This window comes from Nematostella vectensis, chromosome 10 (genome assembly GCF_932526225.1).
Source record: "Nematostella vectensis chromosome 10, jaNemVect1.1, whole genome shotgun sequence".
Lineage (NCBI taxonomy): Eukaryota > Metazoa > Cnidaria > Anthozoa > Actiniaria > Edwardsiidae > Nematostella > Nematostella vectensis.
Genome location: NC_064043.1, coordinates 11,631,197 through 11,874,989, shown reverse-complemented (window position 1 = coordinate 11,874,989; position 243,793 = coordinate 11,631,197). Strand labels below are relative to the sequence as shown.

General features: G+C 40.7%; 23 protein-coding genes and 3 long non-coding RNA genes across 33 annotated transcripts in view; 9 read left to right on the top strand and 17 right to left on the bottom strand.

Moving 5' to 3' along the window:
* Positions 1-733: 733 nt before the first annotated feature.
* On the bottom strand, positions 734-3,074 carry LOC5510603 (chitin synthase regulator SKT5). The gene is made up of 3 exons (XM_032379798.2): positions 2,954-3,074; positions 2,493-2,803; positions 734-1,926 (listed from the first exon to the last, which is right to left on the bottom strand). Exons 1-3 carry the CDS (start codon positions 2,973-2,975, stop codon positions 835-837), a joined length of 1,425 nt encoding a protein of 474 aa, XP_032235689.2. The 5' UTR covers positions 2,976-3,074; the 3' UTR covers positions 734-834.
* Positions 3,075-5,447: 2,373 nt separating this feature from the next.
* Positions 5,448-8,578, bottom strand: LOC116617241. The gene is made up of 3 exons (XM_048733833.1): positions 8,248-8,578; positions 6,170-8,065; positions 5,448-6,098 (listed from the first exon to the last, which is right to left on the bottom strand). Exons 2-3 carry the CDS (start codon positions 6,485-6,487, stop codon positions 5,631-5,633), a joined length of 786 nt encoding a protein of 261 aa, XP_048589790.1. The 5' UTR covers positions 6,488-8,065; positions 8,248-8,578; the 3' UTR covers positions 5,448-5,630.
* Positions 8,579-10,039: 1,461 nt separating this feature from the next.
* On the bottom strand, positions 10,040-13,295 carry LOC5510602 (nudC domain-containing protein 2). Its single transcript, XM_001631001.3, has 4 exons — positions 13,075-13,295; positions 12,572-12,620; positions 12,040-12,191; positions 10,040-11,860 (listed from the first exon to the last, which is right to left on the bottom strand). The coding sequence occupies exons 1-4, from the start codon at positions 13,261-13,263 to the stop codon at positions 11,780-11,782; spliced, it is 471 nt and encodes a 156-aa protein (XP_001631051.2). The 5' UTR covers positions 13,264-13,295; the 3' UTR covers positions 10,040-11,779.
* A 420-nt stretch (positions 13,296-13,715) lies between these two features.
* On the bottom strand, positions 13,716-20,419 carry LOC5510619 (cholinesterase 1). The gene is made up of 7 exons (XM_001631000.3): positions 19,756-20,419; positions 18,612-18,791; positions 17,674-17,840; positions 17,422-17,520; positions 16,481-16,937; positions 14,204-14,415; positions 13,716-13,995 (listed from the first exon to the last, which is right to left on the bottom strand). Exons 1-7 carry the CDS (start codon positions 20,310-20,312, stop codon positions 13,931-13,933), a joined length of 1,737 nt encoding a protein of 578 aa, XP_001631050.2. The 5' UTR covers positions 20,313-20,419; the 3' UTR covers positions 13,716-13,930.
* A 475-nt stretch (positions 20,420-20,894) lies between these two features.
* On the bottom strand, positions 20,895-22,763 carry LOC116617243. The gene is made up of 2 exons (XR_004295681.2): positions 22,638-22,763; positions 20,895-21,345 (listed from the first exon to the last, which is right to left on the bottom strand). It is a non-coding gene; the product is annotated as an uncharacterized LOC116617243 (long non-coding RNA).
* Positions 22,329-30,516, top strand: LOC5510601 (acetylcholinesterase). The gene is made up of 7 exons (XM_032379762.2): positions 22,329-23,185; positions 24,727-24,906; positions 26,530-26,696; positions 27,168-27,269; positions 27,980-28,427; positions 28,703-28,938; positions 29,395-30,516. Exons 1-7 carry the CDS (start codon positions 22,629-22,631, stop codon positions 29,454-29,456), a joined length of 1,752 nt encoding a protein of 583 aa, XP_032235653.2. The 5' UTR covers positions 22,329-22,628; the 3' UTR covers positions 29,457-30,516.
* An 846-nt stretch (positions 30,517-31,362) lies between these two features.
* LOC5510600 lies at positions 31,363-35,933 on the bottom strand. The gene is made up of 7 exons (XM_001630999.3): positions 35,801-35,933; positions 35,451-35,606; positions 34,700-35,039; positions 33,956-34,028; positions 33,716-33,821; positions 33,591-33,635; positions 31,363-33,257 (listed from the first exon to the last, which is right to left on the bottom strand). Exons 1-7 carry the CDS (start codon positions 35,816-35,818, stop codon positions 32,040-32,042), a joined length of 1,956 nt encoding a protein of 651 aa, XP_001631049.2. The 5' UTR covers positions 35,819-35,933; the 3' UTR covers positions 31,363-32,039.
* Positions 35,934-35,971: 38 nt separating this feature from the next.
* Positions 35,972-61,685, top strand: LOC5510599 (plexin-A4). The gene is made up of 41 exons (XM_032379757.2): positions 35,972-36,256; positions 38,560-39,664; positions 40,008-40,187; positions 41,878-42,006; positions 42,488-42,588; positions 42,662-42,788; positions 43,398-43,557; positions 43,917-44,013; positions 44,410-44,521; positions 45,122-45,238; positions 45,425-45,526; positions 46,072-46,165; positions 46,817-46,992; positions 47,411-47,562; positions 48,416-48,518; positions 49,662-49,804; positions 50,076-50,264; positions 50,396-50,501; positions 50,634-50,861; positions 51,214-51,297; positions 51,472-51,543; positions 51,864-52,110; positions 52,361-52,503; positions 52,604-52,728; positions 53,051-53,110; positions 53,312-53,386; positions 53,539-53,605; positions 53,882-54,022; positions 54,361-54,471; positions 55,037-55,082; positions 55,635-55,738; positions 55,842-55,914; positions 56,186-56,298; positions 56,635-56,727; positions 57,568-57,728; positions 57,858-57,960; positions 58,764-58,808; positions 59,118-59,182; positions 59,251-59,326; positions 59,722-59,796; positions 60,354-61,685. Exons 2-41 carry the CDS (start codon positions 38,573-38,575, stop codon positions 60,435-60,437), a joined length of 5,571 nt encoding a protein of 1,856 aa, XP_032235648.2. The 5' UTR covers positions 35,972-36,256; positions 38,560-38,572; the 3' UTR covers positions 60,438-61,685.
* Positions 59,358-60,412, bottom strand: LOC125573298. The gene is made up of 2 exons (XR_007314058.1): positions 60,092-60,412; positions 59,358-59,978 (listed from the first exon to the last, which is right to left on the bottom strand). It is a non-coding gene; the product is annotated as an uncharacterized LOC125573298 (long non-coding RNA).
* Positions 61,686-61,825: 140 nt separating the features above from the next.
* LOC5510598 (WD repeat-containing protein on Y chromosome) lies at positions 61,826-99,561 on the bottom strand. The gene is made up of 26 exons (XM_032379758.2): positions 99,311-99,561; positions 99,030-99,113; positions 98,717-98,800; positions 98,557-98,625; positions 97,925-97,993; positions 97,175-97,209; positions 96,854-97,013; positions 96,042-96,150; positions 95,722-95,806; positions 94,618-94,748; positions 93,711-93,784; positions 86,244-86,362; positions 85,908-85,975; positions 85,634-85,698; positions 85,041-85,124; positions 84,335-84,472; positions 83,960-84,064; positions 77,703-77,927; positions 77,193-77,263; positions 76,234-76,484; positions 75,080-75,285; positions 73,835-74,047; positions 73,047-73,202; positions 63,867-64,017; positions 63,611-63,658; positions 61,826-62,778 (listed from the first exon to the last, which is right to left on the bottom strand). The coding sequence occupies exons 1-26, from the start codon at positions 99,428-99,430 to the stop codon at positions 62,249-62,251; spliced, it is 3,450 nt and encodes a 1,149-aa protein (XP_032235649.2). The 5' UTR covers positions 99,431-99,561; the 3' UTR covers positions 61,826-62,248.
* On the top strand, positions 86,520-88,373 carry LOC125573297. The gene is made up of 3 exons (XM_048733834.1): positions 86,520-87,103; positions 87,233-87,331; positions 87,799-88,373. Exons 1-3 carry the CDS (start codon positions 86,876-86,878, stop codon positions 87,961-87,963), a joined length of 492 nt encoding a protein of 163 aa, XP_048589791.1. The 5' UTR covers positions 86,520-86,875; the 3' UTR covers positions 87,964-88,373.
* A 56-nt stretch (positions 99,562-99,617) lies between the features above and the next one.
* Positions 99,618-110,300, top strand: LOC5510595 (cubilin). Its single transcript, XM_032379788.2, has 11 exons — positions 99,618-99,800; positions 100,351-100,386; positions 100,507-100,860; positions 101,314-101,703; positions 101,985-102,356; positions 102,805-103,188; positions 103,844-104,230; positions 105,017-105,406; positions 105,841-106,248; positions 106,523-106,570; positions 108,993-110,300. Exons 1-11 carry the CDS (start codon positions 99,770-99,772, stop codon positions 109,409-109,411), a joined length of 3,219 nt encoding a protein of 1,072 aa, XP_032235679.1. The 5' UTR covers positions 99,618-99,769; the 3' UTR covers positions 109,412-110,300.
* Positions 110,301-119,928: 9,628 nt separating this feature from the next.
* On the bottom strand, positions 119,929-124,456 carry LOC5510618 (60S ribosomal protein L21). Its single transcript, XM_001630995.3, has 7 exons — positions 124,358-124,456; positions 124,186-124,263; positions 123,999-124,060; positions 123,278-123,390; positions 122,817-122,894; positions 120,313-120,385; positions 119,929-120,044 (listed from the first exon to the last, which is right to left on the bottom strand). The coding sequence occupies exons 2-7, from the start codon at positions 124,250-124,252 to the stop codon at positions 119,955-119,957; spliced, it is 483 nt and encodes a 160-aa protein (XP_001631045.1). The 5' UTR covers positions 124,253-124,263; positions 124,358-124,456; the 3' UTR covers positions 119,929-119,954.
* Positions 124,457-125,484: 1,028 nt separating this feature from the next.
* On the bottom strand, positions 125,485-165,274 carry LOC5510617 (gamma-aminobutyric acid type B receptor subunit 2). 8 transcript variants are annotated; one of them, XM_048733202.1, is made up of 17 exons: positions 165,183-165,274; positions 149,019-149,396; positions 144,587-144,724; positions 143,197-143,364; positions 142,388-142,501; positions 141,552-141,617; positions 139,873-140,079; positions 136,421-136,657; positions 135,762-135,831; positions 134,906-134,986; positions 133,742-133,892; positions 132,738-132,867; positions 131,480-131,587; positions 129,462-129,590; positions 128,536-128,868; positions 127,833-128,003; positions 125,485-126,063 (listed from the first exon to the last, which is right to left on the bottom strand). In XM_048733202.1, the coding sequence occupies exons 2-17, from the start codon at positions 149,229-149,231 to the stop codon at positions 125,530-125,532; spliced, it is 2,850 nt and encodes a 949-aa protein (XP_048589159.1). In that variant the 5' UTR covers positions 149,232-149,396; positions 165,183-165,274; the 3' UTR covers positions 125,485-125,529. The 8 variants fall into 8 exon arrangements, with proteins under 8 accessions (XP_048589159.1, XP_048589163.1, XP_048589161.1 ...); XM_048733206.1 differs by lacking the exon at positions 165,183-165,274 and adding an exon at positions 163,195-163,678; XM_048733204.1 differs by lacking the exon at positions 165,183-165,274 and adding an exon at positions 162,172-162,550.
* On the top strand, positions 157,184-166,049 carry LOC116617260. Its single transcript, XR_004295692.2, has 2 exons — positions 157,184-157,306; positions 165,712-166,049. It is a non-coding gene; the product is annotated as an uncharacterized LOC116617260 (long non-coding RNA).
* Positions 166,050-166,278: 229 nt separating this feature from the next.
* On the bottom strand, positions 166,279-171,837 carry LOC5510616 (N-acetylglucosamine-6-phosphate deacetylase). Its single transcript, XM_001630993.3, has 10 exons — positions 171,695-171,837; positions 171,205-171,418; positions 170,756-170,895; positions 170,418-170,472; positions 170,137-170,349; positions 169,972-170,060; positions 169,211-169,349; positions 167,871-168,000; positions 166,906-166,952; positions 166,279-166,777 (listed from the first exon to the last, which is right to left on the bottom strand). Exons 2-10 carry the CDS (start codon positions 171,398-171,400, stop codon positions 166,533-166,535), a joined length of 1,254 nt encoding a protein of 417 aa, XP_001631043.2. The 5' UTR covers positions 171,401-171,418; positions 171,695-171,837; the 3' UTR covers positions 166,279-166,532.
* A 129-nt stretch (positions 171,838-171,966) lies between these two features.
* LOC5510615 (ATPase family protein 2 homolog) lies at positions 171,967-182,549 on the top strand. Its single transcript, XM_001631019.3, has 14 exons — positions 171,967-172,306; positions 172,411-172,529; positions 172,916-172,958; positions 173,033-173,070; positions 173,166-173,245; positions 173,321-173,379; positions 173,498-173,986; positions 174,871-175,000; positions 175,244-175,424; positions 176,304-176,497; positions 176,861-177,098; positions 177,338-177,421; positions 177,921-178,100; positions 178,939-182,549. The coding sequence occupies exons 1-14, from the start codon at positions 172,120-172,122 to the stop codon at positions 179,482-179,484; spliced, it is 2,568 nt and encodes an 855-aa protein (XP_001631069.2). The 5' UTR covers positions 171,967-172,119; the 3' UTR covers positions 179,485-182,549.
* Positions 182,450-185,482, top strand: LOC5510614 (inositol phosphorylceramide synthase). Its single transcript, XM_001631018.3, has 3 exons — positions 182,450-182,592; positions 182,752-182,823; positions 184,101-185,482. The coding sequence occupies exons 1-3, from the start codon at positions 182,533-182,535 to the stop codon at positions 184,938-184,940; spliced, it is 972 nt and encodes a 323-aa protein (XP_001631068.1). The 5' UTR covers positions 182,450-182,532; the 3' UTR covers positions 184,941-185,482.
* Positions 185,483-187,116: 1,634 nt separating this feature from the next.
* On the bottom strand, positions 187,117-190,897 carry LOC5510593. The gene is made up of 5 exons (XM_001630992.3): positions 190,520-190,897; positions 188,965-189,729; positions 187,897-188,089; positions 187,619-187,661; positions 187,117-187,407 (listed from the first exon to the last, which is right to left on the bottom strand). Exons 1-5 carry the CDS (start codon positions 190,730-190,732, stop codon positions 187,173-187,175), a joined length of 1,449 nt encoding a protein of 482 aa, XP_001631042.2. The 5' UTR covers positions 190,733-190,897; the 3' UTR covers positions 187,117-187,172.
* Positions 190,898-193,449: 2,552 nt separating this feature from the next.
* LOC5510613 (short transient receptor potential channel 4-associated protein) lies at positions 193,450-194,358 on the top strand. Its single transcript, XM_032379756.2, has 3 exons — positions 193,450-193,579; positions 193,792-193,931; positions 194,115-194,358. Exons 1-3 carry the CDS (start codon positions 193,526-193,528, stop codon positions 194,206-194,208), a joined length of 288 nt encoding a protein of 95 aa, XP_032235647.1. The 5' UTR covers positions 193,450-193,525; the 3' UTR covers positions 194,209-194,358.
* Positions 194,359-196,015: 1,657 nt separating this feature from the next.
* Positions 196,016-198,345, bottom strand: LOC116617238 (adrenocorticotropic hormone receptor-like). The gene has a single exon (XM_048733774.1). The coding sequence runs from the start codon at positions 198,089-198,091 to the stop codon at positions 197,141-197,143; it is 951 nt and encodes a 316-aa protein (XP_048589731.1). The 5' UTR covers positions 198,092-198,345; the 3' UTR covers positions 196,016-197,140.
* Positions 198,346-203,146: 4,801 nt separating this feature from the next.
* Positions 203,147-205,445, bottom strand: LOC5510592 (adrenocorticotropic hormone receptor). Its single transcript, XM_032379755.2, has one exon. The coding sequence runs from the start codon at positions 205,220-205,222 to the stop codon at positions 204,272-204,274; it is 951 nt and encodes a 316-aa protein (XP_032235646.1). The 5' UTR covers positions 205,223-205,445; the 3' UTR covers positions 203,147-204,271.
* Positions 205,446-205,523: 78 nt separating this feature from the next.
* Positions 205,524-207,882, bottom strand: LOC5510591 (adrenocorticotropic hormone receptor). Its single transcript, XM_048733775.1, has one exon. The coding sequence runs from the start codon at positions 207,597-207,599 to the stop codon at positions 206,649-206,651; it is 951 nt and encodes a 316-aa protein (XP_048589732.1). The 5' UTR covers positions 207,600-207,882; the 3' UTR covers positions 205,524-206,648.
* Positions 207,883-208,009: 127 nt separating this feature from the next.
* Positions 208,010-209,789, bottom strand: LOC5510590 (pyroglutamylated RF-amide peptide receptor). The gene has a single exon (XM_048733773.1). The coding sequence runs from the start codon at positions 209,579-209,581 to the stop codon at positions 208,559-208,561; it is 1,023 nt and encodes a 340-aa protein (XP_048589730.1). The 5' UTR covers positions 209,582-209,789; the 3' UTR covers positions 208,010-208,558.
* Positions 209,790-210,859: 1,070 nt separating this feature from the next.
* LOC5510589 (signal peptide, CUB and EGF-like domain-containing protein 2) lies at positions 210,860-227,209 on the bottom strand. The gene is made up of 24 exons (XM_032379776.2): positions 227,054-227,209; positions 226,192-226,267; positions 225,601-225,709; positions 224,669-224,815; positions 224,334-224,484; positions 223,315-223,368; positions 222,724-222,855; positions 222,337-222,459; positions 221,535-221,669; positions 220,986-221,129; positions 220,302-220,430; positions 219,873-219,995; positions 219,552-219,683; positions 218,316-218,513; positions 217,613-217,810; positions 217,176-217,418; positions 216,515-216,754; positions 215,687-215,866; positions 214,922-215,011; positions 214,471-214,623; positions 213,795-213,968; positions 213,191-213,319; positions 212,827-213,012; positions 210,860-211,001 (listed from the first exon to the last, which is right to left on the bottom strand). Exons 1-24 carry the CDS (start codon positions 227,112-227,114, stop codon positions 210,979-210,981), a joined length of 3,330 nt encoding a protein of 1,109 aa, XP_032235667.2. The 5' UTR covers positions 227,115-227,209; the 3' UTR covers positions 210,860-210,978.
* A 3,450-nt stretch (positions 227,210-230,659) lies between these two features.
* LOC5510588 (fibulin-2) overlaps positions 230,660-243,793 on the top strand; it is a 16,100-nt gene continuing 2,966 nt past the window's right edge. The window contains exons 1-16 of the mRNA XM_048733562.1: positions 230,660-230,882; positions 231,434-231,500; positions 232,537-232,688; positions 233,244-233,267; positions 233,737-233,941; positions 234,660-234,844; positions 235,293-235,449; positions 235,561-235,680; positions 236,067-236,189; positions 236,259-236,387; positions 236,492-236,614; positions 237,085-237,204; positions 238,108-238,230; positions 238,315-238,437; positions 238,528-238,650; positions 239,038-239,163. Coding sequence (XP_048589519.1) covers positions 231,440-231,500; positions 232,537-232,688; positions 233,244-233,267; positions 233,737-233,941; positions 234,660-234,844; positions 235,293-235,449; positions 235,561-235,680; positions 236,067-236,189; positions 236,259-236,387; positions 236,492-236,614; positions 237,085-237,204; positions 238,108-238,230; positions 238,315-238,437; positions 238,528-238,650; positions 239,038-239,163 — 1,894 coding nt within the window. The 5' untranslated portion in view covers positions 230,660-230,882; positions 231,434-231,439. The remainder of the gene's footprint in view (positions 230,883-231,433; positions 231,501-232,536; positions 232,689-233,243; positions 233,268-233,736; positions 233,942-234,659; positions 234,845-235,292; positions 235,450-235,560; positions 235,681-236,066; positions 236,190-236,258; positions 236,388-236,491; positions 236,615-237,084; positions 237,205-238,107; positions 238,231-238,314; positions 238,438-238,527; positions 238,651-239,037; positions 239,164-243,793) is intronic.

The following is a 243,793-nucleotide window of genomic DNA, read 5'->3' as shown; positions in this document are numbered from 1 at the left end:
TATGATAATTCTAGGCAGCATCTTTTCCTCATTCAAAGGATAGATGTATTTAAATGGATCAACAGTTAACCAGTTTCCATGGACGAATAGGGAATTCTACAAGTGAAGGAAGGGGGGGGGGGGGGGGGTACACTGGAAAGGCTATTGGTTGTGGTGGGGGGGGGGGGGGGGCTGCTTGCTTAGCTGAATAGTGTGTTACAGTCTTGCTAGGGTAGAGTGGGTTATGTTTGTTTTGTGGTGGGGGATTATGTGTGTGTCTGTGTGTAGATAAGTGAAGAGGGGGTGGTGGTAGTAGGTGCAGTGGGGCTTAGAATAATACGGATGAGTAGTGAGCTGGTGTGGTAGGGATAACATTTATATAGGGCTGTTTGTGGGGCTGTAGTGTGAAGGGTACTTCTTGTGGGGTAAGTGTCTGGTGTGGTTGTAGGTTAGTGCTTGGGCAGTTTGGTGGTAAAGATAAGGGGGTTTTGTGACTTGGGTAGGGGCTTGGTAAAGGGGGGGGGGGTGTCAGTATAGTGGATGGAAACTAAGTAAGGCAGACAGGGAATTCAAGCAGAGTAGTAGGGAATGTGGAGGATAAGTCAGGATAACTTAATGTGATACAGAACCTTTCCAGTATGGCTATCATAGTTTTGGTTTGCATCTTGCACCGAGGTGTCAAAGATAAAGAATTGTATTTTACATTATAGATAAGCTAGTACTTGTATTATAACTAAATAACACAAGACCAATGTGCTTTCAATAAAATGAATTAAGTTCTCACCAAAGATATCAAGATTGGATTGACAAAGCAAAGTTCCAAATTCTTAAAATTTATGTACAGTTTAAATGGATTCATAGCATTACATGTGTCTTTGGCAGTTCCTTATTCAGATCATTAAGATCTGGAGTTGAAGAGCAGCGACTCATCACACCCGAGCTCCCCCCCAAGTTAAGACCTTGAATAAGAGCCATTAGAATGCCCCCATGATTGTCAAGTTTTTGCCTTTTTGAAGCATGCAACATTTGCTGCGATAAGTGAATGAAGTTATGTCTGGCATCATCATCACCAGCCTCTGCTGCCATCCTGTAGTAACGCAAGGCCTCTTGCCTATCAACATCATAATCCCCCAAACCATGTTCATAGAACACACCCATGTTAAACTGTGCAGAAATATTTCCATTCTTGGCTGCAGATTTATACAAGTGTCCTGCTTTGTTGATGTTCCGTTCAACACCTAATCCACGCTCATAGCACACACCAAGATAATACTCTGCTGTTGGGTCACCCTTTGCCACAGCTTGGTCCAGATATGAGAATGCTTTGTCATAGTCTACATGATTTGAGGACTCATCAGCGTAGTAGATACCGAGATAACATTGCGCTTTCCATGTGCCAGACTGTGCAGCAAGTTCCAATAACTCCAAAGCTTTAGCCTCATCTTTAGCTAAGCCCCCAATGCCCTCCATGTGGTATAATGCAAGGTTGTACAAAGCACCACCGTGGCCAAGAGATGCAGCCAGCTTGTAGCACTCAGCTGCCGCATTCAGGTCCTTGTCAACCCCCTTGCCATGTTCAAAGCACAGGCCCAGATTAAATTGAGCAAGAGGGTGGCCATTATTGCTTGCTCGCTGGAACAGTGCAAATGCTTTGTGGTGTTCCCTAGCTGCAGCAAACTTCACACCCAGTTTATTTTGTGTTGCTGCATTGCACTCACTGAACTGAGACTCAAACGATGCAATAGCTTTGTTCAGAGAGTTCTCTTCCGAAGTCGAAGGCTCGCCACTTGGTACAACAGGCAAGATTGCAAGTGCTGTAGGAGCTTTGGGAAAGAGCAGACAATAGAGCACATGTGGAATCTTTGAGATGTCAAATCTGTTATTTTCATCTAGAACCAGGTTTTTGCAGCTGATGATGCTTGATAATGCAACAACTCCTGTGCACCACTGAAAGAACAAAATGCATGCATTTTAGCTACAATAATAACTGGATTTATCACTAGCTTTCAAATTATTGTATTCACACCCAGTGCTGACCATATATCAATCAATCATGTTTTGAAAACTGCCGCTTTTCTAGCTTGCTTGGTCAATTCCTTATCTGATCATTACATAACATATTTGGGAGTCTGCTTTAATAATATATTTGCATAAACCACCTTCCACATGTGAACTTATAGGAATTCGTGTGAAGTAGGATATTGTAGTCAGTCATTTTGAATAAAATGCCTCTCAAAGTAGACTTTACAGTCAGGCCCATTGCCAAGATTTGTAGTGTGTGTGAATGTGTTCGGGGGGGGGGGGGGGGGGTGGATTTGAGGAATGATACATGAGGAATGATGTACAATTAATTGTAGTTGATCTACTTGTTAAAATTTTCCTTCAAAATACGGCATTTTTTGAATGGTTTAAATAAACATCTTACTCTAGAGTAAGAGTACAGCCTTTTCGACTTACACCAAGGACAGCCGCAATAGAGACTCTTTCTTTCAAGGTTTGGTTGCAAAACTTACCAATCTCACTTCATCCATAAGTGTCCCACAGAAAAAGTTTCCATGTCGTTCGCCTCCTCCCACATATCCCTTGGCCTTCGCTAACTTGTGTCTTTCTTGATTGATTGCGTCGTGAAGCAGCGTACATATTAAGTTGTGACCCTCGTGAAAATGTGTTTCGGCTCCAGCCAAATCGTACGACCTGGCGAGAGTTTTGTCTTCGTAAGCAGCTTTAGAGCTGGCGAAAGGCTGCTTGCATTCTTCATTGTTCTCGGAAATCCCCCGTGCTTGCCCGAGACGAAAACTGCAGCCGCCTGAATGCTTGATATAAACTACAAACGGAATAGAATAAACTAGTCATTACTTGAATTGAGGTATTTTACGGGCGCCAATAAAGGGAGCTAGAAACAAAAATTACAAACAAAAGACACCAATATAAAGCTAAGAAAATGGGAAAAAACAAAGCCAGATTTGATACTCACTGTGTCTAAGGGATCGCCACATTTTGAAGCTTTTTTCGCATGACCTTCAAGCCGCCATGTTGGTTTATCTGTTGAGGCGTCCATGTGTGCTATAAATAGCACTTTACACGCTTGGCGGAAAAGATGATGTAACTCCGTTTTGATTGGTCGAAAAAACCGTTCACATTTCTCACATGTTTACGCGAGGTATCACGTGAGTAGTTCCACTCTTATCTCACCCCTGGCGTCCATGGCGTGTTTTGGGTGTCTACAAAACCATAGTCTCCTTAGCTTTTTTGCGTGACTACGACCTCGGGCGGCTGCAAAGGAGACTAACAAAACGAGGACCTAAAAAAAACCTGTGAGCCCAAAAGCTATAACCCCAAAAATATTGCAGTTATTATTTAGTCTACCTTAGTCACATATGGAATCAGTGATCCTAATGAGGTAATTCAGCGAATTTTGTTGTGCTTATCATGAAAGAAATATTCTCATTTTGCGCGCGCCAATGAACAAACCATTTTTAATCGTCGCTATTATATTAGTTATTTGTCCCATTGAAAATTGTAGTTGCACTCGTTTTTCAGACACGCTCCTTTGCCTGAAAATGAATTACCGGTAATTTAGAGAAACGTTTTCGGACTCCCTGGACAGGAAGAGCGTTTATCAAACCAAAGCAAAAATCTCGCTTCTGTTTTTGTCCTCATTTTATTAATTGCCAAACCAAAGCTATAGCGTAGCGTGCCGATACGGGTTCCCGACAAGCAAATTATACTTTCCAAAGTTTATGAAAAGATTGGCTAAATAGTTTTTGAAATCCTAGTTTTGTTGATGTCTGTAAACAACTGGCACCCCAAACATTGTTGTGGCATATGTATTTTTCACGCTTGTACACAAACGCCGCGCGATGCATGACGGTCAGGATGCGGTTTCGGGGTCGGAATTCGCTTGACGTCTGGCAGAACTCAGGAAATATCTTGCAAGTTTTTCAAGTATCTTGCAAGCAGCGTTTTTATGACCGTTTTTTTTTTTTACTTTTTTTGCGCACAAGTCCAAGGGCCTACCTACACACACTCGTTGTAAACCATTTAGTTTTATTTTCGGTGGTTCCCTGTTCAATTAGACGATATTTTCGTTTCGTAAAACCCAAGACGGCGGACGATACTGGTGAGCTCGATACATCATTTCATGAAATGAATTTGGATGGTCTGAGTGTTTTGGCACTCATTTGAACTCATACTGCTCTGGTTGGATTGTATTTATCACAAAAAAAACACTTTCAGATATATAATTAGCACATACTGTCTTTATGTTCCCTAGAAGAAGCTCAATAGCGAGGAAGTCACTATTCGCACATGACCTTACGCCGAATTCCAAACTCCAGGAAAGTATTTAGGCTATTTCTGCAGTTGTCATGTGCACACGGAATTTTACAGGCAAGAAATGCAGTATGGATAGGTCCTTCTTCGTCTGTGAAAATTCGTAACATTTTTGCTCGCCGATTTCGTCCGCCATCTTTGATCTGTGATCTGCCAGTCGTTTTTTTTTTTCCGTCCTCGCTTGAGGATTCCTGTGGATGTCCACGCAACAGCAGATGACGACTGGGTACGAGTCTGTGTATTTTTCAAAAGAAAGTCTCATTTTATAGCAAAACTTCTAATAATTTCGCAAAGCTGTTTACACCAGGGGGGGGGGGGGGGGGGGGGGGTTCTTCCCATGTCGACCTTGTAGGGATGCTCGTCGTATTTTTTAGGGGTCAAAATCGGGCCTCAGGTATTTTTAATGGGTATCCGCGACGGAGGTTTCAGGTATCCTGTGGCATATTTTCCTGCAGAATGCTCACCTACTACACTAGCTCTCATTTTCTGGGAGGGCGTTCTAAAAAATGAGACAGGAAGGCTTTATGTAAGTCTTATTTCTTTCATTTTTTCATTTTCAATCAAAAAGCTCTCATGTATTTTTTGTGCTGTCACTATGTTTTTCTTTTGTCTGTATAGGATATACTACTGTATTTGCGATGGGGGGGGGGGGGGGGGGGGAGGGGGAGGTGAATCGACAGTTCATAAAACTGCATTTCAATGGCAAGGACGCCGAGACAGAGAGATTCACGACCATTCCACTGCTGGAAGTATGATATTTGTGGTTGATCCGAAGGTGGGGCTTGTTCATTTAGACAGAGTAACAAATTTAAAACCCTTTTCCGGTCATTCTGTGGTTTGTAGCTGTCCAACATTATTTTTCACGGCTTCCCAATATATTTTTAAATTTCACTTTTAGCATACCGTCCATCCTAAATCCTAAAGACAAATTTGCGAGAATTACTTCTGCCAGGTTCGGGGCTTGAATGCTCAAAATGCGAATCCAAGCTATAGATTATACAAATCGTCACAGAACTCAATAATTCTTGGACATGTGGGATTATGTGGGATTAAAAAGAGATCCCCTGTACGCGAAATTATCCGAAGGTCACCCATTTAGTAAAAACAAGAAATCTAGGAAAAGTTGAACTATGTTAAACGGTTATGACTTGAATTTATTTTTCATATCATTTACACGTATTTACATTTCTACAACTTGGGTCATAAATATCATGTATAAATATCATAAATATCATGAATGCCTATCAGCTAGGGGAAAATAAAGTTTGATACAGTTGTCGGTTTCGTCTTATTTGTCAAATGCAAAACTCAGTCAGACTTTAAACTCTTCTAATAGTCAAATTTAGTCCTTCATTCGCGGTTTGAACTATGTAATTATTTAACAAAGAAGGCGATGGCATAGCCGATAAGGACGGAATTTTTTGTACCAAAGCTTCGGACATTTGCTTCTTGGTTGTCTTAGGCGTTGTAGGGATTTCGTATGCCTTACAGAGACGCGTTAGTTCTATTTTTAAATACACAGGGCAGAAAACCTCCAAATCCGTGCCATCACCTGCCAACACAACTAGACGCGCGTGGGATTTCCTCTTGTGTCCGCTATCTTTCTCCATTTCGGCCATGGGGACCTTCTTCTCCAGGCACTCCTTGCGCTTTTTTCTTTTCTTAATCTCCACCCTGTGTGCATTTGTCTTTGCAATTTTCATTGCCAGCCTATAATCTCTCAAAAACTGTCCTGCACCCATCTTTGCATATCTCGTGATGACATCGGTATAAAGCTCTCCCAATATCTGGAAAAAAAAAATGTGTCGCCGTATACCTCTACATAATGCGTTCCACAGGTTATTATGCTTATGTTTACCTTGTCATCTGATTGCAACGGAAATAGGCTGTACCATTTTCGTCTAAGATCAGTGTTACTAAGGAGTTCATCAATGCACTCTTTAACCAACCGCTCTCCTTTGTCGTGTAACTGTTTGATATTCAGAAGTTGAACTCTTTCTTGCTCTAGATCTAGAAAAAACAAGTATGTAGCATCTGAAATATGACTCAGCCCTCTATTCCTATATTGTCTGAATTCCGTAATTGTTAATGTCTCCGGATAGGCAGATTTCTCTTGAAGTTCATCAAACGAGGCGTGAGCGTAGTTTTCAAGGAGAGATTTTTTTCTTGTGGTCATTTTTAACAGTTTGCCGAACGTCTACATTTGTTGAGTTGAGGCCAGCTTGAACTTTCTGTACACATCTCTTTCTCGCGGCCTGCACAGCCCAGCCCCCGACGTACCGAACCTTTGCTCTCCCTTCTGCTGACATATTGGCGACGTCTATGCTAGGTTCACACACTTCGGCGACTCTAGCTTGGTGTGTTTTCTCTGCCATGTTTGAAACAAATGTTTGGAAAAGCGCAATAACTACCCTAGACCCCACACTCCGCTGTGCTTCCGTTAGCTCAACGATCACGCCACAGAGAGCTTTCAGGTGTGTTAAGAACTCAGGACTATTTATCAATGTCAATACTTGACCAAACATCAAGGTAAACTCTTTCTGGACGATTTTAACGTTGTTGTTATCATTACCCACTTTTTTTTTTCAAATATCGTAGCTGATCTGACTTTGTTAACCAAGACGTAATAACAGAGTTTGACTGTTGGACGAAATTTCGTCCCCTCTCTTCCTCTAAAAATTGTTGCATGAACAATTCTGTCTCAAATTCAGCTGGTCAATTAGGCAGCGCATTCTGCTTTTCTGGGAGAATGGCGTAAGCAATTTCCATGGAATCAAACTCGTCACCACTCGAAAAAGGACGCGGCAACTCGCATTAATTCATCGTTTGTCACTTCGTCGTCTCCAGGAACGGGAACTGGTGGACTTTTAATATTGCCATTGTCCTGTTCATTCGTCTGGGGCACTCTACAGCACTCAAACGAATCTTGGTATTCAGCGCATTCCATGCTAAGCTCCCTTAAATCCTTTGGTAAAGGGCTGAGAAAATTTAGATCAAAATTCCGCAATTCAACATCACAACTGCGCCTCACCTAAATTTGTGCAGCCTGCCTGGAAGTTGAGTTAATCTAAACAGACCAAAAGGCGATGGTTAAGACATGTATTATTTTTAATTTTCGAGGCCCACCTTTTAAATGCATTTACGAACAAATAGACACAAAAGTGACCACATTAGAATCGAAGTGAGCGTGTGACGCTATTTGATGGATACCGAAGCATAAACACCTCTCAAAGTTATGAAGCTCCACGGCGTCCTTCTTGAAATAGAGGTAGGTAGGCTCTGGTATAGTCCCTTCCAAAGACCGTAATAAGTTAGCTTTTATATAAGACCTGGACTCCTCGGAGCACACACCAAGCCTCAACTCATCTAGAAGCTTGATCAAACCTTTTAAGAATAATATTATAATTTGTATAATCCTTATACATCGCTATTCTAATATGATAACACAAAATCAATTGAACTTTGCTCTATACCATGCTCTCTATCAATACTTTGACGCATGTGAACATTCAGTCCGATGATATGTGGAAATGCAGATTTGTAAGTGGGACTATGAAACAACCATTGGGGTGACTCATCGAAACGGTTTTTTACAGGTGGGAGCTGACAGAAATCGCCCGCCAAAATTACTTGTTTTTCACCAAATGGCTTCGTCGATCCACACACTGTTCGCACTAGACGTTCCACTATCTCGAAAATTCGTTAACTTGTCATGGACATCTCGTCCCATATTAGACATTGGATATCTTTCACCCTACAGCAAAAGAAAAAATAAATAAACCTATCATTATTATTAGTTTTTATTTTACTCCTATCGCAATTTTGTTTTGATTTTTGCCCTCACCCTCCCTTCTTGCTACCGATCTCCCATCCCATAATACAAGCCACACCCTTATATTTTCAAAGAAGAGGAAGTAGACTGGCACACAATAATACCTTTGAACAACTTCTTCTTTTTTAAGTGAGCGTTCTATTAGGACGTCATCAGGAAGCTCAGCCGTCATCAGTCCAAAACAGGAATGTACAGTCATGGCCTTATAGGTAATAATGAAAACTTTGATATACACAATTCACAGTTACATAACAAGGAGCTGGTGCCCCTCTTATTATTAAAGCTGAGTTTGAGAGCTAAGTTACGATAAATCCAATCATATTTAACACATTGACCCCTGAACCGGCCTGTACCGGCTTTGGGAAGTACCCACAACCCAAAAAATTCATAAATTCAAAATAAACACAACAAGATGAAGATACTCAGGCATCAGTCTAAGGGATAAATGGTCTTGCAGATATGCATCCAACCAAGGTGTTGGCATCTACTCTTAAGCCAAATAATAGCACAGGTTCTTTGACAAATCTCAAATCGAACAAGGAGAGAAAAGCAGAATCACCCCTCTCAATAAAACGCTCAAAATACCACACAAGGGAGAGAGATCAGCAAACACAGCTCAAGACACAAATAGATACCTTTATTCTGATCCTCCAGGTACATTTCCTTGGCCTCAAAACACAATGCCCATTCCTTGAAGGATTATACAACCACGAAAATATGTTTACGTATTGCAAAGCATTCTGGGAGATCCAGGGGAAAATTCACGAGGGGAGGGCCAGTCAACACTCCTCTCCCCAAAGTCAGATGGTTTTTTATAAGTCTTTTCACCCCGAAGCCAAACGAATCAATTCCAGGTCATACAGACCCAGAATAGCAGTGTAAACAATTTTGCAATCAATTTGGTTTCAGAAAAGACACCATTTAGGAGAACTGTGGTGATTCATTAGAAAATTATTTTCTCATCCGGGCAAAGCCAAACAAGAAAAAATCATCATGAATCCACCTTTGCTTGCAAATATCCATAAGCAAGGCACTCAATTATGCCCCAAAAGACTTCATGATGTCCTGAGACACTCTCCTAATATGCTCATAGCTGTATTTTTGATGAAAAATACAAGCAACCATCAACTTGTGCTGGCTTCAGCACATCGACGAGGGATTAAAAGTGGGGACCGCAAAGCACTGTTGAAAAGCTTGGATACCGCTGACTAGGTGCAGCTGTGTTTGACTTTGACGGGCTGTATAAAACTCAGAATAGGGGGGGAGGTATCTGTTTTCAGTCTGTTTTTTGTAAATTCAGCTCCAAAAAAGCCAGGAGTCAATGGGTTAAAATGAAAAATTACAAGTAGATTTAAAATACGCACCTTTGCTCCTGGGTAGGCGGTGCGGGCAATCCCCGTGGACCCTACCACTTGACATGTTTTTTTCAGCTTTAGGGCGTCGTAGATTTAAATAACTGGAAAGGTTTTACCGGTTCCAGCTTTTCCAACAATGACGTTATGTCCCTGGCATGAAGCATTGAAGGCACTAGCTTGCTCTTTGCTCAGCCTGTGTCATACAAATACAGCCACATACGAATGCCTGGTAAGCTGGCATTTTCTTTAAATAAAACGTCAATGAAATGGAATATTAAAAGCTTACCATGTCCTTGTGCTCTCAAATTGGTGTCCACCATTTCGGATAAACCCGTAAACTACAGCTAGACTGCAAGTTCACTTTGTTAAACTTGAAAATGTCGGCTGTCTGTTCTGTATTTATAGCTAAAGTGAAAACCAATTAAAAAAGTGGCATATATAAACTAGCTTTATAAGGCGCGAAAATGGTCGCATTCGTCACGGGAGTATTTGGTGAAGTGTTGGCGTGCTTAACATTTTTGTATAAAGTTTAAGACATATGTATCTGGAAGGAGTTTTATTGAGAACTTCGTGACCTAATTGACATTCATAAACCAAGTTTAAAGCACATGCTAAATAAACAATGCACTGAGTTGAGTGGGCTCTCTGTGGGGAAACAAGGTAGGCTAAATAATAACGCCAATATTTTGGGGGTCGTAGCTTTTGGGGTCACAGGTTTTATTTCTTCGTTTTGTAGACACCTAGATTGTTTTGAGGTGTATGTTGACAAGAAATTGATTCACTAACCGAACATGATTTGTGCATGGAAAATATGAAATAGTTGTAACAAAAGTTGCAACAATATGAAATAGTACAACTGCGTTTAGAGGGCCCCAAAAATCTCCGGATGTAATTAAAGTGACTTATATTAGACTTTGGAAATTCCTGGATCAACCAATGTTCAATACTACTTTTAAAGTGGTTTGAAATCACACCACTATATTCCAAAGCTGTCAACTCTCCCGCACTAGGCGAGAGTCTCAAGAATTTTTTAAACTTTTCTCAAGCCTAATATTCTTGAAAATATCCAGATATTTACTGTATTCTCACGCATTAGCAGCTATCTTGGTACTTCTGATACATTTACTGTATTTTCTTAAGATTTTTCCCTAAAGCGAGGTTGACAGCTGACGTTCAATGATGAGCAATCAATCAGCATCCAAGACATAATTCATTTAAACAATTTTCAATGTTTCAGATGTAAAGGCTAGATATCCAGAGAAAAAATAATTTTATTCTCTCATAGAATTCCTAAAAACTGACAATAATTGTCAGTAACAGTAATTGCTAAAATAAGCATCAGTGCCCTTATTTTCATATATATATATTTTAAATTAAAAAACCGTTTCATTAAAGTCTATAAAGAGCAAAACATTAAGGTGCTTATTAGAGGAAGGCCCTTTTTCACGTTTTTCTTTATAGGGGGGGGGAATTATGCTAATCAATTTAAACCCATCATGCATGCACAGCCAGAAGTTGCCTTCGCTCTGTGGCAATCACTTTTTTACAATTTTATGAATCACAAAAGTTATTTTTTGAAATCTCACATTGGCCGTACTTAGTTTAGGGTTCAAATCTCCTATAAAATCACATTAGCTTGTAAGTATATAATAAAGGTTCAAATCTCCTATAGCATGGCATTAGCTGTTTGTACATAATTTAGGTTCAAATTTCCTGTAATGTGCATTAGCTGTTTACGAAATTTAGGCTTGTCCCTTTTGTAGCCAGGTGCCAGCTGAAGTTACCTAATTTAGGTTAAAATCTCTTGTGGCATTGAAAAGGCTATATGTACACAATTTAGGTTAACATCTCCTATAGCATTGTATTAGCTGTATGTAGGTAATTTAGGTTCAAGTATCCTGTAGCGTTGCATTAGATGTTTACGCAATTTAGGCTTGTCTCTTTTGTAGCCAGGTGCCAGCTGAAGTTACCTAATTTAGGTTGAAATCTCTTGTGGCATTGAATAAGCTATATGTACACAATTTAGGTTAACATCTCCTATAGCATTGCATTAGTTGTATGTACGTAATTTAGGTTCAAGTATCCTGTAGTGTTGCATTAGATGTTTACGCAATTTAGGCTTGTCTCTTTTGTAGTATAGTGTCAGTTTTAGGTACACAATTTAGACTCACACCTTCTGTATTTGGATCAGCTATTGGTACATAGTTTAGGTTCAAAATCTTTTGCTGTATTTGAATCAGCTGTTGGTAAATAGCAAAGATACTCCATGTGCAGCATTGTGTCAGCTGTATGATGGAAATTTAGGTCCTCCACCAGAGTAGTTACCAGTCACCTCAGCACCACTGAAGTCAAACCCAGGATTCTAAAAAAAAAAAAAACGATTAGAAAAAAGTTATTCATAGTTATAGTTATATATAAAGCAGTATATTTTATGTGGGAGCCATTCTTGGCAGACAACACAAACTCTGTAACACCACTTAGAACCATGGGTGGCTGCTTTTAAGCAGCAGGTTTCATAGTTTATGGTATTGTCATTATTACCTCTTTTTGAAATCTTTCAAGAGTGAGCTTTTTCTCCATTTCGTTGAATACCCAAGGGTCTGCCAAGTACTGGTCTGAAAGAAGCGACTTCCAACAGTTTGCAGCATCCCTTCCAGACTTGACAAGAACAATACGAAGAAGCTTCTTATCCTCTAAAGTATATTGTCAGAAAGAGATAGTCAGGATTTTTGTCAAAGCTTAAACAAAGTTTGGTGCATCTTGTAATAATAATATAATACATGAAAATATTACTTTGATGGTTTTGATTTCGCGTGCATAGCCCATTTGTGTTGGTTACTTCACATTCCACAGCATCACAGCTGAAAAGTTGTGCATGTATACTAGATAAGCACTGCCCTGATCACATTTTTTAATGCCCCCTCCCCCTCCCCCTTCACACACATACACCCATTCTTACAAAGGCTAGTAGAAAGTGGCTTTCTCATCTACCCAGTTGTAGAGCCCTGGGGATCCCGAGGATGACCTGTCCATGTGATATCGGAGTATCCCCCCGGGATATACACAAGCTTACCAATTGTCCATGTACTGTCATTGGGTAACACCTTTCCTCCCATCTCACCCTACAGTTTAGTAAGAAGGAGCAATGAGATATATTCCAGACAATTGTCATTCCAACAGCTTTTGAAAGCTTCAAACTTATTAACGGCAATGAAAGTTGAATTTAATGGTTCCCATCAGCATCCAATTAAGTTTATAACTAAATAAACCAGGGGCGAAGCCAGGGGGGTGGCCTAGGGGGCCCGGGCCCCCTCTTTCAGCAGCCAAAAATACAGTAAATGTATTTGACATTATCCAAGATACAGGAGAAAATGCCTTGAAAGTCCCTTTTGGGCCCCCTCCTGTTTAAAATCCTGGCTACGCCGCTGTAAACTTCAATCAGTTCTTAGATGGGTGGCTGTTTCGAGAGAATTATAGGGAAAAAATCATACCTCAAACAATTCTAGACACCAATCACTATAAGAGATTTTATCTCTGTCTTTGCATCGACCCATCTAAAAAGAAGGGGTAACAAACCTTGAAGACCTCGTTTCCTTTGACAACGCATGAGATATGAGTCGGTTTAATAACGCATTTGACATCCTTGCCTCGCGTTCCCTCAGGCAAGTCTACTTCAATGAAGATTTCGTCTATCGTCTGCGCCCATGAGCCCCAAGACGTCTTACACGGAACCACTCCACTACGCTCATCAAAATGGTCCGCCATCTTGATTTGTTAACACCGCACCGCAGGCTCAGCAACACAGGACTCCCAAACCTCGGCGCACGTGTTGAAAAGTCTCGGAAAAATTAAACCTCCTCAGTATGGTTACATCCTAGAATTTGTTTTCGTTTTTCGTTTTTTTTTCTTTGTGACGCTTACAATAGATACTTAATTTTTCGTTTACTATTGAAACAGGGAAGATAGAGTCAAGAACTAGTTTTGCGTTAGTAGGCTCCTGTCTTAAAATAATATATTGCATGCACTAAACTATGAGTCCCATTGCAAGTTGCAATCACCATGGATGAGTGGTGAATGGGAACATGTGGGCGGCTGACAAGGGGATGGGTAAGCGGAAAAGAGGGGCGACGGCTATGGGGGTGGCGTACAAGGGAGCGAAAGACAGGGGGCGGCGGCAGACAAGTATGTCAGAAAAGGCGAGGCAGCGGACGACTACATCAGTCTACATCTTTATTAGACAACTACATCAGTCTACATCTTTATTAGACGACTACATCAGTCTACATCTTTATTAGACGACTACATCAGTCTACATCTTTATAAGACGACTACATCAGTCTACATCTTTATTAGACGACTACATCAGTCTACATCTTTATTAGACGACTCCATCTTTTGCGAAATCTTTAAAGAACAAAAGAAAGAAGGCCAATCACTCCGCCATTTTAATGAAACAGATCCAAAGCAGCAGAAGCGGTAATCCAAGAACAAAGGAACCTGAAATATAGAAAATCACACCGTGACCGTGGGTGACTATGATGTGAATTAACGTTGATGGGGGGTGGGGGTAAGGGGGGCTACCAAATGAATTCTTGGAGGCTGTTTTCTACACTGAGGTGTCCTGAGTCAAAATCTCCCATCCCCCCCTCAAGGTATTTAATGAGAACAATCCCTAACTCTGTTAACACGGTATCACAAGACCAACCTGTCTGTTTGACACTCTCCTGCCCACACGTGCTCGGGGGTGCTGTGACGGGCGTGGCGTTAATAGCAGCAGGCAGGTAGTCATTCCAAAATGCCACGTGTTCAGCGCGTAGCTTGGACTCCACCGTGAAGTTTGGCTTGATTGACAGGTATTGCCTTGTGGCCGCGGTGTACTCGGGCCAAGTGACTTCGGCTAGTCCAGCGTCGGGTTTCCTGTGGAAAGGAGATAATGAGAATGGTCAGTTTGGGGGAAAAATCGCCGTTTTTTCCGTCAGTCTGACCCAGGGAGTATGATGTAAGAGAAAGAATCCCTCGTATGTCGACCTTGCAAGTTATTTTTAGAACAAGGAGCTATCTTTAGATACGCCTCTGATTCGCTAGCGCTCGTAGCAACACTAGTCTGGGCGATGTGAACCGGCAAAGGCTGTTATGGAAATCTTTTTGACCAAAAATACCTTTTTTACGAACGCTGTGAAAATAATTTTCCGTGGAGTATACATTAGATCCAATCAACCGTTTTTCGGACATGAAAGACATTGAAATGTATCATAGAGTGCGTGATTTTAGGCGCGGGGATCAACTTTCCCAAACATTTTCACAGCTAAGGGAAAGTTCATTTATTATCCCGAGAGGGGGAGCGTGAGGATACTGTGGGGGAGTCGAGAAATTGCCGAGGACTAAAGGGGGGCGTCGAGTGTTTGGATTTTAAAAGGGGGGGGGGGGGGTCACTGATTTCTTTGGCTGTTGTCTCTACTATATAATTTGACAAAGTGTTAAATCATACTTCTTGGTTTTTAAAGTTAAAACTTGTCTCGGTTTGGGGGCAGTTTTTTGGCATGCACAATCCAGGAGTCCAGAATCGTTTTATCTATGCAATGCAAACCTGGATACACCCTAAATACATCTTTTTATGCTTTCCGCTATATAATATTATAAAATGCTTATGTTCCATATCTAAAATATAAACAAAAACGTTTTAATGCTATAAGCGCTCATTCTGCGTCATCAAAATCCTCGCTCATATCTGATTCGCTGTCTTCCTCGCACTCTTTCTTTTCTTTTTTCTCGTGCTGCGCTTTTCTTGCAAGAAGAAGAAAGAAAAGCCTTTTTGCTTCTTTTACGTCATCTATAGCATCAACCATTATCAGGTGGAGCTAGTCGCATCTTATCAGCTAGTGTTAGTGGCATCTTAGAGAAATTGAGCGCCTTCACTTTCTCTGAATTAATGTTTTTTATTCCTTCCCCTCCGCTTTCTGCCCAGCCTACAGCTAATCTCTTGCTCGCGTTTTTGATATTGTCATTGCCGTTCCTTCCTTTGCTCCTTCTTTCGGCTTCGGTTTTCGGGAGGGGGGGGGGGGGGCACCAAAAATATGGAGGAAGCGTAAGGGGGGCCTGGAAAATTTTGTTCATCCTGAAGGGGGGTCAATTAATTTTATCCCTTACTTCCATCAAAATCCTCACTCACCCCCCCTCAGGATAATAAATGAACTTTCCCTAATTCACAAATTATACAACGAGTACCAAACCAAGCCCAGAAGTGCAATATGATTTCTTACTAGATTTGAGCCCTAGATTAACATTATCTCAATGAGAAAGAAATCCAGATTATGTGCAAATTACAAAACAACAATGAAACCTTAAAACTATTTATAACACTAATCTCTTCAAATTGCCTTTTAATGGAAAAAAGACACAACTTAATACCATTATATTCTCACAGATATTGTGGTTATTAAGACAGGTATTTTACAAATATAACCTTTCCAGACTTTAATGATGATGTAAATCTTATTTCAGTGACAAGGGTTTCTTGAATGATTTCTGACCATTTACGTGAAGAATTAAAGTTCGTTCTTTTAAAAACATCGTAAATCATAGAAAAAAAAATACTTTTTGTATCAAAATACAAAACATGACTCTGAAAATGCCTAGGTATTCCATCTCACCGGGATGCCGATAAAAGCTAAAAGGATAAAAAACTGACAGAGAACGAAGTAAAGAAGTGCAGTGCCAAGGGAAAAAAGTGTGTTGTAAAAATGGTTCTGGCTCCGAGAGGTGTCCATGACCAAACGTACCATGTATGGATGCTATGATTGACAAGCTCGCTCTTTCTAAAAATAGCTGTCTGTTCTTAAAATAACTTCCAGAGACGATATCATGGGCCATGGGGATTAGTTCTCTTACATCATACTCTCTTGTTCTGACTAAATGATCCAATAATTATTTAAAAAGTTTGGGATGAGAATTAACGGCTATGAACATTTTTTGTATTACTTACCCATGTGTGGCGAAGTTAGCCCATATTTTCAACGTGTTCAAAATAAATCCAGCTTCCGGTCCTTGAATCCCCTTCCGAATACCAATGTCAATCAAAAAGTGTAGGTCAGCTGAGTGGTATGCCTTAACCCATGCTGGCATTATCACATTGGTCCCCGGATAGTTGGGAAGCCTGTGTTCCCAACAATAGAAATACGTCTTCAAACCGTGTTTGATAAATGCATCCGCTGAGTGGACTGCAGGCGCAGTAAACATGGAGTCGCCAATCATATCGATGAACATACCACGATTGCTGATTGGGCTGTTCACATTCAGCCAATCAGTGTATCTGTACACCACGGATTCACGCAGAGTGGTTGTGAGACCACGAATGAGGGAGAGGCTTCGTGCTTCGGTCAGGAAGATGTCGCGTTGTACTCCAAATGTCACGTTGATGCCAAAAGACAGACGAGGTGGCACTGAGACAGTAAAACAAGCATAGCTGCATAGCAATGAATGTTATGAAACAGTTGATCTTCAACTTATATATATTTCCCATCCCATTGGAACGGGCGCGTGCTAAGGGGATGCGCGCGCAAACCCCTCTCTCTTGGCGGCCAGTACGTGGATCCATTTCTTATCAAGAAATCGTCAAATGCTTTCCTTTTTCCATATCTATGTTTGCACACGCACTCAGCCAATCCTGGTACGCACATGCTAAAACTTTCGGTGGATAATTTCTCTGCCTTTATAGTAAGGCATACAAATCTTATGTCCCGCATACGACGACACTGACGGTTTATAGATTGTATTTAGTAGGGGCGTTGTAAGGAGTGAGTGTCCCACACCCTTCGACCACCAAAATGCGGGCTTTTCTAATTGAAAAATCGCAAAATCCATTTTTGCGCACCCTCCTTGGCAAATCCTGGAAACGAACCTGAAAGGCTTGTGTGGGGTACTTACATGGCAAGACATTTGTCAGCAAACATTCGAAATTAGTGACACCAATCATAACGTTGATGTTTCTGAAGTCGCCTCGTTGTAGGAGAGACAATGGAGTATCTACAAAGAACATAAGTCAATCAGTTTGTTTTTGCAAGAAATACGAATACATTTTCTCGATCAGATACTATCAGTCAAGTCCTGCCTGCCTGCCTGTGTCTCTGTCTTGTGTAAAGTGCATAAGTTAATCTTCCCTTTTTCGATGTAACTTACCTGTAAGGAAGTATCCATCAACGACAGGAACTAGTCCTGGTTTACCGGTTCTGAGTCCGTACGAAACGCTCCTGACCCCTTCGTCCACAAGCTCATTTACGGGTTTAGTCTTCAGACAAACAAAGACGTCTTCTTCAGAAGAGCATTTCAGAGATTCTCCGACCAACCTTAGAAGTAATTAGAAGATTGCTTTACAGGCGCGTTCCAGGATTGGTCTGGGGGAGGGGTGCGCAGTCATAGGTATCATATGGAAAAGCTTAGTATTTGAAGATTCCTTAATAGAAATGACCCATTTTTTGCCGCCAAGGGGGGTGCGCGCGCACCCTGCGTACCCCATGTGTACGCGCCTACTTTAGGTCTTTTAATTTACGAAACATTTCAAAACTTCAAAACTTAGAGAATGTGAATCGACATACCACTATGCTAGGCATCTGCAAATAACAACGACAACAGACATCAACGCCATCAGGAACAGGCCCCTGGGGGAAGTGGTAGGGGAAGCGAAAATAAACCCTCCCCTACTTGTTGGTGGCAGTCATAAAAAAATGTGAAGTGCCATACAGTCGCAGAATTTTTGTTCTTTAACCCTCGTAAATTTAACAGTTTTTTTTTATAACTCTTGGAGAACAAAATGCGGAATTTTTCTCTTGGGGTACATGTCCCTTTCCTAAGGGGTAATGAATAAGGCTAGCTAGTAGAGAGGAAAAAGAATTCATGAGAGAACCCAATACAACATCCCTCCTAACTTCGAATTCCAGCTCATTTCTGTGAGCCCGCAATCCCGCAGCTCGGGCCGATGAGGCCTAACAACGGCTAAAAAAATTTTCTCCATAGGTTCCTCATTTAGCGAACCCTAACTTAGCTAAAAGTTGGACTATTTACACGACCGCACGCATCGTATCGAAACCATTTTTCTGCTTGTGAAGAACACTTGTTACCTTGAAACTTTCACTCCCTCATCCTTATACGCAGTTGCATAGTTTGCAACCGCTGAACCGCTCTGAATTATAACATTCTTGAACAAGCCAACGGTCAGCGGTGACAGCATTAGCAAGGCGACACTAGCGCCCCCCGCAGATTCTCCGTATATGGTCACTTGCTGCGGATTACCTCCAAAGCTGATGGGACAACAGACACAGATTACCATGGTAACAAAGGACGCGATAGTCGTGTCCAGGCTTCTGAAAATAGGCCGAGGATCCAACCTATCGCCATTCGTTTTCTGGCATTTCGCAAAGGACTCCTAACCCCCCCCCCCCCCCCCGTCATGCTAGGCGATTACCAGTGCTCAAGCGCCGCCTAGCGTGACGAGTCCACCTAGCGTGACGAGGGAGATTAGTTATACAAAAGCTTTTAATTTAAAATTGTTTGAAACATTGCAATGGTCTACGTCTCGATGAGATGCAACTTACACAAATCCTCTTCTGCTTGTTCCGCCCTTGCTATTACTCCCACAAACACCCTTGGGCTTAAAGCCGCATTATCACCAGAGAGTATATGCTCTCTTGATTCAAGTTCGAGTCGAATCGAGTCGTGTGTGGCGCTGTTTGGCGGCCTACGTTGCATTATACTTTAACCGAAAAGGATAAATATATTTTATGCAAATGGGAAATAATTTATTCAAATTCAAACCTTTGCACAAAATCTGTAAGCGCACCCACTTACTTACGAAATAATGTTCTATCTTTTTTAGATGTTTATATTGGTCTTTTGGTTTGGATACGAGCCCTTTACGGCACGAAGCAACGATAGGATTCTTGTTTGTTTGTGAAGAACACGGTAGCAGAATACCGCTGTTAAGGCGCCGAGTTTTGGCGGGTAATAACCCAAATAAACGCCTTGAAATATTATTTACGCTGAAAGAGAACTGAAAATGTGTTTTATCTTCATTTGGGGTTTCTGTCTATCCAGTGCCTAATGAGGGGTAGCCGCTTAAGGTCTTGCGTGAGCTAAATGAGCCGTAGTTTTTGATTATTTTTCTTAATAATGAGAGAAAATGCTACCTTGACGAACAAATGTCACGCAAAATAAGAAAGCTAGAATGACATTACAGAGGTCAAAGCCTCTTAAAGTGTCACTTACCTCTTAATATTCTTCTGTACCCACTTCAGTGCCATAATCTGATCGAGCATACCAAAATTTCCCTTCTTCCCATTATAAAGATACCCAAACACTCCCAGCCGGTACTGAATTACCACAACGATCACATTTCCTATGGTTGCTTGAAAACTGCCATCAAAAGATCGTGCGCCGCCTGCAAAAAATCCTCCTCCATGTATAAAGACCATGACTGGGAGAGAGGAGTTGGTTATGTTAGGCGCATAGACGTCTAGAATCAAACAGTCCTCGCTCATAATGGCCGTGGTTTGTCCAGCAATTGGAATCTCTACTTGCGGGCATATTTTCCCTGGAAGGATCGCTTGCTTGACCTCTTTCCATGGAGTAGGGGGTTGAGGGTTTTCAAATCGTTCTGCTTTGGCGAAAGGAACTCCTAAATATTTTCTAACCGTGTGGCCGGTAGATAGAGACACTATCTCCCCAATGATGGGCCCGCTTGTAGTGGTGACCACAGCGGTGAAGTTGTATGAGTGCGCGAGGGAAGCACCCAGGAGAAAAAGGAAGACGCGAAGGTAGCACATCTTTGATTTAATACCAATTTGAAACGGTCGAGGACTCTTAACGGCTTGATTTCTTGATTGTAAGAATAATAGAAGATAGTGTAAACACAATTGGATTTCGATTGGTGTTGCATAAAACGCGGATCCGGACGCGGACTGGCGGACTAGCTGAAGCGGACTGGCCTATTTTTTTAAAAAAAATACTATCCTTTTAAAATTCTTTTTTAAGATTTACAAGTTTATATATATTTTTTAAACATTAAAAAATATATATATCTCTTTTCCGTCAAACCAGAGGCCAATCGTGCATCCCTAGGGCCGATGATCGAGTTCATTATTTGAAATTTTATTTGATTATTTGCCGAGAAGTTTTCATTGTTGAGACGAGTTTGAGAATTTTTAGTAGACTTTGTCGTCGTTTTTGTGTAAATAAAGATATTTACCGCCATACCTCCCCACAAACCTTTTGTAATCTCTTGACTTGGATAAGAAACAGTGGTTCGAATTTTAGTCTATCTTAACAGTCCAAGTGCCGCCTTTACGCATTAGTATCTATCCCCCCAATTAATTAATACAATAACTAATAATAACTACAATAACCAATCACTTCACTTCACTTTAATAAATTGCGCAATATTATACAATATGTCAGTGCGCAGCGCAATACCGAGTCTAAAGCCCAGCGTGGAAGGCCTCTGGACAGCCTCTCATGTCAATAACAGACTGTGGAAGGTTGTTCCACAGTCTTAGTGCACGGGGCAAAAAACTATTTTTATATATGTCAGTTCTAGCGTTAGGAATAGTATAGAATTCAGAGTGTTGAGTGCGGGGCAAGGCGCGAGACGGTTTCCTCAGATCTTCGAGTGGCAGGATAGAGGCATTATTTAGGCCACTGTTTAGGAGCACCAATGATGAGGTGCGCCTGCGGTCTTCGACTGTTCGAGTGGCTGCCAACCCAGTTCGCAAAGGTGGCGCGTTATTGTGCCGGGTTCGAAGGAGTAGTAGTCTATGTTAATGATATCACACCTCTCTTGGCAGCCTTTCCTTTAGGCCCCTGCAAAAAAAAAATGAATAAATAAAAAGGGGATTTAAAATTGGATTGATTTGTTATTTATGTTTATGTATTATTTTTAAATAGCAATTATTTGTAAAAGATATTGGAGAAAATATTTTAACAATATTGTTCGCCAGTCCGCGTCCGTCAGTCCGGGTCCACCAGCCCGCGTCCGAATCCTCGTTTTATGCACACCTTATGGGGGTACATTGAATTCAAATTATTGTTTGCCAAATGAAATATCGAACAAACTGTTTTTAGGCGATTGATTTAATTACTTTCAAAAAAGAAAAGTATAAGCATTATAGAAGCTACCTTGTCAAATTATCGATAAAAGAATGCTTGTAATGTAATATTGTTTTCTCTTTTCAAATGCCCTTTTTGCCGTCACGAATCCGTCCATGATCAAAGTTATCAAGTATAATGATTAAAACTACAAAGTTAGTAGGACATATCAGTATTATGGTTGATGCTTGATTCCCTTCCACAGACGGTTTTCTAGGCGATTTACACTCTTTTTTTTTATAAGAACGTCCAGGCTGAGAGTTCATCAAATTTTAAGAACACGCTAAAAACATGCCGAAGCTGAGATAGCAGATTTTTTTTCTTTTTTAGTCCTGATTGCTGATGCGTTAAAATGTGTAGTTCCAGAAAATTCCCATACCCCCCCTATTAATGAGGGGATTGGAAATTCCGGGGGGGGGGGGGGGGGTTCAAGCGGCCAGCCTAATAAAAAAAGAGTGTATGTCCTATTCTTAAATAAGAAAAGTATAAGCATTGTAGGAGCTTTTTCGTCAAATTATTCATAAAAGAATGCTTATAATGTAATTGTTTTCTCTTTTCAAATGCCCTTTTTGATTGCCGTATGCCGTCACGAATCCGTGACGTCAATAATTGATGTGCTAGGATGAACACAACATAAAGTACATGATGAAAGCTCAAGTATAATGATTAAAACTACAAAGCTAGCAGGACATATCAGCGTTGTTGCTGATGCTTGTATTTGATTCCCTTCCAGTTGCTAAAGATGAGGTAGTGTTTCCACATCAAGGGCTTAACGTGATCTCATTTGACGTGACTCCAGTCCAAATTTAGTAATCTTTTGAATCTTGATCTCTTAGATCTCTAATTGTTCACGCTGCTCAAGCAGCAACTATTTCCTGCCTCGAGTATCTTTTGAGTAACAAGCCAAGCATGGAAATGGTATATAAACACAGCTATCCACTCGCCCATAGCTTACGAGAACATTAAATATCACATTTGATCTGAAACATCAGTCAAAGATGTGCTACCTTCGCGTCTTCCTTCTTCTTCTGTGTGCTGCTTTTACGCGCTCTATCAACCTCACCGCCGTGGTCAATACTACAAGCGGGCCAATCGTGGGAAAGATAGAACCTCTAGCCACCGGCCACACGGTCAAGAAATATCTAGGAATTCCATTTGCCAAGGCAGAGCGTTTTGAAAACCCTCAATTCCCTACGCCATGGGTAGAGATCAAAGAAATGGTTCAATCGGGAAAAATATGCCCACAAGTTGCGAACCCCATATTAGGGCTTACCACGGAGCTTATGAGCGAGGACTGTTTGGTTCTAGACATCTATGCGCCTAACATAACCAACTCATCTATTCCGGTCATGGTGTTTATTCATGGCGGCTCGTATTCCTTTGGCGGTAGTCGGTTCTATGATGGTAGCGCTCTGGCAAGCGTAGGAAATGTGATCGTGGTGATAGCTCAGTACCGGCTGGGAATGTTTGGTTATCTTTATAATGGGAACAAGGGTAATTTTGGGATGCTCGATCAGATAATGGCGTTAAAGTGGGTGCAGAACAATATTAAAAGGTACGTATTTTCATTTTTGTGAAAGTTTTTAAGAGTGACCGTCTCAGACCAAGAAATTTTTTGTTCAGAACAAAAATACCATCTTTTGCCAGGAGATAGCCCTTGATGACCTTAGTATTCTGTGAAAGTTTGAAACGAATCGGATAAATATTTTTGGCTATAGAGAGGAAAATGTATTTTTCGAATATGATTAGCGATTTTTCGGTATTTTTCGACTTGAACAGAAATTTCTAAAAAAAAAATTAAGCCGGGCGGCAAAAATCAAACTTGATTGATAGAAATCATATAATTGTAGATATTTGGATTAGGTCGTTGGTAGTTTTAGTATTTTTCTTAATTTTTAACAGATTATTTTCTGTTTTTCGTACTCCGTAAATAAGCCCGGAAAACGAGGCCCTATATCTCCCATGGGACGTTGAATTGCACAATTCTTTTCACTCTAGGTATACAGCACTTATTGTACTTCCAATATATCAAATAAAATTTTGAGGCAATTAAAAACAAGAGTTTTGATGAGGCGATAAACAGCCCCCAATGAGCGCTCATATTTCAACAATTGCAAGACACTGGCTGTCGTAAGAGCACATACCTTTGCATCGGGGCACCTTTTATCGCCAAAACAAATTCAAATAAATGCGAAACATGGTCCTGGTAGACTCTAAATAACATCTTACAAGACGTATCTAACCGTAGAAGTTCAAAAGAGCACTCGATAACGCTAAGTCAACCATTCGATCGACCTCGAATTATACGCTATCGTACGCCACGCTTCCCGTCGGATTTAGTCCTTCAATAGAAAGCTGTACTAGAAACATTACAGTTTCCCCGCGTAGGAACTAATTTTGGTTCTATTGTTTGTAGCTTGTAAGATATTTCTTGCCGCTTTTTTACGAATTTGAGGTCGTCTTTGTATCCGGATTTCGCAATGAATGCGTGACAATACCACAGGAAGCCCATGTAACACAGTTAGCTAAAAAACACGTTTTTGTCGAGCACATATAACGTTCATATTTCTTTTTCCAGTTCCATCGCTGATATAATAAACTATAAAATACAAAATATTCGTGTCAAGGTATCTATTTATTGTGAAACAGAGCCATAATAGAATGCTATGTTGATTCCGGCTGTACACTACTAGCTATTACTTGTGCTACCCACTAGAGCGCATAAAAGCTCGAACAGCCAATTTGAGACTGTTAAAAAATATCCACTACACTTTCATGGAATCTAGGGATAGAAGAGGGGGTTGTCATTGTTGCCTCTGGATACAAACATTGACAGGGTTGTCGTGCAAAAGATGAATTGGAATTATCAACAACAAACCGTAGATACCGTGGATATCAACATCGATACCGTATTTCAAGATAAACTCATACCCTATCTAACCCAGAAAGCTCGACAACCACAGCCTGCCCGACGGCGCATGCGCATACAGCATGGGGGTATAAGCCCCAGACACCCAACACACCATTTTTTAAAACCGACCGAGAGCGACCGCAATGTAAGAAACGTGTCAAACATATGATCTTCCTTTCTTCAAGCTTTGGCGGTAACCCTCAGCAAGTGACCATATTTGGACAGTCCGCAGGCGGAGGCTGCGTATCTCTACTAATGCTGTCACCGCTGACCAATGGCTTGTTCAAGAACGTCATCATCCAGAGCGGGTCAGCGGTTGCTCACTGGGCGGCCGCGTATAAAAAGGAGGGCGAGGAAATTGGGAGGTATGTTTAGTTGCTAGTCCAAAAGAGTCGGACAGAGCAAGAAACAGGTAATGCAAAACATACATCGATATGCATCTTTTGATCTGCTCGATTACCAATATGCCATCCTTGCACCCCCAGACAGAGCAAAAAAAAAAATGGCATGAAATTGTCCAATTCTTAATATATACTTAAGCTAAAGATTCCGCATACAAGAAGTTCCTCTGACCAAAAGCTTAATTCCAAATTTTAAAGAAATTTAGAAGATATGAAATTTAGATATTAGCGAGCAAAGTTGGCTTAATTTTCTGATCAGAGCCCGACTTCTCCCTAAAAACGAGGAGAATTCATACTTTAAACATTTGAAAATTGCACTTCAAGCCTCATATCTCGAAGACGATCCATTACAGAAAAACACTTTTTGATATGTTGGTTAACATAACATAAGGAACCTCTATGAAAAAATTCAAGCTTACCGAACTTAACCAGACCTTATTTTGGGACATTTTTTTTTTTTGCTCTGTCCGCACCCCCATGCTCTCAGGGGGTATGTGAGGAATGGGTCCTGGCTGCTTGTCTGTTCCTTAAATATGGTAATCAACAACACCAGCCCTCTGTGACAGCCCTTGCATGTTTATCAGATTACCATTTAATCACTCGGTTGGTTTTATACGAGCGTTTTCTGGAAGCCATCTTTTTCCCCCTGTAACCCAAACCCCGGAATATATTTTGTACAGAACTTTAAATGATTAAAAACTAGTCTCCTACGCTCAGTCGCTGTGATCTCTGTCTCGCCATGCGCTTGTTAAACTCAGAACGGCTTGATTGTTGAACTCAGAACGGCTTGATTGTTGAACTCAGAACGGCTTGATCGTTGAACTCAGAACGGCTTGATCGTTGAACTCAGAACGGCTTGATTGTTGAACTCAGAACGGCTTGATTGTTGAACTCAGAACGGCTTGATCGTTGAACTCAGAACGGCTTGATTGTTGAACTCAGAACGGCTTGATTGTTGAACTCAGAACGGCTTGATCGTTGAACTCAGAACGGCTTGATCGTTGAACTCAGAACGGCTTGATCGTTGAACTCAGAACGGCTTGATCGTTGAACTCAGAACGGCTTGATCGTTGAACTCAGAACGGCTTGATTGTTGAACTCAGAACGGCTTGATTGTTGAACTCAGAACGGCTTGATTGTTGAACTCAGAACGGCTTGATTGTTGAACTCAGAACGGCTTGATTGTTGAACTCAGAACTTCCAGGCCCATAGCCATGGGTCACATGGGGTTCTTGGGTTCGGAGCTCCTCGCTCAAAATCCTGGCTTCGGGCCTGACTACGCAGGATATTGATCAGGGGTGTGCCAGGAGAAAAACGGAGGGTAGGATTCGTCAGTAATTTACTGTCCTCATAACGATAAAGATGAAATAAATGACACAAATGTTCCGTGTTTAAAGCCATTCCCGAGCCCCAGATCACTAAACTCATTTTTTTATCGAGACACACCAAAACCCAACCATCTTCTAAACCACAGATAAAGGCGTGTACTGGAGTCGAATTAATCGATTTAACCAAGTCTAGGTAAATAGGGTGGGGTTTCGGCATGGACACGCGCCTTATAATACTATAAGCTTGTTACGCTTCCAGATCAATTGCACAATCAATGAGTTGCCCAGCTGGTGAAGATGTTATAAAGTGCCTCAAAACACGCCCTTCATCTGAATTGGTGGCCGAGAGCTTTAGAGTTATTGTTATCGGTATTAGCAGTGGTAAACCTGGACTGGTGCCTGTCGTGGATGGATACTTTCTCACTGGTGAGGCTCCTATTATCAATTGATGAGGCAGGTGTGGGGAAAGGTCTCAAAAGGGGTTTTGACTTTCGAGGGGTTTGGCAGAGTGGAGATAAAAATAATACAAACAGAAAATTGTATAATATCGTAATTTATCAAGCAATCGATATTTTACATCTAAAACTTGTAACACCACATACATGCAAAACCGCGTGTTTTTGTAAAAAACACACACACATCCACTTTTGAAAGTTGTGGCAAGCTCACACCCTCCCCCCCCCCCCCCCTTCACGCCCCTTCACCTGCCCCTCCGGCCGCCCTCAGCCCCTGTGACGTCAGCCACGTGAGCCAGAAATTGAAGGAAAGGAGAGCTTTGTAGGCATAGATATTTGATAGACCTTCAAATGTCTTTATATTGGTCTTTCTTTCGAGATTGAGTTATGAACTCTTAATTAATGGAGAAAATTGAACCTTAGAAGCTGGTTTCTTTTACAGATAAACCAGTGTCGGTACTGAAACAAGGCAACTTTACAAAGGTCAACGTCATGATAGGAGTCACCAACCAGGAAGGGGTCGTGCTATCTGATGCTGTACCAGGTGGGTAGTGCCTTTTGATTGTAATCTTGTCTGTTTGTGTGATGAAGTCGTTGCGATGTTAACAAGTAATAAAACTTCAAAGGCAAACATACACACATTGGCACCGTCGCAGCATTAGATCCCACATTGATCTAAACTGTGGTTCTTTCGAGTCGAAGTCGCTCTGCAGTTCATTGCCGATAAAGTTTGACTGAGGCAAACCGGCTATGCCATGCTGATGAGCCTGACAGGAGCAAAAAATGGCAAAGCTCAAATTGTAAGGTCGTGTTAGCTTATATTCGCTTGATTTTTTGCATAGATGTTCCTTGTGTAATATAAAACAAAATAAGTTTTAGTATTTTTTGGTAGATAATTCGTTCTTGAGATATCGCAAACTGTAAGGCTCTTGATTGGTCCGAATTTGGGCGAAATTGCTACTTCACGATTTATGGCAACTTTGCTCAATCATATCTGAAAAACGGATCATCTACCAAAAAATACTAAAACTTATTTTGTTTTATATTATGCAAGGAACCTCTTGACAAAATATCAACAAAATATAAGCTAACACAACCTTACAATTTTATTTTTGCCATTTTTTGCTCCTGTCGATGAGCCTAAAAAGGACGAAACAGCATCCCATACTGTGCTACCGTCCCGTCTTGGCTCAACTGTTGCAAATGTGTATATGTAAGTGATGTCAAATTACCAAATTATTTCATTATCTTCAGGGTTGACCGCAGGCCTCAGCGTGACATCTGGAGTACAACGTGACGCCTTCCTGGTCGAAGCACGAAGACTATCCCTCATACGTGACCTCACACCCGCTCTACAGGAATCAATATTGTACAGATACACTGATTGGCTGAATGTGAACAGTCCAGTCAGCAACCGTGATATGTACATCGATATGGTTGGCGACGCCATGTTTACTGCGCCTGCAGTCCACTCAGCGGATGCTTTTGTAAAGCAAGGGATGAAGACGTTTCTCTATTTTTGGGAACACAGGCTACCCAACTATCCGGGCAGCAACGTGACGATGCCTGACTGGCTCAAGGCGTATCACGGTGCAGATGCATTCATGATGTTAACGGCTGATGTCACGCAAAGCATCCTTGGGCCTGATGGCGGGTTAATGACGGATGTGATGAAGATGTGGACTGCCTTTGCACGGGATGGGTAAGTGACCTTGTACGCAGGTCTGTCCAGACTCGTACCCAGTCGTTATTTGCTGTTGCGGGGACATCCACAGGAACCCTGAAGCGGAGACGTCAAGCAAATTCCGACACCGAAACCGCATCCTGACCGTCTTGCACCGCACGCTTATATAACCTCCCCAAAATGCATCGCGCGGCGTCTGGATACGAGACTGAAATCTGTCTGTCCGTCTATTTGTCTGTCTCTCTGTTGATCCTCCGTTTCTAATAGTTATGATCTCTTTTGTCATCTTACAGAAAACCCGACGCAGGTCTAGCCAAAGTCACTTGGCCCGAGTATACCGCGGCCACAAGGCAATACCTGTCAATCAAGCCTAACTTCACGGTGAAGTCCAAGCTACGCGCTGAACACATGGCATTTTGGAATGACTATATGCCTGCCGCCATAAGTGTCACGCCCACCACAGCACCCCCAACGACGACACCGATGACGACACCGCACACGTCGGGTCAACACCCGGTTATACGAACAGGTAAGCCCTAGGTGAAGACTTTGAGGAGGTCACGTGTGCACAATACTCTTAGCTTAACACTAGCAAACTAGCATAACAATACAACGTGGATGCAGCGCTTTAGAACAGGGTTTATGTGCTGTAAGTTTTGATGGCGCATGTTTTTAACTTTGTATACGCCTCATCTGCGAAATATAGCATCGTGTACAAAATGTCTAAGATATTGTAATACTTCACAAAAGAAAGACTAGGTTTTATTGTCCAAGGAAGACACACGCACCCCAAGATAAGTGCCTGACAAACAAGTACGTGAAAGACCAGAGACACGACAAATTTCTGCATGCCAATACTTTCTGTATATTTTATATTTCAGATACACCCCCCCCTCCCTCCACCTCACATACCCACGAAGAGCACCTTCGCAGAATCTCATTATTTCTTTAGGAACTCCTTTTAAAAATTGTCTTTTTTTTTCAGGTTATCTGTTCGTTGGATTAGTGCTTTTTGCATCCATGATCTTTGTGATGGAGGACGTTTGATACATTCTCACTCTGCAAACTGCCGTACCAAATCAACTGCCGTACCAAATCAACTGCCGTACCAAATCAACTGCCGTACCATATCAACTGCCGTACCAAATCAACTGTATCGAGAAAGATGAAAAGAAAGAATGGCAGAAGATAGCTGCTAAGTTGACAAATTTGAGCGTAGCTGGTGTTGGGTTTAGAGAACCCATCAGCTCAACCCTTTTGGAAAACGCCGAGAGAGTCACCAAGAAAGCTTTCAAATAGATAATACAGCCTGGTAAAGGAGGGTTTTGTTATGATTATGTTAGATCGTAATTAAAGGAAGTAAGGAGATATACAAGTCAAGATAATTACTCTAAGGATAAATCAAGGTTAAAAGTATTCTTGAAGCATTATTAGCTTTTAGCATAGGAGGATGTTCGTTTAATTATAAGGATGAGTGAGATAATGACCTTTGTGGGATCGCACCATGTTTCGTAACTCATCTGTCTTCTACTTCCGTTGAATCAGTTAGTTAACGAGTCTTTTTTTGATACAGTTCCTTTTGATGTCGGACGTTGACTGTCGGTATCATTAACACAGCACATAGGACCACCCACACTCAAGTAGGAGGTGCTTAGCTCTACTGTTTTTGGTAATCTGATTACTTATGCTAATCCAAGTCACCCAACACCACACCTACGCTACTTGAGCGACCACTTCTTTTCCCCTTACGTTCGGTAACTTTCGATTACAAGTTAAATATTTGTTTCTCCAAATTTACCTCTTTACTTTCCCTACCGACTCCCTTAATTTCATGGCAAAGGACATTCGTTTTGTATCCTTAAATTCTTTTCAAAGCTTTCCTTTGTTATCGCTAATTTTGCCGACAGTTAATGATATCTGATGTAACTGTTTGCATTGTCAAGTACCGTCCAATCACTGCACTCCGCACACGTGGTCAGTGCTTGTCAATCAAACGTACTACTTGTTTTGCTACAAATAGGACCACATTGTAAATCCTCACCACTCCTCATCCTACTCTCAGTTTTACCACTGACTTATCAGAATAAAGGTACGATCCCAGTCAAAAGAAGTCCTCCCGTCTAATCATTACAGTTTGGATCACGTTTCACGGACCGGGCAAAATGACTTTTCACGTTTCACAGACCGAAAAATGGCCTTTTAAATAGTTAAATCACGTTTCACGATGGATGATTTCACGTTTCTCGTAGGGTGAAATATGGCCAAATCTCGTTTCACAAAAAAACCCTTTACCACCCTGACCAAATCCAAATGGTATCGTTCTGAAAAAGCCGGAGTAATGATAAATAAAATTTGTTAAAGGTTTGTTAACATTTCTTTAATTACATTTTCCGAATTGACAAGAGTGCTTGGGACTTGGGATCGAAAAAGAATGAGGCAGTATATGCAAGAAAATAACCTTCTTCGGTTTTATAGGGAGGGGCATGGTGTTACGGGCTTCCTGTGGTCAATAATGTGACCTCTGAAACCGTCCCCTTGAACACTGGGTGGTTTTCCCAGCTTTGCCCAAAAATTTACGCTACGCTCCTATACAACAACTTGTTCATGAGGTGACGTATATCGTGATGAATAAGAGTACATACCACGGAAAACTTTTATTTAACGAGCCTCCGAGTACAAGTGTGTTGGCCAAGTGTCGGTGTTGTCCATCAAGGCATAATGGAGTTAGTTTAAACACTTTCATAAAAATCGTACATTTTAATCGATTGAGTATCTAAAAAATTTTCCCTGATAGCAGAGGCCTCTTTTCTTTGTATTTCAACGCCAGCCCAGCGAAATACAAAGAAAAGAGGCCTCTGCTAGCAGTGAACTAAAGATTTTCCTTCTTCCCGTTAAAGATACCCAAATACTCCCAACCGGTACTGAGCCACAACCACGATTACATTCCAGAGAATTAGTTAAATATTCCTTTAATTCGTCTTCCTTATTTATAAAGGTGGGTAAAAGCGCTCGAATGCTCGGCCTGATAAATCGAACGTTCGGTAATAGAACTCAATTGTTTGGTCTGATAAACCCGGAACTTGGGACATAAGAAAGTATTGCGAGTACTGCTTATTAACTTGCATCGGACAAGTGAACCGGGATCGATTACCAAATGTCCGATTTTTTAAAAATTTTGCGAGTTCCATCTAAAAATCAATTACCCCACGTTGGATTGTTGGATTGACTCGTGCACGTTTCCGTGAGCCCGCAATACGTTTTCCCACGAGGACTAGCGACGACTGGGAATAGAGCATATCCTATTCCGATTAAGAAATATTTTGTGCGAGCCCGACTGTGTTCGATTCCCGAACGGTCGACTCATTACGCCGTGGATGGGGGGGGGGGGGGGGGGGGGGCTATCCCAGGTTGCACTGGCATCACAAAACACGGTAGTTGCTCTTTTGAATTTGGTGAAAAATATAAAACGCCATTTTGCAGAGAAGAGCCCAACAAACTGGCCGGATCTCTACGTTTTTACACTGGAAGTACTCAGGTCTTAATCTTCTAGGAGTGGCTAGGGACTTGCACTTTTGTCAGGAGCGTTGAGACTATAGACTATAAGTGTGGACATAGTTTGACTGTGCCCCATCAAAACCGCGCTCCGCGGTTCCGTGCTCGCTGGAGTGTCTTCGTCGCAAGATCCTTGCGCTTCTTCATTGCTTCAAACGACAGTGCATCACTAGACAAACTACTCGATAACTCGTCACCCGACGAGTACGACTCACTCTCGGTACTCGTCGCTCTACCGCCAGCCGGTCTGCCCATGTGAATGTGCTTGGTTCTACTGTCAACTCGGGGCGGTGGTAACGACGAGTGAGTCGTCGAGTTACTCGCTGAAGTGTCAACACTCAACCCAAGGTCGGTAGAGTCACTCGTTTCCAGGGGTCTTCCTGTGAACAGCTTCCTTGTCTTAGAGTCCACTTGTTGCTGCTCGGGTGGCTGTCGAGCTGGTGGCGAGTCGTTTCTCGGGCTTCTGTCATCGCTGGCAACGTGATGACGACCTGTGAAAAGCTTTCTGGTTCTGTCGTCTATCGGCTCATTTAACTCGTGCAGGGTTGGCAGCCGACGCAAATGAGTAACTCGCGCATCCTTCGCTTTACCTATACCCTTGCCACGCAAAGTTTGGTCTTCAACTCGCGAGCGCGAGTTTTCTTCTCGAGTTGATACTCGCGGCGGGTCGATCCCCACCTCACCCTCACCCTGAGCGTGCTGTATTGCCACATCTCGAAGACCCGTCGTGGGTTTCCTCATCTTATCGTCCGGAGTGGACCGCGGCCGCTCATTCATCAGGTCGTCAGTTAGCGTCACGTCGGACATCGAGTCCGACCCGATGGACGAGGCCGACCGACTCGTCGGCAAACTCTCGGATACGCCATACGGCGGGATGGCGGCACGAGGATAGATCGGTCCCGGTTCGGCCCATGCTTCACGCTTCCGATGACCGGATCCTTGGTCGATACTCGCGCGGTCATCGGTCGGAGCGAGGTGGATGCCATGTTCGTTATTATTATTTTTACTGCTAAACTCATTTCGCTTTTCCTGATTTCCAGTCTCTGCTTTTCGAATCATGTGATCTGACACCGGCTGAGCTTTCTCCTGTCGTTCCTCTAAACACTCTATGCGCATGTCCGGCACTCGGTTGGCTTCGTCATCTCTTAACCTATGTTGAGCAGATGGCGTTCTCTTATTGGCTTTTTCCAGGGTGATTGACTGCTGTTCCTCAAGAGACTTGAGGATGCCTAGGAATTGCGAGTCTCCCCGCGCGCGTGTTCTGTAGCTTTGCGCTTTGTTACGCAGCTCTGTCACCTGGAAGACAAGACGGATAGATAAATACCAGGAAACATAGGCGCATATAGCTAGGGTTGAAAAAAATATAAGAAAACAGTGTGTGTAGCTATTGGTGAATAAATACAGACCTAATCATTACTTATAAAGCTTAAGGATAGCCTTCATATGGCAAGGACACAAATGTTTTATAGCAGGGGGCAATACAACAAAGTGTGTGCGTTGTGAGGGGCTGGTTGAAGAAATGTTAAAATGAAACAATTAAAAAAGTGTCATGGCTTCTTAGAAGATGAAAATTTTAAGAATGAAGATTTGCTATGGTGTAAATGGTGGAATAATCCTGTTGTTACAAACCTGCTTGAACCACGAAAGAGTGACGGGATGAACATTATCAGAAGGCTGTGAAAATACATGAAGACAAGAGGTTAGCTACTATCTTTACAAGTAAATGGGTGTACAGTTTAGAAGATTTGACTTACTTTCTCCGGAGGGTACAAGTGGGGGGGATCTGCCCCCACCCATGCCCCATCAATATAATCAAACATCGACGGGGGCTGGAAATTGGTGTGGTATTCACTCTGGAATCTTTAGAAAAGAAAAACATCATTGGACAGTGTAACTACTGTAATAAAAGTAAGATTCTTTTCTTGGTTATCTATTATTATATTATAATTTAATCATATAGTACACCCTATTAACAGACTTTCTCAATGACTCACTTCATTGGCTTGTAAGGTACTTCTGGAGCCAATGGAAGGGGTGTTTGTTGTTTATCAGGGGAGCTAGCCACACCTGAATGGGAAGAGAACAATAATAATAATAATAAGAGTTTATCAGAATAATAAATTGAAATGATGATAAATTGAAATATTGCAAAGTATTAAAAAACAAACAAACATACACACTAATCAAAATATCTAGTTGTCATTAAAGCATTATTCCACAGCTTGTAGGAAAGAAGGAAAGGAATTTGGGCCGACTACATCTAGAAGTTCAGCCATAGGCTGAATTAATTTGGATTTACAATTTATACAGTCTTCTCTGGATTTCTATGCAAGCCACATTGTGTTGCCATGCAGTTAACACGAAGAGAGAATTTTATGATGGACTCTGCCTTCTACACAGTGCTTTTTCAATGACTATGATTACTGGCTGAGTAGCTATAGATAGTTTTCACAGCACGGGACTTTATTTAACCTTGTCATCAGTCGACAAATACACAGTCCCTAATACAGAGAGCCAAGTTTTACACCTCCATTTGGTTTGAAATTTGTATTTGTACCTTTTGCACCAAAACCTTAGAAAACCTACAAAGAAGACCTATGAATAGGCAATCTATAAATAAAGCTGAATCCTACTTCATTATTGGACCTTAATATAGAGTGACGAGCCTATGGGAAACCTGTACTAAGCTAGTGTGTCATGCTCTTAAAGTGAACCTGGACGGACTCCTGATTACTGACCTGCTGGTGGCTGGAGCTCGGCTTTCTTGTTGGCTCCAGCTTCTTTTTCCTTTCCTTGACTACCTGCACACTCATCATCCCGAAGGGTGGTAACTAATGGGTACTTCACAAACTGCAATTGGTACTCACTCTTGGTAGGCATGCTTATTTTCACAGGCTTTGCAGGAGGGAGGTTATCTTGTGAACTGAATACAACCTTTTCTGCAGACAGGATTGGGGCTTCTCTACCCACAGGCTTTTTCCAGTAAAACTGTTTTTGATACTCAGAGACATATCGTTGCTTTTTTGTGCGAGGCATTGCAGGAGCCAAACCTGCTTTGTACTCTAATGCTCTGTTCTCCTAAAAAAAAAAAACTTTTTTTCTTAGAAACTTCAAAAAGCATACTGTGAAGTACATATTAGTTGTGTATGAGTAGAATTAGACTATGTGTGGAAAGAATCATGCTGTTAAACAATGTGTGACTGTATACTTGGCTAAGCAGAGCACATAAAATCACCAATCAAGTATAGGTTTACTGTAGGTATACAGCCAGGAAGGTACCCATAGACTGATAATGCAAAATGCAACAAAAAAATTACAAAATGTAAGAGTGAAAACTTGAGCATTCTAGCAAAAGTACAAAGATTAAAAGCCCTTTTTAACACACAAGGAACTTATTCATCATAACACATTACTTTTAGATCTTTAACTGGTCTAAAGTGAGAATTTATAATTGGAAGTAAATAATAACAGGGAATTCCACTAGATAACCTTATCATCTTCGTGGTTATGCGTGTTGTGGCTAGATTTGTGGAGAGTTTCAGCTACTTTGGTTTCTTGCACTTTCGGCTTCGCAGGCGAAAACTTCGGCTCCTTATTAAGCTGGACCTCGAATGGCTTGAAATTCGCGTGATACTCACTTTCATACTAAATGAACAATAAAGCGGATACTAATAAGATAATTCTTGTCGAGTGAGTAAGTTACTATAAAACCGTAGTAAAAATTGTAAGTTTGAATCTCACATGTGACCAAAACAAAAGAATGTAAACATACATAGATATGACAATTCAGCAAGGTTATTTTGTCAAATACTGGGTTTTAAAGCTATTATGTTTCTTACCTGACACTTGCGAGGCATTTTTAAAAATCTTTCAAGAGAAATGCGTGGAAATATGAGAGAAAAGCGCTTAGGAACACATGATCAACGAACGAGTAGAAAATAACGATCCACGCGGTCGGGAGACTGGGCTCAGCGCGACCGGCAATGGATTGGGTATGACTCCAGTCAAACTCTTAGAGCGAAGAGCTGAGTTTGCGAAATATCCAGACAAATTAGGGTCTTGTGTGCCCAAATCACGATTACTGATCACATAAAGAGGCAAAGAAGTTACAAATAGACATATCAAAGGCTCGATTGCCTAGATTCCAGGGTCGGGGTTGGTGTGTATGGCCGCAGTAGACCGGCATGTGTGGCGGTTTCTCGAGCCTTTGGTAGAATGACAGTCAACTCAAGCGATCACGCCTAGGATTCTACATTTATACAGATATCTTTAGAAAAAAATAGGGATTTCGTAAGGTAGGTGACACTTTGTGTTTTCCATTGAGTCTATTTCATTCTCGATCAGTCAGTGCTATGATCGCTCTGACAGGCTTTTATTGGTATGAGCTTAAAACTTGACTTTATAGTGGCAACGATTCCACCACGATTTTAGGTTTCACTGGTGCTCTTATTTGATCACAACAGCCTTCAAGTTTGCCTTTTGTTCGAGTTGGAACCACAAATCTCCAATCTGTCGGGCTACAATTGTGTCGCATTGATTTTAAAAGCCTGTCGCTGAAACTCTCACGAAACCGCGAAACGATTCTCAACAACAGCTCAAAAGTGGGGGCCTTTTCGCGGTTTTCGCATGTAGTATCAGTGTTTAAATAAAAACCTAAGCTATAACCGTGCTCTTAAAGTTTGTAACAGTGATCCTCGTATAAAAGCCTTTTATTCAAGATGGAACCTTTTAGCGTAATAGTTCCGAGTGTATGGAGAAACGGAAAGAGTTGTAGATAATTACCATTGTTTCGAGGTTGACAAATGAGATGGATTTTCGAATGAATGTTCTAAAGCTAGTTGGCTCTTTATTTAACTAGCTTGTTTTAATACGGAAAGCAGCTTAATTTGTCATCGATGTAGAAAAATCGTTTGAATGTGTCGCATGGTAGTTAAGCAATCCAATGCTTATTTCTGTGATGAGGTGTTCTATAAGTGTGTACACACCTATGGTCCTAACGGAAGTAATATCTGGGTGGTTATGCCGACAGTGTTGTCTATTGGCTTTAGGCACGTGGGGTCTAAAGATGTTTATGAAACACTGTGAGCTTTCCAAGCAAAAACATAAAAATTGAATGCTGCAAGGCAGGGGATTAATTTTAACAATCCTGATCCAAAGCTCTGAACTATTGTTTTTACTGATTTGATCAAAGTGGTATGCTTGGTATCTTGAACTAAATTATGTTATACAATCTTACAAGATAAAGAGTAGGTGAAGTGCTAAAGTGCTGTAACTATGTTAGATAGATTGAGATAAACTTTAAAAGCCCTTAGTGAGTGATTCAGTGGCCTTTTAATATTCCTTTCCCTGACATCGCCGTTTATTGTCAAAAGTATCTTGTTAATTAATACTGGGACCTTTTTGAGGGGTGTTAATTCCTAAATATTCTAATATGTTACTGATATATTGCTGTATAGATCACTGAGCTGTAAGATTGAATTGACATTCATTGATTGATTGAATTGACATAGCAAATCATTTAAAGGTGTATTTATGTATGCTTCTTTGTAGTCATTGCTAGTTGATTACCATTAACGTTCTTTGACTTTACAATACATATGTATTTTACGTTTTCTTGTGTTATCATTTAAGATCAAACTGATATTGCATCTGTTCTATGGTTGGGAAGATTCTATTTGGTTATTTTATTTTTATTGCCCTGGAGTCATTTATAATCCTTGTGATAATTTATCTAATCACTCATATAAATCAATCAGCAGATATGTAGATTAAAAGCAGTGCAAACTGACACTGATAAATATTACTTGCAAGGGTTGCGCTACCTGTACATGTAGCACAGTTGAGGATAAACATAATTGAGTTATTAAAACTGTGGGATACTTATTAGATGATGATGGTAAGATGACAGCACCATATTTCAAGCTCAAGTTTAGAGAAACAGCTTGGTGTCATTATTCAGTTTTCAAAACATCCAGATTACCCATATTGAAGCACAATTCTATTTATGGACTTTTTTTAGAAAGAGGGAGGAGGGGGGTGGGGTAATTATATTTGACTGTTATTTAGCAAAACACTCAACATCTATTGTGAATAATTTTCTCGATCACAGAGTCCAGCTTTGTCCATAATTACAGGCTTATTTAAAAACTTCTAGCATAGCCAGCAGTCTGAAGGGTGATGTGCTCAGGCTTGGCATTTGGTCCCATCCTTTGAAGTGACTGCCACACCCTTTAATATGACCCTATTTCAAGCATCGGATGCCCGGATGTCCTTGTTTCACAGTGATGATATGTTGTTATGTTGAATGTTAGGGGCATTAATAGTGTTATCTTGGCTTGTGCTTTTGCATTCTTTTTGTATTTTTGTACAAGCTCAGTCCTACAAAATTTGGTGTGTTTCATGCTGAAGCTCAATTATATACAGCATAACAAGTAGGGTTTTGAAAATAAATGAGTGCTGCATTAGTTTTGTTCTATTCCTTTCCATATGTATGCACATACATCTTCTATCCCATCTTCTATCAAGTCACATTGTGTTTAGCAAAACCAACAATTTATGTAGCGTCTTGGACTAATGGATAATGTTTCTTTCCTTGCAGGTCTGCCATAAATATGTCATCTATCTTGTGGACTCTGCTCCTGCTTGTTTCCTTCATTTGCAATTCCTCATGTACTGCGATTTCAGAATTTGTATCTCACGACAAAATCACAAACATCGTTGTCGACAACAGCACAGGAAATGTATTTATTGGTGGTACAAACATTCTTGTGAAGACAGAAGCTGATCTTGAAGTCCTTGTCAACACAACCACTGGTCCAATTGATGACAATGAGAACTGCCTCCCAGCACCTAGTTATTGCGACCCAAGCAAGTACCCTCGGGTTCCTACAGACAACAGAAACAAATTGTTACTGATAGATTATTCTTCAACACAGCTTGTCACTTGTGGGAGTATTTACCATGGTGTGTGTCAGCTAAGAGACTTAAATACTTTGTCAGTGACAGAATTATCAAGTTCTATTACTGCCTCAAGCAATGTGAAGCCTGCTGTTGGATTTATTGCACCTGGAGGTCGTGATGAAGTGCTTTACTTTGCAACTTCATGGCGGAAAGCCTTTGGAGATCTTTATAGTACAGCATATTCTATTTCTAGTTTATCCTTAGACCCTGCAGACCCTTTTACCTTGACCAATCAACTTCAAGGTTCTTACCTCAAGTTTAAAGACTACACCTTTGATGTACGGTATATTTATGGCTTCTCCAGTGGAGATTTCAGTTATTTTCTCATGGTACAAGAAACCTTAGAGTCACACAAGAACAAAAAGGACTCTAACATATATGAAACAAAACTAGGGCATGTCTGTCATAGAGATAAATCCTTTTCTACTTATGTTGAGATTCCTTTGGTTTGCAAAGGGAGAACTGGGTCACATTATTCTGTTGCGACCTCAGCATTTGTTGCAAAACCTGGATTGAATTTGGCAAGGAGACTTGGTATTACTTCACAATCCGACGTCTTATTTGTGACTTTTACCAATAACACTGGCAGCTCTGTGGCTTCGGGTGAGCATTCTGCGCTGTGTTACTTTTCCCTTAAAGCAATCAACAAAGGCTTTGAGACAAACATTAAAAACTGCTCTGAAGGACAGATCCCTCTTGGAATGCCCTGGGCCAGAAATGGAGATGGGGCCTGCAAGAAAGAGGTTTGTTGTAGTTATCTTTCATTTCTTTGCCTTGCCATTTCACTTTTATTTTCACTTTTATTAAATGTAGAAGTGAATAAAATCGCCTTATACAGTGCTCGTGGAACATCTTTATTACAGATAGCATTGGGAGCTGAAAATGTGACCTTTTAATGGAGTTGGTTTTATTAAGTTTGACTGAAGAATTTAAATTTTTTAAAAGACAGGATATTAAGCTCTTAAGATATAAGATATTAACAGGTTTACCTGTTTACTTGAGCATTATGTCTTAGGTGTATTCCTATTCCTATTCCTAGCCTGTTTTCAAATGAGCACAAGATAATATACCTTCTTCAAATTATAGGAATATTTGTCGATGTGTAACATTGGAACCTCCAACTACCCTATCAGTGGAACAGGTGGTGTGGTAGCTTTGGCAGAGTTGGAATGGAACAGGAAGCCAGTGCTCACTTCAGTAACAGCAATGGTCCATGAAGCTCATACAGCGGTTGTACTTGGTACATATAATGGCCATTTGATCAAGGTATCTCAATACAAAACGATACAATAAACATGACCATAACAATTAAAACCATGAAAGTTAGCTAACATGCATTACCATTAGAATTTTGCCTCTTCCCTTATGCTTAACACGAGGTTCTGCTATAAAAGAGAAAGCTCCTCCCACCCCCGGGCTCAAGAACAATCAGTTATCAATCAGCTCTCAATGATTCAACATGTCAGGACAATTGCTGTGAGCGCTAAATTCAAATTTCATATTCTAAACCAAAATAAATATCATTTCTAGAGTTGTCTATCTATTGTAAAATAATGCCATACCAATATGTGTGCACTCTAAAATACTAGCATTTTCATCACAGCTCGGGAATAGTTTATGCAGGTGCGCTAGATCCGAAAACCTGTTACCTGTGCAAAAATAGTTTAAGCCGCATAGATAAGCAATATTTTACAGGAGACTTTATAATTATTGGCCGCTATCGCGGCAGTGTTATGATTATAATTGCAAATTTTTGCCCGGGGGTGGGAGGAGCTTACCCTTTTATAGCGGAACCTCATGTTTAAGGGCATATACAACAGGGGTCAAGCCAGGAGTTCCATAATGGGGTGTGCCAAAGCGTGGATTTCAAGAGGTGGCAGATTCATTTTTCCTCTTTGAATCTCCTTATATTTATCCATATTTAAACACATTGACCCCTCAACCAGCCTGTACCGGCTTTGAGAAGTACCCACAACCCAAAAAATTCATAAATTCAAAATAAACACAACAATACTCAACAATACTCAGGCATCAGTCTAAGGGATAAATGGTCTTAAAGATATGCATCCAACCAAGGTGTTGGCAACTACTCTTAAGCCAAATAATAGCACAGGTTCTTTCTTGACAAATTTCAAATCGAACAAGGAAAGAATAGCAGAATCACCCCTCTCAATAAAACGCTCAAAATACCACACAAGGGAGAGAGATCAGCAAACACAGCTCAAGACACAAATAAATACCTTTATTCTGATCCCCCAGGTCCATTTCCATGGCCTCAAAACACAATGTCCACTTCTTGAAGGCTTGTAAAACCACTTGGATGCCTTTACGGATTGCAAAGCATTCTGGAAGATCCAGGGAAAAATTCACGAGGGGAGGGTCTTTTCACCCCGAAGCCAAACAAATTAATTCCAGGTCATTCCGACCAAGAATAGCAGTGTAAACAATTTTGGAATCAATTTGGTTCCAGAAAAGACAGCATTCAGGAAAGCTGTGATGATTCATTAGAAAACTATTTTCTCATCCAGGCAAAGCCAAACAAGAAAAAATCATAATGAATCCACCTTTGCTTGCAAATATCCATAAGCAAAGCACTCAATTATGCCCCAATAGACTTCATGATTTGCTGAGACACTCCTAATATGCTCATAGCTGTATTTTTGATGAAAAATACAAGCAACCATCAACTTATGCTTGCTTTAGCACAACGGCGAGGGATTAAAAGTGTGGACCGCAAAGCACTGTTGGAAAGCTAGGATACTGCTGACTAGGTGCAGCAGTGTTTGACTTTGACGGGCTGTATAAAACTCAGAATAGGGGGGGAAGTATCTGTTTTCAGTGTGTTTTTTGTAAGTTCAGCACAAAAATAGCCAGGAGTCAATGGGTTAAGCAAAGTCTTTGAGAGGGTGGACTGCCTTATTTTTTTTTTATCTATTGTTTTCTCTTGGCTCTCTAGATTTCTGTTGGCGATGGCAGCAAGTTAGTCATTCCATATTACAATAAAGGTTTACTTCCTGGCAATGTGATTTGGAAACTGGATCTAAGCAAAGACAGAACAGCTGTTTATGCTACCACTGACTTCAAGGTAAAGTTAAGCTGTGAGAGCGAGACATGTCGGAAAAGCCAGCGAGACATGTAGGAAAATTGGTATAAAGAAATATAATGGCTCACACCCATGGCTTGCATAATTCGTATGTCTTACTGCCTTGCAGATTTTGAATACCCTTAAAGCCGCATTGTCACCAGTTTACTTCCTGTCGATTACGTAACAATCTCCAATGATTTTTAACGGAACACGTGAAAGCAGTGTGTCTGTTGAAAGTTTCTTTGAGGATATGATTGATAATTAAGAGTAGATGGCCTGTTACAGTAAATAGCATGGATTCTATTAGATACTATTGTCTTGTCTATTAACGGTTGTGGTTTCCGTCGGACCTCCGGAAGTAAACTGGTGATAATGCGGCTTTTAGCTGTCTGTTACAGTACAACCCTCTGTTATTCTCAGATGATTTATGGGTTTAGTGTCCAGATGTGATTATATTTGATGGTATAATGATATATTTCAGGTCATTAAGCATCCTATTCAGGAGTGTAGTACATTTTCAACATGCGAGTCTTGCAGTGGCAGAGGAGACCCATTCTGTGGATGGTGCACTTTATACAACAAGTATGTGCTCTTTCTGAACATTCTTTACCCTTAATCACTATTTAATCTTCACAAATTTCTTCTCTTGTTTTAGATGTAGCGTGAGATCAGAATGTGCTGATTCAAGCCTGAGTCCTTTGCGTTTCGCCACTGAAAAATCCATATGTGTCAGTATTGTATCAACGAATCCTGATAAATTTCCTTATGGTGTATCTACACAGGTAATGTTATTGTAATCATGCACGTCACAACAGCAAAATCATTCATCAACAACAATATATTGGTTTAGCCACAGGCTTCTCACCTGTGTCAGTGAAGGATTTCTTAGGACATACGCATTCATGCAAGTAAACATCTATGAGTCATATCTTCATGCTCTATTCATGAAATAAACTTAGTTGGGATGTAAATGTCTGTGGTGTTTTTTCTTCCCAAGAAGCTCAATTTTAGTTTAGAGCGATATAACTTTGTCTTGGAATTTCGACTCGATACTAAGTATGTTAATGAGACAAGGCTGGCAACTTTATTCAGACTACCTCAGCTTCAGCTCAATTTTCTGCCGAATTTTAAGCAGTAAATGAAAAATGCTGTTATTTTTTGGCATTTTAAGGTTTGGAAACAACATGAGGTGTAGTTTGATTTACAGTTTTGACAGTAAAATTCCATGCAATAAATGCCAATATTGTCCAGCATTCTAGCCTAGCCTTGCAAGCCAAAATAAATGTTGATGAGCTAGTGTGCGCTAAAACATACATGATGTACAAACAAGGCCAGCAATGCTCTTCAACTGTTTTTTTGACAATAATATATAAAACTAATCTTTTTTGCAGCTAGAAGCAACTGTACAGAACCTCCCACCGCTAACAGCAGGAAATACCTACCAGTGTTACATCAACAACAAAGTCCAAACTACTTCCACCATTAATAGTAATACAGTCAAATGTTCAACCCCTGATTCAAGTGGTTTGCCTGAAATTACAAATCCAACAGGTTAGTGCTAGCTTTTACTAATCTTTTTTTCAAATTGGACAAGATATGTACATACAATACTGTAATAGCTTGAATAAGGGCTCCCCTGAATAAGTGCCTTTGCTTAAAGCATGCTACGAAAGGGGAGGGGGGTGTTTGTTAAGGAAGTACAGTAGTGTAACAATAACTGATAGGCTTGACAAGATCTAGTGGGCTTGCACGTAACCTGGATTTGCTTTATAGGTGTGTAGTCCCCCTTTATTGTGCATTCTTTGTAATTCAGCTCCCCTTCCCTGGAGTTACACCTTAAAGTCTCCAGTCCTTCTACTGTACAAGCCTAGTACTCTTCTTGGGCAATGATTTGCAATTATTCTTTGTAGGTGATGTTCTTGTGGAACTTGCTCTGTATTCATCTGAGACTGGTCAGAAGTTTGTTGTAAAGAAAATTCCCTTTTATGATTGCACTAAAATGAAAGGGTAGGTATAAGCAGCTACTCCCTGTTAGATAATGTAACTTCTAAGATACTGTATTGCACTCAACAATTTCTCTTTTATATTTTTAAATGGAAAGTGTAGACAAAACATGACATGCCTTCTATATTTCTATCTTTGAGTTAGTAATAGAGTATCCAGAAGATTACCAGTACAACACTTCTGTAAACCTCAATTTACGCTGCAGTAGCAGGCTAAACACTACTGAACAGCTAGCAACCATAGTCAACCTGCATTAAGAAATCAATTGAGTTTTTGAGTGGCAATCTCAACACAACTATTTTGACCCTATGCTGTTTTCTGTGGTTAGAGATGAGTCCTATAGTATGGTTGCTCTCCAAGGCTTATTACTATCCATTGATTTATTTCTTGCCATTTTAGATGTAGGCCTTGTGCTGAGAGTGTGTATGACTGCGACTGGTGCACATATACTGGCAAGTGCAGTTCAGATGGAAACAATGCTTGTCCTGGGGAAGCCATCCTAGCAAAAATGGTAAGTAAGCCTCTCGATATACCATTTCCTACTGTGTATTATTGTGCAGCTAAGGTGAAACAAACACTCTTGATTGATTGGCGAGCCGTACTGTACATCCTGTATGAAAAGCTCAGAGACAGGACAACAATTTCCAATAAAATATTTCTCAAAATGCTGTAGGTTGAATATCTTATTGTCCTTGTTTGCCTCGGCCTTTCCCACATTTCATGGCCTATGGGCTATGAAATGGTCATTGGGCTTTGAAACAATGGAAAATTATCTTGCTGTATGCACCCTCTTATTTGGTAAAATCTTGCGATTGGTTAATAAGTTTTTAGAATATACATCACTCAATGTTCTTTATCTTATAATAAAAAAACACTTTGTAGCTATTGGTAAAGTAAGCAAAACACACAAACTACCTGACACAGCATATATAAAAAGTCGCTTTGTGTGTTAGGTGAGTAAAGCTTTTATAAACTAACTACTTTTCTTGATTGGCTGCCATTCCTTTGTTATTGTTAACACAAAACAATGGTCTATTAGCAAGAAAACATCAAAATAATCTTTATAAATATTCTAATAACAATGTAGTAACTATATATGTTTTATCCACAGAAAAGAACGCCGGGTGCAGCAGGGTGCCCAAAGCTTCTGGGAAACACAACCCATTATGTTCCTAATGATGTCAAAAAAGAACTTGTCTTAAAAGCTCAGGATTTGCCAGCTCTGAAGGTATCTGGAATGTGTGGGGAGTTATTTGACTGATTAAAAGGTTTAAATAGTGTAAGTGAAAAGATTCATTCTTATCCCCCTCACTCCACTTTTGTCTCTTTTGTCTGATGTGTACAACTGTGACTCTACCATGTTTGCATGTTAGAGGAAGTGCTTTGGTAATACTAATAATGCTTTCTTTCTTAGAACAATTTTGTGTATGAGTGCGTGCTGTCAGTTGAAGGCAAGAAGTTGAAAGTTGGAGCAACAAGGGACAGTGACTCCCAACTCAGCTGCCATTCTGGGGTGGTAAGTTAGAAATGTCCACATGACAATCAATTTTCAATAGTAAATTGGGTAGAAACGGAGAAGGAAGGGAAGATGTTAGATGGGTGTGAAAATTGGTGGGGAGGAGATGCAAATGGTGAAAGAGCAGAGAAGGAAAGAATAGAAAGGTTCCTTTGCCTTCCTTTTGATTTTCTCTGTTTATCTGTATTTACCTTTTTGTGCAAGCTTTTGCTGCCCTCTTGTCCATTAGTGGAAAGCCATCCTTTCTGTTACACTAAGGCCTAAAGAGTTACAAGGGCTGAGAGCATAACAGTAAACCCTCAGGATTTCAGGGTGTGCTGCCATATGTTTTTTTAGCATGCAGATAAAACTAACATTGTTGTTGGTTCACTACTGACAGCAGAAAAATGACCAGGTGTAGTTTTCCACTGAAAAGTTATCAGTAATGAAATGCTTTCCTCCTTTTTGGGTTGAAGTAAATTTTAAGTATTGAAAGAAATGAGAAATTCCCCTGCTGTCAAAACTTTAAACGTGCGTGTTTAACTGTATTTAACGTGATTTTACAGTATACTTATAATGCTGCCACCCAGACTGTCCATATGGGGCTGGAAGTACTGTGGAGGGGTACAGACCTTGTTTATAAACCAGAATCTTTGAAAGGTTAGTAAACGATTCAATGCAAAATGTAAAAAGAATCAGTTGCACTTAATGCTTACTACTCTCAAATCCTGTGTTTATATCGCTTGTTATTCATTTGTTGCGTTTTCACACACCGGCCTTTTAAAGAGGAGTACTCACCTTCATTACCATCACCCATACTTATTTGCAATGACTTTTATCTTTTCCGTCTTGCTTTACTTCTGTAATTCTCTTAATACTTGAACACATACTTGAATGCTCTTCAATAGTCTCCACTCTCTTTTATGCCCCCAACCTTCCACTACGTAACTTGGTTTAAATGTGAAAAGAACATTGTTGGGACAATGCTAGTTTATAGCATCTGAAGCTAAAAACGGGAAAATCGAAATCCTTGTCTCTCTTGTAACCCCCCTCCCGCTTCTCAACAAAAATAAATGAGGTACTTTGCGCCTGGGGGCATCTGAGAACTTTTACGGTATATAAACGCAATAAAAATGTTTCTCATGGTCTGTGTAGTAAACTCCTATTTTTGTTTTGTTTTGCCTTTCCTTCAGATACAGCAATTGTTTATCTTGAAAGCTTGTTAATATTCAGAGCAGTAAATAAATGAATGGTGTATGGGATGGTTACACTTCAGTCATAATCAGTGACTGTGTTTTATTGTTCTCCTAGTTCTCCTATACAAGTGTGACGTTGCTTACACGGACTGCGGGACCTGCCTCAATGCTGATTTTAATTTCAAGTGTGGTTGGTGCAAGAGCGAGGGGAAGTGTCTTGTGAAACAAGCTTGCTCTCAAAATTGGGTTCATCCGGCTTCACCTTGTCTTATTGCTCCTGTTATAGAAAGGGTATGATGATTTACCGCAAATCCTTATACACAACGCTATCGTACATCAGAGTGTCTATTGGAACAAGCTTCCTTTCAAAACATGGGTTCACCCGGCTTTGCCTTGTTTTATTGCTTCTGTTATGTTGCTAACTGCAAATCCTAGAATAGAACACTGTGTTGATGGAACAAGCTTCCACACAAAACTGGGTTCATCCGGGATGCTTAGATAGCATAGCTATGCTAATGTATTAAACACGCACTAAAAATAATTGGGTGAAAATAAAAACACGGTATGAACTGAAAACTCTTGTACAACATTCATATTTCATTTGCACAATTTTCAGTATTTTTTTCAGTAATTTTCTGTATTGAAGCGCACCAACCATGTCATATTTTGCTGTTCTCATTCCCCTTTTATTTTTTGCTTGTGTTCTTAGTTCTGGCCCATGGCGGGGCCCCCATCTGGTGGGACCGAGTTGGAGATACACGGCAAAGAATTCGGCAAATCATTCAGTGACATTCAAAACAATGTATATGTTGACAACTACCCCTGCATACCGGATCCTCACAAGTACATCATCTCACAAAGGTGAATAACAAAGTCAACGTTTAAGCATGTCTAAAGAAACTTTATTTTGTCGACGGCTTATCGAACAGAACGATGTCCACGGTTTATGTAAGAAGAAGGACTACATTTCAAGATCGCTTATATGGGCTGTTTGAAAGCATGCTCTCTTTTGTTATAAGAAAAGAACTGAGATTCTGAACATGCCGAGGGTCAGATAGCAGCAAAATATTGCTATGTTGATGTCTGATGCCGAATCGAATGGTGTTCATAATAACAACCGTAGATATCATTGCTATAGATCATTTGTGTAATCCTCATTCAAATAATTAATTGGGTATTATATTATTGTATGCACTAAAATTTAAGAACATCTTCAAGAACATTTTCAGCCTTAAAGTCCATTGATCCGACTTTCGTGACAATGTTATTTTGTTTTTGTTTTTAATATTCAAAACTTTCATCATCTTCAAAATACATTTCAAATTCAAAATACATTAAAGTATTATTTAATACTTTATACATAGAATTGAGATATTTTAGTTGTCGGATGGATTGAAATTCACTTTTACTCAAGCGGATTTCATTCACTACTGAGATGAGCATCTCATTTGCATAGGGTTTCATAGCCTACGAAACCGTGCGTCGCGCAAGTCGGATCGACGGGCTTTAAAGTTATCCAAAAATACCGGGGAGCGAGGTGGAGGTGGGGGGGGGGGGGGGGGGGGGAGTGAAAGAAATTAGACGTTTTTATAAAAGTGTACTAGTTGTTTCTGTGGACTGACTGCACAGGTTTTAATAATGGCAGCGTAAAGAACAGGGTTGCAATGTTTCGTTTTTCAGTGAAACTAATTATTGTTTGCTTAACTACTATAAGAATCGTGTGTAACACGACACGTAGTCCAAGACAGCTGAGAGGCCCAGTGCGTGTAACCGTGAGCGGTCTTCGAGGCTCGTCCAGCGCAGACTTCGCCTACCAGGTATTATGCGATGTGGTATATTTGGGTCACTAAAGCCCGATTCATACGTCGCGCTCCTACTCTGCCGAATCTAATTTTCTGTTGTATCGACACAAATACATGGGTCAGTACGCAGCTCTTACAAGCTGCAATTGGGCAGCTGATTGGGCAAATGAACAATATCTGCACCTCGACACAAAGAACGAGAAGAATAGAGACAAAAGAACTCCATAGTAGAACAAAGATGATAGGAGTTAAAGCAGCTGCGTACTTCAAATAAATTGGGTTCCAACGTTGATTCAGACTTCGCACTAAATCGCGCTCAATGGGTTGGGAGTAGTAAAAGTTGACTTGATGTGGAGCTTCTGTTGCGCAAAATAAAAATAAAAAATATGGTGTTTGATTCGGCACATCAAAAACTTGACTTTTGAATTGGTGTCGTGCCGAAGTTAATTCTGCCGTGCCGAATTTAATAGGCCGTTCCAGCAATGAGCATGCGCGCGCACTCACCATGGGAACCTACCTCAACTACCGGCATGCAGCGCGCGCTTCGTTTTATGTAAGCTTAAAAAGGCGCGCACTGAATTCTGGTAGTTTTGGTAGGTTTCTTTGGTTATGCGCCCGCAAACTTATAGCTGGAATGGCCTATTGATTCAGACGTCAAACTATTCATGTACAATTAGATTCGGCACGGCAGGAGCGCGACGTATGAACCAGGCCTTAGCATGCTCTCTAGTAGTCATAGACAAGTCTGTTTGTTTGGACAGAACTTTAGCGGGCATTTGCACGCAGTGGCGTAGTTTTAGCGTTATTTTAGAGGTATCGCACTTTGAACTGTGCAGAATAACGAAACTAAGGATCCAGGCTTATTAACCGACCTTTAATCGGCAAGATTAATATATTATTATGGTACATTATGCTTATCTAGCAGAAACGACGGATTGAAAAAAACCCCGCACTTTTAAGTTTCAATAAAGGCTGTACGAAGACAATGCATAGAGTAATTACATCATATATATATATATATTCAAATAATATATATAATATATAATATATAATATATAATATATAATATATAATATATAATATATAATATATAATATATAATATATATTCAAATAATATATATATATATATATTATTTGAATTGCTCAATTTTTGCAGACTCCGGAACTATACGATTACTACCCAAAAAAGGGTCCACAGTCAGGTGGTACCCCCATGAATATTACGGGGGTCAAGCTAAACACAGGGCGGCATATCGTTGTCATGGTTGGCCGGACACCGTGCATCGTCAACCGGACAAGGTATGGTATGACAAGTTACGTAATGCAAGAGCTAAGCCTTGCGTACATGAAAAAGTTCGCAAAGATTTTTTTACCATCAAGAGAAAAGGAGACCATAAGGCATGCCTTGGAGGCGTGGCGGCTGGGGCGGTTATACTGTTCTTTTAAAGGGGCCCTTTATTTTAAACCGATTGGTACCGTTTATGTGCTTTTGGTAAACTACCAAGAGCAAAGTATTCTCTCAGAGAAACGTCCGAAGCTTTTCTTCTGATAAGATTGTTTTTTTTTGTAGCGTGACAGATACAAGCATCCCTTGTGTGACGAAGCAAGCGGTAGGGCGGTCACGCCGTGAAGCAGTGTTCTCGTCAGGGGTGGTGCAGGTCACGTTTGACGGCTTCAGGCCTCTCAGTCCCCCTGGCGAGTTCTCATTCACTGCGGACCCTTTTGTGGACGACATCTCCCCAAAGAAGACATTCCCAGGGTAAGCCAGCCTGTGATTGTCTACCCAACAATACATTGCGATCATACATCCGGTCAAGTGGGTTCATTGGAATGAGACCAACCTTTAGTTGACTTTCAAGTAATTCATTAAAATCACGTTATTTTTGTCAGGGGTGGTCTGCGGATGACGGTGAGAGGGAAATATTTCGAAAGCGTCCAGAATCCAAAGATGTACTACACTATTGCTGGTATGGACGGTGCTCGTTCGGAAGTGGAGGTATGCTTTCTCGGACATAAAGAATTTTTTGAAGATAAGGTTTAACACCATATAAACTTGCAGTATCAGAAGCCAATAGTGGGGAAAAATATTGCGTCTCATTTTGTTTTCATTTCATATTCTGTTTGTTAGGAGTGCGTGAAAGTGAGCAATACTGAGATGATCTGCCCCAGTCCCAATGTGACGGAGTTCAATGTAATGCCGGGATCCATGAATGGGTCAGAGCTAATCGTGGGCTTCATCATGGATCAAGTGCCAGGACTTGAGAACGAGACAACTCTAGCCATTACTGAAAACCCTTTCTTTTTGCCATTCGCTAGTGGTGAGAGGGAGCTGAAGGAGGCCAACCTTATTATCGAGGTAAGCTTTTGTGTGATTCCTGAATCGATCTGTACCCCACCCCCTGACCTTCAAATTGCCGAAATTCAAGGTTTGTATGAAAAAAGGGGTCTCATTCCCTGGAGACTTAATAAACTATAAGACCCTCCTCTCCGGAATTTTCTATTCCCCTGGTGTGGGGTGGGGTGGGATAGGTTGGGATGGGGGGTATTTCTTTTATGGAAGACCATAATATGGCCCTGGGCAGTGATTGTTTTATGTAAAGTTGTTTATGGTTAATATAATTAATTCTGGAGTGTCTGGAACTCCACTTTATTCTTGGGGAGGTGTTGTGTTGTTGACTAGGGCTACTATATTTGAATAACTTTTTCAGGGCAAGAACCTGGATATTCTGTCTAAGGATGACGTGTTTGTGACAGTAGGGGGAGTGCCGTGTAATCTCACAGGACTGGACGATGTAAGTTTACCTTGTTCATATGATGTATTTTTTTTAAAGGAGTTATAGTCCTTACAATGAGAAGTGCGAGCATGTAAGTTGTCGTCTTTCCGCCATTAAGGTGTGAAAGGAACGCCACAATCTATAGAGGATGTACATCTATTTACTGAGATTAACATGTTCTCTTTCTTCCAGACGCAGCTTGTTTGCCTAGTACCCGATAAGGCAACTCTACCCGAAGTGAACAACGAGGTTTACGAAGTCATTGTAAGTTCAATTAAAAATGGCCGCTTTTGTGGTATTCCAGCGAGAAATGACGGTGCAACAAATGCAGTGCAACTCTGATAACTAGCTGCTATAACTCGAATAATAACTCGGACTGAAATCAAGTTTCTTAGTGCATAATTATCAGTAATTATTGCTCCTCGGATAACTAGAACTACCCGCTTACTCGAACTGACATCAAGTTCCTCAGTGCCCAGTTTTCCATCATTACTACTCGTATAACTTGAGCTCCCTGCCAATCCGAACTGTTTGCCGTTGCCCTTGAGAGTTGATGTGCAGATCCGTAACTACCTTTTATGTAGGTGACGGCTGGCTATCTCAAATTCAACATCGGTAAAGTGCGTTACTTCAAGGAGAAGCCTCCTCCCAAGTCCTATATGACTTATATCTATATTGGCGTGGCGGCTGGTGGTTTTGTTCTTCTCGTGGTCATTCTGTGCCTGGTGTGCGCTTATCGCAGGAAGAAGCGCCAGGAGAAGAGGCACGTCAAGGACTTTGAGGTCCGCATGGATAACCTTGAGTCCAAGGTGGCGAAGGAGTGCAGAGAAGGTGAGTTGGATGTGAGGTATGGTGTAAGGTAGAGTGCAGGGCGAGTGAGGCGTGAGGTGCGCAAGGAACCAAGGGAGGGTGACTAGGGTTAAGGAATGAGCACTGTCTCGCAGTGGTAATACATGTTCTTTCATTTAAGTAAACCTTCAAGTCGGGTTACATACCTGTATTGCAAGTTTTAGAGTAGAAGATACAACTATAATAAGAGACATCTGTTAATTGTGTTGGTGTTTGTTTGTTTGTTTTTCAGCATTCGCCGAGTTACAGACAGACATGACGGATCTGAAGAGTGACCTTACCACGTCAGGAATGCCATTCCTAGATTTCCGCACATATGCCCTTAACGTGCTCTTTCCTGGGGTGGATGATCACAGCGTCACACACTTCAAAGATGTGAGTACATTGAGCACATGATTGATACTATTAGTATAACTCTGAACAATCAAGGGCTAAAAGAAGTCTTCTTCTTTAATATTTTCTTGGATGTTTCAAGGCTAATCTGTCGCCAGTGTGGGAGCAAGGCCTTCGGAAGTTCTCCCAGTTAATCTACAACAAGGAATTCCTGTTGATCTTTGTGCGGACTGTCGAGTCGCAGAAGACATTCAGTATGAAGGATAGGTGGGTGGAGCAAATACTTCGTCATTCTGCTGTCATTATCTTTTCATTGTCTCTTGTCTCGAATACTCGAATTAATTCGAATATCTTTGGGCAGATTTTATTTTGTGTTCAATTCCTGTTGACACCCGAAGTTGTCGGATAGTGACGTCACTGCAATAAAATTGGATGTCGCGTTTCTTTTAGTAGACTAAGAGCTGATTACATGTACGAGCTTGTTGTACTTCTGCATTTGCTACGCCACCATTAAAGTGGCGCTTGCACGCATACAGAGAGAAAATGTAATTAACTAAAAAAACGCTGTATTTCTTACATTTGTCTGCAGATGCAATTTGGCGTCTCTGCTAATGGTTACCCTTCAAGGAAAAATGGACTACGCAACAGAGTAAGCTTATCTGAATTTTGAGTCAAATATAATGGAGGCACTTTGTAGAAGTGTCTAAGCGAGCTCGTAAGGCCTTACAGGGTTGGCTAGATCAACTCCTTGCTCTATTGTATTCTCGGTCTTCGTCTGACATGACCCTGGCTTCTACATGACCCTTTAGGAGAGCATAAGAATAGGCTCAACTGTCATTTTTTCTTGTAGAATTCTCTGGCAGTTGCTTTGTGACCTAATCAGGAAATCTGTCGCTCAAAGTCACCCCAAGTTGCTGCTCAGAAGGTAAGAAGTTACTATTATTATTATTATTTTTTTTGAAATTACAATGTTGAATGCTTTTCACATTAGATGAAAAATATGATAAAGCAGACTTACTTTTAAAAGTTATTCGTTAAGGGAAGTTAATCCTCCGTTTTTTGTGTGTGTTATAACAGGACAGAATCAGTAGCAGAAAAACTTTTGACCAACTGGCTGGCATTCTGCATGTATAATCATCTTAAGGTACGAAAGTGGCACCGGTCGGTAGATAAGAGAGGATTGGCTTATTGGGCGAGACACTGGGTTGGGAACAGCGTTGGAAAACTTTTTCGATTGCTCTTGAAAATCCAGCAAAGTCGAAGTGTTGTTCGAGTTGTCACACAAAGCCATACTCACTAAGTGTAAGCTTTTTCAATCTTGTATATCTTGCTGATTTTCAGGTGGAATCGGGAGAACCTATTATTTGCCTTGTCTTGTTTCTACCAAACGAATTCCAAATTGTATGCTGTTTTCTTTTAGGTTGAGTCAGGTGAGCCCTTGTTCATGATGTTCAAAGCCATCAAGCGTCAAGTTGGGAAGGGTCCAGTAGACGCAGTGACAGGAGAAGCACGTTACTCACTCAGCGAGGACAAGCTACTGAGGCAGACCATCGACTATGAGGTATGCATGTTAACAATTACTGAGGACGACCATTGACCATGAGGTATGTGGATAAGAATACGTAGCTGAACAACTCCTGAGAGAGGCTATCGACTATGAGGTATGCGTGCTAAGAATATGTAGCTTAATAAGCTACCGAGGTAGATCATCGTCTATGAGGTATGCATATTGAATGTGAATCTGAGACACCAATGTGTGACTAGTATACCTGAGACAAGCTACTGAGACACAGAACTGGTTATTAGGTCTGTATGTGTCGTCTGTGTGTAGCAGTTGTGTAACGAGGATAACCCTTCTCTTCTGTTAGCAAATAAGTACATTGAAGTTTTTCCTTACAGGAAATTCGCGTTAACGTGACTTTCGAGGACCAGCCGCCAACAATGGTTACTGTGTTGGACTGTGATAGTGTTTCCCAGGCCAAGTCCAAGATGTTGGATGCAGTCTATAAGGTACAATGAGAGTCGCACGACAGCTCAAAGGCGCGGGGGTTATTTAACAGGAGCTAATATCCGGGCAGCCCGGATCCTGGCTCATGGCTCGCCCGTCAGGGACAGTGCATGCAAATTATTTGTTTTCATAAGGAACTTGTAAAACCTTTGTCCGAAATTTAGAAGCTTGCAAATCCCAAATCTTTCCCCAACCATTCCTTGGAATCGATTCTAGGTTGTGGATTCAATTATTTTGAAACAAAAGAAAACTCTAAGGTGAAATGTTATGCAGTTTAAGTCGCTTCCTAATATTGTGTTATGATGTAGCTGGAGATCTATATTTTTCAATATTTTGGAATTTCATCATACTCAGGCATTTTTAAAGCCCACTTGACGTCCACGTGTCAGGCAGGGTAACGATAGGTGCCGATAACAACCCTTGTCAATTGCATTATGATACTGATGACATCATACATGAAATCATTACTTTGTTTATTGACAACATTAATCGTAGTGCGTTATGTAGCGTATTGTTGTAAAGCACGAATTAGTCCTTGAACCTAACTCCTTGCCGTTTGTCTCGCAGAATGTACCCTTCTCGAGTAGAGTTGAAGCTGAAACCCTTCAGCTTGGTAAGTGTGGGTAGTAGATAATAAGGAAAACGTGAAAATGTTAATTTTTCCTTTTAAGATGTTCACTTTTTACACGTGCATTTGGTTTAGAATGTTGGTCAACGCTGTGAGACAACATTCTAGATTTTAGATACTGTCTGATATTCTAATATACACGTGTGTATCGGTTGACCAAGTTGACCAATACTGTAAGGCTTGTTTTGCATACCGTCTGTGTGTGTATGCAGTGTTCAAAGCCGTATTGTTACCAGTTTACTTCCGGTCGATTACGTAACAATCTCCAATGATTTTTAACGGAAAACGCGAAAAACATTTCAAAATATTGAAAGCAGTGTGTCTATTGGAAGCTTCTTTGAGGATGTGATTGATTATTTAGAGCGGATGGCCTGTTGAATATATATGAATATATATCGGATTCTAATAGATTATTTTGTCTTTTAACGGTTGAGGTTTCCATCGGACCTCCGGAAGTAAACTGGTGACAATGCGGCTTTAAGTTCTTTGTTTTACGAAATCGCAGTAGCCACATGTCCCCTTGCGTGCCTATTACAGATTGGCACCTGACAGATGGTTCAGTGAAGCCGCTCAGAGATGACGACGCCTCATCGGTGGTGGAGGGCCAGTGGCGAAAACTAAACACTCTCGGCCATTACAAGGTGCGTCAGCTAAACACTAACCGTTTAGTCTAACAAAAAAGGGAGTGAAAAGGATAAGGAATAAACTAAAAATGCCTCTGCTGATTATTATCATTATTTTTAGGTTACAGATGGAGCAAATCTTAAACTTAGTTCCCGACAGTCGTATTTCTACAGCAGCAGTAATAACTCAGAAAGTAAGTCACTCCTGGTAGTTCTGGCAATTTTGCCTTCGGTTCTCCACAAACATTTCTATGCAGAAAACAAGAATTAAACATTAAAAAAAAATTGACGAGAGTTTAAAAAATAGAGTATGCTTACATGAGAGAGAGAACAGTCGAAAAACCAAAGGCGTCCAATACGGTACAGAAAGCAAAACGAGGAATTGAAAGGTCTGTAAGAATAGCTGCCATCTCGCGAAAATGTCCATCACCGCAGAGTTGACCGTATCTTTTGCCTTACTCATAGGGCAACATCACCACAGGAGCCTTCCTCGCGTTGTGTTCAGCCCTTTCAACTACACTCCTATCAGTCGCGGTAGCCGAGAGGACTTGGACGAGGGGGGACGAATATGGCACTTGGTAAGAATACAGAATAGGGCTTTATCAAGGCTGGGCTACACAGCACGAGGCCTGGTTACTTGGCAGTTGTGAAAGCATTGGCTGCATAGCACCAGGCTTGCTTACAAGACAAACTGTGAGGCAATTGTGTGAGGGCTTGGTTAATAGTATGAGGCTTGGTTACATGATTTCTGCCCAGGCCTTAGTCGGGATTTATGGCCCCCCTCCCCCCCAGAAAAATTAGGTCCACTTTTTTGGATTTCGCACTCCCCCAAGAAAAATCCAGGGTACGGGCCTGATAAATAATATTATTGTTAGAATATTAATTAACTTGTTCTGTTTTCTATTTTCCCACAGGTCAAGCTGCTTGACTATCCAACCGACAAAGACGACACGCAACACAGCAAGATGCTCGCCGAGATATATCTCACGAGGTTACTAGCCACCAAGGTAACATAGCCACAGTTTGAGGCCTTCGGAGGGTGGGGTAGGGGAGCGGAAGCACCACCACTCAACTTAACCTTTTATTAGTTTTCCAGATGTACGCATTTCTTTATGTCCTTCTCCCCCTATAAAATCCCCAAGAGGTCATTTCCTGGAAGTCCTACATAACTTTCCAGATGCGCATATTTTTAACATGTGTTATATATCCTCCATCTCCTTCCCTTCAGAATTCTAGATGGCCCAAATTCACATGGTACAACATTTGCTGAAAGTGGTCAGTTGGATCATTTGAGGGGAGGGGAGAGGTTGAAGGAGTAGGACCACCTCTTTCCTTACTAAGTCTTAAGTATTGATAATAGGTACTTAAAGACACGAGTACGGCTACGAGAACGGCGACGGTAGAAAACAATGGAATTAATTTGAGAATTGTAAGGCTGCACGTGAAAATGTGTTTTTTTCTGATAGATTTCCAACCGTGTTCCGCCAAAACTCGACGTGTCATTCCAAGTTTTACGGTCTGGCGAGTACGTGGTCGGTTGGAGTATAAAATCACTTTTCTCTGTTTTTTATCTTAGAAAGAAGCTTACGGTTAATTTATGTTAGTTCCTGAATATAAAGTCTAGGTAGTTTCATCGAAATCATTGCGAAATTTGTCCCAAGTGTTAATGTTTCATCTCGGTCACTCCGTCCTAGCCGTAGCCGTTGTCGCATCTTAAAGTCCCTATCACGATGCGCACATTTTCAGCTCTATTCCCTCCCTATATAAAACCCTTCAGAATTCTAGATGCCCAAATTCACATGGTAAAACATTTGCTGGAAGTCTTCTTTTGTGTGCTTTTCAACCAGGGCACTTTACAGCAGTTTGTGGACGGTTTGTTCAACTCGATGTTCAATAGCAATTGCCGGCCGCCCGTTCCCGTCAAGTATCTGTTTGACCTGCTGGACAGTCAAGCGAAGGAACTCAACCTCTCGGACTCGGAAGTCTTACACACTTGGAAAAACAATAGGTATGAACACCTTTAAAACGACCACCGTCTATTATGTCCTCAATATAATAGAACAGCCCCCCCCCCCCCCCTAACGTCTTAGACTAAGGGCGATTTGCCGAGTGTTTTATTTTATCATTTTATTTTTAGTTTGCCTCTTCGTTTCTGGATTAACATCGTTAAGAATCCCAACTTCATCTTCGATATTGAGAAGTCTGGCACCGTGGACTCGTGTCTCTCAGTCATCGCGCAGGTAGGTCACGTGATAGCTTACCCAGAGTGCCGCAAGACCCTCAACATTCGCGCCTTTTCGTCTTAACCTAGGTGGGTCACGTGACTCAGAGCACCAAACTTCAAATAAAGCTTACCGTAAATGATCTTACAAACGCCCGGGGCGTTCATTCTATTTTGATGTTCCAATGGGGTACGTTCAATAGATAGGAGGCGTTCATTAGAGAGGGGCTGTAACCCCAGTCAGAATCAAGTTAAATTATAGCCTGCGTGGGAAGCGTTTTTTGACATTGAGCAAGTCTCACCCAGTAGAAGCCAAGCTCAAATCAAGCAAGGCAATTGAATTTAATTTATATTACCGGAATTTCTATGTAATTTGTTTTTTAAGCTGGGAGGGAGGGTAGGGGGGGGCGTTTATTGAAGAGGGGAGTTCAATGCAAACTTGTAAGCTTGGGGGGGGGGGGGGGGGGGGAGCGTGATATCTTTCCTGAGTGCTTAAACCTTTCTTTATTTTTAAAGAATGCCAATAACTCATTTTATGCTCCCGCTCAATGGCGAGTCACACAAAGCATCTATTTCCATCGGATAATCCAAGCAAGTAACCAAGATATTTCCAATCAAATATCGTCAATTGAGTATTAGACTTCATTTGTAGATTGTTTTTTAGTAGTTTCCTTGCGAATTAACCGCTGTATTTTCAATGGTAAACAATAACAAAGGAGTGGGTGACCGACATCCTTTAACTAAAAGTAAAAAATATATATATTCTCCTTAGCCTTTCCTTTTTTATGATTGTTTCATCATATCTCCATTTGTTTATTTCAGCTTTTTATGGATGCTTGTTCGATATCAGAACATCGTCTGGGAATTGTAAGTATTTCGCATTTCGTTATACATATTTTAAATGTAGAGGTCTACAATAACTGTATAATTATGTCTTTACTTTTATCTGATTAACATCTTTGGATACCTTGATGAAACCACAACGCCATTTTACGCTACAAAATAGTTTCGAGTTATGCAAAGCACCCATTTCCATCTTCTTGGTAAAGCAAAGAGCTCTTATAAAAATGTTGTTATTTAAGTATATCGAGTATATGGTTGATCCACACTCTTTCTGAAGTTGAATTTTGTACAGATCCTCGCCATAAGATACTAAAACCATCTTTTTAATGCCAGCACTCTCCATCCAACAAGCTGCTCTACGCCAAGGAGATTCCAGCTTACAAGCAACGAGTTGAGCAGTAAGTTTTACAAAGCAATTAGGCATCATGAGATTTTGGGCGGACTTATCATATCATTTGACTTGCAGGTTTTATCAGAACATAACTGCATTGCCATCGCCTTCTGGTGAAGAAATGGCGGATTACTTTGCTGATCTTTCGATGGTAAGAATGAAATAGAAGCGTAAATGGAAAATGATATAGAAAAGTTCTTTAATAACATCCGTATTATCTGAATTCTTATGCTAGTAATTATAAAGAAGATATTTTAATATTAAAATTATGAAAAAATAATGATGATAATAATGATCATGATTCCCATGATGATAATAATGATCATGGTGAATTTTATTTTAACGCGGGCAGCACATAATAGTTGTACAAACTAAAACACGATTGGCTCCCAGATACGATATAAAAACTTATACAAAATGATATGATAAAAACAACTGACAACCCTTATCGAGGGAAAGGGCCAGCCCAAGACATCCATGCACATACAAACTTGGGAAGAGGACGTTCTCAAATTGCTGACGCTTTTTGTATCGAATGTCTTACAGCAATACAGCAGTGAATTCAATGCGGATAATGCACTCAAAGAACTCTTCAACTACGCCACCAAATATCAGGATCAGGTAAGAATCATAAGAAGCGCTGGGGTGTAAAGGAGATCGCCAAGCGCCATATGGCGAAGGGAAAGGAAAACAGAAAGAGAGGGCAGAAGGTCTTTAATTCCACCTTACCCCCTGTAGCGCTCGGCCTCGTCTTCTTTTCCTCGGCCACTTGCGCTTTCTGTGCAGGCTAGAGCTTTGGAAGTCTAGAAAGTCGAAGAGGAGGAAATAGAGCGTATGTATTAAGATTGATGAGATCATACCACCAATTTTTACATCAAAAGCTTATATCAATCAGAATCGGTGACAGAATACTTACTACAATTGTGACGTCTTGAATTTCGTTAACCAATTAGCCGCGTGCTATATGATATTCTAATGATTTGTCACAAGTTCCCGTCAGCTCTCTTCAACTTATTGGAAACATGCTCGATTTTACTTTTTTGCGAACCATTGACAGCTCGCGAAAGAATTAGATTCTAAACAAGATTCTGAATGTATTGTTGCACGTGAAGACACGTCACAATCCTATCACCTAGTAACCCCGCCGACGACGCCTGATAACTGTTTTTGTGTTTCAGCTTCAAGAGAAGCTCGAGGAATCTGGTTATTCCTCTCTGGCGTCCAAACTTGAGCACATCTTGGCCGACATCGAGAACGAGTGAAAACAATCGATAATGTCTGCGTGCTGCTGACTTGAGTAGGAGGCTGCACGCGTTCAATAGCGAGTGAGAGGCAGTTCATTAGGAAGAGTTTTCCGTCGCGTAAAAGAAACTCGTTTGAGTTGCTGCTGTGTACACACCCAGGCTTTACCATTAACACGGTAGCGTTTTACTGGCTTATTCTCTGATTGATATAAGGTGATCTTTCTGGGATTAGGATGAACGGAACCTGTCCTTATGTGCTGCGTACGTACCCTTCCGGAGGTAGGCAACTTTTAAACATTTTCTAGGAAAAGTACTGGCGACGGATGTTGCCAAGTACAAGGCGATTAGCACGCTAGGCACTATGGAAAGAGTTTTACTGATAATTCCCATGGTTCGTAGTGCATAACGTACCCTGGGTACCAGGCCCGAGCTTTTCACTTGTTTTCTCACGCCGGTCCTCGTAGCCAAGACCGGCGTGACAGAGAACGGGTGAAGCTTGAGCTCCTAGTACCCAGGGTATGCATGATGCTTATATAGAATCCTGCATAGCCCATCGCTGTGTCACTATCTGTAGGCGTTGGATTTATTATTATTATTCGGCGAAAACCAAAGTTCGGTGTTTGGCCGCCAATTTGGAAAATACGGGCGCAAAGGAGTCAACCAGTAGGCTATATTACTGACTACATATGAGAAAACTGCAATAGCAAGACGGTGTTCGCCTACTAATTGTAGTCTATATGATTATCTTGAATATAATATTTAGGGTTTTTCAATTAAGGTATGCATTTTAACGGAAATTTCACCCATAAAGAATCGTTTTGCATAGCAATTTCGGCGCAAGATGGTAGTAGAAATAAATTAAATCAGTAATTTAGGCTCGACTCTTCCAGGTATGCTGTAAAAGGTAGAACAGTACGAGTCTATACAACAATTGTCCCTTTAGCTCTCATGGGCTCTGAGGCAATAGCTATTGATACATAGTCGATGGTAACTGAATCAGAAACCATAAGGGGCGGACGTAATAGGGTTGTTTAATCGAACCACACTAGTACAGCAAATTGTATTGCCAAAAACGTTGTCTGGTTTGATATGCCTGGCACTTAACTTATGGCCTCCTAGGAGATCAACCAATCAGAATGCAGCATCGATGCTACTGTGATTTGACTGTTTTATTATAGAATGTTTTAGTTATAGTTATGGTCATAGGGATAGAGTGACCAAGAGACCCTTTGTATATAACGCGTGTAAAATAAATCGTACCGTTTATATGTGAATTGATTTTGCAGGGGTAACAAGCTAAATAAATTGTGGGGTTATCGAGGGGGGCACACCTAGTTTGCTCAGGGTCTAATTGCTATTAATGCACTCGCCTTTTTTTCGTGTGTTGTGTAATCCATTACCTCCCGAGCATTTTCTTTTCTTTATTCTCAATGATTGATCGGTCACACCGCCATTTTACGCTTCACAGCAATGTCAATTACCCTAAAGAATCTAATTTCCTCGGATTACTCAATCGTTCTTTTAAAAATTATATAAATCAAATATCTCATTTTACCATTGTGGATGCTTTTTTGATCTACGGTTAAGTAGATGAATGAAAAAAATAACAAAATTGTCTTAAGAGTCGGATAAAATGCGCGCAAGTAATTGTTGACATAGTTCGTCGATTAGCAACTGCTTTACTATATTGTATGACACTACATATTCTTTAAAATTTTTAGCATTCTTTAACCATAACATTCTCAATAATAACACAATCATTACATGGAAATTATACCCAAGGAAGCTGCTAAAATTTTACATCTTAAACTAGGTTTATATCATCCTGTCTAAACATGAGTTCTTCCCTTCCTGGAATCGGACCCACGACTAGCCGGGGTGCGAGGACCTTGGGACTTGGGCGTTGTCGATGGGGGTGCACCCATCTTCATTGTACGTCCCCTGCTCTCTGTCCCATCCCTCAGCGAATACAAAGACGACTTCTCTCCTGGGTGTCCCAGCACAAACGATAAGTTAGCATCGTCCACGGTCTCCAAATCCTTATAAGGCAGCGAGGAGTAAACAACGACCTGGTTGTGATTGAACCTAGGTCTCTGGATGGGCGGTAAAAGGCGGTGTCTGGTTTTTGGCTGGTAATATTTTCCGAGGACATTTCGCATGCTTTCTTTAATGCTAGGCTCCAACGCCTGTTGGTCAAAGCTCGTGTCCGCCATCTTGGTGGTGAGATGACGCCCTATGTTCGCAATGTGCAGGATTTGTTTGGCTATGCGCCGCCATTTGTAGGTCCCCGATGTACCCAGGCTTTTCAGGGTGTCTGGTGATGCGTTCCGGAGGATATCATGGGGGAGCTTTGCTCGTCCTGTTATTAAAACATCTATTAAGCGAATCGAAAGAACCAGAGAACTACACAAGAACCAGTAAACCACAAGAACTAGATAACCACGAGAACCAGAGAACAAGAAAACGAGAAGAACCACATGAACCACAAGAACCAGAGAACAACAAGACCCAGAGAACCACAAGAACCAGAAACCAAGAGAACCAGAGAACCACAAGAACCAGATACAACAAGAACCAGAGAACCACAAGAAGTGGAGTACCATGAGAACCAGAGAACAACAAGACCCAGAGAACCACAAGAACCAGAGCACAACAAGACACAGAGAACCACAAGAACCAGAAACCAAGAGACCCAGAGAACCACAAGACCCAGAGAACCACAAGAACCAGAGAACCACAAGAACCAGAGAACCACAAGAACCAGAGAACCACAAGAACCAGGGAACCACAAGAACCAGGGAACCACAAGAACCAGAGAACCACAAGAACCAGAGAACCAGAGAACCACAAGAACCAGAGAACCACAAGAACCAGAGAACCACAAGAACCAGAGAACCACAAGAACCAGAGAACCACAAGAACCAGAGAACCACAAGAACCAGAGAACCACAAGAACCAGATACCACAAGAACCAGAGAACCACAAGAACCAGAGAACCACAAGAACCAGGGAACCACAAGAAGTGGAGTACCATGAGAACCAGAGAACCCAGGGTACAACAAGAACTGAAGAATCATGAGAGTCAGAGAACCACAATGACCAGAGAACCACGAGAACTAGAGACCCACAAAAACTACACTGACAAAACGTTGCTAAACTGCACACGATTTTCAAATGCTAGTAAGCTCTACCTTTTATGGCTCGCTCTATATCCCACAAAACTTTCTGTCCAAAGGTTCCTGTAAAAGAGATAACAATAGATTATTGAAAGCAAGGCACGATGCCTCACCTCAGCAGGACTAAGGCATGGATTGGGCCCTGGTAACCCAGATTCCTTGGAGTGTGCCCCCCCCCCCCCCCTCCACACAAAAATTAAATCGTCTCCACTGCCGACAGTTCATCGGCTAGTTTGGGCGTTGTCATACTCTAGTCAGTCCCAAGACCTACCTACATATCTGCCAGCACTTGTCCACAGACGTGCGGAGCAGTCGGTGGAAGCTGTGACTATGAGGTTCTTGCCGCTCACAAAGTCGAGGCTCACGACGCACATGAGATGCGCTCTGAATTTGCATAATAGTGGTGGAGGAACGCAGCTTACCTGGGGATAATAATAATATAAAAATAAAATTTCAGCACAAATGAGGCAAAAAAAGATAGTCACTTTCAGCTGTTGTCGCGAGTAATTTGGAGATCTGATAATAGGGACAATAATTCTAAAGCACCATAATGGGGGAATAATAATAATATAAAAATAAAATTTCAGCACAAATGAGGCAAAAAAAAAAAGATAGTCACTTTCAGCTGTTGTAGTGAGTAATTTGGAGATCTGATAATAGAGTCAATAATTCTAAAGCATCATAATGGGGGATAATAATAATATAAAAATAAAATTTCAGCACAAATGAGGCAAAAAAAAGATTGTGACTTTCAGCTGTTGTCGCGAGCAATTTGGAGATCTGATAATAGGGACAATAATTCTAAAGCATCATAATGGGGAATAATAATAATATAAAAATAAAATTTCAGCACAATTGAGGCAAAAAAAAAGATAGTCACTTTCAGCTGTTGTAGCGAGTAATTTGGAGATCTGATAATAGAGTCAATAATTCTAAAGCATCATAATGGGGAATAATAATAATATAAAAATAAAATTTCAGCACAATTGAGGCAAAAAAAAAGATAGTCAATTTCAGCTGTTGTAGCGAGTAATTTGGAGATCTGATAATAGAGTCAATAATTCTAAAGCATCATAATGGGGAAACCAATGGAGAAAAGGCTCATGATTCTCAAGCAACACATTACATACCACGCGGTTCTAACGCTGACCCAAAACTGACCCTGCAGAACGCGGTCATATCTGACCCAACACTAACCCTATACCACGCGGTTCAAACCCTGACCCAACACTAACCCTATACCATGCGGTCATAACCCTAACCCTGACCCAACACTAACCCTATACCACGCGGTCATAACCCTGACCCAACACTAACCCTATACCACGCGGTCATAACCCTAACCCTGACCCAAAACTAACCCTATACCACGCGGTCATAACCCTAACCCTGACCCAACACTAACCCTATACCACGCGGTCATAACCATAACCCTGACCAAACACTAACCCTATACCACGCGGTCATAACCCTAACCCAACACTAACCCTATACCACGCGGTCATAACCCTAACCCAACACTAACCCTATACCACCCTGTTCTAACCCTGACCCAACACTAACCCTATACCACGCGGTCATAACCCTAACCCAACACTAACCCTATACCACGGGGTCATAACCCTAACCCTGACGCAACACTAACCCTATACCACGCGGTCATAACCATAACCCTGACCCAACACTAACCCTATACCACGCGGTCATAACCCTAACCCTGACCCAACACTAACCCTATACCACGCGGTCATAACCATAACCCTGACCCAACACTAACCCTATACCACACGGTCATAACCCTAACCCTGACCCAACACTAACCCTATACCACGCGGTCATAACCCTAACCCTAACCCAACACTATCCCTATACCACGCGGTTCTAACCCTGACCCTGACCCAACGCTAACCCTATACCACGCGATCATAACCCTGACCCAACACTAACCCTATACCACGCGGTCATAACCCTAACCCTGACCCAACACTAACCCTATACCACACGGTCATAACCCTAACCCAACACTAACCCTATACCACGCGGTCATAACCCTGACCCAACACTAACCCTATACCACGCGGTCATAACCCTAACCCTGACCCAACACTAACCCTATACCACGCGGTCATAACCCTAACCCAACACTAACCCTATGCCACGCGGTCATAACCCTAACCCTGACCCAACACTAACCCTATACCACGCGGTCATAACCCTGACCCAACACTAACCCTATACCACGCGGTCATAACCATAACCCTGACCCAACACTAACCCTATACCACGCGGTCATAACCCTAACCCAACACTAACCCTATACCACACGGTCATAACCCTGACCCAACACTAACCCTAGACCACGCGGTCATAACCCTAACCCTGACCCAACACTAACCCTATACCACGCGGTTCTAACCCTGACCCTGACCCAACGGTAACCCTATACCACGCGGTCATAACCCTAACCCAACACTAACCCTATACCACACGGTCATAACCCTGACCCAACACTAACCCTATACCACGCGGTCATAACCCTAACCCTGACCCAACACTAACCCTACACCATGCAGTCATAACCCTAACCCAACACTAACCCTATACCATGCGGTAATAACCCTAACCCTGACCCAACACTAACCCTATACCACGCCGTCATAACCCTGACCCAACACTAACCCTATACCACGCGGTCATAACCCTAACCCAACACTAACCCTATACCACACGGTCATAACCCTAACCCTGACCCAACACTAACCCTATACCACGCGGTCATAACTCTGACCCAACACTAACCCTATACCACGCGGTCATAACCCTAACCCTGACCCAACACTAACCCTATACCACGCGGTCATAACCCTTACCCAACACTAACCCTATACCACGCGGTCATAACCCTAACCCTGACCCAACACTAACCCTATACCACGCGGTCATAACCCTAACCCTGCCCCAACACTAACCCTATACCACGCGGTCATAACCCTAACCCAACACTAACCCTATACCACACGGTCATAACCCTAACCCTGATCCAACACTAACCCTATACCATGCGGTCATAACCCTGACACAACACTAACCCTATACCACACGGTCATAACCCTAACCCAACACTAACCCTATACCACGCGTTCATAACCGTAACCCTGACCCAACACTAACCCTATACCACGTGGTCATAACCCTAACCCTGACCCAACACTAACCCTATACCACGCGGTCATAACCATAACCCTGACCCAACACTAACCCTATACCACGCGGTCATAACCATAACCCTGACCAAACACTAACCCTATACCACGCGGTCATAACCCTAACCCAACACTAACCCTATACCACGCGGTCATAACCCTAACCCAACACTAACCCTATACCACCCTGTTCTAACCCTGACCCAACACTAACCCTATACCACGCGGTCATAACCCTAACCCAACACTAACCCTATACCACGGGGTCATAACCCTAACCCTGACGCAACACTAACCCTATACCACGCGGTCATAACCATAACCCTGACCCAACACTAACCCTATACCACGCGGTCATAACCCTAACCCTGACCCAACACTAACCCTATACCACGCGGTCATAACCCTAACCCAACACTAACCCTATACCATGCGGTCATAACCCTAACCCTGACCCAACACTAACCCTATACCACGCGGTCATAACCCTAACCCAACACTAACCCCATACCACGCGGTCATAACCCTAACCCTGACCCAACACTAACCCTATACCACGCGGTCATAACCCTAACCCAACACTAACCCTATACCATGCGGTCATAACCCTAACCCTGACGCAACACTAACCCTATACCACGCGGTCATAACCATAACCCTGACCCAACACTAACCCTATACCACGCGGACATAACCCTAAACCCTGACCCAACACTAACCCTATACCACGCGGTCATAACCCTAACCCTGACCCAACACTAACCCTATACCATGCGGTCATAACCCTAACACTGACCCAACACTAACCCTATACCACGCGGTCATAACCCTGACCCAACACTAACCCTATACCACGCGGTCATAACCCTAACCCTGACCCAACACTAACCCTATACCACGCGGTCATAACCCTAACCCAACACTAACCCTATACCATGCGGTCATAACCCTAACCCTGACCCAACACTAACCCTATACCACGCGGTCATAACCCTAACCCAACACTAACCCTATACCACGCGGTCATAACCCTAACCCTGACCCAACACTAACCCTATACCACGCAGTCATAACCCTAACCCTGACCCAACACTAACCCTATACCACGCGGTCATAACCATAACCCTGACCAAACACTAACCCTATACCACGCGGTCATAACCCTAACCCAACACTAACCCTATACCACGCGGTCATAACCCTAACCCAACACTAACCCTATACCACCCTGTTCTAACCCTGACCCAACACTAACCCTATACCACGCGGTCATAACCCTAACCCAACACTAACCCTATACCACGGGGTCATAACCCTAACCCTGACGCAACACTAACCCTATACCACGCGGTCATAACCATAACCCTGACCCAACACTAACCCTATACCACGCGGTCATAACCCTAACCCTGACCCAACACTAACCCTATACCACGCGGTCATAACCCTAACCCAACACTAACCCTATACCATGCGGTCATAACCCTAACCCTGACCCAACACTAACCCTATACCACGCGGTCATAACCCTAACCCAACACTAACCCTATACCACGCGGTCATAACCCTAACCCTGACGCAACACTAACCCTATACCACGCGGTCATAACCATAACCCTGACCCAACACTAACCCTATACCACGCGGTCATAACCATAACCCTGACCCAACACTAACCCTATACCACGCGGTCATAACCCTAACCCTGACCCAACACTAACCCTATACCACGCGGTCATAACCCTAACCCAACACTAACCCTATACCATGCGGTCATAACCCTAACCCTGACCCAACACTAACCCTATACCACGCGGTCATAACCCTAACCCAACACTAACCCTATACCACGCGGTCATAACCCTAACCCTGACCCAAAACTAACCCTATACCACGCGGTCATAACCCTAACCCTGACCCAACACTAACCCTATACCACGCGGTCATAACCCTAACCCAACACTAACCCTATACCATGCGGTCATAACCCTAACCCTAACCCAACACTAACCCTATACCACGCGGTCATAACCCTAACCCTAACCCAACACTAACCCTATACCACGCGGTCATAACCATAACCCTGACCCAACACTAACCCTATACCACGCGGTCATAACCATAACCCTGACCCAACACTAACCCTATACCACGCGGTCATAACCCTAACCCTGACCCAACACTAACCCTATACCACGCGGTCATAACCCTAACCCAACACTAACCCTATACCATGCGGTCATAACCCTAACCCTGACCCAACACTAACCCTATACCACGCGGTCATAACCCTAACCCAACACTAACCCTATACCACGCGGTCATAACCCTAACCCTGACCCAACACTAACCCTATACCACGCGGTCATAACCCTGACCCAACACTAACCCTATACCACGCGGTCATAACCATAACCCTGACCCAACACTAACCCTATACCACGCGGTCATAACCCTAACCCAACACTAACCCTATACCACACGGTCATAACCCTGACCCAACACTAACCCTATACCACGCGGTCATAACCCTAACCCTGACCCAACACTAACCCTATACCACGCGGTTCTAACCCTGACCCTGACCCAACGGTAACCCTATACCACGCGGTCATAACCCTGACCCAACACTAACCCCATACCACACGGTCATAACCCTGACCCAACACTAACCCTATACCACGCGGTCATAACCCTAACCCTGACCCAACACTAACCCTATACCATGCAGTCATAACCCTAACCCAACACTAACCCTATACCATGCGGTCATAACCCTAACCCTGACCCAACACTAACCCTATACCACGCCGTCATAACCCTGACCCAACACTAACCCTATACCACGCGGTCATAACCCTAACCCAACACTAACCCTATACCACACGGTCATAACCCTAACCCTGACCCAACACTAACCCTATACCACGCGGTCATAACTCTGACCCAACACTAACCCTATACCACGCGGTCATAACCCTAACCCTGACCCAACACTAACCCTATACCACGCGGTCATAACCCTTACCCAACACTAACCCTATACCACGCGGTCATAACCCTAACCCTGACCCAACACTAACCCTATACCACGCGGTCATAACCCTAACCCTGCCCCAACACTAACCCTATACCACGCGGTCATAACCCTAACCCAACACTAACCCTATACCACACGGTCATAACCCTAACCCTGATCCAACACTAACCCTATACCATGCGGTCATAACCCTGACACAACACTAACCCTATACCACACGGTCATAACCCTAACCCAACACTAACCCTATACCACGCGTTCATAACCGTAACCCTGACCCAACACTAACCCTATACCACGTGGTCATAACCCTAACCCTGACCCAACACTAACCCTATACCACGCGGTCATAACCATAACCCTGACCCAACACTAACCCTATACCACGCGGTCATAACCATAACCCTGACCAAACACTAACCCTATACCACGCGGTCATAACCCTAACCCAACACTAACCCTATACCACGCGGTCATAACCCTAACCCAACACTAACCCTATACCACCCTGTTCTAACCCTGACCCAACACTAACCCTATACCACGCGGTCATAACCCTAACCCAACACTAACCCTATACCACGGGGTCATAACCCTAACCCTGACGCAACACTAACCCTATACCACGCGGTCATAACCATAACCCTGACCCAACACTAACCCTATACCACGCGGTCATAACCCTAACCCTGACCCAACACTAACCCTATACCACGCGGTCATAACCCTAACCCAACACTAACCCTATACCATGCGGTCATAACCCTAACCCTGACCCAACACTAACCCTATACCACGCGGTCATAACCCTAACCCAACACTAACCCTATACCACGCGGTCATAACCCTAACCCTGACCCAACACTAACCCTATACCACGCAGTCATAACCCTAACCCTGACCCAACACTAACCCTATACCACGCGGTCATAACCATAACCCTGACCAAACACTAACCCTATACCACGCGGTCATAACCCTAACCCAACACTAACCCTATACCACGCGGTCATAACCCTAACCCAACACTAACCCTATACCACCCTGTTCTAACCCTGACCCAACACTAACCCTATACCACGCGGTCATAACCCTAACCCAACACTAACCCTATACCACGGGGTCATAACCCTAACCCTGACGCAACACTAACCCTATACCACGCGGTCATAACCATAACCCTGACCCAACACTAACCCTATACCACGCGGTCATAACCCTAACCCTGACCCAACACTAACCCTATACCACGCGGTCATAACCCTAACCCAACACTAACCCTATACCATGCGGTCATAACCCTAACCCTGACCCAACACTAACCCTATACCACGCGGTCATAACCCTAACCCAACACTAACCCTATACCACGCGGTCATAACCCTAACCCTGACGCAACACTAACCCTATACCACGCGGTCATAACCATAACCCTGACCCAACACTAACCCTATACCACGCGGTCATAACCATAACCCTGACCCAACACTAACCCTATACCACGCGGTCATAACCCTAACCCTGACCCAACACTAACCCTATACCACGCGGTCATAACCCTAACCCAACACTAACCCTATACCATGCGGTCATAACCCTAACCCTGACCCAACACTAACCCTATACCACGCGGTCATAACCCTAACCCAACACTAACCCTATACCACGCGGTCATAACCCTAACCCTGACCCAAAACTAACCCTATACCACGCGGTCATAACCCTAACCCTGACCCAACACTAACCCTATACCACGCGGTCATAACCCTAACCCAACACTAACCCTATACCATGCGGTCATAACCCTAACCCTAACCCAACACTAACCCTATACCACGCGGTCATAACCCTAACCCTAACCCAACACTAACCCTATACCACGCGGTCATAACCCTAACCCAAAACTAACCCTATACCACGCGGTCATAATCCCAATCCTTACCCAACTATCACGCTGCGCGATGATTACAATGGAGATATCAACGAGAATTCAACAATGTTGAAGTGTGTTATAATGAAGTTATGACAATGATGATGAAGTCAGTTATCCACCACCGTCTAGACTACACCGTCCCCTACTTAGATTTCCTATCCTAAGGGGCATAACTCGCTCACCGGCGTGCCAAACCCCCTCAGCGTGCCCCTCGCCTTAAGGTGGCGCGCCGAGGTTGTTTTGGCTAAACAGCTTTTACTAATTTACCTATATTAGACTCATTTTAGGCTCGATTTTCGTGAATTTTTCAGATTTTATTAATACATCTATGCTTTGTCAGATCCCGCAAGATTCACACTTGTTTGAAATCAAGTTATATTTTTTCATGCAAGGTAAATGGAAGCATTTTTTTATAATAAAATAAAAATATCAAAATCGGCGCGATAAATTTTTTTCTAAATTCACAGTAAAACACTTCATGTGAAACAAACAAGGCAGCTATCGTCGATTACCATGTGTGACACAAGCGTGGGCTTCGTTTGAAGCGCGTTCAGATACTCAACATTTGATTCTAATTTCTCATAAACGCAGGTTCGACATACAACTACATCAAGCAAGTACTTTCGGTAAGGCCTATTTTACCAATAGCGTCGGGTAATAGTTTGGAAGATGAGCGGGTTGCGCTAAAATGTTGAAAAGGAAAAAAATATTTAGTTTTCGAATTATCTTAACAAAAATACTCTCGAATTGACTATCTGAAATTTATTCTTGTGCAAAACTGGTCCTCTTGCCCCTCTCAGACAAGTTGCCTTAGGGTGTGGACTTAGCAGGGGGCGTAAATTCGGGGATGGATCTTTGTAGGCAAGAGTGCATTTATTTTTTCAAAGATTGCTAGAACAATTTTGGCGTGAAATAAAGATTCATCAATCGCGAAGTTTGACAGGTCAGTTTTAAGCCAAAAATTCTAGGGCTTTAAGTTGGAGTATTGTTAGGTGTTACTGTATATTTAGAAAAAAATTCATCGCACAGATTTCGAGATTTTATTTTAATATAAAAATATTGCTTCCTTTTAACCTGCATGACAAAAAATAATTTGATTTCCAAGAAGAGTGAATCTAGTGGAATCTGATAAAGCATAGATGTATTAATAAAATCTGAAAAATTTACGAAAATGGCGCCGAAAATGAGTCTTCTGTAGGGAACATAGTATATAAGCTGTTTAGCCAAAACAACCTCGGCGCGCCCCTCGCCTTAATATCACCCTGCCTTACTAACATTTCCTATCTTGAGAGGGAGGTTGTCACGGCGTAAATTCGCCCGCCGGCGTGCCGCGGATTGCCTGTGTTTGTCTTCGTCTGACCGCTCTTCAGGATTTTCCTTGGGAGGAGGCTTTTCACTTTCTTTGATGTAGTAGCAAGAAATGTCCCAGACCTTGAAACAAACATAAAGACGATGAATAAATTAAAAATAATATTATTCTTATTTTGGTTAAGAATGTTAAACATGAATGCATGAACGTGTGATTGAAAAATCCGAAGACCATGAGCAACGTGACCTAAAGACCACAGGGATCCCGAAGGGATACAGGAACCCAGTGGTGGGGGTAAATTTACTAGATAGCGACGCTGTATACTACTTCTGTACAATAATTTTCATAAACGCGTGGAACACACTTAAGCTTATACACTCTAATGTCTTTGTTCTCTTTTGTGCTAACTGCTATCCTTTGACAACAACACTTTGTTTCACGTTTTAAAACCGTCCACTCTATGCATTTAAATCAAACCCCTAAGGTATGCTTTTTCATACAACTCTAGCTAAACGCATGCTATGATTGGTCGAGTAGAGATGTTGACTAGTGTACACACGAATATTTGATGTCACTCTAGGATGACAAGAAGGCGCGTGACAGAGCGACTGTGGCTCAGCCAGGTCCAACGCGTTCATATCGGGTTTCCATGTGGTTTAATTTCTAGCCCCCACGCTGCCTCACGGTTCATCCCCGAACACAGGGAACCCGGCAAGAACGCCTGGGACTGGGCTGCCTGTGGCTACCAAATTACCCTGACATAGCCGAGTGTGTCCGCTGTGACAAGCATCGTATTGTCGCTGTCTGTAGTGAGCGCTGTCACGGATTCTTTCCCGCTCTGAGCCGCCATAAACTGGCCCAGAAGTTCCCCACCAAAAAGGGTCCACAGGCGAACCCATCCTCCTGAGCCGCTGGTCACTAGGGTTGCGGTCTGTCGATGGCTCTCTCGCTTCTGCAGGAAAAGAACCTGGGAACGAGAAAATTACAGGAAATTTACAGCACGATTCGTTTAGCGGTGAAACTCCAATCCTCAATTGACCGTGAAAGTTGGAGTTTTCATGGTTTGGTAGAAAACTGCTGACATTTATCTGACAGAACGTATTTTCACAGGCTGCTATTGAATTCTGAATCAAATTGTTTTCTGCCATGATCGTCAGCGTTGCCGTCATCGTTGCTTAAAGAATGTCGATCACCCACTTCTTTGTTATTGCTTATCATTGAAAATACGACCCTGATACTATCAACTCTTTGCGCGCCAAAAACAAACATAATGGTGTCTGAAAACGAAAGAGCGAGGCTTCTGGTTTGTTATTTGCTTCTTCGCGCATATGTACGAAGAAGAAGAAAAAGACAGGGTCGAAAACGACACAGATTTTAAGTCCAAACTATTTTCCAGAAGAGGGAGCAGATATTGTTAAACACACTTGTTCTTCTATCATAAAAATCATCACGCTTGTTTTAGGTTAAAAACAACAACTAAGCGTCCTGTGCATTGTCGCTTGATAGTGTTTCCATTAAAAAAGTTGAGTCGTATGACGCCTATTTCCGGTCGTTACAGTTGTAGATGAACTGTTTTTTTTCTGACTTTGAAACGACCCGTCGCTTCGCTCGTATCTGTCGTAAGGGTCGTCAAATCGAACGGTTCCATATAGTCGTCACGGTTGCGAGGATTTTTTTTTCAGACGACTTTTACGACCCATACGACTGTTACGACTATATGGAAATATATGTTCTCTAATATGTTCTCTATCTCTAATGACAGTAATACGACCCGTTCGTTTGGTCATATCTGTCGTAAGGGTCGTCAAATCGAACGGGTCCATATAGTTGTCGCGACCCTTACGACTAGAACTGGTTCTATCTCTAATGACAGTAATACGACCCGTTCGTTTGGTCATATCTGTCGTGAGGGTCGTCCAATTGAGTGTTTCCATACAGTCGTTTGCAGACGACTGTTAAGACCCTTACGACTATATGGAAAACAGGCTTTTTTACTTACGTTCTCGACGACGGAGTCGTGGTCTGACTCCCTGACTTCAATGTCTGGTAAAATGGGCGTTATGAGCCTGCTGTTTGGCCTGGACATGGCGATCAGGGTCGGGTCCCTGAATAGCGATGAACGCCTGTTCCCACTTCTTGAGGCCGATCGGCTTGAAGGCCTGTGACCTTGAGACAAACGGGACGATGCCACACACGCACTTAAAACTGCCAATCAAAATACAAATAGAAGGGTCAAAATACAAAAGTACCACACGCGCACTTAAAACTGACAAACAAAATACCAAAAAAATGCACTTATAACTGTAAAGCGCCTTGGATCTATAGGAGAAAGGCGCTATATAAATTATTATTTTTATTATTATTATTATTACTACTAACATACTTAGAACTGACATACTTAGAAATTCAATCGCAATACCAGTTACATACCCAGAACCGCCAATCATAATACCACTTATACTGAGAACTGTCAATCATAATACCACATACAGAGAACTGTCAATCATAATACCACTTATACTGAGAACTGTCAATCATAATACCACTTATACTGAGAACTGTCAATCATAATACCACATACAGAGAACTGTCAATCATAATACCACTTATACTGAGAACTGTCAATCATAATACCACTTATACTGAGAACTGTCAATCATAATACCACATACAGAGAACTGTCAATCATAATACCACTTATACTGAGAACTGTCAATCATAATACCACTTATACTGAGAACTGTCAATCATAATACCACTTATACTGAGAACTGTCAATCATAATACCACATACTTAGAACTGTCAATCATAATACCACATACTTAGAACTGTCAATCAAAATACCACATACACACTAAGAACTATCGATCAACATACCAAACATGCAATTAAAACTGTCTATTAAAATATGCCATGCACGCAACTAGAAATGTCAATCAAAATACTACATAAACACACACACTCATAACTGTCAAATGTCATATACGCACTGTCAAAAAATGCCACGCATGTACTTAAAATTGTCAATTAAAATACTACACACACTTTCATAGCTGTCAATCAAAATGCCACTGGTGGATATTCTTCCGTTATTCTGAAATATGATTGGTTGTCATATAGATGTTATCCTCTTACATGATTGGTGGACTTACGCGCATTGTTCTGCGATATCCTGCGCTTCAAATCTAGAGGTATGGCCGCGACCCCTGCGGTGTTTGAGTGGTACTTGTTGGTATTGAGCAAGCATGACATGTGGCCTGTATCAGCGTTCCATATCTTGACGCAGCCATCATAGCTGGAGGTGGCCACAAGGCTGGGGTGGTAAAGCGCGATGGAGAGGATGTCGTCCGCGTGGAACGCGCGCCACACGCGAGGGACGTCCTCTTCATCGTCACGGCAATTCCTGGGAACAACACCACAGGGAGTATGTTAATACGTACGTAACGGTCTATGAATGCGTAAGCTAAAGCATGTATTCACCCGCTGAGCAAGTTCTAACACGAAATGCACGCTATAACCGCATGTAGAGCATGCTCTTTTCACGTTTATAACATGGTATTAACAACATACGGAGTGAACACGTGTAAGATCATGACTGGTCACGCGTAAGACCATGAGTGATCACGTGACAGATCATGAGTGATCACGTGTAAGATCATGAGTGATCACGTGTAAGATCATGAGTGATCATTTAAAAGATCATAGGTGATCACGTGTAAGATCATGATTCAATCACAGGTATGTCGTAATCATGTGTAAAGCATGGTTAAATCACGTGTAGCGCATACATGCAGCTATTTAAAGAAATGATACAGAAGATACATAAGAATGGCGCTTGCTTTGACTAACACGTGAATAATACATGATTTTTTCTTAGAAAGCTAGTTTTATGTACTGCTTTATCACATGTACTGCTTTATCACATGTACTGCTTCATCACATGTACTGCTTTATCACATGTACTGTTTCATCACATGTACTGCTTTATCGCATGTACTGGTTTATCGCATGTACTGCTTTAGCACATGTACTGCTTTTTCACAGTACTGCTTGCGCTCGATAAGCACGTGACAAGCACGAGATCATTGACTGAGAGAAAAAAATCACTCACCTGTGGAAAATAACGTTCTTGCTCCATCCAACAGTAATGATATGCTGTTTATGGCAGAGAATCCCTGTGATCTGAAAGATGTGCACATTCTAGTCAATATCTCCGAAAAAAAAAAAAACAGGAAAGCGGGTTCATAACGTCGAGCGTTAACTTTGTCGCCTGTTGTGCTACTTTTGTATTACTTTTTTCATTGAGCGCAACAAGATCGAGCACGCGATCCGATACGAGCTGTCCCACTCTGTATGGTTGAATACAGTCGTTTGACAAGACGTTGCCGTCAACCGGCTTCGCGACTGCGCGATAAGCCCGCATGTAAGCATGGGTAAAAAACACTGAAGCGCCCAGCTGCATACATTAGCCACTGCATAACCTAGACTTATGCAGCTAGGCGCTTCAGCGAAGCCGGTCGCGAAGCCGGTCGACGTGAATGTTTTGTCAATCAACTGTTTACCGGTACGAGTTGTCCCACTTTGTCCCTATTTTGGAATATTGAGTAGCATTCCCTCTTACCTCCTCATCGTCCACTTGGTGGAGAACACGAAGACACGCACCGTTGTTAAAGTTCCAGATCTTGACGGAGCCGTCACGAGCGCCTGTCACCAGGCGACGCTTGGAAGGGTCAAAACTCATGGCCGTGATCTCTGAATCATCGTGCGCGTTAGAAAACTGGATAATCTTCTCACCAGTCTCTAGCGACCACACGCAGACGACTGACTCGTGACACGCGCTCACTACCTGAGAGAACAATAGGGAGAGCAGATTAGCCTAGAGAACAACAGGGACAGCAGATTAGCCTAGAGAACAATAGGGAAAGCAGATTAGCATAGAGAATAATAGGGAGAGCAGATTAGCCTAGAGAACAATAGGGAGAGCAGATTAGCCTAGAGAATAATAGGGAGAGCAGATTAGCCTAGAAAATAATAGGAAAAAGCGAGATTACCCTAGAGAACAATAGGGAGAGCAGATTAGCATAGAGAATAATAGGGAGAGCAGATTAGCCTAGAGAACAATAGGGACAGCAGATTAGCCTAGAGAATAATAGGGAGAGCAGATTAGCCTAGAGAATAATAGGGAGAGCAGATTAGTCTAGAGAACAATAGGGAGAGCAGATTAGCCTAGAGAATAATAGGGAGAACAGATTAGCCTAGAGAACAATAGGGAGAGCAGATTAGCCTAGAGAACAATAGGGAGAGCAGATTAGCCTAGAGAATAATAGGGAAAGGGAGATTACCCTTGAGAATAATAGGGAGAGCAGATTAGACTAGAGAATAATAGGGAGAGCAGATTAGCCTAGAGAACAATAGGGAGAGCAGATTAGCCTAGAGAACAATAGGGAGAGCAGATTAGCCTAGAGAACAATAGGGAAAGGGAGATTACCCTTGAGAATAATAGGGAGAGCAGATTAGCCTAGAGAACAATAGGGAAAGGGAGATTACCCTTGAGAACAATAGGGAGAGCAGATTAGCCTAGAGAATAATAGGGAGATCAGATTAGCCTAGAGAACAATAGGGAAAGCAGATTAGCCTAGAGAACAATAGGGAGAGCAGATTAGCCTAGAGAATAATAGGGAGAGCAGATTAGCCTAGAGAATAATAGGGAGAGCAGATTAGCCTAGAGAATAATAGGGAGAGCAGATTAGCCTAGAGAATAATAGGGAGAGCAGATTAGCCTAGAGAACAATAGGGAGAGCAGATTAGCCTAGAGAATAATAGGGAGAGCAGATTAGCCTAGAGAACAATAGGGAGAGCAGATTAGCCTAGAGAATAATAGGGAAAGGGAGATTACCCTTGAGAATAATAGGGAGAGCAGATTAGCTTAGAGAATAATAGGGAAAGGGAGATTACCCTTGAGAATAATAGGGAGAGCAGATTAGCCTAGAGAACAATAGGGAGAGCAGATTAGCCTAGAGAATAATAGGGAGAACAGATTAGCCTAGAGAACAATAGGGAAAGCAGATTAGCCTAGAGAACAATAGGGAGAGCAGATTAGCCTAGAGAATAATAGGAAAAAGGGAGATTAGCCTAGAGAATAATAGGAAAAAGGGAGATTACCCTAGAGAACAATAGGGAGAGCAGATTAGCCTAGAGAATAATAGGGAGAGCAGATTAGCCTAGAGAATAATAGGGAGAGCAGATTAGCCTAGAGAATAATAGGGAGAGCAGATTAGCCTATAGAACAATAGGGAGAGCAGATTAGCCTAGAGAACAATAGGGAAAGCAGATTAGCCTAGAGAATAATAGGGAGAGCAGAATAGCCTAGAGAATAATAGGGAGAGCAGATTAGCCTAAAGAATAATAGGAAAAAGGGAGATTACCCTAGAGAACAATAGGGAGAGCAGATTAGCCTAGAGAATAATAGGGAGAGCAGATTAGCCTAGAGAATAATAGGGAGAGCAGATTAGCCTAGAGAATAATAGGGAGAGCAGATTAGCCTAGAGAATAATAGGGAGAGTAGATTAGCCTAGAAAACAATAGGGAGAGCAGATTAGCCTAGAGAATAATAGGGAGAGCAGATTAGCCTAGAGAATAATAGGGAGAGCAGATTAGCCTAGAGAATAATAGGAAAAAGGGAGATTACCCTAGAAAATAATAGGAAGAGCAGATTAGCCTAGAGAATAATAGGGAAAAGAGAGATTACCATAGAGAACAATAGGGAGAGCAGATTAGCCTAGAGAATAATAGGGAAAGGGAGATTACCCTAAAAAACAATAGGAAGAGCAGATTAGCATAGAGAATAATAGGGAAAAGGGAGATTACCCTAGAGAACAATAGGGAGATCAGATTAGCCTAGAGAACAATAGGGAGAGCAGATTACCCTAGAGAACAATAGGGAGAGACGATTAGCCTAAAGAATAATAGGAAAAGGGGAGATTACCCTAGAGAACAATAGGGAGAGCAGATTAGCCTAGGGAATAATAGGGAGAGCAGATTAGCCTAGAGAATAATAGGAAAAAGGGAGATTACCCTAGAGAACAATAGGGAGAGCAGATTAGCCTAGAGAATAATAGGGAGAGCAGATTTGCCTAGAGAATAATAGGGAGAGCAGATTAGCCTAGAGAATAATAGGGAGAGCAGATTAGCCTATAGAATAATAGGGAGAGCATATTAGCCTAGAGAATAATAGGGAGAGCAGATTAGCCTAGAGAACAATAGGGAGAGCAGATTAGCCTAGAGAATAATAGGGAGAGCAGATTAGCCTAGAGAACAATAGGGAGAGCAGATTAGCCTAGAGAACAATAGGGAGAGCAGATTAGCCTAGAGAACAATAGGGAGAGCAGATTAGCCTAGAGAATAATAGGGAAAGGGACATTACCCTTGAGAATAATAGGGAGAGCAGATTAGCCTAGAGAACAATAGGGAGAGCAGATTAGCCTAGAGAATAATAGGGAGAGCAGATTAGCCTAGAGAACAATAGGGAGAGCAGATTAGCCTAGAGAATAATAGGGAAAGGGAGATTACCCTTGAGAATAATAGGGAGAGCAGATTAGCCTAGAGAATAATAGGGAAAGGGAGATTACCCTTGAGAATAATAGGGAGAGCAGATTAGCCTAGAGAAAAATAGGGAGAGCAGATTAGCCTAGAGAATAATAGGAAGAGCAGATTAGCCTAGAGAACAATAGGGAAAGCAGATTAGCCTAGAGAACAATAGGGAGAGCAGATTAGCCTAGAGAACAATAGGGAAAGCAGATTAGCCTAGAGAATAATAGGGAGAGCAAATTAGCCTTGAGAATAATAGGGAGAGCAGATTAGCCTAGAGAATAATAGGGAGAGCAGATTAGCCTAGAGAATAATAGGGAGAGCAGATTAGCCTAGAGAACAATAGGGAGAGCAGATTAGCCTAGAGAACAATAGGGAAAGCAGATCAGCCTAGAGAATAATAGGGAGAGCAGAATAGCCTAGAGAATAATAGGGAGAGCAGATTAGCCTAGAGAATAATAGGAAAAAGGGAGATTACCCTAGAGAACAATAGGGAGAGCAGATTAGCCTAGAGAATAATAGGGAGAGCAGATTAGCCTAGAGAATAATAGGGAGAGCAGATTAGCCTAGAGAATAATAGGGAGAGCAGATTAGCCTAGAGAATAATAAGGAGAGCAGATTAGCATAGAGGACAATAGGGAGAGCAGATTAGCCTAGAGAACAATAGGGAGAGCAGATTAGCCTAGAGAATAATAGGAAAAAGGGAGATTACCCTAGAAAACAATAGGAAGAGCAGATTAGCCTAGAGAATAATAGGGAAAAGAGAGATTACCCTAGAGAACAATAGGGAGAGCAGATTAGCCTAGAGAATAATAGGGAAAGGGAGATTACCCTAGAAAACAATAGGAAGAGCAGATTAGCCTAGAGAATAATAGGGTTAAGGGAGATTACCCTAGAAAACAATAGGGAGATCAGATTAGCCTAAAGAACAATAGGGAGAGCAGATTACCCTAGAGAACAATAGGGAGAGACGATTAGCCTAGAGAATAATAGGGAAAAGGGAGATTACCCTAGAGAACAATAGGGAGAGCAGATTGGCCTAGAGAATAATAGGGAGAGCAGATTACCCTAGAGAACAATAGGGAGAGACGATTAGCCTAGAGAATAATAGGGAAAAGGGAGATTACCCTAGAGAACAATAGGAAGAGCAGATTAGCCTAGAGAATAATAGGGAGAGCAGATTAGCCTAGAGAATAATAGGGAGAGCAGATTAGCCTAGAGAACAATAGGGACAGCGGATTAGCCTAGAGAATAATAGGGAGAGCAGATTAGCCTAGAGAATAATAGGGAGAGCAGATTAGCCTAGAGAATAATAGGAAAAAGGGAGATTACCCTAGAGAACAATAGGGAGAGCAGATTAGCCTAGAGAATAATAGGGAGAGCAGATTAGCCTAGAGAATAATAGGGAGAGCAGATTAGCCTAGAGAATAATAGGGAGAGCAGATTAGCCTAGAGAACAATAGGGAGAGCAGATTAGCCTAGAGAATAATAGGGAGAGCAGATTAGCCTAGAGAATAATAGGAAAAAGGGAGATTACCCTAGAAAACAATAGGAAGAGCAGATTAGCCTAGAGAATAATAGGGAAAAGAGAGATTACCCTAGAGAACAATAGGGAGAGCAGATTAGCCTAGAGAATAATAGGGAAAGGGAGATTACCCTAGAAAATAATAGGAAGAGCAGATTAGCCTAGAGAATAATAGGGAAAAGGGAGATTACCCTAGAGAACAATAGGGAGATCAGATTAGCCTAGAGAATAATAGGGAAAGGGAGATTACCCTAGAAAACAATAGGAAGAGCAGATTAGCCTAGAGAATAATAGGGAAAAGGGAGATTACCCTAGAAAACAATAGGGAGATCAGATTAGCCTAGAGAACAATAGGGGGAGCAGATTACCCTAGAGAACAATAGGGAGAGACGATTAGCCAAGAGAATAATAGGGAAAAGGGAGATTACCCTAGAGAACAATAGGGAGAGCAGATTGGCCTAGAGAATAATAGGGAGAGCAGATTAGCCTAGAGAATAATAGGAAGAGCAGATTAGCCTAGAGAATAATAGGGAAAGCAGATTAGCCTAGAGAATAATAGGGAGAGCAGATTAGCCTAGAGAATAACAGGAAAAAGGTAGATTACCCTAGAAAACAATAGGAAGAGCAGATTAGCCTAGAGAATAATAGGGAAAAGGGAGATCACCCTAGAGAACAATAGGGAGATCAGATTAGCCTAGAGAACAATAGGGAGAGCAGATTACCCTAGAGAACAATAGGGAGAGACGATTAGCCTAGAGAATAATAGGGAAAAGGGAGATTACCCTAGAGAACAATAGGGAGAGCAGATTAGCCTAGAGAATAATAGGGAAAAGGGAGATTACCCTAGGAAATAATAGGGAAAAGGTAGATTACCCTAGAGAATAATAGGGAAAAGGGAGATTACTCGAGAGAATAATACGGCTTACCTTAAGATAAGGCATATTACCTGAGAGAATAATAAGGATTACGTAAAGATAAGGCAGATTACCCGAGAGAATAATCGGGGTTACGTAAAGATATGGCAGATTATCTGAGAGAATAATAGGGGTTACGTAAGGAAAACGCAGATTACCCAAGAGAATAATCGGGGTTACGTAAAGATATGGCAGATTACCTGAGATAATAGTAGGGGTTACGTAAGGAAAAGGCAGATTACCCAAGAGAATAATAGGGGTTACATAAAGATAAGGCAGATTACCCGAGAGAATAATAAGGGTTATGTAAAGATAAGGCAGATTACCAGAGAGAATAATAAGGGTTACGTAAAGATAAGGCAGATTACCCGAGAGAATAATAAGGGTTACGTAAAGATAAGGCAGATTACCCGAGAGAATAATAAGGGTTACGTAAAGAAAAGGCAGATAACTCGAGAGAATAATAGGGGTTACGTAAAGATAAGGCAGATTACCTGAGAGAATAATAGGGGTGACGTAAAGATAAGGCAGATTACCTGAGAGAATAATAGGGGTGACGTAAAGATAAGGCAGATTACCTGAGAGAATAATAGGGGTGACGTAAAGATAAGGCAGATTACCTGAGAGAATAAAAGGGGTTGCGTAAGGAAAAGGCAAATTATCCGAGAAAGAAACAAGGTACGGGGCCTTTCCGGAAGGCCACAGTATCATATGCAAAATCCAGAGCAAGAAAAAAAAATATGAGAAACAAAGAAAAAGAAGACAAAACGACATGTAGTGGTAGTAAATGGAGATTGAGAAAGTGATCAAAATTGATAGCAAATAATTATAATCGACTGGAATGACGCCTACCTGATCAAAAAGATCGTTGTAAAGAGCTGCGCAAAGCGGTTTCGTGTGGCTCATAATCTCGCACTCCTCGGAAGGCTCATCATTCTTGCCTTCAAGCACGGAAAGCTAGGAGAACAATTCAGATTGATTGATGCTAAAACTGTGATATAGTGCTGGTAGTTTTGACATAGCGGTAAGTTGGAAAACTATCAAACAAAATGCATTCTCAAGTGCGGCCTTTGAATTCTCGAATCAATTCCATTGCTTTTTCTTTCGTCGCCGTCCTCTGCCTTCTTTGTTATCATTAAGTCCCTAATATATTTGTCATAGAGAAGTGAACGAGGTGCACTTGTTAAGCCGCGTCTAAATAGTTTGGTTGCTAAAGCGGGACCGTACCTGATTAGTTCCAACAAGTATACAGTGCGCTTTGGGGTGGAAGTATATGCTGGAGATGATGTGTGGACCTGGAAGTAGTGAACGAGCTGGGATGGTCTGCACGCAACATAGGTCACGCATGTCCCAAATCTTTATCACCTGCTCATCATAATAAAAAGTATTTCAGCATTTATTAACATACGAGGTACCAGAAGGGTCTATTATTGGGACACTGTACGGTGCAACGCTGACTTGGGCCTCTAGCCGTTGTCAATACACGCATTTGTTTTACCTTGTCCAAGGCAGCGTTAATCATCGTTTAAGCATCAATCATAAACGGATGAGTACCACATTGATCTATTCTTGGGCCACTAGTCCTTATCAATACACGAATCTGTTTTACTTGTCCATGGCAGCGCTAATTATCGTTAAAGCATTAACCATAAACGGATAAGGACCACAATGATCTATTCTTGGGCCACTAGTCCTTATCAATACAGGCATCTGTTTACCTTATCCACGGCAGTGCTTATTATCGTTAAAGCACTAATCATAAACAGGGTATCACAGTGGTCTATTGTCGGGCCGATAGCCCTTATCAGTACACGCATCTGTTTTACCTTGTCCATGGAAGCGCTAATGATCGTTATTGCATTAATCATAAACGGTACCACAAGGGTCTATTATTGGGCCACTAGCCCTTATCAGTACACGCAACTGCTTTTACCTTATCCTGGGCAACACTGATGATCTCTCCCTTCTCGCTGTTAACGAGTATGTGCGTGACAGTAGCACTGTGACCCTTCAGAACCTGTCATGCAACGATCAAGATAAATAAGCAGTATGTAACGCATTTTATATGGTATGGTAAATAAGCAGTATGTAACGCATTTTATATGGTATGGTATATGTTTTGTAATTGCGTGCTTTTAACTGTAATCCAACCCGATATCTCCTTCCTCATTAGATCTGAAGGCACAGCTAGCGTTTCAGGTCTCCCTGTCGATAAGTGTAAGTAAGTCTATCATAGCTTTACATTACGTACAATAGACAATGTGAAAAAAAACGAAAATGTTAAAAAAAAAACAGAAAAGAAAATTATTGAAATCTAAAAAAAACGAAAAGAAAGGCGGAAAAACAGATTAACCCTTTAGTACTAGTCTGCAGACATGCTTATGATTAAAGATAAAACCCCAGAACAGTTAAAAATCACGGAATTTGGTACGAATGAATGTCGACTTCCAATGAAATCCCTATAAACATGGATTAGATTCGATGTTGAAAACATACGTTCTCTACTTGTGAAAATTGGGTACTTACAGAGGTCGATTTGGATGTGACGTACGGATTCCACAGCCTGACGTAATGATCCAGACCACCCGTCACTAAAATCATACAGAAATCACTCACTATGATAGTGGTAATGACACTTTTAAATATATAAACTGTTTAGGACTAGTTTGCTAGCGCTAGTTTGCCACCCAAACAGTCATGTGATATTTTAGCGCATGTCCCTTATTATACTTCAAGTGCCTCACGTGCTTACCTTTGACGTGTTTTAACATATACATATAAGTGTGTAGCATATTCTTACCTATGACGTTCCACTCCTTGCAGTAGTCAAAGGATGTGATACCTTTTCTCGTGCGAAACATCGAGCACCTGGATAATTAAGGAAATTAATTAAGGAAATGATTATAATATTTAGAAATGAGACACGCGCCTTTCGAGAATTTGTAAATGTATTTTGTCCTGGACAACGCTAATGAAATCGACTGTATTATGTTCGGGAATTTTAGAAAGAAGTTGATATAAGTGTGTGATAGGGAGGGGATCACCCAGGTCTATTGAGTTCTCACACAAGGTCGCGTATAAGAAAGGAGGAGGGGAGCAAGAGGGCGGTACAAGGAGGGAGGGTGGAGGTGCTTACGTCTTTTTCCGGTCCACATCACCCAGGTACATGGAGTTCTCAGACGAAGTCGCGCATGAAATGAAGCACTGGAGGGTTGGGTAATACTTGACTTTGCGCACCCAGTCGTTGTGAAGACCCTGCGACATAACCACATATGATCATCAGCTATTGTTTATCCGGCGACATAACCACAGCGATATGATCATCAGCTATTCTTTATCCGAGCTGTTAGTGTTAAGTAATGGTTCGTGTAAGAACTACGGTACCCTGCGGCAACGCATGCGCATAAGTAGCTATAAAACTTCAGTAAAATCCTGCCCTCTGATTGGCTAAAATACATCTTCGGGTGTTTTCCGTATCTTATCCATTGATTGACAAACATTTAAATTAAGAATAAAACAAAGGTTGCATTGTTACAACTTATCCCCGAGTTTTGTCCGAATCGTATGTTCGGAAGTTAGATTTCCGACCTAGCGCTCACGTCGCCATTTTGAATTCTACATGCTTCCTCCTCGATATATTAAGACAAGTCTCTCGCTATTCATTATCTCTTCGAAAATAGTTTGAAAATCTATTGTATATACTTTAAAGAAACGCTTCTGAGTTCTGTTTGCTTGCAAACTTTGTCCGGGAAGTTAGAAAAGCTTGTCATGGCGTTCAAAAGGCAGGCATGTTGCTGCCCAAACCACGAGGCTTGGTGTGGCAGTAAGCCTTCAGATGTGGAACAGAGGTCCCTGAGAAAGGCGAACAGAGTAGAGAAAGTTTTCTTGGAGCTAGATGACAAAGGCAAAAAGGGCTGGTCTAGAAGCATTTGTATGTACTGTCGACAGCGAGTCGATTTGGAGCTTGAAAACAAACGCATGAAAACTTCACACGAGGTAAAAATGATCTTTCTCAAAGTCAATGTTCTGTCGCTTGCCGTATAGATTCTGCTGTTTCTGTACTGTCTTGACCAGTCTTGATCCTCCTTTTCAATTTGTTATTTATTTCGAAAATCAAAATTGCAGAGCTGTAGAGATGAAACTGCCTCAAGTTCCAGCGTGTTTTTCCAACCGGAAACCTCTGAGACCAGCGCCGCCGCTGAATCCGCGTTAGAACCATTCCAGGTAAAATTTTCATAGGTCAATAAGTACTTGAGAGACAAATAATTGGTTCAGAAGGGAACGAAATATTTTACTCGTTCTATTTTACTAAAAGAGTTTTATTACGGGAAGTTGTCATTTGAGTTTACGATGTGAATATGTAAATATAAGTTATGTGAGCCTGATTTATAAGCTGGGTGAAATGTAAATACCAACAAGCCCGAATGTATTCCTTGAATGTAGCGAAACATCCTGGGGTTTGACACCCTGAAATTGAGGTACAGCAAACTCCCGTCTAAGTGAAAGAATTGTAAGCAACAATGTCTTTCTTCATTTTCATTAGCTGACAGCCCTTGTAACACTGTTTTTAGTTCCTGACGTGTCTGCTTCTGAGGAAGTTGACTGTAGTTGCCTTGTATTTTTTATAAGTTCTGATATTCAAGAAATGAAGTTGAGAAGGAATCTTAAGTTTGTGTGTACTTTTTTTACAGGACATTGAGGAAACCTCTGCACTAGGGCAAATTTTGCCGTCATCAGTTGATGCTGTACGACTCATGAAAGCATCAACTAAACTAAGGGACATAGAACTAAAGGACATAAAACGATGCATTGAAGTAGAAGATACGGCGTTTGGTGAAGCGAAGATATTTTTTTAGAAAATTGTAAAATATAAATATCAGCAATAACCCGCAATTGTCAGTAAGAGCAGTGGAATGCTTATGCGGATGCAAAAAGCTGAAAGAAATAGTGAATATAAATGCAGCCCGTCTGGAGCCAGAAGAATTACAATTTCTTCGCAGAAATTTTCCGTGAGTCCTCATGGCCTACTATGTATCGAAGACGGAGACCCCGATTATAAGCTGGACACTCTCGAATTCATCAATGAGCTTATGGAACAAACCTTGCTTGCGGCTTGTTTTAAGAAAATATTGTGCGTTCTGTCTGTGTCGATAAAATAATAATTAGAGGACTGCTACTACTGTGAATTCCAGTAAACTTTATTGCTGTGGCTTGTATGCGATAATAGTTGTATTGAGGATCGAATAAAGCAAAATTGGTAACTTTATTTAAATGCGTGAATCGTTTTAGTTGTCAATCTTAACATGAAAATCGTTGTCAAAAATCTTTGAAAGAAAAAGTGACTTTCTTTGGAAAGCTAAATTCTACCACACTAACAGGCTTTTGGAAATGTGAGACCGTATTTTCACACGTTTAGCCAGCGGAATGTTTGCTTTGGCAAGAGACAAAGCGCAAAATTGTAATAAGTGAAGTATAAAAAGTTATTAGCAGATATCCGAAAGGGATTTCTCCATGCTCCGAACATACGATTTTAACAAAAATGCACAGGTTGAAAGCTTTCTTACTTCGAACCTAAGCCCCCTAATAAATATGAGTGCAAGAGCACTTATTTAAGAGAAATGTGACTCCAAAGTTCAAATTTGGCGGGCAGAGCGTCTTGAACCAATAAGCATAGCAATATTAATTAGATTAGTTAAAAAGATAACGAACCCCTATTGCCGCAGGACCTATCGATTCACCGTAGTTCTTACACGGAGCATTACTTAAAACACGAAACCGCGCTATAAAAGGGTAAAGGTGCTCGCACACTAGGGGACATTTCTCAGCTACATGACCCCGGAACATGTAGCCGTTTTAAAATCACATTCCGTACATAAAACGCGTCAGAGAGCGGAATCTATAGCGGGGACATAAAGCGGGGACAAAATCACAACATGTACACACAGAATAAACTGCGCCATAAGCATGTTCCTGGGACACCTATCCATTTTACTCACACACTAACGAGCCTTTTATAGGCTTATGTGCCTGGGACATGCCGTAGGGACAAAAGCACAGCCAACACAGACAGCTAAGTACAGCAGAGGGAACACTTCCCAGGGACGTGTAGCGGCAGTCGATTCCTGCATCGTTTACATAAGGGGGGCTGTAGCAGGCGCCTGTATCGGAGGCACGCTGCATGTACAACAGCGAATTGTGTACAGACATTCGCAACGGTAACCAATACATGTCCCGGAGACATGAAGCCGCACTCAAATCATTTTCTGTACATACAAGTCGAGATAAAGCCAGCGCTTAAATATGGGGCTTGTAGCGGGGACAAAACGTATTTACGCACACACATTCGCAAAGGGACGTCTTAATTGTCCCAGGGGCAAGATGCCGCAAGGTGTAGCATTGTTTGAGTTCCTTGTGCAACACGGGTTTCCACCAAGTTTTCACACTGCAACATGTCTTGATTCTGTCGATTAATCCAATCACAACGAGCGAAAAATGAGAAAATAATAATACTCTCTTGTTTTCGTATTTGCAATAAACACAATTGGAAAAAAGAGACCGATAATTGTATTGTGTTGCAATGCAATAAATAGGGAAGGAAAATTGAATGGGTCTACTATAGTCACGATGGCTGTACGCGAAGTTACCATGCGGTTAGAACAACTTTTTTACAAAAGCTTTGTTATATTACAGGTTTACTTTCAAAGGAGGAATTCTTCAGGAGTAGCTTATGGGCTAAACTGTAGATATTTTAGCTGCTAAGTGTGAGATTGCGAGTCTGAGATCGTAACAACGCGTGTAATTGTAATTCAACATATACCAGTGTTTATTGTCATTCTATGCGGTATGTGAAACCCTTTTGAATATTCCTAGTAGAGTTTATGCTATGAATTGTTGTAATTTGAAATAATTCAAGCAGGATAGAGTAAAATTCTTCCTCTCTATTCGCATTGCTATTCAAAGCGCTACCGGGAGCTGTTGTCAGTTCTGAGGGTGAATGACAACTGAAGGTGACAAACGCCTGGCACAGGCCCTTTTATAGCGCGGTTTCGTGTTTAAGTTGGAACGCTGTTTTTGGCTTCTGTGTGATGTGTACAATATATTATAGTGAAAAAGTATAAATTAGCCTTCAGTGTATCCTCTACTCACGTATAAAAAATTATTTAATTAAATACAAAATACGCGCATCTGTAATATTTTAATATATATGATATTATAACCACAGCGATATGACCATCAGCTGGGTTAAGCCGAGTTGTTAGTGTTCAAGTTGAAACGCTGTTTTTGGCTTCTGTGTGATGTTTAGCTTACGTGTAGCCGCTGACTCGCGAAATCCTCTCGTAGCTACGAGAGGATCTCGCGAGTCAGCGGCTACACGTAGGCTATGTGATGTTGTACAATATATTAAAATATAAAACATGTTGGGTAAACTTTTCGAAAAACTTTTCCAGACAGTTCTGGTAGAATCTTAGTGTATATTTCACAAGCGTTAATATTCAAAGTAATTTGGCTAAGATTAGCCCGTGTCCCATATATTTTTGATAATAAGTTTGGGTAAACTTTTCTGGATAAAATATCAAAAGAGACCTCTTGCATAATATTTCTTCATGCAAGTAATTATGCCGGATTTTCGAAAAAGCAGGATAATTTAATGAGGTATCCGCAATAATAAAATCCTTGGCATCTAAAATAAATAAGACAAGAAATATTTTTTTCCAGATTCTAATACCCAACTGTCAAGAAAATGAAAGTCAACGCCTCATATCCATATAAAATATAACAAAAACTATAAGAAACTGCCTTATTCACTATTCCTCCAATTAATATTCAAATTCACTGGCAGCTGGTTTAATGGTGCCGGATGAGATGATAATGCAAAGCGCTCAGAAGGGATCTAAACCAGAAAATGTTTTGGTTAATAAACATTTTACTGATTTTTCTTGTGTTGCCGGAAAGCAATAAAATTGAAGGAAATAATAAAACAATTAAAAGTGGATATTGTCAAAAATTTGCAAAAATTTCTATTAAAAAAAAGACTATTCGATTCGGGCAATCTTCCGTTTCTAAATTTGAAGCATTGTGTATACCCATTATCAATGTATTTCTTAAAAAACAGCTTCGGTCTAGTTCATCCAATATAGAAAGGGCATTCTCAAGAAACATGTCAACGTCAGTGTTTACGATTGAAAATACAGTGGTTCATTTGCAAGAAAACTTAAAAAAACCATCTACGATTGCATTCTGAAACTTTATTGATGATATTTGATTGAAAGTTTCTCAGTTACTTGTTTGAGCTGGCCGATGCAAATGGATTCGTTTAAAGGGTTTGCATTGTACGGGAGCATAAAAATGGCTGCGTGATTGGCCTTCTTTAAGTGTCTCAATTTTTACGTCGAATTTCCAGATGAGAACCAGTCTCTACATCTTCCTCCTATCACTGGTCTCAAGCACAACCTGCCAGATGTGCCCTCAAGGGACATGTTACGCAGGGTCCTTCTCAAGAAAGGAGCACGTGACCAAGGGACGTTATCTGTTGGGGTCCTCGTACAGGAACCTCAGCTCAGTTGCGGGTCCTCAGGCGTGTCACTCGGCGTGTGTCGGAGATTGTCGGTGTCGAGCGTTCCAGATGTCGGGCAAGCGATGCGAACTGCTTGGTGAAGACAAGGATTCCGCGCCTAGCAGAATCGCCATTGATCCTGCCTACGACTACTATGATATTCACCAGGAAATCTTGAGGGCGGTAAGTCTTTATAATTAATTTTATCGACATGATTAAATTCATCAGCATGACCATCACCAACATCGTCGTCATCATCGTCATCTTCTTCCTTAGTTTTCCGCTGATGAAAACACAAATGTCTCGAAACGCCTGGACAATATTGAATACTAGATAACAGCTACACAGTAGATATTCGTCATCATCAGCAACATCATCATTCTGTTATCATCATCATCAACAAACCAACCGTATCCGAAAACTTCAAGGCAAACCTGTTGTCTATTTGTCTTATCCATTGCCTCTTTAGTCATCGCACTTGGCTGACCCCTCCGTCTGCAGTAACGGTTGCTGTCTTGGACAGCGGTGTCTCAACGAAGGGACATGCGTAGAACACTGCGACAGCCCGAAGAAGAAGTTTTCTTGCAAGTGCCGACCGCCGTGTAGCGGCAAGGAATGTGAGAAATGTGTGTACAGCTCATGTGCCCAGATAACGATCTATGCTGAGAAATACTGAGAGCAGGCTGAAGATGGCGTATATACGCTACAAACCGATACCGGGATAGAGTTCCTCACCTACTGCTTTTTCAGAGCAGATATTAATATGGTATGGATTGGTATGGAGTATTTCAGCATAAGAGCTTCATTGACGGCTTTGCGTACATCAACATCCCCCGTGAGTCGATTTGGGAGAAGTTCCGACTTTCAAAGTCAGTTACGCACTACGTACTTAAAGGTGCGACAAACTACAAAGCTGAATGTGAATTTGAGAAAAGACATAATATAAATGGTTGGCCGACTGACCGAATCATTGGGAAGTTGTCAAACTATGGTATTATAAATGTGGAGAAATGGGGAGTGTGTGTTAGACTAGGCCGTGATCCGAGGGGAAGTTTGCCAAGCGTGTGACCAGGCAATGATGCATCGCAGGGGAACTCATATCCATATTGATCCCACGTCTAAGTGTGGGTACCAGCGGACGGGAAACGTATTGGAAGAAGACAGCTTTGGCTACTATGTGAAACCGAATACAGCATCCTCTTGTTGTGCTAACGAGAACTCGACCACACAATGGTGGCTAGCACATCCGATTACTAGCCCACAAAACGCTCATTCAATTGACCTTTGAACAGCTTTGCACACACTGCAGTCAGGCAATGATTTACCTTGTGGTGGTAGCTTGGTCACCAGATTAACCCATAAAACACCTGGCAAGGCCTACTGGGCATTTTGTAGCGCTAATAAACGCTACTTCTGGCCGCAAAATAATCTTACAGAACTTAAAACTTAATAAAAGAATAGAAAAAAATCCGGCACATGCACATTAACCTAAGTATTTGGTGTTTTACGTTGTTGGTGTGAGAATAATAAATATAACAACTTAAAAGTCGTCTATTTCTTTGGTCAGACTTTAAGCAGGAACTATTTAGTGTTCTAGATTTGTATGATATAAAAGGCGTGTGCTACGCTTCTCGGAGCTTTCTGTGTCGCTCGTTTCCTTTGTTTTACATCACATCAACATGCGGAGCAGAGGAAACGAGCGACCTAGAAAGCTCTGCACAGCAGGGCAGGGTTGTACTGGACTCGTTTTAAATATGAGCTACAGGCCCGTACCCAGGATTTTTCTTGGGGGGCGGGGGGGTGCGAAATCCGAAAAAGTGGACCGGGGGGTGGATAGAATGACTTCTCTGATAAAAATCTGTCCAGCCTTTGCAGTATCTTCACATGACATTTATTGTCGGATTTGGTTTCCTACCAGATAGATCTAGCTTATGGTTCATAGTTTTGTCTACAAATAGCATGTGCATTGGGATTCGAAAGTGGACCTTCGGCCGTTGTAGGGGCCCCCTGGGTACGGGCCTGTGCTATACCATGGTTACATTCACATACCGTGAATTGTACTGCTTTCACGTTCGGGTGCCTCCCAAGTACGAGCTCAGGGAACGGGATACGGCGACACGTTACTACAAGTTCAAAGCGCATCAACATGAGAAAAGCCCCATTTTTTTAGGTAAGGGTAAGTAAACTAAAACACGAGCCATGTTAATCACGGCGGGACGTTACTTCAAGTACAACGCGTGTATGAGAAAGGCCCAGTATGGACATATATAAGGATGGGTGAATCAATTTAATCAATTACATGCTGTATAAGAGGCGCGTGCCCGGTCTTAGACGTCATTACCGCTAGACTAAATTATCTTCTTTGAGAGTTGGAGAGATATCAATTGGATATTGCAAATGTTATGAAGCAAAAAAGGTCTTGAGCTTTGTTTGTTTGTTTTCACGCGCGCACACTAATAAAGCGTCATTTAAGGCGAGCGCTGTTTTTAATCACTTTTTTGTTTTCGTTGTTATTGTAGAAAACAAAGTCCTGAGCAGTTCGCCGTTATTGTCTTGTGTACAAAACATTATTTTCAACTTGACCGAAGTTAATTTACATTTCTGGTTTTCGATATTTACGGAGCTTCGCACTCATCGAAGCCTAGAGGGAAAGACGACTCAGACCATGGCCACGCCTTTTATACCGCAGGTGCCTTTTTAAACAAGAGCAAAACCACGTAACGTACGACAAGTCACGGCTCGCATAAACAACCGCGAATCTAGAGCATCTTCTCTCATGGTTTAGTAGAGGAAAGGCTTCATTCAACCCATAGAACATTCGTATAAAATGGATCCAGAGTCAGATTTTGACTTCATATTTCCTTAAGTGTCCGTTCTGCAGAGGTTGTCTGCTCAAAGGAAGTCCTTTATATGAAGGTTTCAGTCTTAAGCTACCTGCCCGAGATGTTCGTGTTACCTGATGGGATGGTCTGTCCGATGTTGAGGTCAAACAATCCAAGATTCACGGCAGAGAACTTGATACAACTGACTTTTCCCCCAGAGTCTCCGAAGAGTAGAATACTTTGGTTAGGGTGACGAGGATCATACCTAGGGTTAAAGAGAAAAAAAGAAAAGAAATGAAATCGGAATGTTGTGAGGTAATTGGATTTAAAGTGAAGCAACTATGCTTATACGACACATGTGTGACATATGCTTATGTGAAAACAAAGTAAAAAAATGAAAAGAAATGTGCCAAGGTTTGACCTGAAATTCTTTTTCTTCCAAAGATATTGAGGGGGGGGGCACTGGAATTTGCTAACCACCCAAAGGGTATAAGGCTTTTCTATCTGTACAAGGCTGTGTAAGGTTGTGGATTTCTAAACAATGTTAGGCGCCTTCTATACTAAACCCCAAGTGAGAACACATTTGGAGTATGCCACCCAGGTGTGGGCACCCCAGGCAATAGGCCTTATACAAAATGTAGAAAGAATTCAGAGGAGGTCCACTAAGTATATTCTGAAACTTCCTTTTCTAACTGAATTTTTCGTAAAGCTTTAGGCTCAAATCTTTGCATCTTCTCCCTCTAACGTACTGGCAAGAGTATCTGGACTTGGTATTCTTATTTTAAAATGATCAATGAACTTGTTAAATATAAATCCGTCAATTATTCCTACTGTACGTCGTGAAAGTCAAACAAGATCTTCGCTCAACTGTATCAAGCATATCGAATTTAAGTGTAAAACTACGACATATCAGAAATCTTTCTTTCTTCACACAACTTGGATATGGAGCTGTAACGCGATGTAAATACCCTTTTTACATTCCCTATTTTTCATATTATTATAACCTATCATAATGTTTTTCTTGTTTCTTTTTATATGGCACGCAGTAAATGGCTCTTTTGTTGCGGTAACACTGCCACTTGAGGCGAAGTCAATTAAATAAAATATAAAATCAAAAAATAAAATAAGTGGAGAGGGAATAAGTGGTCGCACGACCCCCCCCCCCCTCAATTTTTTCTACTGAAAATACAGACCGTTAAGTTCACAAGCAAACGAAGTAGAAATAACCCAAGACTCACCAATAATCCATACACAGAGCACAATTCTCTAGACCTGACAGAACGAACTGTTTTTCGACACTGTTAGCGGAGCAGTCGTAAAACGCTGCAAAAAAAAGATAATAATAAATAAATAAAATAAATAAATACACTATTTAAACAAATCAAAAACCACGAAACCTCTGGGGTTCTAAAGTCAAATTTAGTATGTTTATACGAATGTCATGGTATCACTGTCCGGTAATAATCTGCTTAGAGTTTCTATTAGTATTTCTGTCTACAGCAAAATGGTGAATTTCCCGGTTAAACTAAAGAGATATTTATATGGAATCATTACGTACCTATTTCTCTATCTGCAGATGACACGGCAATCTTCTTGGCGTTCGGCAGCACGACACAATCTGTGATCCACACACTCTTGGAGGCCTTGCCTTCACTCGCGTTCGATACCTGGAGTAACGACAGAGAATAATGACAGAGAACTGTGGCGCGCGACAACTGAATTTTCCATTCATCATGACGCCATTATGGTAAAGCACCATTCATCTTTAAGCGTTCCGATATTCCCTCATTGTATCTCTGCTTAAGCGTGCCTATCTTATATAAACTTGAATAAATACATTTTTCTAAAGCGGGATGAAAGGAATATCATAAAGTTTAAAACTCGAAGGTAAAATCCAAAGAGATCACAGGATGATTGTAATCAATGTCGAGGAAATAATTAGCCATTTCAATCGGCTGATTTGGGGAAGCCAACGCGATATTTCCGATTGAATTCGGTCAATAAAGTATTTTTTAGATGGTCGTTTCGTGGCTACCAATATTATAGCCAAATTCGTTGTTGCCTGACCTGCCAGAATCCAAAACTCCTTTCTTCGTTTGGGGATAGAGCGTAGTTAATCAAACCAAGCAATCAAAACCCGACAAACCGCCCCCAAAGCTTTTGCCTGACTACGGCGCTATTCCCAAACGAGACATGGATTTTGGATTCGCCGAGGTCGCGCAACAACGAATTTGGCTTTAAACGAAAACAATAACAAAGGTTTGGCGAACAAGGGCTCTTTTAATAACTTGGTGTATTTCAATCGTAGATTTTATCGTAGGTTTTAACTGTATTTGATTCACACCTTATGGCATGTATATATAGCCTTACCGTAATGGTGCGTATCGGGTTAAGATCCATACTCCAGAAGTGAAGCACGCCCTCCCTGCTCACCGTCACGTACCGACCAACATTATTATCGCCAGACTCGTCCGGCCCGTGGGACATCTTAGCGAAGTACGTAATGCGCGCGATGTTATCTCTGTGTGCGCTGGAATATAAAAAGCAATGTTAGTATGGTTAGAAATAGCAACAATTGTATTTATAATCTAATAAAAGAAGTATTACAGTAGCTTAACATAATAGTTAGGTTGCAGGGATAGTTGTATAACACAAATATGTTGTGTTATAAGGTATCAGCACAAAGTTTACCTTGGAATCTCACGTGCAGGATGTGGAAACTCCATCTAGAAAATAAAAAAATGGTGCCAACATGCAAGTCATTATGGCTAAGAAGTATGTGAGTCATGATGCTGAAATGGTAAAAACACTGTATGAGCCATGATGCCATTATGGTAAAGTACTATGTGAGCCATTATCCATTATGTTAAAGCACCATTTGATCAGTGACGAGATTATCATATAGCACTATGTGAGTCATTATCCATTATGGTAAAGCACCATTTGATCAGTGACGAGCTTATCATGTAGCACTATGTGAGTCATTATCCATTATGGTAAAGCACCATTTGATCAGTGACGAGATTATCATATAGCACTATGTGAGTCATTATCCATTATGGTAAAGCACCATTTGATCAGTGACGAGCTTATCATGTAGCACTATGTGAGCCATTATCCATTATGGTAAAGCACCATTTGATCAGTGACGAGATTATCATATAGCACTATGTGAGTCATTATCCATTATGGTAAAAGCACCATGTGACAGGATTATCATAAAGCACTAATGTGTGTCATGATGACATTATGGTAAAACAATATGTGAGTCAGGACACCATTATGGTAAAGTACTATGTCAGTCATGATGCCATAAAGGAAAAGCGTTTCAAATTGGCCTCTAAAATAAGAGAGGACTTATGTACAAGACACTGAAACCAACAGATTTTATAATTTTCTCTTTGATGGTGGTTGCATTCTCCAATAGACATATTTCCTAACCTCTCTCTCATCACTTGTCATAACATCCTTCAGCTGGTTCTCAAGTAACATGTAAGAACAGAACTCCTCCTGGAAGACAAGAATATAAAAAATATAATTATACTGCAGAAATAAAAAAAACCAACATTAAAAAAGTAACATTGTCTTTTGCAAAATAATTAAACACCTAATTTCAAGGGTTTGGGTTTTTTATTGCATTAGATTCTCAAGAGACTACTAATGCAGCTTTAGGTCCATGTAATGACAAGTACAGTAATAATGGTACTTACAGGGGTAACAAAGATGATATCCCCTACAGGGATAACAAAGAACTCCTATAGGACTGGTGGTGCCCGTACCCCCCCCCCCCCCCCCCCCCAAAAAAAAAATATATATATATATATAAGGAAATACCTAGAAGGGATGTGGCTGTGCCCCAAAATTTCTAGTGTCTCCAGTATTGTATTGTATCCTATTGTACCCCTCCCAGTTTTTTTCTGTTATTACCCTGCCCTGTTACACTCAATCACCTTTAATAATAACATTACTATTATACAATAAAACATCAAAGAGTTCAACAAAACTCTTCAGAATTTGCCCTATAGAGTCACACCTTTGTCGATATATAAAGTATCTTTAGTCTGAATACATACCCAGTCCACAGTTCCATCACAATTTGCATCAACTTTCATGAAAGTGATCGCAAGCTGGTTGTCATCAGGCTAAAATAGGTATAACGAACAATGCTCAGTTGGTAAGTTTAAAAAAAATCGATTATATAATTACAGAACAACAACTCATAAATTTTGTTACCACTTCTTTGCAAGACATAGTTTTAATCATGGCTCGACGAAATTCCTCATAGTCCAGTCCTCCACCTCCGTCTTCATCAGCTTCCTGAAGGAAGGGATAATTTAATTATTCAATTGAAACAGTTTTGACGTTTGGTAGACTTATTTGTTAGATCATGCCTGGAAACCAAGCGTGTATTTTTGAGCTCCCGATGTGATTTTTTCGCGACTCGGGAAAGCCAGACGGTCTGAGCTCAGATCAACTCCTCTAGTCACGCCTAACGCCAAAACAAACTCTTTGATATATATTTAAAAATCTATTTTGACGGAATTACCTCAAAGATACGTTGAAGGACCTCAAGATGTTCATTATTCATTTGATCTTCAAGTCGAATAGCATGATGTTTATCCTCTTCCAACTGAAAAGACAAACATTTCATCTTACACAACGATTTGGGTGGCTCGTTTTACAGCTGAAATCAGTATTATGAGGTTGTTTGCAAATAATTCTAGAATAGAACAAACAAGACACTGTGAAATATAAGCCTTCAAAAGTACAGTTAAATACAAAGTAGCATGTATGAATACTGGGAAATGTATCATGAAATGGGCTTACAAAACTGAGTTGTTTGTCTGAACCCGCTGATCCCAGGTCATCTTTGCTCCCCGATTCATAACTATAATCGCTCTCGCTACCGCTAATATAATCCTCCTCGCTGACTGCCTCACTAGACATTCTAAAAACCTATTCCTTTTTCTTTGACAATACAAGCATCTGATATCTTTTCTTGGGAAGATAAATCCGCGAATGCAAAGTTCTCGATTCATGACGAAATAATTGCTCTGAGTGAAGTCAAATTTGCGCGCGGATATAAAAATTATAGCCAGGCGTCCCAAGAAACTACCGCGTGAGCGTTGAGCTCTAATAGATACGGAATAAAGCAGAAGAGAATCAGAATGACATTGCGATGGCGATTGGCGGCGATAGGAATTTTCTAATATAAGATGAACTCAATCAAACAGGATCTTGGTTAAGAATTGGGATCCGTATGATTGTAAATGGATAGGTATAATCATGCTTATGTGTGATACCTTAATATTCTCAGGTGAGTGATATTCGTTCGTCCTAGATGATCTTTTAAATGATAGATTGCTCGATTTTCTTCCACATTTGCGAATGTGTTCAAGGAATGTCAAAATTTTACAGAACTCTTTCTCTAATATTGACGTTAAGCACTGTATATAGACGGTTTGGATGTAGTCACATACATATTTTTGGTTGATCAGTCTACTATTTGGTTGTGCTTAATATGATTATGGCTTAAAGAAAATTATCTTTCATCGATTTATCTTATTTTCCTTTTACTTAAGGAAGCTTTCGAAGTAAACTTGAGATAATCACAATTATAAAGAGAAGAGAGAATAAGTTGAAACCCTTAGCTTAGATCTAGAATATTGTTGTGATAGTTAATACCAGTGTTTTTCTACGTTAGTTTACGTAATTCAAGCAGTCAATACGATAAATACCGATATACGTCAACTTTTTCTATTTAAGATTTTGCAGCCTTAGAAAATAATGATCAGTGTATTGCCTTTATATTTCTGTCACAATAATGGAGTTTCAGACCATGACTGCTATGTGCTTTTGTCTTTTAGTTCTCGTCTTCCTTTCTAAGCTTGTTGGGATTCAGGGTGAGTTTACAATGAATAAAACCATGACTTATGACGTCACTTCCGGCTGAAGTAAAGTTATTTTACGCTATCATCTTTCTTTACTAACTAACAATGAGTTCTATATCCATTTTATTGCAGGATGCGACCAGCAGATTTTAAACAAGACATCAGGTTTTTTTACCAGCCCATTCTATCCACAGAATTATCCCAACTCAACAAGATGTACATGGTTGATACTCGCCCCGAATGACTACACTGTAACACTGATATTTCATCACTTTGATGTAGAAGCTGCAAGTCCATGCATATTTGATGCTGTCAACATTTATGATGGTAGCTCCATAAGAGATATACAAATTGGGAAATATTGTGGTCACAACAAGCTACCGCCAATACAAAAATCAACTGGATCTGCAATGCTTGTAGAACTCATCACAGATGTGTCTGACCATTTTACAGGGTTTAACTGTAGCTATCACGTTGTCAAACGAGGTAGGTATAGATAGATAAAACCTCATAAAATAGTGAGCTCTCCAGCCTGAAGAGGGACAAATTAGATGTCCCTTTTCTTTCAGAACACTGATTTTATTTATGTGCCCTTTATTCTTTATGAGAGAAGGGGTACATTATAACAACCCAAAGCACTTCTGCCTATTCTGTTACTACTAAAGTTGCTTTATTAGGGATGCTTTGTGAGCACGGAACAGCTTAACAAAAAAATCATACAAGCACATCCCTACCAAATTCTTGAGAATTTCCCCTCCCAGGAGAATTTAGCAACTGTCCCTCATTCATGCATTACATCCAGTACCCAAGCCAGGATTTCTAGGAGAGGGATGCACAGATATAGAAAATGTGTAAGATATGATGAAAAGATCAATTACTGGTGGCCATATGTGTGCATGCCTGATATGCTTTTTTAATTTTTTCCTTATTCTTTTGCAGCTCTGAATTGCTCAGACCAGCAAACAGATGAGGAAAATCAAAACATTATCTTAAATGGGACAACTGGAGACTTGGTGTCCATCTTTACACAGCCACAGACAGTCCACTGCACCTGGAGAATCATCCCACATTACTCTGCCACCCTCAAGAGGCTTCATCTGAACTTTACATCCCTTGATGCTCTGTTTAACTGTTCAAGGACTAAAGTTTCCATTTATGCTGGGATGATTCTTGATTCATCGAACTTGGCCCATGAGTTCTGTAGCCCTAGCCAAGTGCCACCATCTGACACAGTTTATCGCTCTCGTGTGATCTGGGTTGATTTTAAGGCTACCAATATTTCTGAATGGAAGAGGTCCTTCTTTGCTGCTCATTTCAACCTTGTTGAAGGTTAGTATTTCAACAAGTTACCAGGAATAATACTGCGCTAAGCATGTTTGTGTTCCTTTCCTACAGTAACTGCACCAAATTTGGATATTTTCAAAGTTTACACTGTGAGATTTTAGAAACATTGTCCAGCTGGAGTTGATTGTCATAGCTTTTATTGCAGTAAAAGTAGAGGGGGCTTACACAGAGAAAGTGGCGCCCATAGCAGGGTCTGTAAAGCTACCATAATCGTATTATAAAGTGGCTGTCAAATTGAAAACCCATTTTCCTTTTTTAATTTCCAGGATATTGGAAGTGTTCCCCGGACAACTCAGATGAAAATAATAACATAAATGTGCATGAGAGTGTAAACCCAGCGTTTCATTATAATGACCCAAAAAAACCAATAAATACGCCGCTTAACTGTATGTGGCACCTGAATGTTCCACAAGGTTTCAGAGTCAAACTGGAATTCCAAGAGTTTCTATTCAGTGGAGACTGCGAAGAGGGTAGAATAGAAATCCTTGATGGGCATGTGGAAAGGGGAGAATTCTGTGGGCCAAGCAAACCTTGGGCCATCTATTCATCAAGTGAAAAAATGTATTTAAAGATGTCAAAGACTCTAAGCAAGAAAAATATGGTCAAATTCACTGCAAGGATTTATGCCGTTAAAAATGGTAAGAAATTAACCTAAACAGAATGCTAGCAGTACCCAGAATTAACTAGGGGGGGGGGCAGTCATAGGTATCATAAGAAAAAATGATAGTATTTCAAGATCCTTCAATAAAAAATGATCTTTTCTATTGATGACCCTTTTCTATTGATCCTTCCTGAATTTACTATTTTTTGTCTGGATTGTATTATCCATTACCCTAATAATTTGGGTAATTGCGTAAGTGCGTATAGACCCTCTACAATGAATGAAAGTTGTTAAATTCTGTACTTATTCCTTATTTGAAGACAGAACTTCTAACTATCCAAAAGAAATTTATACATGAACTGTATCCAATTAGAAATATCACAATTGTTTCCGAGATAAGCAGATGGAAAACGATTGGGACGGAAATGACAAAATTACGGCTGAAAAGTCCATTAATCTTTTATCCCTGATTTTCTCTCTAACAGCCCCGGACAGATGCTCAACAATCAACACGCCAGACATAAACCGTAACATTCGGTTATCAGGCAAGCAGGGCATTTTCTTCAGTCCAAACTACCCCAGCTTTTACAACCCAAACTTCGAGTGTGTCTGGACAATCACCGTCCCCCACCCCTGGAGGGTCCGACTCTCGTTTGACACGTTCAGCACGGAGGGCTACAACTGTGCTTACGATTACGTTGAAGTGCGCGATGGACTGGGATCTAATAGTCCCCTCAGTGGCAAATTCTGCGGCAGTACTAAGCCCCGAGACGTGTATTCCAGCAGTAGTCAGCTGTGGATAAGGTTTACTACTGATAAAAGTACAGAGCAAAAGGGGTTTCTTGCGTCGTATAGTGTATTTTTACCAGGTAAGTCAAGGTCAGTAAATGTACGTAGAATAACTTATGGGTGACTCGATTTGTAACGCAGGGTTCGGTCGATAAGTAATGGGTGATCCGATTTGTACTGCAAGGGTGCCCCGATTCGTAACCCAAGGGTTACCCGATAAGTAATAAAAGGGTGACCCGATAATAATCAAGGGTGACTTGATTTGTTGCGCAAGCGTTTGTTAGCCGGCTATCATTCGGGATCATTCGGGATTATAACTTATGGGTGACTCGATTTGTAACGCAGGGTTCGGTCGATAAGTAATGGGTGATCCGATTTGTACTGCAAGGGTGCCCCGATTCGTAACCCAAGGGTTACCCGATAAGTAATAAAAGGGTGACCCGATAAGTAATCAAGGGTGACTTGATTTGTTGCGCAAGCGTTTGCTAGCCGGCTATCATTCGGGATTATTCAAAAATATTTCTTTTCGAATATTGGGAATCCTGTGGCGAGTCGTCCCAGCACACCTCGGCTTTCGCACGCGCCAAAGTATTCCCAGTATTCGAATGTTATTTCCGAATAATCTCGAATTAGAGCCGACCTGCAGTTAAAAGAAGTCTTAATCCTGCGCTCGCCCCAACCCACCCCTGAAAAAACCGTCCTGGCTAACGTGCTCGCGCATTCAATCTTTTATAGAGCCCAATAAGTGCAGTATAAAGAACAAGCTCGAGGAGAACAACGATCTCCAAGAAGCTGGGCACTCAGGATTTATCCTCAGCCCAAACTATCCCAGCACCTACCCTACCAATATCCAATGTACATGGAAAATTACAGTCCCAGTACAAAACCAAGTGGAACTCCGTTTTGAGAATATCAGTCTACCGTCGTGGTGTCAAGAAGCCCATGTCAAGGTTATTGATGGAAAGTCTCTCTTTGGGAATCTACTGGGAACATATTGTGGCGATGATGTCCCTGTTTATATACACTCTACGAGTAACATCATCACCGTTATGTTCATGTCTTCAAGTGAAGACCCCGGTGATTATAGAGGCTTCAACATATCTTATAATGCGGTACGGACAGGTATGTCAAACTTTAGATAACATATTGCATCCCAAAAGACACTCTTGATGTACGAAAAGGTGAGGTGGAGAAGGTAGATCTGCTAAACAAAAGGAACAGCAATTTGCTTTTTGCTTTACCTTGAAAAGTATAAAAACTGACTTGTTTATGTTGCGACGTGCTCTACCGTGCCCACCAATAGAAAGTTTATAGAAAGTTAGCCAATTAGCGTGCGCGAATTACACCTTTGATCGACACGTGTTTCATAATTAGGAGAACGAAGTCGTGCTCTGAAATGTGCACTCAAGCATCTCTTTGCTCACTGGTTGGCTAGTGAAGCTGATGTCACGCTAGTTCACGCTACGTTCACGCACGTACGTTTCTCGCACCCTTATTGGTTCTAATCGGTTTACCTCGCAGAACTATCAAGGTGGCCACGCGTTGACGCACGCCGCACTGTAATTCAGTTTCAATACAACGTGTATGCCTATATCGTAAAGCACACAAGACTAAACCTGTTGAACAAATACGAATCATTTCCTCCACGTCGTAATTAAAGCCCCTTGGCGAAATTTAAGCCCCTTGGCAGTTTCCTTCCAACGTCTAAACCTAAAGAAATGTCATTCTGGCTGATCCTGGGTTATCTTGATCTTCTCATCACTTACAGTATATACACTAGTGTCAAGGATGGTCCATAGCCCTTTATGCAATAAACCTGTAGAATACACACTGATCAAATTCATTATTCTCTTTTGTTTTACCTTAATTTACTCAAATAACTTGACTATGCATTTTTTTTTTGTGCAGCCCCTGACGAAGTGTGCAAAACCGGCATTACGACTCAAAATTCTCACTTGTCACTCACACGAAACCATGGATACTTCGCCAGTCCTCTCGTCCTTCACCAGTCAAACTTCAACCCATTTGATATGAGCTGCACGTGGTACGCGCGTGCTCCACAGGGATACCACATCGAACTGTCTTTCGACGTCATCCGTTTTCCAAGTGAGCACTGCATCGATCATTATGTGGAGGTCCGTGACGGAGATACGCTTGTGAGCCCGCTGATCACCAGACGCTGCTCCGAGTTGGGTAAGCGGGTGTACTCTAGTGGAAGGTACTTGGTGATCCGGTTGGAGTCGCGGAGGACAGGCCGCTACCGAGGATTCACTGCGCGATACAGGATGATCCGTGCAGGTGCGTCATAGCTGCTGCTTTTGTTGTGCATTTGTCATTTTGCTACTGTTGTTGCTGCTGCTATTGTTGTTGTTGTTACGATGTTGTTATTTTATTAATTGCACTGTTAATGTTGTTTCTTCTGGAAAGTTTTTTTGTATTTTCTGCATAGAGACCATCTGCAATAGGATAATTTAATTCATTTCCTAAATGAATTCAAAAGGCCAAATATATTCGATTTTGTTCTTGGACCAGAGTAATAAGTGAAAATTATTTACAAAAAACTAATAGTCTTAGTCTTATGGTGTATAATTAAAAAATATATGAAAGTGATTGCGATCTGCTAATATGATTAGATTTGCTTTGTGGGGGAATTTTAGCTTTTCAAATGTACATACACTAAAATAGATTTGCACGAAAAAGGCTGGTGTTATACTTGTTCGTCTGTGTCACAGGGAACTGCTCAAAAGACTTCGACGACACCTGGAACCTAAATCTCAGTTTACATGGAAACAATTCCGGAGTTCTAACAAGTCCCGGGTATCCGGCCCCGTATCCGCCGGGTATTCAGTGCTTCTGGAAGGTCTCCGTACCCCGTATGGCCGGGGGAATGTCTATGTATATTGTCTTGGAGTTCTCGGAAGTTTCCCTCGGGCCTAACTGTTCAACCGACTATGTGGAAGTAAAAAATGGGTTATATTCGTTTAGCCCTGTGCTCGGCCGGTTCTGCGGTGAGATGGATAGAGTTAAGCTACAGCCTACAGGCCCAAATATCTTGGTTCACTTCAAGTCAAGCAACTGGACAAACAGGTCAAACCGGTCTAACTCAAGCGTAGGGTTTTATGCTACATTCTATTCAACTGGTGAGTATTTGTGTTGATTGTTTTTGCGTCCTCTCGCCTTAGGTTCCTAAGTCGTCTTGAGGTGATCATAGCATCCTCGGGGACCCAAGGCGTCGCGGAGATCGGGCACACAGGGAGCGCGGCACGAGAAAGAAACAGGCTGGAAGACGTCTTTCAGTGCTCTTTCTTTTTCGCGCGCTCCCTGTGTGCCCGATCTCCGGGACGCCCTGGGTCCCCGAGGATGTGATCATAGCTGAAATGGATTTTAATTCTATGCCTAATTTGTTTAACACAGGCAACCCAAATGCACCCGTAGGCCAAGGAAACTCAAGCCCAGTAGGCGGTAAGAGTTGGGCTAAGTGTCACGTGATATATCGACTATCTAGTCTGCTTATGAAGTTTCTTATTGGCGACGCTAAGTTTGAGGCCTGAAGGGTACAGTGCGACGCGCGCGCTTTCGCGGCTTATTAGGAGAACCAATGAGGATGCGAGAAACTATTTAATTAACATGAACTTCAATAGCTAGCCAACCAGAAAGGCAAACGCAAGAGTGAGAGCACGACGTTATTTTAATAATACTTGAAAGTGTCAATCGATATTGTGATTCTCGCAAGCTGTTTGGCTAACTTTCTAAAGAGTAGATGTCCACTATCTTTGAGCCAGAGGTGGCAAAGAAAAAAAAATAAAATTAAAACTCCATCATATTTTGTCTACATATACTCTCATGTATCATGCTATTTTTGTCCGAGAATTTTCTATACCCCCCCCCCCCCCCCACTAATTGTCAATATGGAAATTTTTGATCAATTTATCGGGTCTTATTTTCCTTTAAAATTCTATTTCGCATCGCTGAAATTCTAGCAAGTAATTCAAGCCCTAATATAAGCTTCTAGCGTGAATATCCGAAGCACTAGAAGCCGTCCAATTTGGTGAAAATCAAGCTTGTTCCTACAATGTATTTCCGGTTTCAAGTTATTGAATTTCAGCGATGCGAAATAGAATTCCCAAGTAAAATGAGACCCGATAAATGGATTGAAAATTGTCCATTTTGACAATTCCCGGGTGTGTGTAAAAATTCGTAAAATCTCGGTTACAAATAGCATGAGATAGAAAAAAACCCACGACGATATACTAGAATATCTATTTCACTCTAGTGCCACCTATCTCTCATTTCACCTAGTCTTAGAAGACAGCCTCTTAAAGCTTTGTATTGTTGGCCACGGTATTCAAGATTTTTATATTGATGTGTAATACAAATTTTCTCAGTATTATATGCAGTGCAGAAAAGTATCCCGATGTAGATTAGCGTGAAAGATGGTCGATTGGGATTAGTGAACTATGGATTTTGAATCGCTTATTTAGTTGTTTGTATCTTGATATTAATTTCCTTTCAAGGAGTAAGTATCACCAAGAAACTCAGTCAAGAAACTATCAATCCTGCATTCGTACGGCCTTTTATAAAGCCACCTCTTAATTATTTTATTTTTTAAATCACGTTCTTTCTGCTTTCTGCTGGTGGCAATACCTGTCCAAGGGATAAAAGCAACCAAATATAAACAACATATCGTGTTTGTTAGATTTTTAATACCACAATAAACCCTGTGTATCAATCTACCAGATACGGACTGATCCAGCTTATAGATTTGTTTGTAAAAAGGGGTCCCTTCATTTAAAGATACAGTGCAATAATTTTAATCACTCTCCTGAAGGATTTTTTGTGAAACCAAAAGAAAAATGTATCCACATCGATGTAAAGCTTCTTGTGCTTAGAGTCGGAGATGTAGAGACAGAAGAATGGATAATAATGGAGGTAATTTGTCGATGATTTAGCCCATCCCTGGCCATATAGTGCAAACTTAACGCCAGCTGAAACCCGTCTAAGATAATGATGATCTAGGATTTTTGACAGGCTGTCTCGATTTTTTTTTTCAGATTTTAAGGAATATATATTTCATAATAAGTCTTCTATAAAATTTCGAGAACACATTTTTTTCCCCTGTTTGTGAAAATCACGTTACTTATTGAAGTTTTGAATTAGTAGAGAACCAAAAGCATACCAGCTCCTCTTACTACTACTTTACCGGAGGAACATTTAGAAAAGAAGATAGCGCCATCCGCCATGGTTGCGCTGCAATAAAACGCCTACAAACCTCCATTCTGTCTATCGACACTATTACGTATCCTATCGTGCAACCCAGCAAATTTTGCAAAAATCTTCCAGTTTGCGCTTTCTATTTTCGGGTGCAAGTGCATCAATCATAACACAATTTTAAAGGAATTCTGCCGGGGAGTTGTACAAAAAACTTGAAAAGCTCATGGTAAGAACTCAACATATTGTGTGCTATATTGCAGGCGTGGCAAACGACTATATTTTAGTGAATGAAGGTAGCATCCTTGATAATCGGCGTCTGGTGCTGACTTAGCTATTCCCACATAACCTCCTTCGAGCTCATTTATGAACTGATATGCCTATTCCCGCGGCAGTTGGTTAAAACTCATTTTTTGCCAAGGATTCTTGTATTGCTGCTGCTAAAACTTTTTCCAGTGGGGCATGTTGATAAGTTCCTCGCAGCTTCAATTTGCTTATCCACTCTACTATGTGCTAGCATGAATGACGATAGGGTGTAGCATTCAATTCAACCAACTGCTCCCGCAGGCTTTCCCCCAACCTTCTAAAAGCACAACAAAAATACCTGCCTTATTGCCCTAGCAATGCATCCAGAGAATATTATGGCTTAATTAACCGGTTGTATGTTTTCTCATAGCTATCGTGATTATCCTGGGCTCATTTGGTGGCATAGTTATCCTTACATTAACTGCAATATTCGTCTACTGGCTTGTAACCAAAGACCACATACACCGACCAATCTTCCGCCGGGCCCCACCCCCACGTGATCTTACCCCTCTGCCCGGAAATGGCGTACCAACCCTTGATGACATTCCCGCCGTATTAATCGCTGAAGACCGACCACCGACATACAGTGAGGCGGTCGAGGAGGACGCACTTGAAATGACAGCCGCTGACGTGGCGGTGGTCCATGGCGGGCACACCGGGGAAACTGATACTGAACCGCCAACAGAGGAAGCGCAGGGACTGGATAACCCTGCTTACATGACAAGTACGTTAGAGTTAAGGGGAGACCCTCCTTCGTACGAAGATCTTTATGGTATTGACCCAAGCTAGCACGGAGCTAGTGACATGACAGGCAGAGTAGCGTGACAGGCGGAGTTGCGTGACTGGCAAGTAGCGTGATAAGAAAGAGAATGATAAGAAATGTAAACTGATGAAGTGAAATGACAAAATTAGTAACACAGATATGACAGGCAGAATGTGGCGTGAGATTACAGGTAAAGTGGCGTGACAGTCAGAATTGCGTGACAGGCGACCACGCGGAGTGACACGTTGACACGTGGAGAGTCACGTGCCAAGTAGAGTGGCGTGACATGACAGGCAGAGTGCCGTGACAAGGCAAAGTGTCGTAGAGAAAGGTTATGATAAGAAATGTGACTTAATATAGTGAGATGACAAAATTAGTAACTCAGAGCGATGTGACAGGCAAAGTGAGCTGACATTGTGACAGAGAAACAGTGAGCTGACAGACTTACAGTGTGACAGACCGAATTTGGCGTAAGTTTGTGCGTTCCTAGCCTACCTGTAGGCGTTGGATGTTTTTTCCAGCGAGAAAACCGTGCGAACACGGAAGTCGCTACGCTCTATTTCAAGCCGTGGTTACGGCTGCAAAACGGGCCTAGGAGTCACCTGAGGTCGCCATATTGGATTTGTGTTGAGCTACAAGCCTCCAGGTAGGCTTGCGCCTTCCAGGCTTAACTGCCTGTCCTCATGTCAAATAACACACACGCGAATCTGATATAAATGTGCACCATGGAGATGCACCTAAGATTCGTTTTTAGGATATAATAACGCAATAAAATAATAATTAAAAAAATGAATATAAATACCTACAAGATGGTCCGTGTGATTCCGAAAATAGGCAGCCATTTATCACATAGTAAAAGATGAAAAATATTGTAAAATATAATTATTTTGTCAAATTAAAGCGATATTATTTTTATATTGATTTTCATGAGATGATAGTTCCTTCATTTGAAATGATTTTGGCGTTGGTTGCCCTTAAACAAACTGACTTATTCAAAGTACAGTTCCCGTCAAGATGTTAGGGGATTGCCTTGCACCTGCATCCTCAATGATTCGGTTGAAGACGCTTCATATAATGTAGGTGCTGACAGACTCTATCTCCAGCCGTCGCTAGGCCTTATCGCGCAGATCCTCAATATGGTTAGTGATGGTTAGGGTAAGGGACACTAAAGTAAACCATATATGAATGACCTAACCCACATCGGCCCCGCTTAGGACAAGTACTGCTGGCTCACTAAAAGAGCCTACCGTATTTACTCGAATAAAAAAAATAAATTTTTCGACTCTCAGACGGGGCGCTTATTCCGGGTAAAAGGGCAAATTCGAACAAAAGGCTGAAGTGTTTTTATTCATTTAATATCAGTTTTATAGCATCAGTTTCTTTTCTCTATATCATTATTCATCTGGATTAGCTTTTTTCAGTAATCTTTGATCCATTAAATACTTTTTTTGTCCTTTCTATGAGCTCCAGTGCTTTCTGAGAACTACATTATGATAGTCATTTTACTCAGTTACATAAAACCTGGGGAGGGGAGGGGAGGGGGACGCTTATTCGGGGGAGGCGCTTATTAATAGTTTTGGTTCAAAGGGGGCGCTTTTTCGGTGGAGGCGCTTATTTAAGGGAGGCGCTTATTCGAGTAAATAGGTAAACATAGTGTTTTATAAAAGATTGTCATATTCTTGCTAGACTTGAGCGTAAATAAATGTTTAATACTTACATGTGGGTTAGTGAAGGAAGGTTACAATACTACAAAAATTAACCCGGCATTTCGAAATCTTGGATCTGCCCCTGCGCACTTTTGCTGCCATACGTCTCCTACTCAACAGCAACTCTATCCACTTAATATTGGTCTTATTTCTTCTAGCATTTCCCCTTTTCAATTTAACCCTCTCGCTAGATCGGCGTTGAACTAGGCCTAATTATTTCCAGTGTGTGTGTTAGGGGGGGAGGGGAGGGACTAGTCGGTCAATTATTACAGCGTTCCACTCTTCTCATTTTAAAGCAATTTATCTTTTTATCAAACAAAATAGTGCAATTAAGCGAGAACGTTCTTAAAGCTAAAGCGTTTCCTAATTTTCCCCCAATGCCGATTATGGATTTCTGTTCTAATTAATTAAAAGTTTACTTTCAACTTTACGTCATTGTAGGATTATAGAATTAATTTCCGTCATCATTATTTACACTGTACTTTTGGGTTATTTTTTGTTGTATTAAAATGTTGAACCAAAATTATTTTCTTGTTAAATTAGTAGCGCACAGTCTCACGTGAACATTTTTCAGCGAGTTCAACTTTTCGTGCGAAAAGAAAAAAAACAAGTTGCCAAGGGGGTGAGTCGCACGTAAGAAAACGCGAGTGCGACTTGCAATTATAATTTTGCGAAAAATATTGCATGAGCAAACAGGGCCCTTAGTTTCATTTCAAAAACAAGAGTAGTTTATTAATTGACTGGAACTCTTTATGTGTGTTTCGAATTCACAAATGCGTAAAAAATACGTAAATAAACTTGCCATTTTTGCTTGAAGTAGTACCAAACTTATTAGCAGGTTACCCCCCAATTCCTAATGAAACCAAGCTCTATTCCCAAATTACTATACTAACTACGTCACTTTTGAAATTTTTTTGTACTAATTAAATTTGTTTGTTAGTTAAAATAATTAGAAAATGTTAGTAAATTAAACTGATAATGAGGTCATCTTTTAAGGAAAGTTGTTTATAAAATGGCACTTGAAAGTCTGGTACATTCAGCCGAGAGCTCGAGCGAACCAAGTCATTCGGGGCTGAGAAGTAAAAGTAAAGGTTAGTAATGTGAGATAATTATTAAGCAGGAATTTTTGTGAGTATTTGGTAATGATAGCTCTAGCCTAGTAACGAAACATGTGCAATGGAGAAAGACAATTTCGCTTTTAAGAGTTGGTGTGTAATCGAAAGATTGTAAAGAATAAATGTAGATGTTAAGCGATTTTTGACATTTCATTGCTTCAAAACAAACACTCGACGACAACGAAATATGAAGTACCAAATATTAAAGCGGAGGAATAGACATTTCTATTCGCTACAAAGTTCAAATTGTGTAGAAGACGACGTTATCTCGAAAATGTATCAAATATCTAGATTTACATTATACATTTGCGTTTAACTTCAAGAACCAACTCGAGTGCTTGTCGTTGCAAATTGCAGTAGCCTGGGGCTCTATGGCTCGATTTTCTTTCTCAGTAATATTGATTATAGTGTAGGAATATTTTTGGGAAATTTACAATGCGGCTTTGGAGTTCTGTAACCATTTTTGGGGTTATTGGTGTTATACACTCTTTTTTATAAATATGAAAAAAACTATTTATAATAACGTATAGACAGAGATTTCACCTTATTATAAGAGCATACCGAGCCTCGGAAAAAAAGTTATGTCATTTTAATGCGTTCTACCATACAGACTCATATTGTGTTCATAATAGCAACCATAAAATATAATTGTTATTGATTATTTGAAATTCTCTCCTAATACTTCATTAGGTATAACATTTTTATAATTTTAAAAACTGATCCAAAAATAAGAACGGTCCAACCTCAACTGAAAATTCGTGGGTGGTCAGATTTTTATCAGAACAATCACTCCCCCCCCCCCCCCCCCCACACACACACACACACGCACACAGAAAAATCCCCCCCCCCCCAAGAAAAATCCTTGGTGCGGGTCTATAATTATAAAGACTGCGATCAATTAGGGCGGAAAATGAATCAACACAAGTTTGAAATGGTATGCTTTACGCCTCTTCAAAAACAGAGTAGTTTCACTGACGTTTCCGGGGCGTGGGCCCTTCGATCCGAGCGAATGAAAAAGCTTCTTAACACATACCTTTCTAACCTTGATTCCACCACATCTAGTAATTCTAGAGTTTTTCTGAAGTGTTTCTAGTCATACCTAATTCTAGTCATACCTCCTTCACTTATACTTGGGTCACTAAATTATATTTTTCCGGCGTTTGGCAATGCTGTCTTCAAGGAATCCCAGTTGAGAGGGCTGGGAGAGACACGAGGAGGTTGTAACGAGCCTCCCAATTCGAGAGGGAAGGGGGAGATAACCCCAAACGCTTAGCATCTTTCCACGTCTAGGCCCCAGGGCGAGGGGTTCATGGACGTTTTAGAAGGAAAATCAAAGCCTTAAGGGACCGTAAAAAAGGCGCCTTAAAATGTTTATACTACGGTTATGGTAAAATGTTTGCGTTTTGTCATCTTAGTCGCTGGCGACTAAGATGACAGAAAACTTGTCACCAAGCAAGTCCTTGGGGCATGGCGATAGAAGTGACGAAATCTTGGTTTTGGAGAAGCTACCTGGCGTAGAATCCGAAGCTTACATTGCTTATTTCACCAAAGAATCGAACTTCTCACCACAGAACCTGAAAAAGAATTCCTTGAGGTACTACGATTACCTTGACAACCAACCGCGCCTTCTCAGAGCCATGATGAATAAGGACGCCGGCGGGACCGGCACCTTTATGGTTACCGAGGGAGCGTGTCACCAGAAGGATCATAGCTTACATGACTACGAGGTGACACGCGCAATCGATTGCTTCACTTGTATGTGCTGCTTCCGTGGGCTTGTCTATCATTCAACTAAGAGTACGGAGACGGAGGGGGAGACTTAGGGAGAAAGAGAGGGGAGAAGTGGTGCGTCCTTGGGCTCTTCTCCATCTTTTTCCCTTGCATGCTGTTCTGCCCTGACTTGCGCGGAGCCCGGAGGCTCGTGGGGAAAGCCAAGCGCAGGTTGGGAGGAAACAGGCAGCCCATACAGGAATGGGTATAAGGTTCTCTTTCCAAAATGGGGTCTGGTACCCAAGGATTAGATAAACATGTGATGTATATAGCTTTGTACTTACTCTTTAGAGAGCAAGGTTTTTACTATACTTTGTTTCACGAAACTCTCTAGTTTTATATTGTATAATTGTAACCTCGTTCCCTTAGTCCAATCAATCTACGCCAGAAAAGGGGTCAACAAAAGACTAATTGCAACACAAGGTTTTTAACGGTTTCTTGCACAGAAAGTATTCCTCTTTGTCTAAAACATAATAAAAGTCTAACATTTCCCTATAGAAGGCTTGTATGAAAAACCACAGGGCTCCCAAATCATGAAAATCGCCAAAAAAATACATACTTTAGAAAAAAAGGAATTTATATACCACTACAGATATTCTCATGGTATCGTTTTTGGCCAATCCTTGGAACGCACCTGCGTAGGGCGAACACTCTAGATTGTTCTTGCGGCAGGAGCACTGATTGTATATGCTGCAGTCCTGGAGGTCCTCTCATGATCTGTTAAGGGTGTCACCCTGTCGTTGACCAACATCTAAGCTCAGACTCAGACCGCCTTCCGATCGACTTTCCTTTGCTGACTTGATAAGATACTGGAACTGCCCTTAGCTCTGTCCTGTAAACAGCCGCCTGTGCGCGGATGTAGGGTGAGGAGACAAGCTTCTTGAACGATGCCTCCTTTCCTACCCGTATTCATGGAAGGTGGTATCACAACCAGGAAGCGCATGTTTAAAAAAAATAAAATAAAAATAAAATAAAATGAGAAAATAACATTGAAAATTGTTATGACATGTCACTTTTCCCTAGCTATCGAGGGCACAAGTCGGATCTGTTTCGCAAAATATCTGTTCCGCAGCCCGTTTTTTTTTTTTTTTTTTTTTTGCTGATTTGGAAGATGTTAGACCCTTCGGTTACTGGGAAGAAAATCGTCCCGATTGATTCTGCTGGCAAATTTGTGGAGTCGAACTAGTTGCGCTGGGAATATTTTTGGGGGCGCTGGAGCGGATGCTGGGGAAAAAATCGCCCCGATCGGTTATACGGGCAATTATTCATGTGCTAAAGGAACTGTGCAATAATTATCAGGAGGGGGGTAGGTAAAATGAGCTTCGATTAATAAAAAATCACGCAGGACCCCCCTCCAACAGCTTCAAGTTGCTCTGACCCCCCTTCTGTTCCTTAAAAGTTACGAAGACCCCCCCTCCCCTCCTACATTCTTCATGTAGTCATTTGGTTCCCAAAGCATTCTACTTCGGCATGAGGACAAACATCAGCACAGAGATCGCCAAATGTCCGGAAAACGGTTGTTGAAAAATTATATCCTACCTATATACAGTTAAGGACCAACAAGCGCAAATCGTTTTATTGGAGAATCATCTAAGAGATACCTCCCCGCGTGACAAATAATCTTATCCTTTAGTCGTCTTGGTGTGACCGCTAGAATATGGATGCTTACGGGAGCCCGCTTTCTGAGTTTGAGCTCAGGCGACTGGGTAACATCAAGAGAAACAACGAGCTCATTTTGCCGATAAGGGTTGGGAGATATATAGCGATTTATAGATCAGAGCGGTCCTCAGTGAGACTACAAAGAGGTTCTCAAAGTTTGCGTCGATTCTGTGTTAAAAGTGAAAGGTGACTTTTTAAGTTATTTGCGCGCCAAGCGGATACAAAACAATCATTTTGATATCAATTTAAGTAAGCTCCCCCCCCCCCTCCTCTTCTCGAAAAAGTTAAGTTTGCCTCCATATCTTAGCAGCATTTTTACTTAGTCCCCCCCCCCTCTGGTTTTACAGCCCTCCCTCCTGATTATTATTGCACAGTCCCTAAAATGCCTAACCATTGCTGGATGGGAAAGAAATCTAACCAATGCTGGCTTTGAAAAAAATAACTTGATACTCCTTTTGGGATGGGGGAAGGGAATACAATGAGAATGAGAATGCGTGCTGCAGAGTTTTGGACAGATTGGAGTATCTATCGGCTGTAGCTACGTCATCTGGAAATCGCACATTGTAACACCTCCTGGGGCTTGTATCTTTAGAATTTTCAATATTTTCAAATATTATGTTACGTTTTATTCAGCATTTATTATTTTTTCATCTTTATTTTTTAACCCTTCTACTTTTTTTCGCATCGCATTTTAAAAAGGCTTTATCTCATGGTGAAGGTAATTTCGAGTTTTACTAAAGCCGCGAAGTTACCCGAAAATTTCGTGAAGACATGGGATTCCGAAATATTTCATAGTAACTTTTAGTAATATTCGAGCCCTAGAAACTCTTTACCATGAATATCTTTTTTTTACATGCGGTTCACTACTATAAATATTGTCATGTTCTCCTCTTATTATTTTATTCTAACTGTCCGCTACCGGGTCGTTAGCGTTTGCGGTATTATGATATTTGGTAAAATTCCCCCCGGTATTTCGGGAGAATTGTTATAAAGCTATGGTAGTTCGATATTCTAATTCTGATCGGTACGCGGGATTTGAGATTTCGGGAAACAAATTCTAAAATGACGCTGAGTCGGCATCATGTTTGTCTGCGGTAAACGGATTTTCACGAAAACTGACGCAATGAAAATTAATTTCACGTCACGTCTTCTATCAGGGTGAAGTAAGCTACACTTTCTCTATTAGTGCGTTGAAAGTAGAATCATGCGACTTTTTCGAAATATAAAGATATGTATTGTCGTATGCAGAAGATCATTTTTTTTTCGGATTTTGGACGCGGTTCTACGGTATTTGCGAGATTTGGACGCGATATTACGGTATTTGCGATTTTTTGGACGCGACATTACGGGATTTGCGATTTTTAAACAAGATATTACGGTATTCGAGGGTCTCCGAATCGTAAACCATCTACCTTTGAAAAAGCTTTTGATTTTATCAAGAGGAAGTTCAAAAGCTTTTTGCTTGAATTGAACCCAAATTTCTCGCAAACATATTAAGATAGCCTGTTTAAATGGTGCAACTTTTAACATAAATAACCCTTGTGAAACATGGAATGCCTAAAGTTACACTAAAAATATATTTCTACCTTTGCATCCATGAAAATGATACTATTTATACATAATTACATTACGTAGTTACATAATTAGTATATACTTATTATATGGTAAAAAAAAGATTTCTACACACCTTTTGACTTCAGATTAATTAGAATCTTAGGATCTTTCACAGAGGCAAGGATTTCTTTTAGGAAAATAAATAAAGTCGTTTTCGGTAGATTCAGAATCAAATTTATCTTATTACAATTGATTGGGCTTTTTATTCATTATCGTGTTAAAATCCTTACGAATTTTTACGAGGTTTTATTAATTATTTTTTTTTTTTTAGAATAGAGCAAGTTATCTAACGCAAATTATGGTTTAGCCCTGTTTTGGTTTGACTCGATAATAGTTAATCGGAATTTGTTAAATTTTAAAAAATCATTAAACACCCTTAGAAATGGCAATCAGCATTTGACGTAACAAGTTAGATCTCGAAACGTGTTTTTTTTTTCTCAATGAAAGCATACTAAATTAGATTACTGTGCTCCTAGTCTCGGTCGCCATTCGGAACCCGAATCGAGCTCGAGCACTGTCGGGCTAGGGCTTCTAAAATACTTTTCTCTCCCCCAAAAAGCAAAACGGAATAAAACATGAATTCATTGAAGTTCTTTTGCCGGTAGTTTGCTCTCAAAACTACGTACGTTACATTTTTTGCGGGAGAAACGTCGCGACTCGCTGTAAATAATGTAAACAAAAAGAAAACGACCGACCATGAAAAGAAACCACAAGATCGACCAAAGAAGATGGTGGTTAGTAATTAGCCTTAGTGTTGTGAGCAAACTATCGGCAAAAGAACTATGTTTTCAGGGTTTTTTTCTGCAGAAAAAAAAACAGCAACCCTGTGAAATTGCTGCTGAATGGCCTTAAACTCGGTCGAGTAATAAACGAGCCAACAAGTGAGTTTTTGCGAGTCATTTTTATTCATAAAAACACAAATTTGAAAATTTCAAATTCTGACTGTCAAATTGCATATATATAAACACTGAATGAGCTTGGACTGCCTGTGATTTACGTCTTTGAGGTCGCATTTTCACCTGCTCAAAACAGGTTAAAAAACAAGCCCAATTTACCCACCTAAAAAACGATATACGAGATACGGGGAAAAGAACCAATGCAAAGATGAAAGAATAAACTTTATTTTTAATCTGATTTTAAAGAATAAAGTGAAAGGAAAAAGATGTATTTTTTTCCTATATTCATGTATTTTTCTCACTCAGATGTACAAAAAAGGCGCGCGAGCATGCATTGCCGATCTCCGTGAGCGTTCATGCGCATGGGGTGGGGAGCCTGTGGAGATACCGTTCGTAATATTCCTCAATTACCCTCTTACAAAAAATGCAGGTATACATTAGCAGAATTTAAACGAAGGAATGTGCACTTGGAAAGTAGCAGCATTATAGGGCGATTTTGGAATGTTTTGCAGGACGAAACTTGAACGTGTTTCGCGCGCTGAATAAGAGAAACCTATGCACAGATGTCGAAATTAATGTATTCAAATTAATTACAATGGCGTCACGGAACACGATTATCGCCGCCGTTGCGTAGACGCTACGAGAGGATATTTTCGCGTCAGCGGCTACACGTAGGCTAATGACCATTATACCAATAGACCTTTTCGCGGTTACTTGGGAGGCCTGTGGTTTTACACCAAAGAGAGGCTCAGACGGGCATGGTTTGGCGGAAATGCAGCGGCGTGTGCGTCGGGTCGTTTCAAAATACAAAAAGACAACAGCCAAAACAGACAGTCAGCCAAAAGATTTGCCCAAATGCTTTTGTCTTCAGGAGTTGTTTGTTATTGCTTGACATGCCCGTTTGAGCCTCTCTTGGTGTAAAACCACAGGCCTCCCAATTAACCGCGAAAAGGTCAATTAGAGAGTTGGTTAAAAGAAAAAGAAAAAATCATACGTGAGAAAAAAAAGAACTGGAAAAAATGCATGTAGCCTAACCAGACAGAAAAAATGCAAACACAAAAAGGGGGAAAATCATGCACGCATTTAAGAGGGAATAAACATGCACGACTTAAAACCTCTCCCCTTCAATTTTCTAATGATCCGTCGCTTAATCCGGTTCGTGATTGTAAGTATACGTATCATTTAAGTCATATAATGCCTTATTGGGAAATTTCTTTATTCAAATTATTGTAATAACTAATAAATTAAAGTTAAAAAAAATGCTACGCCATTTATTGGCCGCTTAATTTTGCGAGTCGGTAACTGGTGCACTTCCTAGATTTAGAAAGTACGATTTAGTCGTATACGACTTGCCCGACACCTATGCAGCCTTAGTCTTATAGTGTAAATACGACTGCGACTCAGCTACGCTGCTCCAATACAAAAGTCGTAGTGTGTAATTCAGGGCTAATACATGTCGTAGACAGGTCGCAAACGACTAAATCACGCTGTCTCCGCATTAAGGAGGCTTCTTTCTCCTGGTGAAACTTTAAGAAAAATTATCTCTTTTATGCCTAGGCTTCATAATACGTCTTTTCACTTGACGTTATTAGACGTTTCAATCTATTTCTAAATGAAATCTAATCAAAATTAAATCTCTTATAAATAAGAGGGTTATGAGTGTTTATAAAGTTTGTTTTTAAATAACCCTCTCCCCCCTTGCCCAAAAAATATTTGAAACCCTCTGAAAAAATTTGTGAATCCAGACACGAATTTAAACTCCATATAAGAAGAAAGCACACGGTCTAGGTTCAAGGTTTATTCAGCCATTTAGATCACAAATTCATAAGGTATAGGCTGCAGCGTTACAGGCTTGTTCCTCTTGGTTCTCACAAAATGAGCAGTCTTGGGCTGGGCAGGCTGGACAGAGAATAAACAGAGGATGTCAATTACCAAATGGAACAAATAATCAAGTATTCTGATTGAAGAAGAATACTTGTTCAGCTGGACATATACACACATAAAACGTAGTACAAAAAACATCAGTAAAAATTACAGTGTTTACATCTTTGTCATGTGGCTGCCCTGAGAAAATACAAGCCATGTATTCCTTTCTTGTACATCATTCTGTTTGAGGACTTGGGTAATTTACTGTTGCATACGGTAACCCTATCAAGGGCTCTCATACCTGTCTCTTGCAGTGAGCGATGAGGCCCTTTGCCTTGGCTTCGTGCTTCTTCCTTTCGTTTTCCTTCACTCGCCTAAGAATAAAGTTTAAGGTGTTAATTAAAGGTTGTTTCCATGCTTTTATTTTGAACACAAACTTGCAAAAACTATGGTAGACCATGAAACACATTCCTTTTCATTTTTCACCAAAATCATTGAAGGAATGTGATAAAATGGCTTTATTACAAACTGAATGTATGCATAGTTTTCAATTAAAAGGACTTATCACCAGTATTGGCATTATCACCAGTTTACTTTCGGAGAGACGACAAGAGACCAAAGAATCGATTAGAATCCGCTTTATTTAAAGGCCATCGGCTCTAAATTTTCAGTATCCAATAGACACACTGCACTGCACATATGCAGTATCAATATTAATATACAGGGGTTTCAATAACTTTTGAAGTAGCAGGCTGTGCTTGGGATTTGTTGCATAGAACAATGGCTAAAAAGATAGGATAGGGAATCTCAAAAGTTGATAAAAATTGATCAAATTAAAGCAATGGAAATGATGCAATTCTTTCATGTAAAAACAGAATAGCAATTATAGTATTGTGTTCCATCTATTTAACTTTCCATTGAAAATGATGATGCAATTGGTTTAAAAAATATCAAGGTATAAGTAAGGGTTCAACAGCTTGATTCACACAATCCTAAATCTACCATCTGATTAATTGCTACTCATATTTCATACAGAGTAAAAATTACAACAACGACAGATATGACCTCTCATGGAAAAGAAAAGAAAGAAGAATACAGGTTTTCTTTTGCCTATTTTTTGCTGGTGAAGATGCTATTTTTGATCTATAAGACTGATGTATTGTTTGGGCTCAAAATTACCCTTGATCCTCTTTAGTACAAATCAAAGAGGTCAATCAAAGATGGCGACAACAAGAACGGTAAGATTCTCGAGCGATACAAAAAAATGGATATGTTTGAAAGTAACAGACTAAGTAGCCTACGTGTAGCCGCTGACTCGCGAGATCATCTCGTAGCATCTACGCAACGCCGGCGATAATCTTGTTCCGTGACGCCATTGTAATAGATTTGAATAGATTAAGTTTGACATCTATGAATGGCTTTTCTCTTATCCAGCGCGCAAACACATTCAGGTTTCGTCATGCAAAACAAACATTCCAACATCGCCCTCTTATGTTGCCACTTTCCAAGTGCACATTCCTTCGTTTTAATTCTGCTAATGTATACTTGCATTCTTTGTAAGAGGGTAATTGAGAAAGATTACGAACTGTATCTCATGGATAGCAAGCGCTCCTCGACTTTCAGTGACCGATGTGAACTTGAGCGTTTAGATTTCTGTGTACACAACACAAGTGCTTCCCTGCTATCAGAGGCCTTTTTTCTCTGTATTTCGCTTGGCTTGCGTTCGCGTGGAAAAGATCCTTCCTCACGAACGCCAGCCCAGTGAAATACAGAGAAAAGAGGCCTCTGCTAGCAGGGAACACAAGCGCATACATATTCAGGATTGCCGTGATCTGCAGCTTAAAAGGAAAAATTTGGTAAAAACCTAGCCATTTTGGATAGAACTTTGGAAAATAACTAAAATAACGAAATTGCTTGGTAAATGAAAGACTTTCCGTAGAAAGACATCGACATCATCGTTCAGAAAAGCAGAGAAAGCCTTCTTTTGTTCTTTGTGTGGTTTCTCTATCCCAAATAACGTTGACACATGTCTAAGGCTGAACTTAGGACAGATTTATCGCGATTAGGTGGGAGAGTCGTAGTGTTTTACTCCATATTTGAACCGCTCGACAAACTCACATCGTAAACAGCGGGAACCTTAATTTCAACTTCTGATCTGGGCCAATCAAAATATCCAAGAGAAAGTTACTAAGTCATGGCCAATCAGAGACTATTATAGGTTTTCCTGTGAAAGCCGTGACGTCACGGAACACGATTATCGCCGGTGTTGTGTAGACGCTACGAGAGGATTTCGCGAGTCAGCGGCTACACGTAGGCTACAGACTAAGTCAATTAAGAAAAAACAATCAAGAATTGGATGTTGGTGGCAAAAGCATAATGTAACCTAGTATTTTATCACAAATCACACATAATTTGAAAACTTATATTATGAGTTTGAAATAGGAGATCAGTGTTTTAATTTGCCGGCAGTGAGGATTGAAGTAGCTGGCAGTTCACTGCCAGTAGCAGCCTTCTAATGAAACCCCTGGATATATACACCAACACTGTAAGCACAAACAGCAAATGCCGATTGTGAAATGGCAGTTCTAAGGAAAGATACCGTGGTTTTGGCCAAATTTCTTCTGAAAGAAGAAACATATTACTGATGAATTTATAGTTGTCTTATTATGCTTATCATTCATATTCTTATATCCATAAACTGCTGTTGGTCTTAGATGGCATTTGCACTGACAAAGTTTCTTGAAAACTTGTTTATCTCTAATAGATAAATAACTAATAGCTAATAGTACAAAAATTAGAATGTACCTAAGGAAGTCATCACGGCAAGTAGAGTGCTTCACATGCTCAACACGTACATTGATACGCTTGGCAAGAATCTTTCCTCTGTAGACAAGAACACATTTATAGGTAAATGTATATTCTGGAAGATCAAACATAACATGTCTGAATTATACCAACTATAACATTTTTCCTAACAAGATGTTGGATTTGTTTGCCAATGAAGAAATAATCCTCAATTTAACAGCAAAACTACTAAATTTGAGAGATGTACAACATATGACCTAAACCCAATGTCTGATTACTGTGGTTCTTATCAAGTAATATCAAATAGGCAGTACTAGAATACAAGGGCTAAATGAGGAGAGTATTTTTTACACATAATATATATATACTAAAGTGAAAATCAATGAAGAAATCATTAAACAGTAATTCATGTCATGGAAATTATTGGTATACAGTCAAATAAGGTCTAAGACAAAACTTACTTGACTTGCTTGTTGACGACAACTCCTAATGCGCGTTTGGTGACATTATACACCCTGCCTGTTTTACCATGATACACTTTATGCGGCATACCCTTTTGAACTGCGCCATTGGCCTGTGAATGGAGGGATGCCGGTTGTCACAACAATCTTATCATAGATAGACAGAAATGCAGAAGGGCTGGTATTGAAGTAAAATTTTGGCCAAAAGTGATTGCAGTATGACTGCAATTGTTGTTAGTGGGTTTCATAATAGTTACTTGACCAAAATGACTGCAGTTTGATTTTGTTATAGACTGGTTTGTTGTTAGCCGGTTTCATAGTAGATACTTGACAAAAATGACTAGTTTGATTTACTGGTTTCATACAAATAAGACTTTAGTTTATTTTTGTTGTTGGCTGGTTTCACAGTAGATACCTCGACCAAAATGACTTTGATTGGCATTAAATCTGTTTATATAGGGAAGTAGTCAAAGCAACAAGTGTCTGAGCTTGAAAGATTTTTGAGCAAGAAGTATTCTATAGTTTTGAAAACAACTACATAAAAGAGTATAGTTAGTTAAAGTATATAATTTCTACATAGTAAACACCATTATAGACGACTTGTTAACAAATCTATACTATTCCTTTTTTTAAGGAATAAGTACGGCGGATAGGCTTTAAGCCAAAAACCAGAGTTCTTACTCAGGTTGACCCTTGCAACTTTATAGAATTCAAAACGAACCTTTACGTCCACGATATCGCCAACCTTGTAGCATTTGAGGTAAGTCGATAGATGCTCTACACCTAATAAACACATAACAGGGATAATCAGCTAATAATACGGGCAAGGGAGCGAGAGAAGGTGACCGAAAGCAAATATTCGAACAAAAATTCAAACGACCAGCGATTTCTAGCAACACGTTGAATACCTCTATGCCGGAATTTCTTCGAGAACATATACCGAGTTCCTCGGCGATAACCCTTTGTGTTCGTCATTGTAATGGGTTCTACAAAAGGATGGAAGCAAGAGCGGTTAATTTGATGTTTTATTCAATGAGAAAGTGTATTTTTGAGGATTTTAAAGCGGGTTTTCTTTCCTACCTTCCTACCACGTGAACCAAGATGGCGGAATTTGAAGAAAGAGAACGAGGCTGGCGAGGCGGCCTGCGATGCACCGCGCGCCCACTCGGCCCATGCACGCTACATTAAAGCACAGGCAACCCAAATGATCACCAAGAAAAAGGTAATCGAATACTCCTCCTCTGTGTATTCCTGGGTACTTAGCAACCCAAATTTGTTCGATTGCTCGCAAAAGAATACTCAGTGGCCCTTGAAGGTTTGTTGGCGAGCACTGTCATTGAAAACATTTTAATGTTTAATTTAAAAATTTCTTCCTGGCGACTTTTTTTTTCCAATATTTTTTTTTGGGTCTCTTTATACTGTGGATATAAACTTTAAATATTTTCTGGGCATGCATGTTGTCAAAATTAATGATGTCATAATATCAAAATTTTGTTGTGGCCAGCAGTGAGAATTTTCGCGTCTTTTCACTTATACGGGGAATCAGTGTTTCGTTACGATTTTCCCCTGCCCTTTGAATCATACATTTTTCCTGATCCCATAACCTATGATATGCTTCTTTTGTAGTGACCCAGAGGGTTGAGCGTCAAAGATTGCCTTTCTTTTTCTACTCGCCTCCTTAGACTTCTTATTTTTTTCTCGCACCCACAAGGATGAGATACTTTTAATCGATTTGTGCTCTTACACCATTATTTTGATCCATCTGCCTTGGTCACACTGTGAAACGTGTTTGACGTACTTCGCATAAAAACATCCACCACGAACACAAGTAGTTTCTGACGTTCTTACTGGGTTTTCTGTGGGAAATCAAACCTCGAGGAAGAACAGTTTCCCTGGCGCGTTACCCGTCCTACTTACCACAGGTAACCCACCGGTGAGAACGCCAGAAACATATAGATATATGGAACGGACCATTTGATATTCGACGGGGGGAGTGTCTGATCCCCCCCCCCCCCCCCCGAAAAAAAATCTAGCAAGGCTCAGGCCGAGCAAGCTACAAGTGAAGAAGAAAAGATTGGCATATCCTTCTGGGGGGGGGGGGGGGGGGGGGGGGGGAATCTAGCAAAGTAAAAACTATAAATAATTAATATAGCCACTCATCCCGCCAAATATCTAATGGTCCGTATCCAAGTAAAACTGGACGCACATGTTATAAAACTGCTTTATTCAAATATCTTGTTTTTGTCGAGGCATCAGATACATTTTCGGCCGTCAAAAGTATGGACCTCTGTCCTGAGACCGTTAGCTGTTGGTTTGTCCTGTACTCTCGGAAAGTCCCAACCGTTTCTCGTATGGGAACACTTAACAATGCTCTCCTTGAGCTTTGCATTCGGAAGACAATTTCCGCAAGAGTCTCCTGTTTGACCAGTTTTACTGGTTTGACCGGTTTGTTCGAAAATGTATTTTGGCTTGGGAGAAGGAAGACTGTATCGCCGTAAACATGGTGACGGAGATGCTTCATTCGTCGTTACTGCTAACCTTATGTTATGCGGACTTTCAGAGAGAAGTTGCTCAGTCTCCGACTGCGCATGGTGGTGCCCAGTCTCAACCGAGTCAAACTCCCCCGCAAAGTTCTGTTTCCGATGAACGCAGGTTTTGGCCCGACCTTTGAACGGGCTCGCAGCACCAAACCTGACATGGCGACCATTGGTTTCACACACGTCGTCAAAACTTTGAGAATTGATCTGATGGTTGTCACCATCATTCATTGGGAGCTGTCTCTTCAGCTGAAAGTGGAAAGCAAATATCAAGCAAACATCTAACGATGAACAAATATCCATCTATACCCCCCCCCCCCCCCCCCCGCTGCCGCCTTGTCTGCCTCGTTCTCGCGCTGACCTCCAAGCCCTCTCACGTTACACTGACCTCACGCCCTGGTATCCCGTGGATGCTTCCCGACAGATATCAAATAGTCGGCAACTTACAATTCAGGCCACCCAAACCCTGCAAAAATATTGATGGAGCTGGGGAAGGGTGTAAGGGAAGGGTTCTGACATGGATTACAATAGTAGGGCCCCTGATTTGGAAACTCTAAAAAATATTCTGAGTTAAGGCAGAGATATGTTTGGCCCGAATCTAGGGCAAGCCCCCGGTTCCCACCCTTGCTACGAAAAATTTTATAAGATCATATGTAGAATATGAAAAATAAAATCATAATTATTATTTGTATAATCATATTTGCAACGTGCGCAGACATGAATTGAGTTATAAAGAGACGGAGAGAAAATACGAAAGATAAGTAAACGTAGAGAAGAAGGGAGAAACAATTGAAACACATACCAAAGAACGTAAAAAGAGCGAAAATAGAAAACAGAAAAAGAAGCAAGAAAAATAAAAAAATAATGAAACACATACAAAAGAACAAAAAAGAGTGCGGCAATTTCCATGAAACAACAATTGTAGTACAATGCTATAAACTTACTCTTCACATTAATTTCAATTTTTATTTCAACTATGATTCGAAATATTTTGGTGTTCTATTTAAATCTAGTTCTAATCATTTAATTTACGACGTCTAGGTTTTAACTGTTTCTAGTGGAATAATTGCAGATTTGTGTGATTTTACGAATTAATCGAATCATTTCTCGTTTAATTTACGACGTCTAGTTTTTAACCGTTTCTAGTTTTAATACCATCGTATTTGCGTGATTTTACGAATTAATCTAATCATTTCTCGTTTAATTTACGACGTCTAGTTTTTAACCGTTTCTAGTTTTAATACCATCGTATTTGCGTGATTTTACGAGTGGATATTTCGTTCATGCATGACGTTAATCGTGATTTTTGCTGGTTCGTAATTCTTTGAGTCATACCATGAGCGAGTAACTTGTGGTTCATGAATCCCTTGACAAGCACACGGTTGTTTCGTCCTGTTTATGACACCATAACCTTTAGAATTTGCTATTATAATTCAGGTTGCACTCTTGCACTATCTTGCCGTTGTGTTAATACCGTATAGGGTTCGTGGTAGTGGCTAAGCAATTTAAGGACGGACCATTAAATTTTTTTTTTGGGGGGGGGATGGGGGGAGCAGTGGTTACATATTTCCTTGGATTACATTTTTTCACATGGAGCAGCTTTTCTAGAATTTTTTTTTTGCTGATCTATTGTTTTTTTAAAGGATAATTATTTCAGCTACTCGATTTCTTTCCTCGCTTTTGGAGCCTACGCGTTGTTTTGGGGGGATCGGTGGGCCCCCCTCTAAAGTATCTAATGGTCTGTCCCTTATATATTTTTTTATCGGAAGTAATATAATCGTTATTTTTATCGTCTCTTGTCTACTTGGCTCTTGAACAAGGGGCTTCTTTTAAAGTTTACAAAGGCGCTTTATTTCGCTTTACGGTTTATATGCACACGGTTTTATAAAATCCTAATCTAGTATAAATGTTATTTATATCGTAAAAAGGAATAAGGTATCATTATGCCGGTTTACGTCAGGGGTTTTAACTTCGTTTAACGATTGTCTTCGCCTGATAGTCAGAATAGTCTTGTTTACCTGCTTGTTTTCGAGTTTCAGTGTAGAAATCTCAGCCTCCAGTCTGGAATTCTTATTGGAGAACTGCTCGACGACACTCAGCTCGTTCCCAGTACTGCTCATCTGTCCACGGCCGGGAATCATGGTGCCGTGCAAAGGGTTCCCATCAGGGTCCTTCCACATCTGGATCACCTAAAGCACGGTAAGATGACATGGTTTAAATGACAGATACACAGACAAGAGCAAGCATAAAGCTATTTTTTTTCGGGTACAGACTGTTGTATCATTACCAAACAAATCTGTAATGTTTTGGATATACCCTGCGGCTCTAAAGCTGTACACCTGAAAACAGCGACTACAACACCTTTTCGTTATGAACATCATAATCACCACGGTTCATCACCAACATCATCATAATTGTCATCATCATTATGATAATAGTCATCGTCATCATTACACCAACACCACCACTAGCATTATACCAAGTCATCATTATCATCACCACCTAAATCATTACCATCATTATCACCACAATCACATCTGGAACCTACAAAATCACCAGTACCACCACCACAATTATCACCAGAACTACCACCACCATTATCATCACCATCACTACCATCACCATCATCATCAGATCATCATCATCACTACCACCACCACAATCATCACATCTACCACCACCATCATTACCTTAGCCCATCCATATACCCAGGTAGCTCACCTTGGGTATAAAGAGGACGCTGAGGGTAACTGTGGTACAGAACAGTATAACCGCGCATATGAGCGCGAAGCCTGCCGCCGGCTCGCTGCTAGAAACGTGAGATAACGGTACGCCAATAGCGCATAGTAACACCACATTATACACACTAATGCCAATAAACCGCGAGTCGTTCAGCACCGGAACGGATATCTTGCGCGTCTCGAAGGCGAGGAACAAGCCGAACACCAGTAGAAGGCTGTGAAAGGCGTAGAAGGTCACAAGCCAAGGGAGCGAGTGTGGACCGGTGCATTCTTCACGGTGCATCACAAACTCGTGGTCGCGATCTTTAGAAAACTGAATAAAAGGTAATAGAAAAATGGAATTTCAACACACCATGAACTGTGAGTATAGATTGCAGGGACCCTAAGATTGACGACGGCGGAGAGTCCCCGACGACGCAAGGTTTCAGCGCGCACCACCACAAGTACGCCCTACCACAAGTACGCCCTACCACAAGTACAACGTGTGCGGCGTCGTCGTCTCTCCGCCGTCCTAAATCTTGAGTTCCCTATTATTGTGTCTACTATAGAGAATATTTTCGTACAATTGAAGCGCGGTCATCATTCAGCTTCAAGCAAAAATGAAGAATCAGAGTGCGATGAGAATTTTAAAAGAAAAAACAGCCATTAGCGTGAGCTGTCTTTTGTCGTGTTTTGGGGTATGTGCAGTTTTCCAGTATTTGGAGTTCCTGTGGCGTATCTATGTGGGAAAAAAGGGTATCTAGTCTCCTCGCGCATATTACCCAGAGCACAGCAACCCCGAGCTTCTTTTGAACATTCATTACAAGAGATGCCTGCGAAGTAGGCGAGTTATTGGTATAACGTTAGAAGCCCACTAAACAAACATGTCATGTCAGAAGCGTTGAGCTTGTTATATCTTGTACGTACCTTTCTCGATCCTTCCAGAACAATGACCTTCCTGCTTGGCGGGTGCAGCGCCATCCACAAGGACAGCAACAACACGTCAATCAAAACGATGACACCGAGCATGCCGAACAGATCCTTATCACGTACAACCTACATGGCAGAACATGCGTTACCATAGCAACACGTCAAGGTACCATAGCAACACGTCAATAGAAGGAATGACACCGAGCACGCCGAACAGATCCTTATTACGTACAACCTACATGGCAGAACATGTGTTACCACAGCAGCACGTCAATAAAAACTATGACAGCGAGCATGCCAAACACATCCTTATCACGTACAACCTACATAACAGAACATGCGTTACCACAGCAACACGTCAATAAAAACGATGACAGCGAGCATGCCAAACACATCCTTATCACGTACAACCTATATAACAGAACATGCGTTACCACAGCAACACGTCAATAAAAACGATGACAGCGAGCATGCCAAACACATCCTTATCACGTACAACCTATATAACAGAACATGCGTTACCACAGCAACACGTCAATAAAAACGATGACAGCGAGCATGCCAAACACATCCTTATCACGTACAACCTACATAACAGAACATGCGTTACCACAGCAACACGTCAATAAAAACGATGACAGCGAGCATGCCAAACACATCCTTATCACGTACAACCTATATAACAGAACATGCGTTACCACAGCAACACGTCAATAAAAACGATGACAGCGAGCATGCCAAACACATCCTTATCACGTACAACCTACATAACAGAACATGCGTTACCACAGCAACACGTCAATAAAAACGATGACAGCGAGCATGCCAAACACATCCTTATCACGTACAACCTATATAACAGAACATGCGTTACCACAGCAACACGTCAATCAAAACGATGACAGCGAGCATGCCAAACACATCCTTATCACGTACAACCTATATAACAGAACATGCGTTACCACAGCAACACGTCAATAAAAACGATGACAGCGAGCATGCCAAACACATCCTTATCACGTACAACCTATATAACAGAACATGCGTTACCACAGCAACACGTCAATAAAAACGATGACAGCGAGCATGCCAAACACATCCTTATCACGTACAACCTATATAACAGAACATGCGTTACCACAGCAACACGTCAATAAAAACGATGACAGCGAGCATGCCAAACACATCCTTATCACGTACAACCTACATAACAGAACATGCGTTACCACAGCAACACGTCAATAAAAACGATGACAGCGAGCATGCCAAACACATCCTTATCACGTACAACCTATATAACAGAACATGCGTTACCACAGCAACACGTCAATAAAAACGATGACAGCGAGCATGCCAAACACATCCTTATCACGTACAACCTACATAACAGAACATGCGTTACCACAGCAACACGTCAATAAAAACGATGACAGCGAGCATGCCAAACACATCCTTATCACGTACAACCTATATAACAGAACATGCGTTACCACAGCAACACGTCAATCAAAACGATGACAGCGAGCATGCCAAACACACCCTTATCACGTACAACCTATATAACAGAACATGCGTTACCACAGCAACACGTCAATAAAAACGATGACAGCGAGCATGCCAAACACATCCTTATCACGTACAACCTATATAACAGAACATGCGTTACCACAGCAACACGTCAATAAAAACGATGACAGCGAGCATGCCATACACATCCTTATCACGTACAACCTACAAAACAGAGCAAGTGTTACCATAGCAACACGTCAAGGTACCACAGCAACACGGCGACCAAAGAGGATTACACCGAGTAAGATCATCACGTACAACCAACAGAATACGTGTTACACGCCACAGCAATACGTCAAACTAGACTACGCCACTATGCATGCCGGGAAGATCCTCATCACTACCTACATAGCAGAGCAAGTGTGACCATAGCAACACGTCAATCACAGGGATGACACCGGCCATGCCTGTGCCTACACAGGAAGGGGTGAAATCAAGTCGTTTACCTTTTTAACTTTCTTGACATTAGTGAATATTTGATGGACTCTCCAAGTCTTAGAAAACATCGCACCAAAGCCGATAGTAAAACCAAGCGACAACAGACAAAATCTCGCCTAGAAATAACAGGAATTTCACGGGATTAACAAACTGTATAGCCTGAGTATCAGGCGATTTTATTTTTTAAAAGTCGGAGATGAAAAATAAAAGTACGCCTGACACAAATACTAGGCGCGACGCCTGCCGCCCCTTTTCAGGCCACTGTCAAAATACATCGGCTGTCAATTTTCCAATGACTCGCGTGGTGGCACAATCAAATCAAATTATAAACAGTATTTATGAAAAACAAAATTATATTGGTGTTATATGCAAGGTTAATAATTTTAGTAACGACGAACCCCGGTGAGGGTAACTTTATGCTAAGTGTTTGAAACGCAAAGATAGTTCACGGCTCAGGAGATTTACGATATGACTGCAGATCCACACATCACTAACTTACAACAGGATATTCACATCACCAATTTACTAGGCTTTTTCGTCTAAATAGAAAATCATCTGCTTGAACACAAATGCCATTATTTGATAAGCTCACTCGATTAACAACTCGCGGGAAGTACCGCAAACAATCCCAAGCATTCCTCGTGCTCTCACAGACAAATTTCTTGAATATTCGGCTACTAATGATGTCTGTAGTATTAAGCAGCTTCTATGACATCCATATATCCAGCGCCTTTGGTAAGACTTAGTAGATCATCGCTTCGAAAAATGATACCATTGAAAAATAAACACACGCAATGATCGGCCTAGCCTGGGCAAGACATTTGAACATCTAACCTGAGTATCAAGTGGAATTTTAATTTTTCCAAAGAAAATGAGGAGAGGAAAAATGTATTTTTTAAATATATACTTTTCTCTGATTTTGCTAACGCATGGTGAAAAGCAGTTATGGAGTCCGCCATTACTCTGAGAACGAGCATTCGACGAGTTAGGGTACTATATATAGCTGAACCAATCAGCGCGTCCCATTCAAGTTCCCTTTGTTTTTTTACCAATCAGGAGCCATGCCGGAATACGGCATGAAAACATGCGATTTGAACAGTTCTTGTATCAGGTCCTTGTCATGTTTCTCGCCGGCGCGATGGAAACATAGGAGGTCCTGATACTCAGGTTACAAACTGTATTTTTAGAACCCTTTATTTCTATTATTATTTCCATATTAATTTCTGTTTTTATAGAGGCTTGACAGAGCTATAAGTGCTTACTTACCCTGCACGTCGCTGTAAAGACCTTATCTGACACGCGCCCATCTAGACCATACAGGAATACAGTGGAGTAGATTAGGATACAGCCCAGGATGACAACATTGTTGAGGTTTGGACTCGACAGTTTGATGTATCTGATAAAACAGTTTAAAGATCCCTATCATGGTAAACATTTGTTAATGTTTTCAGTTCTGGGACAATGATGACCAAACTTGAAATAGCCATCTAAAAACAAAATTGTGTACCAATGAACAGATTAAATAATTAAATATGGCAAAAATTGCCGCAAAATCACCTGTGCATTTGACTCTTTAACTATAGAGTATCTTGAGAGCGAGGCAGATCTCGATTTCAGAACTCTATCATCTCTCCTTTCTTGCCTCCAGCCCACCCCCCACCCCCCCCCCTCCCTACCCACCTCCATCAAGATATTTTTTGCTTGACTTCGGCAGGCTGAAGCATAAGAGGTCGGCCATTTATATCGATATCTGACGCGAGGTTTCCTCGGAATACAGGGACGGATCTAGCTTTTTGCTAAGGGGATATTTTGACCCAAAAATTTTCGTCTTTATATTACCTTCGTAACCATTTTGGAATGAACAGACACAATAAAAAAAAATAAAAAAGGCAGCCCAAAGGGAGGGGGGGTTACCTCCCCCCCCCCCCAGTAGATCCGCTACATTCATCCGCTACTAAGATAACAGGGCGTGGAGTTTGGTGAAATTGGGCGTGGATTTCACTCTTCTTTACAGTTTTTATAGCCAACAGGCGACATCTATCAAACTGGCATTGTATTTTTGCCATAAAAATGTAAAGCGGAGTAGCGAAGAGCAAAGATTAGGAAATGCCAGGGCGGAATAGACGGGTAAAAAAGAGTAGGGCTTCTACCGTGTTAGCTAATTTTGGGCCGCGATAAATAAAGGTTCGTAATAGATCTAAGGGCTATCTCAGTCAAACTTAACAACAAATACATACTCGTGCCTTTTAACACTTTTCACTAGAACCCACCTTTTATTCCTGTACTTGATATTGAATGCAAGGAACACCAGCCCTAGTACTATACCGAGGCTTCCCATGAGACAGACAAAGATGTAGAGCCACAGGGGAATCTTGATGAATTGGCGCACCTTGATAGTACGGTCCAACGGTACTTTGCCTTCTGAGAAAACAAGGCATGGTCAGATACACTTTTACGCTTAGGGGCCTTAAAACTGGCTACGGCCAACGGTAATTCGCCTTCTGAACAACAAACCATAGTTAGATACCCTTTTACGCTTAGGTTCCGTGAAACTGGCTACGGCCAACGGTACTTTGCCATGAACAACAAAGCAATAGTAAGAGACACTTTTACGCTTAGGGTCCGTAAAACTGGCTATTTACGAGCGAAGTGAACGGATACGGAAAAGACGCAGAGGCTTCTGCGTTTCAGCTTCTTCCGCTAGTAAAAATAATATGCCTTTAAAGAAGGCCAATCACGCCGCCATTTTATGCTCCCGCTCAATGGCGAGTCACACAAAGTATCCATTTCAATCGGGCAACTCAAGCAAATAACCAAGATATTTTCAATCAAACATCGTCAATAACATGTCAGACCGCATTCGTAGTTTGTTATTTGTTAATTTACTTGCGAATGAATCTCTGTATTTTCAAGGATAAACAATATCAAAGGAGTGGGTGATTGGCATTCTATGGAAATCGGATCTACAAGACCACTAACTGGGAATACCCTTTTAGGGGCACGGTGGACATTATTTTGAGTTGATCGAATTAAGTCATGGAGAACTGGGGTGATTGTTTGAGACGTTACAAGTAGTTTCGCCCGACAGTGCTGAAAAACGCAAGACAAGTTCCAGTACCGCGCGGTTCAACCAGCCTATTTGTTTTGAAATTGCGGCATTTTACCGGCGAACTTTCACATTTTGGCGAATGCTAAGAAAACTAGATCAAACCTGAGGCTATAATTTTCTTTATGACTCCCTCATTATCAAACAAATCTGTCATCTTTTGTACAGTATGGTTTTAATGCTGTACAGTAAGTCAAAACAGCGACCGAAGTCAGCCTTTCGTACCCACTCGAACGATTCAACACTGAGATTTTGTTTGTTTTCGCCAGAGTACGCGCATGCGTATACGTTATTCAGCACTGTCGTTTCGCCCAGTATTATAGCATACCTGGCCATAGATTGCCTTTGCCAATGAGGCGAACCTCCCGTTCTCTAGGATAGTAATAACCCACCGTAACAGCTGTACCATCTAACAAATAAAATATAATAATACTATTAAGTAATAATACGAATAAAATATAATTACAGACTTGGATCTCATAAATTATTGGTGGTATCCAGAAAAAAGCTGTAAAACTTTCGTTAAAACTACCCACTCAGGCCCGTAGCCAGGGGGGGGGGGGGGGGGGGGTTCGTCCTCACCCGGCTGGAAGGTTCGCTCAGAGTAAACACACAAAAAAAATTAACGTTTAGCCGGATATACCGTGCACATCAATATGTCTTCAAAATGAATTTTTGTTTTAATAATTATCTTTATTATTATCGTTATACGTCGAAAGAACCCTTTAAATAACATTTCAAATACAACATTAAATTATTGATTGCCTCATGTAATAAGGCGAGGAGAGGGGTATACCGGAATTGGAAATTTGGTATGATGAAATGGAAAAACCAACCACCCCGCTCAAAATCCTGGCTACGGGCCTGCCACTCTAAATAAGAGTACTCACACACGCCCCTTCATTATATGTTGTAAAGTCAAGTCACTGTTATAGTCTGAATAGATTAGATCTTTTTATCAAAACGCTCCCAAATGTCGGGGATTATCATCAGGTTATGGGCCCAGGAACACAGTTATAAAGCGGCCCATAAACAAGTTGGACAGGCTCCATGGGAAATCGGAGAATAGGATGCAGTGGTGTCCACATCAGAAGGGACCTCTCACCAGGGCTGGACGCGGGTTCGATTCTCGGTCGAGACATCTTTCTGTTTTCTAGGCCCTGAGTTTGACCTAAGGAGTGTACCTGGATAATGTTGTAGTATCTCCACGATCCCATCATATCTGTCTCCATCATTGAAAAATTCAACCTCACCCTGGTAATAAAATAGGTCCATGTGACTCTCCATCTATCAGACACCCTTGAGACCCTCCATATATCGGACACCTCCGGGACCCAACATACCAGACATCCTCTGGACCCTCTATTTATCAGACTTCCCCAGGAATCTCCATTTATCAGACACCCTCAGGACCCTTTTTATAACGGACACCCTCGGGACCCTTCATATATCAGACACCCTTGGAAACCTCTATATGACGGACACATTCGGGACCGAAAAAGCGTCCATTATATAGGAGTGTCCTTTGAATGTGTTTTAATGAAAAATTGAAATCGGTGTTTTGGAAGCAGCAAATGTCTAACCACAAGTGGTCAAGAACAAAGAAATAGTACAAGTAGTTTGATTGAAAGACGTATTGATTTTGATGTTATTGATATTAATCGTTTGCGATTGACGTGGACCACATGATAATTAATATCGCCTTTCTCAGACGTGTTCAACGCTAACCCTAATGTTCAGTCACCATGAACAAAAAACGGACATACGACGCACACAAACTCCAAGAACCAAACGCTCTAAACCCATATTACCATATTATCCCTTCAACGTGAGAGCAACGTACCGTAATTCCTTGGAATTGAATGTTCTGAATTGCCGATAAAAAAACCTCGGTAATCTGCGGATCGATGGTAAAGTTCTCCATGCTTTTTCCCATACGTTGTATGACGGGGATGGTCTGGTTCAAGGCCGCTGCGATGACCCACACGGCATCATAAGCATATGCGGTGATGTTAGGCGCTGTGGTGATATTGTCGGCTTGGAGGTAGGACTGATACTGCTTGAAGTACTCTGCCTTGGTCTATGGAACAGAGGAAGTCATGGTTAACATAACTTAGGCAGCAAAAGAATGTGGCTTGCAGGTTGTCGATTACCGAAGCCACGTTGTGTAACCCGGGGCAGGCGCGTACACAGAGGGGGGGGGGGGGGTTGGCAGGGTGCGCGCGAATCCCCCCTTGGCGACCAAAAAGTGGGTCATTTCTTATTAAGGATTCTTCAAATACAATGCGTCTTCCATATGATACAAAAAGAGCTCAATCTATACACAGCGGACAAAAGCACCAAACTTGGTATAAATATAGCCTAGAGGATGGTTATCAATATTGAGACCGGTGCCCACCTGTACCATTTGCGGATCCATAAATAAAGAGCAATTATTTTTTTTTTTAGAAATCTGGTGTTGCGGGTACCCTGTGGTAAGATTTCTATACCTTTTCAAGACACAAAAAAGATCAAAATGCACATATTTGAAAACGATTTCTATCATTTCCGCTGTATTCTATCGAATTCCGAGCCAAGAAACATAAATAGCCATAAAAAGCTACATTTGAAGAAGAAAGAAAACCTATACTGGAACCCAGGCTTTCACGGCTTTATTTACATCCCTTTTGCTAACATGCAAATATGACTGATTTTTATTCATTAAATAAGCACAAATGTGGTGCACATGAATTTTCCCTGAAATTTTCTTTCAATGAGTTCTCTAAGTATTATATTAAGGGCTATAGAGCTTTAATTTAACCAGCGCGGCTGTAATTAATAGGCCCGTCAGCAGGAAAAAATATGCTACCGATGAGGGAGATTTTTCATAGCCTATTGTGCGTTAAATTATACCATGACAACTCGGATCATGTGTTTTCATCTTTTCGTTACGGCCCTATGTTATTTTAAAATCAAAGTATCACAATTGTTTCCGAGGCGAGCCTCGCTCTACCCCATGCTAGTTATGGGCCAAAGCGGGGGATCCGGCAGACGCCCTTGACTTCCAACCACTCGGTCGTATGAAGCCGAAAACCCTAGCTAATAGCGATCCATTATTAATATTTTCATTTTGTAAAAAAAAGCATATCGAACTAATATAGATCGGCAGGATCGGCAGTGGTGGCCGGCGTCTACAGATATGGCGCTCAAAACCTTCTGATCGTTGGAATAATAGAATAATTCTGGGTAACGTCAGGTTTTGGGCTAAACGTGTTCTCTCTTAAGGTTGACGCTAGTATCGTCAACACTAGAGTTTTTGAACACTTGTTTATAGCACCGTCGTTTCTTCGGCACCTCTAAGAAAACGTCCCTGAGAAAGGAAAAATCCTCTGTTTGGGCACATGCTAGCGTACGCACATCATTCTGAAAAGTCTCTGAAAGGCTTTCAGTTTGTTTCAGAATAACTTTCTCCCCTTTACAATAACGGTCCGCCGATCACTTGATCCGCACCTTAGGAAAAGCCTCTAAAACTCTGTCCTTTAGTAGAAAACGGTTAAAGGATTTCTCATTCCCAAAATCTATCAAGCGTGTCTCATGTACATTGTGGAGCTCGGATATCAGAAAAAGGAACGTACCATTTTCAACAGCCTCCACTTATATATTCTGTTAATATAATATATAAGCCTGACAAAAGCTCTATACTTTTTTTTATCATCCTCTCTCGCTTCCTGAAGACCTTTCCTTTTTTTATGCTCCACGGCCCTTTCCATCCCTGAGGTCATCATTAAAACATCTTTAGGATAACAAAATAGTTCTCTATTGGTGTGGCGATTCGTTGGAGGTTGGTTGCTATCCTGTTAAAAGCATGCGATGCGTTCAACCTCATCACTATGATGCACACGTAGGGAGCAATAAGCACTGTTTTTCGTAGTGCCTCTGCTGGTCAGCTTTTTTAATGCTTTCGAGCATTAATACCGCAAATTTGTGACAATTCCTGTGCCATTTTGCGCTATTTGCGACAAAGAGTTTCTACAGATGTTTCTTTTGCAGAACATCCAAATCCTCTAATATTCTCAAGAAAAGAATCACAACCTAGTAACTTTGATTAAGGAAGCATATCTAAAGCATCTTATTGGTCTTTGGTGTCTAGTTGACAGACAGTTACAAAGCCCGCTTATTAAATCCATCTCTTCCTCTTTTTATTTAGCCAACGTCAAAATACCCTATAATTGCGATTAATCGCAGATTTAGAAGAAATAAATTTAAAATCAAGACAAAATTTATTTTTTAGCAGGTTATAGACATTGTACGTCCTTGTTACATAAAGAATGAGCTTCTTTTACCTAAAATACGCGATTTTATGAGGTACTTACAGCATATACAGTGCCAATATATGCCTCCATCCTGGATTACCGTGAGGGGATTGGGTCTAGCTTTGAAAACGTTTTCTCTTAAATAAATCATTTTAATGCAGCCGACGACAGTTTTATCTTGAAATATGAACAAATACTGTTATATTTCCCCTACAAAAAACAAACAATCATATATTTCGCCTTTTAAATTTCACCACAGGGAGCCCGTGATTGACGCTTTTTCCTAATTTTTATTCCGTTATTACACAAAATCCTCAAGTGGTACCGGTGGGCACCGGTCTCAATATTAATTAGCATCCTCTTGGCTATCTTTATTTCAAGTTTGGTGCTTTAGTCCGCTATGTATAGATTGAAACACTAAGCGACCGGACTGGGAACGCGCCTGCGGGGGAGGGGCTCTCCAGAAAAGTAGACGGGTGTGATCTTCCTATCTCGTAGGGTATAAAATTTCTAATATAAAACTGCTACCCCTTAGGATAGGTGTTTTAAGAATTTTCCGATTCTGCTATCTCTTAGGGTATAAAATTCGACCATTGGTTTATCAGGTATCTTATACAAACATTGACTGAATTGCTTGGGTTCACTTTTATTTTCTCTGCTTCGCTAAACTGCAGAGCAGAACTGTTTACAATACTCGAAACCTGTGATCGTTTCAATCCCCGTCGGGTTGTTTATCACAAGGCACCCCCGCGGGTAATGTACCGGTCACCCCCGTCTGCCCCCGGGTAATGTACCTATCATCCCCGTCTGTCCCCCCCCCCCCCCCCGGGTAATGTACCGATCAACCCCGTCTGTCCCCCCCCCCCCCCCCCCCCAGGGTAATGTACCGATCAACCCGGTCTGCCCCCCCCCCCCCCCCGGGTAATGTACCGATCACCCCCGTCTGTCCCCCCCCTCCCCCCCCGGGGTAATGTACACACCCGCGTGATAAAGGCACACTTACGACCCCAGAGATGGCTCTCTTTGCATTCCCTTGCTCATCCTCGCCCAAGAAGATCTGATTGTTGAAGATGAATGAGTACGCAACAGCAGCCTGCATCTCTTGGACGGTACAATCAACCCCATTATCAGGTACAGCCCACCAGCGATAGCTATACGTCCCGATGAGTAGCCACACGTAGCGCGCGCCGTACAGACCCGACTTGAACGCCTACAGCGAGAGAAGAGAACACCTTTCATCATGGGGTACGTTCAACACACTACCACTATCTTGTGTTTTCCAAATAAGCTTAGCCTTCTTAGACCAAGATTGAAATAGTTTAGTGTCTGTTTTAATAGTTAGAATAGAAATGGGGGGTCAGTACGCAGCTCTTACAAGCTGCAATTTGATTGGGCAAATGAACAATATCCGCACCTCGAAACAAAGAACGAGAAGAATAGAGACAAAAGAACTCCTTTGTAGAACAAAGATAATACAGACGAAGCTCTCTGAGCGACCAGCTCCGATAACGACCACGATCACGAATCACCGATTGAATTGTCACACAAACTCTGTAATTCTAAGCTCTCGTAAGCGACCAGCTCCGATTACGACCACGATCACGAATCACCGATTGAATTGTCACACAAACTCTGTAATTCTAAGCTCTCGTAAGCGACCAACTTATCGGTGCGACCAGCTCCGTTAACGACCACAATTTCAAACCACCAACTGAGATTTTCCTTTATTTTTAAGCTCTCGTAAGCGACCACAATGATTTTTGGCTTTACAACATCAGTCATCACCTGATAAACATCATATCCAATGCATGCTGAAATCACATATAAAGCGGAAATGTTGTAATGCTTCACAAAAGCTGCCTTTCCAGTGGGCAACCATTAAAGAATTTCATAATTACAATTTTCTAACTCCAATATCAACCATGGGATTGACATTTCTTTGTCTCCAGAAAATGTACAAATGCAAGGAATCTCTAGTCCATTGCCAGCTCCACGATTTATCCTTTTTCCAGTTACAATCGCTATCCACTTATTTGTTGCACGCTTTAGAAATCGGCTAACAAAAGACGCCATGCGATAGTCATAGACGCAGAAGATATTCTCATGACGAAAAGCTTAAGTCGTCGATATAAACGAGCATAACGAGCTACTTTGCGTAGAATTAATTGCTATTAAATAAAACAACTCACTCTCATGATAAGTCAAATACCTAGTTTACAATCAAGCAATAAACAAAAATATTGTCACGATAACTTTTAGATTCCATTTTAATTAAAGATCCCGTAAGCGACCAACACCTATTGTTCAAGTTTTTGGCGCCCAGTGGTCGCTTATAAGAGCAATCTCTCGTAAGAGACCAGCTCCGTTAACGACCACAATTTTCAGTTCCCAAGGTGGTCGCTTACGAGAGCTTCAACTGTAGGAGACAAAGCAGCTGCGTACTTACTCTGAATGGGATAACACATTGGAAAATGGTTATCAACATTCTCTAGTAGTTTTAGCTGATGACGGTGTATGCATACCCAAAGCAAAGAAGATTATTTTGTTCCCATTTTATTAAAACAGATGACAATGAGCAGGTACTTTGTATTTAATGTCAAATTTGTGTCGACTTTTGCCCTGACTCTCCGTGTCCCGCGCGTGGAAAAAAACACAGCAAGTTGATGCCGATTGAGTTCTTACCTGGCAGAAGATTTGACGAGCTTTTCTCTCGTAGAAGGTACCCACGATGATACGGGCATCGTTACGCTGAAATGAAAACAAATTCCTCGTCTAGAAAAAAAGCTCAAACAAATACAAAATACGGTAAAACTTGGATTTTATAATAAGGATGCGAGACAAGAAGGTACCCACGATGATACGGGCATCGTTACGCTGAAATGAAAACAAATTCCTCGTCTAGAAAAAAAGCTCAAACAAATACAAAATACGGTAAAACTTGGATTTTATAATAAGGATGCGAGACAAGAAGAAACACTCTCGCATGTTTCAGAACCCAGGATCGAAGAGATTGCGCAAAGGAATAGCCTGGCGGTTATTCGTACAAGGTATATGGAAACACGGAGGCGGTCGAGGGAAGGATAGATCCCTTGATACGTTCCAGGGGATTTGTTCTAATGTAGCAGCGATAGCTCAGTGGTACGAGCTCCGCTTCAATCCCAGGTCAGGACTACCTGAATTTTTCAGGTGTACGAACCTGGTCTCCACATTGGGGACTATGTGAATCCCTCGTTTTCTCCGATAAGAACGTTATAACCGGAGGTCGCCTCTCCTACAACATACACCTTTAACCTGTAAAGGGGGACGTAAATGAACCGCTGGGGACGCTGGGCCGTGGTACCACCTTCAGTGACAGTGCTATACACATTAACTCACACTTATGATTGTAAACTGTCTGGAGCAGTCTGTATATCTACTGACGGGTTGTCAGTTGAAGGTAAAGCGCAAGTGAGTATGCTTGCAGAGATAAATGCGCTATAAAAATGCAACCCATTTTTATTTTATTAACATGGTTTTACCGTGAGAGTTTGCAAGTCCAAGTCCAGTTGGTTGTCAGATATCTGCTGGGACAACACTACCGAGCAATTCAGCTTTTTCAGCTCCTCTATGACCTGGTTGTTGGACTGACCAGCCTATCAAGAGTATGAATCAGTATCGGCGAAATATGGTTAGGATAGTGACAAAACCTATAAGTCTTTAGTGTACTACAAGAACCATCCTCGGATACCCAGAACGAGGCCGAACAAGGTCGGCGAAGGGGGAGGGGTAGAGGGCGGGAAAGAAGAGGAATAGGCGATATAACGTCTCTCGTTACTCTGACCTCGACGCCCTGGGTACCCAATGAGGTACAAGAACCTCTCTAAGCGGGATACACCCGCGGGTACGGGACTGATTAATTAACAAGACCCTTCTTATAATAATCAATACAAAATCATCGCATGTAAGGGAGTCATGTGCTTGGATGATGTCTTAGTTCATGTTTGAAGTGTGACTATGTAAAGGCGTGTCAAGGTCAGGATGGCGACCTTGATGGGTTAATAGCTTTCCAAGTTTTCTCAGAGCTCCAAGGTGTATAAGAGAACCTGTTCATTGTCAGGTTCCAGGCCTGTGCCATAGCAGTGAGAAGTCAAATTGCTCAGAGCTAGGCCACCCGTCGTTTCACACAGGCCAACTTTGATTGAGATATCTCTTACATATAGAAATTGGTTTTAAATAGCCGTACAATGCTTAATGGGTTCAGGAAATGTATCGATCAAAGCAGGCGGTGGTCGAATGTGAAATCGAAGGTTCTTTTTAAAAATATTGCGTTACCAACTAACTTCCGTACCAGATCTGAACTAGTCTTCTCATACAACAGCGCGATGTTCTTCCAGCCAAACTGCTCAATCCAATTCACTCGGGCCAGGTTCCGCGCTGACTCGGATGGCAGCGTGCGGAAGAGGGTTGGGTACTTGTCTCGATTGGACAACACGAGAGAGCGGGAGGCGTATGAGACCTGCCAATCAAATGTCAATCACAACAAAATCGGTCAATCCATCGATTTTATATAGCCCTGCTCTATAATGCATGGGACTCATGATTTCTACGACCTCTCAAAATGATGCACAATGTAACTACCTTCCCCGAATTACTCATTTAGAAGGAAGTGGTTTCGTTGTGTAATATCAGAGAGTTCGCACAAGTTACGAGTCGTATCAGAAGCAACCTCTGCTCTCACTATCCCGTACGTCATCCGGATCCATTTCACGTGTCGCAATACCAAATAGTTAGAAATAAATAAGAGTATATCTTGTCAAAAGCTACATTGATCAATTGACGAAGAGATACTTTGCAAAAATCAAAACAAACGCCGCAAAACGACCATGGGAGGAATAGAAATCGACCTTGTTACGCAGGAGTCACGGAAAAGTCAGAACAGTCATTCTGCCAAACCGAACCACTCAAGGGATTTAAACCCGCAACCCATTATGGAAACAGCTTATATTAGCACTTGCAAAGATTTGATAGATTATCTGCACAACAAATAAACGATTTCCGGTACTCAAAAAAGGTCAAGTCACACGAAGTAGTTCTTATGCGAGTTCCTGTTAGTGAATTAAAGCAATCAAAGTACAGCGAAAAACGGCGGTAGAAAGGGCTAAACCAGTTATAACGTCAAACAAAATAATATTGAACGTATATCCAAAACCAAGGCGCAGAAATCATTTTTGCTTGCCTAGAAAACGAAGGATTTTTTGGGAAGTTAAACCTTTCAACGAATATATAATAGTTCCATTCATCACCCAACAGCGTAGCCTTACCCAGTTAAATAAAGGGCTGCAACCAGTAAGGCAAGGCGAGCAAACGCGAGGCGAGAAAATGCACTTGCCCAGCCGTTATAAGAAAGACCCAGGCGTGTTCCCAGGATTGGCCGAGGGGGGTTGCGCAAGTCATTGATATCATATGAAAAAAGCATAGTATTTGAAAATTCCTTAATATAAGAAATGACCCAACTTTTGCCGCCAAGGGGGGTGCGCGCGCACCCTGCGCACCCCGCTCTGTACGCGCCTGAGACCGTTGGTGGAGAGCTCTCCATTCTCGGTCATATTGTGTAGATAATGACCAGAATGGAATTCAGGATACGGCCCTGGGCACGGACGATATATCATGCAATAGTGTTAAAACAGGACATCGCTGGGACCTTCAATGTTGCACGTACATGCGCAGTGTAGCGTTACCTGGACTAGGTTGCGGTACGCGGAGAGCTCGGCAAGAATCTCTGTGACGTCAGAGCACGCCGCCCCGAGGATCATCAGGCTAGGTCGCTCGTCCATCAGGAGGTCAATGAACGCGTTCGCGGTGTACGCCGGGTCACACTGCAATAACACGCAAGTAATGAAATCACGCGGAAAAACGCGCAGATAATACGCGAAAACAGCCCTCGAGTAATAACATCACGCGTAAAAACAAGTAGATAATAACGACACACGGAAAAAGTACGCGAGTAATGACGTCACGCGGAACAAACACGGGTAAAAAGACACGCGCAAAAACACGTAGGTGATCACGTCACGCAAAAAAAAACACGCAAGTAAAACGATACATGGAAACAACACATAAGCATGGAAGTTAGTCACAAAAAGGGTTTTAATTCACAGGTGCACATCAAAGGCTGATTTCCATATGATTGCATTCGCAGGAAGCAACAATTTAGGCACACTGTGAAAACACGCGGCCAATAGTGTCACGCGCGAACAACGCGCAAGTGTACAAAAAATCCGCAAAAGTCTGCATTAACGAATTTGCTGTGTATACTAGGTTTAACTATAAAGACACGCGGGCACAAACGTCACAACAACACACAAGTACGTGAAGCAATCATGAAAATGTGGTTAAAAATCACACAGTCTACATGATAGCATTTGTGTTGAAGGCCGGAAAAACACCGGTGATAGGATAATACGCCAAGTCATTGCGCACGTAAAATCGACATCACAAAAATGCGGTTACAGAACATTCTGTTTAGGGACGCATTATCTGATTACGGGTAATCTGTAATATCCACTCATGGAAGCCACGCAGAAGCAAGAAAGCCAAGGGCAAGAAAAGACAAGTCTGTATACAGCAGACCTCCTCAGACCTTTATAAGAAAGAAATTACGGAGGTCTGAATACAGGCTAGGAAAGAAAAGAGTACTTAAAACATTTTTAAAACACTTGAAAGACGACAATGAAAACTCAAAATTGGGTAGTAAACAGTTTGCAATGCTTTATCAGCCAAAACATTTCTTTTTCTTGGGTAGTGAAATGAGTTTCCGGGGCAAACCGAATAGATGCACGTGATTTACATAAAATGATTGACAATGTCTGGATACAAGTCATAATCGATGACGAAATGAATTGCGATTTCTTGTCAAAACCGTCAGACCACTAAACTGCATAATTCAAAACAAGACGTCAAAAGAACCGTATTCACAAACTTCGTCAAAAGGTTGCACTGTGCAATTTATGTGAAGTAATACCCGTTGCCTGTGTCAACACAATTGAACACAGCTAACAAATACAGGGTATGGTACACTAGTCTTCTAATTGTTTGTGTGTTTCACAACACCTGTATTTTTTTTTTCAAGAGAAGTGGGATTATATCATTCATGTTAACCATGATGCAACGCGAGCATGACACATGGATTCTCACAAAGTGCAACATTTGACATGTGTCTGAATAACCGTATTGACACAGCTAGCTTTTTTAGGTAAAACGAACGCGGTTATAGTACGATATTTGCGATATTGCCGTGATAATATCGGTAAGGCGGCATGATCACATGCATAGTTAAATATACAGCCCCGTGAAAGATAAGGAACCGAAAAAAAAAATCGACTTACGACAAGAGTATTTAGCAGACTGGGAAATATTGACAAGTCTCTGCTCAAATCAGGAGACAAAGAAGAGGCGTTTTTAAAAATAAAAAACAGCAACATAAGAAATTATTACTCATTATGCTGACACCGACAAGTTAGGATATCGAGGGGGTAGGGTGGGTATGGAAGAGAGGGGGGTGGGGGTGAGGATCAAAGGCTGCAAGTTGTGCTGTTGCGATGGCGGCGGCATCCAAAAATTCACTCGAAGAGTAATTTTTAATGAGATCCACATCTGGGGTGTTGAGTATGTTGCTGAGTATTGACTCAATGATATTTCATATTTCATAGAAAAACCTCCACCATTGATTTCTTGAACCAAGTGCCAAGTCAATTCTCAATCAGCTATCACAATGAGTTTCACATCTGGCGTGGTAAGAATGTTGTTGAGCATTGATACAATGGTAACAACAAAAGAAAAAACCGACAAGGTGATAAGGCATATTTTATAGGAAAACTCCACTATTGATTTCTTTTAGACCAAGCCCCGTCAATCCCCAATCTAACTCACGCCAAAGAACAAAATTAATCTTATTTTATCATTATTATTATATTATTTTTTGACGAGGGGAGATGAGTCGGTATAACGAACAAAACTATAAAAAGAAAAACTTCGAGAATATCTGCAGCGCCTGTACTGATTATCGTCGAGATTAGTTTCCGTCGCGTTCCTTTCCCTTTGGGTAGTGTACAAATCTATGTCATACAAAAACAAAGGACACCACAACCGCAGGAGCGAAGAGTTTGGTGCAAAGAAATGAGTGAAGAGCGACCTCATGATGACCCCGGCAAGGACTTGTTTTGTTATACTCCTTTTCAACATTGACAAGTATATCCAAACGCCCCAAGATGTTTTGCGCTGTGTTTGCCTCAAAATCATTAACCTAACCGAATCTGTGACAAACATTGCATTATTAAATGCAATGGTAAAAGTGATAAACACAGGAGCTAGTAATTGCTCTTTGGGTGAAATCCCGAAAGAGTTATTTGTGGGTCAACGTGAGCGTAATGCCGCCACTGTGAAATAAATGTTTTTTTTTTTTGTTACAAATAAATTAATAATGGATGCGGAAAGGGCGGAAAAGCGCGGTAGTGGCCTGGGTTCGACCTGGGCACTGCAAATTTGGTAAATAAATAAAATGGCCGGCAATTTGGCGATGGCTTATAGAAAACACTAAACGAGGGGATATTACACAGACAGCGGTGTTTTATTGATGTTTCATTCGGAAAAAAGCCTTCTGAAAGCTCGAAAACGAGCAAACCACAAATATACACCGTGAAATAGAAGTAAATGAATGGGAAAGCAGGTGGTTAGAGTCTTTAGAAAATATTTGACCGCCAAGATGAGAAAAGAGCATCTCTATTTCCCTAGAATTCCCTAGAGCATCTCTAATTCCCTAGAGCATCTCTAATTCCCTAGAATTCCCTAGAGCATCGCTAATTCCCTAGAATTCCCTAGAGCATCTTTAATTCCCTAGAATTCCCTAGAGCAACTCTTATTTCCTATACGCGCGTATCAAGTGAGTCTCATGTGCAAGCTCTAATGGATGGAGTAAAGAAGTGATGACATATATCAATGGAATGGACAAGGTTACAATCGCCCTCTGGCGACGGGGATCGCACTTTCGCTAGGTACAGCTAATTGATGCCGGCAGGATGAGGATGTCATAACACAAACAAATCTCATAAACAAGGAAAATATACTCGTGATATAGAAGTATAAATCATTTGAAATTGGATGAGTTATTATTTCCCGTTATATTTTTCTTTGATAAGAGAGTTTACGCGTTGTTAATTATTAATTTTGATTGAAAGTAAACCAGTAAATTGTATGTACCATTGCAAAAATATATATATAAAATTGCGATGGCAAAAGAGTATGGAATTGGCATGGGAAGAGAGGATGGTAATGCGGGATCAAATGCGCGTGAATTTTTTAACGAGTGAGGTAGCAGGCATACATCAGACATTTCACACAGGTGTCACTAAGGGCTCTGGGGGAGGTTAAAATTTAAACAAATTACAAAAAGGGTTATTTTTGACACTGATAGCAAACGCAGACGACGGTTTTGACAGAGGGTTGAGAGGCCGTATTAATAGCTGTCTAGGAAATTGCGAAAGAAAAGCAAGCCAATACCGCAATAATCCTCGTGGAAAGGCTAACAAAACCAAGTTAAAGTCAAGAGAACCAAATGTTATTAAAGTCAAAATAAGAGTGTGTTGATTTTGGTGTTAATCCCTGACGCACTGTCTGTTCTTATTGGATTTACGATGTATGAGGAGAACATTAAACCTTTTTTGTCGAAAAAATTCTATCGATGACAGTATATAAGATGACCGACATCCATCGAATGTCAAAAGAAAAAATTAGAAAAACTTATCCAATTTGTAAACGTAATAAGGCGCGCAGATTTTTTGGAGGCGAAACTAAAGAGTATTATTATAAAATATTGAATTGGAATTTTAGATAATCAAAGGTAACATAATATCGTGAGCGCTTAGTACTTCGATATGCTTATTTTTATTATCAGTGCGATTAAAGTGTTTGTGAGCTTTGTAGAAAGACGTATGCATAATCCGTCATTTGGGTCTCTCCCGCTATGAACACGCGAAGTTATTGCGCTAAAAAGTCGCGAGAAAAAGCGCGCGAAATCACAAGGGGTTCACAAGAAGTAACAACGGGGAACCACGGAACCTGCTCACAGTAAAAGACGCTTTTGCTAAGCATAACGCGCGCGTTAAACCAACTCACCTTGGAATTCTTGATAATCATTCGCAAGTCATGATTAGGGAGGATGTCGGAGTTATTGACGTGGCTCAACGCGAGTTTAGCGGCAGCGAGCAACGCATGCCCGGGCACTGAGGCCTTGTTAGGACTCAGGGGGAAGAATCCCCCAACGTAAAGAGGAATCTTAGCATTCACAGGCCAAATCAGACATGCAAGCACAAACACGATGAAAGCCATTAGAGGGGAATTCCTCTTCTTCCTTGACTTAGATCCAATAAGCAGGGATGAGAAGATCTTTAGTCTTCAGTTTATCCGCTGCGTATTGCCGTTGTGAGACACATAGGCTTGGCAAGAGTAGCGAGTTCTTTCCTTTACTCTTGGCGCTGTCTCCTTTGTTAGAGCCTGTGCAGTAACCAGAAATAAGTAATCATTGATCACATTTCGAATATATCTCGCAAGTCATCTTAAGCTCATTTAAAGCCGACCAAATACTGATCGTTTGAATAAGCATGTCACCGCGTCTGCATGTATATTGCGCCCGATTTGGACAGTTTTGCTCGACTGAATATAAGCTCTTTATTCTGACAAGTATTAGCCTTCGGGCGGGGGCAAACCCTTTAAAATGCGCGCCATTTTCCGTCGCGTAACACAAACACGTCAAAGCAAGGCGTCGCTGTCAAGGGACGACACGCTGGCAAGGCGCGGGCGTATAGGCAGTGCGCGGTGCTCATAGAAAGGGCAAAAAAAACTTATAACATTATTACGACAATGTAGAATTGCGAAGGGAGATAAAAGAGATGTGTCAAGAAAGAATTGTTCTGTTTTGGGAGTTTTAGTTTACAGTAAAAGCGTAATGGTGTTAATTTCCTTTTTTAAATAAAAAAAATGACGGTTCCGTTCGGAGGAAGCCAAATTCAATTTATCAAGAATTTTAATTTTCGATCATCAATTTTCATTATAATTTATTTCCTTGATTTGTTAATTTGGGGGTTTCACTTGGTTGGTTTCAGATATTTCAATGCTTGTTCTTATACTTGTCTTTTTTAATGCAACCTCAATGAGAATGTTCTTGAGTCAACCGCTCTCATCAATGCCTTAAAATAATCAAATCCACCGAGCGGATCCACATGTGTAAACTCTCTACACATACATACATTAAATACATTGTCTGCCGCACATTTGTTACAGTTCTCATTCAAAATTGGATGACAAACTATTTTAAGAAATTTCGAAATTACCATCTACAAACGAAGTTTTATACGTTATTTAAAAATTTCTCCAAGATATCACAAAAGCTTTGCCAAACCAGTCAATGGACATGGATGTTTTTTCACACTTGGTATTTGGCTAGGGTGGCAAAATGGCGGACGACAGACCGTTTAACTAAAATGCTGGAGTTTTCGGCCGTTTTGTCTCTAACCTGTTGAATACTTTATAAATGGCAGTATATTGTCACTCTCAAACTCTCGAATAAATAGTTAAAAAGATCATGGAAGGGACGTAAACCTATAAACAAATCAGAGGCATTTTTCACAATAATATTTCAAACCAAGAAAAAATTGGCTTAAATATTGTTGGACACACTTAATATAGCAGATAAAATTATCCTATCCAGATCAAAAAGAACTAAATTGAATGGGGGGACTAATAAAACCAGTAGAAATGAGAGAGATATTTCCAAACTTGATTAAAAGAAGCAAAATGCACAACATAGCATAAATGGGAATATAAGTATTATGATTTTAATCTAGCGAAAGAGTGAAACGCTAATCTTTTTATAATTACTTATAAGTCACTGGATGAATTATTAGCTTATAGCCTAGATATAATAGAAACGATTTAAGGGACCCTGGCTTGGTTAATCAGACTACAATATTACCTGTACAATCGACGGCGTTACAAGTCTTACTGTTAATACACTATGAGCGAGGTCCGTGAGTTGTTTAACCCTGTGTCGCCCCCAGCTATACATCCATTAATAGAGTGATCAGATTATAGATTTCCTGCCGAAAGGCTCACGTTCACTGGTGTAAAGAAGTGTGATTTGCCGTGTGAAAATAAGCACAAACTTAACCACAGATTGCGCGCCTTATACGATTATACGCATATGGTCAAAAATAGAGAGACGAAAGCACTTTACGTATAAGCCCTATAGACCAATGAAAAAAAGAGAGTCGGAAAGGTGAAAAAACATTAAATAAGCGAGATGACAACCGATCAACCGATTAAATAGTGCCTTCTTTTTCCAATGTTCTTCTCTGTCGAGACGAAATTTTGAATCAAGGCAAGTCATAGTGGTTTGATCATGGAAATTAAAGCCTTCTTGACAAGAATTAAGCAATTTAGCAACATTCTTAATTTTAGTAATTAAGTAATTTTATCAACATTTTTTTTTGAATCCGAGGAAATGATAAAAATGTTTTCGTGATAACAAAACAGAGAATCACTTAGCATCATAATACGCATGCGTGAGAAATGCGCGGGAACTTTCTGGAGACGGGCGCACGCGAGCCATAATCAGCGAAATAAATACTCGAAAGAAAAAATAACTCGAGCCATATAAAACCGACAGCAAAGAGATTCACTAGAAGACAGATGCGTGGGTTAAATACAGTAATTTAAAATTGCTTGTTTTTTTTTTCTTTCTTCGTCTAATCACATCCAGAATTTCGTTGATCTAGGAAATTGCTTTTCGAAGTATATAAACCATCTGATAATAGTAATAGATAAAAAAGTATACCGGAACAAATCTGTTTTAAAACGTATGCAGCTCCAACTGAAGTGGGAGACTAGTCCCTGTGCCATTGCCCCGAGGTGACGGGGTTTGTACACATTCTCAATTAAATCAAACGTTTCCAGTTCGCCACGGATCTAGCGCGATAACGGGATTGCCGCGAAAAGTAGAAATTATAACAAAATGATAACAGTTGACAATTTTACTCCGAAAACAAGATAGATCGCTTCAGATAGAAATTTAGAGCATTTTCTAAAGACTTGTTCGAGTTCTGTAACTGTACCTTAGAAAGTGGCACGTTGTGCGCAATACATTTCGGAATCAAATACATTAAAACAATTCAAGCGCCATCATTGGCGCTAACTCCTGTTCTGCTACAAAATGCCTGTCCGGAAATAACAGCGACACAAACCATGACTATACACAGGGGCGCATCCAGAAGTTTAAAAAAAAGGGGGGGGGCGAAGCAAAAGTTTTAAAAAAAGGGGGGGGCGAAGCAAAAGTTTAAAAAAAGGGGGGGGGGGGGCGAAGCAAAAGTTTGAAGAAAGGGGTTCTTCCGTATATTTCCTTATATTTCTTATTTTATAATATTATTTTTAAGCCAAATGTCTGAAAATAGGGGGGCCGGGGCTCCCTTGGACCCCCCCTCCCCCCTAGATCCGCCCCTGGTGCAGCTCTATTATGCGGCCATCTCGCCAACATTTTTAAGACCCAAGTGTATTATTTACTGCTTTTGTTATCTCTGTTAAGCGACCAGAAAAGACATTCATTGGTGGCTCTTACTTTCATTGAGATTAATTCATCTCTGGTTGAATTACAAAGGCGGGTACCCAGGATTTGCTGAAGGGAGGGGGTGTGCGCAGTCATAGGTATCGTACGGTTAAAAAGTAGTAGCTATCCATCTCTCAATATGAAATGACCAACGGGGGTGAGTGCACACGTACCCCCCTCCCCCTTGATAACGCGCGCTCCGTGATGGGGTTATCACGTGTCTAGTTGACTTTGTAAGGATAATCCTCCCCATGTCTATCAAAGCACGAGGATACCAAACGGCCACCTCACCCGTCCCCCCACAATAATACAGCATTATAACTCGAACCGATTCTACACACAGAGAAAAACGATAAAAAAACCCGTCGGTTTTGAGTTTGAAAATAGGTTTATCGAGCTAGGAGTTTTACATACCTCGAACAGCAGCAGTGTTTCGACTTGTTATCGTCAGAATTTCGTTCAATTCATAAACCCCTTAATCATGCGATGCTTCAAAATATATATGAGTAGACTGAGGTAAAAACCTTTGAAATCTCTAGTTTAGTTTCCGTTGATTGGTTGGGCGACCCGATGTCCAACGAAAACCAATTATGTACAACATACCATTACGAAAGAGTTCTTCGCGACAAAAAACCCTAAGGGTCTCCTTTTCATTTTTATGGCTTCATTTAAAATGATTTAAAGATGACATTACTGTTATTAAGGTTCGCGGAATCCTTTAAAATTCGATTTACACGATCGGTAAATTTAATCAGAAATCAATTACAGTATCAACAAACGAAAGACAGTGTTCCCAAGAAATGTAAGTGGTTAGATTTAGTCTGGGGAGGGGGAAATCGACAGGTCACATTGGAGTTAATGGATTACTTTGTATTTGCACTTACCGGCAAAAGAATCGTAATCGCGCGAAAATATCCGCGTATAAAACAATTACATTTAAACATAGTAACAGCCCGTTTATCTTTCCAGAATATGAAGATTATAACATCTAAATCACCACTGCTTTTAGAATGAAAATCAGATCGTGACAAAATCACCCGTACCACTCCCCCTAGGGCCACCCCTCACCACCCCTAGAGATAATAAATTAGACGCTAAGGCGTCAAGATTTGCCAGGAGCCATTTAGAGAGTCTTGCATTTGGACGCTTTTTCCCAAGAACAGAAAACAGGATCAGCGCAAAGGTTAAATACCGAGGGGTCAAGCTCGTGATACGGGACATAGATGGTTACATTTCCTAAGATTTGGTTGGTTTGGTTGGTTACTGATTTGCATTTGTGAGGAATAATTATTGCCCGATTGATAAAATGTTTTGGCTACAAGACCCGCAACGATGTAAGCAAATGTATGAGGGATTAAAAAAAGAACCCTTTAAAGCTGTGATCAAGCCGAATTTTCTCCTTACTTTATCTATCGTCAATAGGGATGTAGGTAATGAGAATTAGTTATTGAGATCTCGAGGTACCAAGCGACCGACGCACAACATAAGCATCTCACAATATCAATATCTTGCAATAATATCCTTTTCATTGTAATTTCCGCCAATTATCCTCCCATTCACACATCTCTGCAAAACCTTTAAAAACCTCTAGCAAGTATTACGATTATAATTTACCATACCAAGGAAAGCTCAAACAACTTATAATAAAATAGAGAAAAAAACAGGACAAGAGGAAAAACAGGACAAGAGGATTGATACACATATCCGTTCGCCTTGGTACAATAGATGGATATATTATTAAGGGTTTGAGATCCTGTATAAATGACTAACAGTTACAATATCTCACCTTCCCACAAGAGGTTCAAGTAGAAAAGTTACAGTCGTGTAGTGTTCTACAAAAGTGTCTTCTATATGAATCACCAATGTGCTTCGAAAGTTTTTACACTCAACGTTATAAAATGTTAATAAGTTAACTGCGTCCGTGAATTGTTTCAATGATTGGGATTAAGATTCTGATCGATAGTAATTCGTTGCCGGGTATAAACAAAAATAGAAAGGGAATAGAGTTAGATCTCCCACAACGTAGCGAAGCAATCATAGAAACTTATAAAGTGACTTAGTCTGGTCAAATTTGTATCTCTTATTGCGAGAAATTTCGCCACCAGAGTTGATGATTGATAATCTAATGTCTTAATGTATTTCGGAGATACAGGGTAATTCAGACATGAAATAAAAACGTTAATCGCGATGATCACTCTTAGGTGATTCATCTCATCTTCCGAGAGCTTTTAGGCGGTATATGCGTGGTCGACGATCGAGGAACGATACTAAATCGAGATACAAAATTGGCGAATTATCAGCGCTATTCGAAAGAGAGCATTTTGCTAGTTTCAAGCTAAAAAGAGAAAAAAAATAGGATATAAAATAACTTAGGCCGCGTGAGAATGGGCCTATGTGTCCAGTCTCTTGACCGAGTATAGATTAGACGTGGTTGTGTTTTTTTTGTGTGCATGCTTTTTTAGGTCAAAACAGTTCGATGTTTTCGGTTTTCGGTTTTCGATGTTCAACAGAAAAGGAAATTTCCGATGACACTATATGAGGAAAATCAAAAATGACCACAAAAATCGCCACTTTTCTTTAGTATTAGCCATGACGTCATCTACTGACGCATTTAAGCAAAAGACGTTAGAGTTTCTTCAGGAATAGGCTAGGATGTTGTGGATGGTTTTTCAGTTATTCACTTATTTAGGCCGGCCTTGTCGTTAATCAATAGCAGTCTGATGCTTGGACTCGAAATCTCCAAACATAAAACTCGAAATGCGAAAAAAATTAATTAATCAGCTTTTTCTAACAAAAAAAAAATTATAATAAATGTGTATATCATTAGGCTTCACCTACAACAATTTTGGAAAGTATGTTCTCTTAGTTAATTCTCTGTTTTTCATGCCAAAGTACAATTTTGGCTAAGGAACAGTTGCTATGAAGAGGAACGATAAAATGAGGAATTGTGCGGAACCGATCATTTGCAGGTTCTCTCACCAGGATCTACCTGCCTAAGCAAATTACTAAGGCCCCATTCAGACGCGACAGGACGCCAGGCGAGTGCCAGGCTAATGCATGCAGCTCATTGATTGGCCTAAAAAAGGTTCATGGACTGATGTGAGTGACGGATGTGACAATTTTTCTAACGAACATTCTAAAAAAAAAAAATAACAAATAAATAAAAGAACTAAACAGGTTTAACTGCGAAAAGAATTTAACATCCCATCAGAGGTCCGCAAATACCAAAATATAGCCTAAGAAGACAAACGAGCTAGATCTTTTAAACCGACCTCCAATGCTTGAGGCAAACCTTAAACACCAAGCCTACTTAATAATAATTTAGCAGCTAAATTTAAACTAATGGGGGGGGGGGGGGGGGGGATGGAAACATTCCTCACCCCTTATTTCATCTACTCCCTCCCCTCTCCTCCCCCGATTTATTGGCCTGTTGAGCTCGAAACACAGCCTGGCACGACAATTAGTGGCCGAATGGGGCCGAAAAGGCGAAAGCTATAATCGGCGAGTACGAGATATCAGTGTTCTTTTTATAATACGACAAATGTGGGGATTTGCATTACATACCCTTCAAACTGCTTCCTTTGCAAATTCGCGATAAAAGATAACACCAGTAAAGGAATAAAAGAGTGCTTTGGCACTTTAATAATGGACGCCTGATAGTGGTAACCATATAAGCATATATGAAGACAAAATTTTAACTTAATAAAATCGAGTCTTAATAAAATCAAGAAATATAAAATCGAAATCTTAATAAAATCAAGAAAAGAGATATCACTTCTTAGTTCAGGGGTTTATCGCTGTCGCTCTACCGAATAAACTGTTCTCAAAGAAAGCAGATCGATTTCTGGTTCAGAAGTTTATCGTTACAAAATATAAACACATTGTAACCAAGTATGAATCTAAACAAGAAATGTTACAAATAAATAGACATAAACAGACAAAAATGGAAATAAAAATAGGTTGAATAAGTGGAAGCACGCGACGCACAGTCGTCGCGAAAATGACGAGGTTAAAGTAGCTAAAATGTGCGGGTGAATAAAAACTTTAGAGCAAAGTCGTTTTCACTCATTATAGAAATCCCCATGCGTCACATCTTTTCAAGAGTGTTCTCGTGAAAGGCTGGAGCGCTGCTAATGCTAAGACTAAATCGCTAAACTACAGGTAAAGTGTCTATTCGAGAGTTGTCGCTGTGGATCTGTCGCGAATTCACGAAAGAATGGCGCGGAGACTTAAGAATTGCCCTATTTCTTCTTACCCTTTGGGAAGCGTCAGGCAAAGCGCAGACGGAATGATGACGAGATTGGGCAATATTCTCACGTACCTCTCTGAACATTAAGAAAGCGGGAAGGTCGAGTATCCACCAGACAAAGTACTTCTCCGTAGTGTAAGATGTTTCTAACTAACCCTAAATGTCTGTAAGCTTTGAGGATTGAAGTAATGATTGGTTAATGTTCCGGTATAAGTTTGTCACACAGAATCCCCCAACTGCTATGCAACGTTGACAAGAACACAATCGTTTTAACGACAGCTACGAATTCACAACTAGCATACGCCAGCGCGCTAACAGAGCGACAAGCGATTTATAGATACCACATGGGGCTATGCCTTGCTTGCGGCCATGTTAAGACAGATGAAACAAATAGCGTTAAGAACTCCGACAATCTCCCGGCTATTACTCTTAAAAGTGTTTACTCTCTGAAGTGATCAGCCGGTCCTTTGGCAATCAAGCTGAGCTAAGGCACTTGGCGATAAATAGAGATCACACTTGTGCAGATGAAGGCCGGTAAATTGAAGACAAAACACAATGGTAAGAATAATTCTTAGAGCTGAACACTAGGTTCATACCGTGGCAAGAGTTTAGTGTCATTTTTCGTCAGCAGCAATCCGAAGCAATCTAATGACCCTCGGCGAATCTAGCGATTGACCTCAGAACGCGTGTAGTATGTCGATAAGAGATGGAAGCACTTGAAAGGGTTGTAAATAATTGAATGTGGACGGATGGGCAAACTTGAAGAAAATCAGAAAATACCGCCAGCGTGCGTAGAGCGGAAAACAATGGGAAATCTTAGGATGAGAACTAAAAAAAGGCTGAACAAAATAACGATAACAAGTGACGAAATGTAAACTAAATACATCGCTTACATTAAAAAAAAATGTTTCCATTTTAAAGAAGTTGTACCTCAGATCCAAAACCATCAAAATGCCACTGCTAACATTTGAAGGGATAATAATATTCGGCCTTTCAGGTTACCATCTATACATGCAATTTGTCTTGCACATTCTAACAATAAATATCGAAATGGTTATATTTCTAGTCCTTATAATCTTTTACTTCTTGTGTGCTTTTCAATTGTCTTTCACTTCCATGTGAAATGCGTTTATGCTTTGCATTTTAAAGTAATAAAACAATGTAAATAATCTGAAAAACGTAAAACTTGGAAGCATATTCCACAATGCATTTGGCTTTATCGCTAACAAGCGATTATTGAGTTTCATGATAAAATCCTCACTCACCAAGGATTATATAATGCATCTTACGGGCATTTCAAGGATGCTTTACATTTCTGCTCTATTCCAGATGTTTCGCTGGGCAGTGAGACGGAAGTGGGGAGGGGGAGGGGTTGACTTGAAGAAACAGTAGTGGAACACCGATGGCTCGGACTCTGATGAGCTCGAACTGAGTTTGAATTTCTGGACAGTTTCTCTCCTTAAATGCCTTAGACAGACACACTACTGCTATTATTTTAATTTCAGGGAAAACAAAAATATGTGAAAAACATCAAAATAGCCAATTAAAAACCATATTTTATACTTAATTCAAGAAATGCAAACGAAAAAATATATATATATAGAAGCTTCCCAAAATCTCTCTTTCTCTCACTTGTTATTTTAGGATGACAAAATGGCGGTTGACAGAATTTCTTTAGTGCTGTTAAGAGCTAGTGTAAGTTAAGGTAGAGGGGTTTGGGAACTAATCCCGATTTTACCTACATCCATCAGAAATAAAGGCTGCCCTAAGCCCGTCCTATCCTTTATTTTTTTTTCAGGTATTTCATTAGGAATCTTAATTTAACAGCTCTCTCTCATGGGCGAGTGCTTGTATAGTACCCCTGGTCTTTGTCACGCCAACCTGACATATTTCGTGACAAAATTTCGTGACAAAGACAAGCAAGTTCTTTATTTGGTACTTCAATCTACTTGTTATGTTGACAGAGATCTTATGAGGGGTTACAACAGATAAAAAAGGGTTTTCTGAAGTGAAAAACCTCTTTTTGGTAATGGGACACTTACACGGAGGTATTTTAGTGCCATTTCGAAAAGCTCGAAAAACGGTTAAAATTATTCGAAAAATTACCAAGATTTCTATTAATCGGTTTCAGAAAATGGAAACGGATCAAAGAAATACTCTTTCTAAACCAAGCTAAGGCTAATGTGGGCTATTTTATGTACCTCTCCGCTTCAAGGATTTTGAATGACGGAAGCCAGAAGGCGACTTAGCTGTTGGAAATCGTCGGCGAGTAAGTTACTTCATTATCCATACATTATATAACGAAAAATGTGTTCCTATTATGTTTTTGAAAGAAAAAAAGAAGAAATAATTGCGCTGTTTGACTAAACTCATATATAAAAAAGAAACTGGTAGAGCAAAAAAACAACATGTAATATATATAGAACTGCAAGAGAAAAATGAAACTCTTGATAACCATCCATAACGCTGACTATATAAGCTCACGAAGACCCTGGGAAGTGTTATATTTATAGTTTTAGATGACCTGTGATTTGTTACTGTTTCGGAGACTTGTCACCACTAGTCACGTGACCTCTTGTGAGGTCACGTGACTAGTCACAAGATTAAAGATGACTAATCACAAGATTAAAGATGACGGCCATCGGCTATAAATAAGCTTTGTTAGATTTCTATTTAGGATTTCTATTTGGAAAGGCTAGACCGTTGGTCACAACAGAAACTAAACAATCGGTCCATTACATGCACCTCTCCCATACTATGAATAGAATCAAAAAGCCCAAACTGTCGCGATCTCGTACCAGAACAATGAATACAATACACCAAAAACTGGAAATCGACTCTACCAAATTTTCGTCTTTAATAAGACTTCTTCAGGGCAGACTCAAAGTCATCCTTGTCATCTTTGAGTCTGCCCTGAAGAAGTCTTATTAAAGACGAAAATTTGGCAGAGTCGATTTCCAGTTTTTGGTGTATTGTTTTCTCCCATACTATGAATACACAAAGGCCTTAGAGTGCAATTGAGTACAAAATTATTATAAGAGCATTAAAAGTTGAAAAATGGTCGGACCCAATGTCACACGACATAACAAATAGCAAAATAGAGGAAAATAAAAGATCGAAAAATGGAAATAATCAAAATAACCTAAAAATTGTTGTAGGTTCTTAAAAAATGCAAAATAAAATCGGTTTAAGAGTAACTGCCTGACTGTGAATTGTTCTATACCAGCGAGGAGGGGATGATCACAAATAGTGAGAATGAAAAGATTAAAACATTTAGCTTAAATTCAAATTTGTTGAGAAAATAATGGACTAAAATCAACGTATATGCTAGTTTAAAGTGTTTTTGCTAAGTAGGATGGTTGGGAGAACAATAAACAATTACTGTTTGATAATTGATATTTGATGGAAATTGGTAAAAAGTGTACAAGAAGAAAATCTATTATGTAAGTTTTCGAGAATCTTTTCCCTTCCTTAAAAAAAGAAATAAAGCGACACACTGTAAGTTTAATGAAACACTGGAAAATCTACAAAAGTAAAATTAGCATGAGGGCATGTTAACCTACTTTCAGAAAAGACGAAAAATAAAAGGTCACTGGAACATCAATGGGCTGTTGAAACACCGAAGAGTATTTTATCCCAGATGTCAGTAGGTTATATTTGGCTGATATTACCAAAGGGAAACAGCAAACCAACCACCACAAGATAGGATAGGCATCGTAATGCCACATCGTAATGCCACAAATCTAGAACTTACATCATATTTATTCCAGAAACCGTAAAGTCGTGGGCACTATTGATGGGTTTATTAAGTTCATACAATATTTTAAGTGATTTAAAATGTTTAACAAATTAAATCCAGAAGAATATGGCGAGGGCTTAGCCTTTTTAATTAAAGAAAAACAGAATCCTTTTTTAGACCACATATGAACATAATGAGATTTCATGTTAATCTTTGTCCCTGGGTGTTTTTTCCTTTGCAGCAAACTAGAAACCAGTTGGGTACATTAAAGGCGGAGACGGATCTTTGTCATTTAAATAGCTTTCTTTTACTTAAATCCCTAAAATAAAACATTTCAACACCCCTTTGACTTACCGGGATTGAAGAAAATCAACAAGAAAAGTAATAAAGCGTCTTGATTCATTCACACCACTTTCTGTTTAAATATGCATTTCACTCTTTTGTATTTAAGATTATGTTTACTGTACTAAACACCTAAACAAAAAGACGATAGACGCTAAAAAGCACTCGGAGATATATCTTTAGATGATTTGACAAACAACTAGTCTTGGTATGTTCATTCACTGAAGCAGTTTATAGCAGAACCCAAATATGGAGATTAAGAAAAATTTACAAAAATTCAAGAAAAACATATTAAAACCACGTAAATCGTCTAGCGAGTGAGTGGGAAGAAAGATGCAAATTTAATAAAAAAGTAAAAAAAATAAAAATCAATAAAACCCTGCAAGTTAATTGCAAACCGAAAATTTCACAGTTCTGCAAAATGAAATGATGCGAGACTACGGGATATTATTTTCATTTCTCTGTCTTTGCCTTATCTGATACCGACAAAAGAGATCAAAATGTTAATTTACTCTATTCTGCAGAAATGAAACTTCCAGGGAGTTTTAAGTGTCAGACGTGACTCAAAAAAAGACAAACACCCAGCTGGCCTGCTGCTGATTTAATAACCACATATCTGCTTTTGTCTTTTTGTATCCTTTATAAACAGACGAGGTTCCAAGTGAATCTTTTCGAAACAGAGTTCATCTTTGACAAATGTGCTTTTTGCTCGCGGTTTTTTTCGACCAGATTATGGCGCGCGCTGTGGCCAATATCGGTGGGGAGCAAAACTCATAGAGAAACCACATAAGAATACAAGAACTGTCAAGCAAATCCACTTAGCCCGACTGAGCAATAGCGTCTGCACTTCGAGGTTTAGAAGTACATTATCGAACACTTCCAGAAAAAAAAGCAAAACAAACTTCAATAAATACACTTGACGGTATAACTTTTGTTAAAAGCTTTCTAGTGCGAATATTTTCAAAACGCCGATCTAGAACAATTAGAAATGTTACTATTTGACGTTTTTAATCAGGAATCGGAATTGTATCGGTTATTTTCCAAAGGCATTTCGGCGCCGGCATTTCATCAGGCAATATCATGAATAACAAAGCTCATTTCTTTGACAAGAAAAGTAATATAAACCCAACATGAATAATCTTTTGTGGTAGAATTGCATTATTAACAATAATAAACTTCGCGTCTCTTTCGTGATTACGGTAAGATATTTAACTGCTGCAAAAGTGGTTAAGTGGGAAACAGAATTCTGTCGCCAGGTATAAAAGTCGAATGAAAAGAGTGATATCTATTTGATGTTGAAGGGTAAAGGATCTAAGCAACGCACTGTCAACAATATACTCACATTGCAAAGTCTGAATGAATATTTTCCCTTGCGATTTTCGTCTACTACATCTCAATAGAAGTGCTGTGTATCTAAGCTCAAACGCCGGTGCTTCCGGAGAAAAAAAAAGGCAGATGCAACTAGGAAACTGTCATTAACACATGCATACAAGAGGGTTCTTTGAATAAGATACTTGGAAGTTCACTTCCTTAAGCAATAAAGCGGGGACAAATAGGCGAGAGTGGGATTCGAAAATGCGAAAAACAAATAATTTAAGGGGATTTACTCAGTGGGGTATAGCATCATTATTCCGTTTAATAGGAGTTGGTAAATAATGAGAACCATACCAACTTTCGACGTTGAATGGTTTTATGATTATCTTTTCATCGCAATATGGTAAATTTAATAAATTTAATAACTTAAGCAAATTTGTCAAAAAAAATATTGCGAATCGACGAATAAACTGCATCTGTAGTATCGGTTTTAGATGGCAATCTGATTTTACAGATTTTTGTCTATTTGGTCTGCTTTTTATTAATTTTTAAATATACGTTTTTCAGAAATAACTACCTCTTCATAACCAAAAATACAGTTTAGTTATCGCTTTTTTAGCTTAGGGGGGCCGCTTAGCATTTTAACGAAAAAGATTCAGCATTTCGTATGCTGATTCAGCATTTCGTATTATGTTTGTCTGAAAAGCATGCTGCTTGGCTAATAACATGCATTTCAATCAATCACATTGAAATGGCTTCCTTTTTGACAACGAGCTTTTTTGGCACAAAAGTAATCGGCTTTTTAGGCTCTAAATAACAAAGAGCAATGCTCAAAGAAAATTTGGGAACAAACGTTGCGTTCGAGCGCAGGAAACCGTAGCAGTATTTCAGAAGAGGTTGAGAGATTTCAATAAATAAATTGAAGAAAAGGCCAGTAAACTTAACGAAGACGTTGCCCGTAGTTCTTCAAAAGAAAAACAGCGAAGAAAAAAACAAAAAAAAACAACGACAAATTTTCAGGTTTTTAAAAGAAGCAAAAGGGTTTTCTTACCTTTTTATATCCAAACCGTGCAAAAGTAGAGCTAGACTATGACGATTTAAGGATAGCCGATGTGAACACCAACCTTTAAGCTAGGTCTTGAATGGATAATAAAACCACTATGTAGGCCTGGCTACGATATTTCGATTTGTGCATCACGTAAAACATTGCACATCATCTTTTTGTCACTTTTGGCTTTTTCTAGGCTTTAGGCATTGACATTATACATCATCGGCTTCTTTGATATGCAATCTAGTTATTTTTTCCGTAAAATGATTGCTATGTCATATAAAAAAGGCGGTCTGGGCTGAGAGGTTCTAATAAAAATCAAATCAAGGATGAAAGCATTTATATGGATGTGCTATCAGAGTTGATCTTTTGAGACGAAGTTGTCATGGTGTTTGCTGTGCTCAATATAACGATCTTATCAAAGTGTCAAATCCTATACTCATTTGTTCAAGATGTTCTATCTTAACACACGTTTTTCCCCCATATCTCAGCTGATAACAAACAAATAGGAGGATTTTCTCAGATCTGTTCCCATAGGGAATAATTTGATATGATTGGGAAATGTTAAGAACACTCGAGAAGGCCGATTCTCGCCGATTTGCGAGTTCAAAAGCGACACCGCCTTTCAAGGAACATCTCTCATCTTGTGACAGTCGAATAAGTTTGATGAGCGATCGGGTAATAAAACAATGATCACAGTTGATAACAAGAATGATCAACTTTGCCAAAGTCATTTAAGTCCAAGCATTGTAGACCCAAAAACGAGACTGATAAGCGATGGGAAGATTCGTCAGCGTTTCTATCGCTTTGGGATCACATCTCCAACACCCTCGGGTTGGTAAACATTTCGAGCCATTAGACAAATTGAAGGGAATAAGAAATTATGTTTGGTCTAACAGAGATCGGTTAGCTGTACGTACAAAAGGTGGTAGGACACCAACCTTCGACCGGCGTATTCATAAGATAATGGGTGGATATTTAGAAGGACACAATGGTAGGGAATTATCTGGAAATGCTGTCTGAAATATCTCACAGACACTACCTAAACTCTGATTCTTCCGCTGCCACCTATAAATGAGTGTGTGGTTTGTCCGAGAGTCGAGAGTAGACAGTCAGAGGCCGAGACTCTAGACTGAGGGCCGGGACTCGTGATCGGTAGGCCGAGGGTCGAACGAAATATCTGAAATATCGAAAATATGATTTCTGGATTTTCAAATTAGTTTACTTTTTTTCTCGCTCCTGAATTTTGTTATTTACAAAACATTACATTGACATGGCACCATTCTGACAATTGGTCTCGTATTTCTTTGCAAGAAGACTGGTTTTCGACAAAAAAGCGCTTATACACCCATTTCAATAAACGTGTCAGGGCAAATGGCGAATGGCAATTGGCAAATGGCAGTTATAAGACCTATCTCTGCTTGCGGGTATAACTATTTGAAAGAATAAAAAGGTTATAAGTAATATAATCGCAGAAATAATCCACATTTTCCTTCATTCAGTAGAAATTTGACGTGTTCCATGGCATTTTTCAATCTTAGAACTGCCATTCGACAATTGGCATTCGCCATTTGCACTGTATTGTTTTGTATTATTTTGGAATAGGTGTATATTAGTTTAGAGACGCACAATATTATTGCCCTTGCACAAACAAGAAGCTAGACAAGATACTCTACTAGACATTATAGTCTTAATTCCACAAACATTGCTGTAAATAGTTTGAATGAACTTTTTTTATGCATAATATTTCCATTTGTTAAATCTGTAAAGCCTGTCAGGAAATCGCGGCAAACCCAGACTTCCTTAAAATATTAAAGAAGATCTTGCTATAATCTCATTTATAACTACAAGCGATTAGTATCACCACTCTTTACAACCTGTCCTACGTAAACATAAAAATTATACGGCGCTAATACAATTTTATTTTTCTAATTCACGGGATTGCCATAACATAAATCATATAACTATATAACAAATAAAACAGCACTTACCCGCTAAATTTCGCTCCCTTTCCCTTCTTTGTCCGATTGCGCATTAACTTTAAACAGGTTTCATCACGGCCTAACTTCTCTTGAGTATCTTTCTTCTAGAATAGAGACAAGATTAAAAAAAAATAATCGAAAAAAGAACGTCCTCGAATAATTTAAAAAAATGTTTTGCTCTGTGATTTTTTTAATGGACACCAACGCAGCCACAATTTCATGTGGATATAGAAGGCAAAAGTACCTCAGTGTGTGTGTGTGGGGGGGGGGGGGGGGGGGGAGGGGAGGGGAGTATTTAAAACATAAAAATATTTGATGGCCGCAAACGCGGTCATAAGTGGGACTCTAGCTAAGGTAAAAGCGCAAGAAAACCTTGCATTGTTTAACGCTTCCGTTCTAGTGAGAATCGAGAAATACTTGTGTGCTTACTTGCGTAGTGGTGGAAGTAAACATATTGAATCCAATTTCTACACAACGCACTTGGGCTGGGAATTATTAGCTTTACGCTGTCGACTAACTTGCCTGTTTTCATGTGCAGACTATGTTTCCTTCAGACACCCTCTTCCTCAGTGGACATATCTTTGCCAGGGTACTGTACCTCGGAGGATGATGAAAGGTAGAACGTCTTCTGACTGAAGAAGAAAGCAGAAGAGCTTTAATTTTGATGAAGTGTTATGTGAAGTACTCCCTTTTGTGCGAGAAGAGAGGTTGTTCTACCGCATCAAGAGTCATAATGAGAGATATGTGTAACCACTCTCTTCAAAATACATACCTTTTTCAAGTGCTAAAAAGTAAGAGGACAACTGTCACGTTCAAAGAACAGTCTGAGTCACGAACAACATTCTCAAAGGAAAATAAATGTAATATAACCGCTTACTTCTTTTGAAGGCATAAGTTGCTTTAATAACTTAAAATACTTTCTTTTAAATGAAACGGGATTTCTTTTCTTTTCGATAAATAGGGATTTCTTTTAACATCTGTCTTGTATCCCCTGAGACAATAAGTTGCCAATTATCAATATCTTTAATGAAATGGTCCTAATTGTCATTAACTCCAAATTGTTCAAGATGTCGAGAGCTACTTAACGCAAATCAGTAAACCAAGGTCAAAGGAACAATATAGATATCTGTTTATTGTGCATCAACAATAAGTGCAAAAACAGTTGATTGAAGTGCAATTTCATAAGCTCCTGAGTAAAAGCAAACGCTTCACTTTCACAAATGAAAAACAATGAATTCCAGTTACTAAACAGAGGCATTTGTAAAAATAAACCTTTGCTAAAAATAAATCAATTAAGATCACTTGGTGAAAGAGTTCATACTGTATATTTATATATATATAATCCACAATTCGTCATTTCTAAGAGCCAAATACTTCGTTAGTAAGATTAAACTTATTTTGTAAAATTCTTGCTATCAGGCCCTTTCGTTTACGAATCCACACAGGGTGACCACCGATCAGGGTTGCTTGCACATTGAGCTGATCGTCCAAGAATATAAGGTCAGCGTCGGAGCCGAAGTCGAGAGTTCCCTTGCGGTGCTGAATGTTGAGAAGTTGTGCCGGGTGAAGTGTAGCACCTTCGATGGCTTCCACCATACTACAGCCTATAGGGAGAAGGAAAGGTAAGGGAGAGTGAGTTCAAAAAGTGATGTCTACCGTTATCCCCAAGAATCAGTCCTTTCTTAATTTAAAGCAATCCTTTTAAAACATTCAACAAGAAATAGTTCAATACCTGACATTTCCATGAAGCGTTGGACACAAAAGTCCAATGAAGCCACACTAGAGAAAAACAAATAGGAATGATATAAATCGGAAAGTTACACGTATACAGACTGGAGCACTGGAAGCTTCTATAGTACACATCCTTTCCCCCTTCTTTTAGGAATACAAATACAAAACTGTAGCTAAAAATACACTAAGGGTAGAGCTACTCGGGTCATCAAATGCTGAAAGGATTGGATTTATGAACACTACAATACAATTCTGAATGTCTGCAATACTGATAGTTCGCTGTTCACTGGGAAAAGGCCATTTTGAGCTAGGTGTTGTACTGTACTTCTACAAACTGGACACTATCACAGATATCTATTAAATTATAGTCCTAAGGAAGATCACAATAGCAGGACTTGAAAGTCCAATAGGAGAACAGGCCCATAGCAAGGGGGTGTTGTGAAGAACCCCCACTGCCAGCTAGGACATTCTACCCCGGGGAGGGGGGGTGATCCCTACAGTATATCCATCGGACGGGGATCATACTCGTATCTTTTTAAGGGGTGAAAATGAGAATGCCCAGATTTTTTTTACCTCTGTATTTTTTAGGGTGCTATTATAGCCATGGCTCATCTAACTTGTAGCTCATGAAAGAGCGTTAAAACGTGACAATCTTCCATAAGAGTCAGTTTTAAATTAACGTTTTTAATAAAAAAAATTATTATTTGTTTGAGGTATCTTTTAGGGGGTAAATTCATGCCTAACCACGCCCAATTTAGTATCTTTTAGGGTTAAAATATAACCAAACCACGCCCACTTTAGTATCTTTTAGGGTTGTTTTAAAAAATCCTGACAATGATCCCTGTCCGTTTGATATTGGAATACCCCCCCCCCCCCTCCGGATTCTACCTAAGAGAAAATGGTGAGCCCCCCTGAGCCCCCTGTTTCACCCCTAGAGCAGCACTTCAATACTATCTACATTTTCACCTTCCAGCCAGTGTGTTAGTGCCAGCCAGCACTGCTTTCTCGTGGTCAATCTCCACCTTCATGGGGCCAAGATTATGAACACCAGGGGGCAAACCAAGGGCTATGATGGCATCTGTTATTAGAACAAGGCCTACAAAGGGAAAATAATAATTTCAAGGAAAAGAATTAGACATAAAGAAATAATAACAATTGAATTGGCTGAACACATGGTTAAAACAGCCATACAGTAGCTAGCACGTTGGCAAGGCTGGCAGGGGAAGGGTAAGCCGCCCCCTCTCAGTACAGCGTGAATGTGAAGGAAAATAGTGCATGCCCCCCCTCCCTATGCAAACATAAGGAATGACTATACAGTGATGACGAAAATTATTGCAACATTTTCCAAAAAATCTTGGATGCGGTTGCCGCTAAACCAGGGTCCTGCTGCGGCCAGCTGCGTTGACCATGGTAACGTTATATTCATAAAACCGAGGACGAAATACTCAGTAAAGTACCACATAAGAGCTGAGTGTACATGACAAGTGATTTGGATTACAGTATAAATAGCATATCAAGAAAAGTCTGTTTGATGTCCAGTTGGACTGCATGCGCAAGACAGCAAACTCTACTAACTGAATGATTTGAACTTCAATCCCAGCTAAAATGTGTAAGCAGACGTTTCTAAATTGTGAACCAAGCTACATAGAAAGACTTCAGAAATAGAAATACAGTAGTTACGTTAGCAACAAAACGTTTCCTCAGTATTCTAGTATTTGTGTGACTTTCAAATATGAGTCGAATTTAAGAAATCATTTAGGATTAACCATTTCTTTAAATGCTGATCAGTGTTTGTTTCACTGTGTGTTTAAAAACTGACACATTTTATTATCTCTAACTTTTGATTTGAAGGCCTCAGCATTGCAAGGATCACTGCCCTCCTAATAAGTGTCACACGATTACACCTAACAATACTGTAGGTGTTGTTTGCCTCGTAAATGACTTTTGATTTGCAAGCCTTCGCTTCGCTATTCGAAACTAATGTGTAACTTCACCAAGCACCGTGCATACACACTAAAGTGCAATTTAAGGAGTAGCCATAGAAATAATAAAACTCTTTCACACATTTACGCTCCTATAAATTTGTCTAGTGCAAGCGTATGACTAACTGTATTTCGAATCTTTACAACACTATATGGATCCCCGTGAAGAAGGTTTTCCGACTTTTCACACATGTAGTTTGCCCCCTCCCCACCTAGCTATGGTTCTGATTAGTCCCAGGAAAATTACAATGCTACCTTTCAATTGCTAGACTATTGCTAAAAACAGTTATTTATTGGAGAGTTAACAAATTAATATAAATTTACCTTTTGGGTGTGACCTATGAGCTATCCTAGTGGCTGTTGGATGTGTATGAATCCCATCAGCTATCAAGCCATAGAAGATTGGCTTTGGGATATGATCACTCGTAAGAAGACCAACAATACCAGGGTCACGGTGATGAAACTAAATATATCAATAAGAAAAAGATATCTCAAATTTTAGTGCCAATTATGTACACAAAGATACTGTAGAATCAAATCATGATTATTGCAATACAGGAGCCTTGCTGAATTGGAGCATCAAAAACTCCAAAGAGCGCCAATGTTGTCATGTCGTTATGTCACTAGTGTGCACCAGGCATTAACTATCACCTTAAAAGGAAAAAATACATCGCTAGAAAAAAGAATCGAGCAAGCAATCCCAAGGGAGGCATATGTTCAAGTGTGAATGGTTCGACATTTTGAAATAAGCCCAAAATAACGACATGAACATAACAACATAATGCCTAGTGCACACTGGTGACATAATGGCATAACAACAAAGAACGCACACACTCCTTTAAAACATGTTTTTTTTCTCTTATGGCGTTATATTCATGTCATTATGTAGGGCTTAAGTCAAAATGTCGAACCATTCACACTTGAACATACTATAAGGGTGAACGCGCCTATGTCATTATGTTACTAGTGTGCATCACTGGTTACCTTGCCTTCAAATTTGTTAACTTTTAAAATGGCACTGTGAAAGGAATATTGTCTATAAACATCTTCAGTATGTAGTGAACATTGAAAATCATTATAGTTACCGGTAACATAGCATTGAAGAGATGAGTAATAAAAGTTGCTCCTTTTCTTGCTGCCTGCTCAGCCATTGCCAAATTGGCAGTTGAATGACCTGAAAAATAAACAACATGTCTTAGAAAAGCCTATGAGTCTTGCCACTTAATTCAAATCTCTGGGCTCATGTATACCAATAGAGACGACAATGTTCCTCTTTACAAGCTCTTCAATTATGCTCATGTTTCCAGCAAGCTCTGGGGCAATTGTTGTAAGACTGCAATCCTCCAGGGTACCATAGAATGACTCAAAGTCCTGATATGTCCAGTTCTCTAAGCTTCTGATCAAGTGCTCCTTGTGAGCTCCTTTCTTCTCAGGATTGATAAAAGGACCTTCTAAATGGGTTCCTGAAAAAAAGTCAAAATGTTATAAAGTACTTTGATGATGCCCTTATCTTAAGTGATTTCTTTTTTACCAAGAACTTCAGCACCATGGATACCACCAGGTCTTCTTTTTATTTTAGATACAAGCTGAAAAGGAAAAGGCCAAATATTTTCAGAATTCAACAGACAGATTTTCCCCCTCATAGGAAAAGAAAAAGAAATAAATAAACTTCAAACTGTGAGCATTTTATGATCTAACAAGATGATGTTCCAGAAGGGTAATCCCAAAGTAGAAATAACTGGAAGAAATTTGCTGATGTGTAAATTGGAAGATATGAGCATATAAAAATTGCGTCACACAGTACTCTATATTTTCAAAACATTTTAAAACTTTATTGGCATGTTGCAGGTATTGACAAAAATGGGTTACCATTTTATACATCCTCTCCTCTGAGGTGACTAGTGTGGGGCAAAACGAAGTGCAACCATGTTGTAGAAGATTCTTTGCCACTTTTTCTACACCTTCTGCTACATTATCGGATGGAGATGAGAAGTCAACTCCAAAACCACCTGTTGGTAGAGGGAAACAAATTACTGTATAATCTATATACAACACTGCCTTCACTGCTGCCCAAAAATGTGAACAAAACATAAAGATTTCCTTTACATTTTTATTGTCAGTGTGTTTATAAGTATGCTTAGCAGCCACCTTACATACTCTACTGTCAGTTATGTACCTGTCAGCTCCATATGTTACTGACACTACGATAACGAACGGAAACATCCTTCATTTAACATCTTATAATTTTGTTGGAGGTATGTAGAGGCACAAGCATTTACAGAATATTGGGTTGCTAAATATGTATGGTATCTTTTTACCATTAATTTGAACATCAATGAATCCTGGAGCTATAATTAATCCGCAACAGTCAATTTGTTCATCTGCTTTTGATTTCTCCATCCAAAAGACATCTCTAGGGTTGAGAATCTTCCCTCCTCGCACCCATAAGTCCTCCCTGACAATGGTGCTGTCACGCAAAATGCGGCAGTTCATAAACTGGTAGATCTTACTCATTTTATCTGTAATCTGATTCTGCAGAGCAAGAAACGTATTGAATGAGACAAAAATGTAACAGCATGATGCCAAGAGGAACTATAGCCAACATTGGACAAATAAGCAAGCACTGCATGCTTGAATTGTAACACTGCGTGTGGGGTTATAATAATACTTAATTTAATTAAGTATTATCAGGGTTATCAGAGATTTTGTTATATCGTAATCAAGGACTTGTCTTATCACATATTCGGAAGTCACGTAAGAAAAAGATTTAGTATGCTATCTACTTATGATATCATGACTTGTGCGTACCTCTAGAGACAGTTTATCGGAGACGCGGGAAGCCGGTGAAATTGACTACAATGTTCTGTAAGAGCTCGCAGTCCTTTGATCTACGCTTTTCTTTTCTCAGATCCAATGACACCGTGAGCGAAGCTAATTGTAGTAGTCCACAAGGCCCCACTTTACCAATACCGGCGCGTTTACTGAACTGAAACAAGGACAACCTCCGATATTTTTGTCAATATCTGTCCGCCATCTGGAGTATCATTATGCGCCCACGAAATATCAGCGGTTGTACGCAAAACTCGCGCCTGCGGAACGACAGCGGATACAGCACGTGCGTGAACAAATATACTCGATAGATTACAAACTGTTGTATCACTCCAACAATTTCTAAGGTAAACTAGATTAGTCATAAAGTATTATGTTGCATTAGAAAAAGTGTCTGAGGGAAGATGAGTGCTAAGAAAAAGCAAGAAGTTTGGCTATTTTGTGAATCCTGCGGTAGATATATTTATAATCGTCAGTTTGATGAACATACCGTGTTGTGTGATCCCAAATGCAATGGAGCCAAAGAGCCCTTCATACAACACGACATCTTCCATGCAACAGCTGTAGAAACAACTTCTAAAATGCTCACAGGTGAGATTACAAATTCTTAATCGTAATCTCTGTCTATTAGGTTTGGCAAATCAATCTTTCTAGCTTGATTTAAATGATTGATTGGATATGCATTTTACGTACAGAAAGTAAGTTTCCCGCACCGTCATCGAATAAAGATGTGCTACTGATCAGTGTCCACTCCATGAAGAGATGCGGCATTGCTATTGGCGCAACTGTTATAGTGTCATCCAATCACAACAAGGTAACATATTGCATAGCTGCCAAAGAAGATGGTTGCTGCAAGCTCCCCAATTCTGTGGTATGACAATAGGTGAAAAATATTCCCACCATCCCCCCCCCCCCCCCCCCCCCCCCCCACACACACACACACATGCTTTCCCAGGGAAGTTAAACTTTTGGAAACTTAAAAGTTAGGATCATACAATACATGCCCCTCTTTTCCAGTGATAAAACTTGAGGTATAACCACCCTAACTATCAACCTCTGCTGCTTTGTTGTGAAGTTCTCAGCTCTCCCCTAAATATATAAATATTGAATGGATTATATAGTTACCTAATTAGAATACTTATTTGCTTAATACTGTTTATATCAACTCAAAATCAACCTACCTATCTTTTTTTTCTCCAGGATATTTGTAAAGCATGGCCATCTTCCTGTGTCACACCTGACTGTAAGTTTGAAATCGATATCCTATAGTGAAATGTAAAACAAATATAAGTTTATAATGTCATTTTATTTTTTTAGGCATAGCACTTCCATCTATAACACTAAAAAATTGCAAGGTTAGTGATATAAGCATTCTATTTGTTCTTCTTTTCTTCCACTTCATTTTAATTAAATACTTGACTAATTTCTTTCTACTGTCTTTACTTTGTAGGTGTCACCAGGGCAATTTGTTTATATCCAAAAACTCACTCAACTCTGCTCTTACGCAACCAAGGTTGAAATTCAATTATGGTGAGCTCTAAAAATTCCCGTTATTTCTGTTTGTACCCTCTTAAACCTCAGCACTAATTGTCTCTTTCATATCAGCCAACCTGTTGAGTTTGAATTAAACAAGATATTCACAGATTATTGCCTGCATTATCTTGGTTAGTATTAAGACAATACAAAATGTTGTAATATTCTTATTGTTCTAGAATCTTTTGTCAATTATAAATTAAATTCTTGGGAATTTTCAGCCTATTAAAAAGTTTTTCTTCATTTCAGATGGCAATTTTATTCTAGAAGGAAACACCTATGAACTACTGTACTATGGAAAACCCAGACAATTTCAAGTGTTACACATAACAAACAAGGACATCAATTCATACAGTAAACAAATGGACCAGGGCAGCAAAAATATAGGCATTGCAAGATATTTGTGCCAGGAATTTGAAAAACTAGATGTCCAAGAAAAAACAGACATTGCTCAAGGAATATGCCATAAATCTGGAAACAAAACTACAGACAATGGTGCCCCAGAGAACCATCAGTTTTTTGGAAATGGATTTAATCAGAATGACTTGATTTATAATTATGTGTCAGCCATGGAAACTAATTTAGTTATTCACCCATTTGGCTCAGTAATAAAGAAGGACTCTGAAGCCAAGAAGGGTGTGTCATTCCAGAGTATTGGAGGGCTCAAAACACAGATACAGGCTGTCAGAGAGATGATTGAGATGCCTTTGACAAATCCAGAACTGTTTACTGCTTATGGTAAGGAGATTAGAACCTTTTACCAAGAGGTGATCATAAGGAAGTAAGGGGCGGATCTAGGAGGGGGGGGACGAGCTGGCCTTGGCCTCCATGTTTTCATATATTTGGCTTAAAAATAACAACAAATATAAGAGAATACATGGAAGAATAATTAATCCAACCCCCTCCCTTCTTGAAACCCTAGCTTTGCCTGCCCCCCCCCCCCCCATTGTTGTAACTCCTGGATTTATTACTGAGCTTTATATTGAGTTAGTGGAGCTTTTTGTCATGTCTGGCTTACTCATCTCTATTATTACCAACAGTAGGACACCCAACCAAAACTCAAATTTGCATTAGCACTTATTCATCTTTTATTTAAAGCCTACCTACTTAGCCTACCTGCTTATCTGTGTCTACACTTGCCCTCTGATATATACTGTGCCATACAAACCGGTGTATAAGCCACACTTTTTTCACTCCAAAATGACCTTCAAAATCATGTGCGTCTTATATGCGGAATGCCACTTTATTTTTTTAAGTTGCATAATAAGCATGTAATTTGCGTGTTTGAGTAACCAATAAAAACATTGGGATTTTGACGGCAAAATTGCTTTTTGCAGCATTTCTTTCTTGAATTGCTGTAGCATGCAATACAAGTTTTAAACATTTGAATATTGACTTTTTTACTGTTTTGAGATCAAAATTCTGGGTGTGTCTTATACGCAGGTGCGTCAGGTTAATACAGTACCTATTTTGCAGTGGATTTGTGGTTAGCATTTCCCCCCTTCCCATAGTGATTGAATTTAACAAGGAAAAGGTTACTAGAATCTTCTCTCCCCTAACAAATACAAGAAATTGCTGAAGCTTCTCAATACCACCATAAACGCATATATCTCTTGCCCTAGGGGTCCCACCTCCAAGAGGCATTCTGTTGTATGGTCCATCTGGTACTGGCAAGACCATGATTGCAAGGGCTGTTGCTAATGAAACTGGGGTTCACTTCTTCTGTATCAATGGCCCTGAAGTACTCAGCAGGTGATAATTAATAGCTTATAGCAGGTATAACATGTTCACTTGGGAAAGATGGTACTATTCTTTGTACTTTTCTTTTGGCAAGCCATCCAATGGAATATCCAGGGCACTCGGCACCAAACTCTCTTCAAATACATGGGAGCTAAATTGCACAAATTTACCTCCTGCCATATGTTTTATATATTGGTGCCTTACAAGAATTCCTGGAATCAACCCCCGCTTTCATTTTGTTTTTAATTGGCATAGGTATTATGGTGAGACTGAAGCACGCTTGAGAGAAATCTTCACAGAGGCTCAGAATAAATCACCAAGCATTGTGTTCATAGATGAGCTAGATGCACTTTGCCCTCGCAGGGATAAGGTCCAAAATGAGTTTGAACGAAGAGTAGTTGCCACACTTCTCACACTTATGGATGGAATGCACATGGTAGAGTTGGACCCTTTGGGCAGTTTATATGTCTTATTTGTGTCAATGTGTCATGACTATAACAGCAATATACTATCAATAAGAACAGTACTTAGGATCCTGTGAATTAAGAGCGAAGGGTAAAGGGGAGAGGTTCGAGGGCAGCACACCAGGAGGGGGGGCTATAGCACCTTCTTCAAATTTTCCGACATTTTGATTTTTTTTTCAAAAAAGAGGGAAAATAATTCTAAATAATGTTCTATGGTGTAAATTTCAGCTGAATCTCCCATGGATTTGATAAGTGTTCAAAGCTGGGCTATTTTTCTACTACTCCTTTGGAAATCCACATCCTAATGACAACCGTACTGTGAATAAAAACACAAGACTTTGTTACATTAGTAATTTTTGTATTTTACTAAAATACAAGATATGAGCTCTCTTTTACTCAAATTCCCTGAGGGTGAGGAAGTGATACCAGACCTCACCCCCCCTTCCACTCCCGCCACTCTTTTTTCAGCCCCCCCATAAAAAAAATGGTCTGCGGCCCCTGAGGTTATAAGATCTTGCCTTTCTGTCTACTGACATCTCAAGCATCATCCTTCATCTAAGCCAACAACTAAAGCACTTTTTACCTGAGCCATACATATTGCAAACATTCTTCATAACTCTGCCCTCTCCCCCTTTGTTGTAATACATTTTTAAAATCCCCCATTCAAAGTAAGCAGCGGGGCCGATGGCTAACCTTTAAATGTAAGAAAAACCACTTATTATCAGATAGGCATTCACATCAACTCTGTATTGATGTATTTTCTTGTTTTCACAATGCCTAACAAGACTACCTAGTCTTTCTAGTTGTAACCATTTTGTAAAAACAGATCGACTGTATAACTTCTTTTGCAGAAATCCACTGACACCTACGTCATGGTGCTCGCAGCCACTAACAGACCAGATGCACTTGACCCAGCTCTCCGCCGTCCAGGCCGCTTTGACAGGGAGATCGAGATTGGCATCCCCAGTGTCACGGACAGGCGTGACATCCTTGTCACGCTGCTGAAGAATGTACCACACAGTTTACACGATGAAGACATCTCTAGGTAACTACCAACACCATCAGTGTCATATTCATGTTTTTTAGGTATTGTAAGTAGATGGCACCATTGTTTAGATGGAAAACTTGTTGATGAGCCTCAAAGGATAGCCATTCATAACAAATTTGAATCTGCTTCTTGGGTTAAAACAGTTTAAAAAACGCTCATTGTAGCGAAAGAAAAATGTTGCGAGGAAAGCTTAGTGTTTCAGTTTCCCTTTTTTCCCACTGCTATCTTTAATCTTCATACATTCCTTGTGTCCTCACATACTTCCAGGTAGATAAGGTCATTAAAGGGAAAAAAGGGATGGTGCTAGATAATCTATATGTATTCGTGCTTCAGTAAGGTTTTTTTATTTGTCGTTGCAAGTCTCGCTGAAAGCGCACACGGTTACGTTGGAGCAGACCTTGCGGCAGCATGCAAAGAAGCGTCCCTGTACGCCTTCAAGCGATCGCTCCATAACCATGACAACGGCTCATCCCAGTCTCTTGAGCAGAGAGACGCTCGAATCAAACGGGAGCTACTGGTATCTAGTGAGGATATGAGGGCCGCTTTTCGTTGCGTACGACCAAGCGCTATGCGAGAAGTGGCCCTAGAAGTTCCAAAGGTAATCTTGATTTTGCGGTTATCGATGTTTTTGTGATAGTATTATTTTATGACATTTTATGACTCAAGAGAGCAAACCTCCATACCTTATAACTGAGACTCATTTCTGAGAGGCTATCGTATTTACGCGCCTCCCCCAAATAAGCGCCCCGTCTGAGAATCGAAAAATTTGATAAGTGCCGGGGCGCTTTTTCCAGAGAATACGGTACCCTTTTAATATTCTAATGTTCTCGAAAACAGGTGCACTGGAGTGATGTTGGGGGCAACGAGATGATCAAACGGAAGCTGAAGGAAGCAGTTGAATGGCCCCTCAAACACCCCGAGGTGCGAATTGGTGCAGTATAAAATCGTTTTATCCCGGTCTTTGGCCGATATGATTCTGTAGGCACCTGGGCGTGGTTATACACTCATAAGGGTAGCCATGGAAACAATGTGACAGTTGTCACGACTAATTTAAGCTGTCTCAGTAGAATTATCTAAACGCTGTACCGACCAGCAAATTGGCCAGTTTTATTTGTTGTGCGAGCGATCGTGCCCTTGAAAGACCAAGAAACCATGCCTTTTAATGCGTCCCTGCTAGCACAGGCCTCTTCTTTGTATTTCGCTGGACTGGCGTTCGCAAGGAAAGGTTTTCTGGAAAACAGCGAAATGCATTTGACGGTGATACATTATTAGCAACTCTTTCGAATATTGATATATGCCAAAGTGTCCTTCCCTCGTCCAAATCTTTACTTATTTTTGTTTTGTTTTGATGTTATTATTTATTCTATTTTTGTCTCGAAATCTATACTCTTTATTTATTATTATCCTTGACATATCTCAGGCGTTTCAGCGTCTTGGCATCAGACCACCCCGGGGAATCTTGATGTATGGACCCCCTGGCTGCAGTAAGACACTCATAGCGCGTGCTCTCGCCACAGAAAGCGGACTGAATTTCATCGCCATCAAGGGGCCGGAGCTTTTCAGCAAGTGGGTGGGGGAGTCCGAGAAAGCCGTGCGTGAGGTGAGATGATTGACAGTAGGGCGTGGCCAGCATCTGCTTTCAAGGGGTGTCAAAAAATGCAATTATCTGCCATGTACGTCCATGCACAAGACAAGAAAATGCTGATTTTGTGCTACACCCGTTTTACTCATAAACTTGTTATATCGTTGTTTTATACTTGTCGCCCCATGACAGGTACTCCAAAAGGTTTCTGGATTCCGGATTCTAGTGTGTGGATTCCGGATTCCATGTGGGGTTTTCCCGTGGATTCCGGATTCCATTTCATATTCGATTTGTTCGAATAACTTTTGTACTAATTCTTGTATCCCGGATTTCGCTTAAGTCTTGGATTCCGGACTCTAGTGTGTGGATTCTGGACTCCAGTAGCATGGATTCCGGATTCCAAGTTTCGTTTTTTTACTGTTATGAACTTGTCATTGTTATAGTGTTGAAGACAACTAGGCAACGATGGTGATCATAGTTATCGGTTTGTTTTTCATGCCAGGTCCTTGCCGTATCAACACAGATTTAAGCTAGGAGGGTGACCCTCATGCTCGCATCCCAGCGCTCTTCTTCTTAGGCCGCGAAAATGCGGTAAAGACCTTGGGGGAGCGCCCGCAAAGACCACTGGGATTTCGAGCATGGGGGGCCTTGGTCATCTTCTCTATTTGGGGGAGGGAGGGTGAGGGGACTTTTTGTGCCCCGTGCTTTACAGCCAAGGGGGACAGTGACGAAGAGGAGAAAGACAGCACTTGTCGGTAGCGCTTAGCTATAATATACGACAGGTTGGTAGTGATATCGACAATTACGATACTTATGAAATTGTTGACTGATTTTTTACATCTACATTTCATTTGAGGTTTTCCTGAAAGCTCGCGCCACCGCTCCTTCCATTGTCTTTTTTGACGAACTCGACGCCATAGCTGGTCAGCGGAACTCCACTGGCGGTAGTGACGTCAACGACCGGGTGCTCACCCAGCTGCTGACCGAACTCGACGGCGTGGAGACACTCAAAGACGTCATCTTTATCGCTGCCACCAACAGGCCCGATATGATCGACAAGGCGCTAATGCGCCCTGGCAGGGTGGATCGACTAATCTACGTACCCCTCCCCTGCTGGGATACGCGTAGACACATTCTCGAGATTCATCTCGCGCGCACGCCCTGTGAAGGATCTCTCGACCTGGAGGACCTGGTTGAGCGGACTGAAGGATACTCCGGAGCCGAGATCGCGGCTGTGTGCAGAGAGGCTGCCCTGGCAGCGTTGCAGGAGAATATACAAGCGGAGTCTGTTGAACTTCGGCATTTCGAGAAGGCTTTGATGGCGGTGAAACCGAGGACTTCTACGCAGATGATTAACTTTTATGATGATTTTCAAAAGAAAAGTGGAATACACACTATTTAAACTAAAGCCGGTTAGGGATATCCGGTAGCAGTGAAATATCCAGTCCTGAACATTTTACACTCGGTGCCTGAGGTACTTACAGCTGCACGCCAGAAGGCGCGACGAACGAATGCCCGGTGACACTGGCACTCAGGCCAGTAACTTGGATTTCGCACCACCCCAAAAAGTGGACCTCATTTTTGCGGGAGGGGGGGGGGGAGGAGGTGGCAGTTGTGAGTTTTCTGATAAAATACTGACCACCCCACAAAGGACAAAAAACGATTTTTTTTATGCCATTATGCCGCAGTATCCCCACGGGACGTTTATTATCGGATTTAGCTTAAAAAAAAGTCGGCTTATAGATAAATGTCATACCAGGTCTAGAATGCCTTTTTCTATCTAATTCACGAAACAACCTCTGTTCCCAACGCCCTTGGGGAGACTACCCAAAAGTAGTGCAAAATAAACTGAAATTATTCATTTAGAAAACTGTCGGTTGATTGGATATATTATAACCTAATAAGCTAATGGCACATTGTGCGTGCGAATATCAATATGCAAAATATCTTGCCTGTCTTCAATAATAACGATTTGCATATGGGAGCCGCACGTGCAGGCCCATCCGTTAATCCTTAAAAATAACGAGTCACTTGCGTATGAGCACGTACAAAACCGGATATTATTGTAACGCATGACTAAGGCTTGGCCAGTTATGAAACAAAATCACTCTGCATGATTTGTGAAAGCTGCCAGGAGATCATGCAAACAGATATGTGCCCAACCCTCAATGCTTAGAGTGGTTTAACTAAATCATGTTTAGTTAAACAAGGTTTTTCTTTGCCTGATAACCTGTCAAGTTTCTCATTGTGTTGAATTCTTACTAGCTAAATGATCGCTTAGTAACATGTACAGCACAGTCTATTCACTTTTGTTCTTGGTTCTGTCCACTCTTGGGAGACTGAGTTTTGAACCAGTTTAATGAAACCACCTTTAAACTGGTTTTAGTGCTGGTGTGAATGCGGTATAAGATTATGTTTGTGATTATTATTTTTGGTCCGAAAACAGTTACAGAAGCGTGTAGTCCGTTTTATAGCAAACGCGTGTCCTAGCCTTCTCTGGAACTGTTTTTATATTTAGAACAATCTGACGAAATGTTCCCTTCTTTTCAAGAGAACTTTGAATGCAGTTCCAATATTTCAACAGTGACTTTCTAGGTTCGTAGGGTGAGCTTGAGGGAAGAAGAATATTGAGGCTGACAGCGACGAAATTATAAAACAACCTTCCAGCTTTCCGCGCTGCAATGCGCCAAAAATCTCCCATGTCAAGCCTCGGACTAGGAGAGAGGGCTTTTCTATATATATCACCTTGAATATCATCTTCTTTTTTTTGTTAAAACAAATTGTAATTTGATTGATTTTTACAGAGGGCCACAAGCGTATTAGAGTATCATACTTAGTGTTACCCTCTTAACACAAAGCTACTACCCTTTTCAAACAAAAATTATAATCGTCTCAATTGCAGACTTTTGATGGAAGACTTATTGTTTTGATAAATTGAAAACACCCTTTGAATTCTGGATCCACCTCTTGAAAATGTGTTGAAAGCCAGATTTACATCATGTACAAAATAAATTAGCGCATTTTTCAAATAAGGTTGCACTCGAGAATTCATGTGTCGTAACCTGCGGTGGTTCATGGGTAGTGTTTAAACGGCTTATCCTTCTATCTGAAAGCTATGTGAATGTTCATAAGAACATAAACAAGAACTCTACAGCTTAAGAAACCTAGGATTTGTATTTTATTTACGCTTCCTTGTTTATTCACTTGATACCCATGAATCAGGGTTACGATACACACATTCTCCGAGTGAAACCTTATCTGAAATAGTTGTATAGAGAATGACATTCATAATAACTCGCGACATTTCATTATGAGAAACTAATCACCAATATTTGCGGCCAGGACAATGTCAATCCCTCAAAAGAAATTATTTGTATTCGGCTAGGAATTTTTAATAGAGTGGTGAACGCTCTGCTTGTCTGGCTCCTATAATTACATAAGTGTCATTTAGGCTAACGGGCGGGCCGCTTTGCGTTACACGCATTGTCTTTTTTCCTTTCGCCGCCGAAGCGCATCGCATCTTTGCTGCGATGTCAGCTCTAGTAAAATAAGAAGACAAAAAAAAGCCTCCTGTTTATTTTTATACGAATAGACGGCGCAAGCTGTGCGATAAAAAAAATCAAAAGGAGACTGTTGTGTTTTTGATTCCCTGTCGATCCAAACCACTTTATAAAATAACATAGCGCGGTTGAACATACATCATACATTAGTTATTTCTAGCTCTTTTTCAAGGAGTTGTGGGATGTCCTCTACATTTTGTTTGATTGTAACGCGGTTTTTGTTTTGTTTTTCACGTGCGGCGTCGCAAACTTGAGACAAGCTGCCCGGGTTTTCTTGTATTGCGTGAAAATGGGTCAAGTGGTTTCGCCATATATGGGCATGAGTGGGCCACAAAATCTTTCAGCGTCTATTCCAGAAGATGACGAGATCTTAGTCACCATAGCAACTCTCAGTTTTCCCATCATGCCGCGCGGCTGAAGAGCACCTCCCCTTCCAACATGGAGCACTAAAGTCGTAAACGTGCAGGAACAAGTGGCTGGAAAGTCGCTCTGTTCATCAACTGAGAACTTATTGCAACCCTCTTTTGAGTTTCTACACAAAGACAAGAACCTTAACTACGGTTCGGTTAACTTTTCTGACTGTATTTTACCAAATCGTTGTGGGATTTTACACCAAAACTTTGGACTACGCTAACCGCCCCAATCTACCCGCCACAACCGAGCTCGGACCGTTGAAACGTGGAAATCCGTCGATCGGCAAGTTTGTTTATTTTGGGATTTGTCCAAGAAATTGGCACTGACAAACGCTACAGGGAATAGACCGTTTGCGTGAACCAAAAACTCGATAAAGACAACGTTATACTCGTCGAAGAGGGGTTTTCAGTGGTGTGTGGCACAAAACTTGAGAACTGCATAAATTAGCTGTTGGCTAACACTTCCTCGTCGCAAAGATGACTATTAAACATTATAAAGAAGACAAACTTCGCTTAAAGGACTATAAAACTGGACGGGTGAGTACTCTGTTTTGTTTTGCTGTAAATGCTAGTGGTCTCTCCTCTTTCTCTCGCTGATTTACGAGTAGTGTAGTAATTAATGGTCGCTCGTTCCCATTCCCTCGTAAATTTTCACCATTTTATAGTTCCAGTATTAATTTTGTTTTCTTTCTCTAGATTGTGGTAACATGGAACAGATTTGCTAGATCATTGAAGGAAGCATTTGAGTTCTACACTGAAGCTAAGCAGGTATGTTTTTCACACGTAAAACCGCGCGACCATCTCAACAGCTAGAAATTTCGACACGCCGACTTCTGCTCGTAATTTTCATTCATTCAGGGACTTTGACTTACAAAACAACGCAGCCATCCTGCAGATAAACTTAACAAATATTCATATTACTTACAACAATGTAACTGCATTTGGTTTTCGCGATTTAATACAGGATTTAACAGAGACGTTAAATTTAGCTTGGCTATTTTGCATTATTTATGTACCCGCCGATTTCATTGTGTACTCTAAATCATCTTTCGTGTCCTCGATTTGAATTTGATTTTTTGTTTGGTTATGAATCTGATCTCCTATCGGTTTCAGCGCTGAGGTCTGAAGTCCTTTTTTATTGTGCAACTGCACTTTAGTTTTACGCAATCTCCGATCGTTGATGAGTGTAATACTCGTATCTTTGCAAGTGTCTTGCTAACACGCCCTTTCGCGACCTGTGGGTTACATTGCAGTGTTTATAACACGTTTCGACGCTAAAAAAGCATTGTTTTAACATTTATTAAAGCTTACGAAGCGTCGTGCAGTGACCTCTGTGTGTATATTCTTGACTTTATCTGCCAATTTATTTATTTTTTTCGCAACTAAGGACTAGTAGCTTTTGTGATGAAAAGTTGTGAGGTTGCCCAATCTAACTGGACTTTGGAACGAAATCTAGCCATGCACGTTCGCGCTAGAGCAGCTAAAATAAAAAAAAATCCTTTTCATAAATCATAATTCCCGTCTTTCGTGTTTTCACTATCTATAGAATATCCCAATAGCTACTGTAGCTTTAAAGAAATACCCCTCCCAATAAATTTGTAAATAAAAAATATTTGGGATGCCTATTGCGATACGAAATAGTGTTTGGATAGGTCAAAGGCTACTGTTTTATTCCATTTTCACTGCTTTTGGTTTTGCCTGACTGTGCTTTGAAGCACCTGTTTAACTATGTCTAGTAGCTTGTAAAATTCCTTGCATTTTATATGTAGTGTAAAAAAAACTTGGGCTCTGTTACATTATTTAGTGTGATATTAAAGTAACAAGTTTTACCAAGCTGTAGCCATGAAATCTTTTTTATTAACAATGAGGTATTACTGCAGTCAGCTGCTTTTCTATCCCATTGACAACGAGGGTTTTGTTATGCAAAGTGAAGAAAATTATGTCTGCCAAGTGTGAATAAACAAAACACCCACTTAGAAAGTAATCCAGACTTTGAAGTAATAATAGCTCATTTTTTTTTTTTTTTTTTTTTTTTTTTTTTGCAGGCTGAATTTTACTCCTGGCTGGAGACCCTTCCTAGCAAATTACGGAAAGTGCCTTTCAAGCAGATGATAATTGCGTTTCTTCCTTTCATCTCATTTCTCCTCATCTACTCAAATTACCGCATCATTCGTGAATCCACAGGACTGAGTAAAATCATCAAGCCCAACTCTAGCTTCTTGCCATGGTTAGAACTATTGGTGTTTCACTGCTATCCCCATCAAATACTAAAGACATTCTCCAATCCTGTATTTGACTTTGTAGCAGCAGTCCCATACCTCATTCACTTCCCATTGCCATTCTTTTTCGCCGTCTACAAGTTGTTCTGCACAAGGACAATTCAGGGCACGTTTCCCTTTATGTGGTGTGCAGGATGGGTGAATCTAGTAGCAGTGATAATTCAGTTGTTGTTCCCAACAACGCCGCCATGGTTTGTTGACTCTGCAGTCTGGGATACAAATGGAGAGCTTATGAAAGCTGGAGCTAATGAGGCTGGGTTTCATCGAATTGATGGAATCCTTGGAATGCCATTCTTCCATAGCATATACTCCGCTTCTCCAGTCAAGTTTGGTGCATTCCCATCCCTGCATGTGGCATGGCCTGCAATTATCTTAGTCTGTGGTCCATGGATCAACGAGAAGTTTGCCATGCTTCATGTCGCCTGGATAACATGGGCAGCTCTCTATTCAAATCATCACTATGGTGTGGATGCCCTAGCAGGACTTATGCTCGTGTTCCTTGTGAACTTCATGATGCGAAAAGTTTGGAGTCCATTCAAGACCATAGAAAAAAGCACAAGAGTGTCACTTAGCCGATCCAGGTCAGAACCTTCTTTCCATGTATGATAAATCAAGTCATTCTAGGGAGCTATTTAGTGTAGTTAGCATACACCCCTACAATTGAATAATACAGTAGTTTATGGCCTCAACTTATTTGACAAACTTTTAAGTTGGAGAGAAATTTGATAAAGTTAAATTATTGAAAACTAAGGCATTGGTTTTGCAAATGTTGCCAATGTCTTTTGGTAAATTATTAGAAAATATGCTTTGTTGATGCTTGTAGGGTTTTCATTTTTTTTGTTTTTGTTTTTTTGGTGTATGTCCATACTTGCATTCACTTTGATAGCATGTTTTCCTATTTTTCCTACAAGCAATGAGCAAAGTCTTCAAATATCTTTCTCAGTGCTTTAGGGCTCTCAAGTGCAGGCCTTTGATGTTTTTTTTTAGCTTCTGGCAGTATGCCAATTTGTTGCGTTTCTATCAGATATTTGGTAGGGCAACTTGTTTAGGTAAAATATGTGACACATAATTTTGTATTTACTGAGAAAAAAAGCCCTTTTGTAGCTTAAAGATGTCTATGATTTTCTAATAAACCAGGCCAAGTCTAACTGTGTTCTGTTATCATGTTTGAGGTAAGTACAGGGGAGGCGTTACTTACGAGCTACCTAAAAGATGGAAGTGACTAATAAATACCCCCACCAACAAAGAAAAATATGTTTCTGAATACCATGTTCCTGTGCCAAAGAGATGAATCATGAGGCAGCAGTGAGCCTGAGAGAACGAGATGTGACATCACATCTTTTACCAACCACTAGAAACCTGGGTAACACAGCCAGCCCAAGTTAATTATTGATTAATACTAGTGTTTATGTCTTTGTCTATGCTTTTCATCCTGTGGAACGAAGTGTAATAGTCAGGAAAACACAAAAGAGAACAAAGGACTTAGATCACAATAAGGTGTAATACAGTGTAGTTCACAGGATAATGAAAATAAGTCTTGCCACTTATCAATGTCTAGTCCCAAGGGGGGAGGGCAGAGTGCAGATTTTGCATTCAATGACTAGTCCCAAGGAGGGAGGACAGAGTGCAGGTTTTGCATTCAATGACTAGTCCCAAGGGGGGAGGGCAGAGTGCAGGTTTTGCATTCAATGTCTAGTCCCAAGGGGGGAGGGCAGAGTGCAGGTTTTGCATTCAATGTCTAGTCCCAAGGGGGGATGGCAGAGTGCAGGTTTTGCATTCAATGTCTAGTCCCAAGGAGGGAGGGCAGAGTGCAGGTTTTGCATTCAATGTCTAGTCCCAAGGAGGGAGGGCAGAGTGCAGGTTTTGCATTCAATGTCTAGTCCCAAGGGGGGAGGGCAGAGTGCAGGTTTTGCATTCAATGTCTAGTCCCAAGGGGGGAGGGCAGAGTGCAGGTTTTGCATTCAATGATTGCCCCCAGGTTGGGGTGTTTCATAACAAGGAACCCAGACACAAACTCAAATCCAGATAAAACACAAACCCATGACCTCTAGATCAGCTCCAATATGTTGGTTTTACAGGAGATGGACTTGTCCTGAACCTCATGCTTTCCCGAGAAAGGGGAGAGTTTGATTTAATCCATCTTGACCCCAGATTCATGAAATAAAATATTTTTAAAACACCCTGAGTCTTTCAATACTGCAAGACCAGTCAGCTCAATGTGCAATTAAGTAATCCCCGGCCACTTGTCAGTCCTGCACTGGGGCCTTAGCACTCAAAAGACTCTGACAATATAGCCCAGCCATATTAACATCTGTCGTGCAATCACAAGTACTTAGTCACACAGCTAAATAGACCAAGTTTGTGGTAAGTCCCAGCAAGTTCATCATGCTAAAGTGCTGACTTGATTTCCGCCCTTGTTTCCCTTTTCGAGCTCTCAGATACTCTCTTGCATTAGGTAGGAGTCTCAAGATTTTGGACCTCTTCTCCCACTCCCCTGCGTAACACTTAGGAGATCTATATTGTGCGCGAGAGCAGGAAAGCCTTTTAGCTGCTTTAGCTTTCGAACCCCCTGTGAAGGTATACCCACCCCTCCCCCAAAAAAATAAATAATACCCAACCCCTCCCCCAAAACAATTCTCAAGCCTTGAGATTTTCTGGGGTTGAAAGGTATGCAGATACACGTCAATATCATTGTATGCCAAATGTTGGAAGAACTTATGATTTAAAGGCCAAAAATTTTGTATAAATATTTATCCTGTTAACTAAATATTATAATACACTCTTTGGAAAATACAAACACCTTTATTGATTTAATTTTCTACCCTAACAAAATCCTTGCTAATCAAAGAAGAGTTCTCCCTGTATACAGCCTTTACTTCCTGGAGGGCAAGCACTAATGAGAAACACAATGCACAGGACACAACACACAAACACTAGAGCTACCATAGCGATCATGAAATATGGTAAATGGAGGTCTGAATAACATGACACTTTCTTTTTCTTTGGTCTTGGCTTGCCATCGGGTAATGGAAGAAGTCTATGTGGTGAACGGACCTCCATCTTCCAACGTTTCCTACAAAAAAATCAAGATAACTTGATAACTTGGAGGGGTTTTGGCAGGGGTGGATCCAGGATTTTCTCAAAGGAAGGGGAAAGGGTTGAAACATGAACTTGGGGGTTGCAACATACAAGGTGTGATTTTTTAAGCATTTATTTACTCTCATTGTGGGAGGTGGGTTGCAACCCCTGCCACTCTACCTAGATCTGCAGACTGAAAAACATACCTGTACTCATGAGGGAATGTCTTTCGCACCTCAGCTCTAGTCACTACAAAGCAAAAAAAAAAAACATGTTTTGTTGTTACTTTAAGGCACACTTGTTGTGGCATGCAGCTTCCTGTTATGATTACAAATACCTGTATCTTTGGGATCAGATTAAAAATCTTGGCAGCTCACAAGACATGATAACTTAACCTACTCATAATCCCAATACATCAAAAAGAATTCAAGGGAGTCTATCACCTCCTCTTCTCCTTCACAGCCTGTACACAACTCTACTATACCTTCAGCTGGAAAAATATAGTTTACAGGTTTTCTGCAAAGAGGACACCTCAGGACCTTTCTTGGTGACTTATTGTTGAGAAGCCTCAAACAGGGGTCACAAAACATGTGACCACACCCACAGGAAAAGGGATCAAACAACAGGTCCAGACACACAGGACAAGAGAGGTGATCCGGCAATTCTACTTGGTCACTCTAAAGAAAAATCACAGTAGATGTCAGTATTATATTGGAGGACTACAGTATTTACACAGTGTGGTGAAGGGGGAAGGTAGAAACCAGGATTTACACATTTTTAGCCTGGGAAACAAAATCTGGTTCATGAAGAACATGACTTTAGCAAACTGGAACATGATTTGGGGTAAAGAACGAAGAAAAGGATGAAATGGTAACTTGCGCTAAGAAGTCATATGGACTTTTTGAGTGGCAAATTCAAGCCAAGATAAACACAGAAATAGCTGTGTCTGTCATGCCGAAGAACGAAGAAAAAATAAAATAAAAATAAGCACCTTCTGAGGATTAGATGTTTTGAATAGAACCTATTTTGCTTGTGGAATAAATGGAAAAAAATCAGTTACAGTAGGAACCAGACACTGGGGGGATGAATCCTCTGCCACCCAATAATTTTGAATGCTTTGTAAATTAAGCCTGTCAAGCAGTGTTTTTCAACTGTTTTTATAAAGAACATGGGGTGCCCTCAATATTCATGACTGTGCTACAGCATTATCTGTTACCAGGTTTGCTCTGTAGCTCTTCTAGTGGTAAATCTAGGGGATTTGATCCAGGAAATGTTTCCCAGGGGATTAGACCCAGAGGGATGAGTTCATAGAGCTCCCATTTTAAAGCAGAATGTTGCATATCCTTTGGGGCAGACAACTGAAGGCTTTGAGACTTTGAAACTTGTAAAACTCCTGGATCTGCCACTGAGATCAGTACCTACTGTATAGGCCATTTCACCCTTAGCCACCCCCCCCCCCCCCCCCCCCCCCCCGTTCCTCATCCTTTTATGCCCAACATCAGAAAGACATGTGGGTAATGCACTGTTCTTGTCATTTTGGATAAATACCTACCTCTATTTCTGGTTCAACCTCATGCACTTGCATTTCTTGCACATCATTTTCCAGCACATGGTACCTTGATACTCCAGAAAGATGACCAATTCTAACATTCAGTACCTTATCATGGCTGGTATCTTCAAAAGTGTTCTCAAGTCTCCTTTTTCGAAGCTCATGCTGGTGTTTGTGAAGGGCTTCTAATCTAGAGGAACACTTCAGCACAACTGGGGATACCCTATAACTGCCTGATACAGTACACTGAGCCATAGACTCATGGTCTTGTGTATCTAGCAAAGTCTGCTTTATGTGATAAGTTTGTTCTTCATGGGATAATACAACTTCTTGTCCATTGCATATAATTTCCTGCTCCAAAATGTATCTGTTATGACCATAACCAGCATATTGTGTTTCTTTTGAGCTGTTGCCTGCCCAGCTTAATGTTTTATTGCCTTGGTTCAATTTTTTATTCTTGCCAGGTACTTCATTTATGTTATCTAATATTCCTGTAGAGTCTACATTACAAGCTAGAGAAGTACCATAAGCTCCTGTCAATGATTCTGCTGCTGCTGTATTCTTCAAGGTATCTGAATCAGTCATAGCATAGCGTATATTTATTCTGTTGATGTCCTGTAAAGATGTTTGATCGACTTTGCATTTCTGAATCCAGACAGCAGGGATAACATATGTGAAACAGCTACACCGTACACCATGGATAAAGTTGAATGCCCCAATACGACTTTTGCATTTAGGGCAATAGATCTTACCCTCTGTCCATTGGGCCTATAGGAAATAAATAATGTTTAATTGTAAACAAAAAGAGACTTAACAGGTCACCCCTTTTAATATTAACCAATACCGTATTCCTAAATATAATGGCCATAATTTAGCTGTAATTTCGTTTGCGGGTAACAGGAGAGTAATTGCATACAGCGGACGAAGCGGGGCAATGAAGGCAGTGATATGTTCCATATGTCCTTTTGTGGAATTTGAGTACTACAAGGGAGATGAGGAGGGGGTGTAGTCCAAACAACTTGCTTTAATGTTAATGCTTGCAGGGAAATTTACCTGATCTTAGAGGCTTACCAAAGGACTCACTACATTAACAATGAGTCCACTAAGGCAATTATCCCTGGGGGGGGGGGGGGGGGGAGGGGGGTGTTCTTTAGGGTAAAAGTGATAGGGATGCTTGTTGGGAAATTCGAAAAATACCCCTAAAAATACCCGCACACCGCTACCCTAAAAAAAATTACACCAGAGGCCCTAGAAAATACCAATTCTAGGAGAAAACCCTATTTTTATCTCGGATACCCCCTAAAAATAACTGAGGCCCGATTTTGACCCCTAAAAAATACGACGAGCATCCCTATCAGGTCGACATGGGCAATTATCATAGTCCTTGAACTGTTTCAGGATTCTGGAACAGGATTCTTTTTGGGGAGACAGACAGACAGCTTTATTTAGGAACTGTATACTTAAAAATACAAAGGTTTGAGTCCAGAATAACATAAGTAAAGCTAAAGAATACTTTACTTAAGTTGTGTTGGTGGGGGGAGGGAGGTGGGTTTCTCACCTTCACAATAATAACATGGATCCAGGGCAAAGTGTCTCTCATACAGTCTTGGTCAGCATCTAAATACCACGATGAACACTGGTCCACTGCTTCAGTCTTTTTATGAAAGGCCGCCAGGCTTCTCCCATTGAATAGAAATACTCGGCATTTACGACACCGAAACGTGTCTTGTTCAGTCGCTCGCTCGGCTTGAAAACTCCCTTGGAAAGCCATGCTACATTTATTTCCTTAATATCTACACATCTAGTAAACCTTTGAGTCCATGAAAGTTATATTTGGTAAAGAAAACTAGGCATTTAACAAAGATTTTATCTCGAGAAGAACAGAGGCCTACGATGAAGATGATGTAAACATCAGTAACTATAATACTTTATGTAAGGTTTCACACTATATGTCTAGGACAGCACCATATACTTATATATCAAGTTATACCATCATTTGCCATAATTTACTATATTTCGGGTAATTCAGAAAAAAATAAGAGGCGGATCTAGCTTATCGCTGAGAGGAAGTTTGACTCTATAATAATGAAAATGTCTCGTCATATCAACCTATTCTGACGTTCCTCGAGCTTTAAGACCATTCAGAAAAAAACGACAGCCATTGAAAAAATCTCCCTTGATGAAAGAAATGCTCAAATTATCGTATGGCATCCCAGGAAAAACTTGGATTAGTTGGAGCATGCACTCAACTCTTTCTGGTATATTTGGCACATAACACTTTCCCTTGCTAAACCAAGAGGGGGTTTAAACCGCCTTAACCCTCCCACTTGATCCGACTAAAAAAGGAACAATATTTCTAATATGAAGAGAAAACAGCACTTAGCTAAATCATAAAATACATATTTGCATAGAGCCTCTGCGAAACCTACTTTTTTTCTGGGTAAGAGGGTAGGGGATGGCAAAAAAATTGTATTGAGAGACAGGGAAAATTGTCCTCTATTCTGATTAGACAGGGCCGTAGCAGGCCTCGAAATGTTGGGGGGGGGGGCACAATACAGAAACACAGAAAATATTGGGGGGGACAGCCACGCCTGGTCATTTCCTTATATATATATTTTTAATGTTGGGGTGGGGGGGGGCACGTGCCCCCAGTGCCCCACCCCTTGCTACAGCCCTGTTAGATTCTTTTCAATGTAATGCTCTGTTTTTAGGAGGTGTACAAATGCACAAACGTTCTTAAAGCTTATATTCTAACATGGGGGGGGGGGGGGGGGGGGGGGGGCATGAACCCCTAAGATTTTTTTTCTGGGGAGACTCAAATATCCTCATTTTCCGGGAGCTTTATCAACAAACTGCGATTATGTCTAAGGGGTACGCACCTATGTATATCTTTAATTTCTGCTTTCGGAATATCCCTCCCACTTAGAGGTCCGCTATAAGAAAGAAACTTGAGTACCACCACTAGCTAGGACAAATAAAAACCTAAGATAAAAAGGTCCTCTAAATGGGTGAACTAAGCCCAGGTAGAAATGTAGGTGTCGAATTTTTAATGAAATCGGCTGGTGGTATTTTTAGAGGTTACCCGGACAAAATCTCTGCACGAAAATATTCAGGTATTTTCTAGACGTGAATATTGTGAAATTCTGAGCAATGACCATTTCACACAGCTTTTTCTATTGCGTTTTTGTGTTATATAGTAATTTTGGACCGTAATTTCTAAGAGCGAAGTGGTATTTTCAGGGTATTTCGATTTCCCGGCGGTCACCTATCCTTATAAACCCGAACAGGTTCAATGGTTTGGGCGGCGATCAAGTGCGTTACATGGAAACCAGGCTTCTAAAATGTGGATAGGAAAGAAATACAAGGCTTTAAGATTGATTCTCATATGCCCCCTTAACTGATAAAAAAAAAAAGAGCAACCCGACAGTGGGTGAAGTGAACCATCTTTTGGAAGTGGTCCTAGGCCGAGAAATCAACAGATATCAACTTTGCCAGATAAAAAAGGGAAGTAGAATAAAGGTGTCCCAGGGGACTTTCACAATCATAGATTGAGGCGATCGTTCCATCCCTGTGGTAAAACCTCTACATGGTATTCTATTCTCACGCGACTCATTGCATCGAATAAACTCATTAACATATCAGTAATTCGCTCTCCTGTCGTAGTAAGTCGCTCCTATCGTCTGATCGCCTGTGGTCTCCGCGTGCTCTTGGGACCTGGCGCACGCCCGCTATCTGCTATCTATTTATCTATTTATTTTTCCCCACCGGTGAGAATAAGGCTATCTTTTGGTGAGAATAAGAGTGAGAATAATCTTTTGGGGGTTTCCTGCAATATATGACAATTTTTACCAACAAAGAACTTTGCCACAGAAAAAAGCAACATCAACTAGGTCCCTAGGTCAACTAGGTCCTAGGGAAAGCCTGAGTTTCTTTTAACACATTCTTTTCCCTGAATGCAAAGAAAGATCTTCAATCCACAACTGCTGAATTGGTAGTGAAATCGTGATAGAGTTTAATGACACTCATAATTATTATGACTGATAATGATAATGTCGGTCGTAGTGAGCCAAACTCCAACAAAAGAAACACACAAATGGCTAATATTGTGAAGTAAATGAGTAATAAACAGATGAAAAAAAAAACATGTTTTTTTTCCTTCCAAACTTACTCTTTACCAGCACACTTTACCCCTGAAGGGGTAAAAAGGGAACCCGGATTTGGCTTACCTGAATTTTTCTGATATTTGGGCCTTGGCACGTTCTTAGCATGTTCTTAGAATTTGGTGAGATCTCAGGCTTGACGTTCTTTAAAAAAAAGGTTCTGATAAAAAAAAGTGGATTGTGGCTACCAGGGCCGTAGCCAGCATGAGGCAAATGAGGCACTCTTGATTCCAGAGATTAAAAAACTAGAGCGAAAGAATGTTTGATTCCAGAGGTTTAAAATAAAGGGTGAAAAAATCGAAGACTTATTTTTTAAAGTATATTGATCTTTATTTTATCAACTTACAGGTGTCCCTACTGAAGCTTGTAGACTGAGTGCACTAATCAATGACTGGGAACAGAGAATGTACCTTCTGTACAAGCTGATCAACTCCATCACCGTCACAACTCTCACTCAGGTAAACATCATGGCCACAATTGACCAGTATTCATAACACACAAAAAGTCTTATTGTCTTATGTTGGATTTCATGGATTTAGGTAGTTTTAAAATGTAGAAATCTTGGAATCTTGCGATTACATTATCTGCCAACAGTGAAAGCAACATCATTAGCCTTTTTGCCTTGCCTGAGCTGTTTTCCTTTACTAATCTTATGTCTTTCTGTTGACAGGAGAATGTTAGCTGTCTCAACACGACACTAGTCTTCTTGATGTTTGCATACAAGCAAGGCCACCTACCCATGTACCTGAGTGCCTTTGTCCGGGAGGAGAAATTGCACAAGAACCCTGGCTTTATCATGAAGAACTTGAGGTATTTAGACCTTTATTCAAATAATTGCAATAACTTTATATAATAGAAGCCACTGTAGGTATTTAAACACTAAAGCTGGGAAATAATTTGCTCAATCAGTATTTTGTGAAAATAATTTGAGATGATTTGTTTGTAGATTCTTCTATTTTTCTTTTGCTCAATATGCTGTCTTTGTTTCTGCAGGAGACTTCTTGAATTCTGGAAGACACACTATCTGCGACGGGGCAAGGATTGTTCTGCCCTGGAACAGAGCTCTTGCATCAGTTTTGACAGGTGAAAGAAGGTGGTCGATGTCCGTCTTCAGGACAACATGGCGTGCACATCCTCAGTCAACCACTACCTGACCGCATCCCTTCCAAGCACTCCACAGACTAGAGACTGCTAGTGACATACATAGGTATAATATATAGCAATCGTTCTGTATATAGCTAGGACTGATGTGTACATACCCCGAGTAAATTATATGGTGAAGCGTTAGTGCTTGAGGTTGGATTTTAGCGCATTATTATAATGCAGCATCACTTTTTACTCATCTTGTTTACAGTCTTGAAATAAAAACAAGGAAATCCAATGAAGAGATTTTCTTGTCATAAGTAATTAGACTGTAATATGTAAAAATTATAAATAGCAAGAGCTTATGTATCCAAACTAAAAAACACAAACTTCTAGTAAGTGAAATCGAGGGCCGAGAAAGAGGAGCGGAAATTTAGATGTTTACTGTTTCACAATTGAAATGTAGGGGATCAAACACCTGCTTTTGTTGGATTTATCATCCAGTGGCTAGCTTTGCCTCGGCAAAATTTTGATTCTGGCTACAGGCCTGCCTACGCGTTTATAATATCTTTGACATAATGTTGGCAATAAGCTGCCTCACTGCACCTCGAAAGTCTTTGATTCTCCAGTAAAACAAAAAAGGGTTAACAAACGAATTCAAGAAGATAACTGTCCCTGTGCATAAAAGTGCGGATTGTATGGCACTCTCATTCCCGCTCCAAACAGCTCCCACGACGGTCACTACAACAAAAGGGAGATAGCAAATGACGAACCATACGTAGACCAAAATCATCGACATCGTGTTTTTTCGTACTCGCGTCATGTATAATGATTTGTCACGAGATTCAGTCGCCACAGTGCGCAACTGGTCGTGTATAGCTTTCTGATGGCGACGAACTGTCCGATAAACCCACACATAAGACGTTAATGTTACGATGAAGCAAACTATAGCACCTATGAAAAGCACCATGGTGATGACAGAGGGACAGCACAGTTCGAACAATATACAGAGAGCTGCGAGTGCCCATACGATAAGGAGAAACACGATTACACGCCTTGTTGTCACCAGTTCATGGTATCGAAGATGAAGAAGCACCATTAGATATTTATCTAAACTGACTGCCGTAAAACACACGAAAGACACCACGCAGAAATACACCGATGAGACGCGACTGCGTTTGTGAATACTGCAGAAGGAGTCAAAAGATGACGAGGCTTTCGCTTCAATGACCGTCTTAGCCACTGCAAGCGGCTGTGCAAGAAGACCTACACCAATATCTGAACACGCTAGCGAGCAAATGATAATGTTTGAAGGCGTGCGCATAGAGTTACAACTCCATATAGCAATAATAAGGATCAGATTTGACACGAAGGTCGGTATCGCCAAAATCCCGTTTATGACAATATTTGAGTAAAAAATAGTATCACTGATTCCATTTCTTGCATTCCAGATGGCCTCAAAAGGCCTGCAGTCATCAGAGATGATATTTGTTATCTCGCTCGTGTTCATCTCGTCTCACCCGTTTTAGACGTTTTAGAACTCCAAACTTGTTCCTGTTTGTCCTTGAGTGAGCATTTGTCGATTGTTTGTTTTTCTTCGCGAAAACTGACTTTTAATTTTAGTCTTTTGCACTTGTACCAGACGGCGGAAATGAGCATCTTATGATGTATCCGCCTCCTATTGGATTTGAACTAATAATTAATGAAATAAAAATAAAAATTAAAGGTTTTGAATCATATCAAGAAAATTGTATTTCTAATCATTTGAAATTCAGTTTAAGTCGCAATTAGATATACAGACAGGAACTTAGTTATATAGATATATAAGATGTTTATTGGATCACCTTTCATACTAATCGTGGAATAGTTTATATCGCTTATCCATAATGTATTTAGTGCAGTTTAATTTCTTCTTTGAGGGATAGTAAGCTTTAGAAAGATGAAATAATGGAAGCGCAGATACAAAAGAAATCACTTACCAATCTATATAGCGTTATTTAAGAAATAAATAGCCTCTAGCAGATGGAATTGGCTTGTAAGGCGCGATGGAAAACAGTTATATTTTTATCGTCGGAAGAAGATGGACGTGGAATTACTGGAACATATGGAGCTGTTATTACACTGACAAATTTTACCTCCTCGTCGATAATATGCATGCTAACTGTTATCAATTATAAATGTTTTTAGCGATGATTACATCTTTCAATCTAGAATTTTGATTTTTTTCGCAACAATAAGCAAATAAGTGGCTATCTTTGATGTGTTGCATTTCAAAAGTAGAAAAGTTTTCCGCATGCTTCCTTAACAAACCTAGCTGCGTTTTACAATTGCATTTTCTGCTTGCTTTATAAAACTTTGTTGCACATGCGTCCTAAACCGGCTGTTGCATTTTTAGATTACTAGATTGTTGGGCTTGCATCCTAAACAGACTTCGTTGCGTTTGTCTGCTATAAGCTCGCGCTTAAGTCTGACATTGCGGGCGAATGTTGACCAATGTAACAGTATTGGCATCACAGCTCGCAGCATTGTCATTCAGATTCACTGACACGCTTGAAGGCTTGGTCTCGCAGCACCAGCACCGGAAAAAGTCCAGGAAATTGCAAAGAACTGTATGTGTCAACTCCCAAATTGTAAGACGGAAGATTGCATTACTGCCGGTTGTAGTGAACCAAATTCCAACAAAAGAAACACACAAATGGCTAAAAAATTGTGAAGTAAATGAGTAATAAACAGATAAAAACAAGAAAAAAAAACATGTTTTTTTTCCTTCCAAACGTACTCTTTACCAGCACACTTTACCCCTGAAGGGGTAAAAAGGGAACCCGGATTTGGCTTACCTGAATTTTTCTGATATTTGGGCCTTGGCACGTTCTTAGCATGCTCTTAGAATTTGGTGAGATCTCAGGCTTGACGTTCTTTAAAAAAAAGGTTCGCGTTTATAATATCTTTGACATAATGTTGGCAATAAGCTGCCTCACTGCACCTCGAAAGTCTTTGATTCTCCAGTAAAACAAAAAAGGGTTAAGAAACGAATTCAAGAAGATAACTGTCCCTGTGCATAAAAGTGCGGATTGTATGGCACTCTCATTCCCGCTCCAAACAGCTCCCACGACGGTCACTACAACAAAAGGGAGATAGCAAATGACGAACCATACGTAGACCAAAATCATCGACATCGTGTTTTTTCGTACTCGCGTCATGTATAATGATTTGTCACGAGATTCAGTCGCCACAGTGCGCAACTGGTCGTGTATAGCTTTCTGATGGCGACGAACTGTCCGATAAACCCACACATAAGACGTTAATGTTACGATGAAGCAAACTATAGCACCTATGAAAAGCACCATGGTGATGACAGAGGGACAGCACAGTTCGAACAATATACAGAGAGCTGCGAGTGCCCATACGATAAGGAGAAACACGATTACACGCCTTGTTGTCACCAGTTCATGGTATCGAAGATGAAGAAGCACCATTAGATATTTATCTAAACTGACTGCCGTAAAACACACGAAAGACACCACGCAGAAATACACCGATGAGACGCGACTGCGTTTGTGAATACTGCAGAAGGAGTCAAAAGATGACGAGGCTTTCGCTTCAATGACCGTCTTAGCCACTGCAAGCGGCTGTGCAAGAAGACCTACACCAATATCTGAACACGCTAGCGAGCAAATGATAATGTTTGAAGGCGTGCGCATAGAGTTACAACTCCATATAGCAATAATAAGGATCAGATTTGACACGAAGGTCGGTATCGCCAAAATCCCGTTTATGACAATATTTGAGTAAAAAATAGTATCACTGATTCCATTTCTTGCATTCCAGATGGCCTCAAAAGGCCTGCAGTCATCAGAGATGATATTTGTTATCTCGCTCGTGTTCATCTCGTCTCACCCGTTTTAGACGTTTTAGAACTCCAAACTTGTTCCTGTTTGTCCTTGAGTGAGCATTTGTCGATTGTTTGTTTTTCTTCGCGAAAACTGACTTTTAATTTTAGTCTTTTGCACTTGTACCAGACGGCGGAAATGAGCATCTTATGATGTATCCGCCTCCTATTGGATTTGAACTAATAATTAATGAAATAAAAATAAAAATTAAAGGTTTTGAATCATATCAAGAAAATTGTATTTCTAATCATTTGAAATTCAGTTTAAGTCGCAATTAAATATACAGACAGGAACTTAGTTATATAGATATATAAGATGTTTATTGGATCACCTTTCATACTAATCGTGGAATAGTTTATATCGCTTATCCATAATGTATTTAGTGCAGTTTAATTTCTTCTTTGAGGGATAGTAAGCTTTAGAAAGATGAAATAATGGAAGCGCAGATACAAAAGAAATCACTTACCAATCTATATAGCGTTATTTAAGAAATAAATAGCCTCTAGCAGATGGAATTGGCTTGTAAGGCGCGATGGAAAACAGTTATATTTTTATCGTCGGAAGAAGATGGACGTGGAATTACTGGAACATATGGAGCTGTTATTACACTGACAAATTTTACCTCCTCGTCGATAATATGCATGCTAACTGTTATCAATTATAAATGTTTTTAGCGATGATTACATCTTTCAATCTAGAATTTTGATTTTTTTCGCAACAATAAGCAAATAAGTGGCTATCTTTGATGTGTTGCATTTCAAAAGTAGAAAAGTTTTCCGCATTCTTCCTTAACAAACCTAGCTGCGTTTTACAATTGCATTTTCTGCTTGCTTTATAAAACTTTGTTGCACATGCGTCCTAAACCGGCTGTTGCATTTTTAGATTACTAGATTGTTGGGCTTGCATCCTAAACAGACTTCGTTGCGTTTGTCTGCTATAAGCTCGCGCTTAAGTCTGACATTGCGGGCGAATGTTGACCAATGTAACAGTATTGGCATCACAGCTCGCAGCATTGTCATTCAGATTCACTGACACGCTTGAAGGCTTGGTCTCGCAGCACCAGCACCGGAAAAAGTCCAGGAAATTGCAAAGAACTGTACGTGTCAACTCCCAAATTGTAAGACGGAAGATTGCATTACTGCCGGTTGTAGTGAACCAAATTCCAACAAAAGAAACACACAAATGGCTAAAAAATTGTGAAGTAAATGAGTAATAAACAGATAAAAACAAGAAAAAAAAACATGTTTTTTTTCCTTCCAAACGTACTCTTTACCAGCACACTTTACCCCTGAAGGGGTAAAAAGGGAACCCGGATTTGGCTTACCTGAATTTTTCTGATATTTGGGCCTTGGCACGTTCTTAGCATGCTCTTAGAATTTGGTGAGATCTCAGGCTTGACGTTCTTTAAAAAAAAGGTTCGCGTTTATAATATCTTTGACATAATGTTGGCAATAAGCTGCCTCACTGCACCTCGAAAGTCTTTGATTCTCCAGTAAAACAAAAAAGGGTTAAGAAACGAATTCAAGAAGATAACTGTCCCTGTGCATAAAAGTGCGGATTGTATGGCACTCTCATTCCCGCTCCAAACAGCTCCCACGACGGTCACTACAACAAAAGGGAGATAGCAAATGACGAACCATACGTAGACCAAAATCATCGACATCGTGTTTTTTCGTACTCGCGTCATGTATAATGATTTGTCACGAGATTCGGTCGCAACAGCGTGCAACTGGTCGTGTATAGCTTTCTGGTGGCGACGAACTGTCCGGTAAACCCACACATAAGACGTAAATGTCACGATGAAGCAAACTATAGCACCTATGAAAAGCACCATGGTGATGACAGAGGAACAGCACAGTTCGAACAATATACAGAGAGCTGCGAGTGCCCATACGATAAGGAGAAACACGATTACACGCCTTGTTGTCACCAGTTCATGGTATCGAAGATGAAGAAGCACCATTAGATATTTATCTAAACTGACTGCCGTAAAACACACGAAAGACACCACGCAGAAATACACCGATGAGACGCGACTGCTTTTGTGAATACTGCAGAAGGAGTCAAAAGATGACGAGGCTTTCGCTTCAATGACCGTCTTAGCCACAGCAAGCGGCTGTGCAAGAAGACCTACACCAATATCTGAACACGCTAGCGAGCAAATGATAATGTTTGAAGGCGTGCGCATAGAGTTACAACTCCATATAGCAATAATAAGGATCAGATTTGACACGAAGGTCGGTATCGCCAAAATCCCGTTTATGACAATATTTGAGTAAAAAATAGTATCACTGATTCCATTTCTTGCATTCCAGATGGCCTCAAAAGGCCTGCAGTCATCAGAGATGATATTTGTTATCTCGCTCGTGTTCATCTCGTCTCACCCGTTTTAGACGTTTTAGAACTCCAAACTTGTTCCTGTTTGTCCTTGAGTGAGCATTTGTCGATTGTTTGTTTTTCTTCGCGAAAACTGACTTTTAATTTTAGTCTTTTGCACTTGTACCAGACGGCGGAAATGAGCATCTTATGATGTATCCGCCTCCTATTGGATTTGAACTAATAATTAATGAAATAAAAATAAAAATTAAAGGTTTTGAATCATATCAAGAAAATTGTATTTCTAATCATTTGAAATTCAGTTTAAGTCGCAATTAGATATACAGACAGGAACTTAGTTATATAGATATATAAGATGTTTATTGGATCACCTTTCATACTAATCGTGGAATAGTTTATATCGCTTATCCATAATGTATTTAGTGCAGTTTAATTTCTTCTTTGAGGGATAGTAAGCTTTAGAAAGATGAAATAATGGAAGCGCAGATACAAAAGAAATCACTTACCAATCTATATAGCGTTATTTAAGAAATAAATAGCCTCTAGCAGATGGAATTGGCTTGTAAGGCGCGATGGAAAACAGTTATATTTTTATCGTCGGAAGAAGATGGACGTGGAATTACTGGAACATATGGAGCTGTTATTACACTGACAAATTTTACCTCCTCGTCGATAATATGCATGCTAACTGTTATCAATTATAAATGTTTTTAGCGATGATTACATCTTTCAATCTAGAATTTTGATTTTTTTCGCAACAATAAGCAAATAAGTGGCTATCTTTGATGTGTTGCATTTCAAAAGTAGAAAAGTTTTCCGCATTCTTCCTTAACAAACCTAGCTGCGTTTTACAATTGCATTTTCTGCTTGCTTTATAAAACTTTGTTGCACATGCGTCCTAAACCGGCTGTTGCATTTTTAGATTACTAGATTGTTGGGCTTGCATCCTAAACAGACTTCGTTGCGTTTGTCTGCTATAAGCTCGCGCTTAAGTCTGACATTGCGGGCGAATGTTGACCAATGTAACAGTATTGGCATCACAGCTCGCAGCATTGTCATTCAGATTCACTGACACGCTTGAAGGCTTGGTCTCGCAGCACCAGCACCGGAAAAAGTCCAGGAAATTGCAAAGAACTGTACGTGTCAACTCCCAAATTGTAAGACGGAAGATTGCATTACTGCCGGTTGTAGTGAACCAAATTCCAACAAAAGAAACACACAAATGGCTAAAAAATTGTGAAGTAAATGAGTAATAAACAGATAAAAACAAGAAAAAAAAACATGTTTTTTTTCCTTCCAAACGTACTCTTTACCAGCACACTTTACCCCTGAAGGGGTAAAAAGGGAACCCGGATTTGGCTTACCTGAATTTTTCTGATATTTGGGCCTTGGCACGTTCTTAGCATGCTCTTAGAATTTGGTGAGATCTCAGGCTTGACGTTCTTTAAAAAAAAGGTTCGCGTTTATAATATCTTTGACATAATGTTGGCAATAAGCTGCCTCACTGCACCTCGAAAGTCTTTGATTCTCCAGTAAAACAAAAAAGGGTTAAGAAACGAATTCAAGAAGATAACTGTCCCTGTGCATAAAAGTGCGGATTGTATGGCACTCTCATTCCCGCTCCAAACAGCTCCCACGACGGTCACTACAACAAAAGGGAGATAGCAAATGACGAACCATACGTAGACCAAAATCATCGACATCGTGTTTTTTCGTACTCGCGTCATGTATAATGATTTGTCACGAGATTCGGTCGCAACAGCGTGCAACTGGTCGTGTATAGCTTTCTGGTGGCGACGAACTGTCCGGTAAACCCACACATAAGACGTAAATGTCACGATGAAGCAAACTATAGCACCTATGAAAAGCACCATGGTGATGACAGAGGAACAGCACAGTTCGAACAATATACAGAGAGCTGCGAGTGCCCATACGATAAGGAGAAACACGATTACACGCCTTGTTGTCACCAGTTCATGGTATCGAAGATGAAGAAGCACCATTAGATATTTATCTAAACTGACTGCCGTAAAACACACGAAAGACACCACGCAGAAATACACCGATGAGACGCGACTGCTTTTGTGAATACTGCAGAAGGAGTCAAAAGATGACGAGGCTTTCGCTTCAATGACCGTCTTAGCCACAGCAAGCGGCTGTGCAAGAAGACCTACACCAATATCTGAACACGCTAGCGAGCAAATGATAATGTTTGAAGGCGTGCGCATAGAGTTACAACTCCATATAGCAATAATAAGGATCAGATTTGACACGAAGGTCGGTATCGCCAAAATCCCGTTTATGACAATATTTGAGTAAAAAATAGTATCACTGATTCCATTTCTTGCATTCCAGATGGCCTCAAAAGGCCTGCAGTCATCAGAGATGATATTTGTTATCTCGCTCGTGTTCATCTCGTCTCACCCGTTTTAGACGTTTTAGAACTCCAAACTTGTTCCTGTTTGTCCTTGAGTGAGCATTTGTCGATTGTTTGTTTTTCTTCGCGAAAACTGACTTTTAATTTTAGTCTTTTGCACTTGTACCAGACGGCGGAAATGAGCATCTTATGATGTATCCGCCTCCTATTGGATTTGAACTAATAATTAATGAAATAAAAATAAAAATTAAAGGTTTTGAATCATATCAAGAAAATTGTATTTCTAATCATTTGAAATTCAGTTTAAGTCGCAATTAGATATACAGACAGGAACTTAGTTATATAGATATATAAGATGTTTATTGGATCACCTTTCATACTAATCGTGGAATAGTTTATATCGCTTATCCATAATGTATTTAGTGCAGTTTAATTTCTTCTTTGAGGGATAGTAAGCTTTAGAAAGATGAAATAATGGAAGCGCAGATACAAAAGAAATCACTTACCAATCTATATAGCGTTATTTAAGAAATAAATAGCCTCTAGCAGATGGAATTGGCTTGTAAGGCGCGATGGAAAACAGTTATATTTTTATCGTCGGAAGAAGATGGACGTGGAATTACTGGAACATATGGAGCTGTTATTACACTGACAAATTTTACCTCCTCGTCGATAATATGCATGCTAACTGTTATCAATTATAAATGTTTTTAGCGATGATTACATCTTTCAATCTAGAATTTTGATTTTTTTCGCAACAATAAGCAAATAAGTGGCTATCTTTGATGTGTTGCATTTCAAAAGTAGAAAAGTTTTCCGCATTCTTCCTTAACAAACCTAGCTGCGTTTTACAATTGCATTTTCTGCTTGCTTTATAAAACTTTGTTGCACATGCGTCCTAAACCGGCTGTTGCATTTTTAGATTACTAGATTGTTGGGCTTGCATCCTAAACAGACTTCGTTGCGTTTGTCTGCTATAAGCTCGCGCTTAAGTCTGACATTGCGGGCGAATGTTGACCAATGTAACAGTATTGGCATCACAGCTCGCAGCATTGTCATTCAGATTCACTGACACGCTTGAAGGCTTGGTCTCGCAGCACCAGCACCGGAAAAAGTCCAGGAAATTGCAAAGAACTGTACGTGTCAACTCCCAAATTGTAAGACGGAAGATTGCATTACTGCCGGTTGTAGTGAACCAAATTCCAACAAAAGAAACACACAAATGGCTAAAAAATTGTGAAGTAAATGAGTAATAAACAGATAAAAACAAGAAAAAAAAACATGTTTTTTTTCCTTCCAAACGTACTCTTTACCAGCACACTTTACCCCTGAAGGGGTAAAAAGGGAACCCGGATTTGGCTTACCTGAATTTTTCTGATATTTGGGCCTTGGCACGTTCTTAGCATGCTCTTAGAATTTGGTGAGATCTCAGGCTTGACGTTCTTTAAAAAAAAGGTTCGCGTTTATAATATCTTTGACATAATGTTGGCAATAAGCTGCCTCACTGCACCTCGAAAGTCTTTGATTCTCCAGTAAAACAAAAAAGGGTTAAGAAACGAATTCAAGAAGATAACTGTCCCTGTGCATAAAAGTGCGGATTGTATGGCACTCTCATTCCCGCTCCAAACAGCTCCCACGACGGTCACTACAACAAAAGGGAGATAGCAAATGACGAACCATACGTAGACCAAAATCATCGACATCGTGTTTTTTCGTACTCGCGTCATGTATAATGATTTGTCACGAGATTCGGTCGCAACAGCGTGCAACTGGTCGTGTATAGCTTTCTGGTGGCGACGAACTGTCCGGTAAACCCACACATAAGACGTAAATGTCACGATGAAGCAAACTATAGCACCTATGAAAAGCACCATGGTGATGACAGAGGAACAGCACAGTTCGAACAATATACAGAGAGCTGCGAGTGCCCATACGATAAGGAGAAACACGATTACACGCCTTGTTGTCACCAGTTCATGGTATCGAAGATGAAGAAGCACCATTAGATATTTATCTAAACTGACTGCCGTAAAACACACGAAAGACACCACGCAGAAATACACCGATGAGACGCGACTGCTTTTGTGAATACTGCAGAAGGAGTCAAAAGATGACGAGGCTTTCGCTTCAATGACCGTCTTAGCCACAGCAAGCGGCTGTGCAAGAAGACCTACACCAATATCTGAACACGCTAGCGAGCAAATGATAATGTTTGAAGGCGTGCGCATAGAGTTACAACTCCATATAGCAATAATAAGGATCAGATTTGACACGAAGGTCGGTATCGCCAAAATCCCGTTTATGACAATATTTGAGTAAAAAATAGTATCACTGATTCCATTTCTTGCATTCCAGATGGCCTCAAAAGGCCTGCAGTCATCAGAGATGATATTTGTTATCTCGCTCGTGTTCATCTCGTCTCACCCGTTTTAGACGTTTTAGAACTCCAAACTTGTTCCTGTTTGTCCTTGAGTGAGCATTTGTCGATTGTTTGTTTTTCTTCGCGAAAACTGACTTTTAATTTTAGTCTTTTGCACTTGTACCAGACGGCGGAAATGAGCATCTTATGATGTATCCGCCTCCTATTGGATTTGAACTAATAATTAATGAAATAAAAATAAAAATTAAAGGTTTTGAATCATATCAAGAAAATTGTATTTCTAATCATTTGAAATTCAGTTTAAGTCGCAATTAGATATACAGACAGGAACTTAGTTATATAGATATATAAGATGTTTATTGGATCACCTTTCATACTAATCGTGGAATAGTTTATATCGCTTATCCATAATGTATTTAGTGCAGTTTAATTTCTTCTTTGAGGGATAGTAAGCTTTAGAAAGATGAAATAATGGAAGCGCAGATACAAAAGAAATCACTTACCAATCTATATAGCGTTATTTAAGAAATAAATAGCCTCTAGCAGATGGAATTGGCTTGTAAGGCGCGATGGAAAACAGTTATATTTTTATCGTCGGAAGAAGATGGACGTGGAATTACTGGAACATATGGAGCTGTTATTACACTGACAAATTTTACCTCCTCGTCGATAATATGCATGCTAACTGTTATCAATTATAAATGTTTTTAGCGATGATTACATCTTTCAATCTAGAATTTTGATTTTTTTCGCAACAATAAGCAAATAAGTGGCTATCTTTGATGTGTTGCATTTCAAAAGTAGAAAAGTTTTCCGCATTCTTCCTTAACAAACCTAGCTGCGTTTTACAATTGCATTTTCTGCTTGCTTTATAAAACTTTGTTGCACATGCGTCCTAAACCGGCTGTTGCATTTTTAGATTACTAGATTGTTGGGCTTGCATCCTAAACAGACTTCGTTGCGTTTGTCTGCTATAAGCTCGCGCTTAAGTCTGACATTGCGGGCGAATGTTGACCAATGTAACAGTATTGGCATCACAGCTCGCAGCATTGTCATTCAGATTCACTGACACGCTTGAAGGCTTGGTCTCGCAGCACCAGCACCGGAAAAAGTCCAGGAAATTGCAAAGAACTGTACGTGTCAACTCCCAAATTGTAAGACGGAAGATTGCATTACTGCCGGTTGTAGTGAACCAAATTCCAACAAAAGAAACACACAAATGGCTAAAAAATTGTGAAGTAAATGAGTAATAAACAGATAAAAACAAGAAAAAAAAACATGTTTTTTTTCCTTCCAAACGTACTCTTTACCAGCACACTTTACCCCTGAAGGGGTAAAAAGGGAACCCGGATTTGGCTTACCTGAATTTTTCTGATATTTGGGCCTTGGCACGTTCTTAGCATGCTCTTAGAATTTGGTGAGATCTCAGGCTTGACGTTCTTTAAAAAAAAGGTTCGCGTTTATAATATCTTTGACATAATGTTGGCAATAAGCTGCCTCACTGCACCTCGAAAGTCTTTGATTCTCCAGTAAAACAAAAAAGGGTTAAGAAACGAATTCAAGAAGATAACTGTCCCTGTGCATAAAAGTGCGGATTGTATGGCACTCTCATTCCCGCTCCAAACAGCTCCCACGACGGTCACTACAACAAAAGGGAGATAGCAAATGACGAACCATACGTAGACCAAAATCATCGACATCGTGTTTTTTCGTACTCGCGTCATGTATAATGATTTGTCACGAGATTCGGTCGCAACAGCGTGCAACTGGTCGTGTATAGCTTTCTGGTGGCGACGAACTGTCCGGTAAACCCACACATAAGACGTAAATGTCACGATGAAGCAAACTATAGCACCTATGAAAAGCACCATGGTGATGACAGAGGAACAGCACAGTTCGAACAATATACAGAGAGCTGCGAGTGCCCATACGATAAGGAGAAACACGATTACACGCCTTGTTGTCACCAGTTCATGGTATCGAAGATGAAGAAGCACCATTAGATATTTATCTAAACTGACTGCCGTAAAACACACGAAAGACACCACGCAGAAATACACCGATGAGACGCGACTGCTTTTGTGAATACTGCAGAAGGAGTCAAAAGATGACGAGGCTTTCGCTTCAATGACCGTCTTAGCCACAGCAAGCGGCTGTGCAAGAAGACCTACACCAATATCTGAACACGCTAGCGAGCAAATGATAATGTTTGAAGGCGTGCGCATAGAGTTACAACTCCATATAGCAATAATAAGGATCAGATTTGACACGAAGGTCGGTATCGCCAAAATCCCGTTTATGACAATATTTGAGTAAAAAATAGTATCACTGATTCCATTTCTTGCATTCCAGATGGCCTCAAAAGGCCTGCAGTCATCAGAGATGATATTTGTTATCTCGCTCGTGTTCATCTCGTCTCACCCGTTTTAGACGTTTTAGAACTCCAAACTTGTTCCTGTTTGTCCTTGAGTGAGCATTTGTCGATTGTTTGTTTTTCTTCGCGAAAACTGACTTTTAATTTTAGTCTTTTGCACTTGTACCAGACGGCGGAAATGAGCATCTTATGATGTATCCGCCTCCTATTGGATTTGAACTAATAATTAATGAAATAAAAATAAAAATTAAAGGTTTTGAATCATATCAAGAAAATTGTATTTCTAATCATTTGAAATTCAGTTTAAGTCGCAATTAGATATACAGACAGGAACTTAGTTATATAGATATATAAGATGTTTATTGGATCACCTTTCATACTACCATCGTGGAATAGTTTATATCGCTTATCCATAATGTATTTAGTGGAGTTTGATTTCTTCTTTAAGGGATAGTAAGCTTTAGAAAGATAAAATAATGGAAGCGCAGATACAAAAGAAATCACTTACCAATCTATATAGCGTTATTTGAGCACTAAATAGCCTCTAGCAGATGGAATTGGCTTGTAAGGTGCGATGGAAAACAGTTAAATTTTTTTATCGTCGGAAGAAGATGGACGTGGAATAACTGGAACATATGGCGCTGTTTTTACACTGACAAATTTTACCTCCTCGTCGATAATATGCATGCTAACTGTTATCAATTATTAATGCTTTTAGCGATGATTACATCTTTCAATCTAGAATTTTGATTTTTTTCGCAACAATAAGCAAATAAGTGGCTATCTTTGATGTGTTGTATTTCAAAAGTAGAAAAGTTTTCCGCTTGCTTCCTTAACAAACCTAGCTGCGTTTTACAATTGCATTTTCTGCTCGCTTTATAAAACTACTTTGTTGCACATGCGTCCTAAAACCGGCTGTTGCATTTTTAGGTTACTAAATTGTTGGGCTTGCATCCTAAACAGACTTCGTTGCGTTTGTCTGCTATGAGCTCGCGCTTAAGTCTGACATTGCGGGCGAATGTTGACCAATGTAACAGTATTGGCATCACAGCTCGCAGCATTGTCATTCAGATTCACTGACACGCTTGAAGGCTTGGTCTCGCAGCACCAGCACCGGAAAAAGTCCAGGAAATTATCGCGAAATCCTTTGATGAAATAGCAATACAGCACGGGGTTGGCGGCAGAGTTGAGGCAAGCAGCTAAAATACTGCACTCATAGAATGAGTTCCATAGCGTGATATCGTCAAAAAAATGCCCAATGAAGTATATATTGTATATGAAACCCCAACAAACTATAAAGAGTATAGTTATTACAAACACTACCCGAAGAACGTCTCTGTTAGCTTTTATCCGTGCCGTAGTGAAACATGAAATATCTCGCGAGTGAAGTCTTTGTCTCTTTTTTATCGTTCTGATAACTGATGTATAAAGGAATAGCATCACGATTGAAGGGATGATAAATAAGAGGGAAAAACACACCAGGGAATAGTAGCGTGCATCGATTGCCGAGGATGGAGACTCATAACATTTTTCCAGATCCGGTTGATATTCTACCATAATGAAAAAAGGAGTCGCGTTCAACAAAGACAGTATGTAACAACATGGAGTTATCCAGTAAAGTCTTCGTTTAGTGATGCCACCACGTCTAGAGAAGGGGTGGATCACCGCCATATACCTCTCGAACGCAATAAAAACAAGAAAAGCAGGTGAACCAGCCGAACTAGTCCACACAGTACCTTTCACTTTGCACAAGATGTCTCCGGTGGATTTGCTTGTCGAGTTCACTATCACTGCGAGAAGCGTTCTGTCCCCGGAGAAAGTTCGCTCCATAATGACATTAGGAATAGTAAAGAGCCCGGTCATTGCGTCCATTACGGCGAGGTTAGCTAGAAGATAGTTCATCGCGGTTTGCATGGATTTATGACGAGTTATTATAAAGATAACTAACAAGTTTCCAAGAATTGCAATCGCTGATAAAATGATTCCAAGAATAGCAATAGACACGTCTTCAGTAAGCATGGTTGTATCCAAGTTATATGCTCTATCTATTCAGCTATTCATTACTGAGCCTCTGAGCCTTTTCAAATCCCGATTAGTGCAATATTACAAGCACCATCTTCCGCTACATGGATGTATCCAGCGCCAGACAAAGACAAAGTTATTGTGTAATAAGCTTACGATGCAGTAGTCATATTGACTAAAAACCTTCTCAAATCTGCATGATAATACAAGTACCGAACAAATTTACACTCGGGTCCTTTTAGATTAATGCTCTCTCTGCGGCGCGCGGAATTATCTTTTTGCACCTTGCAGTAGAAAACATCTCGAATTAAATACACACACTATCTTTTGAAGATGATAAAATGAATGTTTCGAGTTTATTTTTTTAAGAAAAGCAAGGGTAACTCAGCAAAATTACAAACAAATATGAGTGAAACAGCAAACATAGGGCTAGTACTTAAAAGAATAAACAAACAAGCACTTTTGCGACATTTATTTCTGGCACGGACATTATATTATTCAACAAAATCCAGCAATTACCTCTTTCTTAACCCTTTGTCCAAAAAAAGAGAGAGATTCAAAAGCATTTTTTTTTTTCAAAGAAACACCATCCAATTTTTGGGGGGTTTTATTGGGCAATACATTTTAAATTGAAAATTAGTCTGAAAGAAATGCTAATCAAAATGCGGGTCTTGTAGTTGTCACAATTGCAGAGCAATTTTCGTTATAAATTTCTGACATGCACAATGAGGTTCAAGAAGATTGTCGCAGCCCGACCATTCCAAAATTAATAGTCGCACTTTTTAATATGTCACGCATAATGCAAGGCCGCAAAAAAAAAAAACGCATGACCGCAGAAAAACGTATACCGCAAAAGACTTAAGGCCGCACTAGACGCTTTGAAGGCCTTTACTTTTTGAAAAAAGTAAACTCTTTTTGAAAAAAAGGGCATGATCATGAATGTCTCGAACAATAATTGTTCTGTTCTTAAATTCCACATTCACTGGCGTCCGAGATTCTAAAAAAATAAAAAGGGGAACGGGGGTAGGAGTGTACAAGTGATAAAATAAACATAGATATACAGAGAATGTATTAGGAATTTATCAAAATTAGCGGATGTGGGGGGGGGGGGGGGTAGGTACCCCTTTTTCCCAAGACCCCCTCCCCCCTTTCACATAAATTATCTTTAACTAGACGTAACCACAGTAATTTTCTAGTGCATATAAATAATCGTTGAATATTATGAGCAGTGAATATGTAGAGGTGTTTTCCCTTCTGGCATGAGATTCCATAAGCCACAATAACTAGTATGTTTTATTAATTTTTCAAGGCTACAATGACTTTTACAACGATTTATTAATTATTGTTTAATTATTGAAGTTGAACTCATACATGCTTTCACCACCACCAGTTATTTATCGGCGTCGACGGCGACCAACTAGGTGGAATAAAATAAACATAAGGGCACAGAGGATATGATAACAAAAGGGCCATTAAAATGCACAGAAACAAGTGATGCACTAGAGTCATTATGATTTATCATTTTTGCTAGGCGATATTATTGTCCAGACTTGTAGCAGGCCTCGAAATATTTGTGGGGCATGTTACAGAAAAAAACATCAAGGATATAAGAATATATAACATTAATAATATATACGCCCATAGTGATAATTTTACATTTTTCTAACATTTTGGGGGACGTGCCCCACTCACCACCACGCCTTGTTGTGCCTGTTGTCCCACCCACTACCACGCCTTGTTGTGCCTGTTGTCCCACCCACTACCACGCCTTGTTGTGCCTGTTGTCCCACCCACTACCACGCCTTAATGTGCCTGTTGTCCCATCCACTACCACGCCTTGTTGTGCCTGTTGTCCCATCCACTACCACGCCTTGTTGTGCCTGTTATCTCATCCACTACCACGCCTTGTTGTGCCTGTTGTCCCATCCACTACCACGCCTTGTTGTGCCTGTTGTCCCATCCACTACCACGCCTTGTTGTGCCTGTTGTCCCATCCACTACCACGCCTTGTTGTGCCTGTTGTCCCACCCACTACCACGCCTTGTTGTGCCTGTTGTCCCACCCACTACCACGCCTTGTTGTGCCTGTTGTCCCACCCACTACCACGCCTTGGTGTGCCTGTTGTCCCATCCACTACCACGCCTTGTTGTGCCTGTTGTCCCATCCACTACCACGCCTTGTTGTGCCTGTTGTCCCACCCACTACCACGCCTTGTTGTGCCTGTTGTCCCACCCACTACCACGCCTTGTTGTGCCTGTTGTCCCACCCACTACCACGCCTTGTTGTGCCTGTTGTCCCACCCACTACCACGCCTTGTTGTGCCTGTTGTCCCACCCACTACCACGCCTTGTTGTGCCTGTTGTCCCATCCACTACCACGCCTTGTTGTGCCTGTTGTCCCACCCACTACCACGCCTTGATGTGCCTGTTGTCCCATTAGAAAAATGCTTTCGGGGACGCAGTACCGCTCGCATTGCAGGCAATGCTTTGCACTTCACATCCACTCGCTACACGTTTAACGTTACGCTTAACGAGTCACGCTTTACACGTTAATTCACGCATTACACGTGAGTCATGCTTCACATGACAAGAGTCACGCCTTACGAGTCACGCTCTCCACGTGAAGAGTCACGCTTTACGATTCACGCTATCCACGTGAAGAGTCACGCTTTACGAGTCGCGCTATACACGTTAAGAGTCGCGTACACGTTGAGAGTCACACCCTACGAGTCACGCTCTCCACGTGAAGAGTCACGCTTTACGAGTCGCGCTATACACGTTAAGAGTCGCGTACACGTTGAGAGTCACGCCTTACGAGTCACGCTCTCCAAGTGAAGAGTCACGCTTTACGAGTCAGGCATTACACTTAAAGAGTCACGCTTTACGAGTGACGCTTTACACGTTGAGAGTCACGCTTTACGACTCACGCTCTCCACGTGAAAAGTCACGCTTTACGAGTCAGGCATCACACTTAAAGAGTCACGCTTTACGAGCCACGCTTTACACGTTGAGAGTCACGCTTTACGAGTCACGCTCTCCACGTAAAGAGTCACGCTTTACGAGTCAGGCATTACACTTAAAGTGTCACGCTTTACACTTCGCGTGTCATGTTTCGAGTCACGCCTTCAGCTGTCAAACTTCACATTTCACGAGTAACATTTTAAACGGTACGAGTGAAGCTTTTTACTAAGAACATACCCTCTTTTCTCTCCTTAATGCTGTAACAAACGAAAGGTTGCGTACCTGTGATACTAAGATGGACTTTCAGGTTGTATTTCTTCGAGGCTGAACCAAAGTTGTTCTCCACGGCGCAGATATATTCGCCTGCATCCTTCTCCATGACAATAGAGATGGAGTGACGCATTCCGATGACTTTCTGGCCAGTGGAATCTCGGATGTCGGCTTGTGTGAAAGGCCCTCCGAATCCAGCTATGAATAAAATTTGAACGGTTTCTTTATAATTTTTGAAAATATTGAAGGGCACGTGTTCTCAGTGCCCCACCCACTAATACGCCCCTGAGATATTACGTTTCTCAAGTCCTTTTAGCGGCTTTCTGAAACTTTCTAAAAGTGACCACGGTAGCTCGTGGCGCACTGAGTTTCTTACCAGGTGCTGGGATGATCTTGGTGATGTTGAAAGAGAGAGACTTCCCTGATCCTTTGCAGATGAGATCCACAGATTTATCCTCGGTCGCGTTATCGGGGATTGACACGAACTCAGTGATGACCGGCGGGCCTGTAAATATCGACCAATCATAGCTTTTACTGTGTTATCACGTGATATACATTTAATTTCTTAAAAATATCGACCAATCACAGCTTTTACTGTACATTCACGTAATATGCATTTGATGTCAAGGCGTGACAAGAAAATATTGACTAATCATAGCTTTACTGTGTTATCACGTGATATACATTTAATTTCCTAAAAATATCGACCAATCACAGCTTTTACTGTACATTCACGTAATATGCATGTGGTGTCAAGGCGTGCCTAGAAAATATTGACTAATCATAGCTTTACTGTGCTATCACGTGATATGCATGTGGTGTCAAGGCGTGTCTAAAAATAATGACCAATCGTTGCTTTTACTGTGCTATCACGTGATATATATATTTTAATGCCAAATCTTCACTGGATATAATTTTGTTTATCTGCCTCACATGTCACGTGACATCTATCTCTTGATTACGTGGATTGCGTGACATACCACCGCAGTCGCTAGCGCTCTTGCTGCCCAATCTTAAAGTGGTCTGTCCGGAAGGACAACTCTTGCAAGACTTTGAACCAGACACGTCCTGATACGTCCCCTTGCTGCACTTTTGACACAGACCAGACGACAGGTCGAAGCCACTTGCGGAGAATTCACCAATAGGGCAAAGCTCTAAAAATATAGGAAAACTCTTTTAAATGCGTAATCTACCTAGATTTACTAGGAGTTGAGTGAGTGAGAGAAGATATATCAAGCGGTATATGAACAATTTGTTGTTATGCAGTTGTGGTTGTTTTTGTTCATGTTGCAGTTATTGTTGCTGTTGTTGCAATTATTGATGTTGCTGTCGTTGCTGCAGTTGTTATTATTGCTTCTGTCGTAAATATTGTTTTAAATCCTGGCCGGGTTCCTAGAAAGCAGGTTTACGTTAACTCAGGGATGAATGCCCTTCCTTTTTATCCAATAAAATGTCAAGGTGGGATCTTTAAAGAGAAGTCCGTTAAATTTCAACTCCAGGTATGTGTTAGGCTTGAGAATAATTCCCCCCCCCCCCCTAGCCCCTCATCCTCGTAGGAAAACATTCTCTTGGGTACGTGCGTATACACGTATGGAGAATACCTCCCCACCCCTTTCCCCCTCATCCTCGTAGGAAAAAATTCTCTTGGTTACGTACGTATGCACTTCTTGGATCCGACCTTCAGGGTGGACGTCCCGCTTGGGCAAGGCTCACATTTCAGGCTACCCTCGGCGGAACTTATTTGACCTTTTGGACAACCAACGCACTGCTTGGACCCTTTATCGTAGAAAGTCCCCTTTGGACACTTCACTGAAAGACACACACGCAAAGAAAAAAAAAATTCTTGAGCAAAGTTTAATTATTAGGGCCCCCGAATGGTCCCCCGAAATTTCGATGTGCTTGCATGCTCGCGCATTTTTTTCCGCGTAGAAATGCTCGGTCTCGCATAAAAAAAACTGGGTGCTCGCAAGCTCGCAAATGCTCGCCAAAGATTATTCGGGGGTGATATTATTGATTCGCCAATTTGACGTCGAAAATTATTTCCCTGTTTCAAAGTTCGGTGTCATATTTATTGTGATCGTGGGGCATCATGGGTAATGCGTCTCACCGCAGATGTTCTTGGCTGGATAAGCGACGAGGGAGGACTGGGGCACATAGCCTTCTGGGCACCCAGAGCTGGGCTTAGGATCAATAAAGTCTGAAGATAAAAACAGGCATCATACACTAAACAGTTTTTATCTTTTCTGTATTGTTATTAGTTGATTGATTTTAAAAAACTGACTTTGTTATCTTTTCTGCTTTGTTATTATTTGATTGATTTTAAAAGAACACTAGCTATACACACATCTGCACAATTCATATGTCCCAAGTTTGTCGTTCTACTAAAGGGTTTTCAGTTGCAGGTTAAAACAAACAAGTGTCTCCCGCTAACTCGAACTGGAATGGATTATCTTGGGGTTTTGCTGCGTACATTCACAGTATTTTTACCCCAAGTAACCCTAACCTTTACAAACCGATTTCCAAGTAATTCCTATTTCACTTCAAGTACCATTTTATGTATTTTAACCCCGCTAACTCAATACTTCTTAAAAAAGACGAAATAAATCTTATGAGACGCCAATTAACTGCAGTCTACCTTTTGCTTTTCAACTTGTTTTTATTGTGCAGTCATACATTGACATACATGCGCGCGGTTCAATTATTTGTTGTACACATTTGGCATTATCCCTTGTTAACAAAAACACTACAGTAAAATGCATCATCCGGAAACTCGAACTATTTCACGTATGCTAAAATACAAATACTTCAATATTTACAGTAACAGTCAAAAAGGCAATACAAATTTATCAACAAAAATTGGAAACCCTCTTACCCACGCAGTCTGGGATTGTGCTCCACTGCCATGTGTGGATGTCACACGTGATCGCGAAGTGGAAATAGAAATGATCCTTGTTGGCATTACACACGACCGCCGCCCATTGAGTGCTCCCCCAGGATGACACAGTCAGCGTACCGCCGTCAGGCTGAGGGGGGTTAGGGTCACACTGGGCCTCTGGGGACGATGACAGTCACCATCATTATCATCATCATCACTATTACCATCATCATCATTACCATCATCATCATCATCATCATCTTCATCATCTTCATCATCATCATCATCATCGTCGTCGTCGTCATCATCATCACCATCACCATCATCATCATTATCATCATCATCATCATCATCATCATCATCATCATCATCATCATTATCATCATCATCATCATCATCATCATCATCATCATCATCATCATCATCATCATCATCATCATCATCATCACCGAAATCATAATAATCTCCAACACCATCACAACCGCAATCATCATCATCATCATCTTCTTCGTCATCGTCTCCAGTACCATCACCACCACCAAAACGCCATCATCATCGTCATCATTCCACTTTCTTACTTCAAAGCTTAAAAAGAAGGAAGTAGATGTCTGCAAAGCTTTCCACTTTGTAAAGAGAAGTATTTATTGCTCTTATAGCACGATTCCCATCATCACTGAAATCATCACCACCACCACAATCATCACATCATCGTCATCGTCGCCATCACCACTACCATCATCACTAAAATAATCGCCGTCATCATCACTTCCACCATCACCACCACAATCATCACAATTACCATTATCATTACCATCCCTCACTTACTTTTAAGCTGTATAAGAAAAGTGCATATGTCGGCATTGTTTCCCGCTTTGTCACGAGCAGTATAGGTTACTCTCGTAGAGCCGAGAGGAAAAGTGTCGCCAGGGTTGTGTGTCGCTCTCTGTTCGGTTACGCCGACATTGTCCGTGGCTTTTGGAGGCGTCCATGTCACCTCTGCTGTTGATTTCGTTACGGTTTTGTAGATGTCCGGTGGACAGCCACTGAAGACCGGCTTCGTATTGTCTGTTATAATAGGAATTCTGTATTAACCCTATTTTATCTTAATTTCGATACCATAATATTTCCGTCAACGTCACCAAAAATACGCATTGTAACAACCTTTGGCCTTCATATTTCAGCACTCTCTCACTAAAAATAATGTACTTTTTTGTACATGTATTTAAAGTGCTTCCTTGCTATTTTTAACGTTTTTTTTACGATACCTAAAATTTCGCGGACGCGTAACCTGTTTTCCCGCCATTTTATTTTCCCGCCTAAAAGCTTGTGAAGTACGCTGAACACCACGCGCGCCTAACAAATGAAAACTATGTAACAAAGATAATTTCCAACACACTAGACTCATTCGCAAGTGGGCTTTGATTTATATAAGTGGGCATATAAGTCTATATGATACTTCAGTACAGGAAAATCGAGGCAGACTAACCCAGCACATTCACCATGGTTATGCAGCTGATCGACTCGCTGTTCTGGTTGGTAGCGGTGTATGTGAGCGCCGTCGAGCCAGCAGGGAAGATGTAATAATCGCTGTACTTAGCGGGAGAAACGGTAACTTGTTGCACATTAGACAAAGGCTTCCCCAGGAGACCTGATACGTCCGCGGTGCTTTCAGTTGGGCCAAGGTCGACTGTCACATCCGTTGGGCAGGTGAGCGTGGGTTTTGGATACACTGCAAAAGAGATCGTATCGCATTGCAGATTGATAAATCGCTAGCGATTTATCAATCGCTACAGATTGATAAATCGCTACTTGGTGGATAAATCCACCATTTAGTTTCCATTAACTATAACATCCCGGGATACATGATTCTGCGGTAGCCTAGAAGATAAACTTCCTATAGCACCTTTGTACACCCTACCACACCTTTCTTGCATCGGAAGGGGGTCTGTACGACGCTCCACGTTCCCGTTGCTTCACAAGTGCGTGACAAGTCGCCCTCTGCCACGTAGCCACTGTTACACAAGAAGTGACACTTCTCCTGGTAGACATTGCCGCTAGTCGCACAGAAATTAGGGAACAGTCTCCCGTTAGATGGAGCAGTGAGGGCGGGGCAACGCTTTTCTGAAAACACAGTGATGGTTCTTAAACCTTTTTGTCATAGGTGCACATCGCGCCATAGAAAAGAGGCTTAAAGAAAAGATTAGAGAAGGCCAATCACGCCGCCATTCTGCACTCCCGCAAATCACCTGTCACGCAAAGCACACATTCCCATCGGATTCACATAAATAATCGAAATACCTGCAATCAAATATCGCCAAAAACGTATCAGAATTCATTCGTTGTTTTCAAGTTTTCTTCCAAATAAACTGCTGTATTTTAACAATAACAACGGAGTGGTTGGTAGACATTCTTTAATATCTTAAAAAATTAGTCGGCACTTCAATCTCGTTAGAGTTGGAGCTAAGGGTACGGCAAGCAGGATCGGTAACTAGTTTAACAATAACATTCAAATAACAAAGTAATATTTCGCTGGTCTAATATTACTTTAGGGTTATGAAGAGCAGGGCCGCCAGAGCGTTATATTTGTGCAGGTCGCAGTAATGCAGTTTGCTTTCCCACCACTTACTCTGACAGCTAGTTGGCGAACCGCTCCAAAGACCAGTGCTCTGACACGTGACACTGTTAGCAGTGTTCTCCGGTAGCTTGTACCCTGGCTGGCAACTGAAGACGCAGTGGATGCCTGCATAAGCGCCACCAGTCTGCGTGCAACCGGCAGGGGAGACTGTGGTACCGGTCACAGTAGACAGCGCGGGGCAGACATTGGCTAGAATAGTATAGATAGCAGAGTTAGATGGACAGCGCGTGGCAGACATTGGCTAGAATAGTATACATGGCAGAGTTAGATGGACAGCGCGGGGCAGACATTGGCTAGGATAGTATAGATAGCAGAGTTAGATGGACAGCGCGGGGCAGACATTGGCTAGGATAGTATAGATGGCAGAGTTAGGTGGACAGCGGCGGGGTAGACATTGGCTAGAATAGTATAGATGGCAGAGTTAGATGGACAGCGGCGGGGTAGACATTGGCTAGGATAGTATAGATAGCAGAGTTAGATGGACAGCGGCGGGGTAGACATTAGCTAGGATAGTATAGATAGCAGAGTTAGATGGACAGCGGCGGGGTAGACATTTGGCTAGAATAGTATAGATAGCAGAGTTAGATAAACAGCGCGGGGCAGACATTCGCTACTATAGTTTAGATTGCAGAGTTAAATAGACAGTGGAGGGGTAGACATTGGCTAGGATAGTATAGATTGCAGAGTTAGATGGACAGCGGCGGGGTAGACATTGGCTAGGATAGTATAGATATCAGAGTTAGACATTGGCTAGGATAGTATAGATATCAGAGTTAGATTAACTGCGGCGGGGTAGACATTGGCTAGGATAGTATAGATATCAGAGTTAGATGGACAGCGCGTGGCAGACATTCGATACGATAGTTTAGATTGCAGAGTTAGATTTACAGCGGCGGGGTAGACATTGGCTAGAATAGTATAGATGGCATAGTTAGATGAACAGCGGCGGGCTAGACATTGGCTAGGATAGTATAGATGGCAGAGTTAGATTGACAACGCAGGGTAGACATTGGCTAGGATAGTATAGATAGCAGAGTTAGATGGACAGCGGCGTGGTAGACATGACTAGAATTACCCTGCTGACAGAGTCCCTTGCGAACGCCAGCCCAGCGAAATACAGAGAAAATGGGCTCTGCCAGTAGGCTAGGCTAGGCAAGGCTAGGCTAGGCTAGACTAGGATAGTATAGTATAGATGAATGAAAAGACAGATAGAACGTAATGGCTCACCTTGACACTTGTAGATAGAGCTAGTTGTCTTGAACCCCTTCTTACAATCACACTGGTATAGTGGCACATTGTTTTTACAGTCTGTTGTCACCGGATCACACTTGTCCAGTTTTTCAGCGCATTCGTCAATATCTTCAAGCAAGAACACGTTCAAATAGGAGATGCTCACGCAAAATACGCTCTCATAAAGTTAAACCTAACTTAATTTTGTGAAGGAACCTCGGATATCTTACCAACTTACCATACCTTAAGATATCTATCTTAAGATTCAAAGTCCTACCAAAAAGACTGTGAGAGAAAATGTTCGCTAGTACGACTTACCGACACAATGATATTGTCCACTGAGCTTAAATCCCCGTTTGCAGTAGCATTGGTAACCGCCAACGGTGTTGTTACAAAAATGTTGACATCCACCATTGTTATCGAGGACACATTCATTTCGATCTTGAAAAATGCACTGAAATATTAGTATTTCTCATGGGCGGCGGAACTGGGGGGCATTGCCCCCACAATAATTTGGTAAGGGGGGGTGGGGGGAGAGGGCCCAAAATAATATTCTCGGTAGAAAAGAAAATATATAGTATTTAAGAATTTTACGTTGTTAATGATGTAAATATCGTAGTACCCTTTGAAGGAGAGAGGAGGGAAGGGGGGTCTGAAATAAAAAAAAATACTATATGCCAATGTTTCTGCCAATGTTTCTGTGTTGCGCATTTAAAATTTAATGTACCTCCCCTCTCGTGTACGTACCGACGCAGTTGAAATTATCAATGCCTTTCTCGATGTGATAACCTTTGGGGCAAGTGCAGAAATAACCCCCCGCGATGTTCTGACATCCGTGACTGCATCCGCCCTTATTTGTAGCACACTCGTCTACATCTATACGTTAAAGTGACAGGACAAAGTGAGAGGATACACTGCTTCTAAAGGCTGATTTAGACACAGCACGATTTAGTTGTATGCGACATTTCCACAGAGTCGTAGAGTGTAAATCAGTCTACGACTCCGCTACGACGCTCGACTACAAAAGTCGTAGTGTTTGATTTAGGGCTAAGACATCTCGTAGGCTGGTCTGATACGACTGAATCGTGCGGTGTAAATCGGCCTTAAGAGGGTTTAGAACTTTACAAAGAAATTTGGAATTTACGAGAAAAAAAACTTTGCTGAAATACCTTAGCCGAACAGAGATAGTCGAGAAAATTTCAAGCAAATAGCAAAATAGTTTTAAATAGTTTTAAATTTCCTTTATATCCGATATCAAATGGATGCTCATAATCCGTGGCCACACATACTCTAGGGTGAGTGTCCTATGGGTGTGGCACAAGACGACCAAAACTAATAAGTTAAGCACTTAAAGGAGCCCCCTAATTTCGCGCCATACTATTGATTGTTGATTTCCCAGGAATAAGGCGTTGTCAACCTGTGTACGCCTACCTTCGCACTTGTATTTGTCTGGGGTCTGTCCAGGCGGCCGTTGGAATCCGTTGCGGCAAACACAGGCGTAGTCTCCGGGTACGTTTTGGCAGACAGTGGAAGTTGTCGAGCAGTTATGCTCACCGTTTGTACACTCGTTCTTATCTGGATTAATAAGAAGTGATAGAATAATTACAAGTAATACCCGCGCAGCAGTAACAACAGCCCCCTAATAATTCTAGCAATATTCAATTTTCCTCTGGATTTGATATCGACATTTTCAGGGTTTTTTTTACTACTAGTAACTAGAACACACCTCCCGCATCTAGAATTTAATTTCTTTTTTCATCCAAGTGGTTTTCTGATGCAGTTAACTCGATCACAGGAGTCTCCTCTTGAAATCATTATTTTCAACCGGCGTTTCTTTAACATTCTTCCTCCATTATAATTGCTTTATTCTCGCAACATGATCTCGGGAAAATGAGTAGGCGCGTAGCTAACACAAAAATATCAACTATATCGTAGGGAACTATCTAAATTCAGAACGAATACATTCTGATTAAGACTTGCCTTTGCATGACCACTGGTCTTTGCGCTCGTACCCGGCGATGCATTCGCAGGTGTACCCTGGTGAACCTCCGATACTATTCTGGCAAGTAGTAGTTGTACTGTCACAGCGGGTACGACGCAAGCATTCATCAATATCTGAAAAGCCCACATAACATCTTATTACTAAAGGACAATGGCCGGGAAAGCATAAGACATAACAGCGTGGTTGAAGTACATAAGAGTGTCATGCATGCACGAGTCTTCGACAGCTTTCGGCCGGTATGAAACCTAGAAGGGAACAAATTCGTTAAAAAAATTGTAATTTGGTAAAAAAAAACTGGTAATTCAGCGCGCAGCCCGTATATAACGGCAGCCCGTCACACCGCAATCTTTGCCTAGCGGAGAAGCTTAAGATACTGACCGCACGTGACACTACGGTCTTAAATAAACGAACCAAGCTAGTTACGAAATGCCGGCATGAGAATAAATTCTATGCAACTGTTAGGTAACACCAGAGCCTTACGATTGCTTGATAGCATGATACTCTGAGTCGTCGGTGTGCCAGGAACCATACAATTATTGTATAATCATGCTCTTCTGACTTTTAATCACTATTGAACACTCTAGGTCTGGCAAAACAAACATATTTGTATCTATTAATTTGGAAAAATAAAAGTTGCAAAACGTTTGAAGACAGTTGTTAACAAATCCCCCCCCCATCGTTTTTATGTTCTATTTACACAGGGCCCCCAACGGCTCGTTGCAGGCTTTATCAGGATTTTGCATATTACTTCAGAGATCTATTAGTGATAGCTGGTCACACCTGAGCATGTCTTCTTGTCCGAGTTCAGTTGGAATCCTGGGTCGCACGAGCAATGATACGAGCCATAATCGTTGTTGCATTTCTGCTGGCAGTTGTGAGCAGTCTCTACGCATTCATTGACATCTGCAACAGACAAACCAAAATTTACTAAGATAGCTGAACAATGCGAATATCTCACTAATCATAATGATGATGATGATGATGATGATGATGATGATGATGATGATGATGATGATGATGATGATGAAGACGACGATGATTGTGATTATGATGGTGATGATGATAAGGATCGTGGTGATAAAGATGATGATGATGGTGATAATGATGATGATGGTAATGATGATGGTGATAATGTAAATATGCAAGCAAAGTAGAAGCTGTTATCACCTGTGCATCTGAAGTCGCTGGCGTGGTTGGGTTTAAAGCCTGATTTGCACACGCATTTGAAGCTTCCAACGCTGTTGACGCATCTAGTGCTTGAGCGGTCACACGAGAGTTGGTCCTCGCATTCGTTGATGTCTGCAGAGAACACATAATCAGTCTGTCATATCATTCTGCAGAGAACACATAATCAGTCTGTCATATCATTCTGCAGAGAACACATAATCAGTCTGTCATATCATTCTGCAGAGAACACATAATCAGTCTGTCATATCATTCTGCAGAGAACACATAATCAGTCTGTCATATCATTCTGCAGAGAACACATAATCAGTCTGTCATATCATTCTGCAGAGAACACATAATCAGTCTGTCATATCATTCTGCAGAGAACACATAATCAGTCTGTCATATCATTAGGAGATTGCGTAACACCTAATGCACATTCTCCGTCGTTTATGACCCGAGGATTGCGTGACTACCAATGCAGATTATTCACTCGAAGATTCGCGTTGTTACTTTTAAACGTGAATCGGTCATGATACGATGATTGCGTGACTACTAGTAAACGTCTTTAGGGTGAATTGCGTGACTCACCCTCGCAGGAGAGGCCGTCAGCTGACACCTTATAGCCCGTTTGGCATGTTTTGACTACAGAAAGAGAAATGTAAGACATCTAAATCAAATGATGTTCATATGTTTTTTTTATAAATTATATGTTTTTTCTTCTAAACGACAGACAAAAAAATTAAGCATCCTTTGGATCCCAGGGAGTCGAGGTCAGTGTCTCGAGCCTCGTTACGCCGACCTCGAAAACCTGGGTTCCGGTGGATAAAACTAAATCTGAGCCGCTAGCCCCCCTTCTGTAGCCAGGTGTTGATCCGAGTGTCCAAGCAAACGTGACCCCACCCCTCCCCCCTCCATCACTTAAGTTATTTGTGTTAAGGTGTTTGGTAGCCCTTGTGACCGGTAAAAAACCTGGGTTCCCGTGGATAAAACTAAATCTGAGCCGCTAGCCCTTCTTAAGTAGGCGGGTGTTGGTCCGAGTGTCCAAGCAAACGTGACCCCACCCCTCCCCCCCCCCCTCCATCACTTTGGTTATTTGTGTTAAGGTGTTTGGTAGCCCTTGTGACCGGTAAAAGACCTGGGTTCCCGTGGATAAAACTAAATCTGAGCCGCTAGCCCCCCTTAAGTAGGCAGGTGTTGCATATGAAGAAAACGTTGTCGTTTTGGGGGACTGGTTCCGAGGACTCCATTGACCAAAGATGGTCACAGTCACTGGTTTTCTCTTTTGATTACAAGTCATAATGTTTACAAAGCACCTGCGGTACGGCAACCTTAAAAATGACAGGAATCATGCAGTTTTTCCAAATAAGGAATATATTAGTTTCCTTATATGGAAGTGACCGCTTTTGGCAAAAACGACAATTTTTGGCTAAATTTTCTTGATATGGTCCGAGTGTCCAAGCGGACGTGCCCCCACCCCCCTCCCCCCCTCCCATCCATCACTTTGGTTATTGGTGTTAAGGTGTCTTGTAGCCCTTGTGACCGGTAAAAGTCTTGACGCAAAAGAAAAAAAGAAGAAAACAATTTTCAAATAGGCCAATAATACTCACTTATACAGCTCATCAGCTCAATTCTCATGCAGGGGTTGCTATAAAACTCGACAGGGTGGATTCGCACATAACGCGCCTTAGGGGGGTCCCCCAAGGGAAGGCGGATGCTTTGAATTACTATCGAGTTCATGTCTGTGTTAGCAGAAAATATCTATGGAAAAGAATAATAAACCTTAATTTTATATCATACTTTACATAAAACTGCCTTGGTACTTTGGGACCGACCGTTTCATAACTAGGTCGAAAACGAAATTTGCTTTTTTTCTAAACAAGGTTATCGCAAGGCCGGTCTCGGCCGGTTCAGGAGTCAATGGGTTGAGCCGATTCAGATTTACCTTGGGTTCAGCAGCTTCTTGGAGGAAGACAAAGTTCGTGCCATCCGTGCTATAAGACACGTTGTACCTTTTAACGAACTGGTCGTAGGTTGTGTTACGACCTTGTGTCAACACTTTGCCTAGCCACATCTCCTTACCAACGTCAACCTGAGAACACATATAAGAGACTCTGAATCTACTTGAACGTGACACGGTTATGTTGCTTTATTTGAATATAGAAATATGTTTTCTAAGATAAATATCATCCATGGTTTATTATATGCACGGGCCAAAAAAATGGAGTCGTTTTTTAGGATGAATTGATTTTAAGAGTGATATTTTAGTGGGATTAGTTCGTAATCTGATTTCCATCGACATTATTGCGGGACTAAAACATGTATTACTTTTCGTCACGCATTAGTTGGTCCCAGATTTAAACATGTCTTTGTTAATCTATATAAGCATTCACTCGCTATTTTTTTAGAAGCGCGAAGTGGTTGCTAGAAAATTCTATTGCTTACCTTAACGTGCGAGGCTAAAATTTAAGTATTGTTTTCAGTTTTCGCGCTTGAGATTTTGTCAAAATTTCCGCAAGGAAGAGAGGCATGGCTGATTGTGCTAAATGAGGAAATCAAAGTCGAAGAAAACTCTGTCCATCATGCTTCTAAGCAATTCATTTGCTGCTAAACAATCCATTTGCTGTTAAACAATCCATTTGATTCTAAACAGTCCATTTGCTTCTAAACAATCCATTTGCTTCTAAACAATCCATTTGCTGCTAAACAATCCATTTGCTGCTAAACAATCCATTTTGCTGCTGAACAATCCATTTGCTTCTAAACAATTCATTTGCTGCTAAACAATCTATTTGCTGCTAAACAATCCATTTGCTGCTAAACAATCCATTTCGTGTTTTGTGTGGCACAAATGTGTCACGATGCCCGGTTGATTACCTCGATGAATGCTATGCCATTTCTGACGTCCTCTTTCTTTGCGCACCACGCTCCCACTCCGTTGTCATCATTCAAGTTATTCAAACGGCCCTCTGACGCTTTTTGAAATCTTAAAAAATGGATAACTGTAAAATTTATCTGTGTTTAGTGTGGATCCTAAAAGGGGGACGCTTATTCGATAATGCCTCTAGAATATTTATTTCGATATCTAACTTCCCTCCAGCAAGCCCAATTCAAAGCACCTTAGGATCCACTCCCCCCCCCCCCCCCCCCCCCCCCATTTAGAGCCTTCTCGATCGCTTTAGGAGCATCTGCTCCCAGATTGTAACGACTTTTTTGCTAGGTCGTCATGTTTTACTCCTTAGAGCATTCGGGCCCGTCTGACCCTTTCTTTCCTTTGACTTTGTGCTCTTCTACCATGTGGTTTGTGCTTTTCTATCATGGGGTTTGTGCTTTTCTATCATGTGGTTTGTGCTTTTCTATCATGTGGTGCGGTTCTGTTATGACCCCTTTTCTCCCTTGAATATACCAGAGATGACAGTACCCCCACCCTCTCCTCCCTACATTATGATCCTCTTCCCCTGGACCTACCGGCTGTAATGGGAAGAGTCCGTCATGCTTGAGTCAGGAATGGTATTCTCTTCAATCCCGACTGCCTTATTGCAACCTGAGAGTAATATCATTAAAAAGCGATAGACCAATAAAGAATTCTATAAATCTGACGTGTTACTTAGGGGCTTATGTTTGCCTTTGCCTCTTGAATAATGATCGGTGTCGAATTGGCTATGAGTTCCTGGTGATGATGTTTTGGTGCGGCCATGAGAAGCAAAAACCCATCATTCAAATTGGTTATCGCAAGCGAAGCGAAGCTAGAGGAGATCTCATATCATTTCGCGCCCTCTATCGAGTAAGAAACATTTGCGTTTCGATTTTATCACGCATGCGCACTTTAAGTATGTATGCGCCGCATCTCGAAACGTGCACGTGTGGAATAATTTGAAAAAGGAACTATAGATTTGCTGCTTTCCAATTTTAATTGGCAAACACAAAAAACAATGAAGACGCACACGTATGACAAAGCCTAGAGATCCGTTAAAAACATTGCTGTATTTAGTAGTCTCGTATTATTCGAAGCGTGGCTGTATCTATTTCAATGTATCTTGTGTGAAATGGAAAAAAAATGCGTGGCTCTGACATGAAAAAGGTCGTTGCTTGCAATACAGGGACTATATTCCGCCTTAGTTAAGCGTAAAAACATTATAAGTATTACATACTGTAAAGTCGCAGTTGATAGCACGGATGGTAGGTGAATAATTAATGTAACTCACAGTTGATAGCACGGCTGATAGGTGAATTACTTACTGCAAACCACCGCTGATAGCACGGAAAAAGGTAGGTGGATTACTTACTGCAAGTCACAGCTGATAGCAGGGAAGGTACGTGAATTACTTACTGTAAGTTACAGTTGATAGCACGGAGGGCAGAAGAGTTATTGATAAAATGTACGCTAACATGGTTGCGACCTCTCTCGCGGCTCGCGAACCAGACAATATCTTACTTCGCGAGACAATGTACAAAGGAAGAGTGTTGAAGGCGTTGCTGAATACCAAAGATGTTGCTGTGTTAGATTGCCACGCGTCACAAGTATCCATCAAACATCAAATACTAAAGACATCAATTACAATGCAAAGTTATTAAATGTTTGGGATTAATCAAGGAAGTATAACTGTTTCCCCTTATCATTTATTTCTATCACATGTAGAACGGACTGAAGAAGAGAGAAGGCAATAATACTCATTACTCCTCACTCCGGGAATGAATTTTGTCTAGAATATTATATGATTTGCGACCGTCTTCTCATGTTATTAAAATACATTGTTTAAGCTTTAAAGTAAAGTTAACCAGTTGCACAAATAGCGGTTTCAACTTTATTTAACACTGAATAAACTACGTATTCTTCATTGATAGAAATATCGTAATGTTTAGATTATGTGCGACGGCTTGCTTGAACAGCTTGGGTCCCCAACTTCACGCCTACTTTAGATTAAATTTGTCTTCTTTTTAAAATTTGTTTCTTATTTTATGTTGAATGATATGTTATAATAGAATTGGTTTTACCGGTTGCTAGAGATAAAGGTAACAGGAATGTAGCTTGAATTGTGGGAGGTTATCTAATGCCTAAGTCTTACAAGTAAAAGAGGAGTCACATTTTCATGGTATCCGAAGTGGAAAAAAAGAACTGTTCAGCAGCTAATGGATCTCAGCTAATTTGGTGTAAATCGTGAGATAATTGATAAGAAGGGAGTGTTTATCCCAGCAGTGTCGTTATTTGTTCATATGAGACCGCTGTTTAAATACGAGATCAGTGATTCACACATAACAGGTGGTCTAAATTCCATCTAAAAATAGCTTGCAACGTCCTTATCAATTTTACATTACCTTTTCTGTATAGTTGCCCTGATGAAGGCTACTTATATTACTTATTAACCTTATTTAGACCGGGGGGGCTTTTGAGGCCCCCAGCACCTTGGATCTGTAATAATTTTTAAACTAGTAGGGCTAGAGCATTGAAATTCTAAAATTTATCTGGGATCAGTTTGGTGTAAACAAAATTTTGATATGTGTACCCTGGTAACCATAGCAACCAAGTTTTGAGACATAGATTTAATGAAAATTAGGCAAAACGCTTTAAGTCGTTAAGATCAACTATTCATACGACGTGCTCAACGTATCCATGTCATATAAACGTTTTATACCAAGTTAAACCAAAACAATAAAAATTTACATCTCTATTTTAGGGGGGAAAGGGTGGTGTTTTTGTCAATTTTTCGCCTTCTCGAAATGGTGATTGTAAAAATAAAAAAAAAACATTCATATCCACCTGAAATCATTAATATAACAAACTTATGCTATATTAAAGGTACCATGCCAATCAATGACGTCATAGATGTCAGATATTGTTGTCATAGAAACAGTGTCACTAAGAATATATGTCAACTGAGAGATAATAAGATTATCGAAAAAAGACATACAGAAATACATATCTAAAAAAATATTGCCCGTTTCTGCTCACTTCGTCGTCGTGACGTCAAAAAGACATTTTTTTAAAGAATATCGGTGGCTTATTGAATAGGAACTGATTATGATAACTTATTTGTATTTTGGATGTTCTTTGCCAAGGTTTCGAAAGAATGGCTATTTATAACCATATGTTCTTAAATGACGTCATATTGACGTCACATTGTGTTGCTATGGCAACACCATATACCATTTTGTTCCTCTTTTGTCAGATAATGATTATTTGAAAATTTGGTCATAACAGCTCCAATGATTCAAAGGTTACGGATGGGGGGCCGAAAGAGCCCCCCCCCCTCCCCCTTCGTCAGAGGAAGCCCCAAAAAGCCCGGTCTGAATAGGGTTAACCGAGCGCGAGGTTTTTTAAGTTATAAGTTATTTATTATAAGTTATAAGTTATTAAAGTATTAAGTTATCTATTATGGCTTTTTTTTATATTTGTAAGAGAAGGAAAACTTATGCTGCTAAAGTGAAGAAACCCTTTCTGGATTTACAAGCCACCAGTATAAAATAATCGATTTGTAAGATTTGTCGATTTGTAAAAACCACCATCGAAAATTGCTTTTTTCGCCGATTTCTTTTATTTTATTTTTTTCCTTTAGATTGGTTGTCTTTAGGGAAAATCGTCTTCAAACTCCCTGTGTTATGACAATTTCCCGCCATAATGATTTTGCAACGCGCCATAATGATTTTGCAATTCGAGTGGAAAGCGACGATCAATTGGGACTAAATTATTTCACAACATTGTCGGTAAAAATTCAGAGGATGTCTTTAATAAGAAGTTCTGCATTTGTGAATGATAAAAAGCATTGTGTGGAAATACGAACTTTATTCCACTGAATGGTAATCACTGCGAACAAAATCTTTACGAACATCAAAAGCGAAGCTGTCAGAAGGTCACTGTCAAGGTAAACAAGTTGGAAATAATATTGAGGAAAAAATAAATAAGATAAGTAAGCTTAAGTATGTAATAAAACTCACTGTTTGAATATAACTATTGAAACTTATCCTTGCAGGAAAGTGGCAACAAATTGCTATTACAGTTGATTTTCTCGAGTGAGATGTCGGTCCGAAAAATTTTGGGTAACGACCACGGTCGGACTGATCCGGACTGCTCGACAGCCAATATGGGTGCGCCATTTCACCGGAAGTGGTTGTTGCCATATAATAAAGTTTTTAGCCATGATCTGTCGATATTTTATAAAGAGCCAGCCACAGACCTGTAATAAACACATTATTTTGCTCCTATTCTATCGTCGATTTCCGATCTTTCATTTGACTGTTCTGTGTAAACTCACAAATAGCAGTCTATTAAACTAAAATAAAGTGATTTATTGCTGTGATAAGAGCATTGGTATCATAGCCGTAGTTAGATTGCGTTTCACACTAAAAAGTTTCGCTTTGAAAACCGTCGTTTTTCAGGCTCGCTAAGCCATATCCTTATTAATGCCATATTTGGAATTTCGCTTCACTCGCTTTTTTTTTGGATGATCTTTGGTTTCCCCCGCTCTCCTCAGATCCTCAGAGAGCAGACAAACAAGTCATTGATTTAGATATTTTCTCTCGATCAAACATAGTTTGTCTTAATGGCATATGGGAGACTGGGGCGAGCATGTGATGATTCCTGTGGTAATGCAAAAAATGAGTGTTCCTCGGTCCTATTCAAAATATTGGGGTTTCTGCAAGTTTACATGAAATTCTCAATTCATACACCATTTAGAGGCCAAAAAGGCAAGAAAATTAGTGGACTTCCAAATGATGTATGCAATCTCCTTATAAGTCAACAACTTTTTTAACAAATATGTTTGATACTTTTTCATATTTATCTTTTATTTTACATTTGGGGGGAGGGAGGGGAGGGTAAGGGAGAGGGAGGTAAGCCACATGCATTGCTTGTATTTTGAAGGGTTAACGCTATTTTCTTTATTTTTGTGAAATTTCTTTCATACTGCCTCCCGCAAACTCCGGGTAGCTACATTTCCTTTGATAGCGATTACTTAATTATGATCCAGTGGTTTTAAAATAGGTTGCGGTTGGTTTTCTAACACCTGTCGCGATCCTATTATTTGTATCTAGTTGAATCATCACACTGAAATACATTCAAAGAAAAGTACTAGGCAAACAGCTTGTTGTTTGGAATGTAATCTTCATCAAACTTGCTGTTGGTAGCGATGGGATAAAATAGCAGGGTAGAGATCGCGATCAAGGTAAGGCGAGGGTAAAATTATAAACTCTTTTATTCAAACTTGCGTTAAGTTTATTATGATACGAGAACTTTTTAATACAATGTCGGAATGCAATGTTGATTAATCTTGATGGCGGCAGACAGTGGGATTAACTAAAGAATTATAGAAAACGATTGAAAAAGTGACTAAATCATAAATTTGTTTCGTTTTCAAACCCGCGTTAAGCTGTGAACATGATACGATATTTTACCGTTAAGCAGAAGGAAAAAGAATTCCAATTACGTAATACTTGGCTCATTTTTCGAATTATACTTCCTTAAAATGAAGAAAAAATATATCTATTATGAAACAAAAGATCACGTTTTATGACATAAACAGATAAAAACACGCGAGCTAATTAATTTCCACACAAAAGCTGCGTAATACGTTTCTAATCACTGTATCAATATAATATCTTTCAGCAATTCATAGCTAGTCGTCAATGTATACTCGCTTCTTTCAGTATTTCCTGGAAGTCGTCAAATACTCTTTTTCAGTCCGCTTTTTTAATGTGCCTTACTTTGCTCTCTCAGTATTTCATGGATGTTGTCGTACTATTTGTCATTGTTGTGATACTTGGAGCTGTGGAACACTGTCAAGGTGTGTATGCACAAAAGGGAATATAGCACTCGACTACATGGCTGAGGATTTGTTTCCCTTTGTATTTGTGAAATTCGTGCATTATGAATAAAACAGGACGAAGACAAAGACGATTGTTTGCGTATTTACAAACTCATTCCTGTCAAATCACACTTTAGTGGTCTATCATTCAGTGCTTTATTCTGATTGGTTGACCTACTATAGCCACTAGGTTATAGCCTATCAGTAGCGCAATATAACTGGTTGGATACCAAAGAATGGCAAATGATCTGACAGTTTTGGCTATACAGATTGACCAACAAGACAGTGTGATTTGCCTAAAACAATTATTCTTCGGGCCTTATTATAATGTTTCCTAGCCTATTGTGAAGGGGTAAATGCCTAAAACAATTATTCTTCGGGCCTTATTATAATGTTTCCTAGCCTATTGTGAAGGGGTAAATGCCTAAAACAATCATTCTTCGGGCCTTATTATAATGTTTCCTAGCCTATTGTGAAGGGGTAAATGCCTAAAACAATTATTCTTCGGGCCTTATTATAATGTTTCCTAGTCTACGGTGAAGGGGTAATGCCTAAAATAATTATTCTTCGGGCCTTATTATAATGTTTCCTAGCCTATCGTGAAGGGGTAAATGCCTAAAACAATTATTCTTCGGGCCTTATTATAATGTTTCCTAGCCTATTGTGAAGGGGTAAATGCCTAAAACAATCATTCTTCGGGCCTTATTATAATGTTTCCTAGTCTATCGTGAAGGGGTAAATGCCTAAAACAATTATTCTTCGGGCCTTATTATAATGGGTTAAATAGTGTAGTCACATATTTTTTCCGTTCTCTTAATTTCTCTCCTTCTTTCTTTATCAATCCCTCTCTAATAACTTAATCTTTTTTTATCAATTACATTCGTTTTCATTGGTATGAGTCAAGGATTTAAAGCTATGATTTTTATTCTTATCTTAACTATCTGTTTGCTTATTTTCTATACCCCAAAAAGCCTTATTTTAAGGTCGTACAATACTTATACACATTTTGTCCCAGGCCAGATTGCGTGCTGGCAAAATGTGACGACATGGCAAGGCGTTCTCAAGTCTCCCGGACATCCGGGGTCTTACCAGAACAATCTCGACTGCTATTGGTTGATCGCGGTTTCCCCTGGCAACATGATACAGATTACATTCAAAGAGCTAGAGGTAAAACAGCACACGTGACATCACGATCACGTACATCACGATCACGTACATCACGATCTATTGTCCACTTGCAGTTAGCAATATACGTGCTTTCGTAGAAAAAACTATAAAGCACAAGCGAATTAGATAAAAAATGCATTCTAGATCACTCTAAATATGTCAAAATTCTAAAAGTCAAACGTCTTTTGGAAAAACTACAATGAAAAAAAAAACTTTTTGTTCTTTCGGAGGTTTTCAGATTTTTAGTAGGTCCACTTTAGTTTCGCACCCTTCCAAGAAAAATCGTGGTAACGGGCCTGCACTCTAACACTTGGGATATCTTATTGTTAGTGGTGGGAAAGTGCAGAGCAATGCTTACACTAGATGATTTTTAATGGCAAATGCCTCACTTTTCGTTAATCTTTAACAGAACTTTTTAAATCAAGGTTGTACGTCCTGAACCATGACTTGTCCGATAGATAATTGTCCGGTCCATAACTTGTCCGGGATACTTAATACCCAAATAAAAAGTCCATTTAACAAAACCTCAAAGTATAATCTTTTCTCTTCCATCAGCTTTCGTCGCTCCTCGAAAGCCAGGTAAGAGAAGAGAAATAATCTGTAATGTTCTAATTGTACAGACCTACATAAATAATACCATTGAATAGCAGTTACTTCTTTAGAAACTTAGGTCAACAGGATCAGCGAGTCGGGGCAGAAGGCGGCGACACTGTAAGAGGGATAAGGGTAGTACTAGTTGGTCCGGCGAATGCTTTTCTGCCGGTAGGCCCTACCAACAATGCAGGTGCAAGTTTTTATTTTTTTTTTTTTTGCTGAAATACGAGAAGTCAAGTTTGTTATCCCGTGTTGAGAGAACAGTTTGAACTAGATTTTTCTATCCCGTGTAGGGAACAAGCACAGCTAGAGAATCGAGATGCCCCGTGTCCCGGGAATTTCTATCGGTTAATCTTTAATAAGCCTACTAGCGTTTGTTTTATTGTTTAATTGATAGAAACTCCGTGTCTCATATTACATACTCAAAGTGGCTTTTCCAATATTTTATCGACAGAGTGAACAACTTGCAGGATGCCCCAAAGACTATATCGAAATTCGTCATGGCAACAACGTGACGTCGCCATTACTCCGACCAAGAATATGTGATGCGGAAGTGACGTCAGACCTACAGGAAATGACGTCAAATAGCACTACACTGCTGATACACTTACACACGGACATTAGTGGTGGGAATCGTGGATTCCTTCTTTTGCATCAAGGTAGGGCGTGGTCATGGCTTTGCTGTACTCTTAACCGACAGAGCAAAAAAATGGCATGAAAATTTCCAATCCTCAATAAATAAGCTCAAGATTCCGCATACAAGGAGTTTCTCTGACAAGAAGCTTAATTCCAAATTTTAAAGAAATTTAGACGATATGAAATTCAGATATTAGCGAGCAAATTTGGCTTAATTTCTGATCAGAGCCCGACTTCTCCCTAAAAACGAGGAGAATTCATACTTTGAACATTTAAAAATTGCACTTCAAGCCTCATTTCTCGAAGACGAATCCATAAGAAAAAAAATGTATTTTTGATATGTTGGTTTACATACCATAAGGAACTTCTATGCAAAAATTCAAGCTTAACATAGACCTTATTTTGGAAAAACTTACCATTTTTTTGCTCTGTACTCTTAACCTCAATAAAACAAACAGTTTCTGTGAATTGTTCATAACGTACCCTTGATAAACCCAACGGTTACTACAATTCAATAGCTGATTATGATTCTTCACTTATAGTTCCATGGCTCTTCCCGACTTTCCTCCTTGAATAAGGGAAGGTTTTCTTATCTCCATTCAGTCAGATTATAGTGGTTGGCTAGCTGATCACACAGTATTTAAGTCCTAATTAATGCTTGGTTTGAGTTTCTCCACTAAAAAAATGTATATAAGAGGAGTGTTGCTAATGAAAAGGAAGTCTTACCAATTGAATCCACAGGTATTTGTAACCGTCGTCTGAGTTATGCTACTGGCGAGATCACGTCACCAAATTACCCCAGCACATATCCGGCTCAGGCTTCTTGCAGCTGGGTGATTGACAGAGGGGCGGGGTTTAGCGTCCAGTTAATATTTCGTGAATTTGAACTGGAGAACCATACAAGATGTTTATACGACTATGTCAAGGTACATTATCTGACAAATCAGACACATCAGCACCGTATTGTAACAGCTCTTTGTCTATCTCCTTCACATCCAGAAAATGTGAACAAATACTATGTTTGTGAAAAATTTTAATGATCGGATTATAAGCTGGCACGAAGTTTTTGTTTTTAGGGGTTGGGCGTATTTGCTTATTGATCGTCGGATATCAAAGGTGGTCAATAAAATGAGTCATGTGTCAAATTGCAGTTTCGGAGTACTCCTTGATGTAATTTAGTATAAAAAAACATTGAATGTCAACAAATATCATTAAAAAATCCAAATCAGTTTCCAGGTAGAAATAAAACAAAAAGTACAAAGCAAAACTCAAAAGGTATAACAAAATTCGGCACATTCATGTATCCGTTCTAACGTGTTGTAGCATCAGTCTCTATTCATAACAAATTTTAAAATCTCATACTCCTTCCAATAGGTCCAGGATGGTGGATTAGTAGGATCTCCGACAATAGCACGTCTGTGTGGCAAACACGAGAATTTCTCTCTGACCACCAATGGTCCCATGAGGATTTCCCTCGTCTCCGACAAGCATCAGGCTTACAGCGGCTTTAGAGCGACTTATTCAACTTCAGGTATGGCATTTGGAATAAATGGCATTTTCTTTGGAAATCATTTTCTTGCACTTTTTCTGTCTTGTTTCTCTGTAAATATAATGATCAGTAGCTTTTGTTTGACATGCGCAGATAAGGACGAGTGTCAGAACAACCCTTGTCCATTAAACTCCATCTGCTCAAACACGATTGGTTCGTATGACTGCGCATGTCAGCCTAACTATGTCAAGTCTGGTGAGCGATGTATTATCGGTAAGTCAGGTTACGACAAGCGGTAGGGGAAGAAAAGAGACATGGGCTAGTGGAAAGGGGAGGGGGTCTTTTGTGCCCGTTCCTATGTGTATCTTTTGCCGGTTTTTTATTTTTCTCAACCCAGAATTTTACTTTTTGCTTGACGAATTAGTGGTTTTAAGGATTTCTTAAGGAGGTTCTTAAGGGTTTTTTTCAATCTTAGTTATGTATCATAATTGTTTTGTTTACTTTTTTACTTTTTATTTTATCTTTTCATTGTCTATTTGATTTCTTGGATCTATAGGATCTATATTATATCATTGTTATTATTATTTTATCTAAATATCAACTGGGTATAGAAAGAATCACCACTCTGCTCACTATGCCTCCCCGTTGTTTTCTTACAGCCGTTGACTATTGCTTGAAGTATAACTACACTTGCAGTGAGTTTGCCCAGTGTTTCAATGGCCCTACCAATCACACCTGCGCCTGCAAGCAAGGCTACAGCGGTAATGGTACCTACTGCGCAGGTGCGTAAATTTAATCTAAGAAGCTTTTAATTTCAAGTAGTAAAAATGACCCAGCTATTATCCTTTTAGATATTAATGAATGCACTTCTAACTTCACACGTCATCGTTGCCATAACAAAGCGACTTGTACAAATACAATTGGGTCGTACGACTGTGCGTGCGTCTTGGGATACACCGGAAGTGGATTAGAATGCGTAGGTATGAGCCACTCTGAGAGTTCACACCACTAGAAATATTTGTATTGCTAATCGTTTTGCAACAGATGACCATATATCCGCGCAATATGTTTTTCTCTTTTATAGACGTTAATGAATGCTCTACGAGAACTCACAACTGCCACTTCAATTCCACGTGCACTAATACCGTGGGCTCATATTTGTGCGCGTGCAAAGGTGGATTCACTGGAGATGGAGTCGCATGTGTTGGTAAAACTCTCTATTTATGTGAATAAGACTAAATCAAAAAGCACAAAACCACGCAATACAAAATCTTTCTTTTTCTTCAAAGGCAGACCATCAAGCATACCGAATTGAATCTGCACGGCTTATTTCCTGGCGTCTGCTCATAATCCTCTAGTAAAATTTAAGTCACGGCGTATGATTTGTCAATAGAGACATCTAATTGGTACATCTTATATCCTTGTTTATCTGAGAGGAGGACAATCCTCAGCTTTCAATTACAGTGGAGCCTCCGCATAACCGACACCCTCGGAGCCGAAAAATATGTCCATCATGGAGGTTCTATCTAAAGATTGTGACGGGGAATGTGAAATCGAGCTCTTTATCCGTTATATGAGGATGTCCGCTGGGTAAAGAACCGTTATAGGGTAGCTCAAATGTACCCTTTTCTTCTCTCCTGTATCTCACACGATGGTATTATCATGTGAATTAAACAGATGTGGATGAGTGTGTCGAAGGCAATCAATGCCATAGCAATGCGACGTGCAACAACACTATTGGCGAATACACATGTACATGCAATGTTGGGTTTACTGGAGACGGATATGAGTGCAATGGTATGTTATTTTTTAGTGATTTGCGTCTCGTGCAACAACACTTGTTTTAAACGATGTTACGCTAAAAGAAAGTAATATGTTAAATGCGCCTTGTTTGCGAACACTCTCCGTGTTTGATTAGAAAACCCGGTCAAGCTACGTTGCGTTGGGTAGTAGCTCGGATTACGCAATGTAACTTGACCGGGTTTTCTAGTCAAACGCGGAGAGCGCGTCGCATACAAGGCACATTTAAGCTAAATAAGAGGGAAATTCGTGGTTTGTTATCACATATCAATATTTGGGTGACCTTAAATCTCGCTCGGCCAATCTCTTGGAGGCCTGGGTCTAAGGGCTTTTCAAGACTTGTGTGATAAAGATTTGACCAAGCGATAAAGTTTTTTTGACACAATTTTGCCTCGAGTCTCAAATTGAAAGGAATCAGCATTTTTCTCCATGTTTTTTGGAGATCAGGGAGCGGGAAAACTTTAGCTCTTCTAAATATGGGCATCAATGCCCATATAAGGCAATGCATACGAAGGACACTATCCGTGGGGAATATGTTTGATATGGAATTTGGCCTAGCAAACACTGTTCCTACCGCCCTTGCACAAGCAAGAAACACGCAAGTGACATTTCGTCACGCAAGTAATATGTCGTCACGCACTAACATGTCATCACGCAAGTAACATACTATTACGCTACATACAAACAAGAAACGTCGACACACAAGTGACATGTCGTCACGTAAGTAACAAGTCTTCACGCAAGTAATATGTCGTCACGCATTAACATGTCATCACGCAAGTAACATGCTACTACGCTACACACAAACAAGAAACGTCGACATACAAGTAACATGTCTTTGCAAGCAATATATATATCATGTATGTACATGTTGCCAAAGTAATGCGGTATTTTTATTAGATACCAAAGAATGTGATGATGGTTCACATCTCTGTGACAAGCACGCCATCTGTACCAATACACTTGGAAGGTTCAACTGCACATGTGTAGATGGTTTCCATGGAAACGGAACTCATTGTAAAGGTATCATTTAAATGGCAGGCTCATTTGATACGCCTTTACTATATTCGGGTACGTCTTACGTACGCTCTGTTTCTCTTATTTCAGATGTAGACGAATGCGCGCATGCGCTTCACAATTGTCACACGCACGCGATTTGCATTAATACCGTGGGCTCATTCAATTGCTCATGTGAGGCTGGTTTCCATGGAAACGGGATCGACTGTAAAGGTGAGTAAGATCTCTATAAAGGCCTTTTTGATAGTCAAGAAAAGGCGTACGTATTTAAGTGTAAACGCTGATTATTTTTGCGCTTGTCAGATATGGATGAGTGTGCGCTTAGTCACCACGCCTGCCACGCCCTCGCCAGCTGTAGCAACACGATCGGGAGCTACACGTGCTCTTGTAACGACGGTTTTCAAGGAGATGGGCGCTACTGTGGTGGTTGGTATCTTCATAGGGACAGTTCATGTGGGACTGAGTTTTATCAAGATACCAAATATCGCTATACCGTTCTCGGCCTAATAAGACATGTACCATTTTTATACACTCTTTTTTTTAAAAACGTCTAATTCATCGGTGAGGCTGGCCCGTTCTTTTTTATCGAGCATTTTAAAGCTGGAAATATTCCTAAATTTCCGTGTATGAACATTATTCACGCTTTTAGAATTTGGTGAAATCACAGAATGGACGCTCGTATAAAAGAGTTTCTGATGAAAAAAGAGTGTATACATACATCGTTTTTATTAAGATTAATAATATTTGAGCTTACATAATTTCAACGATAAGTTCAAGCATCTGGTACTATGACTTCTTTGTCTTTCAATGCAGATATCAACGAGTGTATGGAGAAGTCACATGACTGTAGAACTGGCTCAATATGCATCAACAAACACGGCTCATTTACCTGTCCGTGTAGAGACGGCTACGTGCGATCCGGCATGCATTGCGAACCTGGTAAGTCATGTCACATGTAGTTCTAAAATTGGCTGTGGGGTCCGGCATGCAGTGCGAGACTGGTAGGTAACAAGGGCGTGTAGAAACGGCTGTGTGCAGTCCGGAAAGCAGTGCAAGCCTATAAATTATGTAAGATTCAAGAGACGGATAAGAACAGACGGGGGCTTGCAGGCCCGTAGGAGGCAGGGAGACCGATAAAAACAGACGGGGGTGATCATCGGCAAAATTGATGTTAACCCTAATAGTTCATGGGCCAGACCCCTAAAAATGAGGTGGTCAGGCTTACTGGGAGGGACAAGTGTATGCTATCATACATTTTTGGAAACCTTGAGACCTGTAGTTTACGAAAATGGTTGATAGCAATCATAAATGAGTAGCTTTATAAGTGATATCACGTGACAAAGTGACGTCATTGCTTATAACATAGAATTTTAGAAAATCTATCTGAGTACCCCGTAGCTTAAAATCTTTGATCCATACAATCGTTTTTAGGCATAGATTTACGACGAACGTGCCGCCGAAACATAAATTTAGACATGACGCATTATAAACTCAATATTGCGTATTTCAAGGTGGTCTCCATGGCAACAACCCAGAGAATTGTTATTTTTTTATAAATTGTTTTATTTTTGCTGAAATTATAGTAATTTTCTTAATGCGCTCATTTGCTCATAATACAATACCATCCATTTAAGCAATTTTAGGTATATCAAGCCAGGAAATTTAATGGTCGACGAAAAATAGACCCTTAAAATAGCCATCACAAGGTGGCCGCCATCTTGGATCCGCCACCTTGGATTTTCGGTTTCTCTTATTGTTTGATAATATCTCGGCGAAATTTTTATAGTGGAATCCAAAACTGGACACAATTGTAAGAGATGGTGACATTAAATCTTCGTGTATTTTACATTTCACCTTAATATGCCGATGGTTTTACCTGCATAAAATATCAATCCTCTGCTTCTTCATCTGAGCTTTCTTCCTGGTTATCAGCAGGATCCTTTTCCTCCTCCTCATCCTCGGGTGCACGATTCTCGCAGTTGAGGAGTTTGCACATGTCAGTACACTTCAACCCACTGCTGATGCAGGTGCATTTTGGAGTACTGCACGTCTTCTTACAGGTGCAAGACAAAAACTCTAGAAGAGCTGCGGAGCTGGATCAGCCGTCATCCAGTGGTACGACAAACCGCCTTCGTCATCGCGAAGCCAACCGTGGCCAACTGGAGAGGGGACTTGGGGACAGTATTGTAGACTTCTTTTCCATATCGCAGCTCGATAGTTAGCACGCAGTGCATGCAGCTTGGGACAGGATTATTGACTTCTCCATATCGCTGCTTGATAGTTAGCACGTAGTGCATGCAGCTTCAGGCTGCACATGGGGGAAGCTGACTTGAGTTGATTTTTCCCTGCCTTGCGCAAAAAAGCCTATAATAGATGTCAAAACAAATTATTAGCTATTTTTTCTACAATATTAAGAGTGCATGAAATAAAGAGAGGCTAAAAAAGAGAAAGATGTGTGTACTCTACCTATAGCGCAGCTCGTTGACGTCTGATGTTCCCGCCAGAAAGCTGTACATGGTGCACGTAAATTCCTGAATCTTCTGAAAAAGCTCTTCATCAAGCTGCCAACGCATTTCGATTTCTTGGAACAGATTAACAAACGATCTGTTTTGGTAAAGGAGCTTAAGTGCTTTGGCTTTTCCTTTTTCAAAGAAAGCACTCACACTGTCACAGCCTGTAAAGGCATGAAAACCTGAAAGCGCTCTGCACATCTGGACGCCAATTACTAGGACGACTTTCGAGACATCGACATAGGTTGTTCTTGACTGCTTTGTGGTCTTGATAAACAGAGGAGAAGCAATGAAGCTCCTAAGTGACAGAGCTATGATGAGTACATCGGTGTCCTCGGACGATATCACGATTGCATATCCTGCTTTTGCAGCGTGCGAGGCATGGAGCAGAATTCGAGTATCAGCTTCTTCTTGTGTTGATTTGAGATCGTCCCGTATCCTTGTGCCAGTAGATGATATCTCAAGGCAAAGTTCATTGTTTGTAACAAAGAGATTGTTACCGGACAGCTTCTCACTGTATCGTTCCTTCTGCCACTCTTCATTTATGAATTGAATGAGCTGAGACTTGTTGCTAAAACTGAGCAAAAACTTGTGCCACTGATGAACGCGATGGTCTGGCTTAATACTCCTAAATTCGTGTCCTGCCGTGGAGCCTCGTCTCTCTCGTTCTGCATTCTTGATGGACTCCTCTTTGTAGACATCGAACACTACATCGATGCGTTCACTGTCCCTTCCTTCATTCAGGGCTATAGATAGGACCGTCTCTGCAATTTTAGCAAATGCTTTTGATCGCCTTTGAGTTTTTGAACAACAGCCATCCCATCTACTATTATTGCGCAAGTCTTTGGTATCGTGTCTGCTGGTGTTACATTTTGCTTGAGCTCGTTTGCAAGTGATACCTTGTTGTTTTTGCGAATCGTCCCACTTTCAGAAGCCAAGGCCCAAGGCAAAGATCCTAAGGGATGACACAGCACGTCGCTTATCTTCAGCTTTTTGTTCTCCGCTATCAGTATCATTTGAGCAAACAAAGCGCGATCTGCCTTGATAACTACTTTCCTTCCCGATTATTGCGAATGCCAACCTTTTTTGACTGATTTGCAAACGTCTTCTGCTTTTGTTTCTTCAATGTGTCATGAAAATTCATGACTGGTGGGTCAGATTGGAGTCTCTCTTGCTGAATTTCTTGAAGGCATTCTCTCCAATAACTTCAGCGTTTAAGAGATCTCTTTCGACGTCCGGTAATGCAAGCTTGCCAGTGGATAAACAAACGAGCTCTTCCGAGTCACCGCAGAATAGATTAATCCAACTTTCCTCCATGATTGTCATTAAGGATTTCATGCCTGATTCATCTCTAGCGATTCTGCTCTTCTGCAAGTCATTATGCTGAGCTGCCGATGCGCTCAAATGTAGCATCTCCGTAAGTTGGCAGAAATATACTACGGTATTCAGCAATAAGATAATACTTACTGACTGCTGCCGGCTTTAGGCTGAATCCCTTAGTCCCACCAGGCGTTTGCGTGTCTTTGTTGACCGTTTTTTCGCACGTTTGGTCGACTGGTATCCTGCCGTTGCGTTGTTGTCTCCAATCTGCACTGAGAATCCCCCTGATCTGAGATGAGCTGCGACATCAGGATGCTCAGTGTCGAGGTGGGACATCTCGGAGAGATATGCAGAGAGGTACCGAGCATAGTTAATGTTATCGTACGCAAAGCACAACGAAATCATGTCCCTCACACAGCTCAAGTGCAGTTCCCAGTTTCCTTCCCGTGATGCACGCAAAAGTCCAAGAAGGATTTCGACCATCTAAATATACGACATCCAGAACGCTGACAAATTTCCGTTTTGAGTGCGAAGATACACCATGTACTGTTTGAAAAGGTTTCCGAATTTGTCGAATGAAGAACTCGCTAATTGACGCTCCAATTCATCCTCACAGATATCATTACATAATATCTCAAGCCCTCTGAAAACATTTTCTACTAGATCTGTAGACTCTTTGTGGTTTGCTGCTACCCAGGGTCTAAATCCCTTCCACATCAGCCTCATCAGAGCCTCATACATAAGCTTATGGAATCGCACGCCGCGGTTGTATCTTCGGCCTTCCATAACTCCAGATAAAGATCCTCCCGCTACAACACCAGATTCCACTGCCAAGTCTCTCAGACCAGCGTCTTGAAATGTCTTTCCTATGATTGAGAGCAGCGTACATCACGTGTGGAAAACACCCATTCTTGACACAACATTGCTGAATTTCTCAGGATGCTTCCACTGTATCTCTATCGCCTTAGCATAAAGCGCCTGGTCAAAAACAAGTATCCTCACTAGTATCTCGTGTACAGTTGACATGTCAGTGGCTGGAGCGTTAATGGTGGGAAGATATCCTATCCAATCCTCTCTTACATCGACCTTATCACGTACGAGAAATGTTGAAACCAGTCCAACCACTTGCACGTTGCTTCTCTTGTGCGTGGAGACGGACCAGAATCCAAAGCAGATTTTTCTTCCAAGCTTCTTCAAGGATAATCTCTGAAGTGACCTCGATGTAACCTCTCGAGGGAGGACCACGGCGCTGACCGGCGTTGTAAGGGGCAACCTCAGTATGAGGTTTATAATTTATACTCCTCCTTTTCGTTCTGGTCATCTCCGTGTTTGCTTGAGGTTGGGGATACGGACCAAAATGTCGTGCTTGCACAGCGATACCATTTACTCTATGCGAAGTTCCAGCGCTAGACAAAGTCTCTTCCAAACGGTCGATATCGTCCCATGCAAGAGTGGTACTGACATGCGGCTGAATAGACTCTGGCAGTGGGACAAGATTATCGGGGGTCTGAGCCATTTTTTCCATACAAAGTGCCGTGTTAATTTCCTCGATTTGGGAATATGCTATACCATGCCCGCATCGATTAATCATTTGAATGAGCTCAACGTTGTTTGTCAAGGTTTTAACTGCATATGGCAATAATACTTGTTTAGGGGGTCTTTGCTTCCCCCCAGTTACGGCATATACGATGTCTTGACCGAAAGAGTTAACTAGACGCTGAATTCTTTTCCAATCGATT

Excerpts from the sequence above, each read along its gene's own strand:
- LOC5510601 (XM_032379762.2), top strand. The coding sequence starts at position 22,629 with ATGTGCTACCTTCGCGTCTTCCTTCTTCTTCTGTGTGCTGCTTTTACG. Across the intron at positions 24,907-26,529 it reads GAGGGCGAGGAAATTGGGAG|ATCAATTGCACAATCAATGA; the intron begins GTATGTTTAGTT and ends TTACGCTTCCAG. Across the intron at positions 27,270-27,979 it reads GCTATCTGATGCTGTACCAG|GGTTGACCGCAGGCCTCAGC; the intron begins GTGGGTAGTGCC and ends CATTATCTTCAG.
- LOC5510600 (XM_001630999.3), bottom strand. Across the intron at positions 35,040-35,450 it reads ATAACCACGAAGATGATAAG|GAGAACAGAGCATTAGAGTA; the intron begins GTTATCTAGTGG and ends TTTTTTTTTTAG. Across the intron at positions 34,029-34,699 it reads CGAGCTCCAGCCACCAGCAG|GTGTGGCTAGCTCCCCTGAT; the intron begins GTCAGTAATCAG and ends CTTCCCATTCAG.
- LOC5510591 (XM_048733775.1), bottom strand. The coding sequence starts at position 207,599 with ATGAACACGAGCGAGATAACAAATATCATCTCTGATGACTGCAGGCCT.
- LOC5510602 (XM_001631001.3), bottom strand. The coding sequence starts at position 13,263 with ATGGCGGACCATTTTGATGAGCGTAGTGGAGTGGTTCCGTGTAAGACG. Across the intron at positions 12,621-13,074 it reads AAGGAAACGAGGTCTTCAAG|GGTGAGATGGGAGGAAAGGT; the intron begins GTTTGTTACCCC and ends ACTAAACTGTAG. Across the intron at positions 12,192-12,571 it reads TGACAGTACATGGACAATTG|AGGATAAGAAGCTTCTTCGT; the intron begins GTAAGCTTGTGT and ends AATATACTTTAG.
- LOC5510598 (XM_032379758.2), bottom strand. The coding sequence starts at position 99,430 with ATGTCTAGTGAGGCAGTCAGCGAGGAGGATTATATTAGCGGTAGCGAG. Across the intron at positions 97,210-97,924 it reads TGACAAGTGATGAGAGAGAG|ATGGAGTTTCCACATCCTGC; the intron begins GTTAGGAAATAT and ends TTTATTTTCTAG. Across the intron at positions 73,203-73,834 it reads ACACACTCGGCTATGTCAGG|GTCTGGGACATTTCTTGCTA; the intron begins GTAATTTGGTAG and ends GTTTGTTTCAAG.
- LOC116617241 (XM_048733833.1), bottom strand. The coding sequence starts at position 6,487 with ATGACCACAAGAAAAAAATCTCTCCTTGAAAACTACGCTCACGCCTCG. Across the intron at positions 6,099-6,169 it reads CGTTGCAATCAGATGACAAG|ATATTGGGAGAGCTTTATAC; the intron begins GTAAACATAAGC and ends TTTTTTTTCCAG.
- LOC5510595 (XM_032379788.2), top strand. The coding sequence starts at position 99,770 with ATGCTTATGTGTGATACCTTAATATTCTCAG. Across the intron at positions 101,704-101,984 it reads TCATTTCAACCTTGTTGAAG|GATATTGGAAGTGTTCCCCG; the intron begins GTTAGTATTTCA and ends TTTAATTTCCAG. Across the intron at positions 105,407-105,840 it reads ATACAGGATGATCCGTGCAG|GGAACTGCTCAAAAGACTTC; the intron begins GTGCGTCATAGC and ends TCTGTGTCACAG.
- LOC5510614 (XM_001631018.3), top strand. The coding sequence starts at position 182,533 with ATGACTATTAAACATTATAAAGAAGACAAACTTCGCTTAAAGGACTAT. Across the intron at positions 182,593-182,751 it reads AGGACTATAAAACTGGACGG|ATTGTGGTAACATGGAACAG; the intron begins GTGAGTACTCTG and ends TTCTTTCTCTAG. Across the intron at positions 182,824-184,100 it reads TCTACACTGAAGCTAAGCAG|GCTGAATTTTACTCCTGGCT; the intron begins GTATGTTTTTCA and ends TTTTTTTTGCAG.
- LOC5510592 (XM_032379755.2), bottom strand. The coding sequence starts at position 205,222 with ATGAACACGAGCGAGATAACAAATATCATCTCTGATGACTGCAGGCCT.
- LOC5510619 (XM_001631000.3), bottom strand. The coding sequence starts at position 20,312 with ATGTGCTACCTTCGCGTCTTCCTTTTTCTCCTGGGTGCTTCCCTCGCG. Across the intron at positions 18,792-19,755 it reads GTACAGAAGAATATTAAGAG|CTTTGGAGGTAATCCGCAGC; the intron begins GTAAGTGACACT and ends TTGTCCCATCAG. Across the intron at positions 14,416-16,480 it reads GCTAACTTCGCCACACATGG|GAAACCCGACGCTGGACTAG; the intron begins GTAAGTAATACA and ends TCCTTTCCACAG.
- LOC5510603 (XM_032379798.2), bottom strand. The coding sequence starts at position 2,975 with ATGTGGCGATCCCTTAGACACA. Across the intron at positions 2,804-2,953 it reads GTGGCGATCCCTTAGACACA|TTTATATCAAGCATTCAGGC; the intron begins GTGAGTATCAAA and ends TTCCGTTTGTAG. Across the intron at positions 1,927-2,492 it reads TTATGGATGAAGTGAGATTG|TGGTGCACAGGAGTTGTTGC; the intron begins GTAAGTTTTGCA and ends TTGTTCTTTCAG.
- LOC5510617 (XM_048733202.1), bottom strand. The coding sequence starts at position 149,231 with ATGGCTTTCATCGTGTTTGTGCTTGCATGTCTGATTTGGCCTGTGAAT. Across the intron at positions 131,588-132,737 it reads TCTTTACAGCGACGTGCAGG|GCGAGATTTTGTCTGTTGTC; the intron begins GTAAGTAAGCAC and ends TGTTATTTCTAG. Across the intron at positions 128,004-128,535 it reads GCGTCCTCTTTATACCCAAG|GTGATCCAGATGTGGAAGGA; the intron begins GTGAGCTACCTG and ends ACCGTGCTTTAG.
- LOC5510615 (XM_001631019.3), top strand. The coding sequence starts at position 172,120 with ATGAGTGCTAAGAAAAAGCAAGAAGTTTGGCTATTTTGTGAATCCTGC. Across the intron at positions 177,099-177,337 it reads TGGCCCTAGAAGTTCCAAAG|GTGCACTGGAGTGATGTTGG; the intron begins GTAATCTTGATT and ends TCTCGAAAACAG. Across the intron at positions 177,422-177,920 it reads GGCCCCTCAAACACCCCGAG|GCGTTTCAGCGTCTTGGCAT; the intron begins GTGCGAATTGGT and ends GACATATCTCAG.
- LOC116617238 (XM_048733774.1), bottom strand. The coding sequence starts at position 198,091 with ATGAACACGAGCGAGATAACAAATATCATCTCTGATGACTGCAGGCCT.
- LOC125573297 (XM_048733834.1), top strand. The coding sequence starts at position 86,876 with ATGGCGTTCAAAAGGCAGGCATGTTGCTGCCCAAACCACGAGGCTTGG. Across the intron at positions 87,104-87,232 it reads GCATGAAAACTTCACACGAG|AGCTGTAGAGATGAAACTGC; the intron begins GTAAAAATGATC and ends TCAAAATTGCAG. Across the intron at positions 87,332-87,798 it reads CCGCGTTAGAACCATTCCAG|GACATTGAGGAAACCTCTGC; the intron begins GTAAAATTTTCA and ends CTTTTTTTACAG.
- LOC5510589 (XM_032379776.2), bottom strand. The coding sequence starts at position 227,114 with ATGTTAGCGTACATTTTATCAATAACTCTTCTGCCCTCCGTGCTATCA. Across the intron at positions 221,670-222,336 it reads GGACAAGAAGACATGCTCAG|ATATTGATGAATGCTTGCGT; the intron begins GTGTGACCAGCT and ends TGGGCTTTTCAG. Across the intron at positions 218,514-219,551 it reads CTCTATCTACAAGTGTCAAG|CCAATGTCTGCCCCGCGCTG; the intron begins GTGAGCCATTAC and ends ATACTATTCTAG.
- LOC5510590 (XM_048733773.1), bottom strand. The coding sequence starts at position 209,581 with ATGCTTACTGAAGACGTGTCTATTGCTATTCTTGGAATCATTTTATCA.
- LOC5510593 (XM_001630992.3), bottom strand. The coding sequence starts at position 190,732 with ATGGCTTTCCAAGGGAGTTTTCAAGCCGAGCGAGCGACTGAACAAGAC. Across the intron at positions 187,662-187,896 it reads CTATATTTTTCCAGCTGAAG|TGACTAGAGCTGAGGTGCGA; the intron begins GTATAGTAGAGT and ends TTTGCTTTGTAG. Across the intron at positions 187,408-187,618 it reads ACATTCCCTCATGAGTACAG|GAAACGTTGGAAGATGGAGG; the intron begins GTATGTTTTTCA and ends ATTTTTTTGTAG.
- LOC5510618 (XM_001630995.3), bottom strand. The coding sequence starts at position 124,252 with ATGACGAACACAAAGGGTTATCGCCGAGGAACTCGGTATATGTTCTCG. Across the intron at positions 124,061-124,185 it reads GAAGAAATTCCGGCATAGAG|GTGTAGAGCATCTATCGACT; the intron begins GTATTCAACGTG and ends TGTGTTTATTAG. Across the intron at positions 123,391-123,998 it reads GCGATATCGTGGACGTAAAG|GCCAATGGCGCAGTTCAAAA; the intron begins GTTCGTTTTGAA and ends CTCCATTCACAG.
- LOC5510613 (XM_032379756.2), top strand. The coding sequence starts at position 193,526 with ATGTACCTTCTGTACAAGCTGATCAACTCCATCACCGTCACAACTCTC. Across the intron at positions 193,580-193,791 it reads CCGTCACAACTCTCACTCAG|GAGAATGTTAGCTGTCTCAA; the intron begins GTAAACATCATG and ends TTCTGTTGACAG. Across the intron at positions 193,932-194,114 it reads TTTATCATGAAGAACTTGAG|GAGACTTCTTGAATTCTGGA; the intron begins GTATTTAGACCT and ends TTGTTTCTGCAG.
- LOC5510616 (XM_001630993.3), bottom strand. The coding sequence starts at position 171,400 with ATGAGTAAGATCTACCAGTTTATGAACTGCCGCATTTTGCGTGACAGC. Across the intron at positions 170,473-170,755 it reads AGGAGAGGATGTATAAAATG|CTTGTATCTAAAATAAAAAG; the intron begins GTAACCCATTTT and ends TTTCCTTTTCAG. Across the intron at positions 168,001-169,210 it reads TCATAGGTCACACCCAAAAG|GCCTTGTTCTAATAACAGAT; the intron begins GTAAATTTATAT and ends TTCCCTTTGTAG.
- LOC5510599 (XM_032379757.2), top strand. The coding sequence starts at position 38,573 with ATGTCATCTATCTTGTGGACTCTGCTCCTGCTTGTTTCCTTCATTTGC. Across the intron at positions 39,665-40,007 it reads ATGGGGCCTGCAAGAAAGAG|GAATATTTGTCGATGTGTAA; the intron begins GTTTGTTGTAGT and ends TTCAAATTATAG. Across the intron at positions 52,504-52,603 it reads GCGTCACACACTTCAAAGAT|GCTAATCTGTCGCCAGTGTG; the intron begins GTGAGTACATTG and ends GGATGTTTCAAG.